Here is a 287,617-nt window from a genome sequence, read left to right as displayed (position 1 = left end):
AGTACAGGGCTTAACAGCAAGATTTGCTGCAGACCACAAGGCTTCATTCTGCAAATCACCAAAACAACCTAAAAACCAGTGTAGAGGAATATGAATTATTTTCTTCAAATGGGATACACAGAACAAAAATGTGTTCTTTGTGTATCTGAGATATGGATATATTCCATATATAATGCAAGTCTCCATTTAATACAGTTCCTGTGTGAATGAGGTGAAGCTATTTGGTCTGTTCTTTGATTTTCTACTTGGAAATTTGAGTAACATTGCTATCCTGCCTCTTGGGATATTATGAGAGCACAAGCAGTAAATAATTTTGAGGTGCTCCACGTTATGGGTATAGGGTCAGATACAGATTCTAGGTCAGATAGATGAAATTAATGTGCAAATTATGGTATGAGTATCATTCCAGGATGTGATCCTCCCCATTTATAGCAAGATATGATTGTTTCAGTTAGTATTAACAAGATAGTAAGATTAGATCATTATGCTGTCTGTTGCTGATAGCAACCCAAAGATTTCCACAGAATTTAACAAAGAAAACAAGACGTATATGTTCTCAGGTGAAATATTAAAACGAACAAAAAAAAAAGTCCCCAAGTGGAGAAATGCAAGCAGATGGAAAAACTATTATGCAAATGCATGATTCATAGTTTTCCTAAGGAAATAATTTGACCTGAAAAATATAAAACTGGAATTTGGCCACAACACAGATGCATGCCAAAGGTCTGATCCTTCCTTTGCTGGAATGTTGCTTAAAACTGCACAAAGAATCCCTTTATTTAGTAAGATCCCAGTTCAGCTGAGTTGCTCACTCGACTGAAGTTATAGTGCCATCTACTGCAGTAGATAGTCTAGATATAGTATAAAATTTCCCTCTCCTGAGCTAATTTTTCAATTACTTTTCACTGTAATATCGCTGTCGCTATAATAGAATCAAGCTATGAATTTACAAGCACTCAAAATAGTATTAGACAGGAATATAAATAGAAAGGATATCCAGATTTACAACAACATAGTTAGAACATGATATTAGGAAACCAGACAGACATACAAACTACAATGAAGAATTCTGAGGGAGTATAACTTGCTTTAGAGTTCAGGATGGCCAAAAAAGCCAGTCTTTAAATATTAGAATTAGAAGGAAATTTTCCTGCTCTTGGGTTTTCCCATGCCTGCCAGGTCTGGAGTTTTCACAGCTTCTTTCAAAACTGAGTGCAGCTGCTGAAGAGATTAACTATTCTACTGCAGCAGGGATTTTTTATGTACTCTGCTCTATCAAATGCACTCTCTGCTAATCTTAATCCCCTTCATCTCCAAAAAGATGCCATAGAGTTGAATTTTGCGCCCACCTGCTACAGCAGGGATGCAAAGTAGTACACTTCCATACATATCCTCCCCCAAGTGCTCCTGTGTGATGAGCATATGTAAAACATCACAGGACATTGACACTGAAAACTCAAGGACAGGACCAGGACTGAAAACCTTGCCTTTTGGTAGGCAACTACAACATGCTGCATGGACAGACACTAGTTAGAGATGGTTCCCTCGGTTAAAGCAATGTGTAGACACAGATAGAGCAGCCTCCAGAGAACCTTCTGGCATATGGGTATCACAAATGGGACATAATCAGCTCTTTGGACAGGGACAGTCAACACACAGCCCACAGTTTTGCAGCTCATGCACTCATTGTGCAGTTGTAGTCTGGACAACCCTGTAGAATAGTCAGTGACACACAATCACCTTGTACATGCTTGCTAGACCAGAAATAATTATGTTCCAGAGACCCTCTAAGTCAATGCAAATGAAGAAAAAGGTGCTAGCACTAATTCTGTATTGAGTTTTAGTTTTCTAAATGCAACAAAAGAAATCTGCACTCTGAAGCGTGAGTGAGCATCTGTAGTTTATGATTGCTGTTCACACTCCAGACAACATCCACTAATTTACTGAACCTGTAGCCAAATAGCACTTCATATCTTCCTCAAAACCTTTGCATCAGCTTCCAAGTAAAGGCAGGACGATTCACGTGTAAAATGAAGCTGGTTGCATCACTGAACATCAAAATCAATACAAGACTATATTGCTTTGTGTCTTAGACTGACAGAGCTCTGTTCTTTTTGCTGCCTACTTCTCAAAACCAGCCTGCCCTTCCTGCTGGTTCCTCCGACCGTTGTGCAGCTGACGGCTGCACAGCAAAGGCAGAGGAGATTTACAGCTAGTTAATTCTCTTTCCAGTGAACTGCATTGTATGCCCTTCTCCTTTTTTTTTGCTTCTATTGTGAATGATTCCCCTGTTGGACTTTTTATTGAGCAATGGAAAACAAACCTTAAAGAAACACATGATATTGTAGTTCACTGAGAGGTCATCTCATATAAAGTCTGGTGCGAGGCAATTGTGTCCCAGATGGGGCTTCCTAAGGATTTAATTCTGTATCAGCTTGTTGAGTTTGACGCTGGGCATTTTGCACCAGCATATCAAGCTGGTATGAAAACACTACAGCTTGAAGGCACTCTCCTCAGGAAGTCCTTTATTCAACACATTTATAGCACAAGTAGCTGCAAAAAGGGCTATATTTCACCAGGTATGGCATCAGAACCTCCAGAAAAAAACCCCAAACAATAAATGTTAATTAACTAAAATGCAGGCTAAGGTGCTAAGCAAGGCCATAGATTCACAGCTGTTTGGAACTGGCATAAATAGAATTGCCTCTGAAAGAGGTCACTCTGTCCTTCACCAACCCTTGTGTGCACAAGCCCCTCCACCCCCATTGCTCACACAAAGGCTTGTACGGCCTCACGTCAGCTTTCTTCTATTTACCATGGAAATTTCAAGACAGACTGCTTCTCTGACCCAGTTTGCCATGGTCTACACAGGTTATGACTTTATTGCTAATTAAGAGAGTGCCAAGCAGTGCAAAGGGACTTGCAGCTACTCTCATTATGGCTGGTCACCCCTGGAGAACAGCTTCTTCCTCTCCACAAAACACCTGGTCCTTTGTCTTTTACAGATCACACAAAGTGCTCTTGTGGCTCCAAGACATAATTACTCTTTTGTGCAGGTTTGTTTTGTTGTTTTTCTTTTCCAGTTCAAAGAGTCTTAAAGAATGGGGTGGCCATGTTGTATCTTACCAGGTTTTCTATTGCATGGAGCAGGGGGTTGCATACTCTGTGATAAGGTGGGCAGGGTGGGGGTTAATGCGGACAGAGAAGATTTGGGGGACTGTGTAGAACAGAGGGACCCAGAATTTGCAAAGTCTCATCCATCCTGCCCGGTCAGGGGGATGCTGGAGTAAACTATATCATAAATCTGCCCAGGCACATAGAAGGGAGGTACAGGCAGGAGAAGGAAGGAAGGGTTGGAGAAGGGCAGCTCTCTTTTTTTTCTGTGGCAGTGTCCACTTCAAGTTCCTGGAGAACTCTGACTGTTCTTGGAAAGACATTGTGAATCTCATAACAATTATGTGTAATAAACTAATCTTAGAGAAAGGGAATGTAATTCCAAGGAGTTAAAAACTGCTGAGTTGGCTTTCACATACTTAAAGGACGGGTGGGCAATGATGAACTTCAGTCTAGAAACTAAATTAATCTCATTCACTGCTCAGGGCAGAGCAGCTGAGACTCTACCAGGGGTCAGACCCTGTCCTTGAAAGTTGTTGCAGGTTATCTGTGTGAAATGATATGATGGTGATATTGAATCTTTACATGCTTGAGTTTGGGGCAGAGAATATCATTTGAAGTGTGTGCCAGTAGACATAAATGTTAAAGTCCCTGCTGAAAAAAAAAAAAATTATCTTCAGAGCCATTCATTTTTAGTTGCCATAGAAACAGCCATTAGAGCCATTTTCTATCTGGCTGACAAACCCCACGTTTTCTGATCTCTCTTGCTTTTCTTTCTTTCTTTTCCTTTCATGTCTGATTTTTATTTCAATGCAAAATGTCTGACAGAAAGAGAACTTTGTCTACTTGAAACATGTCTACGAATTTTTTAATTTTGCCTGTGAAATTCTCCATTGCTCCTCATATGTACGTGTTCATTTAATAACAGTAGTAATATCTATTTCTAGTTACAAACAAACAAAAAAAGGAATAAAGGCACACACACAAAACAAAATTACAGTTATAGATACTCTTCCTTTTGTTTCCTGTTGCATAGAGTATCAAATTAATATTAGGATAATACCTCCCATTTAATCAATCTAATATAGATTCCCATCTGTTCTTCTAGTTTGCTCATCTTCAGTCATGTCAGATGGGCTACAAACACAAAACAGGACTATGTATTTACTTAATTGCACGTTAAACTAGTCAAATTATGTGGGTTTTGTTACTGTTTTCATTGATTGAGGTGTTCTTCCAATATTTCTGAAATTTTCTACTTTTTTTTTTTTTTTTCCCTGCATTAGTGATGGTATCGTATGACCTTACACCTGAATGAAGAGAAAATCAATGTTCCTTAAAATGTCCATTCATTCTGAGTAGGTCAAATACATAAAGGTGCTAAATGCCATGAGCATTTACTGATTTCTGCTAAGACTGCAGTGGCTGGCAGACAAATGTCAGATTCTCACAAATTCAATAGGTGCTTTTGGAAATTTGAGTCCAACTGTCTTCTTTTGATTAAAACAAATATCACTGTATACTCACCTAACTTACAGAGAGAGTGTGAATGACTATATTAAAACGCCTGTAAACTATATCATAAACTCAGATATAAAGTGTTGGGGAAATGCAAAACAATGAGTCCTTTGTGTATGTTCTGTACCACAGAAAGAAGTTGAGCTAAAGCTAATTCAGAATGAGACCTTACACACCAGAAGTTAATTATTACATAGGAAAATTTTTCATTCCTAAACTAGTCTTAAAGTTCCTAAACTAATAACCTTGTTGAGAATGAGGAATATTCCTGCTACTAAGTTGTTAACATCAAAAGTATGCTCTATTCACACGTGAAAACAATGCTGAAACACTCCTTGAGAACGGCCTTGACAGCTACAACTTTGCTGCATTACAAGTATCCTGCAGGTAGGTCTGGCGGTGTCAGCTGGGCAGCTCACACAGCCTTCACCAATTCACATTCTGCACATTTGCTTCCCTTTGCTATCTCTAAATGTGAAACTGTGTCCTGTAACAACCGTAACCAGCGCACACATAGTTGTGATTTATGATATGGGCACTGATTGACTGCTCTCCCTCTGAGGTGAGACCCCTTTCCCCTGACTTGTAGGGCAGCAAGAACCTGCCATGGGATTTACAGAGCTCTGCAGCACCCTCAAGACTAACACCCTGGCTGGGGTGCACAGCCTCACCCTCAGGCACTCTCAGGGATGTTGGAAGGAAAACCTCTGAGCTGCCATTCCCCTCCACTGTCTCCGGAAGCAGGAGGACCCTAGGAGAGCCACAGGTGACAGCAGTGCCTGTTCCCTGTTGTACTTCTGCAAAGGTGCCTGATGCAGCCTGTCCCCCTGCACCTGCCTGCTATGACCCAGCACAGCCACTCCTCAAACTCTTGGTGGTAGAAATGGGACACCCAGCCCTTCTGCTGCAATCCCAGCTGCAGGGTAGGGGTTGGAACTTGCCAGACCACACAAAGAAAGCCATCATGGCAGCAGAAGTGATGAGCTCCTGGAGGCCATTGACATTGGTGTGTCCCCTCTGACCATCACTAGCCACTCACACAGATGCTGTTCAGCAGAGCTGCACAGACAGTGGGTAAGGACCAGTGTGAGACGCTGTTTGAGTAAGATACACTGCTTTCTAGTTCCAGACGCATTCTACTTATTTATAACACAGCAATGATAAATATTGCTGCTCCTAAAATCTGGAAGTGTACAAGTTTTAAAAAAACCCACATACCTGAATGTTATGGATGATGCTTCTCTCTGAAACAGTATTTCTAAATAGCTGAGCTTGAACAAGAGGACCCCTGGAGAGTACTGTTGTGAGCCTGGGCTCAAAGTGCTAAGGCAGGTGCAATACAGGAGTGACCCTGATCTTAAGGGTAAAAATTAAACTTTGGAGAGACATTTTTAAACAAAAAGAAAGTGAAGCTATCTAAAAAATTGTATCTGATTTAAAGCTGAAAACTCAATTTCATACTTTTTTCTGCAGGTAGCTGAGCCTTCTGATTAGCTGCTCATATGCAAGTGGATTCAAACAGGGCAACTGAATTTATTATCACTGCTTGCACTATACTTATCTTCTCTAATACACCTTCCTGCCTTGAGGGTTGGAATATTCATGCCATTTGTGAATCATCTCCTGGTTTCCCCTAATTTTCAACCTGAGCAGACTGATGCACAGTTATAGAGGGGGGGAAAAAAAGACGGAACACTATGCTCACATGTATGAGCCCAGAACAATGGAATACCTACAAAAAGACAACTCTGGGCAAGAGATGAGTAATACCAGCTGTTTCCCTACAATAGGGGTGCCAGTAGCAGGTCTTGTAGATGTCTTTCAGGTGCAGCTTCATGTTACACTTAGTCCAATCTAACTGTGCAGCTGCAACCAAAACATGAGGTAATATTCCCCTCTTTCCCAGCATGGGCTGTTTGCTACATTTGTTCGGGAATGGGAACATGACTGTCCCTTTCCTCGTCATCCTGCAGTTACATTAAATTATTAAAACTTGAAATGTAGGCCTTTGAAAGCAAGTACACAGTGAAGGATTTGTGCCTATTTGCCACCCCATTTGGAACACTGCACTTTTTCTCAGTTGTTGTTTGAGTAGTTTTATAAACTGAGGCATTTCAGTGGAAAAGACAATTTCTTACAGTTTAGACAGTACAGACTTTTACCATTTGGATTATTTTACTTGGAGAAAAACAATAGAAGAAGGTGTGCAGTGGCTCCAGGCAGTTTTGGAAAGATCAAAATCTTCAGGACTACAACTAAAGAAACAAAACAAGTTCAATACATTTGGACTAACATAGCTAGGACATAAGTTTATACAACAAAACATACATTGCAGATCTCAGATAAGCTGAGACCTCTTCTAATTTTGAGTACTATTCTGATTGGCACAGCATTTTTTCTTATATCTTATCGTTTCACTGTGTTGTCTATAACATTACTGCATGATATTAAAATAATACGTCTGTCTGAAAATTCCTGTATCATTCTCACTCTTCATTCCTCAGGGAAATTTCTACCATCAAATTATTTTTTTTAAACAAAGATATATTTTTGCTGTGTTGGTGTTCTAAAAAAATAATTCCTTTTTGAAACGCGTTATTATGTTAAAACTGGTTCTGCTCCTCTTACCTGAAGTAATACATTTAAATCTATTTTGAAGTAATCTCACACAATACGAACAGGTGGGAAAAGCACTCTCCTCCCCTTTGCCTTCTAGCAGTAACAGCCTAGTAAAAAAGGCTCTGAAAGGCCTTGGAGAGGAAAGAATGGAGAGGTCTTGTGGGCTAACACAACATGCATCATAAGGTTCTCAGAGCACCAGATGCTGCTTTTATGTTCAAAATGAGGATTATACTTGAATTTGCATCAGTACCACAGGAGAGACCAAAGGAACTACAAACAAATAGGCTCTTGTGGATCCATGAGAAACAGGGACTTAATGTGTAGGCCACTTTCTTATGTAGAGCTGCCAATGTCCCTTTCTCCTCCTACTTTTGGTATCAAGGGACCTCCAGCTGTGGCAGTCAGATGAAAGAATATCCCATGGTGTGAAAAAGGGAACAGATGGAAGGCATCAGTTCATCTGCTGCCACTTGTTCTCATGATGCCTATGGCTTTGGAAGGTGTGCAGTTAGTTCAAAACCTGTGGCTTTTGCTGTCTCCAACAAACCTCATCAGGACTCTTCTCCCAGACCAAGTTGTACCACCAATAACTCTTTCTCTTGTGACCAAACTTCTGTTTCAGCCCCTGCTCCACCTCAGCCTTCTGAACTGTATGGTCCAAATAATTTCAGGGTGTACAAGATGTGAGGCCTTAACATTTGCACTGGAGTGGATCAACTCTGAATTGCTCCACAGAGAGATATTAATTCACAAAGAAGCTATTGTGGATCACAAGAAAGATGAAGATGTATTTAGTAAGTCTACTCACTAAAAGAATGAAAACACAGCAGAAAATAAATAGAACAGCTCGAGTCATATTTAGTCCCCTACATTGTTTACAAAATTTGTTTAACGCTATGTATACAAGGATAAGAATGATCACAGCCTATTGTGTAAATGCCTGTGGGCAGTAAATCTAGCAAATCGAAATATTTGGAAAGGCTTCAAAGTGGAAAAGCCTTCTGAGTAGGAAACACAGCTCAGGGCAGGGTCCAAGGGCTTCACTGATTGCCCTTCATTATCTTAAAGAGCAGAGAAGAGGCCATGTCTTTTCCTCTTCAAAAGGCCCCAGGTGGGGGGTGCTTCAAATGCTAGCGGCAATCCCTGGGGTGGTTTCTGAGGTGACTGTACTGACTTTTTCATACATACTTAATTTCCTTGTCCTTTTAAACATAATTAAAATCAATGCATAATTTTCTTAGCTATGCACATAACACATTCAACTGCACACAACCTGCAAATTCTTCTGTGAATTTCATGTCAATGAAACGAAATAATTCATTTTCAATGGGAAAATGAACTTCCCATTTCTATTGCCGGGACAGCAAGGGTTAAGCTTTCTTTCATTTTGCTCTCGAGAAGACTAGTCACTAAAACAGTTCAACATTTAGCAAATATGTGAACCCACATCTCAATTCTTGAACAGAACCTGTAGGCCCTGAGGCAAATCCAAAAGTGAATCTTGCAAAACCAATGAATCATTTAATTCACATATGACTTGTGCATTCATAGATGTGAACTTGTGCTTTTAACCTGGGATCAGACTCAGCATTGTCAGTCATAACTGTAATCAACACCAAAAGTTCAGTTAAAGCTTTTTTGCTTGTTTGTTTGTTCCTAGCTACCACCTCTAAAACGTCTTTTTTTCAGGTGATACTCCGACCTTTTCCAAAGGGTAAGGGAGCTGCTAGTTCCTCTAACCAGGAAACTCCAATAGTTGAAAACAATGACAGAGTTTCTGGCTTCCAGAAATATTAACACCAGGAATGACAAGGTCTGCAGCTGACAAATTTTCATGTGCCACAACCTAGGTAAGAACTCCAGGAAAAATGCTGAAGCACCTCCATGCCTAAGGTATATCCAGACTGATGGCAGGTGTGCTCCACAGCACACCCCTTGTCATGTGTCTCTGATTTTTCAGCTCTTTTCTGGTCTGCTTGTCTTTTCTTCCAACGGAGTCTACAATATGTGGGCAGCAAAGTAGACAGGGATGGTCTGCACCCAGGTACTGATGTGAAGTTAGGACAGTTTGGGACATGGGTGCCGAGTCCAAGAACTGGGAAGTACTCCCAGCCATGGGAAAAAAAAAAAAAAGGAAGACAAGCTAAAAAGTAACACTAAGCATTTTTATTCCTTGCAGTGACATTTTTCATTATTTCAATTTAGTCTGAGAAACACAGCTTCTTATCGTCAGCTCATGATGAGGTAAAAAAAAGCAGCTTTATTTGTGGATGCGGGACATAATGTACAATGCAGCACATACTTTATGAGGTAGAACACTCCGAACATAAAGCTCCGGGAGACGCTCGCTGGTTTTGAAAGCACCTGAACCTGAAACACGGATGTGGAGAACAGGCACATTCACGAAGCGATCATCTGAAGTGGTCTTTGCAACCCTAACCGCTCTGAACGCGGGGGAAAAGCCAACCAACCACCCACCCGACCGACCGACCGACCCTCTTCCTTTGACACCAGCCCTCTTCGTTCCGGGACGCTGAAGCCGAGCTCTGTAACCGCAGTCCGGACACAGGCAGAACCAGGCGCTCCCTCACCGCCTCCCCACCCGTCAGGCCGCGCTCCCGGGCCCGGCCCGCGCACCCCGCGCTGAGGAGGCGGCACCGGCTGCCGAGGTTAATTCAACTCCCTGGCTCTGCAGCACTCCAGGCGCTTTTCCTCCGCGGGGCAGCGCTGCCCGCGGCGCGGCGGCAGCGAGAAACACGAGCAGGCGCCGGGCCCCGCAGCCCGAGCCGCACAGACCCCGCGGCCTAGCAGGGCGGGCGGGGCGGGGCGGCTCCCCCGGGGCCGCCGCCCGCCCCGGCGCCGCCGGAAGCGCAGCCCCCCGCGCGGAAGTGACGGCGTCTGCCCGCCCCGCCCGCCCCTGCCCCCCTTCCCGGCGCTCCGGAGCCGGGCGCGGCTGGCGGCGGCCCGAGGCGCGGCCGGGCGGGATCATGGCGGACGGCGTGGACCACATCGACATTTACGCCGATGTGGGCGAGGAATTCAACCAGGTACGCGCGGCCGGCGGGCGCGGCGCGGCCCCTCCTCCCCCTCCCTTCCTCCCTCCCTCCCCCGCCCGCCGCGCCGCCTGCAGGCCCGGCCGCGCCGCCGCCATTGTTCGGCCCGTCCCGCCGCGGGGCTTTCCCGCCGCCGCCCCAGCGTGCGGGGCTGCGCAGGGACGGGGCGGGGGCGGCCGGCCCGGCCCGCGGGGCTGGTGGGGCCCGGCGGGAGCGCCGCGGCGCTCGGCTGCCGTCCGAGGGCAGGCTGCGGGCGGGCAGGGCGGGAGCGGGGCCGCCGGGCGCCGGGCCGGACGCCCGCCCGCCTGCCCGCCCGCCCGCCTGCCTCTCTCTCTCCCTCCCTCCCTCCCTTCCGTCTCAAAGGCCCGCGCAGGAGCGGCTCCAGATCCCTCGCCCGCCGCGGCGCGGAGGAGCCCGGGCCCTCCCGGGCGCGGTGCGGGGAGCGGCCGCTGCTCCCGGCCCGGGAAGTGCTGCCATTGTTCGCGGAGGAGCGGAGAAGCCGCCGGGCGGGAGCAGTTTGTCGGACGCTCGTTGCGGGGCGGACAGAGCTAGTGCAGCTTCCTTCTGCATCAGTGGAGACACTGCCTTCCTGTTTTATAGTCTTGAATTCCTTGTTCTCTCCTAGTCGTTAAAAAAAGTCCCGCAGCTTTTCTCTAGAGGAGGAGCTCTTCTTTCAGTGAGGAAGTGCATGAAATAAACAGAACTTGCCTCGATTACAGACACTCCGCTTTTATTTGTTTTGTTCCCCCCTCATCATTCCCAAAAATCTCTGTGCCTGCTTTCCTGCCGAAACCTGATGTTCTTACCGGTTGTGTGTGCAGTCTGCCCTGTTTGTGACTCTTCTGCATCTGCAGGTTGTGTTGCCCCAGATCGCATTGTTCCTGCCCTAGAACTTAAATAACTGAGAACATCTGCACTTTCGTACATTTACTGGGCTTATTAAGTGATGCCCAGTTGTGTGCCTGCCTGCCCTACAGAAAACTAGGAAATAGGGAGTACATTATGGATGTCATAGTTAAATTGGATAGCAACTTTATCATTATCTCAGGAGACTTTAATGCTTTAGACATTTATCGATAAAATAACTCAGAAGATGAACAATTTGATAAAGGTATAGTATAAAATAATGCCATACCAGAGGACAGATGATGGAGAGGATTGATTTGCTCTTAGTTTGTCTACCTGTGCAGGTTTCTCCCTTACAGCTGAAGACCATTATATGAATTTCAGTGGAGGTGAACCCTAGCACAGAGACCATTCAGCCTAAGAGTACATTCTTCACCTTTCTTTAATAACTTGGTTTTGTTTTAATCAGTTCCAGGTGAAACACTGATAACAAATAAAGTTTTTAAGGAAAAAAAGTGTGTAATTCACGTATGCAGAAGCCTTCGGAGTCCATTATCAGTTCTGTGCTGTAAGTGTAGTGCAGATACTGCCGGAAGAAAAGTGGTGGGGATGCTCTGTTGCACTCACATGGTCCTGGTCTACTCAGGTTGTGGTTAATATTCATATTCCCTGTAGCCATGGTGCAAGGAAGGATGATGGTACAGATGATGAAGTGAGTCTAGAGATGATTTGGCTTAGCAGTCAGGAGATCCTTTTGTTCTTTCCACTGTATTCATCCTGGTTGCTCTCGGGCTGCAGCTGCATTTCTGCAGTCTGCTTCCTCAGCTTGTGAACCTTCCAAATTACAAGGCAGAAAAGTGAGAGTAGGCTAGTGCTCCTTTTCCCTCGGCTTGGGTTCTGTTTTGCTTTTTTTCTCCCAGAAGTTTTTTCTTTTCCAAGTTTCATTTTTTGGACTTTCGTGTAGTCTCAGGACCCGAGTTATACTGTGAGAGATTGACACCTTTGTACTTTCCCATTTTCTTCTGTCAAGTACAAAAGGCAGCTACTGAAGTCTTTCTTACTACCTCTAATTCTGACATTGTGATGGGTCCTCTAGAAGCTTCTAGTAATGAGTTACTGTTTCTGATTCAAAGTCCGAAGCTTAAATTGATAAGACAGGACATGGTTCTGATGGTTGAAGATGACAGTTGAACAAATACTAAAGCAGAAGGTGATTTGCATTGGTTTGTTGATGTAGCAGACATTTTATAGAACACCATATTTGTAAGGACAAACTACTGTATGTGTGGAGTGGTAAGCTGTTGGTTTGTGATTGTGTTGTGCTGTGTTAATTTGACTTACTAATATTTGTTCAAGTTGGACTGTAGGAACCACTAGTTTTGCCAGTAGCAGGGACTGAAAAGTATACTGTGTGGTTTTGCCATTCTTCTGGGTACAGTATAACTGTATTTGTACCCAAGCTGGGACAGGAGTTTTGTTTGCAGCTGTAGTAAATGGGTCATTTAGGGCTTGTGGCTGGATGAGTTTCATTTGGTTGTTTTATCTTGCTCTGGGGCTCAAGGTACAGCTCCTTGAGGCTCCTCTGAGGGTTTTTTTTAATGCCTTCTTGCAGGAGAGGCGGGGGAGGGATGTTCTGCGTGATTAGTGCTAAATGAACCATAGGGGTGAAATAAAGACCACAGAGCTGTGGCTTTACAAGCTGGCTAAGATGGATGACAGCTGAGAACTGTCTTGGGTTGTATTTGGTGTTGGTTGCAATGAACTGACTAACTTGACTTAAGTCAGATATGTTAGTGAAAAATGTATCTTCCTCATTCCATCTGGAATTAATAAAAACTGTCTGTCAGTGTTGCCTCTTACTCTTTCAGTAACTTATTGATCATCATAATCATGTGCTTTGTCCTTGGGCTTACAGTTTTAATCAATTTGGCTCCCACTCGTTGTATTTACATTTTTTTAAATTGTGTTGGGGTTTTTTTTGAGAACTTGGTTAAGTAATTTTCCATTTTATTCTTCCAAGCTGGCTCCCCCATCAGCAGTCTTTCATATTTATTTAAAGTATTTTTTTGAGTCAAGAGTCCTGTAGGTGTAATACTTCTGCATACATTGCTTGTGACCTGTAAGAAGTAGGTATTGTGTGGCATGTTTTACTTCAACCATCTCTACACGTTACATGTCTTGCTTTTCAAGAAAGAGATCTGCTTTGCTGCATGTGAGAACTGCAGTATCTGTACGCAAGTGGCTGAGGCTGGCATTCTCTTGATGGCAGAAGGCTGCAGTTTCATTAGGGGCCCTTTAGCAAATATTAGGGTATGTTTCCATATGCAGAAAAATAGAGTATCGTACATTACACTTAGATAATGAGCCTCTGCATGAGGCCAGCTCTGGTCTGACTCAGGTTTGCCTGCAACTTCGGCCAGCAAACTGGGTTACTTTCCTGCAGGCATGAAGATGTGACCATGCTTTGCCAAGTCCTCTGATGCTCTGATCAACTTTGCATTTCCCAGGATGTTTTGTTTGTTTTTCACATACCCACACACACGTAATTGAACAGTAAGAAACCTGGTTTTATAAAACTTACGTGTACATATAAAAATCCTTCTGATCAAGCAGAAGATACGAAACAATTTAAGGGTCTCTTATTTTAATGCTGTGGAAAAATAACTTGCTTTTTTTGTACTCTGATGGGAATACTTGTCTTGTTGCATTGTGGATATGTCTAAACGTGCCGTGCCTGTAGTGTTCTAATTTGATATTTAAATGCTAACAAATTAGAAATGAAAGAGTTTTGACTGTATTTTGTAACTGGATAATAAACATGATTTAGATGGAGTAAGCAGCTAAGAGGCTAATTCTCTGGAAACGTCTGTGGCTACAGATTCTTCAGAATTTTAGTTACTCTCTTAATTTCTTTTCTGTAGCATGAAAATACTTTCTGTGTAATTAATAATGAAAGATACCATTTAATAGCCACATAAACCGGGTTGTTTTTAATAACTTTTATATCAGGAAGGCAGTTGTCTTGTTATGGGAGGAGATGGATGTGTTGTAGTGTAATAAATTTCTACTCAAAAGGGCAGAGCTGTCCTGGTCATAAAAAAAATAATCTGGCAGACCTGCATTTATTATAAGAGTATATGAAATACCTTATTGCATATGTATTTCATTAGTTCTGTTGGTCTGCTGAAAGGGGCCTGGGGAAAGATAGCCTTTGTAGCAAGCTGCAAAGAAAACTTGAGACCATCTCGTCTGGTGCCTCAGCCTTGTTCTAATGCAAACAGCAACAGTACCTGCATTTAATTTGTACTTTTGACTACCTGTGAATTTTTACTGACTCTATTTGACAAGGGATCAGATTGTATGAATTTTAGTGGTGTGCCAGTTGTAGAGCTGGGAGTGTTTGGGCCTGTAAACTTGAGTCTTATGGTCTAACAAACTTCACCGTAGTGGATGTATTTCTGCCACAGGCCATGTGCTATTTTAGAAACATCAAAGGCCTGCTGTTTTTTTAAGGTTCCAGTTTCTGTGTTCAGACAGCTCATCAAGACCAGAAAGATTTTTGCTTATCTCTTTAACTTGTTATTCTTCAGGACATAAAAACTTCTTTTTTTTTAAAGTGAGGTACTAAGGTATATTTTGAGTTTTTGACCATAAATATTGTAACTTGAATGAAAAAAGTGATAAGGGAGAAGGTGAATAATTAACTTTTTCTTAATAATGTTTTTTTCAGAAATTATAGTAAATATTTTTTCATGAAATTGTATTTACGTCACTATTTTTTAATGTCTTATTGGAGGTGTAATTTACTGTTTAACTCTGTAATTGAATAGTGTTGTGCACAAAAAGCAGTCTCAGAGATGTATGTACAGTTTAAATAAATTTTATTTTTAAAAGAAAGCTATTTTCAAAAAGCATTTGTAAAGGGAGTGACCAGTTCTGTGCAAGTTCCAAAAAGAAATAACTCCTTTTAATTTGTCCCTTCTGGACATGACTGTAATGTTCTATGTGTTGATGGCTTTCAAATTTGAATGTTGCAAAACACTAAACAAAATGTTGAGGAAGGGCTGAATAACTGAAAGTGTAGCAGCTTCTCTGACATGGGTCTTTGAGAATAGATCTTTTCAGTACCCTTTTTATTTATGCAGTCCCACTTAATAGCACACAGTGTGGAATTTCAGTCCTGATTTCCCAGAGCAAATGATCTAGTATTTCAGTCTGTGGTCTAGTTAAAATACATGCTTTGGAAATGTATTGCTATTCTGATTTGAGTGTAGAGGGGGCCAGAGTAATGGTGCCAACTTGGCTTCTTAGCTAAAGAAGTCGGAACAGGTCAAAAAACAATTCCTGGTACAGGCAGAGCATTTCTTGAAATAGCTGAGGTTAGAAAAGTGACACTTCCGGTATTATTTTTCTTACTCTTCATCATCTAGGAAAGAAGGGTGTGTTTAGGTAAGTTTCCATGGTACATGTTTGAAGGAAGAGTTGTTTGATCTTGTGCAACAGCCATTGAGACACTTTTTTCCTTCTACATTTGCAGTTGCTGACTCAGATAATTCTTAATCATTTAACTGCACACCTTGTTGACAGACTGGTAACTGAATGGATTCTGTTCTGGCTGCAAAACCAGCACGATGTAAGAAGAGATAATGGTGAAGAGCATCAGGTTTTCTGTTGTGCCTTTATTGATTTAAATTAAGGCGATGCTATTGAGCGCTTTTATCATTGTTGTCACCCCCCTTCCCTTCCCCTTCTCCCCCCCAAGTTACATGCAGACTGTGCTGCCCTAATAATTTTCTCTCTCTCCTTTGCTGGTGACCTGAAAACCTATGCCATAGAAACTTGATATGTTTCAGAGGAGTTTCTTGCTACTAGGGAAGTGCAGCAGAGCTGTGGACTGCTGCCTGCTCCAGTATTTTGGCAGTTTTGACCTCAGCCTTCTCAGGGAGATAGGTTAGTGTACATTTGCTGTAAGACTGGTGGCTGCCTGTTTAGATCTGTCTACCAAGACTAAATTCTACTTCCCTGAAGTCATCATCTATACACACAGATGGCTAGAATTCCTGCACATTAGCAGAAGATTTCCTTGATTGTCTTGTGACATCATCCTTAACCTTGCTGTAAGATGTCATGTTTAGGCCTGTCCCAGGCAGCTCTCCAAACCTACTTGCATTAGCTGTGATGATAGGAGGAATCAAACAGAGAAAACTGGACAGACTGGGTAAAAATATTAAACCCTTGCTTGATGGTAATCATGATAAACTTACCTTAAGAGAGAGAATTTGTCTGTTGAAGATTAGAGTGTATTGGAACAGTGCATTTTATCGAGGATTGAATCTACTTGTTTCAAAGTAGATGCCAAAACTTAGCTTATATGTTAGTGTTTTGTTGTTTTGTTTTGTGTGGGTTTTTTTGGTTTTTTTTTTGTTTGTTTTTGTTTTGTTTGTTTGTTGGGGTTTTTTTGGGGGTGTTTTTTTTTTTTTAAGTGATACTCTCTGAGTAGCAGTTAAAAATGCTTTCATGTTTTCAGGACAGCTGATCTGATGACGACTGGATAGATTGGGTTTTCAACCAAGATTAATATCTTTGCAGCCTGTTCTTTGTGGAATCCAACTTGATTATCTCTAGTTGCCATATTTGGTACCTTGAACTATTGTATGTAGGATGGTTGTGTGGGTTTTTAGACACAAACTGGCAAGATAAAGTACACTGAAATGTCTCTGATATCAAAAACTGGTGAGGCAGTTACTGTTCTGGGTCAGGGTAGAAGAGTCCAGGAACCCTCTGCAGGCTTTTGAAGTCCAGCTTTTGCATTTGGCAAAGCAAATTGTGAAAGTGAATATAGAAGAAGGTGCTTAACATTAAACACTGCTAGGCTCTCCTAAGCTTTGTCAACTTCTCTCTTGTTCACTGAGAAGTTACTGTGTTCCTGTCTGTAGACATTTAGATGGGGCCTGCCTCTCACACAGAACAGGGTCTTCAGTTATAAGTGATTGGTAGGATAGTAAAAAAGGACAGCAGCATCCCATTGTGGAATTGATCACCATTGGATATGATGAATGACAGTTTATAAGCTAAAAAATGGCAAGTACCAAAAGAAGTCTTTCTTTTAAAAAATAGTTCCTTAACACAAATATACAACACCCAGCTTCATTCATATTTTGAATTAAGTGATCCCACTGATTAAGGTTACTCCGTGATTTAAAAAAAGCTTTTGCATGTTTTTGTGAGGGAGATAATTGTTATTTATAGTCAGTGTTTTACACTTCTCTTAATTTAAGTCGGTCTTCTGTGGTGACATCACAGTTGTCTTTATAATAAAAAGTAATGTGACTTGAAAGTAGCACATCAGCAGATTGAGGCAGTTGTTACTCAGGACTTTTTTGGACCACTTTTCCACCACACTTGGGGTCTGAAGGACCACTGATTGATCTTGACCCATCTTTTCCCATTTAGCAGGTAGGGTGCAGTTGCTGGGCACATGAAGCAGATCTTCTGGAGGAGCTAATTTCCATTCCTTGTGAAAGGAATCTACTTCACTTGGCCAGAACTGTGCCGTAACCTGTACCAACACAAGGGAGATGAGTGATTCACTCCAAAACCCTACAGTGCTTTTCTGAACCAAAATGTTCCAGCTGTGGTGTTGTAGAATAGTCCCTCTGTAGCCCATTAATAGATCTATGTATAATAAATGCAAACTCTGGTTTATTAAATTTAATGAAACAAAAATAGAATGCTGTCGCTGTCTGGACCCTTTCTGAATGAAAAGATAAAGTTAGGAATGCAATAGAAATCTGAAAAAGAATAATGTGTTTGTCAGTAGGGCTCTTCTTGAAGCTTGATCTGTTCACTCTACTAAATGTTTTGATGGAAAAAAGGTTTGCTTGAGAGAGAGTATTAGCCTCATTTTGGACCTTGCTTATACTTGTTCCAAGTCTCTTAATTCTGGGAGTAGGGCTTGTGGGATTTTAGGATTTCTGTTTATATTACAAGGGCGGAAGTATTGCAAAAAAGTGGCAAGAGGTATCTTTTGTGTATTCCACCCCCCCCACCTCCCCCCTCCCGCAGTTTAGAATATAATAGAAGTTGTAAGAATTTTCTATATTTTACTGAGGATGAAACTAGGGGTTAGGTTTTCAGCAGGGTTCTATAGCTATTGGATCAGACTTGCTGTGTCTGTGGAATGTGGCAGCTACCACAGCATTTTATTTCAAGTCAGTTTTAAGTGTTCAGTGTGAAGTATAACAAGGTGTGTTTTTTATTTTAGGAAGCTGAATATGGTGGGCATGATCAGATTGATTTATATGATGATGTAATTTCTCCATCTGCGAATAATGGAGATGCCCCAGAAGATCGCGATTACATGGATTCTCTTCCACCATCTGTTGGGGATGATGTAGGTAAAGGAGCTGCACCAAATGTTGTCTATACATATACTGGAAAAAGAATTGCCTTGTACATTGGAAATCTTACTTGGGTAAGTATCTTTTTACTATTTAGGCACAGCCAGGAATTTTAAAGTTGTTATCATAGTTCTTTGTAAATATTTTTGGCTTAAAAATTGTTCTGTATGAAATATTGAAGAGTATAGCAAGAAAAGTGGTTCTTTGTTTTTTTAATTTTAACTGAAAATTAAACCTGTCTGAAGCGTCTTAATGTCTAAAACATTGAGGAAGTCTTCAGTAAATATGAACTTTAAAGTTTCTTCTTGTGTTTTAAGTGTTACGAAGGGTGATGTGTTCCTACCGTCGTCTTAAGTTTCTTAGTTGGCTGAAAGAGAGAGGAGAACAAGCTTTAAACTATCAAATTAATCTTGCAGAGACTTTGGAGCTACTGAACAAACCTATTTTTTACTAAACTCTGAAGTTTTTAGTTTAAAAAGAATCTGGATGTTTTTTTGAAACTACTTTTCACCTTTTTCCAGAGCCTTTTTTTTCCACTTCCCTTTTTCCAGGCCAGTGACTCTTTCAACAACACTGTTTTAGTGTATTTGCCTTAAGGCTTATTTCTGCCATCCCAGGAGTAACAGGTTTGGTATAACTCACTGAACTGCAGTTGCCCTTAAGACAATTACTCTTGTTAGAATTAAAGCATTTTGCAATCAATTGCAGTTAAGTAAACAAAGTAGCTGAATCAGTAGCCGAATTAACTGGAGTTTGTATCTGCTTATCTGAAATAAAACTTCCAAGTCCACACATGAAGAGTTCTCATTCAGGTTCTTTTTCCCATCTGATTAATTTCTTACTAGTGCTAAACTTGGAAGCTAATGCCTTAGGGATACCTTAGGTGTTTGTCATTACTTATTATAATATCCTAATTTCGGGAGCTAATATATAAGTAAAGGAGCATTTGACTTAAGAGTTGTACCATTCTAAAATAAATTAATGGGATCAGTAAAATGCACAGAATTAGCTGAACTCATCCAAGTCAAATGTCACAGTTTCTAATGCAGGTGGCCCAGTCTGCAGCAATTTGTACTCATTCCTCATTATTTGGCTTCACAAAGTTATCCATGAAAAAATTAATTTATTTCCTTTATAGCACTGCTGTTGTATTTGTTTTCTCTGCATTTAGCTCTCAGTGATTTGTTTACTTTTTAAAGAAGCCTTGATTTAAGAGAGATCACATAAGTCGTTCAGAATCTTGAAACCCTGTTTTGCAGTTCTCATATGAAATTTAAAGAGAAGATGGAGTTACAGAAGCAGGAAGAAAATCATAAGTACTGGTGTATTTGTATATCTTTGGATATGAGTGAAATTGTTAAATGTTAGTAGTAATTAATAAGAATTTACAGCAAGTAGGTTTGGTTAAGTGGAAGCTGTTGCTTCTAATGATGGTTTCATCAGAAGGAGTAAAAAAAGATCAGCTGTGAAAAAGGTAACAGTTACTGAAATGTTCAGTTGAAACTCTCAGAAAACAAAAGTTACTCAAATACAATTTTGGGGGGATATATAATAGCCGGTATTCTTTGTGGAGGAGTTGGTGCAGTGTAGCATATGAGGAAGTGTGAATATTGTGAACATTAATTTTCTGAGAACTAGAAATGACTGCTCTCTGAAAGAGAAAATATTGACAATCTGAATAAGGTATTCTTCTCCATCAGTTTTGTACCAAATAAAATAAAAAGCCTGGAAAACCATGGTGTTTTGGATAAGCTTTCATAGTTTAATATTAAAAATATTTTTCAGTGGACAACAGATGAAGACTTAACTGAAGCAGTTCACTCGCTGGGGGTAAATGATATTTTGGAGATAAAATTTTTTGAAAATCGTGCTAATGGCCAGTCTAAAGGGTAAGAAGTTGTATTTGTTTTTTCTGTACGTGGACTGAAGTTTGGGAGAGTGGAAATGGGGAGAGAGTTCTTAATTTTCATAACTGTTAGCATGTGAACTGGTAATCTGTTTATTTAAATCCAACAATGATTTGGTGTACAATTTCATACTAATGACTTGTATTTCAGGCATAATCATGATGGTACAGTGTTGCTCAGCATTTTTTGAGTTAAATCTTGTTGGTAATCTTCCTTAAGACTGTAGATTTCAGTTACTGTAGTGGTGATATTTGTTGTTCCTCATAGTGTAAATATTGGTACCCCAACCTCCATTTTTAAGTCTTTATGTGCTTTATTTTCCATTAACTGTTGGAAGTGAGTGCTTGAGCCCATTTTTCATTGGCACACTAATCTTCCTTCCATAATGAAAACGCACTGAGTGCTTGATCATAACTCGATAGTATGAATTCATATATAGTGTGTTGACACTGCCAAAAAGGTGCCTTTGTGATATATTTTGATCCATCTAGTACTTACACTTGTGGTGGTTCATATATGCCCTAGCGTAAGTTATTGTATCTGTTCTGAAAACTGGACTAAGTGCTGTGACACAGTTTCTGTATTTAGTTTTCAAATATTCTTTTGCTTAGTGTGTAACCTTTTTCCTGAGGCGTCAGGATATCCAGGAAATGGAAAAAACTGTTGTGTATTTTTTTCTTTTCTTTTTTCTTTCTTTCAGATTTGCCCTTGTGGGTGTGGGATCAGAAGCATCCTCCAAAAAGCTGATGGATTTATTGCCTAAAAGAGAATTGCATGGGCAGAATCCTGTTGTGACTCCATGTAATAAACAATTTCTGAGTCAGTTTGAAATGCAGTCAAGGAAAAGTAAGCCTTTCTTATGTACCGTCTTGGAGAAGTAGGTGCTGATTCCAAAAGTGATTCTGCAGCTTTTCTCTCAGCATCTGATAGATTCTACATGGTTTAAAATAGCTATAAAGTATTTCCAGTGAGGTGAATGAAGCTGCAGCTTTGTTTAAAGATGGTCATCTTAAAAATAAAAATTAAAAAGGGCCCACATAATACTGAAGATGTGTTGTATTGGAAGAACAAGCCCTCACTGAAAGAAGGTTGCAGCTTTGTGAAGTTCTTTTCCTGGAGTTAAAGAAGCTTTCTCATTTTCTTGTGGATTTAATTAAACAAACAAACAAACAACACAAAACAACAAAAATCCCACAAAAACACAAAACCAAAACAGCATTGAGAAGTTTAACATTTTTTGACAAATTTGGATTCAATTCTGATGTCCAGGTAAATTGTCCTTATGATAAAATTAGGATGCTTTTCCTCCAGCACCTCGTCTTGTGCTTTCCAGTCCTAATGTGTAAATGTGTTCCTTTGTGGTCTTGGGCTGCATTTAAGGAAGGACTGACAGTCTCCCCAGATGCTATTCCATCAGTATGGGGGTACTGGAACACTGCCTTCTTTAGCAAAGCACACTTTCCTCCCCAAATAGTTTTGAATTTAGGTACCAAGGAACAGGTTGGTGCTAGTAGGGTCATGCTTTAGCACTACATAAAAGTTTAGATCGAGAGTTGAAAAAGCTTTAACCTGTTTTGATTTATGTAATTATACTTTGGCTTTTCTGTTGCAGCCACACAGTCTGGCCAGATGTCTGGGGAAGGTAAAGCTGGTCCTCCAGGAGGAAGCTCACGAGCAGCATTTCCACCAAGTAACAGAGGGCGAGGTCGTTTTCCAGGTGCCATTCCAGGTGGAGACAGATTCCCTGGACCGGCAGGGCCAGGAGGGCCACCACCACCTTTCCCGGGTAAAATAATTAATATGTGGAGTTTGTTTAATTTCTGTTTTCTTGTACTAGTGCAGCATACTTACTGAGGAATTCTAAAGATCAGGGCAATTCAGTAGTGTGCTATTATCAGTGCCCACATCTGGATTGTAGGATTCAACATTATTTCTCTGTTGATATTCAGACAGGGAGCTGTACCTAAAAATTTCATAGCAATATAATAACATTTTTAGATACATAATTTATAATGTGTCAATGTCTGTATTTTTAAAGTATGAAAAAATTGATAGATTGTGTTAGCAAGTAGACTTGCCTTAGGTGTAGTATAGTTCAGATTTTGTGATTTGCTATATGGGGTGAGAATGCCTGTTTCAGAGTGTAAAATAATGCAGTTCCTTACTGCATTGCAAGTTTGCACATCATCAGAAATTCAGCTTTGATCCCTGCATGCTGACAGGTTAGTTAGTTGATGCTTAGAATGCCACAAATTTGAAGAAGAGGTGTTCATGTTTAGTCAGGTGTCTGATATGGAAGGAATCAGACTTGCTTTGCAGCCAAGTTCTCATTTAATTCAGCGTAATTGTTTTTAATGAATGCCATTCAGTAGTAGATTGTCTATAACAGTCGAAGGGACATGGTGAAATTGAAAAAACCTCATGAGGACCTGAAAGCAGGTTTGGATACTGCATTTACCTTACCTTCTCCCATATAGCTTTTCCCATGTTTTTAATATATATATTATATCTTACACCCCAGGTGAAAGAGTAGCTGCAGGATGAAGGATGCAATGTCTTCTAGTTTTTGTAAGCTTTTGGGGGGTTTTGGTAACAATAGCAGGTGATTAACTGATTGGGGAGGCATGTTGTCAGCTTTCAAGTTAGTGTTGTTCTCTTTAGATACTGATAGTCAAGCAACTTACACATTTTCTAAGCATAAGTTGTAAATTGATCAGTGAGGGTTGTTTTCTGTTTTTTTTGTTTGTTTTTAAGAGTAAAGAAGGCAAGAATTGTAATTATTAATTATTTTATTAATAGTTACTAATTTTGTTTTTGTTGTTTATTTATTTTTTATTTTAGCTGGACAAACCCCCCCACGTCCACCTTTAGGTCCTCCTGGCCCGCCAGGCCCGCCAGGCCCTCCACCTCCTGGTCAGGTCCTCCCACCTCCATTAGCTGGACCTCCTAATCGTGGTGACCGTCCACCACCACCAGTTCTGTTTCCAGGACAGCCTTTTGGTCAGCCTCCACTTGGGCCACTTCCTCCAGGCCCTCCACCACCTGTTCCAGGCTACGGGCCACCACCAGGTCCGCCACCACCTCAGCAGGGTCCACCTCCACCTCCGGGTCCATTTCCCCCTCGTCCACCTGGCCCTCTTGGGCCACCCCTGACTCTTGCTCCTCCTCCACATCTCCCTGGGCCACCTCCAGGTGCTCCACCACCTGCACCACATGTGAATCCAGCTTTCTTCCCCCCACCTGCCAATAGTGGAATACCTACTTCAGACAGCCGTGGCCCACCTCCAACAGATCCATATGGCCGACCTCCACCATATGACAGAGGTGACTATGGGCCACCTGGAAGGTGAGTGCTTTTGGTGTAATGTGCTTGGTAGATTTTACTCCTCTTGTAGGAAACATTAGATTTTTTCGGTTTTAGTGCAAATTTTAGAAATAATGAAAAATAGGGCTGGAAGGGATCCCACTGGTTTTCTAATTTGCCCCTTTTCACTTGTCTTGGTGAAATATCTCTCATAAACATGTTTGTAGCAGTAAGAAAATCTGGAAGTGCAACACAAGTAATCTTTCCCTTTTCAGCTCTGAACTGTTTGTCTTCACTGTATTTGGCAGTGTCATCATTCTATGTGTTCTACACGCAAACTTACATATTTCCTATGCAGCAGCTTCTGGTTCTGCTTCTGTCTTAAATTCAAATTCTGACTTGTACCTTTTATCATTGTGCTTTGCAAGCTGTCTTTTTAGAATTCTCTGGGCTTCTCCTTTTTGAACATGTGCATATGTTGAGTACATAGCCATACCAAGCTCATACCATTTTCATCTTTCAACAGCTCTGCTTATGCCTTTTTTTTCCCTCAGAATTAAATTCAAAGTTAGTCTTTGTCTCAAAAGCTAGGTGTGAATTTTCTGCAAGACTTTTTATCTTCCTTTTCCTTTCAAGATGTTTCTGCTCATTTGGTGAAGTCTTGCTGTGTTGGTAGCAGTGGCTTTTCCTGTGGTTAATCCTATCTGGGACAGAGTTTTTGAGCCTCTCTCACTTGTCAAGTTTTTCACATCTTGTTTGAAACATTTTTTTTTCATTTGTACTTTCAAGCATCTCTGTCTTGCTTCTGTTTTGTGATTTTTCACCATATTCATCTTTGTCACAGAAATTTTTGGGACAAGTAATAAGAGACACTTTTTACATAGTTACATTTGGATCTTTCAGTTGTGATTATACTGCTAGCATGAGAGACACTTGCTTAAAATGTGTTCTGCAAAGACATTTTGCATCTTTTATCACAAATTGAAGGAAACCCCATGCATCTGTGCATACTCTGTTCATTCAGAAACTATAGAAATAGAAGCATTTGGCTTAACTGCCTGATAGACAAAAAATTATAAGCTGTTGATTGATTGTTTTTTAGCAGACAAAATCAAGGTTGTCTACAGTTTATAGTATGTCTGGGGAGGGAAGGAGTGGGAATAGGACAGTATAACTTACTGTCCAGTATTTTCATTAATAATGTTAAAACTATCATCCATAACTATTTAAATTGTCATTAATTATATATCATAGGCGTTTCACTGGAAATAACATGTCCATAAGAGAAAAATTACATATTCCATTCTATGGGAGGCACACGAAAAATAATACTCAAAACTCAGGGAGGTATGAATTTTTAGACATTTCCTCTTATGCTAAACTGGCTATAGGATCTTGTTCCACTTCTTGCAATTAAGAGGACAGCATTGCTTATTATTCTGCATTTTCTTTCTACCAGAAGAACTAACACTGTTCTAGAAATACCAAGCAGTGGGCCGGTTTTAACAGTCTCAATGTTTGTCTCTAACACATTTCTCAAAATTTTCTATATGATACAGAGACTGGCTAATAGGACACTGCAAAACTGGGAAAATTTTTGTATAGGTTAACTTCTGTTACTTTGGTAACCTTATATAGGCAGCTAATAATTGAAGTTAAAAAGTGCAGTGAGTATGAGGATTCTGCTTTATTTCTTCATCCTTACTGTGAGTGGTTTGGAGATCAAATTGGAACACCTCAAACTTGACCAGAAATAATAATAAATAAAAGAACCACCACAACAAAATTAGCTGTAAAATGTTTAAGTATCATTCAGAAAATTGGGTGTTTTAAATATGATGTACTATATTTGCTTTTCATGAGTTACAGCATTCTGGTCTTAGTTAAGATCTGGGAAACAGGATCATATAGTTCTAATTTCAGTATTGTTATAAAAACTATATTTAATTTTGCTCAAAGTCACATTTGCCTATGTACATGTATTTCCACATCCATTCAATTAAGTTAATATGTACTTTCGTACCTTCAAGGATTTTATTGAAATTATAAATATTTGTAAAGCACAATATTAAGTGCTGCTGAATCTTCAAAGTAGATGGGATGAACAAGAAAAGTCCATTTATACAGCGATATCTGAATTGGTTTTTTTACCATTTTTCTTTTTAGCTTTCAGGATTTGATACTGTAACATGGTCCTTAACAAAAAGCAAACCCAGATCCTGCTTTCTTTTCTGTATATCACTTTGCTTAAAGTTGCAAACTTCAATTGTTAAAACTGCAATGATATCTTCTGAAGTTTTTCTTAACCTTTTAAATACTAGTTTTATTGCTTGCAGAGAAATGGATGCTGCAAGGACACCTCTAAGTGAAGCAGAATTTGAAGAAATCATGAATAGAAATAGGGCAATCTCAAGCAGTGCCATTTCAAGAGCTGTATCAGATGCCAGTGCTGGTTAGTAAAACTCAATTACTGTGTTTGCTGTTCTACCCAACTGAAAACAGTTTTTTTATTTTTCTTGTTGGGAAACTGGCAGCCTCGAAGCCACATTATCCTAATAGGTGGCTGAATCTAGGTACAACTTATGAATGATTTTGTACTATGTCCCAATTAGTTTCTGAGAATGCCTTTTAAAAATGGTGATACTATTACAGAGAAAATATTTGTTTTAATTTGCATAATTTTCTGATAATGCTCTTTGTATCAATTTCAGGGGACTATGGAAGTGCTATAGAGACCTTGGTAACTGCAATTTCCTTAATTAAACAGTCCAAAGTATCTGCAGATGATCGCTGTAAAGTACTTATTAGCTCTCTTCAGGACTGCCTTCATGGAATTGAGTCCAAGTCTTATGGTTCTGGATCCAGGTAAAACTTTCCTCTTCCATCTGTCCTTATTCAAGAAAGGGAAGGTGTAGCATAGAAATAGTTCACAGAGAATAAACTACATCACGTAAGCAGCTCAGTGATTTGCTGAGTTGCACAAGAAATGTGTGAGAGAACCAAATAGGGGTTTCTTGAACTTAGCTACCTTTTAATTTTCAAAATTGATCTGATGAGCTTAAATTTAACCCTTACTTTTATTTAGTTGTATTTTGTATCCTTTCCTACATGGTACTCTTGCAGTGTATAAACTTCAAAATAGAATTATAATTTATCAATAAGGATTTCCAGTGCATAATTTTTATTAGAATTTGGTATTGAAAAATTAAGATTGAGAGTACTTGATGCCATTTTTTGTTTTTCTTAAAATAATTTTCTCCACCCTCGCTGCAGTAGAAATACACTTGAGTTGGGGAAAAAAAAAAGTTGGGCAGAATGATTTTGCCTGTTGTCCTTTGTTATACAATCTAACAATTGAGAGTAGCTAGATTAAAAATTCCTAGACTCTTACGCATCGTACAAGTAAGAGATCCATATTTCTTTCAAAACTTAAATAACACCCCTTTGTGACAGGACAAACACTGAGCCTGTAGTTCATTTGGATACAGTAGCAGTAGTGTGGTTGGCCTGAGTGTTGAAAACACAAAGCTGTTTTTTGGCACGTGCTTTCAGTACACAGAGTAGCAGCAGCGTTGTAGTCATCGTTTGAGCTGAGGTGTGGTGCATTTCCCCAGCTGACTTCATCCATCTCATCCTCCATTCTGAGCATGTACTTTCCAGCTTTTCCTTGATAAGTTGGGAAGTGGATGCACCTTGCTAGCTGTAACTGATTCCTTAGCCACCACCTTCTGTACCAGCTATCTTTTGTGTTACATGCAAACACATCTGCTTCACAGTGAAGAGATTTCTTTCATATCCTTTTTTGGTCAAATTCATACTGGAAATATAAAATGGGCATGTGGATGGCTGGTATGGTGAAGAAAGGTTTAATGAAGTAATTTCTTTTAGAAGACGTGAGCGATCCAGAGAGAGGGACCACAGTAGGTCACGAGAAAAAAGCAGGCGCCACAAATCGCGCAGCAGAGATCGTCACGATGACTATTACCGGGAAAGAAGCCGCGAGAGAGAGAGACATCGTGATCGCGACAGAGATCGCGACAGAGAGAGAGACAGGGAGAGAGAGTATCGTCACCGTTAAAGAAGGTGAGCATTTGTTTCAGGTTCTTGAGCGGTGCTGTTGTTGACTTGCTAGAAGTAACTGCTCTAGGCTTGGGATTATTAACACCGTTCATGTGTGTGTTTAAATGGTCCTGCCGTATGTACTGAATCATGTTCTTCTTGCAGCACCTGACATCAACACAGGTAAGTGACAACAGGTAACTGGTCGTGGGAGGGAGGGAGCGCTTGTGTGAGTATCTTCCACAGTTTGCATGTCGATTCTATAATCTTAGGTGGTATTATTGTTTGCTGTTTTAGTAAATGAGGTCACACCAATTCATCAAAAAGCAGTAAGCCAGACTGGTAAAGTCTGCTCTCTTTGGAATCTTAGGGTATATGAAATTCGTGGTTGTAATGTATGGTTGTATTTCTTAATTATATTTCAAAGTCCTAAGTTTCTAGTCTAAAATCTTGTGTAAGGACTGCAGCATTTACCCCTTCGTGTGTCATGTGTGGACTGTTTCAATTTAGAGAACACATGTATGTAGAGTTGCTGTCCTTGCATGAGTATGGCAGGAGTTTTGTTTGTTTGTTTGTTTGTTTTCCCCCTCCAGTGAGTTTTACTCAAATTCAGGAAATATAGCCAGATTTTGCTCTTTATTTTATGAAATGTGATGTGTTGGTATCTTTTGCCTTCTAGCTAAATTCTGGTGTTGTCTTAAATAAGATTTATGATAAGTTGTTCCCCACCACCTTGATTTTTATTCCCTCCCTCCTCCAATAGTAAAGTCATTTTCTGAAGAGTGGTAAACAAATATGATACAAGGATTGTTTCTTTTCTGGTTGTTTACAGACTAATGTGTTGTTTTATTTCATTAAATCCGCAGTTTTGCATGCATCAAATGTCTAGATAGTTACGTAGTAGCGTGAAATAATCATTTTTTTCAGTGTACTGCTGAGAGCTTTAAAATACATAGAAATGTTCATCACATTATAGAACGTACCATTTTGTGGATTGAGAATTCGAGCTATCCATGATTCTTTTTATCTGACAGTTGGAAAAAAACCCTACCTATTGGTTTCTTTGCAGCGGTCTTCTCCCTTTTTAGAACTTCCCACTGTATCTATACTAAAATTGAAGCTTGCAGACTTACCTGTCTGCCCAACTTCCATTTCTTATATTTACCCTCAGATTTAGTTCCCATATTTGCATGTGATATTTACTCATGGAAGTTCATTTACAGAAGTTAAATAGAAGAAAACATTTATGAAATCATATCCAATGTAATACACTCCTAAATGAAAAAATAATTTTGTATTTGTTACATACCAGTTTTTAGTCAAGCTTTTGCATCACTCAAGGAGAGAACAAATTCTCATATTAGGTACTCTAGTCTGTTGAGTATTAAGCAGGAGACACACAAAGGAATAACAGACATAATAAAGGGGCGTCAGAGGCTTAAATAGGAAGGTGAAATGTGGCAGCTGAAATAAAGTTGGCAGTATATATCTGTTAATGCCACTTTTTGTAATAAAAAATGAATTGGTAGAAATATTTCTGGAATTGCATAAAAATAGCAACTGTGGTTCTTAAGTGTAAAATATCAGAACATAAAAACACAGACTTTACAGAAGTGTAAATGTAGTTCTTTTGTTGAACTGGATTTTTACCTTTTATGATAATGGATATTTGTGATATATGCCCATAGTTGTTATTAATAGAAGGTAACCACTGAGCTGAGTGATGGTTGCATTTCCAGAGTGTTTTCCTTCTGTGGTGGGGATGAACAAGCCATACTAAAAATTCTTAATAAACTGGAATATTATTTTTTTTACCTTTGGCTTACTTTATTCATCTGACTTTCATTTTTGTGTATTTAGTGTTGCGCATGTAGATGCGGAGTTTCTGTGCTAAGTACGGGTTCCCTACCCTGTCACCCTGAGAAAACATCAAATAGCATTAGGTTGCATTTTATAATTTCAAAAACACAATTTTAAATTGAGACTGTGATTTCAGTGTTCAGTTCAGGTGGGATTTTATATATGCAACATCCTTCAACTTCATTGTGTGCTGGGACCTCTCTTTCAGAAGGGTTGCGTAGGTAAGATTCCCTTGTGTAAAGAAGAAAAAAGGTCCTAAGAGCTTGATTTAAAGGGCAAAGTTAGAATCCTACATGTAAATTATAGCATTTGGTACATTTTAAAGTTAAGTTGTAAACATTTTGTCTTGTTGCTGTCTTAATGAAGAAGGGCTTTATTGTAGTTTCATTTTTATATATTTATATAGACATATATAAAAGAAATACAGTTATCTCCTGATTTGTATGTTTCATTTTCACTAAGATGTATGTTGCCATACATTTTTTCGTTTTGTTCTTTACATTGATTGATATTCATAAATGGATTTAACAGTCTCAGTCATTTAATAAATATCAGCAAAAGAGTTACTCCCCTTATTGCTGTGCTTAGCCAGATAACATGAAGTTGCCTCTGTGCCTGCACCCTAGGAACGGCACCTGTGCTGCTTCTTATTGTGTACCTATAGTCATAACAGTGATACTGTACTGGCATTTTTTTTTAAGTGTTACACATCTAGTTTAGAAGGATTTTAAAGGTCCACTGTGATCATTTTTGTATACAGTGAAATTCAGTTTGTACTGTATTACGTTTATAGAGATGGGTTAAATTGGAATAACTAACTACATGTGTTTCTGATTATAAATATATTTTTAAAAGTTTAGTTGTACCATAGCAGGTACTTACACTTCTGTTTGTACGCTTCATGATTTATAATTAAATTCTTGCAAGATTTTTGTGCCTTCCTTGAGTAAGGTTTCATGTACGTTGATAATAAATAATTGCCTTTGCTTATAAAAACCTGTAAATTTAAAAGAGAAACTGGATTTAAGATAAACGTCTAACCTGTATTTTAGTTAAGAAAACTAAGAATCCAGTAGAACTATACTTAGAAGGATTAAAAACAAAATTAATGTGTACAAACAGAATAGTAATAGAATTTCATCAGCATGAGTCCTGACTATTTCAGGCAGATTTTTTTTTTCAATTTAACTGATAATCAATGATGTACTTCTAGCTGATACATTGTCCCAATCTTAATCTGTCTGAATTTTTATAACTGCGAATGTTAAATTTTTCATTTTATGTTTTTGTTATTGGATTGATTATTTCCTATTTAAACTGGATTTGGACTGAATTGCAAAGACAAAACCACAACATTGTAACAGTTGATATGTATGTAGACTTTGTACTCCATATTTCATGTTTTTTCTGATTTTTCTGCTCTCAAACCACTGTAAGCAAAATAATGCAAAGTCTGAGGCTCATGCTTCTTTAAAAACTGGTGTCAGCTCTCTCTGAAATAGTTTCAGCTTTGGAGTGATCTAAGAACTCACATGGTTGGAATTTTTTTGTGTGTCAGTAAGATGGGGAAATGGTACTGATAGTTTAAATAATATTCATTGTATTTTTGCTTATGTAAGTAGAAACTGTCCTGTAACAGTGTTAGCAACCACCTAAACATCAAGTGAAGTAATGAAATTAACCTTCAAAGAACCTTATAAATTAATAGGAACATACCTATTTTTATAAGTTATTTTAATAATAAGCTTCTGATTAATAATGGAATTTTAAATGAATCATGTGGTAGCATTTTTCAAGACCTGAGAATATATACTCATCTAGGATTTTTTCACTTAATCGTAGTATTAAACTATTTTCAAAGTTACTTACCTAATTTCTCTTTTAAAAATAGTATTTTTGAGAATGCACATAAGCAGTGCTGACACTATTCTACTGCATCTGGTGTTCATCAGAGAAATAATACTTTGTGCACCTGATTGAGTATTTGAAGTCCACTGTAGTGGGAAAGGGGCAAGCAGTGCCACTGTTTTTTGTGCTTGTAAAGTCTTATTTTGTGGCTTCTCTGGTGGGTTCTTGAGGGTGATGATTCTAAAAACTAACTGAAAATCTTAGGCTGTTGTTTGTTTTCAAATTTCTAAGTGCATAACATTTAATAATTTTTTCCATGAACATGTTGCTATAATCATGTTGTCTTCTGAGATATCTTTTAGACATGCTTATATTTGTGTTCCTCTCATCCTGTATTTCTTTTTGCTTGTGAAATTAGTAGTTTTGACAAAATTGAGCTGTGTGAAAGTTCTGCAATAATCTTAAGGGCTTTTTAGCATTTGGAACATAAGAATTTACTTGCAAGTGAAAATGTTGGTTTGATGTAGTGTTTTCCAAAGAATGAACAAAGCCATTTTTTTTTCTTTTGCTCATTGTGGTTTGAGAACTAAGAATTATTTTTTATATAAAAAAAGAGGTATCTTCATTTTTATGTTTTCCTGTGGCACCCTGATCTACCTTTTTGTGTCTTCCTCATATATGTGAAAGATATTTGCCAATAATTCATGTCTTTTTAATATGTAAACTAAACACTGAGTTTTCTAAATACACACCTTTCTGTTCATCAGTTGTTTTTGGTGAATAGACAGGGTGGGGTGTAGTAGGAGAAAGACACGATGAATTAAACTAGTCTGGGGGCATTCCTTTTCTTGCTGTGTACAATTACTTATAAAATCAGGAAATTGTTCTGGTGCTGATCTTAAATTATGCAGTAAGATTGAAAAAAGATACCAGGTAAGTACACTATTGCTAGGGAGGAAAAAAAGCAACAAATAGAAGAAAGGTGCTAAAATAGTCTGTTTATACATGTATGATGAGCAGAGTCACGTATGTATCTCAACTTACGTGCAGAAGGATGAATATAGAGTCAAGCTTGAAATTCCTTCTTGCTCATCGGGTTGTAGCTAAAGCATGACAGTGTTTGGAGGTTTTTGATGTTCATGGAATGTAGGTTAAGTGAAAACAAATTTCAGCTTTAAAGCTGATGCTTCTTGTGGAATTTTTGCCTTGTGTCTCTTTTCTTTATGTATAGAAAAAAATGAAGGAGAATTACATGAAGTAATTCTTAGGAGCTATTAGGATATAATGACAAATGTGAATCGTGCATTTTACTGAAATGTGAACGTGTTTGGGAGATTGAAATTCAATCTCTGGAAATACTAGAAATTGCACTACTACAGAAATCTTGATGGGTGTATGCACATGCAGCTTTAAACTACTGTAGAATTTTCATACTTCTAAAAGCTGTTTAAAGTTTTCATGTGGTTATTTTTGATAATTGGAATTAAAGGGAAAAAATTAGAGTTGCTACTACAAGATGCTTTATATATGTAAGAAATCTATTGGGTTTTGTTGCAAGAGTCTGTCTTTGTGGAGAAAAAAAAAGCTCAAGTTGCATCTTGCCTAAGTATAAAAATGTTTGGTCATTTAAGTTCTGGGACTTCATTTGTGAAATGTTCTGGCATAAACCCCTAACTTTTAAACAACAAAATAACTATTTTACAGATAAATCTGAAATTTGGGGTTTATTAGTGGAAATCCTGAGAAACTGGTTGCTGTATGGTGTTAAATTGTACAAATCTAACACATGCTTCGGATGGATAGCTATTTGAGCTTGAGGCAGATGGAAAATGGCATTGCCAAGAAGTACTGACTAGAGATTTAATATTTTTTATTTTTGAAAGTTGTTTCTTACTTCAATATTCTACTTGATTGTAGAATACTGAAAAGGGCTGAGTATGAAGGTATTATCCATGCAGATTTATTTCTTCCTTTTGGAATCACAAAGGTTTCTGGTTTTGCCAAGACACAGTGGCAGAATACTTGGAACTAAAAAGTACACCATTTTGGATCTTAGTTGGTTATGTTTTTAAAAATGAAGGTTCAGTGTGGTGCTGACCATCTTAAGAGGCCTATAATGAAAAGTATTAATCATTGAGTCCAGTTTATCATGCATTCTTTAAAGTTCCTGTAGTTTCATAAGTACCCTTACAAATCCAGCAAATTAGTCCCAGGAACTGAAGCTTTCTTATGCTAGTATTATATATAAATCATATATATGGTGCTTTGGATCTGTTAACTGTCGTCATAGAAGTGATAAAGATCCATAATTCTTGCTGCAGCAATTGTATGATGAGAGCAGCAAATTCTGACACGCAGTCTCACAGCTGTCATATACTTTCTCCACTAAAAAACCTGGTATTCTCACCTGTCTATTTGTGTTAACTTAGCTTGCAATTCCGAACAGGTCTTGTGGAGCCAGCACTTTGTCACTTTGCTAGTAATTAATTTTAAAAGCACGTAACACCTATGGAAATTTTGTCTCCGGGGAAGGAACTTCCCCAAAAGTAGTTACTGCTTGATACGTTCATGATTTGGGAACAAAGTCTGCAAATCAAAGACATTCCAGTCTCTGCTTTGGCTTTGGATTAGGTTATGTACATACTGTAGTGTATAGAACCTACTTTGTTATATGCTTTTTTTTAAAGTTGTTAACAGTCACTTTGAGGAAAGGAAGAAGAAATGTGTCAATTTTTCATGCAAAAATGGAGTACTTTTGTTTTCCCAACTGCTTTGAAATTATTATACTAGTAAAAGAATATTTGACAGCTGTGTACTGGTGCATGTTCATGAAATTGCTCCTCTAAATATCTTGGTTTTCAATTGAACAGTTTAATGTGTTGGGTTTTTGAGTGATTTGATTTAAACTATTTTGAAAATATTGAATGCTGAAATTGTGAATTAATAACAAAATGAAGATAGCTAATTGCTTTGTAATGGAATTCAACTGAAATCTAGTGTATGAAATTATACCGTCCCAAGTATTTTGTGAACTTTTAACGTAATTAATTCTGAATAATAGTGTGGTTTCTTAATTTGCCAAAATAGATAAAGGTAGGAAGTAGGGCTTGGGGTTTTTTCTAAGGCAAGTAGGTGAGGAAACCTGCAAATCTATGTTGTATTACTTGCAAAGTGGGTTCTTGTGATTTAGATGTGAAGTTCATCCTGCTTGCCACTAGCCTGAAATTTTTAATGACTAGAATCAGATTCTGTGCACTTCTTAATGTTACTGAGCTCTGAGCCATCCACTTCATCAGACAATGAGTGCATTACATAAATGTCAAACCAGCTTAGAATTCTGTAAGTGGGCAGGTAAAAATGTAAAAATTGTGGCAAAATTACCTTAAATCCATCAGTCACAGGAACAGTAGCTATTTCTTCCTTTATCATTTGATACTTCAACTGTGAAATTCGTATTCTCCTAACTTCATTGTACAACAACATTAATGTTATTTTTTAAATGATTGTATTAGAAAACAGCTTCGTGCATAAACAAGTAGCTACTGCTTCTGGGTATTTTGTGTTAGTTTACATTATGGTGAATTAGATGCACGACTTGTGTATGTATAGATAAGCCAACAATTTTCTGTGTGTTATGGGGAGTAGCAAAATCTACATCACAAATTTTGACACATTACAGCTGAAGGAAGAGGAACAGCGTGCAAGACAAGATACATTCTTCAAGGAAAGATGCTTGTCCAGCAGTTTGCTTCATGTGATTGAACTGAGCCTGTAAGGATTCATGGATAAAATGAACAGGAATAGATCTGAATAAAGCAAATCTGCATACATGGTAACCAGTAGCTCTTTTACTTTTTTATGTTGCTTAACTGTTTTATTTGAGGGAAACCTGTGTGATTTAAACCTTATAGCTTTTGCAACTTTATTACTGGTTATATAAATTTGGCAATTATAATGTGCAAGCAATTGGAAAAAGTCAAGTAAATGCTTGTTTTTATAGTAGTTTGTTCATGTTAAACTGTTCATATGATAATGTCTGTACACAGCACCACTGATTAAGTAGATGTAGTGTTGTAATAAACTGTTTAATGGGGCTGATGTGTAAAGCTGTTCAAGTTATTTGATGTTTACACCTCAGGGAAAGTCTTGTGTTCAGCAATATTTAAAGATAATGTTACAATGAAAAAATTGATGCTGTCTTGAAAAACATCGCAATAGTTCTTGCCTACGCCTCAACCTAATCTTGCATTCAGTGAGTTAAACATACTAATGTTGCTCTTACACATTCAATCTTGGTATGAAAATAGATGGTTACATAAAACCTTTAATGCTGTTTTGCTTTCTAGCAGTGTTTGCCTAGGTGGCTTGTGAATTTGCTAATTGACATATAAAACTGTAAAAACTGCAGCCCTTTGTGGTCTATTGTTTTGAGGAGAGCTGGTCCCACGTCTGTTGTTATAATACACTGAAAATTTACTCTCGTGCAGCTTGATCCTGATTGACACTACAGTTAATATAAACTTCAATGTTCCTATGAACTTCAAGTGTCCATAATAAAGGGTGGAAAGGTTAGATTGAAAAAAACTCACCACAACAAAACCCTGCAGTTGTTTACAGTTTTATAGTAATAATGCTTGTGTGTGTTCCCTCTCCAGCCCCAAGGCCGTAGCAGACTGTACATAGTTGTATATTAGAAATGTGCCAGAAGAAACTAGATGTTTCCATTTTTCAAACTTGATGAGTTTGGTATTTTCTTAATACTTTGGGGTTTATTCACACATGCATATAGAAGAGAAGGTACACTTTTATGTCCTTGTTCAGTGATGGGCAATATTTAAATGTTTTAGCAAATGACGCTGATTAAATCTGTCAGATGAGGTTTTGTAAATTTACCTAAAAACAAATTATTTGAGCTCGCAGTGAAAGTTGCCTTCAAATTTAATTTCACTAAATGTGAAATCCAAGTGAATAGAAAGTTCATATAAGTTACGAAAACTTAGTTTCTGGCAGCCTTGCACAAAGGCTTGCTATTAGTCTATTGTAAATCTTATGGAAGGGATTAATTCTTGGTGTTTTCACTTACTCAGTAGCTACATTTAATGTTTTAAGTTAAGTTTCAAGACCTCAGATGGCTTTAAGAGGCAACTCTTAGACAGCTCTTAATTTCTTTTTTTTACCAATTTTTGAAGGTTTAACAGCCAAACTAAAATGCTACCCTGTTCAGGAAAGCACTTAAATCCATTGGGTTTTCCAGAGCATTTAGAGCATGTGCTTAAATTCCATGGGTTTCAAGGAATGTAAACACATGCTTTCAGTACCTTATTTGCATACGTGAGTGATTTTTATGCTTTGCTGAGTTGGGACCAGTAGCCTGTGCAACTGCAAAAGTTTGCACAAGTCTGAAATACTCTAATATTTTTGTCACTTACAACTCCGCCAGGTTTCCTGCAGCCAGATTGATGCTGTTGGACTTGGCTACAGCTTGAGACTCTTCCCTATTTTTTTCCTTAAATTGTGTACCTCAGTTCCTCATGCATGGGATCACTGGTGTTTATTGAACTATTTGCTACTGAGAAGCTATTTGACATGTTTGTTTAAACCTGTTTGAAACTGAAAACTGCCTTTTAAAATTTTGTAAAACTGAAAGTTGTATCAAACAAGTCCTCACTCATTTCCTGCTTTTTGTGAATAGGTGTTGGTTACAAACAGTACTGTTGTATTTTTTTTTTTCTTACTTAAAAACATTGTTTACTGCTGTGTATAGTAGTTTAAGGAAGAAATAACCTGCCTGTAGCTGTTACATGGGGAATAGCTAATACTGGAGAGGCAGCAGGTAAGTAACGTTCCATTGCATAGATATATTACATCTTAAAAAAAAGTACATTTACAAGCATCTTATGCAGGAACTGGTATTTTACTCCACATTAAAATGGATTTAAGGAGACTGTTGCTCTTTTTACACGGTGTAACTTTACTCACATACAGATTTCCATTGCTGGCAATGGAAATAGCAGGGGTAATAAAAAACTTAGCAATCATTGTGACTTGAGAGATGAAGTCCCCATATGAAGCCCCTTATTTCTGCTTGTTCTCTGAATACTCAGTTTTAGCTGGTAAATGTAATGTGTTGCAATTTAGATAATACTCTCTTGTTACTGTGAGTTTCATTTGTTGTATTTTTTAAATGAAAAAAAACCAGAAAAAATCCAAAGACCCTGATAGACACCAAAAAGGAATACGCCTAATGCACATCATGTATAACTGGATCTGTAGTGGAATCTTTACTAGGTCTTGGTTTAATAAACCTTATTGGCAATTTCCTGTGCATGCTTGGGAAATAGTAGTTTGGTAACTTACTGACCGGTGATGATGCCATGATGGCTACTGCTGTGCTCTTTGATATTCATCCAATTGTATTTAATCTTGCGGATGAAAGGACAAATAGCCTGTGAAGAAATACGTTATTTCTTTCAAATACTGATTTTATAAGTAATATTGAGAAGAATATTTTAAGTCTGTGTCCTTGATCTTGAAAGACAAAATTAACAAGTAGTGACTTAGGGGTGGTGGTGCTTTAGCAACAGACGTGTTTTCCTGAAGGTTTGTTTTTTAGAAGTAAAGGGTTTTGGTTAGTTTTCTTTTTTTTAAAGTAAAATTTCTACTGGACTGTATGTTTTGACAGGTCAAAAATATTTCAGAAGAAAAAACACAGCATTTTGGAAACTGTACAGTCTTTCTTTTCCTCTTTCATTTTTGCTTTCTGTGCCAATAATGTTAGTGTTCTGATAACATTTTGAAACACGTTTGTCAGAACTTGTTCAAATCTTTATTTACAATGTGGCTTATACACTTTGATAGCTATTGGTTTTGTGCTAAACAAGGTATCTTATAAAATTTAGGCATTAGCTTGATTTTTTTTTTGTATAAGGAGTGAGTGCTTTCTAGTTTTGTTCCTTTGAAATTGGTGAGGCTTAGTTTTTCTAATCGTATTTTTTTATCCAGTTGGTTAGTTGCATACCCAAATCCTTGTAAATGTTTTCCTAGTTGTATGTGGATAACTGGAGATTTAAATGTTGTACATACTTGTCATCTGTGTTTCTAGTAAAAATACATTACATTCTTTATAGAAATACTTAATTCCTCATTTCTTTTTCTTATCCACTTGCTCTCTGTGTACAGGTTAAACAGGCTTTGATCTTATTTCTATTTATAGAATTTTATATATAGCCTCTTGAAGTTATTGATTTTCATGTACACTGAGATACAGCCTTAAATTTCCTAATATAATGCTCATTAAGATACTGCTAGTCATGTAGATGCAAATGTAAAACATGCATGTTTTAGACTGGTACTCTTCAGAGATCCAAGACACTAAATTGCTTCTGCATTGAAATATAAATCCTTCAAGATCTTAAAGAAAGAAGTGCAGGTCAGCGTGTATGTACTTAAAGAAAGTTGGATTATTTCCAGAGCAAGTATTTTGATGTAGGAAAGAAGCAACATGGATTTGTTTAGGACTTAATTTATTTTGGTGATTGACTGCACAGGTCTTTAAACATAATGGTTGCAGCATGCTAATTAGTTGTGATGTTTATCCAGAAATGCCATCTCTTGAAACTGTTCACTGCAATGCCTTGCAATTAATATTGCAGACAGGCTTGAGTGGGTGAGGGTGTTGAGGTGGCTTTTCACTCTTGTTGTTGTTCCCTTCCCCCTGAAATTAAGATCTGACATGCTATGTATTTCTAGCTTTATTGTCACTTTAGAGGATGAATTGCTAAGCAGCAATTTGGAGCATAGAAGTTCCTCAATTTGATGTTCTCATGGGATTATTTTTTTTTTTGTTTCCCCCATGTTGGACAAAATATGATGAAGCATCTCATCCTATTTGTGTATTATGCAGTTGTTAGTTCTTGAGTCCTTTTTATAACCTCACTTACTGCAGTGGGTTCTAGGTTCTGGTATGACCTATGCCTGTGTTTAAATCCTTTAAAGCTTCTTTGGGAGAACACTAGTTTTACCCAAGTCTTTTGAAAATAGTAAACCCTATACCTTTGATCCAAATGAAATAGAGCATTTAAGTTGTAAAAATTCCCATCTATCCATACAATGTGATGTGATTTTTTTACATGATTCAGTGCTAACATTTTGGAGTATATTCAAGTAATAGACTTTAGCCTCACCCTCTTGTATACTGTATTTTGTAATAGAAAATATTTTAAACTGTGCATATTATTATTACATTATGAACAGACATTCCTTTGATCTTCAGATGTAAGAAAATGAGGAATGTGTGTGCTTTTATAAATACGAGTGATTGCAAGTTCAGTTTCCTTACTGCTGCAGGTGTCCATTTTTAAAATAAATAAAAAAGGGAGAGGAAAAAAAAAAGCAAGCCAGGTGTTTTAAAGGTGAAATACATTCCTGTTTGGTAACCTTAACCTTTTGATGATGATTACCAGCACTGCTGACTTTCTAAACAAAAGGCTGTATTGTCTTCCTGTACCATTCCATTTCCCAATTCCCATTTTGCACAAGGATGTATGAATATACTATTCAAGAAATGGTTTTGAAGTACAGGAGGGGGGCTTGTCTAAGTTGGAATGCATAATTGCAATGCAAAATGTAAGGAAATGGATGCCTGTCAGAATGTCTGACTCCAAAGGATTTTATATATATATATAATAGTAAGCAGTTTCCTGATACCAGCAGGCCAGAGAGTCTGTTGAATACTTGAGTTTCTGGAGACCTATATTTCTCAACAAGGTAAGATGGAATCCTAGCAAATGTGGATTTTAATACGTTTTCAGCAGAGGTACTTAGTTAATCTATAAGTGTAGGGATCATTTCATCTTTTTTAGATGTTATACTTGAAATATGACATAACTCTTAGCTTTCATGGGTTTCTCTTTTTTTCAGCCTTTAGGAGACTGTTAAGCAATTTGCTGTCCAACTTTTGTGTTGGTCTTAAACTGCAATAGTAGTTTACCTTGTATTGAAGAAATAAAGACCATTTTTATATTAAAAATACTGTTGTCTGTCTTCATTTCAGCTTGTCTAATACCTTCGCAGTGCTTGTTATTGTCAGCCTTCAAATTGTTTCAGACATTAAAACTTGGAGGTTTTTTCCAGACATTTAACTTGCAAAGACTTTTTGCAGAGTTAAAAATCAGTGAGAAGTGCAGACTTTTTTTTTTAAGCCAACCTTTTTTTTTGTTAGTAATTCTTCTGCAAAATGCAGTGACTCATGTAACGTGTTAGCTGAAAGAAAAAAAAACAAGCCAGCTGTGCAAAGTCATTTCAGTCTCTTAAAAGTACATGTTCAGAATCAAATGTGAGTGTGCAAATGTTTGAAGCTGTGGGCTTTCTATACAGGAGGCGTTAAACCAGTGATGGTAAAGCTTTTTATTTTTATCTGGCCTCTTTAGTTGACTAAATTTGGCAAATGTTAATACTTATTAAGCGTGTGTGTTAAGACAGCAGTGTTAAAACAGCTGTATGGCTGGTTGGATTGTTGTCAGCTCATCTCATGCAGACAACTGGTCTGTTAGCAATGACATTATCCATCCTGTAATGATGTAAAACTACTTCTGGCACTGGAATTTAATGGGCGAATGTTTTATTCTGCTGCTACATCAGAACACTTATATAAACCACACATCTGTATGTTAACATATCAGAAGTTATTAGCATTGCCATACAGTACCATACTAGTGGTGAACTTCTCATAATTCATTATATTTGTTGAAATTAATTTTCTGTAGCACAAGATGAGCTATATCTGTTGTACCATCCTAGATTACTGGTACCATTTTGCAGTGTTGTTAGCTCCAGCTTTTGTCTGTGATGAGCCTACAGCATTTGGCAGTGGAAGGATTATGTGAGAATGCTGGTTTTCATTTGGGAAAAATATTTTTTCTAATATAGCATCAAAAAGAAGTCTGAAATGTAATCTGATTGGCTTGGAAAATCCCAACATTCATCATTTTACTTACACCTGATTTTTTTAATGAATTGAAGGTGTGTTAATTGTACAGGTCTCTATAGAGGAAACAAAATGCTCATTAAAAACCTGAATTTCTTTAGCTAGTGCTCTAAACCTGTAATAACAAAAATAACATTCACTTGCTCTAAAGGGCTTGTTGAAAATGGCAAGCAACAGGGCAGCGAAGCTAACTTGGCCACTGATCATTTAATGCACCATGTCTGAATTTCACTGTTAATCTGAGATTTTAATGACACGAGTGTTTGTCGTAGCCTGGCTTCACTGACCAAGTGAAGGTTTGGACAGAAATGGGAGTATTGGGCTGTGGCTGGTGGGGATCAGGGGATTCTAGACTTCCTTCTGGGTAGAGAGCATGGGGGAAAAATCTTGATTTTTCAAGTATTTTTTGCAGTTTACCTCCAGGTTAGAGTGTTCAGCAGTTTCCTTTGCTGAATGGGAGAGAACTGTAAAGCGTCCTGTCCCCAAAGCCGTGTAAGATAAACACAGTGGGGATTCAGTAGCACATGGATGAATTAATTGTGGAAGTGGTCAAGCACAGGTCAGCTAACCAGGATGACAGATCACCAAGGTATGATTTGAAACTGCATCAGAAGAGAAGGGAAGGTAAGTACTCTTTCTTCTGTGTAAGCTCTCTGGGCAAAATAACCATCCCTTGAGTTGGAGACAAGGACGTAATTTAATAATACTTATTAGGAAAACCGTTTCTTGTTCAATTCTACTTGCAAGAACATTGCCTCCAGCCTTTTTCAGTGTCTTCTCCATAGTGCCTGCAAATTGAAAGTCCCAGAGCCTGAAGTGAGTTGGAGGGAGAGATCCTGCTGCAATCCAGGCTTCAGCAAAAGGTTAGTGTCCTTGCTTGTTCCTGCAGTGTCACAATGTGGAAATTGGTGCAGAAGACTTTTCTGCCACCTCTTGCTGCAGGCTGACTGGCCTCAGAAAAGAGAGCTAACCCTTCCCATCTGCCCTATTCTCTAAAGGCTGCAAAGAAGAAAAAGAAAATGCCCAAACTGCCCACAGTAGGATAAACCTGTTCCTTAGCACAGCTGTACTTGGCTGAGTAACATCATTGTGTGGCCCTTAAAACTGACTGGCAGTTTTTGGGAGGACAGGAAGGTGAAATGCATTTGTGAGATTTAGCAGGGGAGCCTAAGATAGTCATTTCAGTGCACCGTGTGTTTTTGCAGCAGCTGCAGTGGAAAGGAGATCTCTGAAGTGCAGGAACTGGTCCTGTGAGGTAGCTCTGGCTTTCACAGAATTGTCAGAATTGGAAGGGACCTCTAGAGATAGCTAGTGCAACTCCGCTTCTAAAGCAGGATTGCCTAGAACACATTGCACAGGACTGCATCCAGGGGGGTTTTGAATATCCAGAAAAGGGGCCTCCACAACCTGCCCGGGCAGTTCCTGTGCCTATGTGCTGCTTCGGGTTTTGCAGCCCAGGCAGTGGAACAGTGAAGTCCCCAGGATGTCTATGCAAAGAGAAAGTCTTCACTTCTGCTGCTGCACCCATCCTGAACCAGCTGCACTGAAGGCACAACTGAACTTTTCCTGTTGCAAAGCCGGCATCTTGCTTTATTTCCTGTTGATCAGACAAGTGTTGCTGATTGAGGAGAGGCTTTAGTTTTTGAAATTTGTCTGTGGAAGTTAAAAACATCTAAGCACCTGCTAGAAAGCAGACCTTGAGTAAGCAGTCAGAAGTCCTTTTTGATGCCTGTTAATGTTTGGAGCAGGAAGAGCTGCTCAGAGTACTTGGTGCTGTTCTCTACTTTTTAAATTCTCCTCTGGTTCATCTCTCAAACTTCTATTATATTGCAGCTGGTCTAGGGGACATGGTAAGTTGCATAAGAGGGAAGCAGCAGAAAGCAAATCAAATGCCAAAGTCAGCAAGTCTATGAAGCTGTGAAAGGTAAGTTCGTCTGGTGTAGGTTGAGAAAGCAAGACAGGTGGATGTGTAGCTTATGATCACAGAGATACCTTTTTTTACAAAAATTACAGGAAAATTTGATGCAGGCACCTGAGTGTTTTCATACCCAGTTTACCCTGAAATGCCAGACAATAGCAAATAATTATGTTCCAGGCAAGGAAACACTGATTTAATAATTTTGGGGCCAGAACTTAGGTTTTGTATTGGGAATTGCTTGAGTCTTCTTGAATAGCTGTAGTATAACACTCTCACAAATAAAGTAGTTAACTGAGGAAGGACATTTACCAGGTTAACCTGTGCATTTTTCCAAATGTAACCACCTGTAGCATATCATATTTGTTTAAGGAATGTAGTCTGCACACTCAACACCTCTGATGGGGTTTGGCATATTGTGAAGTAACTGAAGCATGAAACTGCTTGACTTTCTGAATGCCTCTTGGTTAACAACAGAGATGACTCCAAACATAGTGAAGACTATAAGGAGTTGATACTCATTCATGCTCTATGAGAGCAGATAAGGCTGCTGCTGCTCAGGAGAGTTTGTTGTGTAAGAGATGTACAGATTAACTGGGACTGCAAGAGGAAGAAAATGCATCAGTCACGTTTTTATCTATTTTACTTCCTAGATGATAAAAAAGGAAGGGACTACTTCTGAAAATGTGAGTAAATAGCTGGAAGTGCAGAGACAATAAGCCTGCTCTACATCCAAGCGAAGTCCCTTGTTGAGAGGTGTGCAGGAGAGCCTTTAGAGAGGCAACAGAAAGGCCAAAGGGAGATTGAGGTGGGAATATATTTCCTTTCTTTGTCTGGAGGTGAGAGCAGGGGTTTGTGAAAGGTACAGAAGCCATTTGGAGTGGCAGCTAGGGGAGGGCAGCACACCTATTTTCAAGGATGTTGCAAGTGGTGAGATGCCACACTGTGGGCTGAGGGAGAGAGAAGGATTGGTGGTAAGTGAAGCAGGTTGGTTTTTTGGTGGTGAAGTTTGAGCTGGAAGTGAGTCAGAAGAAACTTTCATTTATGTAACATAGTTTTTTAATATAGAAAACAGCAAGATGCTGGTCAGCTCATTTTAATACTGAGACACAAAGTATGTGATGTTCAAGGAACTAATAAAAAGCTTTCTGCCTTTCTTACTCTGCTGTTTTTCTGCTCCTGGATTCATGGTGTGAAAACAACTGTAGACTGTTTTTATTTGTAAAAAAACAGGTCTCTGCTGCATGTAGAAGATTGCTGTCCTTTTTGATTATCTGAACCAGTTTATCCATAATTTCTGAACAATTTGCAGAAAATTGTTAGCACTCTGCTTCCCATCAGACTGCAGTAGCTGCGAGGCTTGTAAACCTTGTGAATTAATTTCTTCCCAAACACATTTTCCCAATTTTACAGAAATGGCCCAGTGTAAACAGGTGGTTTGAAATACATATATTGCTGAACGTGTTTTGGAAAACACTGGAATCTACTTAGCACTCACTGAGTAGTAATTGTCTCTCCTTATCCTGTATGTTACTGGTGAAGTCGGGCACAGGCACCATGGTGTTCTGTCACACGGGGGAGGGAGGACATGTTCAAAATGGTGCAGAAGCACACAAGTGGTGTGCAGGGGTCTCCTGCCATCTAGTGGCATGGGAAACTTCTCGCTCCTCTGCTTCTTTCATTCGTAACCTTCTCAGTTGTTACTGTCTGCAACTGTTGTTTGTCTTAATTGCTGTGATACCCACGGGCTGGTCATTTATCCCACATACTCACCTCCGTACGAGTTTAGAGCTTTGTCAGCAGAACTAGATGTGATAATCCTCAACTGCCCTAAATTTAAGAGGGCAGTTGCTTCTGCTTCTTTTTCCACAAAATAAGTAAGTGGTATTTTTTCCTTGCCTTGAAACCTCATGAAAAAGTCCTTGTTTCTTGCTTTATATTCTGCATATTCTTTTGAATGCCTTTTGAGTGCACTGCTCTCAAATTCCTGTGCGTGTTTTCCTAGATAATACAATTGCAGTGGAAGAAATACTTCAATGCTCAGAAGCCTTTATTTTACACTGAAAACACTTGAAGATAGTGTCCATGCACGCAGAGAAAATGTTTGCTGTAGTTGAACACATTTCCAAAACCTGGCAGAAGATGGGTGGGTTCCCATGTGAAACAGGCAACATTCACCTCTGAAGGAGCAGGGAGCTCTACAGAGTTCCTGTATTTCAGAATTATTAAACTGATGGTTAAAGCTGATTTCTAAAGCTTGTTGGTATTCCCTCTCCCTGTTTAACCATCTACTTTTTTGACAGACAGGCAGCTACTCTCACCACCTTTTACAATCTGCAGACTGTGCTTCACTTCATACCTGGCTCTGCCTGGATGTTTTAGGGCTCCACACTGGTGGGAGCAGATGGAAATGGACCATTCATCCCAAACAGAATCCTTATTCATGGATCAAGCTGTAAAGGACTTGGGCTCCCACCTCAAAAAGTTAATTGGTGCCTATACATAACTAAAACTGCAGTTCTCGCTTTCCTAAATCATTTAGCCTGGAATCTTTGCAAGATGTAGGTCCACAGCCCCCATTTTCTTGAAGAACCATAGTGTAAGGGGAATTAAAATGGTGAACAGTGAGTGGTGTAGAACGGCCAACAGAACCCTGCAGCAGAAACTGTTAGAAATAGTGTCTACATTGTGTGGTGGATTCTTTTTTGAAAAAAATTAAGTACTTGGAATGAAAAGAGTGAGAGAAGGCCAATGTTTTATTAGTAGCTATAAAAACAGATGAGTGATTAGCCTTTTTCTCTAGAAGAAAAGCTATATTTTGAGCTTCTCTGTGTAAGTATAACTTCTCCATAATGATTCAGGTATCTGCTGTTGGCTTCCATCACGGCTGGAGTCTAGGAATATTTTCTTGGTGTTTCTTTCACAGTGGTAACAGTATGACACTTCAGAAAAATAACCTGTTGTTTTTTTTTTTTTTCTGTCATTTGGGGTCCCTACTGTGTCCTCCTAACGTGAAGTTATCCTCTGACTTCCATTCAGTTATTTATTATTTTTTAAAGGAATTTTATGCCTTTTACTCATAATTAATTTAGAAATATTCTGTTAACCTCTAAATTATAATCTCCTTTGGCATTTTTTTATAATTACAGACATAACTAGCTCAGATTTTAACTGTGAATGGCTTGGGTGTCTTACCGAAGAAGAAGGGAGAGTTTCTATAAATTCAAGTCTTTATTTAGAAAACTGGTAAGTTGCCAAAACCAAAACAGCATTACCACCAAATTAAATTAATAGTCTGTTACAGCCATCAGGACTAGCAAGAGAGATGGTGGTATAGCATTCATTGCTGGAGCCAGGTTTGTCCTGCCTCCTGCTGCATCTGATCCCTGGAGTAGATGGCCTGTTCCTCCACTCAGGTTTGTCATTTCCAGGACTGGAAGAAGTTTGAAGGAAGTCTTATATGACACTTCTGCAGGGTTAAGTTCTGTGAGCTTGTATGTAATTCCCTTAGGAAGGATAAACATGTTTCCACCTCTTTTTGACTTGAAAAAAACCTGGCAAATTGAAACCACAATTCTGGAATTAAATCTTGGATTGACTTATCAGGGTTATATGGTGGAATTAGCATTTAGTTCATTTGCTGAAATTACCTTCCCTGCTGCAGCCTCATGTACATCCTATGATTGGCTGGGGTACTTAAGTCTCATCAGGTATTTCCAATAGAGAAGTTTTTGATGTTTTTTAATCCTGCTCTGTTCCTGCTGTGCCATTTTCTAGATTGTTCAGTTTTTCCTGTATGAGATCTTTGCTGTCCTCTATTAATTCTAAGTATATATCTCTGACAAGTACTACCCTATTTTTACGTTGTCTTTATCAGCCATTTAATTCTTCAGTTTTAAATTTTTTTTCCCCATTCTGCGGATACCCCTGGAACAGGAGTTGCTTCAGTTCTGCAGGAAAAGATGTCTGGCTAAAAGCCTTATGCCATTCTTTATTCCTGTCAGTTCATCTTCTTGTTTGGAGTAATTCCTAAAATGCTGTAGAGGAATGTTCTTGTCATGGAGTTTGTGCATTTTACTGCTCCTGCTAGGTAGTTACTTTGAAATAACACATAGACACTGAGAAATTTTGCTGGAGTTCTCAGCATGTCTTTGTCCTTCACAAATCTTGTTTAAAGTCTCATACATTATAGCCTTGGCAAACTGTTCCACTGTCCGTCACAAGAGTAATTGGTCTTTCTTGCTTCCTTCTCTTCAGTCACCAGTTAAGATGTGAGATCACCAGAAAACCAGGGAGGTTTGGGGCAGGTGAGAGACAGATGTAGTGGTTATCTAGCTCAACAGAACTAAGAAATAATAAAGCTGCAGCAAACAGTCTTGTGGGATTTATATAGGTGTGCCCCAAGCAGTTTGCCAAAGCCACTCCACAGCACTTCAACTGTAAAATAAGTTGTAGTTAACGTCCCCTGGGAATTGTGTGCAGAATTATCACAGCATTTCCTGCTGCTTTACTACAGTGAAATGATAAAATAGGAGAGAGCAGAGTAACACTTGCTCTAGGTGCTCTGCCAACCAAGCAGTGACTGCTCTTGCATCCCAGTCTTTTTTTTATTTTCTGTATCAGAATCCCAGACCTTGGAGACAAACTACCCCTGGTGGTGCAGGAGCTGGAGGGCCAAGTATGTGTGCAATATTCCCTGCTCAAGCGAGCTCAGTTTCTCCAGCTGGCACTGTGATGGGCTGCCCTCTCATATTCCAGCTGCAAATAGATGAGTTAGGGCTGGTTACAGCCCGGTATTTAAAACACAAAGCAGAACAGATTTCAGGCCCACAGTACCCCCCCTGCTGTGGGTAGAGGTGCAGGGCAGCTGTGCAAATGTGGGAGGAAGAAATTTCTTTGCAGCAGTAACTACATCATTCCCCTTTTTGCTTGTCTTAATATTTCCAGAGCAGGAAGGTTTTTTTATGTCTCAGTTTAGTGGTCAGGGCAAACCAAAAACCAGAGGACAGAATTGCTGTCTATTACTCCCCTCCACCCTCCCAAGGGAATATAAAAGTGGGGAAGAAGGAAGAGAGACTTGAAGGTTGGAAATAAAAATTGGAACAGGCTTACTGGAACAAGGAAAGGGCATTAACACATAGGATGTGGAACAAATGTATACAAGTATACACAAATATACTGTGCAGGGTCATGGGATGAAGGGCTCTGGAGAGCAGTTTGCAGGCAGGGTCTGGCCACGGCTCCCTGGAGGAGTTCCCTGAGTTCTCCAGTCCTGCAGGAACAGACAGAGCTGGGCTGACCAGAGGATGCAGCTGGGGCATGGAGCAACCTCACAAATCAGCGACCCCATCAGACTTACCTCCTCTTGAAACTGAGAAGTTAGATTTCCTTGGTCAGCACAGCCTCCTGCATGTAACTGCCTAGGAGCCACACGGGCATCACCCCCCAGTCACCTGCAGTTCAGAGAGAGCTGGCGGGTTTGTTCAGAAATACAGTACAAAACGATGTCAGCATGGGCCTCTGGCTTCATTCAGCCCAGCAGCCAGGCACGCTCTCTGTCCAGAAGTGAAGCAGTAATGAAAAGTAATGTCATGTGCTTTTCAGGCCTGGCACATCTGGTAATTAGCATGGGTTTAAGAGTAGTCTGACCTCTGCTGCTGTTTGGAGTACTGTGTGAAGATGACTGCCTTCCTGTAAGAATAAGGAAACATTTTGATGATATATTCACCTACGCAGGAAAAGAGTGGAAATCAGGAGCCCTGCTAAGCCACCTCGTTTTGATGAAGACACGAACTGCTGACAGAAGTGCACACACCTAAGCAGGACAAAGTGGTGTCAGTTAATTTTAGTAGCTTTCTCATCTCAGGTTCACAGAGTAAACAAAATGGAAATGTCTGGAATCTTCCCTTCTCCTGTCTTCTTATATATATTTTTTTAATTATGGGTGTTACTTGCAGACAACTTGGAACCAGAGGCATAACTTGTCAGCATGCAGTGTGATAACCTCTCTGCTGTACTGCAGCACCAGGGCCAAGATGACCAACAGAGCACAGTTATTTACCCATGAGCAAAGAAACTTGGTCACAGATTAACCATAAAATGGTGGCGGAAACTAGTTTGTTGCCACCCCAGTAACCTAATTTTGCATTTTGTCTTCCAAAGACAAATGTGTGAAACACGGCGTTCTCTTGCAGGCTGGTTTATTTTACATCACGTGTGGACTTGCTTCACGGGCCTTAACTCTGCTCAGATTCTGGTAGTAGCAAGTAGCTAGAGGAAGGTTCTTTGCTTTTCCTTGGAAACTAGAGAGAAGCACACAGACGTTGCCACACATCCCTGGGCCTTGGCTCCTGTCTAGAAGAGAAGAGAAGGAGGTCTTACCAAAGAAGGCGATATCCTCTATATTCCAGAGCTACACAAAGATTTCTGGAGCAGTCGGCTCTTAGCCTGAGTATTTCTGAAGCAGCTGTGCAACTCCTGGCACGCTTGCCACCTTCCTTCTCCCCCTTTCTGTGTCTTCTGTAGGCTTTTCCCTCCCGCTGGGCTCTCCCGTCTCCCAGGGCCGCCTGTTGGCACCGGGCACGGTGCGGGGACCCGCACCGCAACGCACCGGCGAGCCCCGGCACGGCCGACGGTGCGTCCGGCGACTTGCCAGAGGAAAAACGTGGGAAGAAGACGACAGGAAAATCACACCCACCCTGTCTGCCGCACCGTGACGCGCGGCGAGCGCCTGACAGCAGGTGCGGTGGGCGGGCTGGGTCCGCCCGTGCCCCGGCCGGCCCGTCCCCCGGCCGGTCGGCCCTACCCGCAGCCGCTGCCCCGCCCCGCAGCCGCTGCCCCGCCCCGCCCCGCAGCCGGAAGGGGCAGGGCCGGGCCTGGCGGGTCCCGCGGTGGCGGCGCCGGAGCTGAGCGCGGCGGCGGGCGGGGCCCCCTCCCCCTGCGGGGCAATATGTTCAAGAGAATGGCTGAGTTCGGGCCTGATTCCGGGGGCAGGGTGAAGGTGCGGGGCCGGCGGGAGGAGCGCTGGCCGCGGGCGGGAGCTGCCCCGCGGGGTCTGTGCGGCCGCCGGCTGCGGTCGGGCCGCGGGGAGCGGCTCAGCAAACGCCTTCATTCCGGTTCGGTTGTGCTTCTTTAAGGGCGTTACCATTGTGAAGCCCATCGTTTATGGAAACGTCGCACGGTATTTTGGGAAGAAAAGAGAAGAAGACGGGCACACGCACCAGTGGACGGTTTACGTCAAGCCTTACAGAAACGAGGTGGGTGCGAGGGAGGGGCGGGCGGTCCCGGCAGCCCCGCGGGCCGGGCCGGTCCTGGGGCGCGGGCGGCAGAGCCCGGGCGGGAGGCGCCGCTCCTCATCCCGCCCTGCCCCGGCCACCGGCGTCTTCAGAGAGCTGGGGTGTGAGGAAAGGGCAGAAGGCTGGCGGCTTTCCAAAAAGGAAGAGGAAAGGGAAGACCTTTTTCCTCCTTTTGGAGGGATCTTCCACGCCGGGCAAAAGCGGAAGGCATGGGAACAGGATGCTGCGCAGCAGTTCCAGTGCTTGGATTTACTGTCTTGCTTTCCTGCTGGGTTTTAAAGGCAGCTGTGTCAGAAGAAATGATAAGACAGGTGGGGTGGATGAATAAGCAGTGGTTTGGTGTGCCGTGTAAGTAATCAGGAATAACGGTGTTTCTATTCTAGGATATGTCTGCCTATGTGAAAAAAATTCAGTTCAAGTTGCATGAAAGCTACGGTAATCCCTTGAGAGGTGGGTTTTGTGTTTGGGGGTTTGTTCCTAGAACTGGGATTTTAATTCGTTCCACCAAGGCTTTATCACCTGTGTTAACACTTCTCTGTTTCCCACTGCAGTTGTTACCAAACCACCATATGAAATCACTGAAACAGGATGGGGTGAATTTGAAATAATCATTAAGATATTTTTTATCGACCCAAACGAAAGACCCGTAAGTACATAGAGCCTTTAACAACACTTAATTAATTGTGGTGGCTTCCAGCTGTTCTGTAAGGTATTGCTGGTCAAAACAAGTCCCTTCAGCCAATGGAAGAAAGAAAAACCTGTTACTGTAGGAGATGTATGTAATGGTTGGCCATGTTTTCCTGTTTATGTGCTTCGCTCCTGGAATTCTTGATGGCTTTTCCTGCACTTGGTTCCTCCTGTCTCTAAGATTTACTAATACGTGTCCACAGCTGACAATTTGTCTTCCATGTTGCTTTCTACTTCTAGGATATTTTAATACTTTAATTACTTTTTTTTTTTTGTCTATCAGATTTGGTCAAAACCAGCAAAGGTACTATTTTAGCACTAGTCCCTTTCTGAAGAAAACCAGGTTAAGACACTTCTGTAGTTGTATAAGGCATTGGAATGAATTAATTTCTTCCCATCTTGCGTAAGACATATCTTGCAGGTTTGTTTTTCCAGGTTCAGGTAGAAATCTCAATTACCGTATTTTAGGCAAACGTGATGTTTCTTTCTGAAAGGACTGAGTTCCTTCTGATGTATGAACTACAGCAGTCCTTTTGCTTTAGCTGTTTTTTGCCAAATGAGGGGAATTTTACCATTTTCTTGAATGTAGGAGAATTCATACTACATTAGAAAGGGCTTCGTGCACTGTTGTGCTCGGTAGCGTCCTGATTTGGCATATTCACAGCTCGACTAAGCTGTTGTAAAATTGCTTGGCTGTTTTTTAGTTTGTGGCTGTTTTTGGAAGGCTGTTCTGGTGCCTGCTGTGCTCTTCCTTTCCAGGAAGTACCAGCCTGTCTCCCACACCCTCTCACAGGCCTGTTTGTGGACGGGAAGGACTGTGGTCTGGGTGCTCACTTCCCAAGTCGTGGTCCAAACAGTCAGTGCTTCCTCAGGGCTGGGCAGAAGGCCTCTGTTCCTCTCCAGCTCTTGCCATTTGCAGTAAAAGAGTGGCTCCACAGAGAGAAATTCCAGTGAAAAGCTATTTTACAGGTCTCCTTGGTGCTTTTCCTACACCAAAAGGGATGAGAAGGTTGCAGAAAGTGCTTTCTAACACGTTAATCAGGAAAGTCAGTTTGAACTAAATAATCTATTTGGAAATGTTTATGAGAAGGTCATCTTAGTAGGTTTTATACACCAGTTCTAAACTACTTGCCCAGACACTTTTAAAATATCAAGAAGACTTGATAGTTGGTGTGTTTAATAATCTCTATTAGATGTAAGTAATTCTGCTGAAGTTATGTGATGTTTATTTTTGTATTTGTAAAATATTTTTAATAATATTTTTAAATCCTGTACATTTGTCTTAAGCACAAATACTGAAGATGATTTCCATTTCCCTGAAACTGTTGAGCTAATGAAATTCTCTCTTTGTGTAGGTAACCTTGTATCACTTGCTGAAGCTTTTTCAATCCGATACCAATGCCATCCTGGGAAAGAAAACTGTAGTTTCTGAATTCTATGATGAAATGGTATGAAAATTTTTTATGTGCTTGCAACTTTATTTTGAAGAGTGTTAGTGATACTGTGTGTTTTTCTCCTTTGTTAGATATTTCAAGATCCTACTGCAATGATGCAGCAGCTGTTAACAACGTCTCGTCAGCTAACGCTAGGTGCTTATAAGCATGAAACAGAGTGTAAGTTGAAAATGAAAATACTGTAATTTTAGAGATTAACAGTAGTTGGTTTTGCTTTTAGTGTTTTTTTTTTCTGCCCTGTAACAGTACAATAGATTGGGAAGCTGCTAAAAAGCACTATTTTTACATTAAATTAGCTTCAGCTATTGCAGAGATTAATACTCAAAAACTTTAAAGGCTTTCTGATCTGTATGCCTGCTGAAATGGAAAGCATTGCAGATAAATCAGGATGAAGAGTGATGACATGATCAAAACCTGTTTTAACTCATTCCAAAGATATTAAACTAGGGAATAAATTAAGGCCACTGTATTTGTGGTTCAGTTTTGTTCAGCTCATTGGGATGTTAATGGCAAGCAAAGATCACATTTCAGCACTGTAATACAGAATAGTACTTGCAGTCAAAGCAGCAACCCTTTGGGGATAATGAGCAGTGTCTGAAAGCTCTTCCTGTTTTTTTCCCTTATTTCTAATTATTCACATGTAGGCTATTTCCTTACATATTTTTTCAGTATGGCTTCATGTTCTTTGTGTCCTTAGGTAATCTGTCTTTAAATAAAACCCAGACTATTAAGGGATTTAAGCAAATAAAAGGAGAAGACGCAGATTCATGAAATATAATTAATTTAGTGATTATTTATGTTCTGATCTTCTGAATTTCATCTCTTGCTGTCTGCTCTCAGAAGGCTAATGTAATATTTATTGAACTCAAATCCTACCTCGTTAGTTACAAACTCTAATCCCATCGTAGTCCGGCTTGCTGGACCTTTGGCTTATCTACATGTTCCCTTGATAACAAATGTCAGGTACTTTTAGACACTGTATCCTTGAGTTAAAAAGTAGTTATGAGTTTGAAGCTCTAGAATGTTAGGGTTCGCAGTTGCCTTAGATCTCTTTGGGTGTGTGGACATGTGAACTACTTCTATTTTCTATCTGTTTAGCTGGTCTTGAGATGGATTTTTATTATATTGCACATTATGATTTATGCGTATAACATGTTTAATAATTGGAATAATAAAAAAATCTTGTCTAAATGTAAATGTTTCTCACTTAAAACTCCTGGGTGTTGCTCCTGGGTGCAGATAGAAATTTGTAGTGTTTTTTAAAAAATACATATTTCCTTAAAATGTGCTAGTGAAGCAGATGAAAATTAAGATGTTACTTTTTTTTTTGCCACTACCCACAATTGTGTAATGTACAGGATATGAAGGGACATCCATGGCTTCCACAGATTTGTTGGCTTTACTGTCTTTGTCCAAAAATCTTGTGCACTAGCATATTAAAAAAAATAATAATTAGGACATCTCAATAAACGAGGTTGAGATATCCTAATGTCAGATATACCTAAAAGCAAAGGCAGCATTACTCAATCTTTTAAATACATGGAATTAAACTCCAGTGAGATAGAAAGTAGAAAGTGGCAAGAGTGCATGAAAAAGGAATCTCAGAACAGTTTAGGTGTGAAGGCATCTCTGGAGGTCATCTTGTCCCACCCCCTGCCCAAGCAGGGCCACCTAGACCAGGTTGGTAGGACAAACTCCACACAGCTTCTGAATGTCTCTAAGGAGGGAGACTCCACAACCTCCCTGGGCAACCTTTGGCAGTGCTTGGTCACTCTCACTGGAAAAAAGTGTTTCCTGATTGGCAGGAAACTCCCATGTTTCAGTTGGTGCCCATGGCACACGTGGTGTCACTGGGCGTATACTTTACTTGTAGTGCCCTGTAATCTCCCATTTATTTGCTGTCACTGTGTCAGGTTTTCCCCCCCCACTTAATCTTTAAAAGAACTCCAAGAAGTTATTTGGAGAATTATGTAACTCCAGCCACAAAACTGATGGGCTGAATGTTTTGTTTTTTCCCTGGTTTTTGTTTGGATAACATTTTGACTGTAATCATTGAATATCTAAGGCTAAGAGTAATAGATTTTTTCAGGACACACACCCTCCAAGTTAGTGTTGCAATTAAAAAAAAAACAAAACCATTACACCTTTTCATAGTACTTAGAGTATTTCTTTTTCTTTATCCACTACCATAGTTGCAGATCTTGAAGTGAAAACCAGGGAAAAGCTGGAAGCTGCCAAAAAGAAAACTAGTTTTGAAATTGCCGAGCTTAAAGAAAGACTAAAAGCAAGTCGTGAAACCATCAACTGTTTAAAGAATGAAATCAGAAAACTTGAAGAAGATGATCAGTCTAAAGATATGTGATGAGTATTGACTTGACAAAGAGCCAATACTGAAGACAGAAGGACTTCCATCATGGAACTGTATTTGTTCTCTTCCATTCTATAACAGAGACTATGAGAAAGCCAATGGCAAGTGATTGAAGAACATGGCAATTGACTTCATAAATGGAAGAAAAAAGAATGTATCCTTGTTTCATAGTTAAAATGAATGGGTACTTAACAATTTATTTCAAGGGGAGAGGGGTCTTGAAGACCAGGCTATTTAACTGCATTTGAGAGGTATATGAAAACTTTGTAGTAAGTCTTGTATTAGTTCAATGTGATTTTACAAAATGCTGGTGTTTACTTTTTTACTTGTTTTTTCTACTGTTGTTTAGAGATGCATCTTTAAAGCTCAAAATAAAAAAATGCAGTTTTTTATTTTAAGATGTTTTGTCTCTGTCCAGTTGTGGTTGTCAAGAAGAACTGTAGATGGCACACCCTGATACAAGGCCGAGGTTGAAATACAGTGGTAGGGAAGGTGCCTAAGTCTGGTTCTAGTGATTGCTGCCTGCTTGGCTGGGATCAGCACAGGGAAAAAAACTTTCTGAAAACAGGATTTAAAATCACTTTTATATCTGCAGCCAAGAGTTTCTGGCCCCACATCTGCTTTGACAGATATAAATGCATCAGTTATACAATTAATTATGCTCAGAAGCAGGAAATTATTCCAGCCCTGTTTTGTATAAGTTTGTTGAATATTTGTACTATACTGTGGTCAGTTCATCACACATTGTTTCTGTTGCTCATTCCTTCTCAATCTGCTCCATGGGGTACAGTCCTTCAGGAACAGACTGCTCCAGCATGGGTCCCTGACAGGGTCACAAGACCCACTGGCAAACCTGCTCCAGTGTGGGCTCCTCTTTCCATGGGTCCATGGGGCCACAGGTCCTGCCAGGAGTCTGCTCCAGCATGGGCTTCCCGTGAGATCACAGCTTCCCTCAGGCAGCCACCTGCTCCAGCGTGGTGTCCTCTGTAGGTAGATACCTGCTCCACCGTGGACCTCTGTGGGCTGCAGGGGCACATCTTGCCTCACTGTGGTTGTCTTCATGGGCTGCAGGGGAATCTCTTCTCCAGTGTCTGCAGTACCTCCTTCCTCTCCTTCTGCACTGACCCTGGTGTCTGCAGTGATGTTTGTCTTACATACTCTCACTCCTCTCTTTGGCTGCTGTTGCTCAGGTTTTTTCACCCCTCCTTAAATATGTTACCCCAGAAGTGCTACCACTGTCACTGATGGGCTTGGCCTGGGCCAGTGATGGGTCTGTTTTGGAGCCGGCTGGCATTGGCTTTGTTGGACATGGGGGAAACTTCCAGCAGCTTCTCACAGAAGCCACTCCTCTGGCTCCCCAACTACCACAACCTTGCCATGCAAATCTTGCAAACATTCCCCCTGAAAAATCTGTCAATGACCTTTTCCCTGTACTATCTCATTTTCAAATTTTCTTTTGTAGAAGTAAAAAAGCCTGAGAGAGATGGTGCTACCTCAGATTCTGAAAAGGCTTCGGCATCCTTCCTACTGCTCCAAGATCTGTGTTGCAGTAAATTCTGCTAGAGAATCAAACATCCCACATCCCCTCTCCCATAGTGAACAACCTTATCAGTGCTTTGAGAAGAAAACACTCATTTCTTCATATTTGAAATAATTGATGATTGGCTTTTACCATGGCTTGGGTGAGATTTAGAGCTGAAACAGTTTTCCTCTGAAAGGGACTCATCCAAATACTGAGATCAGCCAGAAAGACATTTGCCACTTTATTTCTGTAAATACAGAGTAAGAAATGTTAGAAAGAAGAACATCTTAAGAAACACTGAAAACTGCAGACAGTCTGTCCAAGGGATTCCAGCAAAGGCAAAGGGAACAGGCACCTTTCAGTCAGTCAGTTACAAACAATTACCTCCATCACGACTCAGATTGGAGACAGCTTTCTTTGCAGCTGTCTGGGATGCCTGCTGTCATCTCCTGAGGGCATGTTGATAATCCTGTACGTATTAATGGGTTTGGATGCAATATACATCAGGGTATCTGTGCTACAGAGCAGAGAACGGGGCACAACTTGGCATGGCAGTGTTTTAGTGGCAGCTCCATGCAGAGCACTCTCAGAGCTGTGTGCACAGCAGCGCCATCACCTCCAAGTTAGGAACTCTGGACCAAATGCTGATCTGCAGTTCTCAATTAAGCAGAGACACAGGAAAAGGAATGGCAGGGAGATGGTAAGAAAGACCACAGTAAGGTCTCTACATCTGATGTTTCTCCCTTTTGGGTGCATAGGGATTGTTTTTTCCAAAAGGTTTGGGAATATTTTTTTATCTAAGTCCCCTTGGTTTTGCCGTAGTGCAGAGCTTGGAGCCGTCAGGAATGTAACTATTAGGGCAGTGATTGCCGTGGGTATCAAGTGAGGCTTTGCCCATGAAGAAAAGATGGCATTGTTTCTGAAACCCTTTAGATGCCAGCTGGAAGAGTTGCACCTGAATTTCCACACTCTGCTGACTCCTGCACAACCACTGCAGATCAGCCCTGCAATTTCTTTCCCCTGCTGTGGCTGGTGCTTGTGTTCTTCCTTCTGAAAGGAGCTTGACCCCAGCAGACATAATTCAGGGGTCCTGGGTCAAGAGGATAGAGGTTCCTGAAGTGTTTGGAGCTTTCAGGAAATCTGGTTTCCAAACTCCAGTTAGGACTGACAGAAAGGCGTGTCTTTCCATCAGTCCAGAGAGAGCTGAGCTGAGCTGCAGGAGAATAAACAATAATTTCAGATGTAGCTGATCTGCAGTTGTTAATTTAATGGAAACTGCAAGCTAGTCATGTTGGAGCAAGAATTAGAAGAAAGGGTGTTCTGCTCTGTGTTTCAGACAAGAACTAGCACTGACCAAAGAGCAGCAGTGGGGGCTCCCTTCATGTACTGAGCAAGTCGGTTCAGCATTTCTCTGCCAAGAACGAAGAGTTGTAAATAAAAATGTGGTGGAGTCATTCCATGCTCCTGCCCACTGCCTTTCTGCATTTTCTTAAGAATCAATTTGCTCTTAACTTCTGATCTTAACAGGCATGTAAGAGATGTAGCTGTATTCCAAGAGCAGGCCAATGCTTTTCTGGAGTTCATTTGAACTTTTTTAAGGTGCAGTTCTTAATTCTTGTGTAAGACAAGGAATGTGCCACCACTGGCATTATCCACCTTCTTGACACACACTCAGAAGTGTCAAGTAAGTTGTGTGAAAAACTACTTTGCCCCCTTTGAAGCCCATGTGTCATAGCTCATCTGGGGAATCCAAGTAGAAAAAAAAATCAGCACCTACAAGGAAAGAGTCAGAAACAGCTGATGAAACAGCTGGTGAAACCATGAGGGCAGGAACAGGTATGACTTTGTCCCCCGTTCTTTAGGAAGTCCAATGAAAAAGGGGTAGTTCCTGGCACAGGAGAGAGCCCTTACTAGCAGCAACAGAGACATTGCTTGGCCCCTTCTCAGCACGTATGATGCCCTCAGAGCAGTGCAAGTGGACAGAGACGTGCAGGGCCCCCTTGCCAGGCAGAAGGACTCAGCAGGAAGATCTCAGGGAGCTGGGATGTGCTCTGTTCCAAAACCTGAGCAGCAACATCCCTCACTGTCCCTCGCTAGAAACCCAGGGTTGTTGGCAAAACATGCTGTTTTTTGATTGTTTAGTTGTTTTTTCCTTACCTCCATTATCTCAGGTGCAATGTGAGCTTTTTCACAAGTGCCGATAACTCTGTGTCTATAGCTCCTTGGAACAACTCCTTGCTGTGTCTTTGGCATCCAGGCAAGACCAGCCAGTGCTAGGACTGACAGCTGAAATTAAGAGGAGAGTAGGACTTGGCCTCTTTGTGTAGGTAGTGGGTCAGAGAGTGCAAAAAGGGGAGTCTTGTGACCTTGCCAGGGTGTCTGTGCAGCCCTGAGCTGAGCAGAGCTTCAACAAGTGCACAGTGAAAACTGCCAAGGCTGCAGCAGTATGTCTCTCCAGGCGTACACGTTCTCTCTAGGGCAGGTGTACACTTCTGGCCTGGGGCCATCTTGCACTTTGGAAATATTTCCATACTCAGAGCAGTGTTCAGAGCTTTGAAAGCAGAACAGCCAAAAACCAGTGTCCCTGATACAAAAAAAAATAACATTTGTTGATCTACACTATTTTAATAATGGTAACATTCTGTAAACTGCATCTAATCCTAAATCATTGCTGCACTGTGTCAGACACTTTTATTATCATTACAGCTTTGCTTGGAATTTTGTTCAAAAAAAGCCCACCACCAAATAAATCAACTCAGTTACTTCAGTCCTTTCTGATCTCTTTTCTACTCCCTAGACCTATCTGTTTTTTGTGGACTGACTGTGGTTTACTTCACTTGGACTAGAATTGCATCCAAACTAACTTCAGTAAAGATACTTTGTAATTGTGAAGCAGAACTGGATTCGAAGTAACATTCTCATGATCAAAGTTCCTAAGAAGCTTTTGTGGTAATTGGAGAATAACAACTATAGAAAATGTTTTTGCTTCTCATATTTAAATTAAGCATAAAGATAAAATGCATGAGAGGCTTATTAAATGAAAATACAGAAACTGCATCTGATAAGATCAAAGCAATTGAGTGGGATTTTAATTTAGGCATTTGACTGACTTTGTCTAAAAGAAAAAGTTTTTGAAGTAATGCTGGCCTTGTTCCATAATATCTGAAAGGTTCACTCAATTGTGGATTGCTCCACTGGGCTATTCCCTCCACTGCTGATATATTATTATTTATATCATATCCTGAGAATACTGTACATGCAAAATGCGCAGGCAGAGTTCCAAGCCTGAAGGCTTCAATCTAAATGGGAAATATAGGATGGGTGGTATAATAAATTGAAGTTCTTTACTCGAACTGTAAGCAATTTCTTTCAGCTCTACAATTATACCCTTCAACCACTTTGAAGTGAAGAAGCATTCAGTACAGTTCTCATACTGTGGTAACAAAACTTGGTCTGACTCTAGTGGGTAAGTGAAGCAGCTGCTGTCTGTGTGTTGCACCGTCTTTAACAAAATAGGCTACTTTTAAAAAATTAGTATTCCTCAAAGTCAATGACATGAAAATTGTTCTTATGTTTTTAAAAAACAAGAGATGAAAATAAGAATTGAGTTAAAATTATCTGAGAATCTCCCATTTGTATAAAAAATGCTTTGATTTGGGGGTTGGAATGAGCATGCAGTTGTTTGGTACACAACTAAGTAGACACGGGAAGAAAAATGAAGAACAAAACTCTAAGCATCTTGCTTCATTACTTTGACAAAATAAGCCTGTACCCACCCGCCAGTTGTGAACGTGGAACAAAACCCCAAGTACTTCAGGCTGCTTCATAGAGGTTTGCACTGGCAAGGTGCTCTTAAGACCAGGATATGCAGCCTGCCCTGAGCTCTAACATAAAAAGTAACTATTTGAACATCTCAGGAAAGGCCAAGGGTATGACAAGAGAGAGAAAGAAAAAAACCATCAAAGATGATCCATGGTCCAGTTTGGTTCTTCTGTCACAATGAAGCTCTCTTCTGCAAGAGAACTGAAGCTTTCTTAGCAGTGGAATGAACTTCCACGAGAGTCGAAGACTCATAAACTCCAACTTTTCTCACTTAATCTTGAAGATCTGTTCTTTGGGATTCTTTAATATTGACATAAGCCTTTTTTTCAAACCCTCATGAAAGCAAAAACTGTTCTGCCATCTTTGTCTCCTCCACAACAGGCAGTGTGGAAAACCAAAAACAACAGGACAAGTATCTCTCTGTAGGAGAGTTAACTAGTCCCACCTGGCTTACACTGCTTTGGGAAAAATTCCATGAGCAGGACCTCCTTGATGTCCATCCTTCAGATTTTCCACATACTTGTTGGGAGAGAACAATGTTGGTATTTATTTTGATTCTGTCCCTGATTTGGCTTTAAATATATGCTATTGTACCCAATTGAAGGGAAAGCTAATTAATTCTGCTTAAAAGAATTACTGCTTAAAATACCATTAAATTAACATGTCTGCTTTTATTTCTCTTGTTTCAAGCAATTATGTAGTTTGGTTCTACCAGCTTTATGTGTGAATTCAGGCAGTCCTAAAATTGAGAAATAATATGCTGGCTGCAAAATGAGACACTGTAAAAGCAGCTTTATATTCCATTACTGACAATTCTGCTTTGCCATACTTAATCTTTTCTTCTTCTATGCCTCTTCTGAGGGACATGCACAAAGTTATGTCATTGACTTTGATGTTGGTTGTCTTGGCACCAACTTGGAAAAGTTATTTTTTCAATGGCTGGAGTGGTTCCTTACCTTGGATGGCCTGTCACCCTCACTTTGTGGTTTCTGCCCACATGGTAAGAAAGAAGGTTCTTCCTTTCTTGAACAAGCCCATTCCTTATATAGTGAAGAGAAATAATAATAATAAAAAAAAACAACAACCCATGGCATTTATAGTTTTCTTCTCTTAAAATGTCAGTCTGTGATCAGCAGCAGCAGCTAAATGAGCTGCTGAGCCTTCCCCCAGGCAGGGGTGAGAGCCTTCAAGAGAAGGGTAGCTGATCTTTTTCATAGTCCTCCAGTTTTCATACTCTGTATAAATCATGATGCTCAGTTATCCATTCACTTCTGGCCGTGATTTTGGAGTACGTGGGACAAAAGCACATGAATGAAGGACAGCAAAGCCTGCTGTACCAGTGCTCAGAACTGTTGATTTTGCAGTTTCTCTGACCACTGCTTTCACTAACAAATCAAGATTAAGAGGCAGGAAAGAAGAATAGTTCTGCCAGTGTGAGCTTGGGTTCCCTCTGCAGAATTACTGCTGAGCAGGCGGAGTTGCTCTGGAAGACAGAAGGCGTGTTTCACTGTTTTTCAATGTGACAATTTGCCTTCTTCAGAGAAGCCTTTATTTCTTGCATAAAGTAATATATCCACCCCAGAGAAACTGCACAAGGTCACTGTAGGTCCCATTTACTACACTTTTTATATCAAAGTTAATTTTAAGTGATTTATTTTATATTTTCTACTCAGATAGGAAAGACACTGGATAAAAAACAGACACAGTTGTATCTGATTTTGCTAAGTCAAATCTATTACTGCTAGGGAAAAATAACCCAAGTTGCAACTTTAGATGTTCCTTTACATGTTCCTCCAGAGCACACCAAAAGGCATTTTAAAAAAAAGCCAGGGATTGCACAACACACAATGAATTGTATCCTAGAGAAAGAAGTTTCCAAAAGGCAGATACATAATTCTGGTATGTAATGTAGATTAGAATTTGATGTTACAGATCATTTCCAAAGACAATTCAGTCATTCTGCCAACCACCATGTCCCTTAATTATTCAAATTACAAAGCAGAGCTGTGATTATCTGCCTATGCCAATACAGGTCTTTCCAACTCTGCTAACTATAAATTTCTGTGAAAGTACCTGCTGCCCTGATAGGCACCAGGTCCCTGAAGAGTCATTTTAACAATCTCTGAGCATGAAAAAAAATAATTATTTAAATATAGTCTTGGAATCTGGAATGATTAGCCCATCCATTCATTAGAAGAAGCAAAAAGATACTTTGAAGGTTTTATAAAAAACATTCTGAGTGTCATTCTGTAAGCTGATGGGAAAATACATACCAGTAACAGCCATTCTAGTAAAAGTTTGAATCAATTTGCCGGTTCTCTTTTCTCACTGTTTCAGATCCTAGATGTTGCTGTGCTATGGCCAGACTTCCTGTTTCTGCAATGCTTTTCTCCTGCCTGGAAACCATAGTAGGACATATTCTTGAAATGATGCAGGCCCAAGGAAAAAGTAGTGTTATTTTTCACATTTTCTCTCTACTAGTCACCATTCATAACATATGTTGTGAAAAGTCTGAGAAAACCATTGATTGATTTAAATCTGCCTTAATTTTTTACCAAGGGCAAAAACTCCACACTCTGGTGCTTAATCATACTTTGCATCATGTACAAGCATGCAGTTTTCCATACAAATTCCATAAAGTGTTTAATCTGCTATTGCAAAAATACTTATTTGCATACAATCACACCCTGCTGTGGTTTTAAATGTTTTCTGAGAATACATTTTGAGCCTATTATCTTAACCTCACTGCCTTTCTACCCACATATAGACTAGCAGACATGCAAACCCTTTAATTTTTATTCAGGCCTGACTGCAATTAAGTTGAAGTGCATTTGTTCTTTAAAACTACAGGACTCAGCTTATTCCATAAGTACTGTTGGTGAATACAGTTCAGCTGCTGAGCTGTAGCAGAGTCTGCATCTTAAAAATAAAACCAGGAGAAAACAGTGATGTGTAGTTTGGGGTATTTTTGTAGTCTAAACTGTTTGCTCATGCCATGAATGCCAGCTATTGAACTAAAGCAGTCAGTCACAAACAGCACTATCTCAGCTTTCATAAATCTTAACCCAAATAACAAGAAGCACTGAACTCAGAGAAATCAAGGTGAATAAAAACATGTATTTACTGGCTTTCTTGTTGGAGATAGGTTTGATCCAGATGCAGAGAAGATGCACTTACACAATCACATGGTGCGACATGGCAGCACACACTATGCTAGGTGTACTCTTCCCCATCATTCAGTGTTGACAAACCAAGTATTTATCATTTGTTTAAAGAAAACAAGGGAAGGAAAAACAAAAACTGTAAGTGTGGACAACAGTACAACTTACTAACTCCTGCGGTAACTGCACCCTGACAAACAACTCCTGCTCTTGAGGTATCTTTACAAAGTATTTTAACATCTCCTTTCAACCCACGAGACAGAAAGTACCAGAGCTGACTCTGACTTTCTTTATGGCAAACCCAAAGTGTGTTGTCCTCACTATCTTCTTGAATTGAGTCTTAATAGATATTAGTTAACCCAGACTAAATATATTCCACTTTTGTTAATTAATACACCATATGAAATAATGTATAATTAGGGCACTAGCAGAAAGTAAGAACCTATCTCAAGAAGACAGCATCATGTAGGCAGCAATGGGCCTCAGGACGAACTATAGCTCCAAGCAGAGCCAGGTAGAGCGGATTGCTCAGGACCATGTCTAGTCAAGCTTTCAAGTAGCTCTCAGAAAGGAGGTCGCACAACCTCTCTAGGCAATGTGTTGCAAGATTTTATCACCTTCATGGAAAGAAAGGGGGAAAGAAAGAGAGAAAAAGACAGAAAGAAAGGAAGAAAGGAGGAAGAAAGGAAGAAAGAAAAGAAATTAGGAAAAAAAGAAGAAAGAAATCTGTCTATCTCTGTATCTAAGCAGAATTTCCCATATTTCAACTTGTGTCCCTTCCCTCTCTATCTGAGAAGAACCTGGCTTGGTCTTCCACACAAACAACAGTACTAATCTTTTATTTTAGTCGCCTTCTTAAGGCTGAACAACCTCAGTGCTCTCAGTCTTCTACAATACAGGGCTTTCCAACCCTCTGACTCTCCTTGTGTCCCTCTCCTGTATTAGCTGCAAAACAGCCATGCTGCATCAGACTGCATAGGTACACTTAACTTGCTTCTGATCTTTATGACCATGACTGAGCAGTCAGAAAGAGAGTATAAAGGTATAGCACAATCCTTTTTGATATATAATCAGGGTTTTCAGTAAATCATACGTTAGGGAAAACTTGAACCAAAGGCCACCGTATTCCGTTCAATTTAATAGCTGCCAATGCATTGCTTCCCTCTTGAATTTAATCCCTTTTTGAAAGTAATGGTAGTTTTAGCTTCCACATTTCTGGAAGCAGTGAGCTCCATAGTTTAGTTCTGCAGCATCTGTAAGAAATACTACCTTTTGATTGTTTTAAACCTGCTGTCCATTATTTCCCTTGTGTGCCCACTCACTAGAAAAAGTAATGGAGATCTCTCAACCTTCTCTCCACAAACTACCAGTTCATATAAATCAATCACCTTCCCTCGATCACCCAGGCATTGTCACTTTTGTCATTTTCAAAGGCAAAAGTGCAAGTTTTGGCAGTCATGTTTTAAACAGAAACTATTCTATGTTGTATTTTTTTTTCTACCTTTACCTTCTTTCAGACCTGGGAAACGAGAGCTTCATACTGCTCTCTAGATGTGGCCACATGACTGATCTGCACAAAGATGTCCCTATGTTTTCTACTCCATTCTGTCTTCCTTTTCTCATAATTTCCAGTATTTTTTACTTGGGCCTGGAAATTAATTTTCCAAAGAATTACCTATAGAGACTGTAAGAACTGTCTCTACAGCAATAACAGCAGATGTTGAATTTACCATTAGGCACATACAGTTAAGATTGGTTTTGCCTGTATGCATTACCATTACCTTACATTTATTGAGACTGAATTTCAGCTTCTAGTTTAACATGCTGCTCAGCAGAAGGAGACCCTTTTGCAATTCCTTGCTGTCAGCTTCATATTCCACTACTAGAATGGATTTTGCATCAGCAGCAAACTGTGCTGCTTCCTTACTCTTTCTAAGACCATTTCTGAGTATGCTAAGTAGTGCAAGTCCCAGCATGAATCCCTCTGGGAATTCAATTGTAACTCTCTGGTGTAAAAAATGACTATTGCTACCCCATTAACCCCTCTTTTCCAGCTAGTTACTAATTCACAAGACAGCCTTCCTTCCTAACCTATGACAACTAATGTTCATTAGCAGCACTGGTGAGAGACTGTGCCAAAACCTCTTTTGAAATCACAATGAATGTATCACCCTGGTTTATCAGTTCATTGTTCAACAAAGAACTTTCTAATTATGACAAAGCTTCTCTATCTACAAAAACCCATGTCCGTTTTTCCACAGTCTGACATATTTGTCTGTGTGCTGAAGCCTCACACCAGCTCTCTGTCACCGATATGCTGGTGTGAGACAAGTCTTGGTGACTGCACCAATAAGAGGACTTTTATGCTGAAAATGAACACTTATGATCCTTAAATCCAAAATACTGTCTTCAAATTTCTCATGCAGTTGCTTCCCAGCTATGGAGGTGCTTACATTCCATAAATTCTTATTTCAGTGAGGTTCCCAAAACATCTCTGACCGCTTTAGCGTGTACTTCCTAGCAAACTAATTCTACTCCTAAAGGTCCAGCCCAGACAGTCACAGCTGAACAATTGCAGTGGCTAGGATTAGGGAAGGTGTAATAAAAACATGGTTATAGCACATCCCAAGTGACACCATGAAGTTACAGGAACTGCATGTAGCAGCCTTTATTACTGGAATGAGAACAGTTTAATTTGGTTAAACTGAACATTAATTTATGAGGAGCACTGAATTTGTATATATTCTTGGGAGGCCCAAAAGGCAGCTTCACTTGAAGTGATGTTTTCTAAGCTTTAAATATTCAAATGGTAAGGGACTAAATATCTAGTATCTCAAGGAGGAAAGTATATGGTATCTCAGACAGCAAGCTCAGCCTAAAATGAGGTCAGAGACAATAGCTAAATTTAAAATTACGGCTTTGCAGCTCATTGTATTATCTATAAAAATCTCCTGACCAGCTGTCACAGTGATGAGTATAATCTCCTTCACAGTACATTACTAAGGACTCATGGATCCTTTAACTATGTCAGTGGTCTATTTGTACAAGAAAAAGATAATTTATACTACTGAGAAAAAATAAATTACAATATGAACAGCCACCTGAAGAATTACTGAATTACTAGGTCTGCTCCACTTTCGCCTGGATACTAGAGGAATAAGAGGTTTGTCAGCAGTCATTTCAGAAGAAATTTCACTATGTGAGATAAATGTCCAGCTGCAAGATGTCTTATTTACTATTGGTTTTGAACTTTTTTTTTTGTCACTTTTAACTGAAATTATGGCCATTTAACTAACAATGACAATACTCAAGGAAGTAGCAAACTACTGGTTTAAATTACTGACTCAATCTTGTACCTCCTTCTGAAAAAAAGAAAGCACTGTTAACTCTATGGAAGAGATGTTCCTCCTTCAGAAGTGCAGGATCAGGCCGCAGGTGGCTGCTATACAGCCCTTACTGTATGGAAGGGTTTTGTTCAGTTGTGAAAACAAAAATGTCTTCATATGATATACAGAGGGTCATTCTACTTGGCATGCGCCAGGTGAGGGGAGGCAGAATGGGACATCACTAGTGTCACTCCACTCAGCTAGCACACGAAGTCCAGCTCTCTCTCTAAATCTGTTTTCCAGCTCCTGAAATGTTGTTATAGATTGAATGTGTAGGTTTTTTTTTTTAAAAAAAGTTGTTTTTGTTACAGTGTCAAATAGATTTTGGAAAGAGGGGGTCAGAATAAAATTATGCTCTGGGCAGCCTCCCACAGCAGAGAAAGAGAGTGAGCTTCTGTACCACACTTCAACCAGAAACATACTTTTGCTGCTGAGTCATAAACCCCAAAATACGTGTTTATAATAGAGCCCTCACCTATAGCTGGGTTAGGTGGTGCCTATAGCAGTATCAAAGGCCTTCTTTATTACAAAACAAAGCTTCTGCAAAGTTCCATGATTTGTCATGAGGCTGTTGCTATGGTTTTAAGAGAGACTGTTTAGTCTTCTATGTTTACTTCAAGAGTAGAATTTATAGCTGAAGCATTAAGAATCAGTATCCATCTCCAAAAATACATCCAGGCTTCATGCTGGGGTATACACATCTCATACTGATCAGAAAAAACTTCCCTGATGAGGAGATAAACTGTATGTGAAATGGGATAGATTCCAAAGTTCTTGGGAAGAATAAATACAACTCCTTCTACTCAAACCCTTGAGAAGTTTGTTGCCATGAATATCTGAACAACATATGAAAGAAAACTGCAGAAAGACAATGCAGAATCTGGCATTCTATTCACCAAGAGTCCCCTCTTTGTCAAGACCCAGGACTTTTGAAATAATACAAGATAAATAAGGGAGCACTTTCCTAATCAGATAAATCTGCTGTTACAATGTTGTGTGACTGGACTGCTCTCTTGCTTACAAATTTGAATACTGCCTAAATCAATGTAGGTCACAGGCAGAAGCACTTGACCTACAGAGTGCAAATTTCATTACAAAACCCCAACAAAACGTTGGAATCATCTTGTAGGAATCCAGAAATTGAAGCAAGAGAAATCTATGAACCAATACTGAAACAGATAAGGATGGTGAAATGAGAACTTCTGGAAATACAAGCTACAGTATATCTGATGAAGTTCAATCTTATTTCTTCTTTAAAGACTGAGAATTTTTTAGAAAATATTTAGATTACCTTCTAATTTTTAAATAAAAAGGAGGTGTTAACCTGAAATTTTTCACTAGGGGTGAAAGTTTCATTGTTAATAAAGGAATTAATTCTAAATAGTACTAACATTTAATACCTTTAAGGTGAACACTTAACTGGGTAAACCAGATATGAATCAGAGAATGATGAAATGTATGATTACTTTTGTTGCCTTAGAAAAGCCATGCATTTAGCACACCCAGTAGCCACTGTATAAGACCCTATCAGAGATATTCAAGCAAACACATTTAAACGCTTAGCTAATGAAATAATAATTTCACAAAATTTAGCTATGGGCTAACAACTTCTGGAAAAGCTTTAAAGGCAGCAGAGCATCTAATTGTTATAAAGACAGAAGATGAGCTCTAGCAAAACAATAGAAGAGGGCTCGGATTTCAAAATTGATCAAAAGAAAGCTTAGGAAGACCTAGAACAGAACTGAAGATGCCATCCAAGGGCTTCAAGCAATGTAAGATCATAATTTGCAGAAGTCTGCAAGCAGCTATGCAGTCTTCAAAAGAACAGTCATCTATACAGCATCTGGATGGAGCTGCAATAGTATCAGTTTGGGACGACAAAAATGACTGTAGATATGACCAGTAACCAATATGTCATGAAAACAAAAGATCTCAGAAGTGAGGAAGATAAAGAACAATGTGACCAGCTGGAAATTCCCATGAGGAATAAGGCACAGCAAGGCCTTTATAAGCCAGAAAACCATTTGGAGAGAAATTTAAGAGCCACAGAGAACAGCAAAATTCTAGTATCTAAATACATAATTATGTCTGTCAGTGAATCTGGGTGAGCTGGGTGAAATAACACTCAGGTGAAGAGTGAAGATGACCTGTTTGGCAGGTGAACAAAACCAGCACTTCACTTTTGATGAAGACATTGAACTTGACTGTCAAAGAGACACAATGCTATTCAGGTTTAATACAAATCCTGTCACACAGTTTAAATGCAGCCATTCATGTGAGCTGTTGAAAGCATGGTGAGAGCTAGACGGAGTAGAAAAATAAATAAATGACCCAGCAGAAGAGATTTGTGGATACGTTGCTCCTTGCTCACCCAGACACTGCTGAGGCAGCTATGGAAAAATTGCAATGCACAAATACTTGGCTGGATTTGGATTCACAGTCTGAGATCAATAACTGATGCCAAGCAGACTTTAAGGCAAGTCTGTAACAGAGGAACTGAGGGTCACAAGGAACGCTGCAGATATTTAAGAACAGCTCATTGCTCTGTAGTCTATTGACATATTACATTTATGGGATATGAGCATATACAGTATATTAGATGACAGGGTTTGCTACATGACTTCACATATTACATGACTCAGCTATAGGAAAATCCCATTCCCTCAGCTTTATCCATGCAGCTCTCTGAGCACTGACTCACAGGCACAGAAGCCAACAGCTGCAATGGTATAAACGTTAAACCACAGCTGTGTTCCCTCTCCTCCTTTCTTTCTAGATATTAACACCTTTCTAGGATGTACATCTGAAGAAAATCTCTGCACGGACTTCAACTTCTTCAGCTCTCGTGCAGCCTACAGATTAAATGAATATTGGGGCACTGGAGTATTGTCACCCACTTGTTTCTGCTACAAAGCAGTAAGTGTGAAGGGAAGGAAGGTGAGCAACTGTCAGAGCAAGATTCTTTCTTCCTGCCAAAGACCTTAGATAACTGAAACACAGTCAAAACACAAATCGCACAATCACTGGGAAAGTAAGATAGACAGATCAGTTTTGGCAAGTAGCTCAGTGCTAGGCATTGCTTGGTGGAAAGGTCAGAAGTTAGGGCAAGGCCAAAGAAGCTAGCCACAACAAGAGGGAAACATACTTCATGTGATCTGAGGCAGAGCTGTGAGTTTTGTGCAGGTTGCTGGCTGCTTGGACTGTGAGCAGTGTGTTTGATCTCTGCATGTGCTGGGACATTAATCACACGATCAAGATTACCTGCAGATTACCAGGTCTTCTGGCCCAAGACCCGTCACAGGTATTGGTCTGTGAACAGGCAGCAGGCAAGAGGATGTCTAGGCTGTGACAGTAAGAACAACTACAAGCTGGTTTTTTGCACTGCCTGGCAGGAGAGTTAAGCGTTTCCCAAAAGCTGCCCAACAAGCAGGTGTGGCACTACTCTCACTTTTCTGATTTCCCACATTTCTTTTTGCTGTTCCTTTGTTTTAATATGTACACGGTCTACCTCCGCCTCCAGCTGCACGTACTTTATCAAACAGTGCAGCCTCCAGGGCCGGAGATGGCTTCACCAGGGCAGCGCCGCAACTAACGCCGCGACATCGCGCTACAAGACAAGGCGCGGGGGCGGCCCGGCCAGAAATTTGAAGCGAACCGCATCAAACCGATTGAGCCAATCCTCTCCAAAGCTGGGTGCGCAACGGCAGCTTCATTTTCTTCTTACTGGCTTTTATATCTATACAAACACATATACCTCCGGAACCAGCAAGACCCGCTCGGTGGCCGCCTCCCTCACAGCCGGCCCTTGCCCCGCTCGGAGGGCGCTCCCTCCCTCCCGCCCGCCGCTCCCCGGCAGGACCCCCCGCCCGGGGCAGGGCCGGGCCCAGCCCGGGGGACCGGGCCGCCCTCTCGCCGCACCGCTCAACGGCCCCCGCGCGCGCCCCCAACGGCCGCCCGCGCGCTGCCGCCCCCGCCCCCCGGCCGCTGCCGCCGCCGGAAGGCGCTCGCGCCGTGCCCCGGAAGTTGTCGCGGCGGAGTCCGGCCCAGCGCGAGGCCCTGTCGCCGCCGCGGTCGGGAGGCGCCGCCGTTACCGCCGCCGTTACCGCCGCGGGGCGCGGGGCGCGGGGCCGCCCTCTCGCCCGTCACAGGCGGCCCGGCCGGCTCGGCGCGGCGGCCAGCGCGGGGCTGATGGCGGAGGTGAGTGCTGGTCCTTCTGCCCCCCTCCCCGGCTCCCTCCCGCGGGGCTTCCCAGCCGGGTCCGCTGGGAGGGGGCAGCAGCGGAGGCTCTCGGGGCCGGGCCCGGCCCGCCCGTGGGTGGGTGGGTGGGAGCAGCCGCGTGTCTCGCCTGCTCCCGTGGGAGCCGGGCTGGAATGTGTCCTGCGGTAGGAGGTGGGGGTCCGGGGTGCGGCGTCTCGCTGCGGGGGGCGGCGGGCGCTGGGGCCGGCCGGGGAGCCCCGGGGCGGGGACCAGCAGGAGCGCGGGGGCCTGGGGGGGCTGCGGCCGCGGGTTGTTTGTGGGCGGGGAAGGCCGCGGGGGGGATCAGCGCCTCGCTCCGGGGCTGGGGCGGGGGTGTGTGAGCGGAGTGCGAGTTTAAAAACAAAAGACGGGGCGTTGGGGTTGTCCTGGCGGCGGGTTTGCTGGAGGCAGGTCTGGCGCGGGGTGCGGGCCCCGGCTGCCTGGCCGCCTGCCTCTCGTGCTCGGTGCGTCCGGTAGCTCAGTCCCATCTTGGGTGACCTGTCAAGCGCCTGCACCTTCCCTAGGTCAGCTGCTTCTGTCACATGCCTCTCCGGAGAAGTGCATTTGCTGTTGCACGTCGCCGAGCGAGCCCAGGGGCTTTCGAGGTGCGAGCCCAGAGGCTGATTGAGAGCTCTGTCGGGTCAGTGGGTTTAGGGTCAGCAGGCTGAGTCTCCCAGGGAAAGGGAGTCCTCCAGGCTTTTCAAAGCTGTGCTGCGTATGAATGAAAGTGATACCTAGCCTACTTGCTCATCATTTTAAACTCCCCTTCCTGTGACGTCTCCCTAGATGTGATCGTAGTAAGGACAGATAAGAAGAATTGTAAAGGTCAAAAGGAGTCTTGGTACTAGTTTGACTTGCTTGTTCATCTCAACTTGATTTTCTGGAAAAGGAAGGCACGTTTCGTATCTTTCTGGTCGCTACATCTTGTTCAATGTTAGTGGATAAGAACCGATAATAATGATTAGAAATCACTAGGAATGTTGTCAGACGGTGAGTGGAAAATAATACTCTTGTTGCAATAAATACATACTGTAGAAATTGGGGCTGATTTTAGTAAGCGTTGAAAAAGTTGCCAGCTGTGGTTTGATACCCATATTTTGAATGAGTATTTTATTTGTGACTTTTTTGAATAGTCTTTGAATTTATTTTACTTTTTTTTTTTTTACTTAAAGTGTTAGTGCCAGTGACTTTTAGTGTAATGAGCAAAAGATGTCTGTGTCAGTATTTTTTTTTATCTTGCTTTAATAGTGTTAGTGTTTGCTGTAATTCTGTATTATGAATCTGTCATTAAATCTGCTCTGCTAGCCCTATAATGTATTTAGGGGAACGAAAACCTAATTTGTCTAAGATTTATTGCTGTGTTAAAACAGACTTTCTATTAAGACACATGGGTTCAGATCCAGTAAGCAACCTGTCATCTTGTTAGTCAGCAGAACTGCCAGAGAAGTTCGTTGTCTGTTTTACTCAGTTAGCAAGTGCATTTGAAAAGCACACCTGCCTATGCCTGCTCAAAAAGAAGCCTGTATCAGTATAAATCACCAGTTCAAGTCCAGAACTTGTGAGCTCTGTTCCAAATGGGAAGTGATGAAGAACATTATTCCTTGACTGAGATTCCTTGAATTTATTTGCCTCTGTGTCTGGAATGCTTTGAAAATCCTTGTTGAAACTGCACCAGCAGTTGTATGTGTATCTGTTTAAATGGCTTTCCAGGGTTTTGCTCACTTTCCAGCTCAGTGTCTTGTTTAAATGTTGGTAGTGAGTTGTAGTCAAAATAAACTGTTATTGTTTCTGTACAATTGTTATAGTCAGCGTAGTTTGAAACACTTCTTCATAGTGCAAGACATTTATCTTAAAGAGAAGAAAGATTATCTTATTTTTTTGCAATGGACAGGTGGTACCTTGTGGAAGAATAAATCTTTAAGAAAAGGAGAATTTCTTAAACATACATAGTATGTGAGAAGACTGATTTGTGGCTTCATGAATCTTGATTCGGCACTTCAGTTATACAGTTCTTGAACTGTAATGTTGATCTGTTTTGTCTTTGAATTTATATGATTATTTTCTTTGTTAACTGGACAAACAAACAAATATATTCTCTTGCCATGGAAATAATTTCTTGCTAAATCTAATGATCCACTAATAAATTCTGTTGTTTGGAAGTTAGCAAGATAATTGCTAGTAGTTTGTCTGTACTCCTACTTGGGATACTTTACTGTTCAAAAATCAGCTTGAAAGTAGCTGCACCCATGTTTTTAAAGGGTCTGATTCTGAACTCATTTCATTAAATTTTATTCACTTCTGTGACCATTGGGTCTTTTAGTTTAGGCAGACCAATTTTTTGAATAGTGGATGAAATTCACTCTGGAGCAGACAGGTTTGTAAGACCACTTCAATCACCTGAACTATTGTGAAAATGCCTTGTAAATACTAAACTACAGTTAAGGTAATACTTAACATGACTGCATTTGTTTTATTAGGTGTATGTTCTTCCAATGCAAATATCTGAGGTGATTTAATCAGTGATATTTAAAAGACTATCTGGTGAAAGGATCATTAAGTTAGAGTAACTAATGCTCTATCTTCATTTTGTTAAACACGGAGGAGTGAAATTGGTGAATGTAGTGAATTGGCCTAACTTCCTGCTGCTTGTGCCCAAGTGGACTGTGGCTCCTTAGGTTACTGAAAAAGTGGAAAAAGGTTTTATCTTAGTAACATGAATTAAAATCATCATGTTCAGTTGCTCTGGCAAGTTTGAATTTAAAATGTGGCGGTGTACAAGCATGTTTCTACAGCATCACAAGCTGATCAAAATTGGACCTTCTGCCTTCCCAGCCTCCTTTCTTCCTCTTCCTTGTGCCAGTAAGGATTGCACCAGGAGCTGATTCAGGAAGCTAAACTGGCTGAAACTTTTTTTTTTGGTAGTTAGTTTTTAATTGACTTGGTGCTCTCTGCTGACTTACCCTGCAGTTGGGTACCTGTCAATGGCTGTGCAAGCAAAGAGGGGGAATCCAAGAGAGGGAAGAGAAGCGGCTCTGCAAAGGCCTGAAGGTGTGAGACTGACTAGATGGGACTCCAGCCTGCAGCCAACTGCTTTGCATAGGTGTACAGCTGGCATGGACCAGCTCCACCATTGAAAAACATGGTCCTGTTTGTTTCCACCCTGCTCTGCTGCTTCCTCCTTTGTGCAGGCAAATACTTGTATGGTTATGTGGTGAACTGGGTTGAGGTTTGCTCTGACTTGGGGGAGGGGCAGGGAGGGGAGGGTTCGGTTTAAGCTGGATCAGTTTGCTGCACAAACATTTGTGCTGGCGCAAAGATGGGGGTAGAAGCAAGCAGTAAGGGGAGCAGGGTGTGTCTCTTTCTTTTGGTGACAGTGATACACTATGCCAGTTTAAAGTGTATTTGATACTGGCCTAATTCAGTGAGGTTAAGCCCATATGGCATCAAGGGTTTGAAGACATTGTTCAGTTATGGTTCATGGTCGTATTTTACATCTAAGATCCCTTAATCCATGGCAGCATGTCTCTGATTTCATTATGTGCTTTAAAGGGATTCTGGGGGAAGAATCTAGCCTTTTGTGTAGTAACTAATTTTTTTTTTTTTAGTATTTTTATTTGGTACCTATTGTTTCATTTAGCGGTACTTAATGGGAAAAATATGCTCCTGTTTATAACTGCTGTTCATCAAATTCTTGAAACAATGAATTTGTTCAGCCTGTATATCAAGTTTTTAAATTTAAAAGACTAAAATCAGAAAAACTAGTGATTAGACTGTCCACTAAGAAAACTGCAACGTATCTTGCAGTAATAAGTAGATTAAAAAAAATGCACATTGATTTGTCTATGAACACAGGCTGATCTAAGACATAGAACTTCAGACAGTTTCCTAGGAGGTTGTGTGTGACTTTTCTTCTTAAGTAACTATTTAATGGTTAGTGGTTTTCAAGATCTGTCTTAAGGGTTTCAGGTGATCACAGAAGTTGTACTTAATGTTTCAGGATATGGATAGGCATTGATATAGTTTTGGTTTTTTTCCCCCAAACATTTGTGAGCATTGTAGATAGTCTGTCCTTCAGCCATTTGTCTCTTATGCTCTGCCATAGAATGCCACACTTAATGGTCCTTCCCACCCAAGAAGCTGTATGCAGTGAGTGTTCTGTGCTTTAGGCATAATCACCAGTTAAATGGACAGTATTGGCTCAATCTACATTCACTGGCCAGTTACCTTGATTCATTTTTCATGAGGTGGCTTAGTGTGCTCTTACCCTATTCAGTCCCTTGCAAGTCTGTATGAGTGGTAACCTCTCTTTGCTGGGTAGTGATGACTAGCTATTGCTGGAAGAGATGACCTATCAGCAGGTTTTCAGTGACATTTTCTGAAACAAATGTAATGGGTTTTATTTTTGCTTGCTACTGTATAACATTGTTTTTTATCAAAGCTATTTGAGGAGCTCTTGGCCAAAAACTGCTTTCCAGAGATAAGCAATTTTACGCAGAGTGTGCAGATGATATTTTAGTTGTGTAGTTGTGATATTTTAGATTATTTAGTTGTAGAGCAGCAGTCCTAATATAACAGACTTTGAATTTTCTGTTCTTAGACATCATCTTCTCTTGTTGGCCCTTCTGTGTAATCACTGTCAGATGTGAACATTATTTTTGAACTTGGTGATAAACTGGTGTGTGGGGTTTTTTCATAAAGTATGGATGGATGTAAATCTTTGTGTATGTGTATTGCAAGGATTCTCCAAGTACAGTGTACTCTTCAAAGATTCTTCTTCACTGTTTCTGGCAGAGTGGCAAAAATCATGATGGCTAATCTTTATTGAGGCCCATCTTCCTGGAGCCATGTGATTCTCCAGAATTTTAGTCTTTCCCTCAAACTTGAAATGACAACAGAAATAATTATCCCTTGGCTTTAATAAAGAAATGAACAACTTATTTCTGATGTTTCTACAATAAAATCTTACAATCATTGCATGCTTGGGACTGACTATATGGATTATTTTCTAATTAGTGGATATGGCATTGTAATTGCTGTTTCCTTCTCTTGTCTTCAGAGTACTTTCATTTCTTGTGTAATTTGCTCTTCTAAAATGCTTTCACATCCATATGTGAGGCAGTGAGACAAGAAGCTTCTTGAAACATGAGCTGTTCTTAATCTGTCACCTACTTTTCAGGTGGTTCAGGGTGTTTGCCTGAATCTCAGTTGGCAAATACTAAAATCTCTGTTAGGCAGTGTGTTCCTCTGAATTACTGCGAATGTAAAGTTGTCGTGTTGTGTGCTGTTGCTATCATAGCTGCCCATGCTACATGTCCCCTTTTATTTATTTCAACTTCCAGAATCAGCCATAGTTATGAGACCTGTCACTTCTCTCAGGATATTTTTTATGTAAAGGTTCAGTATTGACTGTTGGGGTAGAAACACCTCTGTGCTGACACATTTTTTAATTGGGATTTAAAAAAATACCCCAAAAGTAGGTTTTAGCTCAGCCTTTTTCCTTCTTTATGATGAATGTGTATCTTGCAGCAAAGGTACTCAGGTGTTTCTCGCTGTTGAGCTTTTCCTTGTACATATGTCTGTTACTTTTCTGTTGAGGAAAATGTGATTGAGAAATCCTGTAGGAATGGTCTATGCTTGTAATAAAAGCTGGCAACTATAGGGCAGTTGGCATATCTGAGATACTTACGGTTTTCCTGGACTGTACTCCAAACTTGGGAGAGACTGGGCCTCCGTGTTTTTAGTCTGAAGAACTGATTTCTTTCCCTTGGCTTTTCTTCAGTGATTTTGGTCCTGGCAGGGTTGGGATGCTACTGCTGTCCTTCATACCATGGTGATGGTTACTGTAAACCATTGATCTGTTACAGTGTGCGGACTCAATTGTGAAAGGTTGCTTTAATTTCCTGCCTTTTCAAGGGTAAAATAGACTCGCTATCCCATATGCTGGTGCCCGGATTCCTGTATCTAATGGAAGACACAAAACTTTGATATATCTCTCATTGGAGCTGTAGTTGAAACTGGTGTGTTGGCATTTCTCCTGTTTTTCTGTGGCAAGTTAAACTACATAGTAGTTCTTACCTGCTGGTAAGAACTTATTTGCTTGACACAAATGAAGAATTTGTCTTTCAAGCAAATCTTAAATGCTTTTCACAGGAATATTATCTTATTTTGCATGAACATGACGCCTGGCACAGTATGCAGGTGGGGACATTTAATTCTTACCATAATTTAGTCAGTAAGTGTCATTGTAGTAATATTGCTTGTTTAGAATCACAGAATACTGTGAGTTGGAAGGCACCATTATATGAACATTGGGAAGGTATTAATCAGCACAATATTAGCTGTGTTTCTGAGATGGAATGCCTTTATTTGATGACTTGCAAGATGTTTGACAGGGTGGAGGCTTGACTGGTTTTGCCATGCTTTAGGACAGTGTGACATCTTTTTCCCAAAATGGAGATGCTGAAGCAGTAGCTTTAAAGGGGGAACTCCCATTATATATTTTTTTTTTCCTTGCAGGACAGCAAACTTTGGTTTATATGTAAACCTAAAGTAGAAAGTGAATGATGTAGTGCTATGTTCTGTCTTGGTAGCAATGTGTCTTATGTTGAGCTTTTCTGAAATGACAGCAGTAGCTTTTTGTTTAGCTGCAAGCAGAGCAAAACAGAGCTGACTATGCAGCAGTTGCCCTTCAGACACGTCTAAATTTTTCAGTCTATTTATGAGTATCAACAAACACTTTGTGCATACTTTTGCCACGCGTTGAATGCTTCTATTTTCCTTTAATTTAGCTTAAAACTAGTAATGGAATTCCTGAGGTTTTGAAAGGAATAGCTCTTGGCAAGCCTAGAGTTTTGAAACCAAAGGCAAATTAAGATACCAAGCAAACCCAGGGAGGGCTACTTCTTCAGGGAAGTATGTTAAGATTCTTCCGACATCTTAGAGTTTGTTTAATTTATGTTTTAAATATATATATACCATTGGATTACTCCTTTAAAGCACAGTCGTTATTTTTCTTAAAAAAAATAAAAATCTTACTGGAACACAAGCAGATTTATTCCCCGCCCCCCCCCCCCTTGATGTCATTCAAGTTATTCAGCCTTTTCAGCCAAGGTTAGAAGCAGAGAGTGTAATACTCCTTTCTTTGTATCTATCTCTGTTTTTCAGTAACTCAAACACTGATTGAAGCGTGTACTTAGATTATACATTTTACTTGAAATAAAATACGCACTTGCATTTAGATTGCCACAGTAATTGTAAAGGAAAGTAGTTGTTGTTACACATCTGTGAGGTCATACAGTAATAAAATTGAAAAATTAATTTACACTTTCAAAGTCTAGTTTTGCTTTTTATAAAGTGTATGGCTAAGCCACTTTAGTTTTGTGGGAATAAGTGGAGATCTCAGGGTTCATCATTGTCTCTCACACTTGAGGCTTGCTCACCAGTTGTGATGCTGCTGACAGCAATGTAATCCTTTCTTGACCAGGGCAGTTGTTTGGGGGTAGCCTTCTTTATTTCCTCTTCTCCTTAAATCTACAGTCATGCTTTATTCGTATCCTCCTTCTTCCTTGTCCAAACAATGTTTTCAAGACCACGTTTTCTTTTTCGGTCTTTACAAATGAAGTTTAGGCCTGGACCTGTCATCTGGAGTACTTTGAGTGCCTCCTCCCTTTTCTCCTGATATTCCCTGCTCTACAATCTCTTTAAAATACAGCTGGTGTGATATTTCCTACAGCTAGTTTTTCTCATCAAGCTAAAGGTCATTGTCTTTGAATTCGAAGACTTGCATCTCGTATTTCTGCATCAGACTCTTCTTTTTCCCCTGCTACTCTTGGTGCTCAAATGTTTGGTGGTTTTGGTTTTTTTTTTTTCCTCTCCCCTCCCCACCCTGTCTTAAGTCATATTCTTCACTTTGATTTGAGAAACTTTTGGGTGTAATTGTATGTTACATATGTTAATATTACTACGAGAGAAAATTATTGCATCCCTGACTTTTCTTCATGGATATTGCAGTATCCTGTTGTCTCTTCTTATACAAATGAACTGTGTTTTTATCTACCAAAGCTGACAGGAAAACATGGTACCTTTGAATCTTACAGAGACCTGTGACATGTATGTTGCTGTGTATCTTTCAAATCTGGTCCAGTTGTCTGATGAATGTACTTTTTACTTTGGAGTAAGCAAAGAGCATTGGTGGAATTCTTTAAACTCTTATTGTGTGAGTACAATGTTAAGATTTTGTGGACTTTTATTTTAATTGTGTTTTCAGTTAGTAGATATTTTTTTCTGCACTTGGCAGGTTTCTTTGGTAGGCAAATCAGATGTAATCTTCAGCTTTTATTTAAATGTTACACAAGTTGAATTAAACTGGCAATAAGAGTATTATTAAGTGCCATGTCCTATTCTTGACTTATTGCAGAATTAAAGCTAACATTAACAGAGGTAATTATTATTATTAAGGAAAGCCAAGTGACTTTTAAATATTATTTCTATGTCTCATGAAACTTTCAGTCATGTGTTTTTTGTGGCTTGTGTTTTGGTTTTTTGTTTGTGGTGTATTTTTTTGGGTGTTTTTTTTGAAAATTAAACTTCTATGGCTCCTCATTATTTTTTTTTTTTTAATGTTAATACAATGAAGAAGTAAAATGATTCTAATAGTTAAACTAATCAATTTTAGCATAAAGCTTGCTGTGCCTGTCTTGGAAATGTTTTAGGATAGTAGAGTTAAATCTTGGTGTATCCTTTCTGGGTCCCGGCAGCTGCCTTGTGTTTCAGTCTCTCAAAACCTACTGAGTAGACACCTGTGCCTTGAAATTGAGAGTGCGGTGTATGTGTTTCCTTTCAATTTTTATTGCCATAAATGTAAAAGGACTAGACAGTGGTAGTGTTAGTGTTAATTCTCTCAGGTGTACACATGTTCATGCTAGTGTTAATTCTCTCAGGTGTACACATGTTCATGCTAAAGTAAGCTGGGTGTTTCATACTTGTCTTCACAATATTTGTGCAGCTAGACTGGAGGTAGTCTTAAATGCTTGCCTGTACTATAAGGTTCCTAAAGACATTTAATTTGGCAAATGTTTGGATGCTCTGTGTGAATGCAAATGCTGCTTTATCTTCCTAGTAGCTGTCTCTTTCTTCATTTACTGTACACGTTTTAGGCCATGGCATTCATTTCCTGGGGGAGCTTCCTTTGCATTTTTGCTAGGAAGGGTACCATTAGGTTAATCTTTGTTATTAAAAAGCATTTGGTTCAGACATTTTAGATCTTAAAAAGTAATGAACAAGCTGATACTAAATACATTGTTATCCAATAAATTGTTCTCTAATCTTGAACTTTGTGGCATTTATTCAGTATTATCATAATAACATTGTTGTGCCTATATTAAGAGAAATTCTGAGTAAGACATGCCAGTTGATTGATCTTGCAACTCCAGAGAGTGCTCCATTCCTAAAAAATGTTGGACTAGAAAAGAATTTGTACAGGAAGGGAAAAAGGGATTGTGTTACATATGCTTCAGAAAAACTTTTAAATTATTATTTTTTTTTTCTTCCCTCCCCTTTTTGGTAGACAGGTAGATGGGTGAACTTCTATTTATCCAGTGCTTATGGCCTTCCTCCCCAGGTTTCAGAACTTTTCTGATAACAGAGGTGTGGAGAGCATTTCCAGCTTGTCGTCTAGTTCTAGAGCAATGTGTGTTTTGTCTCAGAGGTACAACATATGCCAGAAACTTAGATAAGCTTCTAGTTTCTGTAACACTCTTTGGGTTTAAGTGTGTATTATGACTGTTATATTTATTGCCACTTAGGGTCTTGAAATATTTTTACTAGTATAGGGCAACAAAGTGCCCTTCAAAATCTAAAGTTCAAGTTATTTGTCTTGGGTTTTCTGTGCCGTACAGTGAATGTGGATCATCTGACCTTCACAGATGTATTTTCTTTTACTATTACTTTGGTCCATGAGTGTCAGTAGGTTTGCTTAATAAATATTTATTTCTTCCTGCTTTAGGGTTCCTTGTTCTATTAAGTCCTCATACACTGGCCCCATAGCACAACTTCATGTATGTCTGCTAAATTTAAATTTACTTCTTTTGAAGAGTTTGTTTTTTATGTCAGCTGAAATATAGAATTCTGTTTGTTAAATTGATATAACTTACTAATTGTTAATGGTATGGTTTTAAAATAATATAAAGGTAAAAAGTAGCTTGGCATTGTCTGCAGTGTGAAGAAAACCACTTTTTTGAATATTTGATTTTGCCAATACCATCTCAGTTTAGCATTCGTCTGTGAATATTTCCCTGCTGATGTTAAAATAAATCAATAACACTTGTTTAAACTAAAGTCTGTCCCTTACCCTTTCTACCCCCTCCAAGGACATAAGCACCTCCATTTTGCCTTGGGGCTCAGTGGAGAATGTTTGGGTCCAGGTTTAAATATTTGTGAAGTGGTGTTAAGTTCACAGGTACAAGTATGTAAAAAAATTAAATAATAAATTTGCCAAGCAGTTAAGTTTTATATTCAAATCTCACCTCTGATAGCTTCCTATACCCTTATACATTGATGGGGAGATTGGAGCACCATTTTGAGTGGCTTTTATTTATTTAGATCCTAATGCATGCAAGATTTTGCTTAGTGTTTTAACTACTCATTGAACTGTAGGTGACAACATTTAGTGAGATGTAGGAAGAATAAGGTTAAAGCATATGCCAGTCAGTTTGGAATTTACTGGTTATATGCTCTCCTTAGCAATGGTGATTTCTTTGTAGTTTGGAGTGGGAAGATGTCTGACAAGGAGGAAACTTGTTAGCTGAGGCTTTGAGGACAAGACTGAAGTACTTGATGATGCATAGTGTACTCTAAAAGTTTGTAATAAAATTATTAAATGTTGACTACTATGAGATACTTTAATCTAGTATCATAAGCAGTAGTTATGTGCTATGTCAAACTGCTCTTGCATGGATTATAAGATGGTTCTGCTATTAGATTGAGCTGCTCTAGTGCTGACCTATAAAGTGAGCAGTGCCTTAAGGATGGTGCGTTGGATTCTCACAGTGTTGTTTCATAAGCGTACGTTTCCATATTGTACATGAAATATGTAGTTGTAGGCTTTTGCACCAAAAAAAGTTGTGTTTCAACACACTATTCATTTTGTAACTAATTATTTTGACATTGTTTGACACCATTTTTTATGAACTGCTGTACTGCTTGATTACATACAGTTCTAGATTTTTTTTTTCAAGAAAAAAAACATCTTTCAAGTAAGACTTGTTCTCTGATTCTGCTGTCAGATGGCAAAATGTCTAGAATAGGCAGATCGTATTTCTTCCTGTTGCTTTCCAGTGCCCCACATAAAAATGTGTGACCTAGATGTGTGTGGATTTTGGTTTTCTTTTAATGGAGGTATGCAAGTTAACATAGCTTTTATTGTTGATTAATAGCTAAAATTATTGGGAGAGTGGGGAGGATGGGGAAGGGATGGCTAGTGTTCATACTTTTATAGAAAGAAAATCTTCAGCTCTCTTGTATCACTTGGGTGCTTTCAGCTTTATGCCCTGCTCCATCATTAGTCTGTAGAAATGCTAGCATTCAGATTGTCAAGAGTTGGACATAACCCAGCAGCTGAAAATAATGTAAACTCTTGTATAATGAAATACATAAAACTTCCTTGTCAGCTAAGGAGGAATAAGTGAAATACTGTATTAATGAGGTTTTTAAGTAGTTACATTTTAGGTTTGCTCTGTACGAAAAGTTATTTCTCGAGTGTGCTATACCAAGGAAATGTAGCTTCAGAAAGCCTTATATATTCCTAACTTCAGAACAGACAAGGAAATATTACAGAAGAATGCTTAAGGTGATGGAATAATAAAGCCTACCAGTGTATGGTGAACAGTAGTAGTATTTTACATACTGGTCCAAATAGTAAATATTGTGGGCTAACTGTTAGTGATTTGAGAGAGATCTTGGTTTACATTTATTGTAAAGTCCTTCTATGAACTAATTCCAATACCAAACTCAACTTCAGTAAAGTCACAACATTGATTACCTTTCATTATGAATGGACTTTTTTTAGGTGGGTAGTTATATAAAATTTTGTAACTACATAGGGGCATGTAAAAAGAACATAAAGCTAGAAGGGATAAGGGAATGTTGTCTTTGAAACTGAAGTCTAGAGTTATGAATAAAATGTAACTAAAACCATCACCAAAATGTTTGTTGTTAAATTTTGTATGTTAAAAGCTACTTGCTGAGTTACTCATAGACTAACCCGAATAACAAAATTTATTTAAACTTTATTTGGGTTTCAAATCTGTATTTGTGTTTCATATAGGTGAACAGCTTAAAGGTTGGTGGGGTTAAACAGAAGTCGTAGGAGCTGGGCAAGGTAAGGTAAGGTAGTGGATGAACACAGAGAATTGAACGGGGACTGACAAGGAAAGGAGACTAGCAATCAGTTAGAAAGCAGCTTCATTTTTTGAATATTTTTAATTTTGGCTGCTTGACTTAATTTTTCCTAATATCATCTATTACATAGAGAATTTGAATTACAATGTTTTACTGTCTTAGCAGTGGCTAATGATCATGTTTCTTAATTCTAAATTACTTTCAAAACACAGTATTACTAGGCAGGGATAAGTGGCTTCAGTGCTTTTGTTTTTGGGGGTCTTCCAGTGTAGACAAAGGAGTTGCAATAAATGGACAAAGTATCTGGGATTAAAGTGCATCGTAAGTAACAATGATTATTTCACACTCCTTCTGTAACTGTGTGTAAATTTTCTTCAATTTCTTTTCTGTTTCTGTCCTAGGAAATAATACAGCTTTTGTGGATTTGGTTGTTGGATTGCAGTTTCTGTACCATACTCTTGTTGACTGATTCAGTTATTTCTGGATGTAATGTGTTGCTTCGACAGAAGTGTGTTTTGTTTGCTGGTACAGTCTGAGACACACCATTTTAATTTGCTTTTGAAATTTTGTATATTAACTGCAGAAGTAGAGAGAGAGAGAACAGGAGTCATGGTTTATCTTGGATTATGCAAACTTGCTTTGGAACATTATTGCCAAAGGCTATTACGCTTAGTGATTATTATGTTTATGAAGTTGTTGTATTTTCTCAAACCACAATTCTTGTTAAAGGATAATTAAGTTAAAGCTTGGGCTATTATTTTGCAGATTCTGTGCCAGTGCCAAAATATTTTCAGACAATATGTAGTTTTCATTTCAAAGGTATACTTTTAACTTGAAATGCTAAGTAGAGTAATAAGTTTTAAAAATGTACTACTGTCCTTCTAGTTTACTGAATGTTAATTCTAAGGTGAAAGCAAGCCATTTATCTTGCACTGCCAGTAGAAATCAGATGTGAAATATGAAGGCTTAAAGTTTATGTTCTTGCTCTAAATTAATCTTTATGCTGTTGATCTTTTGCAGAGAGAGGATAAAAAAAATCTTGCTGTTTGTAGCTGATGTTACTGAACACTTTAATAATCAGGTTTAGTAAATCACCAGCTTCCAAAGGTATCATGCTGTGTGTTTATGTAAACTATAATTTAATACTGAGTTGGACGATGCTTGACATCTGTAGTTGACTTTCTCAAAAATGAAGGGCATGACTTCTGTCAGTCAAGTGAAAAAGCGTAAGTATCAGGAGCTTATTAACCTTGGCTTGTACACTTAAGTGAAGTTTTATGTTGTTATTTCAAAGAAAATGAAAAAGTAAGTGGACTTTTTAACAAAAAAAACCCAAAAATCTGTACAGATTAAATGGTCACTGATCCCATTCCTAAACATTTAGGAACTTTTGAAGCTGTATTTGTGCAGAATTTTTGACAGTTTTACTGAAGTGTAAGTGGAAGTAAGAAATAGCACTGTTCTAAACATTAGAACACAAGTTCTAAAATGCCAGTGTGCTGCAAGTATCAGTCCTATATTTAATAAGCCTTATCAATATCAGTCTTGATGTTGAAACTGAAATACTATGGTTTTTATAAAAATCTTACTTTTCTTAACTTCAAAACAGATAGCAGTATTTACTTGAAAATACACTTTGCACACAACTGTGGCTTTATATGAACTTACCTTTGCATAAAATACATTGAAAGTAAGCACTTTCAGAGGCTACAGCCTATTTTCTTTTTCCTTAGTTGTTTTATAGGTTTCTGTAAATGGTGCATACAATTTGATGTATTTTAGCAGATCCCTGTGATATCAATCTACATTATAATGAAGCTGTGTTTTCATGACCACTTTAAAATGGCCAGAGTGGCCTGTTGTCAAGAAGGAAGACTCTGATTTCTCCTTAGGCTTCATGGTCCAACCTCTCAGTCACTAATAACAGTGTGGCCTTCTGATCAGCAAGATCATGCAATTTTAGAACTATTCAGGTTGGAAAATACCCTTGGGATCACCAAGCCCAACCATCATCCCTACTCTACAAAGTTCTCCCCTAAACCATATCCACCAACACCACATCCAAATGACCCTGAAGCACATCCAGGGATGGTGACTCAACCACCTCCCTGGGCAGCCTATTCCAGTGTCTAACCACTCTTTCTGTGAAAAAAATGTTCCTAATGTCCAGTCTAAACTTCCCCTGTTGCAGCTTGTCAGCCACTTGTCAGTTAGAACCCCCAGGTCCTTTTCTGCCAGACAGCTTTCCAGCCACACTTCCCTAACCCTGTAGCATTGCCTGGGGTTGTTGTGGCCCAAGTGCAGGACCCAGCACTTGGCCTTGTTGAAGCCCAGACCATTAACATTAGCCCAAGGATCTGATCTATCCAAGTCTCTCTGTAGAGCTGCCCTATCCTCATGCAGATCAACACTCCTGCCTGGCTTGGTGTCATCTGCAAACTTATTGATAATACACTCTGTGTCCTTATTGAGATCATCAATAAAGATGTTAAACAGAAACAGTCCCAACACTGAGCCCTGAGGAAAACCACTTGTGACTGGCCCCAGGTGGATTTGACTCCACTGACCGCCATGAGCAGCCAGTTTTTTTAATGAGAGTTCTGTGGGGAACCATGTCAAATGCTTTTTGGAGGTCCAGATAGACAATATCCACAGCCTTTCCCTCATCCAATAGTCAGGTCATTAGGTTATAAAAGGAGATCAGGCTTGTCAGGCAGGACCCGCCTTTCATAAACCCATGCTGACTGGGCCTGATCCCCTGGTTATCCTCTATATGTCTTCTGATAACACTCAAGATGATCAGCACAGTGGTTTGGATTGAAGCTTGTCTAGCTAATTAGAAGATAGCCAGAGCAGGAAAGACCTCCTCTCTCAGCTGCAGTCACCTTTAGATCAGCTGAAGGTAACACAAAACAGCATTCTGAGAAGGAAGAGCACAACAGTTATTTTTAAATATCCCATCTCACAATGGCTGTTTAATTCACAAATGGAAGACTTCACAGTACTTGGTAGCCATGCATCTATTTTCTGTATGTGAGAGGAAACAACATGCCCTTGTTACAAATTGAATTTGTATTATCTTAGAAACACAGGCTTGGTTTTGAAAGGGGTGCTTTTGTTACCTCTTTCCTCCTGTTAGTTCTAGTAGGCATAATTCTAGTAGAGAATTAAAAATTTCAAAATACTGGTTTATTTTTGGCATTTTTCTGGCCTTCATGATCAGTATATAAAGATACATGAATATGTGCATATTAGTACTGAGTCATTTGGTCTGTGATTTCACAACAGTAGTAAGAAATTATTTTAATTAATATTTTTTTTCAGGTAGGCAAGCAGGCAGTGTAAAAGTTTATGGAGTAGCCCAATATTTAATCTGCAATACTTAGAGTGGCCTTTATGGAGTGTAACACAACTGTTTTGATGGTCAGTATTCTCTGGTTTGGCTTTTTTTTTTTTTTTTAAAAGGTGTACAGTCATATATTAGTTATTCCCTTTATGTAACCAATATCAAACGTTCTGGTTAAAGTACACAGGTACTACTTATAAAGGAAATGATACATGAATAGAATACAACTTAATTTCTTCTATAAATGGGATTTTTTTACACCCTTCTCCCCACCTCCAAGTCATTTGAGCACCACGTACTCAAATATGGCTACTGGGACACAATGTGGAATGTTTTTTAACATTTTAAGAGTAAGAGAGACTCAAACCTCTTGAAAGTTTAATCTTGAGTATATAGTTAAATGAGCTTTCACAATTCCAACTGTTTTGAAAGCTGTCTGCCTGTAGTGTTAAAATCTCTGACGTAAAATCTGACCTTTATTCATATGAGCATCTGCTTATATAAATTAAGCACCTGCTTTCTTCAACCATAACCTTAACCTTTCTTTTTCAGTATGAATACTTGTTGCTACCTATAAAATAATTGTGCATTTCTTTGTTCTGCCTAGATTAGTGCTGTTTCTTTGATGTGCAGAATAAACTAAAATGCAGAATTATTTGGGATTTCTCCATACTGTTAAGTTCAGGATGATGTAAAGATTATTACATGACATTTAAAGTTTTAAAGCTAATTTGTAGCTAATGTGTATGGGGTGGTCTTAGATACAGATGTTCACAGGATTTTTTTTCTCTATTTTCCCCAGAAATGTCCCATCTGTCCCCATTGCTTGAAGACAACAGAAACCCCAGGTTTCTGGGGTTGCACTGAATCAGTAGGAAGCTTGTGATGTTAATTACATATTATTGATAACATCTGGCTTTGCTGTTCATACTGCTATCTTTTTTGGAATAGACTAAATAAGCAAGAACACTTAAATATTTTGAACTTGAAAGCATCAGTTTCTGGTAATTGAAGATGTGGGCTTTAAGAAATTGCTAGGATAATACATATAAACCTTAATGGCATCTTTTAATGGTTTATGTTGATATTGTTTAAAATATTACTATATTGTGTATATAGGTAAATTTCTATGGGAATAGATGCACAGAGTAGGATGTACATTCCTGTGCCATCTTTAATTTCTTTGCCTGTTTTTAGTGGTAGTTTGAAGGGGTGTTTGTCTGTTTCAATGTGAAATGGTAATTTTTGTGTTAGTCCTCACAGATCTGTTACAACTTTTTGAGAATCTGTGTTTATTTTACAAGCAGCGTAATTTCTCTAGGTAGTGCAGGCAGCAGCAGCAGCAACAAAGAGATTGGAGGCATAGGCAGTTGGTACCTTAAAGTTTCTAGAAAACTCAGAGAGACTGTATCTTTTTACAAAATTTAAGACCTGCAACCAATTTCAGAGTTAGTGAAGCAAATTTTTGCATGTTGTGAGACCATATGTCAAATCTTTCCTGCTTAAAACCAGTCGCAGTAGGAAACTGGGGTGTTCTTATATGTAGTAAAGCTTTGGAAAGAAGAAGCAGCATGCTCAGGAACTAGCTATGTCTGTATTACCATGTCACTGGGTACAAAAGATAGTGTCCTTCTGGCTGTTTATTGTGTAGCTTTGGTAACGATTGAACTTTTTGCATTAGAGACTGTTAACTTGGATAATTATGTGTATTTTGGAACTACATAATTAATGGATGTCAATCCAACTTACGACCAATGTTCTTTGAACCAGTCAAGCATACTTGCCAAAGTGCTTCTATAACATGCTGATATCCAAAATTACAAACTGCTTGGGCCACTGGGCCAGATTGATGAGATAATTTTTGTGCATTTGGTAGAAATAAGTTGCACCATCCTAATGACTATATATTCATTTTCTCACAGGTTGTTTATGGTGTAATCCATGCTGATATATGCTCAACTTCATTTATCAGGCAGTAACAGTTTTTTGAAAACTGTTTGATGGGGACATACTCTTCTGACCTACTTTCTCTCCTTTTCACATGGACTTTCCCATGTAGAACCCTCAAATCATAGGGGACTGGAAGGAGACTTTTCAATAAGATGCTCTTTTTGCCTTTAGAGCAAAGCTCTAAAAATGGTTATGGAAAATATTTTAGTCTCACATGACTGAGCTTTCTATATATGAACTTTTGGACACACTTTGTATTGTCTCTTAAGAGTACAGTTCCCATAGGAAAAACTACTTTTGGCACAGCATGTGTTGCAGATGTCTTTATTTCAAGGTCTTCCACCATTACTTCTTCTTCCCTTGTCTCTTGTACTATTGCAGACAAAGGTTTTCAGAAAGTGGATCTGTCAGCACTGTGTGCTGACCGTAAGTAAGGAGTTCCTCACAAAGCTGTGTCTAAATCAAGTTGTATGCTTTCCTCTTTCCAAGCCTGTATCCATCAGCTGTATATTTGATGTCTTTACAGCTGTGGGTTTGAAGGGTTATAAGCAATACAATATCAAATAGTCCCTCTGTATGTAATAGAATTGCATGTAGAAACTCAACTTTTACTCAAATTAAGGGTTAACTGCAAGGCACTGAAATTGTATGATAAGCATAACACAGTCTTAATGTAGTTGAAATGAGTCTGCTCACTCCCAGTTCTTGGACAGAGAATATTTTCACTGCACGGGAACAGACAAAAGCAACAAGATAGCTGTGCCATAAAAAAAAGGGATTGCCAGTTTAGACTGGTAGAGGTGTTCCTGCCAAGGAATTGTGGCTAGACTTAAGAGTTTTCATGTCTGTTACAGTGTGTGTAATGGTCAGCCAAAATTACATCTCTCTTGTGGTAGCTGCAGTATAAATATTAGAGCAGACATTACCAACTGTTTTTTAGAGTTTGTAATCTAAATGGGTAAGACAGGCATGCAAAATAAGAAAAATAAATGTATTATTTAAGTGATTGTAGATTGACAGCAATGGTGGTAGCAAGGTCCTAGGTATGGGCTAGGGATGAGTTGAACAAAGAAAACGCAGTGCGAGGCAGATAGCTGAGATGAAGTGTGGTGAGAGGAGGAGCGACAAAGTGAGATGAAGAATAACAGAAATAAAAGGTCAAGCCAATGTAGGACAGATACTGACATGTACAGAGATTCTTCCAAATGTCCTGGAAACCTTACTTGGCTTTGGTCCTGTCACCTGGGGTACTTGTCCAGTTTAATCTAACTGGTTATCTCCACTGCACAGAATACTTGGCAGTGTGGTAATAGTTACTTATCACCCTACGGATTAACTAAACCCCAAAGTTGGTACAAAAGAGCCAATTCTTATTTTCAGAATTCTCTGTGGCAGGAGATGGAAATACTATAGGAAAGACAGGAAAAAAATAAAATTAAGGTAGACAGAAAAGGAAGAAGTGTTCAGTAATCATGCTTTATGAATCAATTGTAATATAAAATTATTACCTGAACTGCGTGCTTCTGGAAAACCATCTCTTACATAGTACAACGAGGATTTTTTTCTTTGGTAAATATTTTAAACTCATTATCAAAGATACTAGATCAGAAGTACCAGTTACGTTAGTGAAACCTTGAAGTTTACACTTCAGACTTCATAGCTTTGTTGCATAGCAAACATTTTGATTTTTATATATAAACGTGCACATACTCACAAATTATATGTGTTCATTGATGTTATTTCCATGTGTGCCATGTTTTAAGATACTCAGTAATCACTTCTGTAATTTATATAAGTCTTGTATGTGACACGGTGTTATGCTAAAATGTAGTTCTTGGCAGAAATATATTTCAACAACAAGGTCCAATATAATTTTCAGTCTAAAATGGCTTTTGAAAATCTTTAAATATTGGAGAAAGTGATTGTTTTTTGTTTGATCATTTTTGTAATGCTGATGGTTATTCTAAGTTGCGTAAGGCTAGAATGGAGGAACCTAGTCTGACTCTTGTGTTCTGATAAGATCATAGAATCATAGAATCATCAAGGTTGGAAAAGACCTTCAAGATCATCAAGTCCGACCCATCCCCCTTACAGCCCCTAAACACTAAACCATCTTATGAAACACCGTGTCTACCCCTTTTTTGAACATCTTCAGGGATGGTGCTTTCACCATCTCCCTGGGCATCCTGTTTCAATGCCTCACCACTCTTTCTGTGAAGAAATTTTTTCTAATATCCAGCCTGAACCTCCCCTGGCACAGCTTGACCCCATTTCCTCATCCTGTTGCTGGTCACCAGGGAGAAGAGGCTGACACACACCTCACTACAACCTCCTTTCGAGTAGTTGTAGAGGGTGATGAGGTTTTCCCTCAGCCTCCTCTTCTCCAGGCTGAACAGCCCCAGTTGCTCAGCCTTTCCTTGTAAGACCTGTTCTCCAGACCCCTAATCAGCCAGTTGCCCTTCTCTGCACCCTCTCCAACACCTCAGTGTCCTTCTTATACTATGGTGCCCAAAACTGCACACAGTGCTTGAGGTGTGGCCTCACCAAGGCCGAGCAGAGGGGCAGGATCACCTCCCTGGTCCTGCTGGTCACACTATTCCTGATGCAGGCCGGGATGGTGTTGGCCTTCTTGGCTTAGGTTGGAAGGGACCTTAAAGATCATCTAGTTTCAACCGCTCTGCATGGGTGGGGACGTCTCCTGCTAGACTAGATTGCTCAATGTCCCATCCAGCCTGTCCTTGAACATTTCCAGGGATTCCAGGGAACACTTCCACAACTTCCTTGGGCAACTTCTTCCCGTGTCTCATCAAGATACTGTATTTCGCCCATTTACTCTTGAATTGAAAGCTGTTAACTTTCTTCCTAAATAATGTATTCCAGAAAGTTTTCTGACTTCAGTTTTGGAGGTACTCAAGACATCAAAGCTTCACCAGTTTTCTTGTCAGCTTACTATAGTCATTAATTACCATGTATTTATTATATGTTTACTGATTGGATGTTTTTTGTACTTAATGATTTTTAAAACTTTTTTTTAAGTTCTCAAAGGTTCTATTGAGTCACCTTGTCTTGAAGTGTAAATTTCTTTTTTCCACCTGACCAATGATTTTGGGCTGTAAATATTTATTAAACTATAGCTTCTAAGCCTAGAAGTCTCACTTTAATCCATTTGTAATGAACTGGCTTGCTTAGGATAGAGCAATTCAGGTATCTGACAATATCCCACATCTCTCAAATGCAAGAAAGCACCTCAAAAATCATTACTGCATTTCTTCACAGAATAAAACACCATACAGGGGTCTCAGGAGACGGGGTGTTCAGCTAATAAAATATGTAGGAAATAGCTCCTCAAAAATTACTTTCAAATGGCTATATTTCATTACCATAGCTAGTAAAAACAAATCCTCTTTGAGGACACTGGTTTAGTTTAGCTGGTTAAGACTTTTTGTGTGTCATTGCCTGGCCTTTCCTGAGCAGTTGAAATGTGTTCTAGAGAGTGAGAAGATCCTTTAACTACTTTACAAGAGTTTAAATATTAACAATGGTAAAAAGCAATTTCCCTTACTTAAAACATACAGTTCACTGCAGAAATGCTAATAAGCTGGACTAGAGAAGCAACAAGGGAACTTCATATAGGTATTTTACTGCTTTGAGTTTTCACCTAGAGAGTAGATCTAGAAGGCACTTATTAAGTAAACTTAAGTATCTGTTTGGTTTAGTTTCTGACTTGCATTCATCTGGACTTGAAGTAATCTGTACTTAAAATACAGAATCATTTCACTTATGAAATGCTGTAATTGTAAAATCTGGGAACAACTGGGGTTTGTATCATCTTTGGACAGATCCTCATACCCCGAAGCAGCAAATCGGCTGTTTTAAACTATGTGACTAGACTTGTATGTCATCTAGAAAATTGTTGGATTGGGGTGGTATCTGTTTCGTTTGTTGCATCTGCTTTAAAATAAAGCTGCAGGTCCCATGGATGATTCTAAAATGTTTCTGTTAAAAAAATCTTACCTAAATCTGAATTCTTTTGTGTTTTGTCCTTTCAGGTTTTCTGTGACTTTTCAATGACAACAATATGTGATTGATTATTTAACTGCAACACAGAACTGAGTAACTACAAAGGTCTATCTGTGGGTGTAGTTTCAAAGAGCATTTATCTTTGTGGTGCTGTTGGTATAAACAGTGCCACCCTCTTATTTGTGTTTGGGTGTTCATGTGGTGAACTTGATCAGGAAGCTGTTCCAGATTAAAAAATAGCTGAGCAAGGAAAATAATGATTATTTTAAACCCAGATCAGTTACGACTGACACACTGATATTTGGAAATGATGGATAACTGAAGAAAGATTTATAGAAAGTAAAACCTGAGATAGCTGAAATTCAGGTGGGTATGGGGTTTTCTTACTAGGTTTTTGCTTGTATTTATTTCTGAGTAGGTATAACTGATATTTTACATACATTTAAGTGGAGATGTACATATTAGCTGAAAGTGGAACGTAAGTTAATTTATCTCTGGTCAAATTGTGCTAATGAAGCTGCAATCTGGGTATGGCTTGAAAACCCAGCTGAGCTAACCATACAGCTAGTTGTAGTCATGCTCCCCCCTTGCACATTCCTGTCTCCTCTTGGTTGTGCCAGCTCTGTCACTAGGCCAGCAGGGAGGCAGCTCAGGAAGCTAAACTGGCTGAAATGTAACCTTCCAAAAATATATTTTCTGCTGGCCTTGCTCCATGAAGCAGCTCACCATGGGGACTGATGAAAGCCAGAGCTCACCTCTGGCCAAGAGCTGCAGGAGAGCCCGTTACTGGACCTCCAACTTGTGTTATTGTGTAGCCCCTGGACAGCCAGGAGTGTGACCTCCTGAAAGATGGAACGGCCCTGCCGTCCTGTTATCTGCTCTGCCTGCCTGTCCCTCCACGCTAACGCTGCATGATCCCTGCCTGGCTTTGGCAATCACCTCTCTGCTCCCCTGGCACCCTGGAAGTTCTCCATTGCCTCCTGCAAAGTGCTGCTTAAACTGGAGGGGGGAGGAAGACGGGTGGGAAGGTGAAATGAGCCCTGACCTTGTGGACTTCAGTTTGAGGAATGCTGGATTAGGACATGTGGTAGCTGGCATGTGAATAGGGACTCTTCATAAAAGAGACAACTTGTCTGCTTTCACCAATAAAGCAGTTAATGTCAAGAATAATCCAGAATCAGTAACTCCTGTGGAGGTCTGCTGGGCTTTTCCAGAGCATCAGTAGTACATTTATTTTGGTTTCTTGTTTGCAAGGCCTTTTTGAAGTTTAGTAATAAAAAATGTAACAGAAGAGCTACTGTTTGTAGGTTTTAAGCTAATGTACTCTACCAAGTGGTACCACTTCAATATCTGTTAAATAGCACAGCTGGCACAGAATAACGAGAGTGTGATCTGTTTGGGTAGTGGTATAGAGGAAAGAGCGTATCATATAGATACAAATAATTAATATAGTGTAACAGAGGAGCACACATGTCGCTTGGTGCCCCCCACCCTGCCTCCTTCAATCTATATGTTTTCCACTGTGGAAGTTTGTCAGAAAAATAAATTGTGCAGCAGTGGAGGGTAAATTCTGGAGGCTTTAGTTCCAAGTAAAGACAAGATGCTGTTGTGGAATTGATACCACTTTGAAAGAGTACTACATGTGCTGCTTTGACACAGTCGTGGCCAGTAATGGTAATAAAGTCTTGGCATCTTCAACAGTTTTTAGAATTAATCCTTTACGAGAGAAAATGGGCATTCAATATAGCCATTAGATGCTAGCAAAATGGATGGGCAAGGACAAGCTTGTCCATGCTAGCTAGAAACCAAATCAGCTTGTTTTCCATGTGCAAGAGTGTTTGAAGTTTTAGTGTGGTATTTTAAACTACATCGACCTGTTTCTTACTATCTAGAATTTGCAGAGGTTTGTGGCATCTAAGATTCACTCGTAATACAGAATCATAAAGCCAGCATGAATGTGTATGTAGAGTTTATCTCTGAATGCAGCTGGTAGAGAAACAAAAAAAATCTATATGGAGGCTTTGAGAGCTACAATATTTCAGGTAGTACTTGACACTCTACAGTGCATGGAATTCCCCATAGCCAAGGAGAGGAGGAGGTGTGTGAGATTTGTCTGAGGCTGAGACATAAGGCTACTATCCCAGCGGTAGGGAAGTTCAGTGCACTTCTTAGCCTTTCTTTTAGGTTTTTTGTTGCTTTTTTTTCTCATGGATTTGTGTCACTCTTTTGCTGATTCAGAGAGGATTATATGTGAGTCTCCATAAGCATCTGTGAATCCCAATCTTGAACATGACTGCTGTGTGAGACCATGTGCTGTACATATTCAGGCATCATAATTAATTAGAGAATATGCATGTGCTGTCAAGAATGAGAATCCAGAAAGGTTGTTTTTATCCTTAAAGACTATCTGCCATTTAAGATAACATGGTATTTTCAGTACAATAAGGAAAATGTGACTTTTATGTGTAGTTGAAGGTACCAATGCGTACAAATGTCATGTGACACACAAAGCTGACAGTTTAATCCTCAAAACCTTCCACAGAAATTGTTTTCTAAACACCACCTAGACAGACTTGCTAATAGAAGAAATCTTATGGAAGGACTTGTTTAAATAAAAGCATGTAAGACTTATTTGGTGAGAGAAGCTTGATTTTTATTTTAAATATTTGTTCTTCAGAGTGGTCACCTTCATTGTACAAACAAGCTTTCAAACTACAAATTTGGGACAATAAAATGCCTGAAGAAGAGCTTTCAGTAATGTACTCAGTTGCTCAGGCAAGCTTTGGGTCAACAAAACCTGGTCCTTACAGGAGACTTTAACTATCCAGACGTTTGCTGGAGAAGCAACACCACAGCTGACCTGACAACCACCAAGTTCCTGGAATGTGTAGAAGACTGCTTCCTCGCACAAGTGTTGGATGTGCCAACCAGGAATGGGGCACAGCTGGACTTACTACTCACTAACCAAGAAAACCTGCTCTGGAATATCTCATTTAGAGACAGTGACCGAAGTATTGTGGGGTTTGGGATACTGCTAAGCATGATGAAGGTTAATTCCAGGACAAAGGTTTTAGATTTTAGAAGAGCGAACTTCAGCATGCTCAGGGTTCAGTTGGAAGGGATCCAATGGGAAGCTTCCATGGAGGGTAAAGGAGCCAGTGAGTCCTGGGAGTTTTTCAAGAACACTCTCCTAAATAAGCAAAACCAGTTCATCCCCTCTTAAAGGCAAGGGAAGCAGGTAGAGCAGGAGACCCCCTTGGCTTAACTGTGAGCTTCTGGGTCTGCTCAGAACCAAAAGGGAAATGCACCAGAGGTGGAAAAGTGGAACATTACTGGTTGAAAATTACAAAGGCATTGCCAAGGTATGCAGAGATGCAGTAATGGAAGTAAAAGCTCAGCTTGGGCTAACATTGGGCAAAGATGTAAAAAACTTCAAGAAAGGGTTCTTCAGATACCTTAACCACAAGCAGAAACAGAGGAATAATATTGGCCCACTATTAAACAGGAGAGGTGAACTAGTTGCCAACAATGCAACCTTCTTCATTTCTGTCTTTACCAATGCTGTTGGGTCCCAGGCCATAGGAACAAAAGTCCAGGTTAACGCAGACACCGACCTGCAATCAGTGAAGGAAGAGTTGGTGTGTCAAGTATTACAGGAGCTTGACCCGTACAAATTGATGGTTCCAGATGCAATCCACCCTATGGGTGTTGAGAGAGCTGACTAATGGCATTGCATGGATGAATGGATGAAGAAGGGCACGTATTGTGACTGTATTCATCTATTTATTTATTTATTTATTTTTATAAAACACAGTGGCATGGTCTTAATTTTGATAACATCTTACAGAATCTCCTTAACATTTCAGAAAAACCTTGCAGACTTTTCAGTGTTGTTCCTATTAATGTATTAGACGGCTGTGTACAAAACATGTCAAAAACATAAAAGCAAAACTTAAACCTTTCCTGAAATGTTTGAATGATCAATGTTTCAGAGATTAAAATATTACAAAATATAAACTCTATGCCATTTACTTAGTTACAAAGTTTAGCACTTTGCTGGCTTTGAAGACTTGGCAAGAGCTGTGGACCTCGAGTTTAAGAAGGCATTTGTGGTTAAATATTGGAGAGCTGACTCACTATTTAAACAGTTTGAAGCCAGGCATCCTTTTCATGGATTAAGATAGATTCTATCTTCCTTTTAGGCCTCATACTTGACCTAATTGTTATATTTTATTTTCTCATCTCATTGCTTTTCTTCTTGATCCTATATTCAAAAAGCTTTTCCATGGCATTGATGCTTAAAACTTCTGTCCCATTTCTGCTGTTTTATTGTTGTGTAAAAATTACACTTTTTGTATATGCTGTTCCTCAGAGGACGTTCTAAAATAGATTTGGAATTTCCAAGAATAAAATCATTTAATGGTGCTTGCTTGTTTAACCTAATGTCACGGTTTGGAGTTTGATGTTTTGTCTGTTTCTTTTAAAAGGATGTAGTTGATCTGGCAGGCACTCACAGAAAACAATATAGTGGTGTGGATCTGGAGAAATTGTTTTATTAAGAGATTGAAAAATATTTGCTTGTGTGTAAATAATTTTTAAAATGGTACCAAGTAAAATATAATTTTTTTCTCTGGAAGTTTAGGGTAAGAGGATCAGTTTTTGGAGAGCGATTAAAAAATAGAACAAGGAACACTGTCACACATCCTCAGAAGGATTGATGGAGATGCTGGAGCAAACAGCTTGTGTGCTCCTGTTCGAGATGCATGTTCTTTAAAGATGTGCTGAGATGAAGACTTGACACTCCATGTAATGCTATTAAATAGCATTAAAAGTGGCTGGTTCTGTTTTCCACGTGCTGTAATTTTCCTTCTTCTAAAGAAGGTTAAGGCTGATTTACCTAAGTGTGGGCACAACATTGCTGCCTGCTGCAGTTTTCTCTGCTAGTCTAACTCAGCTGTTTAAGTTGGTCATTAATCTTTAGTTCTACTGTAATGTTGGTGAATATAAGAGGTTTTGTTTCTGTCAGAATGAGCATTTTTTAAAGGATTTACTGATGAACAGTGTTCCACAAATGTTTAACTAACTTACCTAATCAAAGCATTTTGCTAAGATGATCGTTTCTAAGGAGAACTGCAGCAAATTAATTTAATACTAACAGGCCATTTAAAAACTTTATGTAATGACTCCTCAAGATCAGTTGGAAGTCCTGCATTTACACAAACCAACAAGGCTCCTAATTTTCTTTTCTTGATGTTTTTTTTCCCCGGTTTTTAAATGATATTGGATATGTATATGTAGCAGTAAGGTGGAGTAGGGTGAGGGGGGGGGAGAAGGAAAAAGTTGCTGATCACTTTGAGTCTAAGTAAAGAGAAAGATATACAGCAAAACAGATCAAGTCATGAGCATCTGGGTGTTAAAAAGGAGGAATAAGAAAAGAATAAAAAGGCTCTTGCAAATTTGATGAGCAGACAGTTGGCAGTGGCAGGAGGTACCAGTGGAGGAATGCTGAGAGGGTGAGTTCCTGGTGGAATCCTGCATTAGCCTCCTTGCTGTGTGTTCAAAGAAGGCTGAAGCCTGTATGTGGTTGCAATAATTTTGTTTTCATAGGAGAGAGAAGGCTTCACAGTGTACCTTGGGTTTTGCCAGTTTTTTGTTTTGTTTGTTTGTTTGTTTTTGTTTTGTTTTTTTAAATTTTTATTTGGAAAAGAGTAAAGAGCAAAAGGAGTTTACATTTATTGCTGTATTTCAATCATAAGTCTGACAACATGCTCTTTTAATAAAAATCTTGAGGTAATACTACACCTGTTAGCATAAGCAAAGTTAGAAACTAAATTCTGCAACTTCACCTTTACCATTTATAGTTTGTTTTCCATAATTGCAGCCATTGGCACCAAACTCCTTCTCAGCATGTTTAGTTTCTTCTTGGATCCCCTTCATTGTCATTTTTAACTCTGTTATTGTTTGTTAGAACTGCTGCTTTTTCATCCTTCTAGTAACTAGGCACTTTCAATATTAATTTTCTTAGTAATCTTTGCCAAGTGGATGAAGGGCAAGGGTTATGTCTGACCTTAGTTCAGCTTGCTTTACTATTAAAATGCCACCTCCCCAAAATATGTTCACTGTTTGGGGTGAATTTTTGTTGCCATTTTGTTGACTGTGCAAGGGAAGGGACTTCTAGGACACGTGAAAGGAGTTGAAGGATGGCAGAGTGCATGGGTGGGCAAGGAGCGAGTTTTGTATCCCTCTTGCTGTATTTCTCAGGGGTTTCTTCTTGATCTGCTGAACATTCATATCCCTTTAAACCACTGTTGTTCCATGGGAGAACATTCCAGCTCTGGCACCTCTTACAACTGTTCTGTCTCCAGATATTAAAATGAATTAGTCAGTCTGCTGATGTACAGAAATATTTTTATTAATTTTCCAAGTAATTTTAAATGAAGAGGTCCTTTTAATGACCATCAGGGGAATAAGGCTCTTGGAGTAGACCACACTCAGTAATTACTAGTTCAGGGCAAATGCTTTATTTTGGTGCTACATCTATGTGCATGTGAGGTCTGGTACATGGGAGTCCTTTGTTCCAGAAATCTTAAGTTTTGTTTTCCAACTGAAAGAACTTGGCTTCATGGTAGTGAAGATATGCTAGCCAAAATAAACAGAAGGTCAAAGTGTGGGCTATTTTAAGTTCTAAGTAGGATACCAGGATTCTTAAATCATACAGAATTTGCTACCATGAATTACATCACTACTCTGAAGAAGCAGGATTTGCCACATCAGATAAATATGTTACCCATTTGATCTGATTTATTAGCCAGTTATGAGACGGGCAGTATTCAGCTACCAGCAAAAGTCAAAAGACTGATTGCAGGACTGTTTCAGCCTTCATCTGTCTTCTGGAAAGAATAACATGGCAATAAAACAATCACTATTTTACTCAGTAGCATTTTTCTTACTATGCTAAGTTCGTTCCGCTCTTTAGGAGTCCATTTCTTATATCTAGTGCCTGTAGGACCTCCACTTTCAGCCAAAATTTATTTTATGTAGACAAATTAAAGCTGCTTTGCTGTAGTGACAACTCTGGTTAATGAGCAGAGAATGAGTTACTTAGAAGCTGCCTATGTGTAACCTAAAATCCTCTGATTTATACTTTCAATTTGTACTGTGACAGTATCCAGATGAAATTATTCCATGCGGTAGAATAACCATTAGCATCAACAGTTCTAAAAAACTCTGAGCTGAGAAGATTACTTATCATGATGTATCTCTAGGGATTTGGCTGTGCTTCTTCAAGTATTTCTAATTGTGAGAGTTTAAGAGGAGAAAGATGTACTGGAATGAGCTTTAGGGAGGGACAGAAAATACAATTTGAGTGGAGTTGCCAGCATTTGAAGGAATCACATGTAAGCTTCATGTAGTCCCATGAGATTTTGGGCTGGAAAAGGTAATGCAAGTTATGCCATAATTTGATGGGAATTAATGCAGTATCTCTGAAAGCATCTTTTCCCTTTGACATACTATGTCCTTAGCATTCTTCATGACAGATACAGAAAAACAGGCTGCTTCATAAATTGCATCCCATCCTTTCTGCTTATATTTTTGCAGGGTGAAAATTCACTCTTAAACAAATGTAAATACAGCAGTTGTAGTAAAATATCAAGCAATATTTAACATGGTATGCAAGGGTGGAAATGAAATGATGAAACATGACAAATGCCACGTCTGAAATAAATAAATGTATACTTAGTATCATTCTATTAAAAAGTTTATGAGGAAAAATAGGTCCTTAAGGGAAAAATGAGGGACAGGGAGAGAGATAAAAAGCAAGTTGCAGAGTGGATTTTGACTGTAAATGTTTGAGAGTGATTTTGTTCCCATATACTGAAAGCAGTAACAAAGATTTAACAATAACTTCTGTTTTAAAAGAAGACAGTGTTAAGACATCTGCAACATTACTATAAAAAGCCACTCGTCCAACTGTAATGAAATTAGATTTCTTGTTTCAAATAGGGCATCTCTGTCACCAAGTATTTAGCATGTGAGAGATCAGTCTTGCAGCATCTGCTGGGCAGGTGTACTGATGGTCACTGTAATACCTGCTCTGAATTGGGGATGCTTGTCTGAATCCCTGTACAAATGTGAACATCCAAACACTTGGGGGCCTTCAATTTTGAACTTTGATGGGAAATTCTAAACTTAGTTTTTCCTATTTCAGTATGTTCAGTTGCCTAGTAAATTATTTGTGATCTCTACTCCTAGTGTCTAGTTTAGATGCAATTTAGAAAACCAAAGATTTGGACTCCGTTTCTTACACTCAGGTCAGTCTCTATGGTGCTATGACATTGATTGACAGCATTTAGGTTAATGACCTAAAATGCAAGATGAGTCTGGTGTCTACTGTAATAAAAACCTTCCCTCTGTGCTCCCTAGGTTTTCCTTTGCACCTTTCTCCTTAAAGTCAAGGCTTTACAGTTTTTCATGTTTTTGCTTACTTATTTATTTATTTTTAATTTTTACCTGAGGTGAAGTAGAAAACAAAAAAGGAATTGTAAGAAGCAGAATCCAGAAATGTGATGGGTCTATTCCTGCACAAAGTATTTAAGTGTTGGCTACCTTAAGTAATATTTTTGAGGAGAATAATGTTTATTTTTAAGGAATGTTATAAGAGGTGACAACATTAACAGATGAAAACCACTACATTTTGTTCCCTCCACTCTCCTTCCAAATACTGAGCTTTTCCTTTTAAAAAAACTTAAGGATTTCTCTTGACACTGTCAAGTACAGCTCACTTTCATTTTCTTGTTTGTCTGTCTCCTTTATTGATCTGAGCATTAATTATGAAGAAAGAAGCAGGTGTTGAAACCATTCATATAGCTTGCATTTAAAGAGTGTATTAATAAAACTTCAAATTGAATATAATGTTCTTGTTTGTTCTTTGATACTAAACAGCTGTGAGAACCCAGTTCTGTAGTTCTGAAATACTCAAGTATTATCGTGCTGGTGCAGCTGAAAAATCCTGAGCTTTCTGAATTACAATTATTGATTTCAGTCTTGGTATGAATTTACTATGGCTAACATGTTTCAAGTTAAGGTAAACTATGTCTAACACTTTACAATGGTTATGGAAATCATGTTGAGAAATGTATTTTAGGAAATGGCAGAGTTTAATGTTTAAATGCTGACCCTTTAAAACTAAAAGTAGATGTAGTCTCCTAAATTGGGTGATTTAAAATGCTCTAGGCAAAAATGACAGTGTGTGTGTTTTTATCACTTAGCTATGATCAGAATATTACCAAGTGCTTTATAATACGTGGAGGAATAGATTCAAGTGCTTGTCATCCAGAGTGCTGACAACCTGTACATGGGCACCTTTCTCCAGCTACTCCATTGTATCCGATGGGCTTCCCAGGTATTAAAATTTCTGAAGAAGGAAAATGATCTAGTCAACTTCTTTTTTTGTTGTTAAACTACAATTTTGAGATATAAAAAGCATTAAAATTATGTTAGTGCACTTTAGTTATGTTTTCTGATCCCTGCTTGCAGGCCTGAGAGCAAGACATACAGAGGACCTAGCACTGTGGCAGCTACTGGTTTGAAAGGCCACTTTTTCATTTTAAAAGAATATGTGCAGCATATTGGTTTAGAGACAAGGCACCTTTGCTTCTCCCTACCTCTTCTGAGGGATGCTTTTCCTTTCTTAATTTTTACAAGGTGTGTGCTAGGAATTAATGTGTACAGAAAATATCAGCCAAAGTTAATGTTTGATTCTGCAACCAGAGCATGCAGAACTTAAGTTAATGCCAGTTTTTAGACTGGATTTGAAGTCGTGAGCTGACTTTAATGAGATGGCCAGTTATCATGAGTGAAAGGGAGAGTACGATTGCAGCTTGTCCGTGTGGCCTTTCTTACACAAGGGGAACACACGTGTTGCTCAGACCATTCCCAACCTAGGCAGACAACAGAATTGAAAATGCTAGAATTTCTACAAGCTTTTGTCTGTGACTTTAAAAAAGAAGAAAAAAAAAGAGTAATATTTACTGTGTTTACACTGATGCCTTGTTTTCCTTGAATTTTGAGAGGTTTGCATAACTTGCTGCCACTGCTTAGTCTGTGAGGGAGAGAGACATGTTTTACTTTACAAAGCAAAGTAATAAATCTTACTAAGGTTCTGGCACTTCTGACTTTCACTCCTGTTAACAAGGTTTAGGTAAGTGCTGGTCCTGGTTTGTCTTGCTTGAGATTTTTACCATGCAGTGCAATAATGAATGTGTTAGGGAGAAGCAGAAAATACTCTGTCCCCTTCTCCTTCCTTGCATGACTGCACCCAGCCAATTCTGATGCTTCATGAACGGGAAATTACAGCTCCTAAATTTGACATTGTAGACATAACGGAAAAGATTAACTTTTAGGGTTGTGACTGTGAAAATCTCTGCTTCTCCTTGTATGTTTTAAGTTTGGGTAAATATTTTGCAATCTGGGAAGATTTGAGAAAATCCCAAACAGAGTAAATAGCCAGCTTGTAATTGGAAACAACTGGTTGGAGGATTTTGTTATTGCTTTACATTTAAAAGAAGTTAGGTGCTGTAAATCTGTGAGCTTTCTTTTATCCATTAAAAACTCTGTTTAACAGATAATTGAAAAATTATTCTAAGGTAACTTAAACAGGATAGTCTGTTGAGTCACATCAAATCATGTGAGGGCTTTCCAACTTTACTAGAAAAATACCAGAGTAAATACTAGTGCAAACACACCTGCATTAGTGTAGCTTGCCTGTGAATTTTTTTATTATTTTTCTAATGACTACATGAAAGATTCCACCAGAGTGGACGCGTCAGGCTTTCTGCTCCCTTTTCTTTCTCCCGTCCTGAAGATTTTAGCAGGGAATTTGGTAAACTAAGTAAATGCCAGTAATTAGTGAAAGGGCTAAGCTTACTGAAAAGTCGGCAGAGGTGACTTAAGGCTGTAATTCTGTCCCCAGCTAGCTCTGGCACTTGTGAAACTTTCTACTGAGCTCGTTTGGTGTTCTAAGCCAGCACAAATCTAACCTGATCAAAAAACATAGTTAAATAATATCAGCTAGATTGGGTAGGGCCATCACAAAACCAGAATCTGTGTGTGTTGCAGACAGATAGGTTTGAATACAGGTGTGTACAGTTTTGGCTAAGAGTGAGAAGGCTTGTGGCTAAAGGGCAAATAAGTTAGAGGAAGGGTATGTGACTTCCTGCAAGTTCATGATACTAAATACCACTTATGCACACCAGAGGATCTTTATGTTTAGTATGTGTATGCAGATGTATGAACAAGTTTATGTTTCTGTACCTTTGTTAAATCCAGGTTTTGGTTTCAAGTTAAATACAAGTTGTTAATAATTTCTTTGTCTTATGACAGTGCATTAAAAAAATTACGCTGAGTCCATGTCATCCTTTTATGTTCACTAGAATGGCCTTACTGGATCAAACTTAAGTATCCGCTTGTCCAGTATCCTATTTCTGACAGTAAATTATAAATTCTAACAGGCAATAATAAGTATATAGGGAAAGGAATAGTAAGAAGAATTTATTGATCATTCCCTAAGACCGTTCTAGATATCTGCGGCTTAGAGACTTTTTGAGCCAGATATGACATCCTCGAGTTGAAAAGCTCTTAATGGAGCTTGCAATTGTCAAATTATTTTCTGAGTCTTTAGATTTTTGCAACAATTTTTTTCCCAAAAGATGTTGTGGATCACAAAGCTTAACTAAATACTACATGCAAAAATTACTTTGTGTATTCGTTTTGAACCTGCCTCTTAATAATGTCAACTGTAGCTCCCTGATTCTTGCATTTGGAAAATACTTGTGCTTTATTTATCTTCTCCATGTCACCTATAATTCTGTATTCCTTTTTTTCTGTCCTTTGTGGTCCCTTTTTCCAGGCTGAGCAGTCCAAATAGTTAATTTCTGGTTTTACTCTTTTTTGGCGGGGAGGAATGATTGCATACATTGCTACATCTGTGTCTGTACTGTGGATTCATGCAATAGACTTATATTTTTGTTGTGATTCTTTTAGTTCTTTTAAAATAATTCTGTTTCCTTTGCTTTATGATAGCTTTTGAGCTAGTGTTTTCATTGAACTGCATTGACTGATATTTCCTAACAGGTAGAGCTCCTTTGCTAAGTGTGTTATTTTGCATGTGCCAGTATTGAATTTCTGCTGTTCTTTTGCACAGTCCCTCCACAGGTAGTGTGTTCTGCAACTGTTATCCCCTAAGGACCTGAGATGAGTTTGGGACTACCTTAGACTCGATACTATGCAAAAGAGTGCTTTGAGTTTCCAAAATGCTTTTAATTCAAGTGCAAGGCAGAGGACAGCAGATAAATACAAAGAATTGTGGCTGTATTTATAAGCAGAGTTGCCAGTGGTCTCCAACAAGTTTGCAAAGACAACCTGAAAGGCAGATAAGAAGGGCTAATAATAAAGTATTTTACTGAGAATTTAGCTCTTCACTTGTGTTTATGAAGCAGCGTCAAAGGAAACATCAAGTACTTGTTTGGCAATTTTACAAACAGAGAATGGAGCCTGCCAACTGTTGGCCTAATGGAAGCAGCAGTTGAGATTTTAGTGATAAATGCAAGTGGATAGCTAGTATAAGAGTAATCCATGGAATAAGGGGGTGAAGTGAAAGCAAGCAATTTATGGTTAATATCATGGAGCGCATCATGAGGGAAGTGGAGAAAGGGTGATGTGTTAGCCATACAAGTCAGCATTTGTGTATGTTGGGTAGGATAAGCAAGAGGCAGTTAGGCAAGAGTAGTTGTTCTATTTGTCTGCTGTGGTGTGGTACAGTATGTGCTAAGGATAATGGCAGCTTCACATCTGTAAATTCCACACAGTAAATTGTGCAAAGAGGGGAGTATGAGTGGAGTCCCCATTGTGACACCAGCTAGGCACTGAAATGTTGGCGAAGCTCTAAGAGACCACTCTCTTGTCTAAAACTCCATTTAAGATGCATCCTAGCCATGAAGACCTCACTTGACATAATACTGCTAAAAAAAAAAAGTAGTATGTCTGTTAGTTTACTAACAGGCATCTTAAAAACAAGAAAAATTACATGTTTATATACTCTTCTAGTTCTAGGTCAAATTATTAGTTCTGTGACAAGACAACATGACACTTTGAGTATGACAGAAGCCCTGATGCTGCAGCAGAGGCTGGAAATATTAATGGCCAAATCTAGGTGAGTGATTTTTTAATTCTGTGAGTTCCCTAGCTGTTTAATTTCTTCCTCATAGCCTTGCTTCACCTCTCTCCTTTGAAGTAACATTGCAGTTCTTGGTTTTCTGAAGTATGATTTGCCGTGGTTTAGGCCCAGCCTGTGACTGAGCACTGCATGGCTGCTTGCTCAGTCTTTCTCCCCTGTGGAATGGGGAGGAGATAATAGCACAAAAAGCCCATGGATTGAGGCAAGGACAGGGAGCATTCACTCACTAATTACGGTCATGGGCAAAACAGAGTCAGGGGGGAAAAAATCAATGTCATTTGTTACTAGTCAAATCAGAGTAGGATAATGAGACACTGATTTTTCTACCTCCTCCTCCTCAGTGCAGGGGGATGAGGAATAGGGGTTGCAGTCAGTTCATCACATGTTGTCTCTGCCTCTCCTTTCTCCCCAGGGGGAGGACTCCTCACACACTTGCCCTGCAACAGTGTGGGGGCCCTCCCACAGGAGACAGTCCTTCATGAATTTATCCAACTTGAGTCCTTCCCCGTGGGCTGCTGTTCTTCACAAATTGCTCCAGCATGAGTCCTTCCCACAAGGTGCAGTCCTTGAGGAACAGATTGCTCCAGTGCAGGCTTTCCATGGGATCACAAGTGCTGCCAGGAGCCTGCTCCAGTGCAGGTTTCCCACCAGGTCACAGCCTCCTTTGGGCATCCACCTTTTCTGGTGTGGGGTCCTCTGTGTGTTGCAGGTGGATATTTGCTCCACCGTGGACCTCTGCGGGCTATGAGGGCACAGCCTGCCTCATGATTGTCTTCACTGAGGGCTGCAGGGAATCTCTGCTCTAGCACATGGAGCACCTCTTCCCCCTCCTTCTTCACTGACCTTGGTGTCTGCAGAGGTGTTTCTCTCCCATCCCACCCCTTTCTCCATAGCAGGTCTTCCAGCAGTATCTTTTCCCCTTCTTACATATCCTTTTGCAAAGGTGACTGCCATCACCGATGGGTTTGGCCTCAGCCAGTGGCAGCTCTGACTTGGAGCTGGGGAAGTGTCTAGCTGCTTCTCCTAGATGCCACCCCTGCTCCCCCTCCTATTCTACCAAAGCCCCACCACTCTGACCCAGCACACAATTACATGCCTTTTCTTCGTTGTTCTTGGCATACAGTGGCTATGGTTCATACAAGTTCATATTCTACATCTTTCTACTTGCAACTCAAGTGATTTTTCTGAAACTACTTTGCAGTTAATGTTGGTTTTATTGTTTTTTAAGTTTGCTGGCACCTGCCTCCAACAGATTTGATCTGTTATTTTATGCTGAGTGCAAAGGAAATCATGATTCTATAACAGCATGCTGCTATCTAGTTCTGTTCCACTTTTTCTAAGCATTTGGGGAAGTCTGAGACTCAGCTTTATTAAGTGAAAGCATCTGTGCCTGAAGGCTACTTAGAATCTTCTGCAGCTACGGCTGCTGCATGGACCAGGGCTTGAAAACCTGTTGCAAACTTACATATTCATTGCTAATCTGCATTGCATTTGTTTTCACATGTTGCTCTTTTTAGCCATGAATCCTCAGAATAAATAGGGTAGCATCAGTAGACTAACAAGAGCGAGATCTGAACATTACTGTCATGAGGCATTGTGGGGTGCCAGGGTAGGAAATTAGGAATAGGTGTTATTAGCTGTATCTGCCTTTCTAATCAAAACGGGCAGAATTAATAAGCAAAACAATGGAATAGTTAAAGTAACAATGGGATGTATGTGTGAAGGCTATTAAAAGTAGTCTGTAATTGAGACTGATTAATAAAATTGAGGATTTCACTCTGCAAAAACACAGTTGTGTGTAGCATAGCTTCTCTCTTCATCAGTGGAAGCAAACAGCCAATCTCCTAGTTCCATTTTGAGTTGGGAAAAAAGTCTGTCAAGTTAACGCACATTTTCATGTTATGGCCAGAAATTACATTAGAGAATCCCCAATTTTGACTACTTGTCTGGTGCTCTGTCTCTTTGTTACTGGCTTAATCTAAGCCATGTTGTTACTCATTCTGTTCAGTTCTTCATTTCATCTCTGCAGGGGTTTACTGGCAGATTTATACAAATTTATAAGTTCTCTATGGTAGTAGTATCTCTCAAGTGGCTTTTCTGGTCATGAAGAGAGGAAGAGTTAGCTGCTCTTCGTTGTATTCCTTGCACCTTATTTCTTAGCAGACTAAAGTGCTACTTGGATAATACTGCTGCATGCTAATACAAATGCCTGTCTAGAAGGCAAGTCCCAGTTTACCTAAGGTGACATCAGATTTTTTTTCCCTTTAGTTGGTAAAATTAACCAACCAGTTCTGTCTTCCTTGTTCTTGATTCCTAATGTCATATCTCCTGCTAGCTTACTCTCTTCCAGGATTTTGCCCCACTTTTCATTTGTGTAGTGGAAATTTTAGTTCCTAGCCCATATAAAGATGATGTAAATGGTTTAAGTTTTTTGTCTGGCTTTTTTGTAGTAAAGAAATACCAGACTTGCCGCTCTCTGCAAGGTGGTAGAAGGAGGAGAAGCAAGTTGTGAAACTTGTTTTATGAACATTTTATCATACTGTTTTATGAAAGTTTTACCATATATACAAAAAACTTTAAAGGAAAATATAAAAACCACCAAATATTTATTTTTGGTTTCTTTAATTTAGCCATGCTGTTCTGTGTGAGTTGAATATTTTGCTGTTTTATAGCTAATGAAGTAGACTGTATAACACAATTTAATCCAAACTGAACTTAATAGAAACACTTTTTTTTTAAATGTATTGAATGCAGGTTTTTTTCCTTCCCTTGACTTCGATTACATAGTTTTATGTACATTGCTGTATGGGAAGTATTTAAAAGTGGAAGCACAGAGCCTGGCTTCACGGCTGCCAGGCCTCCAGTCCTGGAACACCTCCACCCTCTATGGTGAGCCAGCCCTGGAGCTGCCCAAGCCAGGGCAGCCTCTCAGGATTGCCGTGTGGGCTCTTTGTGTTGCTTGTGCCTGGTAACCTCCTACAGCCCAGGGCTTGCATGGGTGTCACTAGGGCTGTGCGCAGCAGTCTGAGCTGGGGAGGGCTCATTTAGAGGGTGCTGGAGTCCTGGTAGTTGCCTTGTGTACAGGCTCTGGTTTAGGAGATGAGAATTGCACCCAGTAAGTTGTTTTTTGTTTTCCCTCAAGCTGCTACCATGGGAATTAAGATGACAAATCAAATGGGTCTGTTTGGTAGTAACCTCAAGTTGAATTATCAGTAGGACATCAGCAGCTCAGTGTTGCCACTCCTTAATGGCAAATCTTAAGTATTTTAAAATATTTGTAATATTAATGTTGATTTTTTTAAAAAAATTACATATGACTGGAGAAGTAATAATGAAGAACTGTAATTTCAGAGAGCAATTTGTGTTGGGTTGTTTTGTCGATGATACTTTATTTTTACTTAATTTAAATGGTCATTCTGTTCTTTGTTTTTTTACTCCCTTTAGAGATCACATGGTCTTCTAAAGAAGTCATGGGTAGCTGTTGTAGCTGTCCAGATAAAGAAACTGTCCCAGATAACCATCGAAACAAGTTTAAGGTAAGCTGACTTGGTATGCGGTTACTTATTTTGTTGCTTTCTTGTGAAGTAGGTTTATGATGGAAAAAAATTATATGAAAGTAGGGTCAGTGGTTAAATCATTGCAGAGTTGCAGGTGTCTGTGGCTACAGGTTTCTCTTGCCCCTTTGAGAAATCCTTTCTTACCAGCAGTGACGGTAATTCACTAGGCAGGCTAGGCTTTTTTATGTCAGTTTTGATCATCAGAAAGGAGAAGAAGCCTTGTCTTTTTGATCCATCTCCATTTTAGTTGGTAGAGCCCAAGTAAGCATTGTTGCCTCTGGCAGGTTATGGAAGCTAGGAAGGGAGTGAGGAGGAGCTATTGGAGAAGTGTGCTTATGTACCTGGATGCGGGGTCAGCAATGGAAATTTTTAGGACTGCTGGTTTTACTTGAAAATCACCAATGATTGTAGCATTTTGAGAACTTTTGTCCTTTACATGAATAAATGTTATTTATAAACGTGCTTCTGTCCCTTATATCCCTGGAATTTATAAGCTTGTGAACACTTGTTCATGTGCTTAACATGCTCAACGTGAAGTTGCTGAAGTAAGTGACTTTAAGTAAACATACCTTTGCATAGTCACACAAGTCAGATTTGTTTCTGTGCTCCAAACTGTCTCTGTGAGTTGGCAAAGGAATGTAATGCTTCCATAGTGAAAATGATTCATGCGTTGCCTTAGGGCAGCAGAGAAATGAGCTTTAAAGCCATGGGAATTTCTGGAAATGTTTAATATTATCAGTACAAAAAGCTGAAGGGTAAAATAATCTTTCTGTTTTCTTGCTTTTTATGCATTTGACATGACTTTGTATAACTAGATCGTATTTTTCTTCTTGTAGAGTTTCTCTATTGTGTGTGTGGGTTGCTAATTTAGCAGCGGAGAGGAGAAGATGAAAGGATGTAATTTGCAAAATGAAGAAAGTTGGCATAAGCCTCTGGCTGATGAAACTATTCCTAATTATTTTCAATTGACTAGATTTCAAGTTGAAAATGTCTCTTTAAGGAATAACATTAATTGATACCATAGGGAAGATTTTTTTGGTAGCCTTTTTATTAAGTAAGAATTGCACTGAAAGCAGCATTCTGAAATAAAATACATGTAGAGTAAAAGATATGTTGTCTGAATTCTATAAAGGATGCAGATGACCTCAAACTGGTTTTAAAGCAGAAAGAGTAAGAATTTAAGCGTTACACATGTGTTTTCACACAAGATAGCCACAGGTTATTTGAATTATTTGTTGACTTGAAAAAGGCAGAAAAAAAATCTAAAACTATCTGGTGATTCAGCATAGTGCAAGGCTATACAAGCATGTGAAGGAAGCTTTATCTTGGAGCCCCTTATCCTTTTTTATTCTTTTTTTCCAATTGTAAGTGGGGTTATATGACAAAGCAAATATATCAATATGTTTTTTAAAAAGGGGGCTCTGAAAGATTCCATTATCTGGGGTATGCCTTATCTGTGTGGAAATACTAGAATATGTACATCAAGCCAGTTTAGCTTATGAATCTCTTCTATTTCCAATTTCTCCTCAGATTTTACAGTAATGTTATGCAGTCTCCTTCATATTGTTTTAAAATATGTATTATTTTAATTCTGGGTTGGTTTGGTGAGATGTGGGGTTTTTTTAAACTTTCACCTCAAAGGTTGTAACTAATATGACAGAGCAGATGGAGCGCATCAGTGAAACATTATTAGTAGTGGTACTGGTGCTCAAAAGAGTACTTAATGCTATTTAATTTCCTTTTGATAGGTTATTAATGTGGATGATGATGGTAATGAACTGGGTTCTGGCATAATGGAACTTACAGACACAGAACTAATTTTGTACACGCGTAAAAGGGACTCTGTAAAATGGCACTACCTCTGTCTCCGTCGCTATGGCTATGACTCGAATCTTTTCTCTTTTGAAAGTGGCCGAAGGTGTCAAACTGGACAAGGTATGTGGAATTTTTGTATATAAAGCTTTCTGGAAATTTATTTGATGTTGGAAGACAATTTTGTTTTTAAAAAATGTTTTCTTCTCCTTTGGCAAGGGTTATAAAGGCAATAGTTTACATGTGAATGTGGTTTCTTGAAAAAAGTAAGGTAACTTAAGAGGAATGGTCTTATGGTTAACTGTGGATTTGAGTTGCTGTAGGTCTGGAGCACTTCATGCTTGTATGTGTGGAAACTTCTGGTCAACCTAAGAGGTGATTTGACAGGGAAATACTCCTACCTCAGAGGTTGATTTGACTTTCAGGGAGGGGCAGTGAAACTTGGAACTGTGGATGATTCTCCTCAGAATTGTAAGAATTCCTGATGTTTAGATTTTAAGAGAGCGCTGGTATGAACTGGATATCCCTAACCTATTATTGTCTTAAGTAACACAGTTGTGTTTCATCCTCTTCTAAAACAAATACCACTTTCATTTATATCAATGACATAATTCTCAAATTTTGACATATTTTTGTATGAGGTGTGTAAACTCCAGCTGTGCTCAGTTATTTTCTGTGTAGCTTTAATTGGAAAAAGATGGTTACCTTTCCAGTTTCCAGATCGTGCCTGCCTTGGCCAAGGTTGGTTCCCAGGGATGACGTAGAGAAGATGTAGGCTTTTTTCTCTTTCTACATAGCAGCAGTTCCCAAGGGATTTGCTGTTTTGGTTGAAGTCTCAGCCTTGTTTTGGGTCTGTCTACCGTGATGAAGCTGTGTGTCGTTAGAATTCTTATGTATTCACGCATGGTGAAATTAAGTTGCATTTTAATTTTCTCACAGGTTTGCAGCATTTACTAGTGTTTTTACCTAATAATGATTTTAGCAATTGCCATATAAAAAAAAAACAAACAACACTTTAAAAAATCAAGAAGATTAAGTACTTGATTGTAATCAAAGCTGGTCAATCTTCATTGTCCAAGCAGAGGTAAAGGCAGAGAGGTTATTTTTTATATGATTTTTAAAGGCATTCTCAGTTAATCTCCTTATGAGAAACAGAGATGTTTACAGCATACCCCATATTAAGCTAAATTTTCAGGCTTCTAAGAAGAAAGAAATAAACTTTATTTTGGAGAAAATAACTTTAATTGATTTTTCAGGTTTAATTTACTGCTTCTTCTAAACATGTAAAATAGATACTAATAAGGTTCAATAAAAAGTACTATTTTGAAAGTTCTTTTCCATGGCCTGTTAGCAAGTCTGCAGAATTTTTCCACTGAGTCTAATTGACTTCTCTGCTTTGCTTCTAAATCCTTTATTTTTTTTTTAATAGAAAAGATTAAGCAGACTCTGTAAGCAGCAACCATTTCCTCCCTCTTTTGTTTCTTGCCTTCCTTACATAATATTAAAATACTCTGACTACTGAGAAAAAGGAAATCTGGCAGAAAATGTTCTCTGCTGCCTTTTTGCAGAGGAGCGTTGTTCCTGACACCTACACTTGATTTTATGGGCACAGTTGCAAAATTTCATCCTCACCTGGGGAGATGACCAAGAAGTTTTTCATTAAGAATACCCTGAATACTGTCCAGCAACTTTTACTGATTGCCTTAGTCAATATTCTTGTTTGCTTTTTCCATTTAATCTCAAATTGTATCTATTGATGAGTTGTCAGAATGCTCTGATGGCGAAACATTGAGTTTGTGCTAGGTATTAAAAAATGTTGAACACGTTTTGGGAGCACAGCTAATAGATACTTCAGGATAGAAAACGTGGAGAAGCTGGCGTGTCACCGTTTTGTGTAAATGACAGATCACATGGCATTTATTTTGAATTTATTTAATAAAAATAAAAGTTTCGTCAAGTTGTTTTTGCTTGCAGGGTCAGTGCCAATTTGGTTCACTTCATAGTTTAAGGAATCTGCAGTTTGGAAGCATGTTTTTTTAAACAAAGATAAAGGCAACTGAATTTCTTAGAAACATGCTGGAAGGTTCTTTAAGCTTGTGAACCTAGATTTTTTTAATTTTATTTTTTGTCCATTAAGTTTTAAGTATCCAGTGTGAAATTTCAGAAATACACAGAAAAGTAAAGATGGTCTATTGGGTTGGATCATGGGTTGGGGACATGTACTAGAAGCATCTCTACAGCTGCTGTCTTGCAAGCATGGAGCTTATTCACAGCATCAACTAATTGTTGAGTGTCATTACTCTTAGCCCATTTGGTATATTCCCAGCTGGGTTTTTGTGAACTACTGCCATGTGGAGCATTTATGATAGTTCTGATCTGTCACTGTTCTGCATCCTTAAGTAAATATGGTGATAGTGATTGCCAGCATATTAACATAATTGCACTTACAGAACTAACTATATAGGTAGGTAGTTTTTATTAAAGAGTGTTTTAAGATTGTAATACTCATTTTAAAAAATGAGCACCTGCACCCACGTTTAACAAGCATGTCAACTTTAACTTCATGCTTTCAATGGAAGAATAATCCAAAGCTGGGACTTTGCTGGTGAGGGTAAGTTGGGGCACTCCCTGCTGTTTAAAGGCAAAGTGGCACAATACGCACACGACTTACATGGTATTGCTGCTGACTTTGTGTTCTGTGTCTCTCCTTTAGCCTAAAGCAGTTGGTTTGTTACTGTCTGTATCGCACAGTTTGTCTTACTAGCTTTTAATTTTAATCTTTTTAAAGAAACTACACTTTTACCCAGTGTTTAAGTCCTTCTTTCCTGTTGTGCAGGTATCTTATGTTTATGGTAATTCAATAGAAATCTGATTTTAAAAGTACGAACTTGTAGCAACGCAGTAGTTTCATTTAGTGTTTTTATTGGTTGATTGATTTACTTAACAGGTATAATTTTATCAGCTTAATAAAAAAAAATAAAAACTATTGTCCTGTTTTGTGCCTTCCCCCCCCCCTCATTTAGCACTCAAAACTTAGTTTTGCTTTTCATTGAGTCAGTTTTTTGTTCTAATTTAACTTATGGAAACATATTATTGTCTTAGATAAACACTTTAAAGGTTCTCACAGTAATTTTGTGTGTTTTGGTGCAATAAAAATTTCTTAACATTTTGCTTCCTTCACAGGTGTTCGTTATGGGGATTCCAGTTCTATTGTTTGAAAGCTATATACATTGCAAAGCGTGTTTCTTACACTCAAGGATTTTGATTTTTTTTCTTGTGTATTTATAGGAATCTTTGCCTTTAAATGTGCCCGTGCAGAAGAGCTGTTTAATATGCTGCAAGAGATAATGCAGAATAATAGCATAAATGTGGTAGAAGAGCCAGTAGTAGAAAGGAATAATCATCAAACTGAGTTGGAAGCTCCAAGAACTCCTCGAACGCCTACCAGTAAGTATGGTTATACTATCAGATGACCAGTTTTCTTTTTAATTACTTAAAGATTTAATGTAAATTAAATGCTGTTTTCAGCTAAGAGGCTAATTACCAGTAATGCATTCTCTTGAGGTACTTGCTGAGGAGTCTCTTTTGAGAATCTTAAGTCTTGGGAGAAAACTGCCACAGTCAAGTTCTTCAGCTTTCAGAAATAAATGTTGGGAACTTAGTTGTTGCATAAGAACACTGCTTTATTTTGAATTGCTTTATAGTATATCGCTGTATTGTAGCATTTCTGAGAAATATTTATGTTGGGCAATGTTCCAACCTTTTTCTGAGAAAACAAAGTAATAGGAATGCCACATCTATAGTGGGTTTCGAATCTCTCTTTTGCTGTGAGTAGATGGATGGATGGATGGATAGAATGAAGTCTTTTAAAAAAGACCAGATCAGAGAGTTTTAAGGCAGATATTTAAGCCAGAGAGGGTTTTTAGGGCTTGATATTTCAAACTAGGAATTCCAGGTTAGTGATTATTTCAGAAAAATGGAAGCTTAAATAAGTAAGTCCCTGTTAGGGAGATGTTGTTAATTGTATAAAGAGAAGTTGGAGAGGGAATTTACTGGGACGACTGTGGTGTGTAATACACCTAGATCTCAGTGGTTGCTTCAGACATGTTTCTCAGTAAATATTGTGATGCTATACTTTGCAATTTGGTTTCCCTTTTCTTCCCCCCAGCAAGATTGAACGTTGTGAATATTTAAGACTGTTTTACATATTTTAATTTCTCTTTTGAAAATCAAAACCAAAGATATGAAGCATCTTACTCATATACAGTATAATGCTCTATTTTAATATGGTTTTGCTTGTTTTCTAATTGAATCAGCTCCTGGGTTCAATACACAAAGTTTACCTAATGGCTATCCCAGATATCCATCTTTTGGAGATGCTTCATCACATCCTTCCAGCAGACATCCTTCTGTCGGAAGTGCACGCCTCCCCTCTGTCGGTGAAGAATCAACACATCCGTTACTTGTAGCAGAGGAGCAAGTGGGTATTTTCCCCCTCAGATCATTTAGGTTCTACATTAGTTCACATTTTTCTAGCGTTTATTCTATAGGAATTCATTTGTGGTTTTCAGTATTAGCTGTAATGTGTTCTTACTATATATTAACTACCTCAGAAAGGCATTTGCTTTCCCTCTTTAAAATGATACTTTGTAGCATAGCTGACTAGTTTCAATAATTGTTTTTAGACTGATAAATTGTATTTTATAATGAGAGATCCCGTTGAAAAAAATGTCTTTACATGTAAGACTTCTATTTGGGGAATAGGAATAATGGAATAATTTTGGTTAAAAGGGACATCTAGAGTACTCTAGGCCAAATTCTAAAGTTAGAGGAGGCTGCACAGAGCCTAGTCCTATCATGTGTTGAATACTCCAAACAAGGGGATTCCATAGGGTTTCTGAGCCATGTGTTCCAGTGTTGGAACACCCTTGTTGTCAAAGCATTCTTCCCTAATACATAATCAGATTTTTTCCTGTTAAGCTGATGTCTGTTGCCCCTTAGTCTTTTGCTGAACATACCTTAAAATTGTCTGGCCCTGTCTTTTCTGTATCTTACCAGATAGCTAAAAACAGCTATTAGTTTTTTTCCTGGCCTTCTCTTAAGACTGAACAAGGATGGCTCTCTTGGCTTCTTGTATGTCACATGCTCCAGCCCCTCTTAATCATCGCCCTCCACTGGATTTGCTTCACAGTAGTGGTGTCTGTCTTCAAGCACAAAGCAATGCACATTTTGTTTTTATTACTGTAAGGACACACTACTGACTCACATTCAATTCACCATCCACCTGGAACCCTGATGCTTTTCTGCAAAGCTGCTTTCAAGTCAGTTGGTGTCTAGCCTGGCTGTTTTTGCATGCCAGGCTCTGGACTTTGCATTTGCTGTTGCTGAACTGCATGAGGTTTCTGTGAGGTCACTTCTCCAGGCTGCTGAGATGCCTCAGGGGAAACCCTACCGATTTGGGATAGACTGAAAGCTTTCTAAGAGTGTGTTCTATCTCATAATTCAGATTGCTGATGAAAATATTAGTCAAGTTTAATGGAATGTAATGTGGTTTTGGAGGACTCTTGTATTTGGCAAGATACAGTGTTGGAAATGAGAGAAGGTAACTAGAGCAAAGTGCAGTGAACTGTCTTGGGGGAAAGGATTCGGTTGGAGTGCCCACAGAAGAGTCCAAGTGATGCTTTTGGAGTTATTGAAGAGTAAATGAGTTTAAAGAATCAATTTAGGAGTCAAGTGAGATTAAATAACACTTTGGTTTGTACAGCTTGGCAGAGAAATTGGGAAGCCTAGATGACTGCTGCCATAAAATACTATTTTGCCATTTGGGTATCCAGACACAGAATAAAAATTTAGAGAAAGAACCCGTTACTTCAGTCTTTACCTTTCAGCTTTGTGTTGATCCACTGTGGGGACTCGGAGGCATAAACTAGTGGTGTATTCCTTCCTTTCTTTCTGGCATCTGGTCTAATTCTTGCTCCTTTTTAATTCTGAGTGCCACAGTTCTTATGGAAGTATATGTTTATCTGTTTCAGTTTCTGGTATTAGGAGGCTCTTGGCTCTTGAAGAAAGAATGGACTGTTCTGCCAGTAGAGCCAACCATTTTTCTTATTGCTCAAGTAGTACACAAGGCGAGATTCTGGGGAGGGGGTTTTGTTGTTGTTTTGTTTTTAATGGGCAGTAAATTTCCTTGTCAGTGTGGAAATAAAAGTTAAATTTAGCCAAAGCAACAGTTGAACTGTAGGTCACTATCATGGTAAGGGATGACAAAGGAGAGCTCTGCTTTGCTGATTTGTCTAAGTGAACTAATGAGCTAAGTTGGAGCAGCCCGGGGCTGCCCTGATGAGAGCAGAGCTGGAATAGAACATAAAAAGCTGTAACTAGAGCACAACTGGGAATAAAACATCAAATCCAAACAATTATTAATGTAGGATGTAAATTGCATTATTTTGTCTGCCTTGACTACCTCTAATTTTATTTAATGTTAACAAAACCAACAACAATTTCAGGGAAAACAACCAAAACTGAGCACAGTTCAGCAAAATGTGAAAGAGATTACCTTTGCTCTTAAACAGCTGCTATAATGAGATTGGGTTTTCAGGTACTTTGATTTTTAAAAAGTGGGGAGTTCAGAAAGAAAGAAATTTAGAAGGGGGAAAAGTGCAAAAACATTTGAATTTACCTTTATTTTTGCTCCCTTTTAGGTGCACACTTATGTCAACACTACTGGAGTACAAGAGGAAAGAAAAAATCGATCAAGTGTGCATGTGCCACTGGAATCAAAGCTTTCAAACACTGAAACAACTAAAGTGAAAGAAGATCAGATGTGTACTGATGACAGAGATGCTCAGGTTCTCCTGGAGCCTGAAGGAGTCAAGTTTGTTTTAGGACCAACACCTGTTCAAAGGCAGTTAATGGAAAGAGAGAAACTGGAGCAACTTGGGAGAGACCAAGTTACCGGCAGCAGCACAAACAACACTGAATGGGACACTGGGTACGACAGTGATGAACGTAGAGAAACACCATCTGGTAATAAATTGGTGTATGAAAATATAAATAGGTTATCAATCCCTAGTGCCTCAGGGGTCAGGAGAGGTCGTTTGACATCAATCAGTACCTCAGATACCCAGAACATTAACAACTCTGCTCAGAGGAGAACTGCGCTGTTGAACTATGAGAACTTGCCATCCTTGCCTCCTGTTTGGGAAGCCCACAAGCTGAGTAGAGATGAAGATGACAGTTTAGGACCAAAGACCCCATCTCTGAATGGCTACCACAATAACCTAGATCCAATGCATAATTATGTCAATACAGAGAATGTAACGGTACCAGCAAGTGCTCATAAAGTAGAATTTACACGACGTCGGGACTGTACCCCAACAGTCTTTAACTTTGACATTAGGCGTCCAAGTTTAGAACACAGGCAGCTCAACTATATACAGGTTGACTTGGAAGGTGGTAGTGACTCCGACAACCCTCAGACTCCAAAAACCCCCACCACTCCACTTCCGCAAACTCCAACCAGGCGCACAGAGCTGTATGCTGTGATAGACATCGAAAGAACTGCTGCTATGTCAAGTTTGCAAAAAGCACTGCCCCGAGATGATGGTACTTCTAGGAAAACTAGACATAACAGTACAGACGTGCCTATGTGAGCCTGGGAAGCATTAAATCATTTGCACCTTTTGTGAAGTTTATAAAATTGAAGATGCAAATACCTTGCATTTCTTAACACTAACGCCTTTTATAGACTAATAGAAATTTTTCTGCATACTTCATGTACTTGTCTAACTAAAGGGAATTAATGTAGAGCAAGTATTCATTTAGGTAACACTTTCATTCTACAGTAGTAGTCATTACTGCATAGCAGCATCACCACCTTTCACAGTGCCTCTTTAAATTGATTAGAGTCTGAGTGATATGCCAGTGTTGAATTTATAAATATTCTGGTCTGGTGCCTATACTCATTGATGGCATTTATAACACTTTTTAAAGCCTCTTGATATGTGCATTATTAGCAGGTAAACCTAATCTTTCAAGATTCCTATCTTATGTTTATTCCTCGTTGAAGTGGCTCCTCCAGAATGAAATGTATGTAATGCATTAATTCACTCAGTTTGACATACACAAGATATCTTGGTTCATCTCAAAAGATATAACCACCACACGTTTTTTTGTCTGTTTGGGGTTTTTTTAGGACCACATGGGCAAGAAGGCCTTTGATTCCTAATAGTTTTCTTAACTTGTGTGATGTTTAAGAGGTCACATCGAAGTTTGTTATCAGAGCTATAAACACATCTAAACCCAGCCTTAAGCTGCTTCCACTGGAAATGAATTCCAAGTGGCATATCAATTCCCTGTGAAACCTGACAGAATTTTAATCTCATTAGAGTTGTGGGGGTTTTTTTTGTGAAGGAATTCACAGGTTGGCTGTATGAATTAAGGCTCTCTTGTCATTTCTTAGTTCAGTGTGCCTTCCTTTCTTTGCATTTGTGTGTTTCTTTTTTATCTGTTCCATAATGTCTTGTTTTAAAAGTCAGAATTTTGTACATAGCTTTAATTATTGTTCAGGGTCATTTATGTGTTTGTCTTACTCTCTGCATTTGACAAAAGAAAGACTCCTGAAGGTCAAATGCTTGTCTTTGTTCAGTGTTCTATTTTTTTAGGCCTGACAGAAATATCCCAGCTCTCCAGCAGCATGCATTATTGCACAACTGGAAAGGTTTAGTCTGCAGTTACTGTCTTCCTCTAAAGCATCAGACACAGGTTACACGGGAGGCAGGGTACTGGTTCTTTATTGAAAATTGTACATTCTAGCAATGTGCATCCATAGTGGACAGGATAATTTAGAAAGATACGTATTTAATTATCTGAAGCTAGTGTTATCTACAAGCATACTTCTTTTCCTTTTGCAGTTGGTGAACTTGGTTACAATGATGGCTGCTCAGTGTTACAGGTACACGCAGGCAGAATGTTGTTTGTTGAATATGCCAGATGCACCCTTGGCAGAAGTTTGGGGTTGTTTGGGGTTTTTTGTTTGTTTGTTTTTTGTTTTTTTAAATACTCTGAATAATTTTAGAATTCTGGCAGTATTGCAAGTGCACCTTGGTACTAGCAGCAGAAGAGATTACTCTTGAGCCTGTGATTGCAAAGGAACTGACACTTGTGTGAACTGGTTTGATGTGAAATAACCCTTGAACTGTGAGTGAGGAAAAACATGCAAGAAAAGCCATTTGGAGATCTGAAAAAGAATTAGGGTCTTCATGCAATATTTGAAGTTTTAAAAAAACAAACTACAGTTATTCTCAGTCTTTTAAATTGGATTGTGTTCCTCTTTCTATGTTAACTTCTTCATTGGCCATTTCACAGTTTCATAGTGGTAACACCTGAAATACATGCATCTTGCAGTAAGGGATATCAGGCAACCTTTTCACTCTGACTTTCATTTCAGACTGTATGGTACTGAAATACCAGATGCACAAAGAACATCATTTGCAGGAGTAAAAGATGAGAGTCATTGAGACCATTATGAGGAACCTAAAAAAACCTCTCATTAATCATTTCACTGTCAACCTGTGCATACTCTTGTGCTAGACCCGTTGACTTGTGGGGAAACCTTGGTACTCATGAAGGTAATGACTGTCTAGAGCTAGACATTTTACAGGTCTGCGGTGTTAGTGTTCCTTCACATCTTTGCTACTGCCTCACCTTACCATATGGACCAGTCTTGGTCTGTATTGAAGAGAAACTGCCAGGTATTGCAAATACTTGCTGGGTTCATGATAATGGTGTGATTCTTGTTCTTAGCTTATAGCTCATTTAAATTTGTGAACTGAACAAATGCCTTCAGCATGTGTTTTGAGGCAAACATGTTTGATCTAGCTAGCTGCCTAGAAATATTTGGTCCTTATCTGTAGAATATGGGTGTTTCAGAAATACTAATTGATTGGACCCTTACACCTGTGAGAGAGGGAAGTAATAGTCTTAATTGACAAATAGGGAAATGGAGGCTTCAGGTAGATTCTAAGTGACCTGCCAAAATTACAACCAGCCATATCTCTCCATAGTTCCAGTGCACTGTCCTATGTGTTTATCCTGAATAGTCTCAGATACAAGGGGTAGTCTGAGTAATTTTTTTATGTTCTTGCAAGTTTCACAGTACTTCATAGGGGGTGTTTTCTTAGCTTTGGTCCCCAGAATTTAAAACATATATTGAGATGATTTCAACTTTCTGTAGCCTTAATTATATTAACAAGTCTGATGACATATTTTCCAGAGCTATTTCTTTTTTACACTTTACAGGTGGGATAATGCTTTCTCGTTTTGTGTATGCTGCAAACATACTGGGTAAGCCCTGTTACACATGCTACTCATCTATAGCATTCCTTATTTTCTGCCCCTTGAAGTAGATGTAGTTGCAATGCACTTTACCCTTTGAGACTTGGTAAATATTTTTTCCAATTCAGTCTCTTTAAAGGCTGTGATGTTAGGTTTAATGTCTGTAATCTAGGATTCAGTTTTCAGCTGAAATGTCTCTACAACATTTATATTGTATTTATTTTGGCCCACAGGTGTACAGAATAAGAAACTACAAATATGTAACCATTTTCTTTATTTGAGACATGAAGTTTACATAAACTAGGTCCTGCAAAAATGGCAGCATTCAGTGAGTTCTACTTTTAATTCATAACATGCAATTGGCTGTTACACTTCAAGCACATTTGACAAGGGAAAGCCTTGAACTGTAGATATTTCATTAACACAATGATTTGGGAAAGACATACATCAGTGTATCTTTTGAACAAGGAAACTGAGTTTATAAAACAGATGGAATGGCGACCAAAAGTACATAATAAAGGTTGTACTAGAATTAGAGTTCTTGAAAATAGAATCCAGTGTTTATATCAGCAAAATGTTGTTTTTCTCAAATTGATGTCAAGAGGAGGACCAATTTCTTTTTAATTTTGTGGTGTTTCCTGGTGACTTTATAAAACAACACAAAAAAGACCCTTCTGACAAGCTTAACTCTCTAATTAGAACATTTTTTGTTTCTCCTGGTAAGTACATTTTGCCTATGACAGGAGTTGAATGTAATCAAGTGCATTGAAGCACTGTTCTTGTTCCTATTAAAATCTATGGAACTTTTATAGAAATCTTATGTTTTCAGATAGACATTTCATATCATAATCTGCTTGATTTCCCAGATGTTTGGGTATTTGTATGTGTGCTTACACCTCTGGCTAGGGCTTGGGTGTAAAAAGGGCCCCACAAGGGTGTGAGCTGTATGAAGTCCAAAGCTATGTCAAAACAAGGCTGCACTTTTGCAGGTGGCAGACCAGCAGTTGATTTTGCTGGTTGTTTTTAACAGCGTATATTGGCTCAAAATCTGACTATCCTTGTTTTTGGTTCGTATTTGACCACTTCTGAATGAGACAGAGTCAGGAGAGTGCACTCGCTGTCAGTGAAGTGAAAATGCAAGTTGTGATTAATGTCAGTTACTACTTTGAGCATATAATGATGTATCTGATCTGGATCTCTATTTCTAAGCAGTATTTTCCTCTTCATGTAAGGTGGGATCAATGGTGAAATTCCGTTTCTGCACTGTACTAATTTATTTAATGGCTGCAAATAAGATGAAGCTGATTTAGTAGGAACTAATAGTGGACTTAACTCTGAAATTCTCCTATTTCCCCTAAAGAAGTTGGATTCTTGAGTTTGATAGAATTAGGTATTATTTTGAATTTAATTATAAGACCTTTCCCATCTTTTCCTTGAGGTAGCAATTCAGGCATTTATATTTGACAGTATTTACTTAATATAAACATAAGTTCATTTATGATATCTTTATTTTAAATTCATATACGCTCCAAAAAAGAAAAAAAAAATCCACAAAAAACTGCGTTAAGATGGAGTCAGGGTTGCTGATGTCCTTCTTACAGAGCATACACAAAAAATAAAGGAAGTCTTGAGTTAAGGTTCTTTTGCAATCTTTAGGAATTACTTCCTCTTTTGGATAACGTAAGTGAATAAGAAAAAAACCAACAACTTAGCAGCTGTAACTCTGACCATGTGTACATTATTTCTTGTGATACTGTGCTGTAAGGTATGTGACGAAGTCTGTTAAATGTCTTATGAGGATATTATTCTAACACAGTGTTTACTCCAGATTAACGCAGTATTTTGTTTGGAAATGTGTAGGTGTACAGATAGAATGCAAGAGATAAAATTACTTTAAAAGTTGATGAAACAAGTGTCGGACATTTCTATATTTTTTTATATATTACAAAGGGCATTTCAAAATTTTTCTTGCAGTTTTAGTTAATTATTTAGTGCAGTAATATACATATATTGTGACAACATTTTCTGCTATATCCATTACTTTGGTGTAATTCTATTTTATGTAGCAAAAATGTGTATATACAAAGATTATGTTAAAAATATGCTTAAGAAATAGGCTTGAGCCCTTCAGAACAGGGCCCGTCTTCCTCTGTGTTTGCAAAGTAGAGGATGCCCTGGGGTCCCCCGGGGCGAGCGAATGGCCCAGCGATGAGTCTGGAGGGGCAGCTCCTCTGCTCTGCAGGGGAAGCCTTGGAACAGAAGGTGCCCTCAGGCTGGCCTTGCCAGCACGGGCATTCCCAACGCCACCTGCCAGCAACCCAGAGTCCATGTGTCTTTTGGTCTAGTCCTTTTCCTTGGACAGTAGGAAAGGAAGTCTGAAGTAGGAGTTTTGATGTCATCAGGGAATCTTCCTTGTTAGCAGGGTTATCCTTCCGGAGCTTGTTTGGGCCTCATGTAGCGTCCTTTGAAGCCAAACAAATGATTTGTGTTGGCCTTGAGGGACACTGGATGTGTGCCTACAAGATCAAGTTCTGCTGATGTAACAGCTCTGTTACACCTGAGGAGCTGGTTGGTCAAGTTCTTCAGGAATGGTCTAAAAATACTGTAAAAATATAAATATATTTAATTACATGTACTGAAAAAAAAAAAATCCTATTTGTTGTGGTCAGAGTTCAGATTATTATGTGAATTTTGATTTCTTAGTCATACTTGCATATATATTGCTTTAACTATTATGTATGAAAGAGGAAGTGATTCTAAAGTGTGTGAAAGATCAGGATTACACCTGTTTTTTAATGGTTATGTTATTTAGGAATGGATGTCAGCAAGTTTAACTCCATATTAATGCAGTTTTTTTGCATTAGAATATATGTGTATATATCATACACCCACATTTTATATATAATATATTATATATTTGGTACTAACTTTGTATTTTCCCTGAAATGTTGCCAAATCTCCAGTACAGATGTTCTCATTTGTAAGACTTTGGTACTTCAGAACTGAATGTATAAGAGATGCTCTGCTAGGACAGGAGAGTGTTGTACAGTGTCCCACAGTCCAGGTGCCCCAACCAGCGGGCACGTTGCCTTTTTCACATCCCGCTTCCTTGCAGCTTCACCTTTTGTCTCCTGAAAACTAGTCTGTCTTTTAACTGAACTGCAGACCTGCTGTCACAGTACAGCTTAGTACCCATCCAGTGTGAAAGCTGGCTGGTAGCAGTAAGAATTCAGTAGTCACCAGTGTGCCACAAATGCATTTATTAAATGCAGAAATAGACATTTCTACAAAGGCCAAAATCTTATGTTGTATGTTCTTTTCTTGTCATTACGTTGTACGATATTGTAAGATTATTGTATGTCCTAATTTGCATTATGAAATGTTTTTTCCTACTTAAAGGCATAAATATAGCAACTTTGTATAAAGGTAGCTTTCTAGATTTTTATTTCTTTTATATAAAAAGTCTAAACAGTGGGAGTACCATTGCCAAATTGTTTATAAAATTTCAAATAATTTGCCCTGTTCCATGAATTTGTTTTTACAAACATTCCATATTTCTTGTATGAAAAAAGTGATATTATACTATGCAGAAAGAGTGTATTTTTATGCCATTCCATGTTAATTTTAAAAAAAACAAAACAAAACAACAAGCCAACAACAAAAACTTGTTTTAAGCTGTCATTACTGAGAAAGCTTACCAAATGTGCATTTTAAAAATGTATTATGTATTATGACAACATTTTCCCCGTTCACCTGTGCCAACTTCATTTGGAAAAAAAAATAAATTGTAGCATGGCAATAAACTATTGATTTTACATTGAAAAATCATCTGTGGGTTGCTTCAGTATTTCCCAGTGTTAGTGTGGCTTTTCTGGATTTCGTTAGTTTAACTTTCTTGCTTTTCTTTAAATGGTTGCGTCAGGTACCCACCTCCCCTCCCCCCCCCTTGTGTTCCACTCATTACACAGTGGGAAAATCAAAACAGAACATGATGACCTGGATTCTGTAAATTTTTCTCCAAGCTCTTGTTTCATTTCCATTACTGTTCTGTCACATCTTTCTCACGTATGTAGACTTTTTTTTAAATTCTGGTAGCACTGTTACTATCAACTACTGGCTAGTGAATCACATTCCAGCCACGTGAATGTGCTCCTTTCTCAGTTATTAAATTACAAGATTTCACAAAACCCAAATGAACTTTGCTGGCAGAGTACTGATAAATTCAGAAAGAAAGTAGTAAGAAAATAGAAGGTTGAAGTCCTGTCAGATAACCTTTTCAGTTTTTTCTGGAGACTATGAAATACAGTGGTGATTTATCAAAATTCAGTGTTTCCTCTTTTCTCTCCCCCAAGTCACTGTTTTAGGGCATAATTTCAATAAATATGTTTCTGTCCAACAAGTCAACAAAGCACTAGAAACGTCAGATGTTTTGTCTTTGGAACCTCTTAAGAAATATTAACGTGGTCCTTGCACAGTGTTGGTTAGGTAACTGACATCTTCAAAACTCGATTCTCAAGAGGGTTTTCATATCCCTGGCCAGCAGTTTTGCAGCTTTCCTAATGGGAATGGCTGCTTAGCAGTCCATTAAACTTAACATTTCCATACTAACAGATAGCTAGCAGTATTATAACTTAAAGATAATGCAACTGATGTGGTACCAATATATATGCATATGCCTTGCATTCTTGACCTGATGGTGCTTTGTTCTGAAATAAAATTTGAAGCCAGGTCTAAATAGGTGGCATGAAGGAGCCAGCATCCCAGGCAGTGTGTGTGGTACCAAGATTTGCAATAACGATATAAACTGGCCTTGTTAAATTTCCTACACAATAATACATCTATTAATACTCAGCTGGGAGCACCTGAAGAGTTCGATTTTGTGAAGAGTCTCTGTTTCCCTTCCAACTTCAAACTCCTATCTGCTCAGAGGCTTAAGTGGCTGGTTTGACTGAACTTAAGCCTCAAAGTATTGAATTCTTTGTCTTGACCAATTATTATTGACAGGGAAAGAGATGAGGTGATTTACAAAGCATACACGTTGATGAAAAGATTAAAGTGAGGCACTGTTTCTTTTCTCCTTCACTCACTAAACTTAATATTGTGTGTGACCTTAGGAACTGCCATTGGCAGAGGAGATGAGGGTGCTGTGCAGCTGCGAGAGGTAGGAACCCACAATCAGCGCTTCTGCTGAGCTCTTCCTGTTCTGGCCTTGCTCCTTTTACATGTTGTAAATCTTAGCTTAGCAAGAGTCAGAAGCTCCTTAAACCAAACTTACAGGTTTGCTGTAGCAAGTTTTTCTGTGAGCATCTGATCTTCCTAAGGTCATAGCTCAGACAACTGGCCGAGGCACTTTCAAATCTTTACCCCCCCTGCCCCAGGTCATGCCACAGTAGCACCAAATGTCGATTTAAACGAATCGTTAGTTCAGTGAAAGTCTTTATGAAAGCTCTGATTCTGAGATAAAAATAGTTAACATAGTTTTAATTGGGTTATTAGCCTTAACCAACACTTTTTACATAACTCTGCGAACTGATTATGTTAAAATTCAATTCTTATTCTAGTTTTCAGAACAAGGTTAGGGGGGTGACAGATCTAACTGAAGAAAACAAAGCAAAAAGCCCAGAGAACTCCAGAAAAATACTAATTAGGTCTTGACATACTTAAATCCCTAGATAGGTGTGAGTTTGGCAAGAGTCTTAGTCCTGTTTTGTTGGGTTTTTTTGCCACCTCTGCTGGGATAGGTATTTGTCTTTGGCCAGTTTGAGTCTAGAACAAAAAAGCTTTGCATATACCCCAAGACACTTTGTATCTGGCAGCAAGAGGCAGAGAAGCTGCTGGAATTAATTCTTGTGGAACTATGCATACAACCAGCGTACAAACCAACTTTTTTTTCACATGACCAGGTCACAGGCTTTTTGGGCAGAGGGAAGCAGCGACGGAACAAGGCCTGGATGTGGCCTCACACATTTGCAAAGCTGCTAGGAGAGCGGTTACCAATTTTTTATACTGAGAGGAGCGCATCGCCTGCGATCGTACCTCCTGCTCACGGGTTTTAATCGACAACACGGTGGCACAACAGCAGGGAGTCCAGGAGCAGCGATTTTAAAAGGCTTTTGGACCCGTCTGGGAACTGACCTGCAGGAATACGATGACATTAAGCTTGGGCGAGCGCCAGCTCCTTCCCTTGCAGGCTGAAGCAGCCCCGCACGGAGCCCCCGCCGAAGCGCCCGGAGCGCGGCGGGGCCGCCCGCCCCTCGGAGCGAGGCGGGAGCGCGGCTCCCCCGTGCCCGCCCCGCCGGAAGCGACGCTGCCGCCTCTGACGCCAGTTCCGCCGGGAGCTCGTGGCGCTGGTTCGCGGCAGAGGCGGCGGTTGGCGGGTCCCGGCGGCAGCGGTACCGGTACCGGCAGCGGCAGCAGCATGGTGAGCGGCGGGGCGGGGGCAGCAGGGTGAGCGGCGGGGCGGGCGCGGCGCTGGCCCCTGGGCATGGCGGGGCGTCCGCCCCGCGCCCCTCCCCCGCGCGGCGGGTCGGGCCTGGAAGGTTCTGGAGGAGGAGCAGGGTCGGTGTGTCGGGGCGCGGCGCCGGGTGAGGCCGGCCCGGCTGCGGCCTGGGGGGCCGGGGCAGGAGGAGCCTTCGGGGCCGGGCCGGGCTGGCACGGCGGGGGAGGCAGCGCCGGGCCCCCGGCCGCGAGGGGCGGGTGGCGGGCTGACCGCGGCCCCGCACACCCTCCTCCCTGCTGCGCGGTGGCGGGAGAGCAGGGCTGGGGGGGAGGCGGAACCGGCGGGCAGTCCGTGTGCTGATCGCACAGCCGAGTGAAAGATGGCAGAGGGAAAGTGGTGGGGCGTTTCTTCTGTTCGGATTTGGCCCCGATTCGCTGAAGCCCCCGAGTACTTCGCGAGTACTAGTCTTTAATAGCATGTATTCGTTATGGATAGAATTAATTTGCATGAAAATGCAAAAAAAAAATATAAAAAATAGGCTTCATATCCCTGCCCGTGCAGGGGGGTTGGAACTAGATGATCTTTAAGGTCCCTTCTAACCCAAACCATTCTATAATTCTGTAACACAAATATAAAAGTACTAAAGCCCCAGCCTGCTGAGTGACTGGATTTTTTAGGCTCTGCTGGTTGCTCCTGTCTTTGGGTTGTTGGGTATCGTGGTTAGCCACCCAGACAAGCAGCACGGACCTTGCCATGAGCTAAGGTTGCAGGTGACAGCCTTTCAGGCTCGTAGATCTTGTCAGAGAACGTGGTATGCAGTTTCTTGGAGGACACTGCAATCCTTCTGGTAACCTCTTCACATGATGAAGAGACTGCAAGACAGACTTTTGAGAAAGAATCAAGGTGAATTTATCTTGAATATACTTTTTATCAAAACCCAGTGGGATGTAGAAATAATTTTAATAATAAAAATACTGTTTAGATTGTTAGCATCAGAAATTTCTTTTTTAAATGCCTTGTTTTTTAAAACTAAGGGAATATGCTTTGTTATCTGTGTTTTAGGCGTCCATTTCTCTTGCTCCTGTGAACATTTTCAAAGCAGGTGCAGATGAAGAGAAGGCTGAAACAGCTCGATTGGTAAGCTTAATTCTCAAAAAAACTGTTAAATGTGCTCTCAGTTTATGGTGGTGTGGTACTTCGTCTGTTTTATTGTTTTTTCTTGTTGCATGTCTGTGAACAGCAGGTAGGGGGAGTGTTGTTAATACTAACAGTTAGAGAAACTCCTCGTATTTAAAATAAGTGCCTCAACTCAGAAGATGGGTGTTCACTGGAAGGCATTTGTTTTGCCTGTGAGGAAGGCTTTTGTGGTTTCTGTGAGGAGTATATTTGATGGGCTTATCAAAATGTAGTAGTTAAGAAACTTGGACCCAGACTCTGCTGAAAGGAGTGTGGATGTGTAAAGGTCCCCATGGAAGTTACGGACTAGCATCTGCTCTTGTACTAAAATAAAAACCTTTCCTAAGGTACGTTTGCTTTCATTTCAGTCATCCTTTGTTGGTGCCATTGCTATCGGTGACCTGGTCAAGAGCACCCTGGGGCCTAAAGGCATGGTAAGATAGCTGCAAGTTCTCAGTGGCTATACCTGTGTCGCGAGCCGATATTGGGGGGCTACCCTCAATGTTCAGACTTATGTGGGGAAGAAAAGAAGGGTTTCCCACAACCTGTTAATTTACTTTTAATTAGTTCTAGTTTTAATAGTTACAGTATGTCTTCAAGCGGTATTTCCAATCTTGTAGGACAAGATTCTTTTAAGTACTGGGAGAGATAGCACGGTGACAGTGACCAATGATGGTGCAACCATCCTGAAGGCTATTGGAGTTGACAACCCAGCTGCCAAGGTCTTGGTTGGTGAGTTTCTATCAGCTTGTTGTTGGAATACTTGGTATTTCTTAATTTGTAACTTTATTAGGTACTTTTTTTTAGAAAGTAGTCTTAAAATAATGAGATGGCCCTGCTTATTGTAAGGAGGTTGGACTAAATGACCTTTAGGGGTCCCTTCCAACCCGAGATATTCCATTATTCTAATGTGAAAAGTAAAAGGGACGGAGAGCCAAATTCCTCAGGTAAGGAGGCCAAGGTATTTCAGGAGTTGTAGACCTCTGCAAAAGTAAAATTGAAGTATATGCTGCTCTTACAAAACTCTGCTGGTGTTTCCTCGTTTTCCCTCAACCCTGGTTTGTCCCAGGAATCAAAAGGAACAGAAGACAGCTATATGCCCTTCTTTTTTCATCGGGAAATATGCAACAGAAATCTGCTGTGATACAGAGATTCTCTCTGGTTCTCCCTGTTTTAAATCTCCTTTTATACTTAATCAGCATGGTACTCAGGACAGAGTTTACTTCTGTGATCAACTGTCCTAGTCTACAAATGGTGCAGTTCTAGTGACAAGCAGAACCCTGAACAATTTGGTGTCAAGTCTCTTGATGATTTTGTGTTTGCTGGGTCCTTATTCATCAACAGCTCATGAGGTGTGCTTGGTTATTCTGTGATCCTGTGTGTGTAGCTTAGAGCTTCTGTCTAGCCCTACTTTTTGATCACCATCTTTAGGAATGAGAAGAGAAAGGAGTAGCTCTTGACCGTTGCCACACTGGAACTAGATTGCTAATAAAGGGTGTGAATTTGAAAGATGCTGAATTTGATTTGCATCTTGGGTTTTTGTGTGACTTAAAGAGTAACCTCTTTAAAATATTGAGGAGTTAAGATTTTTTTTTCTTCTCCAAGCTGTTGTAAGATACAAATATTTGTGTGTAAAGTTGGTACTGGTGAGCTTGGTATTTTGAATCAAAATGCTAATGCAGTGGCTTCTTTCTTTAGATATGTCAAAGGTTCAAGATGATGAAGTTGGTGATGGAACTACATCTGTCACGGTTTTGGCAGCTGAATTACTGAGGGTGATGTATTACAGTGTTTTAGATGTGGTTTTATTTGGCTGTGTGCTACTGTGATACCAATGGGGGATGTGTTATTTGATATTTATGAAGAGTGCTTTCAAAGTGCAGGGGTACCTTACTCAGTTTATGTTTAAATGTATAGGGAAAAAATCCCCCTTAGATGTTGTGGCATCAGTATTTTTTTTAACTTTAAGTTGTATTTGTTATATAATTATTATAAATTCACAAGTATTTTAATTTGGTACATTTTAGAAAATTACTTTATTTCATAATGCAAGTTAAACAGAGAAGAATCACACAGGTCACTGGTCTCTTCCTGGGTGTTGCACTGGGTAGCATGCATCACTGCTTAGTTGTGAGGTTCAGTCCTCTGAAACCCTTTTTGTAACATCAATGAGAAAAAAACACGAGGCTTGTTAAATTCGGTGCTTTTGTGCACAAGACCTAAATTCATGCTGTTCCTTTAAACTCTGCACACAGAGTTTACACTGCTGAACTCTTAAATCTGAAAGTACTATGAAAGAGACTTCAGAAGTGAGGAGCTGCTGTTAGAGCTGTGCCAGTAAGTCCAGGTCATCTCAAATTCAGGAACTGTGATCAAGAGCATCTGAGAAGCATCAGCTTGCCAAGTTCCTCTCAGAAAGGGATTTGGAGATGTTTTGTTTGTTTTTGCAACTACACTTTGAGTTGCAGCTGCGAGTGAACAGGAAACTGATCTCAAACATGAAGTGAAAGATTGCTATTTTGAAGTGTATATCTGGTTGCTGTTCATATTAAAGTTAGTTGGTTTTTTTTTTAGTTAATCAAAATTCCGTTACGATATTCCAAAGGCAGATTATATTTGCCTAGATTGGAAAAAAAAACAACTCCTCTCAGTAGGTTGACTTTCATTATTTACAGCTTTCTGTTTTTTACTGCCATTCAGAATTTTCTGATTACTTGGAAGTGCCTTTCCTAGTTAGAATAAATGTACCTCGGGGAAAAAAAACCTAATAATTTGTTTCATTTGAATAGGAGGCAGAATTACTGATTTCAAGGAAGATTCATCCCCAGACCATCATTTCAGGCTGGAGAGCAGCCACAAAAGCTTCAAGAGAGGCACTTTTGAAAGCAGCTGTGGATCATAGGTTAGTAATGTACATTTGCTGTAACTCTTCATAAAGCAGTCAAGATGCCACTGGAAAATTTTTTGCTCTCTTCCAAGTAGTCTAAAGGCTGAATTTATGAATTTTAACAGTTTAATAAAAAGACTGCTTTTTTACGAACTACAGAAGTGTTACGAAATTATTTAATATTACTAAGAATGTGCAGAAACAAAATATGAGCAATTATGTTCTCCCTAGAAGAAAAATCTAAGCTGTTATTTCAGATTTTATACTCTGATTTGAAGCGTGGCTATTTTATTTACTTTGAGGGCACTGGCTTTCTAAAGTTGAATGCAGAGGTTCTCCTAATTGAACTTGTATTTCAAAGTTTTATTCTGGGACACTGGAGAGATTCTGTGTAGCATTCCCCAAAATGGAGCACGGCCATGGAACTTACAGATACAGGCCAGAAGAAGCAGGGAGAGACTCACAGTGAGGGGTTAACAATAATTCAGACTTTCAGTCTGTGCACTTTAACTTTATTTTGACTTTATTTTAGTGGTGATGAAGTGAAGTTCCGTGAAGATTTGATGAACATTGCAGGAACGACTCTTTCATCAAAATTACTTACTCATCATAAAGATCACTTTGTCAAGCTAGCTGTAGAAGCTGTTCTGAGATTGAAAGGTTCTGGTAATTTGGAGGCTATCCACGTCATTAAGAAACTTGGAGGAAGCTTGGCTGATTCCTACTTAGATGAAGGTAAGTCTCTGTATGTTGGCAGTAAGTGTGCTTCAGAAGTGAAGCTGTTAAAAGTTAGACTTCGTTTTTCTTCTAGGAAACATTGCTATATTGTTATTAAATTGAATAATAAAGGTACTTTGTAATAATGCAAATTAATTGTTCTTTTTTAATCTGAAGTCTTACAAGACATTTCTGTTCCTACAGGCTTTTTACTTGACAAGAAGATTGGTGTAAATCAGCCAAAAAGAATTGAAAATGCAAAGATTCTTATTGCAAATACTGGTATGGATACAGACAAGATTAAGGTAGGTGACAGAACCATTCTTGCGAGACAATGTTTTTGTAAATGGAATTGCTTTTTAGACTGAACTGTTTGTTGTCTTTGATGCAGATTTTTGGCTCTCGCGTTAGAGTGGACTCCACAGCAAAGGTAGCAGAAATAGAACAGGCAGAAAAAGAAAAAATGAAGGAGAAGGTGGAGCGTATTCTTAAACATGGAATAAACTGCTTTATTAACAGGTATGTATTTTCTGGGAAAAGGTAGAGTTTATAATGCATTTAGAAAGTTGCAGATTTTAATATTATGTGAGTATGAAGAACATTATTTTTTATCCATAAAATTAGATGATCCTACCTAATGCTTAATTTATTCACTTCAGTGACACCAATGTTATATGGGGTTTTTTGTGTTTCCCTTTGTGCATGATGCCCCAGCCTCGTTTTTTTTATTTTTTTATTTATTTTTATTTTTATTTTATTTTTTTATTTTGAAGAGGAAGAGGTGGTGTTACTTAATCAGCGATTCATATTTCCATCCAGTAGAAGCACAGTCACTGTGCTTTTACACCCAGCAGCATTGTCAGGATCCACATTCTCCTTTTGGGTGGAAATACATGCTGAAAGAGTATGTGCTGCTAAATGCATTTAATTGAAATTGAACCAGGTATGCTTTTTCCTGCATTAAAATGCTGGTGCTGGAGGGGACTGCTTCAAATTCAAGAGTGTTTGAGAGGCCTCTATGTTTCCTATTGTGAGTCTTTTATACACATAACCATTTTTGTTTAAGGTATGTCACAAACTTAAGTTACTTTTGTTAGCAGTGCACTTCTCTCTTAAGCTGTCACAGTGCAAAAAAAAAATAATTTTCAGTTTTTTGATGATGAAAAATGTTTGTCTTTCAGTAATTCTCAGTTGAGTGAAATTGCTGTACGTATGAGCATCTTCACACCTGGTGGCTCAGTGTATCATGTGTTCTTCTAGGAAGCTGATGAGCTAGTACTACACCAAAGGATGGGAATTGTCAGAGTAGCACTATTCTCCACAGTAGCAAAGACACACTCTTTCAGGACATAGTGCATCTTAAAGCTTACATTCAAAATTTGTGTTAAAGATCTGTAAGAACCACTGACAGATTGATGAATTTCATAGTCTCCCCATCTATGTTATGTTTCATGTACATGGTGTTCTAGTGTAGGCAAAGTGAGTACTCTGTCCAGTGAAAGTGGTACAAATACAGAGTCCAAGACTTAGGAGTCCTGTTGGCAAATCAATGAAAGAATCCTTCAAAGTATATGAAAAAAACCTCCCATCACTGCTGTCCAGGATGCTTGTAACACAGGTAGCTGCCCTAAGGAAGCTCAGGTAGCAGTCTGTCACTGCGTCTGGGCTAGTTGTATTCCAGTTAGATTGACTCTTGACCTTCAGATTTATTCCCTGATAAAACTGATTTTTGCTTGTGGTAGATCCATTTCACATCTGACACTTAGCCAGTTAAACACTGCTGAGGAAATGCCTGACGGGTCAAGGCCATATGGATGCACAATTGGAAGAAACTTCTCTGTGCTTATCTGGCAGTGCCAGTTGTCTCTTTTGAATATAGACTAGAAACATCTTTTTTTGACGTCTCCCAGCTCCTGCTGAATATCTACAATGCTCAGTCTCTAATTTGGAAGGAAAAAATAATTTGACATAACACTCCTGAATAGTCATTGATAATTCAGCTTTAGATGACTGCTTGGTTCTACAGAGAGTAGGATACATATTAATAAGGGATCACATACTCTTCTCTGTGGTTCACTGTTTGTTTATTTTGTAAGACTAGCCATTTATTGCTCCCAGAGAATTGTGTACTGTTTGGATTTTGTATTGGTGAAGGAATTGAAGACCTTACTTCACATATTGGTCTAGTGCACCCTGCTAAAATAAGCAGTTTGGTGCCCAGTGGCACTTATGATGAAAGGACTTAAAATTAAAGGCATAAGTGTCCCTCTGCATTGATAGTGTGTCTTCAGGGGGAGAGCATTTCAATAGTTTGAATATTTTGGTTGTTTGTTTTTAGCTTTGTATGTTTTCATGTCACTTCATTTGCTCCTTTGTGGTGTAGCATTGCGTGTATGGCAGGTGGCTGACACACTGACTGCTTTTGTAGCTTGCAGAAATATCTCCTTGTCCATATTACTGAAGACTGGGTGTCCTTTGTTCCTCTGGTATTTAAAAGGATTGTTCTTTGTGTAATGGGAAGATGTACCTTTGTTTTAATTGTAGACAGCTGATCTACAACTACCCTGAACAGCTCTTTGGAGCTGCTGGTGTCATGGCTATTGAACACGCAGACTTTGCTGGTGTAGAACGTCTGGCTCTTGTTACAGGTATGTCAACTTGGAGAGTCACTTTACTTGTTTCATCTTTAGTAAAATGTTAATGCTTCATCACCTAGTTTGTACTTTTTACTGTTAAGCAGATCTGTGAATGTGAAAATTACTCCAGATAAAATTGACTTTACGGTACTTAAATACAAGCACATCAAATTGGCCAGGAGCGCGGCAGACAGGACAGGCAAAGGGGGTGGCACGTCAGAGGGTGTGGTGCAGCAGTTTGCACCAGCAGGGCTTACGGAGAGGGCGCAGCCCCCCTCTTGGCTCCAGAGGTATCTTAACTAGTGGTCATCACCCTCCCAGAAGAGCGTTAACTGAGACCAAGGAGCAAGGAGAGAGGCAGCAGGAGAGCTCAGCCATGGTCTCCACCCGGCAGAAGGCAGCGCCCCCAACACTCACCAGAATGGATGCAGCAACCCAGGGCTTTAAACTGGATGCGGAGAGGGGTAATATATAGGCTGTCTGTGACAAGCGACCGGAAGCCACACCAGGGTTGGAAGGATGGGGTGATAGTAAGGGCCTTCAGCCTGTTGCTTTGAAGCCTGCTGTGGACACTGTGGTACAGACAAAGCCTTAGAGAGATGAGCCAAGGACTCCTGGGGTAATAGGAGACAGCAGGGTAGCATCCATGAAATCTTGGGGGAATAAAGGAGTGTTCCTCTAAGAAGGTGACATGGCCAGCAATGCACACAGCATGGGCAACAAACAGGAGGAAATGGAAGCTACTGTGCTACAGGAAAGCTGTGATATATATAGTGGCAATTACAGAAACTTGGTGGGATGAATCCTATGACTAGAGTGTGGCTAGTGAAGGCTATAAGCTGTTCAGAAGAGACAGGAGAGGAAGAAGGGGTGGAGGTGTTACCCTCTAAAGATGTGGATAGAGTAAGAAGAGTTGTCCCCAAAGAATAGCTGTGAGCAGGTCAAATGCTTATGGGTAGGAATTGGGGATTGAGACGACAGGGAATTTTGTGGTTGGAGTCTACTACAGGCCACCTGATCAAGAGGAGCCTATCAATGAAGCCTTCTTACTCTAGCTAGAGGAGACATTGCGATCACAGGCTCTCATCCTACTGCAGGATTTCAGCCACCCTGACATCTGTTTTGAAAAGTAGCACAGCAAGCTGTAGGCAGTCCAGGAGACTCCTGGAGTGCCTCGATGTCAACTTCTTAAGAAGTTGACAGCCCTACCTGAGGGGATGTGTTATTGGACCTGATGGTCACAAACTCAAGTGAATTCTTCAGGGATGTCAAAGGCAGCCTGGGCTGCAGTGATCGTGCACTAGTGCACTTCACTGTCCTAAGGGGTGTAAGGCAGATGAAAAGCATAGTCAGGACTCTAAATTTTAGGAAAGCAAACTTCCAGCTCTTCAAGGAGTTACTGAATAGGACCCTGTGGGAAATGGCTCTCAGGGACAAGGGTGCAGAACAGAGTTGGCAGATCTTTTAAGGATGCTTTCCATGGAGTGCAAGAGATCTCAATCCCCAGGTGTAGGAAATTGGGCAAGGAAGGCAGAAGACCAGCATGGCTAAGTCGAGATAAGCTTTTAGTAAGCACAAACTCTACTAGATCTTCTCTCCTTGTACAGCTATAACTGCAGGCTGATGTGGACTATTAGATCATACACTGGGAGTGAATACATGTAGTAACTGATCTTTTTTAAGGAAGAGCAAAGTACTAGAACAATATTCTGTTCAGAGACATTTTGATCTTTGTTATACCTGTTTTGTTTATGATACGGGAGTTCACAAATAGTGCACAGTATCTCTGCTGTGACGTGGCACAAGAGTTGTGATTCAGAAGAGTGGTGGCCAATGGTTTTTGGCCATCATCAGGCAGGCAAAATGAATACTGGCACAAGCTTAAATTTAAAAACATAACAAACTTGATTTAATATTTAAAAAATGCTTCACCAATAGATGCTATTAAAACTTTTAACAGATTGACATTTTAGTACTAGCAAGTATCGTTATCCAGTCTCTTACCTAGACAGATCTCAAAAGCATTACAGATATTGTAGCTCTTGTGGTGAGAAACAAAGTATTGGTGTTTTAAGGACTTGCCAACATCAATAGAAGGTTTCTGGTGCTGTATGCCGACATTGGTAAAAAATTGGCTATCAGTATTGTTATTTTCAATTTATTTTGAGAAAATTGTGAAGATGATTTTTTTTTTTACAATCTTTATTTTTTTTCCCCCTTTGTTAGACTGTTCCCAAACAGATACTTTCATCATGAGCTCTTTGACTTTTGTTTGATCTTCTATTTGTAGGTGGTGAAATTGCATCAACTTTTGATCACCCTGAGCTAGTAAAACTAGGAAGCTGCAAGCTTATTGAAGAGGTCATGATTGGAGAAGATAAACTCATTCATTTCTCTGGAGTTGCAATGGGTAAGTGTTTTACCACTAAGGGTGTGATGCAACATCTGTGTTAACCCTCTGCTAACACTGGTCAGTTAGCAGGATGGCATAGGAATTCTGTGATGATTCACAAAACCTGTTTTATTAACGCCTTGCTCTTCAATAAAAAAATCCTGCAAAGATGTATCTTCATGGTTGAAATTGTTCATCTACATAACATTAGACATAATAAACATTTTATAGACATAAACATTTTTAAGGATGGGAACCAAAATTTCTGCTTTGGGAGATTCAATTGACAACAAAAGTAGCAACATGTCATAATTGAAGAACTTGAGAGCTTGTTCTAAATGCTATTACTGTAAGTTCCTGAGAGGTTGTTTTGAGGTAACATTATTTTTCTATTAAAAGGTTTTGTGGAACAGTAACTCGATACAAGCAGTAGCATCATATACGTAATTTCATTCTACCTGTGAAATGTCATAATGCTTTCTTTTCCTCTCAAAATTGATCTATGTAAAACTTTGCTGCAGTGATAGTAAAACCATTACAAATGCTTTGCAATAGCCTTCTTGTGTCTTTAGTTTGGTTTTTTTAGTCTTCTTGCATTTGCACTTTTTAGGTGAAGCTTGCACCATAGTTTTGCGTGGAGCAACACAGCAGATTCTTGACGAAGCAGAGAGGTCTCTGCATGATGCTCTCTGTGTCCTTGCCCAGACTGTGAAGGACCCTAGAACTGTTTATGGTGGAGGTGAGTATTACATTCTTTGTACTTGGTACATGGTATATATTTTGTCTTACTGTTGGATATAAAACATCTGTGTTTCTTCAATGAGTAGGTTGTTCAGAGATGCTGATGGCTAACGCTGTTGCAGAACTTGCCATCAGAACACCTGGCAAAGAGTCGGTTGCAATGGAGTCCTTTGCTAAGGCTTTACGAATGGTAAGTGTTTGATCAGGTTGCTGGATTAGTAGATGTGAAGTTTCACTAAGCTGACTAGCTTCAGTCATCAGAAAGTTGCTTCTCTTTCAAGGTTTTGGTTTTCTAAAAATAAAAAAGTGAAATTCTTGGATTAACAAAGGAGATAAAGTTACTGTTTTCTTTCTAGCTAAAAATAGTATCTGTGTTTTAATAATTCTGCATGTTATAGAATGCTGAATATTCAAAACCTAGTCCTCTTCCAGTTGGTTCTTGGTCCTGTTACATGTAAGAAGTACAGCCAAAATAGCATGTAAAAATCTCAGCTGATTCAATTGACAGCTAATTTAGAAAAAAGAAACTTCTATTGATACTCTAGTGCTGTTTGGTTGTATTCATACTCAATTCCTATCTAGGAGTTTCTAGACTTGCATTGGAGCTTGCATCTTAGTAGGAAATAAGAATATAAAAAGAAATGTTTCTAGAAAATTACTGTGCCAACAGACTGTCAGTTTGAGAAAAATTGCATTCCTGCATTTTAAATCAGGGAAAACATGTCTTAGTAAATGAAAGTCCACAGGAAAACATTTCTTCCAAGAAAATTGAATTAAAAAGCATGGTAAAACTTGGCATTACCTTTTCAGTCAGTGCATGTAAGTTGCACTGCAGTCTGAACAGAATGATCTGGTGGTTAATGCTTACCAGCAAGCCTATGTTCTGAATATGAAAGCATTTCCCCAATGCTTGTAGTCTGAAATTATAAGAAAATATCTTTTTTTTTTGTCCATGTAAAATGGAATTACTGTCTTAACTGGGTAACAGTAACATAAACAGACTCCTTAGGCAGTTTGACTGCTTTCTTTTTCCTTATTTTTGGTCACTGTAACAGATCATCTGCCATGTTTTTGAAACTTCCTCTTCTTGAAACTGAATAGTAAACTAGTAATATCAAAGTGTGTTTCATGTTTACTAGGGATCAATCCCTGTGTTAATGGAAAGCAACCTGTGTTTTTATCCCCTTAGATCCCAACAATAATAGCTGATAATGCTGGCTATGACAGTGCAGATTTGGTTGCTCAGCTCAGAGCTGCTCACAGTGAAGGGAAGACTACTTACGGACTTGGTAAGGGGCTTGATACTACTTCTGTTGTTGGATTGGTGTTTGTGGAGGGGATTAGGCTTATTAAACTTGGTCACATCTGTTTGTCACTGATATATTTCGGCTGAAAGAGCTGAATATGTTGATTTCTGTTTGGCTTACGTAGAATGTAGGCATACAGTGTTATGTTGCTTTATCATGGTACTAGGCTTTGCATAACAGAGTGCAAAGCTTTGTTTTTGAAGCGAATTATGTCCATCTGTAAAACCACTGGCCTGTCTTACATTGACTCTAGTTATATGAAACTCAAGAAGAAAGGCACTCATTTAATAACAAACAAAAAAACCCCCATAACCAATCCCCATCCCTCAAAAAAAGCTTTAAAAACAAGTTGTGGAGAAGAATTCTGAAGTTGATCTACCTAAGGTGAGAGTGCTGAGAGTTCTGCTGGGGTCTTGTCTCCTCTTCCCAGTGTATAAAGTTTTCATAATTTATTTTTTGTATGTAATTGCAACATGCTCAGCTTAAATCAGGAGTCAAGTTGAAAGGCTTTATTTAATACTTCCCTTACTATCAGTATGGTTCATTTGAACAGGTAAGCTACCATGTTGTCAGCTCATGGTAATCTCCTTAAAAAACAAAAAAAAGGTTGAAAAAACCCATAACCACCAAAACCAAACCTCTTAATGTCTCTTCTTCCAGATATGAGAGAGGGTGTCATTGGAGACATGGCAGTCTTGGGAGTAACAGAAAGTTTCCAAGTCAAGAGACAAGTTCTGCTGAGTGCAGCTGAAGCAGCAGAAATGATTCTTCGTGTAGATGACATCATTAAAGCAGCACCGAGGTATGACACGAGTATCTACATTGGTCAGTGGGGTAGAGCAAAGCCTCCTTCTGTGGAAGATTAACAATGCAGGAAAGTTTTGTTCTAAAAATATTTCGTTTGATCTGAAGACTGACATCTGGCCTGCTGATGTTCATATCAGATGATTTTTTTGCATTAGGTTATGGACAGACCTTTAGAGTCATCAGTTCTCTTTAGTTAGCCTCTCTGAGGAATGCCTGGGTAATCTTGGGTCACCAGCTACTAGTGCTGTGCATAGTACTAAAACATCAGCAAAAGTGTCTGACCAGAATGTAAGGCATTCTGCTGCTTTTGGCAAGAATTGTGGTTAAATACACAGCTGCTTCTGCAGTAGAATCTGCACCTAAAACAAAACCACATTTCCTAAAAGTTTGGCAGAAAATTCCCCTTGTAGGTAGGTGGGGTATCTTGGGCGTGCCCTCTGCTTGTAGGCAGGTTATCCCAGGCATGCCCGGTACCAGGCAGTGTGCACTGTTTTGTGAATCACAGGTTTTCACTGTGGTCAGAGGTGGTGTCGTAGGGTTGAGGTGATCATGCCTTGGGTGCTGTGAGGTAAAGCTAGCACTGAACACAAAATATAAACTAAAAATTAAAAATAAGGCTGGGTGAGGAGGATGGTGGACATGAGTGGGGACAGGAATTTTCTGATTTTTCTTTTTCTCCCCAGAAAACGCGTGCCAGACCATCGCCCATGTTAGATTGTCTTCAGTAGCTGAGGATATGTGGACCAGATCTCACCCAGCAATTTTTTTTGATGATTAATTTCCGTGAGGTTATGGAACAGAAGCTTGAGACAGCAAATCTCCATCAGTGACATGAAAACAACCGTCTTCAGTTAATTTTAACTGATTTCAGATTCTATTTGTTGTGGGGAAGATTGACTTTCAAGTAAAATGGGTTTTATACAACCCTAATCCTTCTGTTCCTCTCCAGGTTCCACTTAAAATACACAGAAATAAATAAAAAAGGAAGTTCACATCCATCAAAATGGTACTTGTCTTTGTGCAGAACCAAGAAGGGCAGTTCCATGAGGAAGGCAGTGGTGCACATTTCAGTCCTCAGGCACTTCCAAGTGGGGACCAGGTGGTCAGCACCAGGGAAAACCCCTTGGGCCTTTTGCAGCTTTGGGGTTCATGTTCATCTGGTGTGTCCAGCCAGTCCTGGCTTGGGTGGGTTTTGAGTTGGAATCCTAGATTTAGGCACTGAAGTTAATTGTTGCCTTGTTCTAGAGATGCTGCAGTGCTGCATATTTTTGGATTATGAAAATAAGATAGAAAGATGAAGAGGAACCTTTGTCAATGCCCAAAACTTCAGGGATTTCACAGCTTTGTTGTACCACAAATTTCATGTAGCTAGGATTTTTGCTGAGAGGGAGTGAGAGGAGGGTGCAGTCTAGGAGAAGTATCAGCATCCTGGAGCAGTGTGCTTGGCTATCAAGTACTGGGCTCAGCCCAACTTTACGAACATACATAATAGAGGGCAGTGGAAAATGCACCAGGCTGTATCGTGTACCCTTTTTTTTCCTCCTTTCATACCTTTCGTGGCCTACCTTTAGATGCTCTTTCCTACATAGCTGCTGCAAAGGCAACATGTTTCTTAACTGGACTAGTTGTGCTCGGGTCGTAAGGAATTCTGTGATGCCTGCAGCAACCTTCACACAGGTTCTCCATGACTGTAAGCAGAGGTGAGTGGAAACACCCTGTCTGCTTGGGAGCCTCTCCAGCGGTACCAGAAGGGTGTTGGGGCCCTTCTGGCCTTGGCAAGTATAACATACCACCTTGGTAAACACCAGGGGAACTGCCAAAACAGGAAGATCTATTGGAAATCAAGAAAATATCTGAGCAAACATTTTTCTCCCTTAGCTTTCCTGAAATAAAGAGGATCTGCATACAGAAGCCCTTCCAAACTCTCCAAACAGACTCATGTTCTCCCAAAGTGACAATACTGTGCAGAACAGCTGTGTTCAACACAAACCATCGACAAGCAGGTCAATCTCTTTCCCACACGCCCCAGATAAAAGTACCAGGGCAGTTTCGCAGAAAATAAAACATGAAACTGGGATGTTAAAAAAGCCCCAAACTCTTGTCCTGCTCAATAATTTTGTAGGAAGAAACAGTTTGTTCCAACAAAGTTAGATAAAAGAGTTCAGAAAGGGAGAATTCAGTGAATGCCAAAGCTGGCTGGTTTAACTCAGCAAGATGCTAGTACACTTTATTTAATTTAATGACTACATGGGTGCCAGCCAGATCCAAATTCAAACTTCATTTAACAAGACAGCAAGTGCTAGCAGAGTCTATATTTCCAGATAAATTTTCAAGCATGTAAATGACATAAAGCAGTCACGAACTGGCATCAAATCAAACCTCTTCTGGGAAGCCAACTGCCGCTCCTGCAGGCTGGGCTGCTGAGACACGGTGGTGCCACTGACAAGCGAGGCAGGGGGGGAAGTGGCAGTTCTGCACCAAGGGCTCCTCACCTTTTTTCAAAAAAAGCTGTATTTTGCCAAACTCAATGATCCGTGCAATGGAATCAAAAGCTAAAAATGTCATTTTGAGCCCAATTTCTGTGTTGTACAATTAAAGCAAAGCATACTTAAACTAGTTCAGCACATTTCCAAGGGAATCTGAACCAGTCTGAGTTGCAAGCTGGGGAAACACCCTGCTGAAGTCGTGATTGAAGTTTGCCTCTGCTTCAAATTCAGTGCAAGCCTGTAGCAGCAGGCTCTCAGCCCTGGGTTTTATTCATGCAGCTTTACCTTTGCAGTTCTTGTGGATTTTCCATTTTATTTTCTTCTTTGCTGCTGCATGAAAACTCAGTGTGGATGGTTACCCTTTCAGGCAGCATAGCTGGTTAGATAAAAGGTAGCAGCAAAGTTGCTAGCTTTCCTCACCATCATTTCAAATGATGCTTGGTAATAACAAAACAGTGTTGTCACCGTTTTTCTGGGAAGAAGGCAGCAGTGTGAGAGGAGAGCTTGCTGGTATGTATGTGCTGTTTCCTTGAGAGTGCAGCCAAGGCTCTGCTACAGCTTCCCACACAGCAGGCAGGGAAGCCTTTAAGCTGTTGCTGCTGGGTTTCAAATAAGTCATCAGAGAAGAACATTGTGGGTAACTTTAAAGCTGTGACTCCCAGCAGTGACCATCACCTGAAACAGTGGCTTCCAACTGAGCTCAGACACCTCAGCAAGGTGGAAGGGAGGACAACCCCATGGGTGAAGAGCAGCGAGTCCCTACGTGTGCCATACAATTCACCCATGGAAAACATCTAAACTGCGTCTTCATCTCTACTGCAAACTCTGAAGATGTTCCTACATGGGAGGAAGGGGAAAGGGAGGAAGTCTTTCCCCTAGAGAATGCTCTCAAAAAGGGGTGTCTACAAGAGAGTTCTGCTGTCACCTGGCTCTAAACTTCTGAAGACTTGCCAGGCAGCATGGTACTCCTGGACACCAGCGAGCGAGGAAGAGGTAGAGGTGGGGCAGCATCTGTGGGTGCTCTGTGCCTTTGGCCTGCACGGGCAGGTGAGCCTCAGCAGGGCTCGGTCTCTGGCTCGGGCTTGGCAGCAGCAGGTAGTGATGGTTTCTCATCGAGAGAGATTTCTATCACTGCCCCAGACCTCTTGCGGGGCTCAGGGGTCTCCTCTGACCACCTCCCTACCCTGCGCACCCCTTTGGCCACTTTGGGTGCGTTCCCGCAAGGATTGTGATCGTAGATCACCAGCTTCAGGCCGGGCAGGTGAGCCAGGCTGGGGAAGAACCGGATGGAATTGCGATCCACATCGATCACCTCCAGAAAAGGCATGTCCAGGAGGACGGGGGGGAACTCGGACAGCAGGTTGCCCGACAGCCAGATGGTGCGCAGCTCGTGCAGGCGGCGCAGCTGGGGGGGCAGCGTGCGCAGGGCGTTGGAGCCGGCGTGCAGGGTCTTGAGCAGGCTGAGCTCACACACCACTTCAGGCAGGAACTGCAGGCAGTTGGACTCGATCCAGAGGGTCTTGAGGTTCTGCAGGAGCCGAAGTTCGAGGGGCAGGCTGCAGAGCTTGTTGTTGCCCAGGTAGAGGATGCACAGCTGCTTCAGCGTGCACACAACCAAGGGCAGAGCTTTGAAGTTGTTGAAGTCCAGCGCCAGGATCTGCAGGTTTTGCAGTTGTTCCAGCTCGGGAGGCAGGTGGTTCAGGTTGTTGTCGCTCAGGTACAGCTTAACCAGTTCCCTAAAAGAGCAAATGTGCAGAGGCAGCCGCCTCAGCTGCCTGCCACTCAGATCCACCATTTTATCCACTGGCATCTCTTCTAGGTCTTCAAGGAGGTACTTTTGGCATCCATTGGAGGGCACAAAAGCAACTATGGCTTTCAGACTGTTGCCCATCCCAGGACTTCCTTTGTTTGGGGACCACCAGAACCGCAAGGAACAGGGGACCTGCCTTGGTCTTCTCCTGCTGTGCACTGACCTGCCAGTAACTTTGTCTTCCCAATATAAGGCTCTGTTTACGTGGCACCAGCCATTAATCTCCAGGGCTCTGAAATGTTTCTGATAACTGAATGAGTGTTTGGTGACGGGGATTACAGACAGGACAACTCAGAGCACAGGTCTCTCTCTCTCTCGCCCGCACTCCCACTTGCTTGCTCCCTCCCCCCTGAAAACATTCCTTCTTGCCTCTTCCTGCACACCACAAGTAATCTGCCATTTTGCCCCAAACTGTCACCCTGATGCTGCAGCCCCTCACCTCTGGCTCTGGCCGTGCTGCCTATGCAGCTGGTGCTGGCTGGGGGGATTGGCTCAGGAAAGTAAACACCACAGAGGACCAAATTTTTAAACTAAGACTTCTAGCTTTCATGAAAAACTTCAGCGGAAATGTTGGGTGTAATCGAATTGTTGTTTAAAATACGTGTCAAGACTTGACTGACTTTCCAGACAAGTGGCACTGTTAGGGGTTTACTTTGCAAGGTGCCAAATACATAAGTTCAGAGTGTTACTTGCCACCCGGTACTTATCTTAAAGCTTTAACACAAATACTTGGCAAACTGCTATCTTGAGCTGTTCCACAATTTATGTTACTAATTCAATGGTGTTTACTGTAGCCTCTGGCACTCTTGACTGTGTAGGGCCTTTTTCATTACATTATGTTTTGCTTCTTGTCTGAATCCCAGTTTTAATACCCTCACTATCGCAACCTGCCACGGCTCTTTGCTGGCCACCTTCTGACCATGCTACTGCAGTTCCCAGATCCGGACTAAAGCCTGGCAAGAAACTGCCATGGATTAAATTCCATCAAGATGCTCACTTGTTGTAAGTGAGGTAAATATGATGCTGAAAGATATGACTACTTAGATGTGACAGTGTAAACTGTTTGCCTCCTCCTTTCAGCAAGACCCATTGTCAGGAGCTCCTCTGATAAAAGGAGGAACCTTCCCACATGTAGGCACCTCTGCATACTTTGACCTCTTGAGCAGCTGCTGCTTTAAGCTTTCTTGGGGATTGTCTTGCTTGCTTCTTGGTTATGGCTTTAGCATATTCTTTGGGTGTGAAAACTGGCAGAGTGTTTTAAGGTGAAATATCCTTTCCAGCAGCTGGCTCCCTACTTTGATATTTACAGCTATTGCTGTGATTTTCTTTGCCTACCATAATTTAGGGAGGACACTTTCTTCAAACAATGTGCAGTCAGTTTCTGGGCATTACATGCTATACAGTCAAAATACATGATTGCTAGGAGCAACATATTCTTGGAAAAAAGAATATTGAAATATTGAATATTGAAAAAAGAAGATTGAGAAAAAAGCAGTGTAAAACAGTTAAGGTGGCCTCGAGATCTCCAGTCAAATCTGGTAATACAGAGTTCTGCCCTCACTTTCAAATGCAAAGCAGCTCTTAACTATCAATTTGATAGAGGCTATAAGTTGTTTACTGATCTTTTCCCTGCGAGGTGAGTGTCCCTGTCATGCAGCAGTAGTGGTATGAAGGATGTATGGAGGGTTTCCTGAGGGAGAACAGCAACAGAGAGGGCATCTGTGAACCGGTATTGCAGCAGGATGGAGAACAATGAGCCCTGCAACCTGCATGTCATAAAATAGGTTTTGGACTGAGAAGCTGGGCAGAGTATCAAGCCTGGAGAATGTTGCAGATGTCTGTGGCTGCACTGTGCAAGTGTGGTACTGAAAACACTCTCTCTGATGACAGGAGGTGGGACGTGCTGTGCACAGCATGCCAGTAGTAAGAGCTGGTTTGCACCAAATGAGCATCTCAGACTAGCCGTTTCTTTGCTGGCCACTTCTTTACTGCTTTATTATGTGCCCCGTCAGAGGACTGCTGTGGAAACATGTTATCTGTGCAATTCACAGGGCATCTTTTCCAAGCAGTTACCTTGGAATGTGATCTGACTTCTAAGAAAGTATTCCCATGGCCCTCAGTAGGTTTATGTATTTGTTGCCATTTCTGAGAAGCTGTAGCATCATAAAGGCAAGGTTGCCCACCCCATTAGGGCACAAATGCATTTGGCATAAATAGTAATAAATTGACATCCGTGGCAAAGATAAGTCCCTTAGACAAATCCCTTCAGATGTCCTGCAACAACATAAAAGCCTAGGTAATAGTATATTAATAATATAATTTATGTACATTTTTCTTAACAACCTGTATGGAGAGAAATAACTTTGCAACATACCCTGTGTCTATAGATACATATACATATACGTTTTTTCTACTTAAATTAGTTCTACTCAATGAAACCTTTAAGCTGCAGACAGCTATTTCTTAGGGATCCTCTGCGTTGTAGTTTAATGATTATTCCAGCTTATCAAAAAAAGTCACAATGACCTTTTGTTGCTGCATTTTGTACCTCTGTTGGCTCAATGAATGTCTGCTTGGAACACACTATGAGATCAGAGTATTTGGGAATAAATGACCTTTGTGTGGTGGGGTAATAAAGGGCTACATTTGCAATAAAATGAACGATCTTGAGCCTTCTGAGAATCAGCACCTCAGCAGAGGCTCTAAGGCAAAGGCAATCCCCTCAGTAGATCGAGGGGGGTGTTTTGGAAGCCACTTCACGTCTTCAAAGTTACCCTGGTGCCCTCCAACATGAGCATTCATGATTTCCCAGAAGCATTTGTGGCATTTGAGGAAAAGTTCAAGTGATAAAAGTGCTCAGCACAGACATTGTCCTGCTCTTGTCAAAACGACACTGCTGTACCAGCGGGCATGACATCTGCTCTGCTGCATGTCAAGTGGCACGTGGAGGGTCCTTGAGAAATGTCTTTGCATTCTCAAAGTTCACAAGTGACCACATCTGTTGCTCACTGTTCTCCTTTCCAGTGTCCAGCTCCTAGAGCTCAGTGGCTGGGATGGCTGTGAGATGGACAATGTGGTTGTTTGCTGAGAACACATGTAAAACCTCTGAGTCCAGAAGAAACAGGGAATACTCGTCAGAGCTGGGCAATTTAAAAAAAATCAAAATAAAATAGAAATAAATATAAAAGCTGTGTGCTATTATTCCTGCATTTTTAATGTATTTTGTTTTAAAAATGAAATACTAGAATAGAAATACTGGTGCTTTTTCAGACCCAAACTTCTGCACACAGCTGTGTGAGGACACCAGACTCAGCCTTTGCTGAGAGCAGGTTGTGTAGCCCTCAAGAGTTTGGAGGTAAATTTGGGGAATCCAACAGTGTATTTCAGAATCCAGGGGACTAATGAAAAGAGCTCTAAAATCATTGATTTTAAGCCTGTCATGTCCCTCCTCAATCAACCTGATGCTGCAAGGAAGGAGGCTTAAAAGAATAATTTTTAAGGATGTCTTTAGCATATGCTCTTAATGATATGCATTACATTTAATTGTAGTCTGCGACAGGTGTTTAGACCCCTTCTTCAGTCACAAATGCTGCACGTGTGGTTTTTTATGTTATTTTTCCTTAAGTGGAGCATTACTGCTTGAGCAGATGATGTGTCCTGCCTCCTCCATGTTCTTGACATTCATTCTTTGCTACACACTGTCACACATCTGCTCTCTTTTGCAGGGGTTACTTAGTCCCAGTTCACCTTCACGTGGTGAGCACTCTTTATTTTAAATGAGAGGTTTTGCAGAGGAATAATCATTACTGCTCTTTTCCCAGTGAGCACAGTCTTTTCAACAAAAATGGCAGATTATTCAAATTTAGCCTTAATATATGCTAGGCTGCAGTATGTAATTGCTCACCCTGCTTTCTCATGCAGAGGAAAGATTCAAAAAGTCTCATAAGTAGATTGCAGACTCAGTGCTGAGTTTCCTCCCAGGCAGCTAATGGGTTTGGGGCTACTCTCTGTCAGATCAAAGTCTTTTTTTGACACCATTATTTTTCTGCCAGTTTGACTTGAACCCAAGTGTCAGGCAGGGCTGGGAACTGCTCATCTCAGGAAACTTGCAGGAAAATAAACCCAAGTCTGTGCTTCCACGTCTTGCTGAAATGTCTACATGACCAGTGACTATTTGTTACTGTATGATGCAGCCTGTCACATTTTTTACTTTTAAGAGCCATTTTTTTGGGGGTATCATTTACATTTAGACTGGAGCTCTCCTGTAAATAGGGAATTAAACTTCAGTTTTTAGAGGACGAGTTGTCACAACTCTCTCACGTCTGTCTGCTCAGCCCTGCTGAAATGTCTCCATGTAAAAGGGGAATGGTTATATATTCTATCTTCTTTCTCTGCTTTGGACACTTCTGGGCCACTTGTCACTAAAATGAGCTTGAAAAGCAGCTTATCCAGAGGAAACCAGGCAAGTCCTTGGAGAGCCTCTTCTTTCCCATGCTGTTGGGAGCCAAGCTCACCCCATTTATTGTATTTATGTAAAAGGCATTAAGGATTGTTAGTAAAATGTCTGTTTTGTCTAGACTGTGCTCTGGTTATCTGTGCCTTAGTAGCTTCACCGAACACCCATATTTGCACAATCCAGTGGTTACTCTGAGAGCAAATTAATTGGATTTCTGCCAAAGCCCTGACCTCCTGTGATTGATTGACCTGGTGAATGGCCCTCTGCTGACAACGGGGTATAAAAAAGGGACTTCTGAGTAAATGAGTGTCATTAGACTCCGAACTGCTTGGAGCCATGAGGGTGATACTCTTGGCTGTGGTTTACATCCCATTGGCCATGGCCATGGAACGGTAAGAATACGTGCCCAGTATTGTTGGCATGTGTCTCAGCTTGCTGCCTGGGTCACCCATGCTTGCTTACCTGAGGTCTCAAAGATCAAACAAGTTTTTACAAAAAGATTATATGAGAAGTCTCAAGAGACTTCAGTCCAGAGATCCAGTTAATTTTTGTGTGTTCATTTTTTTCGTGTAGAATCCCTCTCATTCGATTCAAATCTATCAAGAAAAAGCTGAAAGAAAAGGGAGAATTAGAGGAATTCTGGAGGAATCACCACCCAGACGTTTTTGCCCGGAGGTACCTGCATTGCTTCCCTGCAGATACTGCTTTATCTGTAGGAACTGCCTCAGAAAGGCTGTATGATTACATGAATGTAAGTACAGTTTTGGTGGTGCAATCACAAGGGCTTGTTGTTTTCTTGAAGGCAGAATTTTTTCCCCAGCACATTTGAAATCTAGTCTCTCAATGAAATTATGGGGCTTGAGATGGCTTGTTGCTCTATGCTATAAATACTAGATCATAAAAAATTAGTTTAGCTGTCTGCAAAATAAAACCTGTATGCGTCCTGGTTTGGGCCAGGATAAATCCAGTTTTAACTGTGACAGTATGGATCTAGGTTAACCTGGGTGGCACCCAGGTAGAAAGCTGAGCAGTGGCAGTCCTGGGACAGGTCTTGCTTTTGTATAGGTGTGTATAGGACTTGGTTGGGCTCCAAGCAAATATGGAAGGTCTGCCTCTACCAATCTTGGTTCAGGACTGAGCTTTTAGTAGCAGAGTCTTATTACAACATTAAGCTATATTCTATGTATCAGGAACAGTTTTATGGGGGTTTCAGTGTGGTGTGTTCATGGGAAGGGATTGGGTTGGGTTTTTTTGGACCAACATGATTTAGAGCTGCCTCACTTTACAGATTAATCAATGAAGTTTTGTTTAATAAGGGAAGGAATAAAATCCTGCTGTACAGCTGGATATTCTCTTAGAGAGCATGCTTGCTTGCCTTTTCATGATCACCTCCTTCAGACTACAAACTCTGGGGCCAGAAACTATATTCAGTGTAGTAATTAACAAGTATGCACTTGAAGATACATATTCAAATATTTGTATTGCTACAAAAGGCTTGGCACTGGATATTGCTTATCTATCTGAGCTTGAATTCCAGAAATGCCTTTTCCTAAAAATAGGTCTCTTAATGCTGAAGTGCTCTTCCAGGGCCAGATAGGAGCACTTAGACACTTGCATTCGGGATGTGGATAAGCTCTTCACTCCAGCATTCACGTGTTCACAGATTATATCTGGCTTCAACTTGTATCCAAGGATGGTCAGTGGTTTCTTTATCCACTGGATGAACTTTGTTCAGTACCTCAGACACAGTCTCTGCAACAGAATTACATTTTTAACTTGGTAATAGCTGTTAATTGCTAAGGAAAAACTCCCAGCCACCAGTAACAGCAGTTGTGCCGTGGGTCAGAGCTCTCTGATCCTGGCAGAGGTGGGTCATGCTCTCTTTGCATCACTGGTGTGAAACCACCCATTACAGCAAATGGAGTTAAATCCCCCTGGTGGCTGGTCACAAATGGTGTTCAGAGCTCAGTGTTGGGGCCAGTTTTGTTGAATATCTTTATCAATAATCTGGATGAGGGGATCAAGTGCACCTTCAGTACGTTTGCAGATGACACTGATTGGGTAGGAGTGTTGATCTGCCTGAGGGTATGAAGGCTCTGTGGAGGCACCTGGACAGGCAGGAGGCCAATTGTGTGAGGTTCAACAAGGTCAAGGGCCAGGTCCTGCACTTGGGTCACAACAACCCCAGGCAATGCTACAGGCCTGGAGAAGAGTGGCTGGAAAGCTGCCTGGCAGAAAAAGACCTGGGGGTGCTGGATGACAGGTGGATGGACATGAGCCATCAGTGTGCCCAGGTGGCCAAGAAGGCCAATGGCATCCTGGCCTGTATCAGAAATAGGGTGATCAGCAGGATGAGGGAAGTAATCGTTTCCCTGTACTTGGCACTGGTGAGGCTGCACCTCGAATACTGTGCTCAGTTTTGGGCCCCTCACTACAAGAAAGACACTGAGGTGTCCAAAGGGCAACGAAGCTGGTGAAGGGTCTGGAGAACACGTCTTATGAGGAGTGTCTGAGGAAACTGGGGCTGTTTAACCTTGAGAAAAGGAGGCTGAAGGGACACCTCATTGCTCTCTACAACTACCTAAAAGGAGATCATAGCGAGGTGAGGGTTGGTCTTTTCTCCCTAGTAACAAACAACAGGATAAGAGAAAACAGCCTCAAGTTGTACCAGGGGAGGTTTAGATTGGATATTAGGAAAAATTTATTCACCAAAAGGGTTGTCAGGCACTAGAACAGGCTGCCCAGGGAGATGGTTGAATCAGGGACATGGTTTAGTGGTGGACTTGTTAGTGCTAGGTTAACTGTTGGAAGTGATGATCTTAAAGGTCTTCTCCAACCTCCACAATTCTATGATTTCTTACTGACATCAGCAGGGAGTTGCCTGAAAGCTTGTGTGGTTGTGTGAGAGCTTCATCGTGGGGCTCACCTTGCCACCACTGAAGTGGATACAAAAGGGCTCATTGACTTCATGGGGAATGTGACTAACCATTTGCTTAAAAAGCTTTAAAAATGCTGCACCTGGAGTGAAATCTGCTGCCTGCAGCCACTCATAGAGCCAGACACACTCCCCTGTGGTGTGCATGTATGTTTAGATGCAACTGCACCAAATGCCCTGAGAAAGCCTTGTGTGGTGCTCCCAAGTCTCCTTTTTCCTCAGGAATAGCTCCCTGGGAGGCAGGCCAGGGCTGACCAGGTCGTTCCTCCCCCAGGCACAGTACTACGGCGTTGTGAGCGTGGGCACGCCGCCACAGAGCTTCACCGTCATCTTTGACACTGGCTCCTCCAATTTTTGGGTCCCTTCTGCTTATTGCATCAGCGAAGCATGCCGTAAGAAACAGCACCCTCCCTTAATGCTCCACCTGCCTCGGGTGCCTTGGCCATTTCTCCTTTGCCTGCAGCGGGGATATGGGGGGGAGGATTTGAAGCACCCTTGAGGGCGGGCAATGGCTGCAGCTGCCAAAGGTGCCTCTGCACCACAGGGTGCCTGATGTAAATGGCATGAAAATAAACCCAAGATAGCTACAAAGAGCAGTGGAAATGCCCATTTTTCTATAAATTTGCCACTGTAACCCAAAATAACATTTGGGGTTTGGAAAAACAGGGGTGCCTGTGGGTTAATGGCCATCTGTTGTTGCCTTCCTCATAAGACAAGCCAAAATCTGCTTTGCCTGCATCTCTGCTGGCTCTGCACTGGGGAGCAGGCGCGGTGCCAGGGCCTCCCCTCGGTCCACAGGTGTCATTTGTTTTGTGTAGGTATGCACCAGAAATTTAAGTCCTTTATGTCGGATTCATATGAGCACGGAGGGAAAGCTTTCTCCTTGCAATACGGCACGGGACAGCTTCTGGGCATTGCTGGCAAAGACACACTGCAGGTGAGCCCCGACCCAACATGGGACCAGGTCAACTGTTTTCAGGGCAGTTCAGATACTGACCTTGCCCTGGAAGACTTTGCCTGGTTCAGGCAAGGACAGGGCAAGGTCCCACCAAGCTGGCTGCTGAGAAGTGTGACTGCTGCCTGGTCTTTGGGCTACCCAGACAAACCCCTAAGATTTGCATTTCTGCTTCTTTCCTTGGGTTCTGTCCTGGGCTGATGAAGAAACATCCACAGAAATAAAGTATTAAAAGTGATCAGTGCAGCCTACCCACCAAATGGGCACCTTCTCTGTTGATGGGAGTCACACAAGGGTATTCAGGCTTTGTAATGGCAATTAATCCATTTATATGGACCTGAAATGTGGCCAATTTCTTGTTACTTATGGTGTCTTTCATTTGTACCAAACAGATAAGTAACATCTCCATCAAGGGACAGGACTTTGGCGAGTCAGTATTTGAGCCTGGAATAACCTTTGCCCTTGCCCATTTTGATGGTGTGCTGGGTTTGGGATACCCCTCCTTAGCAGTGGGCAATGCTCTGCCTGTTTTTGACAGCATCATGAACCAGCAGCTGGTTGAAGAGCCAATCTTCTCTTTCTATCTGAAAAGGTCAGTCTTTAAAATTATACTGCCAAAAAAGACACAGACCTATTGTAATGGTTGAGACAACTATGCATCTGTATAAATCTTCAGTTCTAGAAAGTAATTCTCCCTCCCAACCCCCCCCCTTTTTTTTTTTTTTTTTTTTTTTTTTTTCCCCTCTGAAAAATATGGAGTGAAAAGGAAAAATACACTGGAGAGAACCATGAAATTTTGGACAGAGCGTTACTCTTGTTGGAGCTGTGCATAAACAAAAGAAAAGCTCCCAGCTCAGGCTCATCATATCTGAGTTGTCTGATGTTTCCCTCTGGCCAGTGGAGACGAAGAGAAATGCTGCGCTGCCACCAAGTAGCCCCTTTCTCTGAAAAGAACTGTTACCTCATCTAGAGCTAGCTGTAACTCCACCAATTTATCTAGTGTTTATTCTGAGGCGAGAACAGCAACTGGCTCCACCTGCTCCTGATGCCTATCTTAGCCCTTGGCAGCCTACACTGACTCTTCTCAGAGGTTGTCTGGAGGCTCTGAGTTAGGACATACACCGTTATAACCCAGAAATCATCCCTCCAGCCTTCTATATCTAAACTTAGAAAGGGCTGTGGTTTATCTTTTGCTTTTCAAGTGCAAGCTCAATGGCACATGCTGGCACATTCCCATGTCTGTGTTAACCTGTCTTCTGCTTTCAGAGGAGATGACACTGAGAATGGTGGTGAGTTGATTCTGGGAGGGATAGACCATTCTCGCTACAAAGGTTCAATCCACTGGGTCCCAGTCACTGAGAAAAACTACTGGCAAATACACCTGAACAAGTATGTATGTATGTATGTATGTATGTATGTATGTATGAAATAATTGGTGGAATTCATCTCCTCAGATAAACCCCACAGACAAACACCTGGCGATACAGATGGAGGAGGCTGCCCCTCCAGTGTTTTACCCTTGTGTCTTTCAAAGAGAAGGTTTGCCAGGATGAGACCCTCGGGTTTATTAGCTCCCTACATCTGCTGTGACACGGGTAGCAGGTTTCTGGGAGAGCATGTTAATATGTTTTAACATGATACACCAATGGTCATGTTGATTCTTGATGGACTATTCAGTTAAGAGGTTAAGACACCCAGAAACTGAATCTGGCTCCAGGTCCTGCTTTCATCTTTCCTTTTAACCTTTGTCAAAGTTGTCATTGTCCCTTCTTTCTCCTGCTGCAGAAATCAATGAGGACACATACTTCTGGGTGAGAACAAATTCATCAGCAGGCAAAAAATTATTAGGGTGGTAGGAGTTCTGAGAGAGAGGAGTGGGTCCACAAATGAGAAGTCTTCCTCATGCTGCTTCCTTTTATTACTTTCTTGTCCTTTACAGACATTCTTTTAAGATTGGGAGAGCTTGGCAGCTAGCTTTAACTCCAGACAGTACTCTGGTACTTTAACTAGCAATAATATGCTTCTTCAGTCAGAACATGTATCCATTTGCTTAGAGATGCTTTGTTTTCAATTGCAGCATAAAGATCCAGGGCCGGGTGGCATTTTGCTCCCATGGCTGCGAAGCCATCGTTGACTCAGGCACTTCTCTTATCACTGGCCCCTCTTCACAAATCAGGCGGTTACAGGAGCATGTTGGAGCAAGCCCATCACATACTGGAGAGGTAAGAACTATACAGCCAGAAAACAGCCAAAGAGGAAGAGAAACTGCAATTCAGTGCAAAGAGCTTATAGAGTGGGAAAATAACTGAAATAATTTCAGAGTCTGTCTCAGCTAAAGTGTTGTTTCCAGGACAGCACTGAACTCAAAGCCATGCTGGTTTAGACCTGTCTGCAGTGCTGTCCCAGCCCTCCTCCCAAATCACAGAATCACAGATTCGTTCTGGTTGTGAAGGACCTATAAGATTATCAAGTCCAACCATAACCTAACTCTACCAAACCCAGTGCTTAAACCATGTTCCTAAGCACCACATTTACATGTCGCTTAAACACCTCCAGGGCAGCCTGTTCCAGTGTTTAATTACCCTTTCAGTGAAATGTCTACCTCCTCTCCCATAGTCATCAGTACTGTGTGTAAGGAAATGATGGGGACATCAGTGTGAGGAACTGATCCATACTCTACATCCAAGATAATTTTATTCTGGTGTCACGGTTTGACGAGGACATTTGGAAAATCAGAGAAACACTTCATTTCAAAGTCCCTGGCTATAGGTGTCATCTCTCCTCAGCAAGAATTAATATGTTCTGGACATACTAACTATGTAAATTAATTATGTCTTGCTTCTCGTATCCTACAAACCATTATATTGGCTTTTTTACCCCTACCCTCTGTATCCCATGGTTTGTTTTGTTCTAGTGGTATGACACTTGGTAAGTATACACAAGATTTAGTTTTCATAAAACAGAGTTAACAACAACAACAACAACAAAAGTAGATTCTTCCCTATAGGAAGATTCTAAAACAATGACTTTAAATAGGAAAGTTTACAGCAAAGGTCCCTCGGGGGCCTGGAGCATTCTGCAATGCTATTTAACAAGCCAATTGTTTCATGAAGTAACTAGAAAAGCCAGGAAATGATCTGGTGTGTTACTGTAAGTGAATGTATTATTTATGGAAATGAATGGCCATGCCAGAGTTTAGCCCTTCTTCTGCTCTTTAAATCCCACTCCAGAGTATGAAGTGCCTTTTTCCTCACCAGCTTTCTTTGTCCCCTAAAACAATGATGTTACAGGAGAGAGCAGGATGAGCTGCAGCTGCAGGGCTCTCCCTGCGTCTCCCTCCACTCAGTCCCAGCCAGAGCACCAAGGGCTTTTGCTGAGCAAACCTGGCTAACATGGGTTCACTCAGGCTCACACACAATGTTCTGCTTCTGAGTTGTACTGGAGGGAGGTGAGAGTGCTCCTTCACCTTGTCACTTTTGGGGCTTGGAAGGATTTCCATCAGCCCTGGGTCCCCAGGGGCTTGGGTGCGGCAGTCTGGGCTGTTGGGCTGGTTTGACCCAGGGCAGCAGCTGGAAAGCCGGAGGGCAGTGTTGGGCCGTAAGTCGGCCTGCTGGGGTTTTGCTGTGGTAAATTCAGTATTACCTGCTGCAAAAGTATTGAATTCACAGTGCAGTACTGAAAAAAAGGCAAACCCATCCCATCTAAATTGGTGCATTGCATACAGTTTCTCGTAGACTGCAGAAGACTGTCCAGCTTGCCTCACATCACCTTCACAATCGGACACCATGAATACAAGCTGACAGCAGAGCAGTACATTGTGAAGGTGTGTATCCCCAGCCTCCCTGCTCCCCTGTCCCTACCCCCCGAGCCAGGGATGGAGCTGGTGGCCACAAGGACACGTGCCTTCCTTTCCAGGAGTCTATTGAAGACCAGACTTTCTGCATAAGTGGCTTTCAGTCTCTGGACATCACCACCGACTCCGGCCCGCTCTGGATTTTAGGAGATGTCTTTATGTCTGCATTTTACTGTGTTTTTGACCGTGGGAATGACAGAGTGGGATTTGCAAAAGCTGTTCATAGGAAGGATTACTACTGAGTTGTAACAGCATTTATACTGCCTTGACCCAAAATATAATTATCTTCAGCATACCTGTGAAGAAGGGCTTTAGCTGAAACTCTGGACCTAAATAAAGTCATGTTTGGGCTTTGGGGTGATCCTTGTCCTGAATTATCTAGTTTGGTTCAATCTCTGCACGTTTACTACCGAGAAACAATTTTTCCTGAGTAACTGATGGAAACTACAGCTCCCAGGAGGAAGCAAATACAGCTCAGCACTCAGATTTTCAGAAGAGCAGGAAGGGTGGAAAAGCTTACCAGTGCCAGGCTGACAAGATAGCAATTTTGAGTGGAGGAAACTTATACCAGTCTGGTCCTGTCTAGGTATGCTTTTTTTTTCTCATGTGCTGGTTTCCACCTCATTTTCTGTTGCTTTCCTTTTCCTCACTATTTTCCATGGTTGGGGTTTTGTCCAATCTCATTTCCTTTGTGCCTTTCATGTTGTCTTTTTATAGGCTTGCTACACCAAATTTATACAGAGAGGAATTTGACTGATGCCTGTGTGGCTACTGATTTCTACTACTTGTTCCTTGCACACAATTGCCCGCTCCTGATGCCATCTCTCAAACCTTTTTTTTCCCTTGGGTTCATTCATGCTTGCCACTTTCTTCCCCTTTTGGGTCTCGGTGTTTACCGTCTGTGTCTCAGGTCAGATGCTGCTTTTAGCACCTGACACCTCTGCCCCTTGGCAGCGCAGGCAGCTGGGAGCAGCACCTATTTGCATTACAAAAACACAGCATCCCTGCACCTCAGATGAGTTACAAGACCAGTGCAGCAGCACTAGACATCTACTGCCCCTTGTTCTGCTGCCCTTCTTGTCAGCAGCAGCAGAGCTTCAGAGCTCGCAGAGGTGTCAAACAACCACAGGTAGCTGTGCTGATTTGGCAGCAATCACCTAAATTATACCTATTGGAGTATTTGTTTGGGTTGCTAAAGCTGATTCTGCCCCTTGCACATGAATAAAAACTTAACCAAGTAACATCTGCTTTGGACTTAGCACTCAGCACTCACTGTTGCAGTTTCATTTTGTTTTCTCACAGCAGCTTCTCTGTGGTGAGACCAGAGAGGAAGGGGAGGAGAGCGTGCAACAGCAATTGAAAATCCAGGTTGCTCTGTGGCCTGGTGGGGTGAGATGGGATGTGTTGGAGTATTGGGGCTGCTTGTGTCTCCCTAAAGCTGAAAAATGTCTGCAGCCCCAGCCCTGTGGACTGCACACCTCCTGGGCAGGGCAGAGCCCTGGAGAGCTGGAGGAAGGCCCTGCTGCAGAATAACTGAGGCAGGGGCTGGTGGCTCAGGGGGACTTGCCACTGCCACCTGCCTGTTTGTGCTTAACACAGACCAAACACAACATCCATCATGGCCCCTTAGATTAGGAGGCTTCAGTTGTTAAGACTCAATAACTCTTAGTACAGCGAGAAAGTTTGCCTGTGATTATCTCTGAAATACTGAACCTTGCCTGCTGGTGTGAAGTGAAATACTCCCTCTCTCCAGAGCACAGTTTTCATGAGTCTCTATTTGCAGCCACATTGTATTACACCTTTGGCATCCAGGCTATCAGCCTCTAGCAATGGGGACTCTGCTGCCAGCTCTCTTTTTGCAGACAAGATTGAGCTGCACAAAGTTATCATGTGTTTTAGGCGAATCTTGCCTTGTTTCCCCTTTGTCCATATCACTCTCAAAGAACAGAGTGACCATGAGATAACTTACTTGTCTAAATAATGTCATTTGTTTGGTCCTTGTTGCCTTCGGAAAGGCAAGGCGACCTGGTTCAGGAACGGCACGGCGACCAACCCCTGGTCGCTCGGTCCATATGCACACAGACACCAATGTGGTGGATGACAAAATGGCCTTTATTGCCATGCGGCACGGCATTATATAGCTTGAGTAACGTCACATCCGTTTTGCTTACATCACAGTCTATACACTATTGGCTGTCCCGAGGGGGGGGGAGAGGGCCCTGTCTTTCCGTACAGCACGAGATCTTCCGGCCGCCAGACCCTGGCTACAGGTCCTAACCAAGATAAACAAACATATCTAAAGCCTTATCACTCATTTAACAGCAGTGGGGTATTTTTGTTTTCTCTGCTGTGCAGCAGACTTAACACTTTGGTACATATCCATTATTTCTAAAATACATATATATTCCTCAGACGTGAGGTTGCAGTCGGAGTTAGTGATCTGTTATTTATGACAGAGGATTTTAAGGATAGTGGGATGTGTCCCTACACCTGGTTGGTCCTTGTGCAAATATCTCAGCACTATGAACTCCAGCGCAGAGCATAAATGCATCCTAGAAACAGGTAGAAATTTCGGCAGCGTGTGCGGGAACTTTGTTCTAATGTATCTCATCCTTCTTAAGATAAACACCATCTGATGGGAGCGAGCTGCTGCTCCAACCTACTTGTCTATCCTAGCTGTATTGTCTCCTCAATCTTTTCCAGGTTTGCCAAATTCTGTAGGTCTGCCTTGCTGCTACTGGTAGATATCAAGTTGACTTGCATGGTAGGTTGAACCTTGTGCTTCTTGACAGCCCAATACAGTCAAGGTGGTGCTGTTTCTCCAAATGCCTGTATTCATGCAATAATTTGACATCATTTGTTTCTACTGGAGAACACGAACTGTAAATTGTTGGCTTTGCTAAAATAGTCCATGCTAGGAAAATAGTTTACTGAGAGAAGTGCCTAAGAGAGTACATAATTCCAAAATATGATTTAATACCCGGGAGTCAAGGGATCTCGCCCCGAATCGGGAAATCGCCTGGAATCTGGTGAACGGCGGCCGGAGCGGTAAAACCAGCCCGGCGGACGCCCCGGACCAACAAGGAGGAGGACGCTCCGGAACCAACGAGGATTGAGGCACTCGTGAAGGTCGAAATGGAAACCCTTGTGAAGGTCGTATTACAAATACATAAGCAGTGGGGGATTGATTGTAAGCCCAAAGATTTTACTCTTGCTGTTGCAAGACTTCTGCAAACCGGGGTCATTGACCAGCCGGTGGATATTCTCCACCCTGAGGTGTGGGACAAATGTACTAAAGCTTTAGCCAAGGAGACGATGTCTTCGGGTAGTGGAAAAAACCTGAAATCGTGGGGGAGGGTCGTGCAGGCCCTGGAGAAAGCCCTACGAGAACAGGAGACCTGGAGGGAGGCAAAGAATTGTTTAAAGGTCACCCCGAAACTGGGAGTCGGGGCAGCCACACAGACCTTGCACCCCCCGGGCGGTGACGATTCCGCCGAGCCCGGGGATCCGGGGGGAGGCGAGACAAAAACATTGGAATCTCCGCCCGCTTTGACCCCCCCGCGCAGCCCCAGCCCCGATCGGCGGGGGGGCGGCGCGGCCCCACGGTCCCCGGACCCCCCACGGTCCCCGGAGCCCGACCCGCTCACGGAGAGGCTTAGACGAGCCGTATCCTTTTGGCGCGGGCTGGCCGAGGAGGCCAGGGGCGCCGCGGAGATACCGGGGTCTGAGGAGCTCTGGGCTGAACCGCCGCCATGTGCGCCCCGAGATGGCGCCGAGCGCAAGAGGAGGGAGCGGGGCGAAGGCGCACGTGGCGGGGGCGGGGAGGAGGCGCCGGCATCGCTGGGCGTGCACGAGCGGCAGGGGGAGGGGGCCGTGAGCAAAGGGCGGAGCCAATCAGAGCCACCCGCCTTATAGGGCAAACAGCCCGCCCCGCAGGGGGCGGGGTGAGCCGGGAGGGAGGGAACCGCCCACTCGCAGAGGAGGGGGGTGGGGCCGGAGTCCGCCCGCCCGTGACAGAAGGGGGCGGGGCCGGAGCCCGACAAGAGGGCACTGGCAACCGGAAGCGGCCGGTCAGTCGAGCTCTGACCTCGGGTCAGACACGGACTGGAGCGAGGAGTTCGCGACGGATTCAACTTCAGAGGAAGAGGAAATGGGAATAAATACAGTCAAAAGCAAATATATCCCCATCCAAAATAAAAATAAAAATAAAATCCAAAATAAAAAAGGACTGCGAGGGGAAGAATTCCCTTTCACCGACTGGAAAGGAATAAAAATTGCATGTGCTGATGGTCCCACCAACCACACTAGCATTCCCGGTCCGGCTAACGGAGGGGGGACAGAGGGTCTTTTCACCAATAAACCTTAAGGACATACATACAATTATTAAGGCAATTGCAGACAAAGGACTCAATTCTGCTATGGTCACCAGCCTCATAGATGGCCTTTTTGGGGGAGATGATCTGCTCCCATTTGATATAAATCAAGCCTGTAGAATGATCTTTGACGGAGCAGGGATGTTTGTGTTTAAACAAGAATGGGAGGACCACTGTACAAGGCAACTAGCCCAGGTGACCGGGGCAGACCACCCACTCTACGGCTCCACACTGCAGCGGCTGATGGGTAAAGACCCAACAATGATCACCCCCCAGGCGCAGGCCCAGGGCCTGCGGGTCCATGAAATTATGGCAACCACTCGCGCAGCCAGAGAAGCCATTCACGCAACTTCCAGAACTGTTGTCAAGCCATCGCCGTGGTCCTCGATTAAGCAAAAGGAAAGTGAGAGTTTTGCACAATTTGTGGATCGCCTCCAGGCAGCAGTTGACTCCTCAACCCTGCCTGCAGAAGCAAAAGGCCCAGTTGTCGCAGACTGTTTACGTCAGCAGTGTAACTCAGTAACCAAAGAAATCCTACGTTCACTGCCAGTGAGGTCGAGTATCACGGACATGATTAGGCACGTCGCAAGGGAAGAGCATCTAACCCCAATTCAGACGGCTGTTAATACCATGATGGCTAATGTGATGGCATGTTTTAAATGCGGTCAGGCAGGGCATATGGTAGCAAACTGCCCTCGGTTGGAGGACCCACCAACAGCACTCCCCCCACACCAAAATCGACCCAGAGGACTCTGTTGGGTTTGTGGAAAGAAGGGACATTTCGCCAGGGAATGCAGATCTAGAAACCAGGGAAACGGGAGGGGGAGAGGGCACCGGGGCCGTGCACAGCCCCCTCCCACGTGGGACATGAGGCGGCCCAACCATACCAACCGCGGATGGGGTGGAATGCATCCGAACCCACAGCACCCTCGAGAAGCAACCAACTTTATGGCTCAACCAACAATCCAGCCAAACCTGCCCCTACCTCAGGAACAGCAAGGACCATCTTCTGGGGGCGAGACCCCAGGGTGGCCCTGGCAGTGAAATGTGATAGCCCGCCAGTGGTTTGGGGGATCTGTTCCCTCTGCAATACCTTAAATGACATCACCATTAGTGTTCCCTTTTTGATTGACACCGGAGCAGATGTTACAGTCATTCCCGAAACAAACTGGCCCCAGCACTGGAAACTGGAGAATGCCCCCATGGTGGGCGGAGTCGGAGGACTAACCCAGGCTCGAAAGAGTGCTCAATTAGTAGCGATCACGCTTCACACGGAAAAAGGACCGGAGAAAACCATAACCCTCTTCCCATGTGTCATGCCTGGAGTCCCACCCCTGTTGGGAAGGGACGCTCTAGCCCTTTTGAAAGCCAGGGTGACAAATTTACCGTGAGGGCCACTGCTGTACACCCACTTCCACCAATCAGACAGATGTGGAAGTCGTCCGACCCAGTGTGGGTCGAGCAGTGGCCCCTACCAAAGCCTCGAATGGACGCTCTTCTTGAACTAGTTGACCGAGAACTACAACGAGGTCACATAGAGCCTTCCACCAGCCCATGGAACACCCCAGTTTTTGTAATCCCCAAACGGTCTGGTGAAGGGTTTCGTCTCCTTCATGACCTGCGAGAAGTAAACAAGAGGATCCAACCAATGGGTCCTGTCCAAACGTTATTACCTATGAACTCCATGATACCAGAAGGACAACCTTGTGCCGTCCTTGATATTAAGGACTGTTTCTTTTCAATACCCCTGCATGAAGAGGACAAGGAGCGGTTTGCTTTTTCTGTCATGTTCCCAAACAGCCAACGCCCTAACCTGCGCTTCCAGTGGAAAGTGCTGCCTCAGGGAATGATCAACTCACCTACCATCTGCCAGATTGCAGTGGATCGGGCGCTGGCACCGGTTCGGCGCAGTGACCCGACAGTGACTATCATTCAGTACATGGACGATATCTTGATTGCCGCGCCGTCAGGAAGTCAGGTGGACCATCTGGTATCAGCAGTTTCAGAAACTTTAAAAACAAACGGGTTCGAAATTGCGAGCGCAAAAGTCAAAAGAGGACCATGTGTAACCTTTCTGGGAGTGGGGATCACCAGTTCTTATATAACACCCCCCCAAATTAAAATCCGTCGGGACATCAGAACACTCCACGACATGCAACAATTAGTGGGGTCCTTGCAATGGCTCCGCAATATTGTCCTGATACCCCCCGAAATCATGGCCCCCCTGCATGATCTTCTAAAAGGAAAGAACCCATGGGAACAAAAAACTCTGATGACAGAAGCAATGAACTCCCTCGATTTCATCGAGCAACAGGTATCATCAAGCATGCTTGCCAGGTGGAACCCAGGTGTTCCACTCGACCTGTACGTACATTTCACAAAGGGAGGGGGAGTAGGGACACTGGCCCAGGGGCCACCTGAAAAAGCCCAGCCAATACAATGGATAGTCCTAGGAAAGCCATCACGTGCATTCTCTCCAGGAGTCGAGTGCCTTGGCAATCTCATCATGAAAGGCAGAAAGCTCGCCCTAAGACACCTAGGCATTGAACCTGCCAGGATATTCCTACCCTTCCGCAAACAGCTCCCAATACAATCAGTGACCATGTCAGAGTATTTAGCTATAGCCCTTGTCGGATTTGGTGGAGAAGTTCGGTACACTGCAAAGCCCCCCTGGACTCAAATGCTGGAAATCGTCAACATTGACATCCCACAGAAGATCATGGACCGGCCCCAACAGGGACCAACAGTCTTCACAGATGCATCCTCAACAACCTCAACCGCGGCGGCAGTGTGGCAATCAGGAGAAGAATGGCACTGCATCAAAATGACCGATTGTGCGCTTTCAGTTCAGCAGCTAGAAGCAATGGCCATAGTGCTGGCATGTGGACTGTTTCCAACGGAACACCTTAACATAGTGACCGATTCGATGTTCGTGGCCAAGCTTTGCTTAGCCATGTCAGGACCCGGCGTGTCAACATCAGCAGTAGCCCTAACGCTGGAAGAAGCACTCTCTTCTCGAGAGGGCACCATATCGGTCATCCACGTCAACAGCCATAACCCGGTCAAAGGGTTTTTCCAAAATGGCAATGACAAAGCAGACGCCGCTGCAAAAGGAGTGTGGGCGCTAAGGGATGCCCGGCAGTTACATGAGTCTCTTCACATCGGGGCCAAAGCGCTAGCGAAGAAATGCGGGATTTCTGTCACTGATGCGAAACACGTAGTTGCTACATGTCCTCACTGTCAGAAAGCACCACTGTGGTCCAGTGGAGTCAACCCCAGAGGTCTCAAGGCCTCTGAAGTGTGGCAGACAGATTTTACACTCTGTCAGTTGCTGAAACCTCGAGCGTGGCTAGCAGTAACTGTGGACACCTATAGCGGAATGATCGTAGCCACACAACACCCCAAAACCGACTCCAAAGCGACCATCCAGCATTGGATAACGGTCATGGCATGGCTTGGTATCCCTAGTCAGATCAAAACAGACAATGGCCCAAATTTTGTTTCCAAATCAGTCCAGACATTTGCTCTGAAATGGGGTATCACCCTAATACATGGCATTCCATACAATAGCACAGGACAAGCCATAGTCGAAAGAGCAAATCAAACCCTGAAAACTAAATTAGAGGTGCTGGCAAAGACAGAGGGTTTTGTCAATGTCATCCCCTCAGGAGACCAAGCACGCCTGCTAGCGACCGCTCTTTTAGCACTGAATCAATTTCCTAGGGGGGAAGAGAAGAATAGCCCTACACAAAAACATTGGGCCGCTCGAGCGCTAGAAGAAGGCCCGTTGGTTATAATTAGAAATGAGCTAGGGGAATGGGAACAAGGGTGGAGGCTAGTCCTTACAGGGTGAGGGTATGCTGCAGTCAAAAAAGATGGGAAAGTCAAGTGGTGTCCGCTTAAGTCTATTAAGCCTGACCTAAACTAATGAAAACTGTAAGTTTTTATCCACAGAACCGGATCACCAGACGTCCTCGTAACCTGCACACCCCGGCAACAAGAGGCACAACAAGATTGGTTTGCAGCATGGTTCAACCATTCACCATGGCTGAACACCTTGATATCTACCTTGATGGGACCGATCACAATGATCATGATAGCATTAATCTTTGGACCCTGCATACTGAACAGACTCGTGTCATTTGTCAGGAGCCGGTTAGATACAGTTAACATCATGTTGGTACAGCATCAACAATTGCTCTAGGAATATTTTTATACCCTGTTACCCCCAAACTACCTCAAGTTCAACATGCCTTGTATTTTTCTATTCAAGTTTACAGTATATATTTTTGAGATCGTTGTACATTTAAATTTTTTAAGATTGTTATAAAGTTTAAGATAGGAACAGGATGTTTTATATCTAGGATTTTTATACCTGTAGTTTTTTAGAATTGTTATATTTAGCCAATTTAATTATGCATAGGGAGGGGGGAAATGTAGCCAGGGTCTGGCGGCTGGAAGATCTCGTGCTGTACGGAAAGACAGGGCCCTCCGCCCCCCCTCGGGACAGCCAATAGTGTATAGACTGTGATGTAAGCAAAACGGATGTGACGTTACTCAAGCTATATAATGCCATGCCACATGGCAATAAAGGCCATTTTGTCATCCACCACATTGGTGTCTGTGTGCGTATGGACCGAGCGACCAGGGGTTGGTCGCCGTGCCGTTCCTGAACCAGGTCGCCTTGCCTTTCCGAAGGCAACACAAATCAGCCCCTGCAGATGTTTAAAAAAGTGAGATAACAGACTAAATGAGGAGAGAAAATTTTCCTGATAACTCTCTCTAGGGCTACCTTCCTTACAAACAATGAACAGAATATGATAGCTAATCTGGAGCTGGCTATTGGTGTATTGCATGATATGGTGGGACTTCAGAGCTGTCATTCCTAATTTAACATGCATCTACATCTACATGTCCAATAGGCACCTCTGTGGGGCTAAACTGAAGCTTTTATCTACCTAAGGGCTACTGTGTGGCTACCCTTAGTCTCCCTTGAAGGAAGAACACAGGTGTTGGCCAGGGAGGGGTGAGGTAACAAAATCATTGCTCATGAGACTCGTAATGTCCTGGTGGAAAGCAGCAGTGTGCATCCTAGGTAGCAGCAGCCTGAGGAGATGATGATGGAAGATGAGAAGAACTGGACAATGTGAAGCTGGGAAGGCTCCTTCAGGCTTAGCAGTGCTGGGATGAAATATAGTGATGTCTGGCCTGGGGAGGACGAGCACTTTGCTCCAGCACCTGATGGAAGGTGTGTGAAGGAGGAGAGTGAGGAGATGTGGTGGGACCGGATCCTCAGTGCAGAATTGTAGTGGGCACTTTACAGTAATCTCTAATTTCTGGTTTAAATTCCCTTACAGATGGAAGGACGGCTCTTCAAGCTTATGTATTTTGAGGAGAGAGCTAGATAATAGGCCACAGTTTCTCCATAGCTGCTGAAAACTCTTCATGTGCAGCTGGAAGGAGTATGGCCAAACTCCTCCAAAATATGTCTGGCTCTCCTGTCTTTAACAAAGCATTATGGAGGAGAGCTTCAGGCTCCCACGGAGAGCAGCAATTACTTTATCTTTGGGTGTAGCTGTGTGGCTGGAGCTTTCTGTGGATCCTTAAAACTTCTCTCTTATACTATATATTTACCATTTGTTACAGTTAAGCTCATTGGTAAATGCAGTTCCCTGACAGTCGCAGACACAATTAACTTGAGGAAATACAAAATTGAAATGTGTGCCTTCTGCTAAAAGAATAAATAGGGAATAAAGAGGAAATGTTGGAGGAAAATACTTTTTCTCTGTTGATGTAGAGGAAAACTTTGTGTTTCCAGCATTGTCACAGGCTGAGAGGGTCAGTTTCCCTAGGGAGAGTCAGCAGTTTGGGACTCTGATGACTGAAAAGCTAGAGGATGCTGCTCAGAGGCTGAGTGTTGCCTAGCAAGGGCCATCCAGAAAACAGGACTGCTGGGGTAAGATGCTCTTTATTTCAATATAATTTCACTTTGTTGGGAGTCCTCATTTTGTTGGTCAAACCCAAACACAACAACTTGATTTGCCTGGGGACTTGTTGTGGAGTGGCAAGGGTGAGGTTGCACCAGAACTGTGGTTTGGCTTAGTCCAAAACTGTGACCAAACCTCACCACTCAGCTGCTGTCAGACACGAGTGTCTCCTCACCTCATGGTGTGAAGAAGTTCCTCTGCAGGTGTCTGGGAAACCCTTGTCTGGTTTGAGTATCCATCTGCTTGGATACTCACTCCTGGGGGAATGCTGGCGTCATGCTCTGAACTGCATTCATATAGATGTGGGTGAGAGTTAAAAACAGAGAGCTGCTGTTGCTTTCAGGGCTTCCTTCGAGACTTCCTGCAGGAACGGCAGCTGAAAGGCCGGGTTGCTACCAGGAGGTGTAGAGATGTGGTTTGGCCACCCTGTGAGCAGAAGAAGCCACCTAATACTGCCTTGGGTTTGGGTTAATGGAGAACATATATGATACAACTGGGAAGCATGGGAATGGGCGAGGAAGGAAGCAAGCGGAGAGCAGTTTCTCCTAGTAGTCTCAGACCATTTGCTTGTCTCCTTGGGATGACTGCAGCCTGTGTGCTGCCAAGTGAAGATCTCTACAAGAGCAGAACGCTGAGCTCAGGTGCCCCTGCAGCTCCATCACCTCCTGAGAGAGTGCCACAGCCCTTTCATCACAGTATTTTACAATAAACAGCCACTTGGTACACCATATACATGCTCCAAGGAGCAGAAACCAAGGCTCAGACCTCCCATGCCCAGCTCATCTGCAGTTTTGCCTTTTCCATTTTTCAATGAAGTTAAACATTTCATGCTTTTATTTTTTCCACTCTGTACTGGCATAACTTCAGCAGGAGAGGGGCAGGCTCTTGTCCCACATAAACAAGGAGCCTGTCTCTTCAAGCATTCCTCCAAACAGTGAGAGATGGTGGGCTGAATCTCTCCAGGATGAGGAGAGTGCTAAGCCCACACCTCCCCTTCTGGCCACTTGAGTAGAAACTAAAACTGTTGGTGGGTCTTACAAGGATGCCACAGACATCCTTGAAGGAGCAGCCAAAGTTAGCAGTGTTCAGGATGGATCCAAAGTGGATAGAGCTAACCTGACTCTTCTGATAATCTAGGTGCTTCCTCTAGGTGAGCCTACACAGCTTTCTGCCAAGCACACTGGCTGGTTTGCCTCCACTCCTGAGGCTCTCAGTTCTCCCCATAAATATTTTCCCCACAGGGTCACAGATTTCGAGCCAGTGACCAAGCAGTTTAAAGTATGTTACCACAATTCCTCCTATTTAGGTGCTCAAATCCTCTGTTGGATCTTGCTCAGGATTTGTCTGAGCATCATGTCTGCCTTTCTGCACTTCTAGATAATGTGTGTGAGAACCACTTTCAAAAGAAGACAATAAGTTCAGTCAGAACCAGGGGAAGGACGGTCAAAGTTTTCTTTCACTTTTCTCATGATAAAATTCTACTATAGCTGTTTCTTTACCATCCAAGTTTTCCCATAAGTGCTGCATCTCAAATATCTCTGGAACAGCAGCAGAAGTAGCATTTTTTCCATCTGTGGAGGTCCCTTGCTCTGAAGTTGTCCCAGATTCTGCTGAAGGTGGTGCAGCGTCAATATGACTATGGAAGCTCGGTAAACTCCATCGCTGAATGTATCTCTCATGATCTGTCATGAAACCAGCTATGTTGCTAACAAGGGGTTCATGTTTGGGCTCCCCTATCACAGTGGGAAGTGACTGATGCAACTCAGAGCCTAGGAGGTATGTAGGCATTTCGGGGGGGAAATAAGGGTGGTCCAGAAGAGTCACATTTTCCTCAGTTAGACTCCTCTGAAGCTTCTCTTCTGGCATGCTTGCAGCGTGTGCTGTTTGCGGACCTGGTTTGCCCAGCACGTCAGGTGCTGTCTCCTCAGCTTCAGAGATTATGACCTCAGGAACTGGCTTGTTTATCTCGGATGAGGTGTCACTGTCGCCAAAATGTGCCTCATTCCTTGAGGTTTCCGTGATGGGCCCTAGATCTTTGCTACTGTGAAGCCTGTTGCTTCTGTCAGCTCCTTCGTGTTTCTTCTTGAAGCTCGAGGTAGAGTGTCTCCCTCTGGTGTGCATCTCCTGCAACCGCCTGATGTACCCCTTCTCGTCCGCTGGGAAAAACACGGAATTCTCACTTGTCTGCCGACTGTAGCTTCGGTGAGCCGGGGACGGAGGGCCCTCGTGGACGCTGAGAAACCTCTTGACTCTTCTTAGCACTGAATATTGTCTTCGGTGTTTCTCCTCTTCCCAGGGCCACTCTTCCCCGTGGAGGAATCCAGCATCAGCCAGCCTGCCAAATAAAGCCAGGTAGTAGGTATCACTATCACCGTATAGGAAGCATGTGGTCTGCATGCATGGATATCCCACTATCTCAGCTGGAAGATATAGGGACCAAGGCCCTAGTGTGTTCCCAGGGAAAAGAATGGAAGGGGTGGAAATGGGGTGAGGGTGCCAGGAAATAGTGCCTGTGCGTTTGGACCAGTTAGATAACACAGAAATCTCTCCACATCCAGGTGTCTCTTCTCCTGAGGACCAGGCTGAGAGGGCAGCCAGCCAGACATCTGGCACCATTTCATTTTTGGGCTGCATCCCTCTGTGGGCACTCCACATGGTTAGTCTTGGGCTTAGGGTGCAGAAAGTGGAGAAAAAAACCCTACTTGGTGCTCTAGAAAAAAATTCAGGAGAATCCTTCAGGTAAAAATAACAACAGCGAAAATGTTACTCCTGGAAGCAGGGTGCAATGGTTTAAAAAAAATGTTGGAATTACTCAGATGCCACAATCTCACTTACTTCTGGGGCATAACAGTGTGTCTCGAAGTCCCACCTGTAATTGGTACTCTTCTCCTGCCCATCCTTGGTGGATCATGAGAACAACTATTGCTGCACCTGCCAGTCAATTCAGTACACATTACTGACTCAGTGCACCCCAGAAGACAAACCAAACTGGCCCAGTTACCTGCTCTAAAGGCAAAGTTAGCAAAGGGGCTCGGGCCAAATCTGAGGTGAGGAGTGCTGGAAGGCAACACTAACCTGGATGGACAGAGGAACTTCATCCAGCATTTGTGAAAATCACAGAATGGCTTGGGTTGGAAGTGACCTTCAAAGGTCATCTAGTCCAACCCCCTGCAGTGAGCAGGGACATCTTCAGCTAGATCAGGTTGCTCAGAGCCCTGTCCAACCTGACCTTGACTGTTCCCATGGATGTGGCTTCCACCACCTCTCTAGGCAACCTGTTCCGGTTGCTGGCTTGAGGGAACTGGGAAAAGACTTCGGATTTGGGCTCAAATTTTATGTATTTGCTATAGACTTGGATGAATCTTTAGACCTTGTTTTGAAGTCTGTATAAGAACTACCCAGGTTTGCTTAGAGATTAACAGAGAAACAGTTCAGAGGAGAAAATAACTAATTAAAAAGTCAGCACATCAGAGCTGTTTACATTTCACAGGGGCTAACAAGGAGCTGTTTTTCATTCACTGCCCCCCTTTTTTTTTGTGTGAAATGCTTCTTATTAAAGATTGTTTGCAGATTCAATAATGTTTCTTCTTTGCCACCTTTTCGTGCTAGCAATTGCAGTAAAAGAAACTGTATTCTATGAGTTTTTCTTCTTTACTTCCTTGCTTTCTTCTTTACTTTTCTTTTGCCAATTGATTAGTTTTTTTTCAGAAGAAAAGAAATAAAAGGTTGTGAGTGACAAAAGGAACTCATATAAACCATTGTTCTTTGTAGTAGAATGCATGGAAAAATGTAAAAAATAGGAACAAAAATGATTAAGTACCACTTTCCAGGACAAATGAAGCACAATTTCATTTTAACAAAGGCTGGACAATTTTGGAAAAAAGCAAAACCTCCTGAGAGAAGTTTTAAACTTAAAAAAATAGCTACTATAAAGTTTAAAATCAGATTTTCATATAAAAACCTCTGCTTGCCCTGGTATTTATTTGGGCATGGTGGTATTTAAACTTACTGACCTATAATGCAGCATGTGACAAGTGTTCAACTCAACGGCTTCTAAGATAACTGGTCTATCACTGATTTCTTATATAGAACCTGACAACATGGGGCAATCCTGTATCCTCCATATGTTTCTTTATAATGATGGTTCTTGTGTTGCTCTCTGCAAATAACTCATCTTCTTAGGGGTAATGGTTTTAACCAGAAAGAGGGTAGATTTAGACTAGATATAAGGCAGAAATTTTTTACCACGAGAGTGGTGAAACACTGGAACAGGTTGCCCAGAGAGGTGGTAGAAGCCCCATCCCTACAAACAGTCAAGGTCAGGTTGGATGGGGCTCTGAGCAACCTGATCTAGTTGAAGATGTTCCTGCTCACTGCAGGGGGGGGTTGGACTAGATGGCCTTTAAAGGTCGTTTCCAATCCAAACCATTCTGTGATTCTATGATTGATCTTTTCACAAAATCTGACTGCTCCTACTTGCATACCTAGATTATTAGCCATACAATGTTTAAGATAGTCTTGTTTATCTTCACAAAGATCTGGACTGATTTTATCCATCATCTGCTAACTAACAAGCAACAAGCTAACTAAACAGGGAATTGTATGATGAAGCTGTAGTAAAAAAAGAATTATTAAGAACAGTCAGTCCCTGTCTTCAGGTGCCATCCTGTGCTCAGAGACTATCAACAAACCCTCCCTGCAAAGATACCCTATTTATTAATGATACACTTTAAGCTATGGGTGCACAATTTACATGAGCACATGGACCACTGGAGACATCACCCCACCACACCAGCCTGTCCACTCCCTCCTAACATCATTTCCCATTTCCATGTCCCCCCCTCACAGTACTGCCACAACCCTGCACTGATTGTCTGCCAATCAGTGTGGGCTGTAGGGGTTGGGGAGGTGCATCCTTCTGGCAGTATTAAGGACCCTTAGTGCCACTCACCCCATTTCAATAGTTGATCCAAGAAATGAAGGAATACAGTAATCAGCAGCTGCTTTTGTGTAGGGTGGCCGGGCAGAGGAATCATTCCAGTAAATATCTTTCTCCATCCTTGGCAAGTTCATGTGCATCTCGTCCACCGCCAGAAGTGAGACCTTAGATTTTTTTTTGTATAAATCATGTCACTTTCAACACAGTACAGAATATGAAATAATCTGCTTTGTAGTTCCCTGGGTCATCAGTTCTTTCAGAAACACTTTAAAGTAAGCTGTGTATGCTGGCCTGGGCATTGGGAAGAGACTTGGAATTATAAAATACACCCCCTGTACCCTCCTGTATTTGTGAAAGTGTAACTTTTCTTGTGACTTGAGTCTTCTATGCTGCAAAGATACTTGCATCAGACTGAAGACTCTCGTCATGCATGGCGAACGTGATCCTCCATGTGCTATGTGAAGTCTGTGTAGTGTATTGTTTGTGCTCCCTAAAAAGTCCAGAGCCCAAGCAGCTTTCTGATAGGCTTCATCCAGACTTCATCAGAACAAAGTATGTGACCACCCTGTTATAGGGTCTTCAAATATATTTTATACAAAGGCCTCTGAGGCATCATAGTGTGAGTAGCCTGAACTGGTGTCAAGCCAGAGAGCATCTCTGGCAGCGAGAAGGCCTTTCCCACTCCTGCATGCACCTGCATTGCTTCTTTGCTTAATATGCTGGTTTGCTTGCCCTGCCCTCACTCCCTCTAACACCTCGGCTCCGCTTTGCCAGCCCAGTGGTCCCCAGCAGAACCCAGGGGTCTTACAGCAGCTCACTCCTGTGCTTGGCTTTGCCTTCAAGGGGAACAGCAGGTGCTGTGGGACCTTTTCACATCTTTGGGCTCCTTCATGGCATGATAGACAGGGGCTTTTTGGGAACTGGGGGTAACTGCAGTAAATTTGTACCCTGGCCATGTCACATCTCCTGCCACTGAGGACACTGGCTCCTGTGCCAACCACAGATGCCACGGTGGGCAGCAGCATCGCAACGTGAATCACAGTGTGAGCCCTGCTTATTAGTTGAAGGTCCTGCTTTTTGGTTTTGGTACCTTCGCCGCCTTTATAGTTAAAAAAAAATAAAATAAAAGGAAGGATCATACATAATATGGTAATCTGTTGACATTCAGATTAGCAAAACATGTTCTCATCTGTGTAGGAATAGATGGCTTTTGGATTGTGCAGGATTGACCTATATTACATGTTATTCCAGGCACAAAGTGAGCTTATAGTTTGAGGTCAGCTGTTTGCATGTTTACTCAGGCCTCACAAATGCCAAATACTAAAATAATGATGCATTAGCTTCTAAAAACAAAATCTGGGGATCACAGACATAGGTACTCCTTCAGGGAATGAATTTGTTTTGCTGACATTTGTTGCCCTTAATTTGTACCTCAAAATACAAAACAGCATTAAATATAATGATAACCTATGGTATAGTAAAGCTGGAAGTAGAAATAATAACAGCAACCTGCAAATTCCTATCGATGCACCAGTTAGTTTCAAAATCATCATCATCTTCTCCAAATGGATTAATAAGTTGTTCAGCGACCTGAAAGGAAAATGAGACAGTGAATAGAGATTGGCCTGCCATGTCAGGACTGCTGCCACAGAGAAAATAGGATCAGGTTTTTCTCTCTCTCCCTGCTTGTCACTTGCAATCACAGCTTGAGCTCCTGTGTGATGGTTTTGCCAGCCTAGCAAGGGCACATCTTGCTTTTCCTACAGATTCATGCCTCTGTGCCTCATTGGTGCTGTCAATTATGATTGTCAGTGCTGGCCTACTGGGAATTGAGACATGTCTGGGCCACTGTAACTGTCACATAAGATAGTCATTGCACTTCCTTACTGTTGTCTTTGGCTGATTTAAATGAATGGTGTAGCAGCTAGAGGCTCTGTTATTGTATTACAGTCTGCAATACTCCATGAGCTCATTGAGTCACTATTCCCAAGCCCTACAGCTGGAGTTTGCTGCAGGGAGTACAGCTCATCTCTCCAACTCAGCCTTCAGCCTCTGCTTGTTTTTCGGGGGTGATGCTGATGGCATCCCTCTGAAGCTTTTCAGGAAAAGCAGCTCACCAAAATACTTAACTCAGGTGGATGCCAAGCATCATGCTAGCCAAAGCCAGGAGAGAGGACCTGAGTTTGTTCTATAATTCAGCCTGTTATTTTGGCCTTCTGTACACAAAGTGATTAAAATTGCAGGGGAGAAGCCCATCCTGTGGAGGAGACAATCAAACAGTGAGCCTAAAGACACCTTTGTGGTGAGGGATCTTAGTCTGAGAGCTAGGCTGGGGAAGGAAACCTCTCTGGCTGCCCATAGCCTTACCCAGTCCTGCTCCCTCCCAAAGGAATAAAGAAATGGAAAACAACCAGAGACTGCTCTCCCATCCCCATGATCACCAGAGTACATTGTGGGGACAAACCTCATAGCTGCTGGGGGAGAAAAAAAATATTAAATAGGAACATATATATTTTTTTAAGTTTCAGGAAATTCAGGCTGCTTCTCTATTTCTCAGTTCCTTGGTACACCGAGGTTAAATATCCTCTCTCCTTCATGCTTTTCTCTCTCTGTTTGCCTTTGCAAGTCCTGGTTTTGAAGCTGATTACATTCTTGCTGACCCTTCCAAGCCTACCTGATGGTCACCAGGACCATGCACAGAAGCAGTGGCCAGGTCCTCTGTTCAATGCGGATATGGAGGAAGTAACTGTATGATTAAACAGCCCTGCTTGTGAAGCTTGCTATGGGTGGCTATGATCTAAATAACTTATAACAGTAAGGCTGTCACTCCCTGGCTATTTACTCCCACGTGCCTCTAGGATATACCAGTTGGTAAGCACCTGCTGACTCTCCAAGGCCATCACTTCCCAGGTCAGCAGTGGAAGACAGAAAATGAGCTGCTGAGCAGGCTATTGTGAGACCCGTAAGGCAAGACAAACAAAAAGGAGACAGGGGACACCTCTGCTCACACTCATTGGCCTGGGCCATAGCATCACATTTGAGATATAACTATGGAAGTGCTGCAATAGGAATAAATCAGAACACAGACTGTGTTGTGTCTCTCTAGGGAAGATGCTGGATCAGTTTGTTGTAAACCAGGGGATCACCACCCAAAAATCCACTGACAAACTTGTCACATGACCAAAAAAAGGTGAGCAGGGCTGGAGCAGAGGGAACACCAGTGGTGGCCTTTTGCTTGGCTGACCTGGTCTTGGCATATGAGACACAACTTCATTCTCCATAAAGGAATGTTGTACTGGACAACTAAGGTCTGAATTTGGACGGTCTGTCTATCTCTACAATGAAATTGGAATTTAGAAGTGTCTTACACGATGGGAAACCTTACCCCTGTATTGTAGATACAACAAACTGGGCCCGAGGCCAAGGCATGAGCTCAGTTTAGCCATAATTTCTGAGGAACTGCCAAGTTACTGGAAGTCAATAGCTCTGGGCCCTTTCTGCAGCCTGGCAGCCAAAGCCCAACACCCTCAGCAGGAAACAGGCTGTAACCTTAAAGACAGAAATATCCTGACTCAGTGGCACTGCAGGTTTGGACAAACCTCCGGTCTGAGGGAGCACTGCTGATATTAAATTCACTTTTTAAAACTGCTTCTCCTCCCTTTAATTTCCTTATGCAGAAGATTTTTCAGTTACGATGACATCTTGTACCTGCTGTAGTCAGAAGTCAGCGGGAAGTCCTGAGCCTAACTGGAAGAGATGCTATTAACAGCCTTGGGTTCAGATGAAGGGGAAACCATTCCCCCTATTAGAAGCACCAGCAGGGTGGTCCAAACAAACAGCTTACAGTTTTGTAAGCCACTAGTAAAAGCCTGGAAGTCATTGCCTAGAGATAAAGCCTCACATTTCTGCAGGAGCAGCCTGCTAATCCTGCCACACCATCCCCACTTTCTCTCTCTCCTGCTCCCTTCCAGGCTGGTCCCTATGTGGCAAACCCCTTTTCCCCCTGACTTCTGAGGACACAGGACTAGAGGAGCTTGCCCTGTAGGCACTTTATTTTCCTCTACAATCCACCATCTCAGTTGTGCTGCCTACTGTACTCTGCCCTTTGGAGTTGGCTGTGGGAAGGGAGCTCTAAAACTGGCCAATCTTTGTGCAATTCATATTCTAAGAGAAAAGTTAGCTCTAAGTTTCCAGCCATGACTAAAAATCCCCAAAGGAAATCTTAATGCACATGGACCCTAATGTATCAATTTGCTTTTTATTTGAAAATTTTTTCCAGTTAGTCTACCCTGATACTTGCTGCAGAAGAGAGAACTGCCATGAGGTATGTGGCTTAATTACTCAACTATCACCATGATGGTGATATGTTAACTGAGCAGGCATCAGAAGGCTAATGGGTAGCATCCAGTTCCTTCTATAACTCTTCTGTTTAATGAACATTTTTATGTGTTGGGGTTGTAGCCAATGTTGCCTGTTGGATAGCCCTCTGGAACTGGAAACCTTTAATTGCCTGCATCTGATTAAGTTAACAGCAGATACTAAAGGCTGACTTTGATCATAAGAAGAAAGTAGAATTCAATCCCTTTCAGCCCATGCCAGGTCTGCAGCTGTATTTCCCCATTGCGCAGCAGAGTGGGAGAAAGGTTTTTCTTTTAATCTTTCATCTGTCATTTTATAGTCCAAGTACTGGGATCTTATTTTGCCTGAGTAATACTCCCTTGGGGAGCTGTGGCTGCACTGGCCCCACTAAAATGGGCTCTTTCAGGTTCCTGATGGTCTCTTACTGTAAGATCTGTCAGGTGGAATTTAAAATGTATTGCATGATGTTTCTTTATGATCACAGGACACTTTGGGCTCAATACAGCTTTGGTGTAACACCATTAATCTTCAATGGTTTTACAGTGTGCCACAAATCTGTCACCATGGCTTCAGCTCTGACATCTTCACCCAGCCACCCCCAGGAGGGTTCCCCCATGACCTTTCCAGAATGCTAGCTTACCTTGAGCCATCCTGCGTAGAAGAAGAACTGTAACAGTGTGAAGATTGGAATGTAAAGATCTAAGTCATGTCCCTGATACCCTTGGTCAGTGTCCAAAAATTGGCGTCCTATCAGGCAGGCAAAGAAAAAAGTATAGACAGCGAGAGTAACGACCTGCAAAGAACAAAACTTCATTGAAATTGTGTGATAATATAATCTTATGAATAAGGCAACACATACCCAAAGGCCTCTGACTACCATGAATTTAGAAATCTTTAGGGGGGTATTATAAATAGAGAGTCCATGGGAATAATTACAGCCAGGAAGAAGATCCAGGAAACATAAAAACATTTCAGTGTTTCCTCCTCCCAGATTTTGCAAGGCCTGCAAAAAATCTCTGCATTAAATATGACCTAAGCAGTTAGCCAGGCCTCCGTGATCCCATAGGAGTCAAGTCCTCAACAGCTTGGAGACTCTAATTGACTCTATGGATGTTTTGCACCCAACTCCCCTTTGAAGGGAATAGTATTTCAAATTTTATAAAGGATAATGTCTCAGTACCTGGGTATAGACCAGTGGAATTCCAACCCAGTCATAACCAAACAAGAGACTACACCAAGACCGGTACTTATTCATCTCCTAAAGAGAAACAAAACAAAACAAAACAGAACAACCTCAACAAACTAAAATTGCATAGCATTCAATTCTAAATGACAACCACTTCATTACAATTCATATTTACACATATAGAAGGACAGGGAGATAAGAAAGTGGAGTATATATAACTTGATATCATAACAATATCCAAAACCTTATTGTCACATTCAAATATTCATTTAGTTTGTGGAGTTGAAATAGTGTCTTGTGTATTTTTTCACAAATTATCTTTTGTTTCTAACTTATCCACAGTCCAGTGATACACGAAAGAGAATATATTATGACACAAAAAGGATGTTTGACCACTTAATGAAATATTCAGGAAGATTATCTTCCCTGAAACTAATATTAAAATCTTAAAAATGTCAAATTATTCTCTCTCTTTTTTTTTTTTTTTTCCACAGCAATGAAACAAGTATGAATTTACAGTGATGTTACAATAATTTTTAGTCATCAATTTGTTGCTTCAGTTAATGCCTTCTTAGTCATATAAATACCATCCCAGTGACCTGCTGTTGTGTGTCCCCTCTGTAAATTGGTAAACCCAGAAAAATGGTATAAAACGTGAGTAAAATCATTTAGGTGACTCTGGAGTGTTGTGAGCACTAAGTCAAATTATGTAAGTGAAAAGCTACCACACAGTAGTTTCAGATTAGTTTTCTGCAGATTTACTTTCTCTACTTACAGTCATCAGTGCCTGCAGATCTACACTGTCTCGAATTCTTCCCTCTTTTGTTGCCTTTGATGCCAAATTTCCAAACCAGACAAATGGAACCCAGTATTTAAGGTGAGGAGACTTAAGGTCATCAAAAAGTTTTCTTTCATATCTTGTCATGAAACCTATTTACAAAAAAGTACAATAAATACAAAAATAAATGCATAAGATTTCATTTACTCTGTTCAGTCAGTACAACTGATGCTATAAATTTTGACTGTTTGAATCTCTTTATGTGATATTTGCATAGAAATATGCAAAGCACTATTTATAATTCTAACTCGTAGCCTCCTCCTTTCCTTTTTTGAGATTCTATTTTTTTTCCAGGATAGATCTTGATTGAAACAACTTCTTTTAGCAATAACTACCTGTGCAAAATCCCTCTTAATCAATTTATGCAATAATGTCCTATTACTGTGTTCTCATATCTGACCACTAACAGGTTGTTGATACATATAACACTAAGAATTATTTTTTATAGGCCACATCTGGAATACTGTGTCCAGTTCTGGGCTCCCCAGTTCAAGAGAGAAAGGGAACTGCTGGAGAGAGTCCAGCAGAGGGCAACAAAGATGACTGGGGTATTGGAGCATCTTTCTTCTGAGGAAAGGCTGAAAGAGCTGGGACTCTTTAGCCTGAGGAAGAGAAGGCTGAGGAGAGACCTTGTCAATGCCTGTAAGTATCTAAAAGGTGGGAGCAGGGAGGATGGACCAGACTCTTTTCAGTAGTGCCCAGTGACAGGATGAGGGGCAATGGGCACAAGCTGGAACACAAAAAGTTCCATCTGAACATGAGGAAAAACTTCTTTACTATGAGGGTGAAGGAGCACTGGAACAGGCTGCCTAGGGAGGTCGTGGAGTCTCCTCCTCTGGAGATACTCAAGATCCACCTGAACTCAGCCCTGAGTAATGTGCTCTAGGCAATCCTGCTTTAGATTTGGGGTTGGACTAGATGGTCTCCAGAGGTCCCTTCCAACTCTGACACTGCTGATTCTGGGAATTCTCCAAATTACTCTCTAGTTTCACATTCTCCTCTTAGAAAAATAAGGAACTGGATATATCAGTCAAGAAACTATTACTTTTCAGCAGTGATGGTTCAGCAGCGTCTTGACATATGTTGTAAGGGCAGTTATGTGACCACCTGATTCTGATATTTTTTGGGTAAATCCGCAAAGCATTGATCAAGCAACAGAGAATACAAGTGCATGTGTGAAACAGCTCAACAGAGACCATGACTTCTGCCAGTGGAATACTCCCTGCCAGATTGTGTTTCATGTTTTCTTTGGGGTTACGAAGGCATGCAAAGAGATGGAGAAGGAATAATGTACAGAAATCCTGCTGCTAGCAGGACACTGGGCCAGAAGACGTGCAACAAGTCAACCCAGGAGGTATGAAATACTGCTACTGTGGAGAAGGAAAACATGGACAGGACAGAAAACTCTGTGGAAGAGGCAGAGTTCAGCAGCAAGACACAGTATTCCTGCAGTACCCTGCAATCTGACAGCAGAATAAGACAGAGCTAAAAGATCCCTGGACAATTTGCAGCCAGCTCTCATAATCAACTGCACAGAAATAATCAGGCAACCAGACAAATTGCCCTGCTAGTCATGACTCCTGACTCCTGAAAGTCTTTCAGGCTGCCTTTGATTTTTGGCTGGGAAGCCTATTCTTTACAGGACAGGAAAAGATGTTTCCATCAGGCTGAATCAGACAGACAGGATATCAGAAAATTGACAGTCTGGAGTAAACACTGGATGCAAGTCACTTGAGAGGCTCTGGGAAGTCATTATCTGGAAGGACACAGCCTGAGGGGGTCACAAAGAACAGCAAAACCACAAGGATCAGTTCAGCTCTCCACTGAAAATAGGTACATTTTTGTTCAGAAAAGCTCAACAAACCCTGGTTCTTTTAACAGTAACATTCATATTGTCAGTATTTTTAAAGTTAAGGGGTTGGTGCTTGTATTAATTAAATATTCTCTTTGATGGATATTAATAATGCCTAATATTTTTATCCCAGAAAAGATTAAAGAAGTCTGGATTGCTCTTACTACTGGTGAAGGGTATGGAAACAATACACAGTTCAGAACCAGCAGTAAAGAAGCACTTAATCTTCCATCACATACAGAGGAAGATCTCAAACCTCAGTTATTAAAATTAAATGGTTTCTAAACATGGTCATGCTATTTTGGTTCAAGAGTATTCAGAGAATTAACTGAGGAACTCTCTGGTTTTGACAAGCACTGGAATAGTGGAGCAGCCCCAGAAGAGTGGAAATATTTGGCAAGTACTGTGCAAAGATCTTGAAAAGGATGATCTAGGGAATGACAGGGCGCTGAATCCTTGTGAAAGCATGAGAAGCTTGACATGGGATGCAATAAATAAATAATCAAAGGACACTAATGTGAATAGTGTCAGCCACAGTGATCTTGTGGGGAAATTATTGATGAGAGCAAAAGCCTGGCTGTAAAAGTAGCTTGTACTTCCCCTCAGGTAATTAAAAAAGTATCAGTTCTTCCATCAAAACAGAATGGTTTGAGACAAGACTGGTCAGGGTACCCACACCAAATACTCTGAAGAGGAATGGCTAGAGAAGGAATGGAACGGCAGCCATCTCCCACATCTTCAGAGTTCACTAACAATTACCAAGTAGATGAACGTTTTGCTTTCTGCTTCTGTGTTGTGTGGGAAAGAATTAATTGAGGTACTTCATTCCAGTAGAGTTTTTGGGACTGCAAACTTCAGTCGTTCATGGGTATTAATTTAGTTGGGCTCACTACTCCTGTTTCTCTTCAGCATTTCCTATCAGCTGTTTTGGGCTGCTCTCTGCCCAGCTGCTGATTCACTATTCCTGTTTTTTCAAGACTTGTGTTCTTGAGCATGCAACTTCCCTCCAGCACTTTGCAGCCAACAGGCCTGGCAGGCTCAGAACTGCTGCTAGGCATGTGACGCTCACGGCGTGTGTGCCACGTACTCAGCATAACAGCATCATGGATCTACCTGCATGCCTACAGCTCCATAAAGAAAGCTAAAAAAAGAAAAATACTTTAGAAAAGAGTTAGGAGTAAGATCCAGCACTGAAGATCATCCCCTGTAAGGAGATACTACAGAAGGTGAAGCTCTTAGGTTTATTCAAGCCTTTATGCACCCTGCTAACAGGTTGCTATTGAGGGAAAATGGGGTATTAATCTAATTAAGAAAACAATAACGCAAACCCATGACAAAATCCATTGAGTAGAAGATGATGCTGTGCAAATTCAAACTGAGAATAAAATTTCACTTTTCAACAGTGAGCTCACCCTTGGAAATGTCAGTTCACCTAGAATGTGATGTAGTCTCCATTATACCCAGCTGAATTTTAAGTCAGGGCTGGTTATGTTCCTAGAAAGTGTTATAGCTCAGTCAGGAATTGCACCACAACAAAGGATGTTGTGAGTAAGCTTTTATGCCTTGTGTTATGGATGAGTCAGACTAGATTAGCATTACACTGTTCTCAGACTTTTAAATCTATGAATTTAAGCAGTTCATTTGCTGAAAAGGGAAATGCATAGCAATAGTCATGCTGGGGCAGTTCTCAGTTTGGCAGTGAAATGCAAAGTCGGCACAAGTTGTTTCAATGATGACTGTGCTGTAAGTATTAGATTCTGCTGCTCACATTCATATTAAATGTTGCACTCCCATGCAGTCTGATATGCAATGACACAGGGAGCTAGGGATGGGATATTGCAGGGTACTGTCTTCATTACTGGATGTTGACAGAACCAAAATACACCATCAAGTGATCAGTACTTTATCAACAAACATTCTGTGGCACAATAGGTATCAAAACCTACAGAATAAGTACTGAAATCCACAGAGCTGACTACACTATTAATACTTAGTTATATAATTTATAGTAGAACATTTCCCACTGTAAACAACCAAACAAAACCAACAAGAAACAAAAAATCCACCAGAACTTGTTTTCCAGTCTGCAATTTTTGTACAACACTGTGACATTTTGTCTCTCTTGGAACAGATTGTCTTTAGCAATAGGGAGGCAGAGCTGGATTAGCCTGCTGGAAATGTTGTAATTTTCCAGTGTGTACTAGGAGCAGATTGCTGGGGAGAGTGGCAGAAGCTTCCCTGACCTCTCACAGGCACAGTTAAACAGTTTTGTTGAACTGCACAAGGAAGAGAACCTCAAAATCCAGCTGAATCCAACACAATTTGTTTTGGTTTGGTTTTGGTTGTTTTGGTTATGGTTTGGTTTTTTTGTTTGTTTCTTGGTTTGGTTTTTGGTTTTTTGTAAGGTCAGTGCATTCTGCATTTTGCCTGGCTATTTTTTTAATATCAAAAGCTTTTCACACATACTTGTAATGTGTATAGGGACATACACTCTACATATTTTAACTTGCTATAACTTTGCTTGCTAATCTCTGCCAAAGGAATAATTTTTTTAAAATGCAAGATGTTAAGTAAAAAATGTATGACTTGTCTTATTTGGAACAGATCCCCACATCTCTGCACTGGTGTCCTACCCCTGACTCTGACCAATCCAGTCAGAATGCATGGCATCACAGCTTACTTTTAAATACTCAGTGGCAGGTCCTTCATGGACAAGCAAAATCTTACATGTTGAACTCTATTCCCCATCATCACACTCACTGTCTTATCAAAACAACAGAAAATTTAAGATCCACTTAATGTTCATCCCTGTAAAGCTAAGCTTAAGGTGAGAGTGCAATTTTAAAGAAAACACCCTTGAGGTTGTGGGGGGTTTTGTGTATTGCAATAGATCTACGGGTAATACAAGCTACTTACAAATAATTGAGATAAAGCTGTACCGGTGAAGTGCAGAGAACAGCCTGACATTCAAAACAAGGTTATATCCAAGGTTATATCCTAGACATTGAGGCAATGGTGTGTAACAAGTCCACAATTACTACTGCATCATACAACAGTGCAACTACATTATTTTTCACATTTTGGAGAATGCTGCACCCGCTCCGTAGGACTGCATGTTCAGGCCAGGCCTATTGCCTTCACTGCCTCTTGTCTGAGAGAAAATCGACCTAAGAACTTCAAACTCGATGTCTGTAGCGTTGCTAGATGAAGACTTTGAGAGCATTAAAGGTGCACGCTTAAGGGCACGTCGTTCAAGCCCTGGACAAAAACGTGGTAGCTTTGACATGGGTCAGTATGAGGCACACGGGGGCCAAAGAGGAAGGGGAAAATGAGCCTGGCTCCTTCCCTCCCTATGCCCCCACCTCTGAGGGAAAGGAGAGACATTTTGGGGTGAAGGACTCAGCAGTACCTGCTCCTACCACGTGGTCCATGGTGGGAAACCTTTTGTACACAGCTGTGCTGACGGAGCGGAAGATCAGCAGAGACGTCAGGTTCACGTAGCGCATCAGAGTCCTCCGCAACAAGCGCCCGTACTCATCCCTGCCCTGCACGCAGCTGGAGATGAGGAACATCAGCCGATCTGGCCACGGCAAGTTCACAAACTGGTTCCACCAGCGGTTCACCACCAAAGTGACGTAGAAACCTGAGGTTTAGGAGGAAAAAAGAAATAAAAATTCCAGTGCCTATCAGGATTTCTGTTTAGGGTATTATGATTCAGTTTTCAGGGTGTTATCTGTATCACTAAGCTGCTACATTTCCCAGAATAAATGCAGTAAGTCACACTAAAACCCAGGATGCAATCAATGCTAATTATTTAATAGACAGTGCAACTTACTGGCCTGTTCCAGCTGAGTATATAATACTCAAGAACTTCCAGATTTCCTCTTCTGCAGTAAGCCTTGAGTGGATTTAGTGCTTTGAAAGTTCAGGCACAATGTCTAAGTGTTAGTGGGCACTATGTGTGTATATATATATATATATACCCATGGAAACTTTACTCTTTTGTTGGTCTATTAAAAACATGAGCATAAATGATGATGTGACAAAAGCAACTAAAATTTAAGGAGACATTTTGGAAGTTGATTATTTTAAGCCTCTAACCTCTCCTATGCCCCTCAGCTCTGAAATGTTTCCATGCACAGACATTCACCAAACGCCTGAACAGAGACAGCGCTGGAGAATAATTTCCGATGTAACTGGTACTTACCAAGCACAAAAGTTACCGGGATTTGTTCAGCATATTTGTCACAGTAAATTGACAGTTTTTCAAAGAACCGTTTCTGACTACCTGTAAGAAAAAATCTGCAGCAAAAATAAAATGTATCCAGCCTTTCATAATATTCTGGCACTAGCTACAAAGTGCAAATATGTATGAATAATCAGGTATGTGCAATTGGGAACAGCCTTGGCTAATGTCTTCAAGCAAATTCTTAAAGGTAAAGTGCTGAATACTTTTGGCATGTAATGAAGACTCTGGAGGAGAAGACAATATTATTCCCCTGTCTTTGCAGTTTTCTTGTGACTAATTTGACTGGCACTACTAATTACTACTAACACAGCTGGAGAATTAACTTGCTATCTCATGCAGACCACTAACTATACCAAGCTGTAAGTCTGCTAGTAGAGATTGCTGCCATGTTTCAGAGGGCTACTTAGTAAAAATGCTCAGGTCAGCTTGAATTGCAAAAGGTTACCAAGCTCTAATAGCTCTTATTTAAAAATGCCATGATGTTTTTACTCTTACTCCTATGAAATTTCTCTCTTACACAAGATTAAGAACAAAACAACTGCATTTATTTTGCAGTGAGGAAAACATTCACCAGATCATAGGGAATGAGTGGAGCATGGGAGATTCTGCTCATGGAGAAGATACCTAATGAAATACAACAAGCTTAAATAGAAACAATTATTTTATTTGTATAAATGCATATTCCAGCTGTTCTTTGATTTAAAAATAAAAGGAACATGTGAAAAATATTGGCCCTGCAGCATATATAGAGGGTCTTCCATGGTGTGTTTACCATGGTCTTTAATTGCTTAACATTTCAGTAAAACTGGATTAATTTTAATAAATATGAGACTTTGGTGTTTCTTTACATATCAGGCTGTAAACTTTCTGACTTTACACGTATAGATTACTGAACATTTGGAAAATTAGTGATTAATCACAGACAAACTGAAGCTCATTTTCTCCTTTCTTCACATAAAAAGCAAACACTGAGATCTAATTACAGACCAAGGTAAGAGCTGAATCATGATTTTGATACTAATGTGTAGTGCACTTCATCAATTAAAAGTTACACTGTGCTAACTGATGCATTGCATCTGTCATAAGGGTGTTTAATTCACACCTTGGTGGAAGAAGCAACTCTCCTAATGTGACCCTCTTGGGTGCTGGGTTACTCACAGGTAACAACTGCATCTGGTTTCTATGCAGCTTTGCTTGGCCCTGCCAGCTTAAAAATAACGTTAGCCATGTCCTAGCTTTAAGCAAAACTTTGCTTTTCCTAACCTGGCTCTCAAATTATTACCTTTCAGGGTTGTTAAATAAATTACAGCAACTGAAGACAGTTTTGCAACTGTCTGTACTTATCATTTAGGTCTGTATTTATCATTTAAAGCAGAGAGTAATGTTTGCTGCCACCAATTCACCATCAAAATGATAAAAGCTGCATAACACAGGCAGGCTATGGGTGTTTATTCAGTAGGATGGTTGCTCTATACTGAGCTGAAAGTAGAATCAGCTGAATTCAATAGACAGTATTTTATTTATACCCTACATGTTTTCTCTAGAAGTTTTAAACACGGAAAGTAAAGGACATTAGAAAAGGTCCAAGGGAAAAAACAACCTCCCCCCAACCATAATCCATCAGTGTAGCACTGTGGAGTGTGAGACTTCAGTATAACATTTAATGAGATGTGAATTGGAAAGAGTGTACCTGTATAATACACTTATCGCTGTGTAAAGAGTAGCAAAAACAATAAATTCTCTGTACAGCAATTTGTAGATGCTGCCTTTCCACTTTAGGAGTAATCTGTGAAATCCAAAGAAAGTGGCATTTGCTACTTTGCTGGAATAAGTGACTGTCATCGTCTTGGCAGGCTGTGCCTAGAAACAGTAGAAGAGAAGCAGGAAACCAATAACATTTTAGACAGTGTATTCTAACCTGATGCACCCTTGTATAGATAGATACAGAGATAAACATGCACATATATGCATATAATAATAGCATATGTATACATTAATACATATTGTGTGTATTTATATAGATAGAAAGAGAGAGAGAAATTACAATCTTGCAGCTACAAGCCATGTTGAGACCTGCAGATTCATTGATGCGAGGCTGTATTTGGGCTTTACCTCAAAGCCCACCCAAAAGCAATAGCTAGCTCCACTGTGGCCACTTTACACCTCTATAGCCTCAGCTTACTCCCAGTTTGCTCCAGTGTGGTGTCAGCAAAGAAAACAAACTAAATTTGCTTGAAATTTTCAGAACTTCGTCAGCACTCCAGCAAGAGAATTAAAGCTAAATTCAACAAATGCACCTTCCTCCCCAGCCAGTGTTTGTAGCTGGCTTTGGTAATTACACTCATCTAAAACCAAATGAGATTTGGAGAATTCCTCTCTCATTAATGGTTACAACAGCAGCTGAGATCAGCTGGGGAGCCCTGTGATTTCTCAGCTTGGCAGCTGGACTTACTCATCAATACTTCACCATTGCATGGCCATGCAAAAAAAGCCACAGGGTTGCATGTGTAGGCAGTGTGTGACACAGTGTAAGTAAAGCAGTACTAAAAGTATACAGGTAAATATTTTACACTGGGTTTGTTACTTGCTTACCCAGCATAGGAAGATGCTACAGGAACTTTCATGTCCTTGCAAAAAAAACCCTAACTCCAAATGTGGATGAAAGCAGTTTTATACAGCATCCATGAAAATAAGTAACTAAGCACAAAACGTCAAGTTAGTTAGTGTGTACCATAAACGTGATTCTTGCCTGTGTTTTCCTTATGCCAGCTTAGGTCATTAACTCTCAGAAAAAAAAAATTGGAACCCATAGCTAGTAGATGGCTTGATAGTATTTTATGTAACTTGGCTGCGTCTCTGATGCAGAGCATAAAGTAAGCCATTAAAATTCAGCTATAAAAGTGCCACTTTTTCGTTTAGTCACCAAGGGAATCAGCATGGAAAAAATACCATAAGCCTTCTATTGCTGACAGACTGTCTCTTCTTGTCTGGAGAATGGTGGCTGCTGAAGGTTTGCCAACGTGGGCTCGGAGACTTTTTGTGTGTGGTTGTTTGTTTTTTTTTGTTGTTGTTGTTTTTCATTTTTTTTTGTTTTTAAGAATAATGGGTTTTATCCTTAAGCATCCAAATGATAGCCTTCCTGTTTTTGAGACTTGGCACAGGCCTTTACATTTTTTTGTTGTCATCCCTAATTCCAGACAGTTAAATTCCATAGCCAAACCAGCTGATTGGCATGCAGAAATGCTGTCCTTTCTTCTAAAAAGCCTGTGGTCAGGAAGCAACACTTAAGAAAATGGAAGCAGAGATTTCCATTCTCCAGCAGATATGGAGCTTTATAAACAAGGGGAGAAGCCTATGGCTGGGCTACAGGGGGGGGAAAGGGGTAAAAAAAAATACGCTTAATGATACATTGAGTTTCATGGGTTTGCTCTAAAAGGCTTTAGTCTTTGCCCATTAATGCTAGGGAGTGTGTGTGTTCAAGCCATATCGTTAAGAAGTATATTTCTATCTCTCCACTAATATTCAGTTTGCAGTGGAAACCTGCAGTGGGACTGCAAGAAATCAGATATAGAAAAGATATCTGATAATGTGAGGGCTTACAGCCTGGTGGGAACCCAGACCACCAGTGTAACATAGTGGAAAGAGTAGAAGATGAATTTAGACAAGTGCTGTCTGAAGTGAAGTATAAATCGCTAAATGTGGGGGCAACCAAATGTCGAAACAGAGGACTGGATAGATATCCCATGGTTTATGATCTTTAAGATGAAAGCACATAGTTTGACAAAATGTGACCTTCAGGAAAAATTCACACAGCTGAGACATACAGGGCTGGGGCCAAGTAGCTCTGCTGCTCTCCCCTGGTGTCTGGGCATCTCTGAAACTTTCTGTTCAGTCCCTTCTGGCCAGGCCACAGAGGGAACAAGATGGCCTCTAGAATCCTCATGGCATCTGCAGCTCTGCAAGAAGGCAGTGATTAGTGTCAAATCCATGGCTCTCAGTTTCTGCACATGAGGTTCAGGAAGGGCTGGTCCTCCCAAGCATCGGTGACTGGACAGTGCCAGAAATTGGCCAAAAGCTGAGCTGGACAAAATGGGTCCACCTCCTCTACAGAGCTACAGCAAATCCTGTTCTGCAAGGCCTATTGGATGAGTTTTGGCCACAGCTGCAGGACTGTAATAAAAGGGCTCAGGGTTAAGAATATTTTCCCTCACATTAGGCTGGAATAGGTGAGTTTTCTCCACAAAGTGACCTGATTCAAGCAACTAAATTTCACTTAATGAAATTCCAGCCATTTCTCTTAGCACTTTACTTGATGCCCTTAGGCTCTGAATAGAAGCTCTTCATGTCAGCTTGGGAGGCACTGGACACCCACAGCTTGTTCTTTCTGCCTCTGAAATGGGGAAAATAAAAGTGGGACTGTCACAGCACTTTTGGGCTTTGATGCCTTGCTTGCTTGCCTTGCCTTGCCTGTGATGCATTGTGTTTTACCTTTCTGCAAAGCAAACGTTTTATTGAACATTTACCATTGAGTTCATATAGGGACTTTGGGGTGATATAATGTAATGTCCTAAAATACACATTAGGTCAGATTAGGTGATCTAAAAACTCCTTAAACTATATGAAGCTATGAAAGACAGCTATGTCTCTCTGATTAGATTTCACAACATAGCAAGTGTAGATTTAAAACTGCACCTGTGTTTTTTTCTCTGGGAACATCTACAACCACTGGGCTACAGCCCTTCCCCAACGGGAAATTTTTTGCAGAAAGCCTTGCATTGGGTCTGGTTCTTGCATAGTGGTCCCAAGCCCCTGGTTCATGGGCAGCATGTTGACTGAGAGTCCTTCCAACATTACTCATGGTCACAGGAAATTAAAAAGATAAAACAGACAGACAGGAAGAGCAAAGCAGAACGATGCCCCCCAGCACATTCCTGCCTGAGCACAGTTTTGGCCAGGCTGAAGAAGGACAGAGAGTGTTAGATTAGATACCACAGGCACTGGTGTCATTAAACACCTTCCTGTTAATTGTGTTGCACTTAAATGAATTATCAAATATAGGGCTTGGTTTTCTGCTGCTATGGATTTGTGAGTTTTGAGGACATAACACAAGTTATGCCCATTTTATGTCTGCAGAGACGTAGGCTCATGTCTATGACACTGCTTTCCCTTTTGTTCAGTGTTTATTCCTTCTCTGAAAACTTCTCAACCACTGGCTGAAATGTGAGTTATATATTACTGCACTTTTGCTAAGATAATCAGAAGCCTTTAGGTATAAACTCCTAAAAATAAAATATTTTTTTTTTGTCCTCTACTAATATTGAGCCAAACTGCAAATGGAATATTTGCCTGGCTGTTAATTTCAGGATGCATGAGGATTCAGAGACAAACCACATTAAAAATAACAACCAAACAGCCATCAGTGTTTCCTAACTGACCATGAAAGGCACATTACAGAATGTATAAATAAACAGTGCCTCAGCACAGACCTGCCCCTTGTCATTGTATCACCTTATTTCTTGGTTATTGCATTGTAGAGAAAGTGAGAGAGAGAGATTTGAGTTAAGCCAACAACAAAAGCATATTAAGCTCACGCTATATCCACTGACCTGCTATTTTGATTCAGCAATCCAAGCCTGAAGGCAAATCCTGGACCCTTCCTCTCTCTCAGACGTCCCAAACAAGGTCCCCTTTAGGTCTGTGATGGTCACCTTGCTCTTCCCTTAACCTGAAGCAAGGGGTTGCTGCTGCTGAGCCCCAGGAGGATTGGACTGACAAGAACAGGGGTTAAAATATCTTTCCACTTCTGGAAGTCTGTTTTTGCCAAGTACTCTGTCCTGTCAGTTACACAGGGAACAAACGCAAGCAGCAGAAGCAGCAGCAGCAGCAGCTGCTGATCTTGCTCTTTTCTAGTCTATAATTATAACGCCACTTGCCATCAGAAGAACCCCTTTAATTTGAATGAAGAATCTTGCAGTGGTTTGGCTGGCACCTCCACTTTTCTCCATTTTATTTCCCATCACCAAAACAGGATAGACAAGGAGGGAGCACTTGTCTCTGAGACTTCTTTTGAAACGTGTGATCTCTCTGAGCCAGCCCTGTGACGAAACAGCAGAGAATAGCACTGACTACATCTAAATGACTACATGAAGAACAGGCAGGTGATTCGGGACAGCCAGCATGGCTTTACTGGGGGCAAATCCTGCCTGACCAACCTAGTGGCTTTCTACAATGGAGTGACTGCATCAGTAGACAAGGGAAGACCTGTGGATGTCATTTATCCGGACTTCTGCAAGGCCTTTTACTTGGTCCCCCACAACATCCTTCTCTTTAAGTTGAAGAGATATTGGTTTGATGGGTGGACTGTTCAGTGGATAAGGAATTGGCTGCATGGTCACACCCAGAGGGTAGGGGTCAATGGCTTGATGGTGGAAAATGGTGACAAGTTGTGTCTCTTAGGGGTCCATACTGGGACCAGTGTTGTTCAAGATCTTAATATATGATATTGACAGTGGCACTGAGAGCTCTCTCAGCAAGTTTGCTGATGACACCAAGCTGGGTGGTGGATCAAAAGCTGGACATGAGCCACCAATGTGCAATAGCAGCCCAGAACGCCAACTGCATCCTGGGCTGCATCAAAAGAAGTGTGGCCAGCAGGTCGAGAGAGGTGATTTTGCCCCTCTACTGAGAACTCACCTGGAGTGCTCTGTCCAGCTCTGAAGCCCCCAAAATATGAAGGACGTGGACCTGTTGGAACGTGTCCAGAGGAAGGCAATGAAAATGATCAGAAGGCTGAAGCACCTTTCTTATGAAAACAGGCTGAAGGATTTGGGGTTGTTCAGCCTGAAGAAGAAAGGACTCCAGGGGGCACCTTCCAATACCTGAAAGGAGCCTATAAGAAGGCTGGGGAAAACCTGTTCACTAGGGCATGTAACAAAAGGACAAGGGGTAATGGTTTCAAGCTAGAGAAGGGTAGATTTAGGTTGGACATTAGGAAAAAGTTCTTTAACATGAAGGTGGTGGATCACTGGAACAGGTGGCCTAGAGAGGTGGTGGAGGCCCCATCCCTGGGGACATTCAAGGTCAGGCTTGATGGGGCCCTGAGAAATCTGTTCTAGTTGGAGACGTCCCTGCTTATTGTAGGGGGGTTGGACTAGATGACCGTTAGAGGTTCCTTCCAACTGAAGATGGTCTATGATTCTTTGATTCTATAAATGGGAAGAGTGGAGACAACCCCACCAAACTTGGGACTGTGCCCCAGCTGCACCTCAAACCCACCCTGGAGCACACCTCTGCTGCATTGTTGCTTCAAATTGGGAAATGAAGACTCCAGGGTACACCGTAGAAGTCCCTCCAAATAGCCAGAATTGCTGCTACCAAAAGTTCCATCAGAGTCAATGAAACTGTTAATGATGGTACATTTCAGCATGTGAAAGCCTGTGTCTGGAGGGTTTGCACAGGATTTCTTCCCCTTTTGGCTCTGTAAAATGAGACAAACTCTGTATTTTATGACCCACAGCATTAAGAAGGAGCTATAAAGATGACAGACTGTGAAAGCCCAGGAGATGTCATATCATGTTGCCATTAATCTCTGTGCAGAATGAAATAATGCAACTATGAAGTAAGTAAATAAATAAATAAAATTGCAGGGGAGGGAGTAAGCAAGATTTATAGTTTTAATAAATTTTATGTCTTAGTCCCATTAAGCTATTTGAGACCACTTATTTGAGACCACTAAAACTCTTGGAAAGCAAGTGAGTTACTGCCACTGTCTGCCTTCTTGCTGGCAATGGCAGAAGGAAGACACTTTGATGTCAAAGCAGGCAAGACATTAGGCTGTGGCATGTGTGTCAGGCAGTGGCCTGCGGCAAAAGATGACAAATCATTTTAGCATTCAGTGACTTGGCATGAAGAAACATACTGCCTGATACTATTACAGTGACTGCCCTCAGCAAGGAAAACTCCTGACAACAGGGATATTTTAAGGTCACTGGTAAAATAATTACTGAGACCTAAAACATTTTTCTCTGCTAAGTATAATAATTCACTGGTCTCACTGAGCAGTAAATAATAGCACCTCTGTGTGTCAGACAGTGGGTATCAGGTGGTTTTCCTGGCGGCTCTTCAGTCTTCCTGCAGATTGGAGCAGCTGAGATTGCTCTGCTGGCTCTGAGCTGTTTTGCAGAAGGCACGAGATCTAGAGCTCCTGTGTGTTCAGAGGCAGAAATAAGTAGAGGTTTCCAGCTGTGTAGCTCCCTTGTAACCAGTTCTGTAGGAAATACTCCTCTTTTTGTTACTAGGGTGCCCCTAAGTCCTTACTGGGCATTTCCCAATGACAGGTTTTTCTCTCTCTTCTGTTCCCCCCTCCCCCAGAGAAGCACACTTGATCAGTCTAGAGCCCTTGCTAACAGAGGCTGCTGTGTGGCTTTACTGCACCTTCTGCTTGGCTGGGCACACCCTTTCCCAGCTAATGGTGCTTCCATTTCAGGGGACATTGGGGGGGCCAGTGTCCATAGGTTGCCTGGGTCCACCTGAATCTGGGAGGAAGGGAGGAAGGAGTGGCAGCTTGTAACTGCTACTGCAAAGTTCCCAGTTAATGAACTTACTACATTTTCTAGCTGATGCTACTATCCATGTTAGCACGAATGAGTGGAGACCTTTACTGTACATTTTAAGGCAGTCTTAGATTTTGATGCAGCTCTTCAGTTTAGCTTTATATTGATATTTTGAATCCACAACATTACCAAGACATCAGTGGTGAGCTCCAAAAGCTCATTTATTGCAGAAGGGCTGTGAAAGCCATCACAGTATTTTATTTGGTTCATCAAGGACTGGCCACAGAACTTTGCAAAAATAATTTTTTTAAAAGACATTAGAAGTTTCCTTCTGCTTTACTGGCAGGGGATAAAGACGGGGACCTGGGAGGAAGGAAATAGCAGTGAATGTTTTCTCAGCCTTTGAAAAAGTGTCAGCTAAGGCTAAGGACTGAGAAAGTACTGGTTAATGACAGTCATGCTCCTTTGCTTCTGGGTGATGTTGACACGGCTGCGACAGTCCTGCTCTGTAAGAAATGCCTGCTGGAGCTTTGAGGGGGGTGCTGGCAAGGGAGCTGAGCACAGGACAGCTCAGGAGAAGCTGTGCACAGGAGCTGCAGAGAGCACATAGCTGAGCAGAGTGGCGGGAGGGATCGGGGCACAGAGAGGCCCGTGGCATCCCTTCCTCCACCCCTCTGCTGGGCTGCCATCTCACAGGGGTGTTACAGCACTGGGGATGGAGAGACACTAGGGTCATAACTGCCCATGTTGTCCTCCTCCCTGCTGTTACTGTTCACCTCATACCAGTGGCTGGAGACAGCATGGCTGCAGTGGCAGTGGAAGCAAGTTTCCCAAAAGCCCCTTTGGGCAAAAGTGATGGAGCTGGCAGACAAGAGGGATGAAGGGAGAGGTTTCATGGATGCTGCTGATCTCCTGGCCTCCTCCTAGGAAGCAACAGTGATCAGTCGAGGCTGGGTGGAGTTGCTCCCTCATGGCAAAGCCCCCTTCAGAGCAGGGATCTTTCATCCAGCCTCTCTCCAACCTGCCTATAAATAAATCCTCGTTGTTGCTCATTGTTGATGAGCTTTCAACCAGGCTGGGATAGATGCTCTGTTTTGGGCCAGACTGGGGAAGGCAGCCTCGGCCAATTTGGCAGGGGACATGGGTTTTCTGGAGCATTATCTGCCTGGAGTTATCAAGGAATGAGACTGGACTCCTTCCCAGTGATTCAAGAGGAAGATTATTTTTAAAAGAATTCTGATGATTTATTGCAAGCTGGTATGGTAAAGTCTACTACAAGAACAGACTTTGAAGAACAGAGAGACCTGCAGCCTGACCTGTTATTAAGAACTGGAACTCCTCTCTAGTATTTTCTCATAACCCTCTCTTTCTGCTGAATTTGTTAAACAAGCAAATCTATGCTTCGAAGAGCCACTTGGGCAATCTGAGTGATCCTCTAGTGTTTGATACATGCTTTGTGGTTTAAACTCTCATTTTAATACACTATTGGATGAAGAAGTGCATTCAAAAAGGGTGCCAACTGGCTAATAGGCAGCTGATGCATACAACATAATAGAGGAAATAAAAAAATACGTATCTTTAAAGAAGGGGAAAAGAAAGAACAATTTCCATTTGTCTTTGTATTGCCTCCCCTCTGCTATGTGACTATTTCTGCCACAAGATGATGTATGGATAATTATAACCATTTATTAGATTTTTAAATACAACTGAGTCCACTGCAGCAAATGAAGTTTTATGGCAAATCTTTAAAATCTTATAGTAACGAGCAAAGACCTGCAAACTATTGCAAGAATTCTAGTGCTCTTTATACTATAAACCATTACTTTTTTCACCTTCATATATAAGAAATTATTTTTCAGATCTTGGAGATAATTTAAAAGCTATATGGAGTCTTATTACAGACTATTAATCCAAATAGAGATATCTTAAAGCCACGATAAGTAATATTTTAAGATATTCATATCTTTGCTATCACATGCAATTATCTTTAACAGGTGTCATATTGCAGAGAGCATGCAGAAATTCTGTTTGTATATGCTAAGCTCCTAAAAGGTTACCAAAAGAGGATGGATTTGCAAAGTGTGTAAAATAGTATTTCACATTTGCAATGAATAGCTCAATTTTATTATTTCTTGTCCTTTTTCTGACCTTTTACTGATGGACTTCCTTAGCAAATGTTCCATCATCACGAAATAGGAGCAAAAGAGGTTCTTGTTTTACAAGTGTGCATGGTAGACACAAATCTGAAGGGTCTCATCTACAGAAATAGTTATCAGAATTTCCTCTGTATGTGCAGCTCTACTAATGAACACTGCTAATGGTGTATTTTGCATTCATGCTCTCTTGATGTGCTTTGGACACATAAAAATCACACAGAGACAAAAACATTTTGGCAGTGTGCAACTAGAGAGTTTCCTGCTAATATTATCCATGGGTGTTTAACAAGACAGTACAGTGCAACAGATGGTAGAAATCCGTCAAATACAAGTTATTTCATTTATTTGTGCTTCCTGCTCCTCTTTCCTCTTGATTTTTGTGCCAGTTTTATACTGGAAGATTGCTAGAAGAAAGGAAATTACACTAATTCACATTGTATGCTAGTCAAGCTTCAAGCAAACACTTCAGTATCTCTAACAACAAGGCATAATGCTGATATGGCAGAGAAATGCCATAATAACTAGGTTAAAATATGGTCTGAACAACATGAAAGAATCTTCTTATTGAAAAGAAGTGAATAATTAAAGTGTTAGTAAGAGGACACTATTAAAAAAGCTGCTGTCAGATTTTCTCAGACAAGAATATATTGAGTTTTGCTTAATTTTTTTATTTACTGTCAGTTGATGCTGGAATTCCTGTCTTAAACAAATGAGTAAATTAGCATAAAATGTCCTCTGCTCACAGGATGAATGTGTAGAGAGCTGCTGTGATATCTTACGGTCTCTTTTATGAGAGAAATAGCAATAATTAAAAGTTAATCTAGTGGGAGAGATACCACCATACTTAGCATCACTCAGTGTGGGTTGAAGAAATATACTTTAAAGGAGGCTCTTTTATCTCTGGAAGTCACATGGTAGAATACTTCAGAGGATTACACATGAATTTGTCTGCAGGATAAAGCCTGCTGCCCTGACAGATTAATTCTCCAAGTACTGTAAAAACATATTCAGAAACAACTTTGCATTGCAACTTCCTTGTAAAAAAATAAACATCATTTGTTATGCAGCAGTGCTGAGTTTCGTATTAGAAATATTATTATTACTGTGACTGTTAATCAGCCTCAACAACCCTTTTATTGCTGCAAGGCAGTCACACAAAAGCCAATTGATGTCACAGTGTGGGGCTTGTCAGACAGAAGGTGGGATCAACAAGGTAACTTGATGCAATTTACCACATAAAACACTGTTAGAGGTGTGATTAAATCACGCTGCAACAAATTGATGGGAGAAACAATACCCTTCATTATCTAAATTCAAATTAAAGGCAGCCTGAAACCAAAATGTTACCACCAAATGCAACTGGGACAGTAAAGACGGAGGATTTTCTTGATTTGTGTTTCAGGCAGAGATTTGTGGGAGTGTCCTCTTGTATGAGAGAAGAAGGGAAACATGAGACAGATGAGATTCAAAGAATGAGCTGGAGACTAAGAACAGACAGAAAAGCATTTGCAGGGAAAAGTGTTTAGAAAAGGCATATTCTTCTGCATTAGGTATTGTCTGGAAATGACTTGGAATGGTTGTTTTTGATGCATTTGTGAGAACAGGCTCACTGGCATTCAGGCATAAAAAGGGATTACAATAGGATGGCTGACCACTACCAATTTTTTTTTTTTTTTTTTTTTTTTTGCAGAGGGAACAACTCATACGAGTTCCCTTTCTTATTTGGCTGGCTTTAGGGTTTTTTTTTGGGTTTTTTGTTTGGTTGGTTGGTTTTGGTTTTGTTTGTTTTGTTTTTGTTTGTTTGGGGTTTTTGTGTGTTTTTGTTTTGTTTTGTTGTGTTTGCTTTTTTTTTTTTAGTAGTAATACTTACTGCTATTAAAAGTGCTACTTGATACACACGTGAAAAGGATCAAATACCATGACCCAGGTGGTCCTGCCAATCCTGCATTAAAGCTATCTCTGGCTTTCCTTCCTTGCATACTTCAATGCTAAACATTCCCCTCAAATCTTTATTTGTTTACTTTTCAGATGCTGATAAAGAGGGGGGAAAAGTAAGTATAAAAAGAAAAAATTGCATCCAGAAAAAAGAAGAGTGAGTTTAGTGAACCAACAGAGAAAAAACCCCAGCATGCTCTTTTTCTAATGGCAACAAGCCAAATAATTTCCACCTGAACTGCAGCAAAACCTCTTCTGCAACTTTTCACTTTAAAAATGCCTAAACAGCCTGGGTAGCTGTTGCAAAATAAGCACTGTGCTGTGTTTGTTTCCCTCGGTTCAAAATCTAAAGTCTCGTTGCTCCCTTGGACATGAGGTTTCATCTGTGAGCCAAGAGGGGATGAAACAAACCCTGTGCTGGTCGTGTCGCTGCCGCGCCAGCTCGCAGAACACACATGGGGGAATCACCCTCCACACTCCTCTGGGCAAATTCCAGTGTTGACTCTTTTAGTGAGGTGACAGAAAACTTCCTCCTGTGGTGGGTGTGGGCACATTTCTGCTCTAGGTAGTGTTGGTAGATGTAATTGCTAGTGGAGACAAGACTCCTGGGGTGTGGGGCATTTTTAAGGTCTTTGTTTCAGTCCAGGAGATGTAACAGGAGAGAGTAATCCTCTTTTGTGGAACTAGAACTACTTCAGTGTTCTATACCATCTATGTGAAGGAGTAAAGATTTCAGATTACTTTTTAGAAATCATAGAATCATGGAATGGTTTGGGTTGGAAGGGACCTTATAGATCATCTAGTCCAACCCCCCCACCATGGGCAGGAACACCCTGCACTAGATCTGGTTGCCCATCAACCTGGCCTTGAACACTTCCAGGGATAGGGCATCCACAACTCCTCTGGGCAACCTGTTCCAGTGTCTCATTACCCTCACAGGAAAGAATTTCTTCCTCATATGTAATCTAAATCTACCCTCTTTCAGATTGAAACCATTACCTTTCATCCTATCACTACAAGCCCTTATAAAAAGTCCCTGCCCAGCTTTCCTGTAGCCCCTTCAGGTACTGGAAGGCCTCTATAAGGTCTCCCCAGAACCTTCCCTTCTCCAGGCTGAACAAACCAAACTCTTTCAGCCTGTCTTCATTGGAGAGGTCGTCCAGCCTTCTGATAATCTTCATAGCCCTCCTCTGGACTTGCTACAACAGGTAGGTTAAAGCCCTTCTTAAGTTGGGGGCCCCAGCACTGGACACAGTACTCCAGGTGGAGTCTCATGAGAGCAGAGGAGAGGGGAAGAATCCCCTCCCTCAAAGTGCCTCTCTGCTAGGCTGAACATGCAGAGCATTGCCACCATGAGCAGCCCAGGAGACAAGGACAAGAAAAGGCCAGTCTAAACTGAGAGGTATTCCTATGCCCAGTGGAATGATGTCCATGCCAACTTGATAATGCTTGACAGAAGATGAACGAAACAGCATTTCTATCACACAAGGAAAGGGTTACCTACAAAAACTTTTCCATAAGACCAGCTTTCACTTCACAGGGCAGAAGGCAGCAGTAACTGGCAGCCTTGACTGAAGCCTGGCTTGGAATTTCTGTGCCATTAAGCAAAAATAGAGAAAAATCAGCCCATTAAACCCACATCTTCCATTTCTATAGCGACTTCAGCCTGCAAGAATGAACATTTTTTAAAAATTTGAAAAATTCTTTATTTAAACTTTATCACATGACCACATGTTATGGGGAAGAAGGAAGAAGTCTCATGAATTTCAGTTTAGAGATGTATAGATGAAGGCACAGGGAAGGTACCCAGGTCCAAAGCAGAACTGTGAATAAAACATAGGATTCCTGAATCCTCACCCTGTGGCTTTCAGTGTTATTATTTGGAGTATTGGGTGGAGCTATTTTTGGAGTCTCATCAGGTTAAAGGAGTTTTATCTATAGGTTTGTCTGAGCTACAATGTTTGTTTGACTTTTGGGGGGCTAATTTTCAGGTGAAACTTCACCTTGTATTTTTATTTTCTGATTCCTGAGTTCAGGTTTGGCATCTCTTGCTGTCTTCCAATTAGAGATGAGCATGTTGTACTATTTTTAATTGCACTCTGGATCCGTCCCTGGCTTGCTTCTAAAGATAAATGAAACCACATGTCAGTCCTTACATAACTTGGTAAGGACATTTCAGTTTTTTTGTTTTTTTCCACTCAGTATTAAGTTACATTTATAAGCACCTTCAAAAAACCTAGAAGCATTTCTTTTGTATGCAACAGCAGAATCTGTCTAGTTGAGCAGCTTGTTTGCAGAATCAGTCTTATGGTCAAAGTGGACAATTGTGAAATAATGTGCAGAAAGGGGAAATTTCTTTTTAATCCTTGTCATTTAATAATTGCCACTTAACAGTTAATAGACAATTTGTTTTCTTTATTCATTTGTATCTTCCTTGATTAGGCTATGTACTGTGTACCTTTTTTTTTAGAAAACAGTAAAGAATTTAGCATTTTTGTTAGAGTGTTTTAATAAGCATGCTCTTATTTCTGACTCTGATTTAGTTGACAAGTGTAACAGCAGAGAGAACTATGAAGCAGTTTGAGGTTTTGATGCTGCAAGTTTTGTTGTGTGATTTAAGCACATCATTTGGGTCATTCCAAGACAAACAGGGAAGAATCAATATATGTGATACAGATAGAGTTTGGTACGGTTTTTGACACTTCCTTGTATGACATCCCATAAGAAAGGGAGGAACACTCCCTAGCTTAAACTACTGCAAAGACAATACACTTCTGCTATGAAAACCATTCTCAAACAATCACCATGGATAGGTGATGGTTAAAGAAAAGCAGTGAAGCACCTCTCCTATGAAGACAGGCTGGGAGACTTGGGGTTGTTCGGCCTGGAGAAGGCTCCAGGGAGACCTAACAGCAGCCTTCCATGTCCTGAAGGGGCCTGTAGGAAAGCTGGGGAGGAACTTTTTATGAGGACATGTAGTGACAGGACAAGGGGGAATAGTTTCAAATGGAAAGAGGGTAAATTTAGATTGGATATTATGAATAATTCTTTCCTGTGAGGGTGATAAGACACTGGAACAGGTTTCCCAGGGAAGTTGTGGATGTCCCATCCCTGGAAGTGTTGAAGGCCAGGTTGGATGGGGCTTTGAGTAACCTGGGCTAGTGGGAGATGTCCCCACACTTGGCAGTGGGGTTGCAACTAGATGATCTATAAGCTCCCTTCCAAACCATACCATTCTATGATTCCGTGACGGCTGTAGGCTGGATCCTTATTTATGCCAATGTACCAATTACATTTGCTTTCCAAATTCTTAGCTAAATGTTGAAGAAATATGCCTGACTGGAGAGTTCTTGTCTATATGATGATTCCCAAAACTGCTAGCACTGGTTTAGCTGAGATAGTAGAAAGGGGAGGAAACATCTCTAAAATAGATAAGATTTATAGTCTCTGTACCTTTTTTATACATAGTGGATCATTATTTGTTTTTTTTTCACTGTGCTATAGAGTCACAATGCATGTATGACTTCTATTAATAGATTTATTTTTTAGTTTGCTTGAGTTTATTGTTTTACAATATCTTCATTGAAAGGGAGGTAATAATTAGAGTTTATTAAATATTTTTAAAAATATAAACAAGTAGGAAGTATCACAGGCAAGTAGAACATCTGCAAAATTCTTGAGACATCCTCCCTCACCACACGCTTGAACATTGTCTATGAAGAGAACAATCATCTCATTCTTTTATTCCTCCTAATCTGTAGGAGGAAAAATTTGATTAACTGGCATTTGTGCTTGTGCGTATTTTAGACATCAGGAAGAAATTTCTCATGATGAGGGTAGGAAGGCACTGGAATTGGTTGCCTAGGGAGGTTGTTGATGCCCCCGCCTTGGAGGTGTTCAAGGCCAGGTTGGATGAGGCTTTGTGCAGCCTGGTCTAGTGTGAGGTGTCTCTGCTCATAGCAGGGGGGCTGGAATCTGATGATCTTTAAGGTCACTTCCAACTTTAGCTGTTCTCTGATTCTATGATAATTAAATTCAGATCAAAGAAAAATTATGCACTTAGTTTCTTTAAAGTCCTGCAGCTTTTCTTGCCTTCAACATAGAAGGCTGCCATGATCTGGGGCTACCTTCTGTGAAAGACCTTTGACTCCTGTGCTTTTATCTCCTTGAAACATATTTCTTAGGTCCAGTGGACTGTGACCATTAATGAAGGAAACAGCCACATTTGAAGACAGATCTCTCAGAAGAATGGTTCAAAAGCAAAAGAAGACCAGGACAGAGAGAGATGCAGTTCAAGGGGACTCTTTGCAATGCAGGAACTGTTTGCAATGGTATTTATCACATTTTGCACCAGTATAACTGGGGAGAAGCTAACGCAAATGAGAGTATATAGATTGCTGTGGCCACATCCGTGATGAAGTACATACCCAGCTTTCTATCTAGCTGGGGAATGGAAATTTCTTAGTTTGGCATTTAACTACACTGAGGAGTTCAAAAGGAACAGATGAACTGATTTAACAAGCTGAGTTGAATAGATTTGATGGGAGCAGCAAACACTGGTTGGTGTTCATTAAAAACAATGCAGTTTCAGCAAAGTCCACCCTCCAGATTTTGTACATTGTGCAGTTTTGTTGAATGGTCCCATCAGATTACATCTGACATTAATCAGAGGTGGCATCCCTGGCATATGTTATTCCCCCAAAGTTGCAAACTGTACATCACTTTCCACTAGCAACAGTGACTTTGCTTATTTAGAACAATAGCAATGCATAGCTTTGTTTCTAAAAGGACTTCAGTTCTGATTGCCAGGGACCTAAGGGAACTAAAAGGCCGTAATTGCACTGATCATCCTCATCCGGGACCCCTACTCAGGCACCTTCTTCCCAGAGTGGGCAGGGACTCCCAGGCTCTGTTTAAACTCAGGCCCAGGCCACTAGGACTTGCCTGTGCTGTGTCTTGGGTGAGACTGTCTTTGTTGTTCTTTCCTTGTATGAGCCTCAGACCTATGTTATAGGTCTCTAGTTCTGTCTCTTGCTCCTCCTGGCAAGACTTCTGGTTGGATTTTGGACTTGATTTAACATTTCATTTTGTGTGATAGTCACTATGTGCATGACAAACCCTGTTGCTGCCACCATCCTAGCCCTGCTCATGGCTGTGCTCTCACTGATGAGGATACTCTTGGCTCCAGCTCATGATGCCTGGAGGAGTACCCCTGCTCTGATGTGCAGCTCAGGAAGGAACCAAGGTGGGATAAAAGTACTCTTCTAAAATAGATTTTAAAAGAATTGTTACTTCTTTTATTTATGTCTCTGGATTTAATCCAAATGGTTTCAACTTTCAATTTTAACCATGTAGTTTATATTTTCTGTAGTTTGTTTCTGCTTACTTTTAAAGTACTACATACGGCAAAATACAGGAGTACTTTGACAAAATAAATCTGTTGGTGATTAATTTTAGTATAGTCAAATGTCTTTGGAACTGTATTGCTTTTATTTCTTGAAATAAACCTGGTTAAGGCAGCAGATTGTCATGCCAAGTATAGTCATTGTACAGGATTAAGAACTGCAGGATTACAGAGCCTAATTATAGACTCATGTCAATTTACTATGTCTTAATACATTGCTTTCTACTTCTGATTCTGCTTGTCTTGTCTCTTTTGCAATCATTTTAAAATGAACTTTCTGATACATCTTCTAATTTGGCAAACCTGTTTCTGAGAGCACTGCCTGGGTTCTATTGCATGGCAATATTAACAAATCCAATAACTTTAAAGGTTGGAGCTCTTAAAACTGAAGTTCTCTGCTCCATGAGACTTCTCACAACAAGTTTTAAATTACACTGCTATTTGAATGCTCCACTTCTTGTACTGCTTGGCCTTCAGATTGCTCTCAGAAAAGCTGTGAATTATTATTTTCTGTAGCCATTTTTGCTGCCTATGTCCTCTTGTAGTTGGCATAGATTTACATATTGAAAAGGGGTTTAGAAGGTATTACTATTTCTAAGTAATATATTTACCATGAATGACATTGCTACATTTGTCTTTTGACATCTTCTTTGTCATATTCATTTGCCCTTAATTAACTTCTTCCTTGGTGGATGCTATGGTGAATGTGCCAACAGAGAATACTATTTGTCTTAGGTTACTCCTGCAGGACTGGCCAAACAGGATTTTTCCACATTCAGTTGAAAGCTGTAAAGATAATTAACGTTTCAATTATTGACTGGAATGTGGCCTAGATTCCTTGACGGGTGAATGGGACAAGATTTTTGTTTACATCATTTTTTTGCTAAAGTTCCCTGCCATTGCAGCACATAGGTCAGTTCAGCTGCACTAACAACAAGGAAAGTGCATCGTCCAGCCAAGACCGCTGTCGTCTGAAGAATATTTTTTGGCAATCTAATCAGACTAGTGGTAAAATGGAGTCTCGTTTTGTAGTAGCTTTCCAACATTTTGCCTACTGCTTTTAAAGATACAGAAAGCACAAAACAGTACAGACCAGGGCTTCAAAAGGAAAAAGGTGAAGGCTGCATGGTAACCTCTGAAAAACAAGCAAGAAAAGTTCATTAACTACCCTGGTTGTGTCAGGGTGGCAGTAATGATGGCTTAAGGACACAGGCAAACCAAGATGAGAGGCTGTACTAGTATCTCTTGATTAGAAAGACCAGTAGAACTGGAAACCCACATCTTTTTAGCAGGTGAGCCCCATTTTAGCTCTATGTGTGGCCTTATTTCCCAAGTCTTGAGCATATAAATTACAGTTCAGTCTTTAATTATTATATACATTAGGCAGGCTCAACACCTGATTTGGGGCACTGCATGCCCCATGAGTGAAAATCACTGGATAATGATCTGACATAAGTCTCATGTTCTCATTTTTAATTACGTAATCATGTGCCTTTGTTACTATACACCATTAAATACAGAATTATTAACTTCCTTGTGTTTCATGGTAACAAAACATTCAGACTTGAATAGCCCTGTCCTCATGAGCCCTTGAACAGAAACAACGTTTTAACCCTCTCTTCCAGGTGACCAGGGAAGGCACAGAAATATTGGCTGGTTTCTTCTGAAGCCCTGAGTGTTTGTATCCTCCCTTCTTGTGAAATGTGGTGCTTGACAGCACGTGTGACCTACACTATGAGTGTCCAGTACCTTTCCAGCCAGGCCCTAAGGAATGACAGAATCACAGAATGGATCACTCGGGGGGAAGGGACCTTAAAGATCACCTAGTTCCAACCCTCCTGCCAAGCGCAGGGACACCTCCCACGAGACTAGGTTGCTCAAAGCCCCATCCAACCTGGTCTTCAACACCTCCAGGGATGGGGCATCCACAGCTTCCCTGGGTAACCTGTTCCACTGTCTCAACAGCTTCACAGGGAAAGATTTCTTCCTAGTGTCTAACTTGAATCTACCCTCTTCCAGTTCAAATCTACTCCCCTTGTCCTCTTGCTACATGCTCTTATAGAAAGCCCCTTCCCAGCTTTTCTGTAGGCCTCCTCGGGTGCTGGGAACAACAGCACTTTGTGGTCAGCATTCACCATGTCCCAGAGGGAGGGAAGCTGCTCCTGACCCACCCATGCTGGCTGAGCCATGTGTCTGCTTTCCTTCAGGCCTCCTCTTGCAGGACCCTCCGGCCCTTGCAACCCGATCACCTGTTGCACGCAGGGCTGACTACCAGGAGCACGAAGGAAAAGCCTCCCGGAGACTGTCCCTCAGAAGTGTTTTGGATCACTAGCGGGTTAGGGCAGGCAGTGAGGCACAGGCACCGCTCCTGGGCTGCTCTGGCCGGCTTTGCACCTCGGCTCCTGGGCCGGAACGCGGTCACCGGAGGGTAGCCCGGACACCCTCCTTGCCCGGCCCGGGGGCCCGGGCGCTGCCCGCCCTGCCCGCCAGGGGGCGGTGGCGGGGGTCGCGCACACCTGCCTCCCCCGGTGACCCTCCCCAAGGGCGGGGCGTGGCGGGGCGCATGCGCGGCTGGTGCCCCGCCCCCCAGCCCGGAGGTTGGCGGTGCGGAGCGGTGCCGTGCGGTGCCGTGCGGGGCGGGCGCTCTCGCTGGGATCGGCAGGTACGTGGCGTCGGGGCTGCGCGGCCCTGGCCCCTCTTGCTGGGAAGGGGGTGTCCGCTCGGCCGGCCCGCCCGCACCTGCCGGAGTGCCGCGCTCCCGGGAGCCTGTGCCCGGGCGGGCGGGCGGAGCTGGCGCCGCCCGGGAGGACTGCCTGCCTGCCTGCCCGCCCGCCTGCCCGCCTGCCTGCCTGCCCCTTGCCGGGCGCGGGCAGGCTTCCCGGCGGCGGACCCGCCACCTGCCCGCTGTGGCAGCCCCGGCTGCGGGGGCCGCGGTTGGGGGTCTCCCTCCTCCTCCTCCTCCTCCTCCTCCTCCGAAGGGGCGCTCGGGGCAGGTGGCGGCACTTGTCTCGCCCCCCCCCCCCCCCGGCTCCTTCGGGGCTGCCGCGGGTGCGAGGAGGGCGGCTGCCGGCGGGGCTGCGCTTGGCCCCAAATCCAGGCGCTCGAAGGCAAAACTGGGCAGAAGTAGTTCTTGGGGATCAGCCTGCCGAGCGTCGGGAGCAGCTGCCCGGGCTGAGCCGGCGGCGGACAAAGAGCCGGGGCGCTCGCCCTCCCCGCGGGGCTGCTGCGCGGGGCGGCTGCGGCCTCCCGGGCGTCCTGGGGCCGGCGGGGAAGGGCGGCCGGGCAGGGAGGCTAAAACGAGGCGGGGGGGGGTTGGGAGAAGAGGCCCAGCTGGTGCTGAAGTCTGTGCGCACAGAGCTCTCGGCCGGTGCGGGGGAGCGCCGGGAGAGCCTGCGGGGCCGGTGGGTCCGGGTTGGCCCCCGGGGCGGCGGTGCCGAGGGGCGGCGGGAGCGGGGACTGGCTGCGTCCTGCATGGGGGGCTGCGCTCGCCTCTCCCCTTCTGGTGGCTGTTCCGGTCTTCGAGCGATATCGAGGTTAATACCTCGTCGCTGCTGAGTGGTCCAGTGAGCGGTGGTAGTTTAGCAGGGCTTTCAGTGAGCCTGAATTTCGTAAAGCAGTCAGGATGGCTCCGAAGGGTCACTGAGGTCACAAGTCGATGGCAGGTGATGAGCTGTGCGGGAGAGGGCCCGGTTCCCCGAGCGTGGCCGGGCTGGGTGCGGGAGAGCACCGGGCTGCCCTCGGGGCTCCTCTCGCTGAGCACAAAGCAACAGTGTTTTCATCGGCTGGAGAGCGGGGTCGGTTTTGTTTCCAGGTGGCTGTGCTCAGCTTGATCTTGCTTGATTTGTTCGCTGTGATAATTTGTAAGCATGTTCTTGGGAAGTCCGACAAACGGTGATCTACATGCCTAAAATAATCAGTCTTCCACAGATTGGCCATAACTGTGAAATTAGCAGCTTCTCTTTTGAAGCAGATGTAAGGTTATTCAGTCTAGAAGCTTGTATTGGCAGCTACCATCTGTTCAAATATTTGTATTCCTCAGTAAAATACAGGGCAAAACCTGACGTTTTGTTGTTTTAATATTTTTATTGTTGTATTTATTATAAGTCTGTTTAATGAGTGCTGGGAAGGGTTAAAGTCAGGCCTTCTGTATTTTTGTCTTGGCAGTCATTCACCTGCTGTGCTCGGTTAATGTTACCCAGTGAGCAAAGAAGGATAAATAATTTACCATTCTCATTATGCTTTTAATAAATAACAAATAGGAGTGCACCTCACAGCTGCAGCCGAAATACCCGTCTTGTTACAGTATATTTAGAAGAGGATTTTTTTTTTTTTCTGTAGGAAAACAGTCGCAGGAAGCCTTTTGATTCAAGACTGCAACTGTCATCTTAGGTTTTATTGATTTGATTTAAAATTCATATAAAATGCCAAATGAGCTGGTCTCACTGTTCCTCTTAAGTATATAGATTTTCCCAGAAAAAAACCTGTACTCTGGATTTTTATTTTTAAGAACTTTTTCAATATGCCGTTTAAATTCATGTCTGCTATAACTTTAACTAAAACTTGTATTAGAAACTTCAGTTATGCTTAATAATCTATTAACAATTTTTTTAAAAATTAAGAAAATGTTTCTTTAAATGTATTTGCAGATGCATTTAGAAAGCTTTACATAGCATGAAAAAGATTATAATTTTTACTTCAGTTTACTAATTGAGTATTTTCCATGTTAATGGAAGACTCATTTTCATTTAACACTGAAATGACACTGCAAGTCCTAGGCACTGTGATCAGGCTTAAACCTGGGATGGGATCGTGGAGTTGTTTCCAAGATATGGTAGAAAGAACAGTGCCCTGCCTAACGAGGTTGCAAAGAGAATAATATTTGCAGTTAAATTAACTTAGTTTAGAGAGTCTTTGTGAGCCGAACGGCATGCTTCAGGTGTTTGTTTATTTTAGAAGTTTGCAGTATTCTACCTTGCAAAGCACTGATTTTTCTCTCTAGTAAGAGGTGTACTATCTACCACACTCTAAGCCATGTTTATTTATAGGTTTCACAAGCACCTCATAAATATAGGTCGTTGAGTTTTGTGTGGTGCTTGTTTCTGTAAAAGATGCACTTCCTGTCTGCACTTGTATTTTTCTAGTTGAAGATATCCCTGTAATAAAGTTTTCAAAAGAGATTTTTTTAATCATCAATTCAGCAAAACAAAAAGTCTTTTAAACTTTTATAAAATCTTGCTATTGTTTGTCTGAAACAGTGTTTTGAATGCCCAACATGAGAGTAAAGAATAGGAAAAATACCCACATTGTATGACAGTGCTAGTGGGAACAAAATAGAAAAATACTCTCACGTTGAAGCAAGTGTGGTTTTTCTAGGTCTTAAATTCTGTAGACTTGTCTAAGTTACAGTTTACCTTCTATTTACCATTTTGCCAAGCCTAGCATCTGTTAGTAAATATATAGTGTAAGGTCACTTGCAAATTAAAGTAGAATATGTAGTGTTCTGGAGTAGTTCAGTGCTGCTTTTGTTACTGCCTCCAAAAAAATTTATGGGGTATTTGGGCTCCTGAAGTAGAAAGTTCTGTCATAACTGCAAAACTGTAAAGATAGGAATTGTTTTTTTACAAAACTTAAGGAAATTCCTATGCTAAATCTTGAATTGTGTTTGTGCAATGATTTTAAACTTGCTTGAATTCTGTAGTTTAGTTTAAATATAAAACCGTTCAGGAAAAAAATAATCCACTAAAATTATTTGTCCCATGCCAACATCTGATTAATTTCTCATATGGCACAGGTGTAACTGAATTGGTTTTGAACTGAAATTAATGTCCATATACTCATTACAACAATTTTACTTTTTAACCTGCCTGCTTGCATCTGATCGGTATCAGTATGGAGCAGCAATGTTTAATTGGACTCCTTTAAAAGGTATTTATTAGTCCACCACTCTCATTCCCTACCAAGTTCTTTAGAGCTTAAAACATAGTACATTCCAAACTGTATAATGCCAAATATTTCAAAACTTCTGGGTTTTAAAACTTTTTTAAACCTGCTGAGAAGAGTACAGCCCCAGTGGTGGATTAATATCAGCCCTTTTGCAGAACTTCTACAAAAAATCCACTTTCCTTTCTCCTTCCATATTAACTGAAGCAGAAGTTGATAAATTGAGTCCTTGAGCCTTTATTGCAATTTGAATGGCCTGCTGTGTGAACATTTAAACACTATAGCTAATGACACCGTTTTTTTGGTAAATGCTAACTAGAATTTACTTTCCATCAAAATGTTTAGAAACAGTAACTTTTTCCCTGTGTGTGTTGTTTTTTTTTTTTTGTTTTGTTTTTAACTTGAGCGGGTAACCATTCTTTTGTGATGATGCTCTTTACTATTTAAGCTAAAAATGAAGGTTTTTTGATGCATGAAATATTTGGTGCTGGTGTTGCTTTTTAATGGGTTGTAATAATGAGATGGTTCAGAGTTGTCATCTTCAACCTCTCTTATGTAAAAGCAATCTGTGGAGGACAAACTACATAGTTTATAGTAGGTGGTTTTCAACAACACTTTTTTTCTTTTTTTCAAAAAAAGCCCCAACCCAGGCAACAATAAATTACTGCTTTTCAGGGAGCTTTTTAGTATTTAGTTATTTACTGCTTTGATTCAGGCAAGTAGCTGAACCCCTCTTAGAGTAATAACAGGAAAATTACATTAGGAGTTTTGATTTGAGTGTGGTTGAAAATGTTCACAGTTCTAGATTCCTTTTAGAAGCTATAGAAATCTGTTAAACTGACCGTTGTTAAACTGGTTTCTTAGTATGCATTTTTTTAGTTTTAGATAAAATAAGATTTGTGCATCATTTTGTCATGAAGTTATGTGGGTAGTCAGCAGTGCAAGTGTGACAATGGAGAGGTAACAGAAAGCTGCAACGTTTTGACAGCTTTCACCAAATTTGCATTATTTCCACGAGAGTATAAGGAAATAAATTTATTTTTTCATCCTGATTTATTACAGTACTGGATTTTTGTGTGCCATCCATATTGCATGCTATCAACTAAGACAAAAATGACCACGGATTTGGTAGGCACTAATGCTATTCTAAGCTTTCCCTATGTATTAGTGTGGTAGGAAAAGTATTCATGACTTTGTGTAATGAGTGTGCCGCCCTGAGATGTCAGAATATCAGCTGTTGTTCACAGTAGCAGAATTACTGCTAAAGATTGCTCTGCCAACACTGGTTTTCAGCACATGGTCAGCCTGGCTCCTAGTAATGTCTGCTGACCATGCGCTTCATTTTCCTTCGCTGTTCGTTGCTACTGTAGTTAATAATACAAACCTTCCCTAAGCCTTAACCAAGGCTGTAATCGTTAACCACACTGAAATGTAGTGCGGGGTTTTCCCCTCCTTATGTTTAGCATTACTTTGAAGAGTTCTTTCCTGAAAGGGAGCTTGTGTTTTTAGAACCACCTAGCTTTTTTTGCACGTACACTTGGTTTCGTTCATGTGTAACTTGTGTTCAGCTGACGCCTTGGTAACAATGCAGTGGCCTTGGTGAGTCTTGAAACTGAGATATTTAATATGGGTGTCTTTCTCTTGGCTGGGTGGTGTATCCAGCTTCTGCCTGCTCACTGCTAAGTGAGAAGTAAGGCTAGGAAAGAAAAAAGTTGTGAATGGGAAGTGTTTTACGCAGATGGTATGGTGATGAGTGCCCATTTGACAGGCTATGGGAAAAGTTTAGCTAAGGGACTTTATTTCCAGCTCATCCAGGAATAACTTGTATAACTTTTTAACTTACTGTGTCAGAAAGAACTTTTTTTTTGTAAACTGAGAAGGCACTCATGTATTTATTTACTTGTAAGTCTCCCTTGTGTGTCTGGGCTAAGTTAGATATTTAATGTATCAGCAGAGTTATAGTCTTGTAAATAAAGTTCCGTAATGTTTAGTTTTGGTTTTTTTTCATTGTTAAAAACATATGCAGGATACAGGTAGGTTAGGTGGAAAAGTCATAGGAAAGAAGTTAAGTGGAACATTTATTTTAGGAGTGGGAGCATGTAGGTAGGATGGGGGTTTTAAATTAATATTTTTTTCCCAGACATAATAATTTGCTTATTATAGATTGATGTGGTGGTTGGGAGGGGGAGATATAAATGCATCTGAACATTTGAAGATAATAATTAGGCATCTAATAATTTTTCTCTTTGTGAGCCGGCGTGACATCCTGTGCTTCATAACAGAGCTGAATTTGTGTAAATTGTCATGAAGATATGAAATGGCACATTTTTGAGCCTGTCCCTTACTTGATGTACTTAAAATATTTGCTCCAAACAGCCATAAGATTTGTACAGAAATAGCAAAATACATTAAGAACTGACAGATAAGTTTTTCCTGAGCCTTTTTTTACTTGGAAATGGCTAGGTAGTATTTTTTTTAAATCAGTTTTGGGAAAAAAAACCCACTTTCTTAGAAGATTTCAGCCCAATGGTGTATGCAGCTAAAAACTAGTGGTACTGGTGATGTGAAACACTATGGTACCAGTATTGAACTTTAAGGTCAGGTTGTGAGTTTTCAGTGGAACCATGAACTTGTCTTTCAAACTGAAACTGGAAGCTAGTGTCAACAGAAGGGAAGATGTGGCAGAAGAGCTGTTCCCATTTTGCTCTCAGCTGCATTCTCATTTTTTCAATATGGCAGTATTTTTCCTTATAAATGTACAACAATGAGAGTTGCACTGTAAAGTTGAAACATTTTTGGAATTTAACCTTGAAAAAATGTCTTGTAGCTCTGGCAGTCCCTCTATATTGATTTGTTGACTCAACAGGCTTTATTACCAGGTAGAGCAGGTAATTAGAATGCTTATAATATAGTAAAAAAGAACTGTAGGAAAAACGAACAATAGTATTTTTCATACTAAAAAATAAGCCATTCATCTCTACATCATGGTAGAAAATTTCTAAAATTGTGATTTTACATTGATTTACATGGTTTTTACATGTGTAAATCATGTTCGTGCAACTGCTCTTGATAGTTCAAAATAAAACTGATTTCTGCATAAAACCAGAAAAAACAAACAACAAACCCAAACTCATCTCATTTATTCATTTGAAATCCCTTTTGTCCCTTATGTATGGACAGTTTCTTAGAGGTGGTTGTTTTTTTTTGTGGGAGTAATAAACAGCAACAGAGAAAAATGAATAACATGTTCTTGCTGTCTGAACAAATTAATTTCTTCCACATGTAGCTGATAATGTGGTAAAGCAACTTGCTTAATGTGGAGGTAGACACACTCAGTACAATATTGAGATGCACAACAGTTTTGAAGAGTGTTCTTCTGAGTTTAAGATGACCAAAAAGTCTTGATGTAGCTAAAACATTACTCCATGTGCTAATTTGTGGGTTCCATTCTTGGCATTTTTAGTGTGTTTTATGTGAAGTAACTAATGAACTGGACGTACATCTAAGCAGATGGCATCATCTCTTCGTGGTTATGAACATCATCTTTCTAGATCTTCTCTCTGCCTTGTCCATTTTGTTCTAAGATCCAATCAGATTTGTCTGTAAAATGTAATATATTATTTAATTTAGATGCTACAGTTCTTTTTTTGCATGCTAAATACCTTTGTGAAGCCTTCATGTTCTCTTATTTATGTAACATGGAAAATATTTTTTGCAGTGAATAATTACTGCTAAGTAAATCCTTCACAAATTTCTCCATATTTTTAGTTTTGAATCATGAAAGATTTTTGTGGTCTCTGATGATAACATTGCTGGAAAACAAGAGCTTTATTTTGGGACTTGTAAAATTAATGTGTTTTACTTGTTCACTGTTGAACTTATGAAGAACCTATGGAAATAAAAAATAAAATATACTGTCATTTAAATTGCCAGTTCATAGTGGCTTATTTTATATCACCCAAGTATTCTGAACATAACTGTCTGAGTGTTTTTTTAATTGAAATAGGTGTCAGATATAATATTTCCTGTTTGCATTCTGATAATGTGATTATTTAATTCAGGGTTTCATATGATGAGGCTTTTATTATGGCCAGTGACCCCTTGGAAGGCTTTCATGAAGTGAACCTCGCTTCACCTACTACACCAGATCTTCTTGGAGTAAATGAGTCAGGGACTCAGGAACAAACTACCTCACCCAGTGTTATCTACCGACCGCATCCTTCTGTTGTGTCCTCCACACCAATCCAACCCAATGCATTAAATGTTTCTGACCTTCCCACACAACCTGTTTACTCATCTCCTAGACAACTGAATTGTGGAGAAGCATCATGTGTCAGGTAAGTTTTGCATGTCTGTTTATTTAAATTGCTGATGTTTGTTGCATATACACTGCTTATTTTACTAGAGATATAATATTATTTACCATGTTGTAATATTGAATTGAGTCCATAATGGTATATTCAACACCACTACTGCCATTTCTGAAATATTTCTTATTATATAAATAAAAAATGTATCACTCTCTTTACAGCATCAATGTTACCGACGCAGTACTTTCTTCTACCTCTGGACCCCAGGGTGGGTCATTCAATCACAGTAATTCCAGAAAGGAGAGCAATAATGCAGAGAGAGAGTTTTTGCAGGGTGCTACAGTAGCAGATGTTGCTGAAGGAAATGAAGATATTTTTGGGTTGAGTACAGACAGTTTATCTCACTTACGGAGCCCATCTGTACTGGAAGTAAGAGAAAAGGGCTATGAAAGATTGAAAGAAGAACTTGCAAAAGCTCAGAGGGTAAGGCTTGTTGTCTTGTCTCCTGCTTTTTCTCACTTCAGAGTGGTTCTAATATTGCTGAATGATAAATGTACCAGAAGGTGCAGTCTGAGTCTACTAATTTCTTACAGAATTATTAGGATGTCATTATTTTATGTAATGTTATTTCAAATGTGTGCAGTGCTAATGTCTTATTCCTTGATAGTTTTTTGTTTTCTAGTGTTGCTGCTACTTAAACATGGAAATGCTTTTTCTTGAGAATGTATACCATTCCTTCATTATGGCATTTGAGAATAGGAGTAATTTTCTGTCATTTAGTTGTTACCATATAAGCATTTATAGATGGTGATTATATTGCTCTCTAGTCTTCTTTCTCCTAGAGTATAAAAGTGTAGCATGTGTCATGGAAGGTAGAAATGCTTTAGGACAAGGGTACTATGTTTCATAAGGGAATGCCTGCACAGGAAAAGAAGCAATAAAGATGTCACTAGTGTTCTTTAGTACTGTTACACCACACTTCAAATTGAATGTGGATACCTTTGCAGACACTGTGGCTCAATTCATTAATATTTGTAAAGCGCTTTGTCTTGTTTGGATGGATGGTGCTATATAAATGCAAAGCCATTATTTATCATTTTAACATCCCTCTGTGCTTAAACTTTTGTGTCGATTTTGTGCTGTTTGTATCTATGCCCTTTCCTCTCCTTTCCATGATGATGTTTAGATTTAAGCACATCTTGTTTTTGAACTTGTTTTCCTTCGTTTGTCACTTCATCTTGTTGAATATAGTCGTGATGTCTGTCATAGTTGTATTTGCCCTTGTTAATGTGAATCTTAAATATGGATTCCGACATCACTTCTTCTGTTGATTGTTTTATTGCCATAGTTGCTTATTGTAGTTTTTATTGTAGTTGCTTCCTTTGGTAATGTATTTGTTTGCTTAGCATTTGACTACTGAAAGGAAACATTAACCTGACCTAAGTTTGAAGACCCTGCATGTGAATATGTAATTCTAATAGTTAACCTTGGAGCCTTAAAAAGTAAGAATAAATTAAAGTTTAAACTTCAGAAAAACTCCTCCAGCTCCTGACAGGTTGATTCTTACTAGTATTATACTGGATGGATAACTTATTTTGTCTGCTTGTCTTTCTAAACTTGCAGTGTTTCAGAGTTGCCCAGTAACGCAGGAGTCATAGCAGGAGTCTGTACAGACTGTACAACAATAAATCCTATTCCTTCCCTCATATCTACTTTTTTCTGCTTCCTATGTAAGGAGGAGTTTTTACCAGCCTTAATTCACATATGCTTTCTTCTATAAGTTCACACAGGGCTGTGCCCACTCTGTGATACTCAGTATGTAATGCAGTTTTAAAAGTTTTACTTTGGAGTGTATTCACTTTTGTTGATGAGTACTCAATTTAAAAATCTGTAGGGATATTAATAATAGGTAGTGTCTGGTGGTTGGTTTTTTTGTTTGTTTGTTTTTAAATTCTCTATAAAAGGGGAGGTTTAGGTTAGACATCAGGAAGAGATTCTTTACTGTGAGGGTGGTGAGACACTGGAATGGGTTGCCAAGGGGAGTTGGGGATGCCCCCTCCCTGGAAGTGTTCAAGGGCAGATTGGATGGGGCTCTGAACAACTTGGTCTAGTGGGAGGTGTCCCTGCCCATGGCAGGTGGGTTGGATCTAAATGATCTCTAAGGCCCCTTCCAGCCCAAACTGTTCTATGATTCTATGAAGTCTGTGCTGTTTGTTAGGAACAGTGAGAATACAATTTGTACTTGGAAGTTTTTGAGCTCATTGAGCCTCAGAACCTTACAGGCTACAGATTTTTGAGAGTGAACCCCGTAAGAACAAATTTGCTGTCTTGCGTTTTCTGTTTGTTCCACATTTCTTAATAAACATTAAACACTGATTTGATTTTTGCAGTTGTGATCAGAAAGAGAACTAGAAAGGAAATAAAAATTTTGAAGCTTTGGGACCCATTGCCCAGTTTTTTTAATGCCTGTTTTTACAGGGCAACTTTTTTCTAATATCCTCTCAGTTTTTTGTATTAGAGAATCTATGTATGGCTTGTCATTGTTAGACATACGATTCTTGAATAAATTATTCAGGAATAAAATAAAGATTTATTCTTTTTTGTTCCTCCTCCTTTGTGTATGCCTTGCATTTCCTAAGACTACAGACTTTGCTTCTCAGAATAAACAGCGTCACTGGCAAAATTTTTAATAAAAAAGTATTTTAAAAATTTGTTTCTTCACAAGAGGAAGTGTACTGTTATACTTCAGTCTGATTTGGTTGCAGCACTAAATCATGTCATAAAAAAGGTAGCAGCAAGGTGAGAGGTATCAGTAGGGTGGTATAGCAGCATCCTATACTAAAGGAGCACATAACGTTGGACATACTTTTGCCTTAAAATGCCCCCTTAATTAAAATGACTTTTTTTTTTTTTTACTTTGTTGCTTATCTTTTCACTTAAGACTTGATTTCTGGCTATGTGGAACTCAAGAGCCCTTGCTTGTAGACAGTTTCTGCCTTTAAAGCATCACCAGTAAGATCAAGAAGGTCTGAAAAGGCTTAGTGATTCAATGTCTGGGCCCTTATCTCCTTGTGCCTCTCTGCATTTGCATTTTTCTCTACCATGTTTGGATGAAGCAGTGTCACCGTGGTTACTGAAGGTAGATCAACTACATGTAGATAACATGAGAGAATAGTGATAGTATTTTGATGGATGGTATTTTTTGATCTGCAAGTTTAGTGGAGTCCTTGCAAAGGAATACCTTCCATTTTTCTTCTGAAGTAACAAGCATACATTGCATATAATTTGGATAGCTCACGTGCAGCTTCTGAGCTTTTGGCAGTTCATAGTCATGATTTCCTTGATTTTTTTGTGTGATTTAGCCCTGAAGTTATTTCTTCATCAGTCAGACCGTCAATATAATCTTGTCACCTGTGACTGCATAGGGAAACTTAGGTTTCTGTGTTGATACGTTTTCTCTTGGAGTGTTGAAATTCTGAGCTGTCTCTGAATGGTTGGCCCCATTCTATGATGAGGAAACAGCAGTCTATCAGATGTTAGTTGCAGACACCATATTTGGTTTGAGAATGAATTCCATGCTTCCCACGATCTTTAAGGGTAACCTCTCTAGGCCTGTTGGTAACAAATAAAAAACATGTTTGAGTTGTAGTAGAAATATGAATCACTGGTATCTCCCTAGCAGAGTGAAATAGTTTTTCCACACTAATGCAGTGATTCATGTGAAAGAGGTCACAATGTAGAATGTGGTATTGTAAATGCCTAGATTTTTCATTCAAAGGCTTCAATTTCTGTATGCATTCCTCATCTTGGAAACAAACGGAATGTTACAGTTTGATCTCTTGTCTGCAGATCTTGTGTGTTGATGCAGAATTTGAAGTAGATTTTGTCCATTTTTCTGCCTGTATCATCAAAGAATCCAGTGTAACAGGCTATTGTCGTTGTTATAGTCTTTCTCCTCAGGCTAGCACCAGTGGTTAAATATCTTTTTTCCACAGTAAACATGAAATTTTAAAACTGCATGTATTTTTGAATAAATAGATTCACAGTAACTATCCAGAAATTCTAGTAGCACTATACAGTACATGAACATTTTAAAATTTCTGTTGTCATTTTCTTATAAGTTAACAAACAATAAAAATGAGGATGTTCCAGAATAATACGCCATCCCAGAACTCCACTGAAGAGTATACTTTCAAGCTTTTGTAAAATAAAATTGCATTTGAATTGTAAGGCCACTGGCTTGTGATTGTTAGAGATGGGTTAGTTCTCTGGAGGTGTTTTAGCAGTTCCTTGCTGGTTTTGAGTGATGAAAGTTTCAGTTTCCATGCCTCTGACTGATACTGTTGTAGTGTATTGTAGGCAAAGAAATTTTCTCAGGCAGATAGAAGACTACATGCAAGCAAAGCAGAAGCATCTTCACCCACACTATAAGATGATAATTAAATAGTTTCTGAAATGCTCTTATCTCTGAAAAGATATTCTGGACCATCTCTCACATTAAAAAACCTTGTAGATTGGTTTGTGGACTAGTTTTTATATAATTTGTCTAATTTGGGTGCTGAGTAAAGAGCAGTCAAATAGAAATGTATTCTAATATAAATACAAACTTTTTTGACACCTTCAGAATTCAGCAGTATCCCGTGGTTCTGAATTTAGGTGCTATCTGTAAAAAATCTTCAGTCTTTCCTTGATCTTGTGCATCTAGTTCTGACTTGGTTAAATTGCTGAACTAGATGCAGGATGTTTTTTCTTTCAAGAATTTAAAATATTAATGTTTTTGAAGCAGTAATTTGCATTCCTTATCTCACTTAATAAAGACCCACCTTATAGCCTGTTTATGAAGATCAAAGTGAAATAAGCAATAATACTACTCTCTGATACCAGATTTTTTTTAACTTTAAGTTTTTTTCCATACAAGTTAAGTTTTTTCTCATAGCAGCTTAAGTAACTGTTTGTGTTGTGCTTTATAATAGTGCATCTCTCATGCAGTTACTTTTTCAGAACAGTAGAATGGGAAGGACTGCAGCATGGATGGTTAGTCTAGCACACACAGCTGTCTTTTCTGCCTCTATATGGTGTATGGCTGGGAGGTCTCCAATAATGTGCACTCATTATTTCTGCCCTGCTTAAAACCCAAGCTATTAAACTTGCTTGGCAAATCATATGTTGTGTTATGTTCCTTCTGAATCATGTCATGGAAACTTGCCCAGTGTTGGACAAATTTAGCCAAGTAGCCATGCATAGTAGGCTGCCTGGTGTTGTCTCTTTTTTGTTTTCATTAAGTAACTTTACTTGTTTGCCTAAGTTTTAATCTAACACCCCCCCACACTCTTTCCAACTGCAGGCAAAACTGTAACCCTCTTACTTCAAATAGTGTATTGATAGTGGTAGCCCAAAAGTGAACCTGGGCTAGTTCTTCCTTCATTGTGAGTTTGGTAACTCTTGACCTGAATATTAATATAGCCTTCTTTTAAGATATATTAATATATATGTAGCATTTTCCTTACAATCAGTAAACCAAAGGAAATGTATTGATGTATTCTGAGGAACATGTGAACTTGAGCTTTAACATTTTGCATCAGAATCTTTCATTTCCATATTAAGAACTGTACTTTATATGGGAATTACTTGAACTCAAAAACAAAAAATTAATAATTTTTTTTGCCTTTTTTTAAACTTCCCCCCCCAGTATTTTTTTCTTTGGCTTTTTTGTATTCCATTTTCCTTTTCTTCTCGCCATCTGTAGCTATTTTCCTGCTTTTTGTTTTGTTTTTTTTTAAGGGAGATACAGGTCACTTTGTGCAGAATAATAGCTAGGAAGTAAGAGTTTAGTACTATTTGAGAAAACACTGTTTGGAAAAAAGCTATCACTTCAGTGGTACCTTTCAAAATAGTCAAAAGGTTGCATATGGAAAGTAAAAAATTAAAAACAGCAAACAAACTAGACTCAAAATCAATCAGAAGGTCCAAAGTTAAAACTAAATAAGAGAGAAATAATGCCTTTGATACTAAGTGAGTCTAGAGCAGTCCTTAAACACTTGTAGGATTTAGGAGCCAAAGTTAAAGAGGACCCTTCATCTTAGAGGAAAATCTGTTGCCAGCTTCACTGCAGAAATTGAGATCAAGACCTAATACTAGCATGCTACAAAGCAAAATGTAGGTTCCTGCATCATTGTGTACAATGTTTCTCAATTGTGAAGACTGCGGGAGGAATACTGACTACCTCCCAGAAACCCAAAGGAAGCTGCCATTTGGGCCTTCTTATGACTGTTGACTTGCCCCCCAGATTTTTCTGAAGGCAGCTGCTTTCTTTACTGGTTTCTGGAGGTTTTCAAAGCAAATGCTAGATTCTATGTGGAGTCTCTAATATGTCAGTGACAGTGACTCCTGCATTTCAGGAGTGAGGGGGAAAAGAAGAGGAGGAAGAACTAGATGGCAATGGGAGGGGAGTTATGGCCAAGAAAAGAAAATGCTTGAAAGGTCAGAGTGGACGGTCTGCTGCTTTTCTTTCCCTTTCCTTCTCTTTCTTGCAAGAGATTCCAGGGTTTAATAGTTGGGAAAGGAACCCTTCTTTTAAATTCCTTGTAGTTCTTTGCAAATTACCCCACTTTTCCATTAGGCTTGAGACAATACAGATGAGATTGAGCATGTGTAACCCTTATGCTGCCAAATCTGTGTTAAAATCTTACTGTAAAAGTGGTATGATGAGACCTTCTTCATTTAAGTTTTAGAGGTGTAGGAAAAGAATGTTTTGACTTATATCAGTTGCTGTAAATTGATTTATATATCTGCATAAAAAAGGGCAGGAATATAATTACAGTATTATTTTGGAATTGTATTAGGTGTAAGGCGATATGCAGGAGACAATAAAATGTTTTAAGATTCTTTTGGAATTGGGGATCATCTTGAGACAAAGCTTTCATTTATTTTTTTTAAAGGATTACTTTAAGTGTCTGTTAAGGAATGGGTAAACAGAATTGCTATTCTGTCAGTCCCAATAATTAATTTGATTTATATTTTAAGCCTTAAGTCCTCTATACTTTCAAGAAAAAAAGCTTTTTTACTTCAGAGTATTTTGGAAATGCTGATGTCTAGGTTAGAGATACTTTAGATTGGCCTTGTATGTTGCTGTAAATCAGGAAGAGTAGTTATATGTATGTACAGCATTAATTTAATTGCTTCTAGTGTTGAGATTAATATTTTGAAAGACTTTGTTTAGCAAAGGTTTTGTTTTCTTCTGATTATATTTTTTCTTTTCCTTCCCCCTCTCTATAGTGTTAGTTTTTAAAGGCCAAATTGTTACTCTAAGTCAGAATAAATAACTTTCAATTTTTCATAGGAGCTGAAGTTAAAAGATGAAGAATGTGAAAGGCTTTCTAAAGTGCGAGATCAACTTGGACAGGAATTGGAAGAACTTACAGCTAGTCTGTTTGAGGTTTGTTGGAGTCTTCAATGTGATATGCTTGAAGCTGAGCCAGATGTTTTCTGTAGTATCAGTATATTGTATGCTGAATTTTTCTGCAATAAGCTTATAAAGGGATTTGTGTCCTAAAGACCTGGGTGTGTAGAAGTGGAGGCTTAAGAGCAAGCAGTAGACTTTCCACTTAGATGAAAGAGACCTTGTTGAGCTTGTCACTCTGCTTAGACACAAACAAAGAAAATAAGGAAAATATATAGAAAAGATTAAACTATTTAGGCTTAATTTTTGGCAAAAGTATTTTGAGACACTTTCTCTGTCTGTCAAGGCTATCTAGATAAGTGATAAATTTGGGGTTGCCAGGGTGGTTAAATAAAAAAATAACGTAGTTTCACATCAGTGGAGGTAGCAAGTACATAACCATGCTTTCAGCTTTTGAATTTTGGGTCTGGCAGCATGCTACTCTCACAAACTTGAAAAGAAACATTAATACTGAGTTGACGCACCGGAGTGGAACCTGGTTACTAAGTGAGAAGCCTGAAGTTTTAAGTGGGATCTTTTCATTCAAGAAAAATACAGTAGTACCAGCAAAGTCTGTGAGTGGTTATTACACAGAAAAAAATAATCTTAAATCCATACTCAAAGCAGGATCAATTATCATTTAATAATAGGACTATATATAGGAATACCTAGAGGCTAAATTGTGATACTGATGACTGTGGGAATAAATTCCATCATCTGTAGGTGATTTACATGTTTACAAAACCTTAAGTATTGGTTTTCAGCACATAAAGACACAACATTAGGTATGTTTTAGAAACAGTATTTAAACCTATGATGTTATATTGGTATAAAAGTGCTATTAAAACCTTGAAAATACTGAAATTCAACAATCAAAGTAGACTACTCTGTGGGTTGGCAAAGCATTTTATTTCATCATCCTGATAGGGCAAAGTTACTTCAGATATTAAGCCATTCCTGTGTGTGGAGAATATATGGGACACTGGAAAGGTATTTGATAGTAATCATATTTGTGTACATTGGGTGGGAGGAAAATGGGGCAGATATCTTAACTGTAGAGGAATAAAAATAAAATTATCAATGAAATTTTATATTCATGGTACTTTATTACTTAGAACAATATTATCAAATTGCTGAAGCTATGTTTGAAATACAGCATTATTAGTAATAACTAATTATTAAGTTTTAATTATTCAGAACTCCCAACGGTTGTGGGCATGTCACTTGAATTTTCTTCTGTGATCTAATTTCACCAAGAGGCCGTAACAAAACACAGTGTTGAGGTTTCTTGATTTTTGCACTGAGATCTACCGCCCTTAAATTAACGTTCCATTCTGAATCCCACTAATTTCAGTGACCATATAAGTTGGTATGTTGGAGCTTATATTAATGCATCCCAATAGAGGATTGAGACTTGTTTTGCACAGCTGGTTATTTATTACATACACTCTAATAGCACTGTAACATGATTTGCTTTCAAAGGAGCATCACTAAGCCGAAACTGCATGGTCAATGTTCAGTGTATTTGTACACATTGTATAAATGTGTATGTTCCCATTCCTGCATGTGTCTGTTTTTACTTAAGATAATTTTACAAACCCATATTGCACAGTGGTGTTGTATGCCAGTGGGAGCCAGAACTTTTGGTATGATGATGTATGAACTTTTTTGGTTGATTTATATAGCGTCCAGGTACATGCTAGGCGCTTTACAGATATGAGAAGGATCCAATTCAAAATAATTTAGTTGGTGGCCCAGGTCTTTCAATCATTGTTGCCTTCAGTAAGTACCAAGTAAGAACAGTAATTTGATCACAGGCACAACTTGCTGGATCAGAGCCTGAGCAAATACATTATGCAGACAAAAGGCTTAGAGGTATGAGGTAAAAGGATGTTTAAAAAATTCCCAGTCCTTTTACACTTTCTAGTTTATTGGCTTAGCTTTGTTTCTTTATTTGGATTGGGTTTTTGTAGTGCTTTTTCTGTTCTATTTAAGAAATGCTTATTAATCCATAAACTGTTTTAAGCTGTTGCTTTGTCTGTTTTATTGATGCTAAGAATTTAGACTTCACAGTTGTCTGACCGGTTCCTTCACGTAGAAATTTACAGTTGAGTATAACTGGTTATTCTGGCTAGAAGAGGGGAGAAATTCTTTTGAATGTGCTACTGTGCTCATGTTGATTTTGTTGTTACTGGTTGAGTCTTTTTCTTGGGGGTCAAGAAACTTGACTTGTCAGCCACTGAAGCATGACTGGAGCCTGGCATCCATGACAGGTATTTTTCCTGTTGGAGGGAGGTGGGTGGAGCTTCTGAATTTCTGAATATGGAGAAGAAACTTGGTGGGCCAGTGATGAATCCAAATGATAGATTTGTGGGTATTTTTTGGTATGTAACTATTTAATTTCAGATTGTTGCACAATTTACTATACACAGGTAGTCTCTGGATCTTGCAAATTTGTGTGAAGCATTTACACTAGGTAAACGTTTTTTTTATAGGAAGCACACAAAATGGTTAAAGAAGCTAATGTTAAACAGGCTGCAGCAGAAAAACAGTTGAAAGAAGCACAGGGAAAGGTGAGTTTTTTCCAGCTTACTTGCTTTGTCTTTTCACATGGTTATAAATCTGAAGTGCGAATCATAAAGATGTAAGTAAAGCATTACCTGTATGCATTATTTAAAAATATACTAAGTTGTTTTGTGTTGCCTTGACATATTCGTAGCTAACACCTGTGGGCACAGAGCTGGTGTTTCAGCATCATACCAGATAGCTGGCAAGGTGCCTAAGAAGCCAGTGTCTCTACAGTATGCATTTGCATAGGCATCTGTGTGTTAGTACTGTTGGAAGATTGTCTTTAGTTGAACCAAGATAACTGGAATAAAAAAAAAATAATAAAAAATCGGCATATTAATAGCCTAATACAATACTTCTTGTTAATTTTTTACTTCTTTTTTTCCATCCCAAGATTGATGTCCTCCAGGCTGAAGTAGCAGCATTGAAAACACTAGTACTGTCTACTTCACCAACATCTCCAACTAGGGATTTTCAGTCTTCTGGGAAAACTCCTTTTAAGAAAGGCCATGCAAGGAACAAGAGTACAAGCAGTGCTATGGGTGGCAGTCATCAGGACCTTACCATGATGCAACCAATTGTAAAAGATTGTAAAGAGGTAACAGTATAAGGAGAATCCTCCTTTTGCTGATTAAGATGGCTTTATTGTTTTGTTTTACTCACAGTAAATCTAGTATACGTTAAATCTTCATGTAGTATTGACTATTTTAGAGATTTTTCATTAATGAAAGAAATTTTTTTGGTACATATCAATGTGTGGTGATTTTTCAAAGTCTTTTATACCTTTAAATAATTAAGGAAAGATTAGATTTGAAACACTGGAATTAATAATTTAAAGGTGGAAATTCACAGAGAAAGAAGAAAAATACATTATAACTGAATGTTAAGTTCTGATGGCTTTTTACAAAATGCAGCACCAAATGTTTGCAAACTTTCAGAAACAGTTCATAAACATTTCATAAGCTGTCATAGAAAAGAGGAAGAGTCATTTTACAGATCAATAATGGGTGAAAGAGGCCAGGGAAAAGATGGAATTTATTTATTAGACAAAAAAAGGAGAATTACCACTGGCGTCCCAGAGGGCCTGTGATTTTTTTCTTTTATGTACTCATGTAATTGAAAATGGGGAAATGATGAAGGTGACAGATTGGTGCTGGAGCCCTTAGAATGGGAGTAGCAAAAAGTGACCAAAGAGTTGAGAGTTATAGATACTGAGTGGTTTCTAGAACAGCAGATGAAATTCAGAATCCATAAATGAGAAGCGAGGCATCTAGGAGAAAGTGCTGCTCTAGCACACAGGCAGCTGTGGACTTAGTGACATTCTGCTGGAAAAAAAAGAAGTAGTGTAGTTGTGGATAATTCTCTGCAAACATCATCTCAGTGCTCAGTGGTGGTCAGAGATGCACAAAGCCTTAGGAAAGGGATACACAAGAAAAGAAAAAGCATTATGCTGCTGTATGAAAATGTAGTAGGTATGTGTGTGTATGCAGTGAGCTGTGGTATCTGCATTCCAGAGGAGACATAAAATACAAAGAAGTGTAACATAGATGGTCAAACCTATGGAAGCATTTCTGTGTAGAGAGAGACACTTGAGAGAGAATTAAAATCAATACAATCACAGGTGACGTGGGAAAGATGGATGGTGAACAAATATTAATGATTTCTTGTACTAAGAAAACTTGGGAAGCTAAAAGGAAAATTTTCAGTCAGTACATAATGAAGCTTTACAACTCACTGCCACAAGGTAGCAAGATTAACAATCTTAAGTGTGTTTAAAAGGTAGTGTGCAAAGTGACAAAAGAATAGCCTGTCAAGGTATGTAGAAGATGAGTATGCCATTCGGCTTAGAAAGGAGGCTGTTAAATGAAGATACATCAGTGTCTTACCTCTTGTGCTGCTCTGCAGCTGGTCATTGTCTGACAGGCTAACTGGATCTTTAATGTGATTCATTTAACATGGCCATATGCCAGTCATAATTTAGTGCCTTTATACTATACACCTTCTCACTATAAATCTAGAAAAAAAAGGCATTTTCCACTTTCTGTTTCATAGTCAGGCTTCAAAAAACAACAACTTTGCAACCTGTCTGCCAACTTTCAGTGGCATCCAGGATGTTTTCCTTATTAAAATTGAATCCATGTTGCCCTTCAGGAAAGGGGGAGATCCGGGATGGAATCCAGTTGCTTTGTAAGCATGACACTGAGGTCATGACTCAAATTTGTAAGTGTCAGGCAAAAGTGAGAGGGAAGAAATCTGTTTTGCCTAAATTTCTTGTGGTGAGAAAGCTGTGAATTTGAAGGACATGCTGCAGAATGTTCCGTCTGCCTGATGTTTTCCTTTAGTTCAGTCTCCTTTCTGTTTTGAGACACTTTGAGCCTTATTGAGGCTGCTGAAAACAGGTGGCTGTTCCTTCCATTGACAGACCAAGGAATTAGTAAAAAACACATGGATTTTCCACCCACTGGGGATTCAGGGTTTCTGTATTCTGAGCAGGAGTATTTAATGGAGTGTGCAACATGGAGTGAAGAAAGTAACACTGCCTCTGGCATGGTGGTTAGGACATTGTTTTAAGCATGGGAGACATGCCTTTCCCTACTGCTTTCATTATTCAGTGCTTTCTGGTTTTGTTTACTGCTTTTGTTTATTGTTGGTCTAAGGTAAATGTTTTTGCATTTCTGGGAGCTGGGTCTGAAACCCTAGTTCTGCCCTTTTTTCACTAAACGTTCTTGCCACCGAGTTAAGTAACCCCTCTGCATGTCGTTCTTCTGATTTTGAGTGACTTGTTTTCAGAAGGGGGACTGAATATGCTTTTGCAGGGGTATGTAGTGACCTTACAGTGTGGGCAATATGGCTTTGTACTCTCAGTAAGAGTCTGCCATTCAGAGCTTTACATGTCAAGATGTTGGATGCAGCTGGGGGTAATACGTGTCAACAGACAGGGTTAGTGGCTGTCTGTCTACTCTAAATATCAGTGGAACCAGAAAGGTGCCAGCATCCCATAGACATGCTTCCCAGCAAGTGGGTGTAATCTCTAGGATAAGTAGACATGTCTAATTAATTTAGGTGTTTACAAGATTTAACCAGGCCAACCCAGGCTGCCTAGGTCTTGGGCAGGTAGCATCCACTCAGCATAAATGCTGATAAATGCATCAGTGTTCTTCAAAGAGCTGAAATGTTTGATGTTGTAATTTACTGTAAAATGAAAACATTAAAAATTTAACTAGAATTATTATTACAGTTGGCTGTGTATTTAATTGCAGGTAATAAAAACTTTGATCTAGTGAAAGGGCAAGTGAAGGCAGGGAGGAGATACATGTAACAGTGTAGACTGGAAAAAATGAGCATCAAGCTACATTCATTGAGCAGTTCTTTCATGGCAGCTTCTTTATAAATTGCAGGTTTGGGGGAAATGGAGTTAAACCTAGAAAATAACGGAGTTACTAAGAAATGCATCTTAATTTGTAGAAGCCTATAGTACAAATAAAAATTGGCTTTTTTTCTGCTGCTGTTTCTTGATTGTATTAATTTTAAAGCCAGACCTGAGAAGGGTTTGAAGGTATGGGAAATATTCCTTTAGGGAGCAAGTTACACCTATTGAATTTCATTTGTACAATGAGGTTGGTGGCTTAGCAACCAGAACATTTATGGACTGGCTTAATTAAGATGGTTGTTCCTGATTGTACCTGAGTGTAAGGCAAGTAGCTCTAATGGAAAACAAATTTGCCAGTCTAATTATTGCAGGTTCTTTTTCAAGGAAAGAAAAACAAAATCAAAAGTGACGGAACTCCCCAAAATATGTATGTAAGAGAATGGTGAAGTGCTGAGAGCTCAGAGGGGTTATGCATGGGAAAGGAACAAAAGACAGAGCTTGGTTCAAAGAAGTGTACTGATCCTTTCAGCAGTATTAAACTAAGGATTTAATACGATTAAAAATAAATTATTTTTGTTTTTAGCTTACATTATTTTCCCTCTTTCATTATCTCATCTCTGTTTTTAATATTAAAAATTTTAAAATCATATCGTGGCTTACCTCTGGCCTGCAGTGTACATCCCTTCCTATGGCTTTAGGTTTGGGTTTTGGGAGTCTGCAACAGTACAAGGAAAGGGTTTAAAAAACAATTGGAGAGGTCAGGTGGTGAAGTCTGTGTCAGCAGAATGTCAAAACGAGTCTGAGGATGGTGTCACATATCCCATTGGGAACTGGCATTAGTCTGTTAAGTTGGATTAAGAGTATGTGTCTGAAGCAGTTGTCTCCACTCTGCTTGGTTCACGTCTCGAAGCAGCATTGGTGCCCATGAGACAGGATCCTTCTCAAGTAACCCCAAACCAGATTATCTGCTCTGGGAGTACCTAAGTGTGCTCCAGCTGTTAGTGGGTAGCCACCCCTTGGGACAGGCTGTCCCATAATGCAAACGTGGATTTTGGTAGTGACCTAGTACCAATCTCCTGAACGTCAGACTGGATATGTGCCTTTCCACTGCTATAAACTCATCTCAGCGTATAGATGACAAAATGACGTGTTTTCAAAGCAGATAAAACCATCTCTTCCTAACACAGTGCATGCTTCCTCCTACTGTGATTTAATGGGTTAGTTAAGTGTTTCTTCATTGACTATAGGAGCTATGGGGAAGCAGGCTCCTAAGTGAATATCCTTGCCTTCCTTTTGTAGCATGGTGTGGGAAAGAGTTTGGGCATAAAGAAGAAAATGAAGAATAAGAGTATAGTTTTAATTGATGTGCATATTGAATACCTGTTGTCCTGTGTTAGTATATTCAGTGTGTTAAATGTCTTATTTTAGTGTTAAGATAGTGTGTTATATTCAGATGGACACAGTGTCTAGGATTGCAGTTGTTTCCTTTAGATTGCTCTGCTTTCTGGAGCTCACAGAAATGGAGATGGACTAAAATACTGTGGTCAATATGCATCAAGAAGAAATTTTGGGTTTTTTTGCTTTTTTTCTGTTAGTTAAATTTTTCAAAGCTATCCTGGAAACTTAAGAAATGGAGGAGAGGTAATTAGCTTGTCCCTGGTGTTGTGGTGACCAGAGGATGCATTATCTGTGTCTTGAAAATGATGTTTTGATTTGTTTTTATTTGCAGTCCTAGAAAAGTGAATTTAAGAAAGTGTTCATGGCTGTGGCACAACAGCATTCTTTCACAGTGCAATGGAAAGCATTTTGTTTCAATACTCATTATTTACCTGTGATATTTGCAGGTGATACACACTAGTGTGATAATTGCAGTACTAAAATATGTGAACTTTTGTGTTCTAGGCTGACCTATCTTTGTACAATGAATTCAAATCTTGGAAGGATGAGCCTACTATGGATAGAACATGTCCTTTCTTGGACAAAATTTATCGGGAAGATATTTTTCCATGTTTAACCTTCTCAAAAAGTGAGGTAATGGAAATTGTCTAAATATGGTCAATGGCATTTTTCTCTTAAATATGTCACATGAAGCCAATAGACTGTATAAAAAATGTTTTCATATGAAGTTTCACCATTTTTGTTTCATTTGAGTATGACAGTTTACAGTGAAGTGCTGAATTTAGTCTGGAGTGTTGAAATGATAATTTACTCTTCACCACTGTGATCTTTCAGATACGTTCTTTTTAGGTCTACTCCTTCAGCTGTTAGTCCTTTCTGGCAGAATCTGATGTTTGTAGGAATGGATGGAGTTTTAGTTTTCTTTCTCTGGCGTTTCACAGGTGCTGTTTTGTAGAAACAGTATCCTGTCACTGTCTCTTGTTTATACAGGGGGCAGCAGAGACCAGTATATTTAATTTTGTGGACCAGTGTTCACTCACATCAGTCAGAATAGGCTGCAAGCACAGTCTGGGTGTTTTCTTGAAGAGATATTTGAGTTAAAATAATTAGACTTTTGGATTCAATGCTATTCAACAGGGCAGTCTGCAAATATGGTTTTAGATGAAACAGATTGAGGCATTTTTCTTTCTCTAATTCCTGCATATTCTCCCATACAGAGGAAAGACTGGAGCTTTACCTATCCTGGGAATAACATGGAGCTGATTCCACTTATTCCAGCTGTTTTACTTAAGTTTTTGTACTTAAGCAGCATTTACAGGCTGTGGTTGTGGAATCAGTCTCTAGGGTAAAGGGACCATATTCTTAGATCCTTGTTAAAATAAGAACAAATTTCAAAGCCCCCAGGCTTGATATTTTTATCCCCCAAAAATTAAGCACCTCACATAGGAAATTGTGTTTTCTTCTTAATGGTTATCTGTTGTTTTCATGTAATGTTATGTTCTTTTCCCATACTTTTCATCTGCTGCTACTTGCTGGCCATAAGCATGCACAGTCTTGTAGTTGATTGTATACCAGTTCATTATTGTTGATGTACAGCATCATATGAGCCTCTCCCATTAAAAAGTTTACTTGGTTACTATGGGAATGAAATTGCTTCTGCAGTATGTGTAAGTAGGCCATCCTGGTGTCTTTCCCAGCAAATTATTTTTTTTACTGCTTCAGTGGTGATAGAATTACTGTAGATTTTTATTTTCTCTTAACAAAAGAATGAGGCTTCTAGTACTAGTCAGTTACATCAGTTACTGTTTCTAAATGCTGTGTATAGTGACCAAGTTTGTTTTCATTTCAATATCAATAAACTAATGTGCAAATAAACCAAATAATAAACTACAGCGATATAGTGGTTTTGAATAATTTGAAATGCAGTTATCTGAATTGTTGAAGTATTACATTAACTCTCGTTAGTCTCTTGTGTATCTATGTAGTCTTTTGTTTTGCTTTTGGGAGATGGCAGAGAGAGTATTTAATATGAACTATATTCTGGTTTTAAAATATTGTCACAGTTTTAGCCAGTATCTGGGTGACAGATGCTGTCTTCCCTCCCACTACCCTCCCAGGGGAAGATAAAAGGGGATTAAGGGACTAAAGTACAATAGAAAAATATCTTTATTACTCAGTGGGAAGGAATCTCAACACAAAATTTTCACCGATAACATAAATTGCACTTTATTTTAAATCAAGGAGTGGCTATTACTTGTCCATACTTACACAGTAGTCTTGGGCCACCATTGAGTCCAGTCAAATGAACAAGCATATTTCTAGTGTCTTATGATTGTGTGCTTATAAAGAATTAATAAAAAAGCCCAAGGAAAGTTGCACTTGGTTTAAAGAAGATGATTCTTTAACTGAACCAGTGTTTGAAAGTTGCAGCTGGCTTTTCTGTACATTATGTTGGCTTTTCTATGTGTATTGTTCAGTCTTGTTTGAACAGCTTTCTAAAGCTATCTTGAATGACAAACAGTGACTTAATACTTGGTTTTTGCATTATAAGGAAGCATGCTGCATAATTTTGTGTTTCCATAGAACACAATAAAATTGTAATTTTTTTTTTTTAAATAAACAAAGTTTGTGCCATATCCAGTCTCTGTCAGGAACACTGTGTGTACAAATGTGTGTGCAATTTGGGCTTATTAGCAGCGACTGAAAATACAGTTAGAATTTTAAACATGCTTGACTACATTCCTGGCTGTAAAGGCAGTTATCTTGCCTGAGGGAGGGCAGGGTTATTTGGAGGGCAGAATTTAAACAGGAGCCTGGAAATGGGACCTCTTGCTCATGATGAAAGCAAAAATCTTACTTGTAATTGAGTTTCTGTTAGTGACTTGATTTTTTTTTTTCGGTGTTCCTAACTTTACAAAAGAAGAAACATGTCATTGCTTTGAGGCAATGGATAACTCAGAGCTGTTTTTAACTGCTTTCTAAATTTCTCTTGCAGTTGGCCTCAGCTGTTCTGGAAGCTGTTGAAAATAACACACTGAGCATTGAACCCGTTGGCTTGCAACCTGTTCGATTTGTGAAAGCTTCTGCAGTTGAATGTGGGGGACCAAAGTATGTTGAGCAAACAGACAGAGGGGGAAATCTTGACTCATTTGAGATAACTCTTGGATTGAGAAAACTGCTATCAACTGACCACCTCAGTCAAATTTGTGTTTCTTAAACTTTATTTCCTAAAATCTAAGACTTCAAGATTGCAGTTACAAAATTTTATGGGGAAAGTAAGCAACTAATAAATCAAACTTTAAAAAAAACCCTGATATAAAACAAACTTTTAAGACAATTTTCTCTTTTTGGGAGAGCTGTTTATTTCACTTGTGATGCATTTACCATAAAAGTAACATTAACTACTTAGGAGAAGACCATCCTGATACTTAAAGCAGATGCTTTTAAACTAGTGTTGATCTTATGGAAAGAATCATGAAAGAAATAGGTATTGAAGCAGAAAAGGCTGAAAAATGGATAAAAGGCTGAATAAAGGCTGGAGTATTTGTAGAATAAGAAATTTAGGATGCATAGCAGACTGACAAGGGTAGCTGAAGGATTTGAAAGGAGATCTGTAGAGTAAATCCTCTGAACTAGAAATGTAATGAAGCAGGAATTAAGGTGAGTTTGAAACTAAAGCAGGAAGTGTGCTTGAATGACAGGAAGGTTATCTTAGAAATTTTTGTATGGTCCTAGAGGAATATGAAGCAAGGCTTGTCAGGTACTGATGTAGACACTGAAGTTAGGTGGGAGGGACTTGCCTGAGGCCCTGGGGTTTTGATGGATGTGGAGAAGAAGGAAGGGATTTGTAGTGTGCTTTAGTGTATGTCAGAGTTAAGCAAGTAAGGTCAGTGTTAATCTGAAGCCTTTCAAATCTTGAGAAAGCCTTGACTTTTCTGTTTGACATCTTTTGAACAAGTTGACAATTCTCTCTGTAATATTTGTTTTGACAGAGCTCAATTATCTGATAGAAAATTTTGCACCAAAATGTTTTTATCAGACTTTTATTTTTTTATTTCTCAACATTGTTGTCGTTAAGATCTTGATTTTAATCTGGTTTTGTGTGGAAGAGAAAAGACATTTAACATTTATTTTCTACTTTCTCTTTAGAGCAGCTGTATAAAATGCTAATAGTTTTATGACTTCATATTTGATTTTTTTCTAGCCTACAAAATTCAGGCATTTGTACGTTCTTCAGCTTACTCCTGTCACCAGAAAACACGCTCTTTGAGCTGTAACAGCCCCTCATCAGAAAGGCCCTCCACCAATAATGGAGCTGCTCAAGGGGTGGTGATTTCAAATCCAAGATACACCACTGAGAGCTGCATTCCAGGGATGCAGTAGAGAATCTGGATAGACAGAAGCTATCCAGATGACTTGTTTCAGTCATGTGTTAAAGAGCAACTGGCAAATTGATTTAAAATCATTGTAGTTCAAGCAACTTCTCTATGTCTTGACATGATGAAATACTTCAGACCAGGAGACTTGGTTGCTTCATTCACAAGTTTCCTAAGTTTTTAATGTTTCCTCCAGTGTAAAATAGTTTTTTAATCGGAACTCAGTGTAATCCTTAAATAGTTGGCTAGGTATAGACTACTGTTTTGTTTTATGCACAAATTGTAATTTAGTTACTTTGGTTGTTTTAGAGGCCAGGTGTACTCCTCTCTCCCTTTTCCTGCTGTCATGTAGGGACAAAAACTTCTGCAGTATTGCTTGTTGAAAAGTAATAGGTAAGGAATATGTAATATTTAAGTGTGATTTGACAGAAAATGTGCTTTGTCTTGTCTATGATTACTGGCACTGAATGGGGAACAGGTATTCCACTTTTCACTGAACCAGAGCAGCAGTTTCACATTTTTTATTTTTATATGGTGCAAAGTGCCATTTTTATTGAAACCATGTTCTTAAATAGGTAACAAAATATAGACAAACTGTAAATAAATAATAACAAAACCTACAGTAGAGTTTTAAAAGGAATTCTTTTATTGCACAGTTCCCTCAGGGATGAGGGAACAGCCACATAAAATAGCGAGTATTGGCCCAACAGCAAAATAAGGTGCAGAGGGCACAGATCTCTGATAATAGTGAAGAAAGGTTCTTGATATACAGAAGTTACTGAATGGTGCCTGTGATGGTGTGTAGTAAGTGCTGCCTTAACAAAAGGCAGCTGGGTTTCCCCACAGGATTGGAGTAATTATCCCCATGGGGAACAAAGCACTGAGCTGCATGTGTGCTGTGCAGTGCAGAACTGAGTCATTAGTAGTAACTGTCATGCCAGTGTTTAACCTGATGTGATGGAAAATAACATATAGAAGGTAATTCTATAGCCAGAAGGAAGAAAGGGCTTTATTTTCCTAGCATTGAAGCTCTGCCTTCTCACAAAAGCTTGACTGAAATTGCAGTCAGCTTGCTTCAGCTACTGTAGGATTTCTTGGATCAATGGACTGCTGGCAGTTCTCATAAATTGCTATGGAAAATCATACACACTCTTCAATTTTCTCCTGTCTTACATGGTTCTGTGGGCCATCTGCAGGCTATTTAAAAGGGCCTCTGAGCCACTGTGTAGAACTACAGAAGCTTAGTAATTTTTGTTTCAGTTTTAAAAGGCTGCTTGCTCTTAAACTCCCTAATTTTATGAGATAGAAATGGAAGGGAGAAGAGCCAGCAGCTTTTAAAATCAATGAAACAGTGGATGCCATGACAACCCAGTTCATCTAAGATGCTGCAATATAGAAATTCCAAATAAATCAAATTCCTGTTTTATTCACATTTATTAAGGTTGTATTAATAGCAGTTTCTACAAGAGATTCAAACCTTTTAAAAAGAATGCTGGAGGAAATCTTTTACAATTCTTTGCATTTTTGTGAGTTTTATGGGAAGAATGTGGCTATTTACTGACCTTTCCTTGTTCTTGAATGCAACATCCTTACATCAGAAATAGTAAATCTGACTATTTTATCATCGCTTTCTATAATTGTAATGGAAAGAATTATTGCTAAACAGCCTGTTTTTCCTTTATCTCAAATTATTTTATACTCTGAATATAAAACATTATTTCAGTTTGGCCATAAATGCAAAGCTGGTCTTAGAATGCATCTGAGAGAAGCTTCAGAGAATTCACTGCTGTTCTGTAAGGCTGATATTTTTTTATTATGAAATGCAACATCAAGCAGAATTTTTAAAAAACCTGCTTAAATGTTGTCATCAACTGATAATTTAGATTGTTATTTCACACATGAAGAGTTAATTAAAGAAATCCCACTGTTCTGGAGTTGTCAAGCCAGCTTGAAGTAGTGAACATGTACATGACCAGAGCTAAAGAAAGTTTTAAAAATGAGAAATGCATCACGATGCACTGGCATTGGAACAAAATTAGTCCTTGTGGAACTAAAATAATAGACAACATAATTTAATAATTGCAACTTGTAAAATGAAGGCAGACACTTGCGTCTCTGTGCCAGTATGAAGCAATTACATTAACATCTTAAACACATGCAGGTGTTTAGACATTAATGTCAGATTTGTTTATTAAATCATGCAAACTTTGTATTTTGTAGGAAATGTGCTCTCAGTGGACAAAGTAAATCCTGCAAGCATAGAATCAAATTAGGAGATTCAAGCAGTTATTATTACATTTCCCCTTTCTGTCGTTACAGGGTAAGTAGATGTACTGTGATTTCATTTGGAGTAGTAGTTTATTTTTCCATGCCATTAAACAAAATTATATTAACCACTATTATTTTTATATGGGTTCAGATCACTTCTGTGTGTAACTTCTTCACATATATTCGATACATCCAGCAAGGACTGTTGAAGCAGCAAGATGGTGAGTAGAAAATGGTATTTGGCATATATAAACATAAATTTACATGGTACATGTACCTAAAACTTACTATCTGTGCACAATGGCAGTGACCTGACACTACAGGAAAGGTATTTGCTGGTAGTGATTACTGTAGTTAAGAGAATTTGGTGATATCCCACTGTCTGATAAAGGTGATTTTTTTAAGAACAGCAAATTGAAAAGCAGTGATTTTAGTGCATCTAACCCCCCCTTATGTTATTCAGTAAGAAATGTTATGAAAAATTCCATCAAGACAAAAGTTAATCAGTTTTTCTACACAGTATTAAAAAAAATCAAGACTTCTTCAGAGAATATGTAGGTGTTTTAGACCATAAAAGGTTCAGCTCAGTTTGATCTGGGCCATTTTTTCTTTCACTTGGTGTTTTGGTGCTTCTTCTCATTTCATGTATTGAGAATTCAGACAGACCTTCTTGTCAGACTGTATTTTCAGGGAGAAATGGCAAAGATGACACTATTTTGGGTTGAATTGTAAAAAATAAACAGGAAACCATACTGAGTTCATCTGACTGCAGCTGAGAAATGAGGTCTCTGTCATGGCTGTGGCACGGCAAAGTCTCTTGACTAGAGCTCTGGTTGTAATTCTGTCTGACAGTGGAAGATTTGATCACTCCCCACCCCGAAAAGGGAACTGGGTTTTTAGTGCCATTGCTTCAGGCTGGGTTTTTTTTTCCCCACCAGGTGTGTAGTGTACAATGCTGTTTAAACTCTTGACTTCACAGTAGTTTGGAAATTCGCATAACTGTGCTATTCAGTTTCAGTATGTCCCTATAAAAGAAGATGGTTATGGAAATGTATGCACTGTACACCTCGCTACTGAATTGTAGAATTTAAACATGCTGTGTGTTGGAGTTGTAATTACTGGGCTTCATTTCCAAGACTGTTTTACTTGTTTATCACTATAAAAGAAAAGTATGGTGATTTGATTGTGTTTAAACTGTACACAATTGATTTAATTGTCTTCCCTGTCCAGGTCAAAGAATATTCCCCAACAGCCTTCAGTCCAAGGATTTTTTGAAACAGACTATATCATTTAGGCTCCTGGATTTGCTAAGCAGAGCTAGCAGAAAAAGTGTCATTAGCCCTGTGTGAATAATTACTTTAAAAAATTGGTTTCACTTTTTAAACTTACTTTTTTTAGTTCTGTTCCATTTTTGGAAGTAGAGTGTAACAACATTATAATGTTTGTAGATGTCTGTGGTTTTCATTCTTTCAGTCTTAGAGTCTGGGTGGATTGGTTTTATCCAGAATTTGACTACAATTAGCCCCACTTTGATCTATGTCACTCATAGTAGTCTCTTCTGGTTTTTCCCAATGTGAAGAGCTTGATATTTTAGCTACACCCTAATCTTTTGTTTCCATTTCTAACCTGAAGCATTCCTGAGCTGATAAATGGAGAAACTGTTGCTTACAGAAAAGAATGCTGTTAGCTTTCCTGGTCAAAGTGAATGATTTTCATGGAATTAACCAGAAATTCACTTATTTCATACAGTAAATTATGTATGAAATTATTAAACATTATTATTATGTATAATAAAACCTTCAGATGGTTGTAGCTTTTACGGATATACTAGTATTGCAGAAGATATTGAACATGTGTTATTTGGTTTATAGTTAAAAGGCTTTGACCAAAATTAACTGTATATAGTTCAACTAAAAATTGTTTATTTTGCTGCTGAGATAAATAATTAAGTTAATTTTTTTCCTATCAAATTAAATATTTTCAGCATTATAAGACTTATTTAGTCTTCACAAGAAGTTTTGAAAAAAAAAAAATCATTTTGGTGTTTCAGCTCTATTGTCATCTTTACCATTAAAACCACAGAATTTCTGGTTGTAGTTTTATGTAAATATTTCAACAATATCTTTAGAAGAACGTGGGCACTCATGATTTGTCTGCATAATATGTTGCATGTATTTCTACTCATGCATCATATTTTTTGCAACAGAGGTCACTTTTACAAAAGTGGCTTTTGAAGTATGGTTGGGAAGACCTTGCATTTCTTGCTTAGGATAATAATCTTTGTAGTCATGCTACATCTTGATTGTGTGGAATTTTTTTTTTTGGTCTCAAATAATTATATGCTCAATTTTGATTTATATTGCTGTGGTATCTAGGAGTTTAAGGTGTGCACCAGGCTCATCAGGTTTAGCAAAATATGGATGAAATTTTAAGTTTCTTTTTCCTCCCCAGTTTATTGCTGCTGGCAGATTACTAGTAGATGAAAAAGGGAAGAAGAAAGATTACAAGTGGAAAAATTAGAACAAAATTATAGATTCCGTGATTAAACAATTCTTATCCAACAAGTTCTATTTCTTTTTTTCATGCAGTCTTTTAATTTTACAGAAAATGGGTCAAGGGTCAGGGCAACTAAAGTGACAAACAGCAATCAGTTGAAGTGGACAAGAAGTACTGATGTATTTTTGTTCCTCAATTTAAAAAGAAGTCACTTCAATTTGAAGTATTCTTCTAGGGCCATGATTTAGCATTTTTAAAATAAACACTTTAATAGGTTTTGTCACAACCAAGCTTTAATATCCCTCACACATATTAATTCTGGTTTTACTAGATGTGTGTTAACTTCTTAATTCCCTCTGAATGTACAATGAAGCAGCCTGTATACATGAGTTGAAATAAAATGTGAATACAGTATGTTTAATGATATTTCTGTCTTTTTTTAGTGGATCAGATGTTCTGGGAAGTTATGCAGCTGAGAAGAGAGATGTCACTAGCAAAACTTGGCTACTACAAGGAAGAGCTCTAAATCTTTTTACTCTTGCGCATGCATGAACTTCATTGAAAATACATAACTAAAATTGCTGAATCTTTTTGTCACTTGATATTTATTTCCACAAAGTGGGTCCAAGATTTTTCTCCTTTTGCAGATTGCACTAAGAAGTACTGTGATTGTTTTAAACTGACTTCTGCTGTATATGCATACTTATAATACTTAGTTGAACAAATGTGGTAAGCACTTGCAGGTGTATTAGTGATTGTAATTTACATTTAAAAACAAAACTTCTGATTAAAGTGTTAGTCTGAAGCAGTGTCTGTCTTCTCTCTGATGCAGAATGATGTGAACCTCTAAGTCACTCTAAAATGTAAAACTGAGATTTATGAAGAGGGAATAAATACCTCACACTTTCTTCATTATAGTGTTTACGGACATGTGTGTATCTGAGTGAATGCTAATACAGTTAACAGATAACTAGAAGAACCTGGAATTCTAGAAAGTTCTGCTTTCCTAAATTTTTTATTCTTAAAACAATGTAAGAAGAAAAACATACATAGTGATGAATCAACAGCAGAATAAATCTGTATGTCTTCTCTCTAAAGTAGGGTGCTTTGCATGCATCAAAGAACAAGAAAATTACCATCATTACTCTTTGGTTAGAAATCTTCCCCTCTAATTTTCTTTCATTAGAATTTTAAAATTCCTTTAAATGATTTTTTTTCCTCTTGTTTTCTTGGGTTTCTGTGTTTCCAGTGTTTTATACATAAACTTCCCACAGCTGTCCTTGAAACTGGAAAATATTCATGACATGATTTCTTTAACATGCTGATGATAATTTCCATGTAATGGTAGCAGTTTCTTCACACACACAATTAACTACAAATAGAACCCAAAGAAAGATTCATGGCTTCTTAAGGAAGTTGCTTTTTCTGCTCAAGTGCTACTTTTACACTTCAGGGGGTCCTTTTTGCCTGGAAAGGGAAAGCTGAAAGCAGTTGATTAGGTTACAATTTGTGGGTATGTGGTAGACTTGCTATGTGAAAGACTTCTTGGAAAAACATTGGTCTTGATTATGACAGCCCTTTACCAATTACAGATAAGATTAAAGCATTGCCAGGTAAAATGAAAGCATTAGAAGTAAAGGCAAGGTTTATAGTTGGTTATTTTAACAGGAAGCATCTCAGTGGATCCTGGTTTCTTTTGTTTAATGCAGAACAAAAATAACACTATTCATCACTGTTGCTGGAGTGTTCTCCATTTCTCCAAAAGTAAATAGAATGAGCAGTGAAATTTAATGCCATACTTAACGTTGCTTGCACATGTATGTGCCTAAAAACACTTTGCAAGTGTTGGCTTTGAACTTTTGACATTTCATTGTTAACATTAAAACAATGCAACATAAATATTATACTAGTAATGGAGTATGTCCAGCCTGGGCTATGTTTTTATCAGTCTCTGAGTACTAGTTCCTACTAGAAGTCTGGAGAATTCTACCTTTAGTTTTTAAAAGGTTGTTTATTATTTCAATAATGCTAAGGAAGCCTGATTTTACTCTTAAAAAGCAAACTGTATTTGTTGATACTATGTTTTTATATTAGGCTCAAACACTTCCTAAATGATTGTTAATCCTTAGTTTACATAATGAAATCAAACCATTTCCAGGATTAGCAAACAGTAGTTAAATGATAGCTCATAGCTGCTGCTATTCTGATTTAATAATCCTTCACAAATGTTGCTCATCCAAGCAGAGAGAAGGGGTCCTTCCTGTCTGTGATAGTGTCAAGACATAAGTGGTAGCTAAAGTTTATTATGTTGAGTTGATTTATCTCATACTAGGGGCTACAAAGATGTACTTGAATATATTTCTATGGTAACGACTGGTTGGCTTGATTACATCAATGTCTTGTAAATACTGATTGGCTTGCTTTTGAATTCAAGTCCCTGCCCTGAAATTGTTTTCTATATTTTTAATATAAGCTGCCTATCATAAGAAACCTCTGTCACTGAGAGTGTCTGGAGCTTGTAAAAACTGCACAACAGTTACTTGTCTGGTGAATATCCCTACTTCAGAAAATGGCCTTGTTTCCAGACTTTTTGACTTTGTTGAAGTTTTTCTTCACAACCAAATGCTTCTTACAGCTGTCTACTCAAAATGTCTGAATGTTTTCTTCTACTGTTTGCTTAAGGATGACAGAACAGGGGGCATTATTAGTTCAAAGATGAATTTAAACACAGTGAAAAGAGCTTGGTTCAGTGTTCAGCTTTCCCATTTATTACAGAATCACAAAATCTTGGAAAAGATCTTTAAGATCATCGAGTCCAACTATTAACCCTACTCTACCAAGTCCAGCACTAAACCATATCCCCAAGCACCACATCTAGATAACTTTTAAACACATCCAGGCATGGTGACTCAACCACCTCCCTGGGCAGCAGGTTCCAATGTCTGACAACCCTTTCAGTGAAAATGTTCTTCCTAATGTCTAGTCTAAACTTCCCCTGGCACAGCTTGAGGCCATTTCCTCTTGTTCTAACACCAGCTACTTGTGAGAAGAGAACAGCACCTGCCTCTTTACAACCTCTTTTCAGGTAGTTGTAGAGGGCAATGAGGTCTCCCATCAGCCTCCTTTACTTTAGACTGATTAGCCCCAGTTCCCTCAGCTGCTCCTCATGAGACTTGTTCTCAAGGCCCTTCACCAGCTTTGCTGCCCTTCTTTGGACACACTGCAGCACCTTGATGTCCTTGTATTGAGGTGCCCAAAACTGGACACAGTATTCAAGGTGTGGCCTCACTTATGCTGAGTAGAGAGGGATGATCACCTCCCTGGTCCTGCTTGTCACACAGTTTCTAACACAGGCCAGGATGCCATTGGCCTTGGCCACCTGGGCATGCTGCTGGCTCGTATTCAGCTGCCTATCAATCAGAACTCCCAGGTCCCTTTCTGCTGAACAGCTTTCCAGCCACTCCTCCCCAAGCCTGTAGTGTTGCATGGGGTTGTTATGGCCCAAGTGCAGGACCCAGCAGTTGACCTTGTTGAATTGCATACAGCTGAGCTCGGCTCATCAATCTAGTGCATCAAAGTCTCTCTCTAGAGCCTCCCTACCCTCAGGCAGATCAACACTCCCTCCCAATTTGGTATCCTCTGCAAACTTACTGAGGGTGCATTCTATCTCATCAAGATCGTTGATAAGATGAAAACCCGAAGTGGTCCCAACACTGAGCCCTGAGGAACCCCACTTGTGACCAGCCACCAACTGGATTTAACTCAGTTCACCACCACATTCTGGGCCCAGCCATCCAGGCACTGTTTCACCCAGCAGAGCAGACACCTATCCAAGCCATGAGCAGCTAGTTTTTTTCATCTGGATGCTGTGGGAGACAGTGTCAAAGGCCTTACAAAAGTCCAGGTAGACAACGAATGTCCACAGCCTCTCCCTCATTGACCAGGTGGGTCATCTTGTCATACAAGGAGATCAGGTTTGTCAAGCAGGACCTTCTCATAAACCTGTGCTGACTCGACCTTATCACCTCGTTTTTCTGTATATGGTGCATAAAAGATGATCTGCTCCGTGACCCTCCCTGGCACCAAGGTCAGACTGACAGGTCTGTAGTTTCTTGGATCCTCCTTTTGGCCTTTTTTGTGGATGGGTACCACATTTGCTATCCTCCAGTCCACAGGGATCTCCCCAGTTAGCCAGGATTGCTGGTAAATGATGGAAAGAGGCTTGGTGAGTGCATTCACCAGCTCCTTCAGTATTTTTGGGTGCAACCCGTCTGGCCCCATAGACTTATGGATGTTTAGGTGGTGTAGCAGGTCACTGACCACTTCCTCTTGTATTATGAAGGTCTCATTCTGCTCCACCTCCCTGTTTTCCAGCTCAGGGGACTGGGTGTCTAGGGAACAACCTGACTGCTGAAGACTGAGGCAAAGAAGGCATTTAGCACCTCAGCCTTTTTTCCTCATCCTTTTCACTGTGGTTCCCCTGCATCCAATAAAGGATGGAGATCTCCCTCGTCCTCCTTTTGTTAATGTATTTATAGAAATATTTTTATTGTCTTTGACAGCAGTAGCCAAGTTGAGCTCAAGTTGGGCTTTGGCCCTCCTGATTTTCTCCCTGCATTACATTGCTACATCTCTGTGTTCCTCACGAGAGGCTGGTCTTTTCTTCCAGAGGCCATAAACTCTCCTTTTTGTCCTGAGCACCAGCAAGATCTTTCTATTCAGCCAGGCCTTTTTCAGTGTTACCTTAGACAAATAGGTTAATCTGTAGTTTAGTTTTTAATAATAATAATAATAATACGCAAATTCGGCTTCCCTGTAATCAAACTGTAGTTAGCTTTTATTCTGATATTCAGCTGCTTCAGTGGGATTGTGCATATGGTGAAACCAGTGGTGGCTTTTCTCTTGCATCTTTTATTATTATTGCTTTAATCCATAGTATTAATTACATCACCTGTGTGAAAGTACAGAGACAAGATAAGTAATTTTTATTACTGCATTTTTTTTGCGCATGTGTAATTATGCTTAGGGACCAAAGGTCCTTAAAAGGAGCACATAAGACGTAGTGAATGGAAGAACACACATCACCTTCATCTTGCCTCAAAAGCCTTGTCAGATTCTTCTTCATGTGTAGCAAAGCATAGCCCTGGCTCTAGTTATAGAGGAGTGAAATCAGCTGGGACAAAGTCATTGAAACCTCTGGCAAAACCATGATGTGTTCCTTGGTATGTTCATAATCACCTGGAAGAGAGACGGTGTATTTTTCTCAGTTGGACTCTTCAAGCAGTAGAAAAAGCAAAACACTTCTACAGGCCTTTCATGGATGTGGTGGGAGAAAATGAGGCCTTGCAGCAGTTCTTTGAAGGTAAGAGTTTAGTTTTAAGAGACAGTCTTAGCAATTCTGGGGGGCAGGGAAAATACAGTAATTTGGGGTTAAGTGAAGAAGGAGGGAGGAAGAAGAGGAGCTCCAAACCCCAAAGGTATGTTTACACAGGGCTATCGTGTAAAGGGAATACCAGAATGAAATCATACAAATGGTGCAGATGTGTTGCAGTGCCTTTGTACTTTGGCCAGCAGAGCAGCAGGAAGGTGGACGCAGCAGAGCCTGCAGCGCCGCCATGGTAATTGCCAAGAAGGAAAGCCAGAAAGTGGTTGAGGTCTCCATGCAATTTATCACTACTGAAATCATAGCAATTTTCATGAGCTTGGTTAGCTCCCTCCCTGCTCTGTCATACCATGTCAGGTGAAAGAGGGTTTTCTTTCCACTAATATAGTTCTTCTGAAATGGCCTGATTATAACTGGTAAAATGCTAATTGTTGCTGTATCCTCAGGATCCTTCAGAGAAGCTAAACTTAGATTTCTTTTTTCCTGTTTTTTTGTTTTGTTTTGTTTTTTCCTCCTCTGGGTGTCTGTTCTTCTGCCATTTTCCCAAAGACATTTTACATTCAAGCAATGTCCCATTAGTGTCCTGCCTTTCTTGTATCACTGACCACTTCCTAATAGATTCCATAATCAATCTGCATTTCTCAGAACCTGCCATAACATGATTCAAAATGGCTGTCAAAGGCTTATGTATTTTTTACTATTTTACTAAATCTTTTCCTTCCTTCAGTTTACACTTGGCGTTTTTTTATGTATTAACCTTTTAATTCCCAGCTTCCTTTTCTATATTTGTTTTCCTTCTATTACCTGTGCAGGGATTCATGGGATACTTATCTTTGAGTAACTTGGAAAGCTACCTTTTCTGTTTTGGATAATGTGGAAAATTTCTTTCCCTGCATTTAATTTCCATTGTGCTAAATAAGTATTGGTTTTGGTTTTTTTTGTGGGGGGTTATTTTGTTTGTTGGTTTTGTTTTTTAAAAATTCTGTTGTTTGTTTGTTTGCTTGGTTGTTGCTTTTTTTAAAATTTATATTCCTGGCACTCTGTTGGCGTCAGTGAGAGTGGCAACTCTAATTTTGGAGTTTTACTTTCAAACTAGGAAATGAAGGATTCTCCAGCATTGATCAAGAAAATGTACTTAAGCCAATAAATTTAAAGTAGTGAGCCACAATGTAGGGCTCCTAGCCAGCACATTTGTTGTTTATAGATGTTAGGGAATTCATACCATGTTTCTTAAGTTCACTTTAAATCATGGAGATCAAAAGCTAACAAACTTCCTTGGATTTGCCTTGGATGTTTGTTTATATCAAGCTATTTGTTGAAGTGCTGCACTGTATAGCTGTTAAATACTCAAGATAGTGTTGGACAGGAATTATTAAAAAAATATCTTGTAATCAGAAAAATCTTTAGGCACTGACTTAGAAAACAGAGCTCTCCAGGGAGTCTGGGCTTGGTTCTGCTGGCATTTGTGATGATACTTTGAAAGTAAAAAGTATCTCAGATTTTGGCTTTCAAATGCATTAGCTGGCAAATCAGCACGTTTATAGATCTCTTTTGTAAGATTATTTGAAATTTGTGAGCATAAAGAATCCCATTTTTTGCCACTGCTTTAGTTCTTTATAGTGCATGTTTGTGTTGACACTCACTAGTAACATAAACTTACATTTTCAATATTGAGTGGGGACAGTCTGAAAAAGGAGGCTTTTTTTTCCAAGGAAGATGAGGTGTTTATTTTCCTGTTGATTACTAATTTCAATAGTCAGTAGAACTCTTAGATTAGATATGACTCTGGGGTTTGACCTTGGCTTTTTCTCAAGAGTAAATGTCTTTTCTCTTGTCATGTTGCTGCTCTGGGAAGTTCTGGTCTTTTTTTTTTCCTGTCTCATTCCACTCCTGCCACACTAGAGATTTCATCTTTGAACAGTTTTTTTCCTATTTTTTTGGTTGAAATTAATATTTTTAAATTAAGATAGTTGGATTTTTTAATCAGTAACTTCCTATTTATCAGGGAAGGTCAGAGTACCTGATTAGCTCTTGGGCCTGTGTAGCAGAGCAATCTATTCTTGCTGATGTTATCAATGGGTTGAGAAAATGAATAAAGGCTGACCTAGTTACACTGTTACACTTGGTTTATTTTTTGGTTGTTGGAAGGTACACTGAGGTGTCTGAAAAACGTGTATTTGGTCTCAGTGCTCTCTGTGACCTAAGGAAGGCTCGTGGTGGAATTGCCACCTCTCTGTATACTCATGCTCCTGGAACATTTTAGAGCACTTGGTAAATAAATAAAGCTACTGAACAAGCATGTGCCCTGAAACACAAAACACATAAACCCTAAAGGTGTCTCACACCATTTTAAGAATGAGAGACTGAAATAGGAACAAAAGATGAAAGGAGAAATTTAAAATATTAGTGACAATATTTGTTTATCTAGAAAATGTTACTTTGGCTAAAAGGCATCTGTCTTGACATAAGCTCCCTCAGGACCAGCTGGAGTGTAAGAGGTCTTCCAGCCATGGAATAACCCCAGGCTGTGGAATGTCCTGGCTTGCAGCTGGTCTGTACTTAACCCTTCCCTCTTAGTTGCTTTCTTGTGCCCAAGGTTCATGTCTGTAGGTCTGCTGGCCCAGCAGCTTTAATCAGTGACTCCAAATCTGTTCCAGTCAAAACGGACTGGATGGTCTTGAAGCCTTTAAATAGTGATCAGTACTTTGAGCCCTTTAGCATGAAAGAAGCTAAGGAACTATCAGCCCAAGTAGCACTTTCCTCTGAACCCACAGAGTGCTGAGGCCTGTTGCAGTGCTATCTTCAGATCAAAATCAGTCAAGCAGAAACATTTCCCTCAACTTGCAAGGGTTTGTAGCAAGCATTATGAATTTGTTCTTTCTGCAAGCAGGTATTGCTGAGCACTGGCCATGTTCTGTGTGCTGTTTCTACATCTCAAGCTGTATTTAAAGATTGTTCCCTGTATAGTAGCTGAATTTTTAACACAAGTCTTACTACAAATAGCTGGACTTAGCTGTGAGCATCCTGGCATCCTCCTTTAATATCAGGAAGTGATCAGTTTCGTATAGATTTTTAGTCAGCACGAGAAGTTTGTCAGAATATTTTATGTGTTGGGGACTGAATTTATAGCTGCAGAATAAGCACCCTAATAGCCTGTTTATTTAGGTACTCCATTGGAAAGTGGTGGCTTGTGGTTCAAGCCAAGTTAAAAACTGTATGTGACTTTGTCTGAAATAGCTGCTCTGTTAAGGACAAAACTTACTGCACAGAGTTTCTGGTTCTCTCTCCCCCATCCTTCACCTTGCATTTGGGTGCTGTTGAAAAAGAGGCAGCTGATTTAAATGCCATCATGTGTAAGGCACTACATGGAAGTATCAGGAGAATTAACTGAGGGATTGAAACTGTTGGCTACAGAAGTGTAGAGTATCAAGTGAAGCTCAGGAGCCAGGTGATAAACCTCATGGCTGGAGGAAAAGAGGGGATGTCTGCCAAAGAGAGAGGTGAAGCAAGAAACTGTCAGATTAGGAGGCTGGAGTTCAGACTATTCCTTGGGAGCCTGGGGCTGGGAACAGGGACGGGCTGGGAACAGGGACAGGCTGGGAGAGAACAGACAGGGAAGCAGAAGCCAGTGGCAGAACTGGCAGGTTTCAGACTTGAGATTGAAGGAGACAACAGAATATCAAATTTATGGAGAAACACGAAAAATGCCATCATATGCTGCCTACGACTGCAGTCTCTGTTCTGCAAACAACAGTGTATGAAACCCCATCACAATATTGTCTTGGCCTTTCATCCTCATCAGTTTCATGGGTAGCTGGCAATCCCCTGCACGGTGACACTGAAGCTGTGCAGTGCAGACACAGTGCAGACTGTCCCCTGAGCTGTCTGGACATGCTGCAGTGTGGAGTGTGGACTGGGAGCAGAGATCCCCCAGCACAAGCTGATAAAGGCTGCTGACTCTGCACACCCTCCGGCAGCTGTTAGCCAGGCAAGCTGTGTGTGCACAGGGGCCTCAGCAGGGCGTCCCCACCTACCTGCACGCTGTTCTCTGCTCCTGCAGCCACCTAACATCCAGGTGAGAAACTGCCTTGCTGTGTTACCTGTATACAATACTACCTGTATCTATTAAGTACTTACTGTGGTCAGATGCCTGTGAAATGGATGCCACAATTTTAAATAAATTTGCATACCTTTCATCAGCTCCTCCTCTGCTGAAACGGATGCCAATATAAGCACATGGTGCCACAGACCTGGAAAGTACATTCGGAAAGGAAACATGAAGTTTTGCAGGGCAGCCAAACTTACTGGCTCTTCTGTGCACTTGTACTGTGAACTTTGACTAGTGGTGGCCAGTCTTCCTCAATGTGAACTTCCTCTACCAGCACAGAATTACTTACTCTTTCCTTCTCCTTTAACTGTTTATGCAAAGTGGAGAGATTAAGAGGGGATGATACATATTGCTGTTGCCATCACTTAAAACAGATCTCATCTCTGGACATATTAAAGGCTCTGTCCTTGTTTCATTCAGAGCTGTACTTCAAAATAGCTTGCCTCTGACCCTGCTCAAAATAAGGAATTACTGGTTTTGTGGTACTGGAAAAACACTTGGTGTCTGAGCTCTGGCCTCACATTAATAACAAAATTGTATCATTCTGCATGAAGGCCACACCTGGAGTATTGCATCCAGTTTTGGGCACCTCAATTCAAGAGAGATATCCAGGTGCTGGAGCGAGTACAAAGGAGGGCAACGAAGCTGGTGAAGGGCCTAGAGAATAAATCTGATGCAGAAAGCTTGAAGGAGCTGGGAATGTTTAGTTTGAGAAAGAGGAGGCTGAGGGGAGACCTCATCAGTCTCTACAACTACCTGAAAGGTCATTGTAGACAGCCTGGTGCTGGTCTCTTCCCACAGGTAGTTAGCAACAGAACAAGAGGGAATGGCTTCAAGCTGCAACAGGGCAGGTTTAGACTGGACATTAGGAAATTTTTTTTCACAGAAAGAGTGGTTAGACACTGGAATAGGCTGCCCAGGGAGGTGGTTGAGTCACCATCCCTGGATGTGTTTAAGGGTCGTTTGGATGTGGTGTTAGTGGATATGGTTTATGGGAGAACTTTGTAGAGTAGGGATGATGGTTGGACTTGGTGATCCCAAGGGTGTTTTCCAACCTGAATACGTCTATGATTCTGTGAAGGGCAGGAAATTTGAACAAGAGGAACAGCGGGGTAAAACGAAGAGAAGGTGATTGAACAATTTTCCTTTGGTACTACATTAGCAAAAGGAGAAATGTTTGAGATTCAAGGGGCATTTAGCCCAAATTCAGACATGCAGAATGAAAATAGGAGAATCTAAGAAGTCAGAGGAAGGCTGCTAAGGAAGCCTGTCTCTTTTGTACTCTCAAGCTGCTTTTGCAAAACGCTTTGCTGCTGCTTCGAGACTTTCCATGTTACCATTTTGCTGAGGCAAGTAAGCATGCTGTATGTTTTCCTCTGATATGCAGAGGACAGGTCCATACACAACACCAATGCTGGCATGCACGAATCTGTGAGTAGCACACCTGCAAGCTGGTGTCTCAGTGAAAGGCAGCCAAAATGAAGTCTGCAGCAGAGATAAGCCCACGGTGCCCAGATTAATCTGTGGTCACAAAGCAATTTAGGAGATGTTTATTGGCAATGCGAATTTATGCATTAAGACAGATACACGAGGGAATTCTGTGCAAGGTGGCTGAAGTAGATTTTTAGATGCTGCTTGCAGTTAAATAATGTCTAAACAATGAATCAAGAAGGAACCGTGTCAGACAGACACCAGGAAAAAAACCAATACGTTATGATATGACTATTTACTGTGCACATGTCTGATGCAAGTACAGTGAGAAGAAAGTAAAAGCACCATAAGCAGTTACTGCTTCTGTGCTCAGGGACAGTGATTAACCTTTTGTGTTCCCCCACTCTGCTCCAGAGCTGAAGGACTGGTTGGTGCCAGTGCCCGTGCCTGAGCCACGCAGCTCCTGATTTGTAGAATCGTCCATTTCATCATGTGTAGTAGTGGGGCAGAGCCCTGCACTAGGAAAAGCAGTAACTTAAGCCTCCTGATCTTGTTTGCTTTCTGACTGGCCACACCCATGTTTATGGCAGTCTTGCTGGAGAGGTGGGGAGCGTACAGAGCAGTTCTGTTTGGCTTTTTTAGAGAGTGAGTTCCGGCTGACTGTCTAAAAAAGTTGTCATGAGTTCCAGAGACTTTATAATAATAAAATCTGTTTACAGCCTTCAGTTACCAAGCAGCGAAGGGCAAAGTACTGAACTTTTCCATTTGTTAATATATTTAATGTGTTCGTGGGCTGTTTTTTGGGGGGAGAATAAAAGGAAGCCACCAATTCTTGTAACATTTCTGAAGTTTCATTTTTTCTTTCTTAATAAGAGTATGAAGTTATCTTCAAAACCCTTTTTTCCAGTTGCAGGCTGTGGCCCTCCACCCTCTTGCTGTGGTAATGCAGTGAAGACTTAATGCCAGGCATGAACTGGTGTTTGCCTGGTGCTGTGCTGCCATTTTCAACTTCTCCCCCACATCCTCTTTCACCCTGCATTTCCCATCCTTTATCCCAGAGACACCAAAACCAGAAGCAAAACCCACATTATTACACACAAGGCATGACAGATTTGGTTGTCCTTTGTGTAGGAGACTGGGCAGCATTACCTGGCCTGAAGCGCTGATGATTCCCTACAAATTCCACTCTCATGATTTCTGTCTTTTTGACATTTTTACTTTTAGGTCAAGACATTCATGGAACCTTGGAGAATCCCATGGTGGATACAAGTATGTTGGAAGAATTCATCAGTAGTGATGTAGAGCTTGGAACTTTGTAAGTGTTACAGCAACATGTACTCCCATTCCTTAGTAGCATCTCTTAAGTGGATTTAATTTGTGCCATAACAAAATCTGAACACAATGGTCAGACCTGAAATCTGAGTTTCAAGAGGATTAGGGCTCTCTTGGTATTGGTACTTGAAGCTGTATAACAAGACTTGGAAAAATTAATTACAGGCAGTAAAGGAAGTATGTTCATCTTGTAGTTCCAACAGCATAAATGATAATGAAGTCTGGGATAATTCATAACTGCTAAGCTAATTGTGGCATTAAATGCAAAGCTGTTATTTTAACATTTCTGTAAGTGCTAGTTTAGTGTTTACGTACAGAATAAGTGATGTGAGACTAATGTGCAATACATTGAGAGGTTAATGTAAACTTCCCAGTTTGAAGGAAGCAGGGCTATTCTTGTGATCCTAATGCTTCATTCAGAACAGAGAAACTGTCCATTAATCTCTCCTGAGACTAACTTTAAGACATACAAAGATGCATAATGTAAAGGGTCATGTTCAAGGGTGGAAAGTTATGCAGCATGGATGTATCAAAGTCTTCAAACCAAAATCTTTCATCTAGACAACTATCAGATGACTTGTTCAATGCAATGTTCTTGCACTTGCCAAGAACCACAGCAAGAGGCAATGTTTTAAAAATAATTAAACATGGGATTTTTCATTTTGGACACACTTGGCAGCACACAAATTTACTTACAGTAGGCTAAATAGCATTCTACCTTCTCTAAATCATGAATAATGAATTGAGTCTCTCTTCCCACAGTATACAAGTAAAGAAGAATGAAGAAGTTGTTGTATATAAATATACATAACTTTTATTTTTAGAGTAACTAAACATGTATTGGGTAAAACATATTATTGAACTTCTGTATGACAACTTTAAAATGTTATATTTTTGCTTTTATGCACAAAACATAGCAGTAATACAAATATGTATATATATATTCTACTATATAGCTTAGCTATGTTAGATATTATTGTTGCAGTGCTACAAAGTATTTACGTGCAAGGAAATAATCTGTAAAGATATTACAGGCTCAGCAGGATTTTACACTGGTACTAGAGTAATACTTCATTAATTATGGGATTGAGAACATTTCCTGAATCATCAGATCTCTAAAAGTAAAATTATGAAGTATTTGTCTGTATTGCAGACTATTTGTGCATAAACAGAATGGAATCTCATAAAAAAAAACTTGTCAAAATATGTCAAAGGAGAAAAAATATTACAAGCCTCCATATATATAAATATATAAATATATAAAATACAGACCAACATAATGGCATGAGCAATACTGAATGGAGAAAACAATTAAAAGGGTGCTGTTACCACAAAGGTCTTGGGTGCATCTCTAAGTGTCCATTAAAGATCATCTTCCATCAGACAGGCTATTGGTGTTACATTTGTTCTCCTTTTACACCACATGTGAAGCACCATGTGATTTCCTTATCTTTTCCTACAGTAATAGGAAGATACTCTTGAGCAGTGAAAGGAGAAAAAAGAGTTGCATGTCCTTTCCTAAGCAGTAATTCAATTGATGTACAATTTAATTGCTGTTTAATTCCTAAGCAGTCATTTAATTGATATATGTCTGCAAATCGAAAGAATTTAAACTACTAAACATTTTTTCCTTGAAAAGCACAACACCAGTTTCAGTAAAGTTTTCACTTGGAGACATCTCCCTGCTGTCTCTGTACTTTATGAGTACTTTCTTTCTCCTATAAAATGTTTGCATTTTACTGAAATACTCTCACTCGAGGCAGAAATTGAGTCCTCAAGGCAGCATTTAAAATCAGGAACATGAACTGAACGTGTAGAATGGAAGTTTTAGACTTTTATGGATGTATATTTTTAATTTTTACAAGGCACATTTAGAACTCAGTAGCTATAGATCAAGTATCCCACAGCAAAAAAATAATTCAAGTGTTTTCCAGCTCTCTGTTCAAAGTTGAAAATTGTGTTTACAGTGGTAGACGTGATATTTAAAAGCATCAGAAAAAATGCTTTTAAGGAAATAAAAGATTATTCTAATGTTGATTTTTTTGTTTATTTTTTAAGAGTAATTGTGCAGTTGAAGCTAACCCAAAATGCAGTATTGTGGATGTGGCATGTTAGAAAATCATTAGCAATACCATTATGACAGGAAAATATGTCACAAGTCACAGGCTGTGACCAAGAACAAAAGTGTTCTCTCTTGTGCCATCCAAACTCAGAAATACAACACCTCAAGTAGAAATAGTAGAATTAAAATCAAGTGATGGAAATTTTCCATTGATGCTTCAAAGTATTTGCTGTGCATGAGGGAAGATGTGGTCTCTGAATATGAGGGTGTCTGTTTAAGCAATTTTGTTTTATTCAACTTCTGCCAGAACACCTGGCCTTAGTAAAGCAGGTGTGCCTCACTAAATGTCTCCCTTCCTTCATCTTACCATTTTTAGCCTAACATGCATCATAACTACTTGTTTTTCAGGTAGTTCTTCAGAGCAGCACAAGAAAAGGTTTCTTTAACTACATGAAAGACATTGAGTTGCTGAAGCGAGTTCAGAGAAGGGCGACCAAGGGTGAAAGGGCTGGAGAACAAGGCCTATGAGCAGAGGCTGAGGGAATTGGGATTGTTTAGTTTGGAGGAGGCTAAGGGGGAGACCTCATTGCTCTCTACAACTATCTGAAGGGAGGTTGTAGGGAGGTGGGTCTTGGCCTCTTCTCTCAAGTAAATAACAATACGACCAGAGAAGACGGCGTGAAGTTGTGCCAGGGGAGTTTTAGACTAGATATTAGGAAGAATTTCTTTACTGAAAGAGTGGTCAGGCACTTTAATGGGCTGTCCAAGGAGGTGGTGGAGTTACCATTCCTGGAAGTATTTTAAAACCATGTAGATGAAGTACTTCAGGACGTGCTCTAGTAGTGGTCTTTTCCAACCATGACAATTCTGTGATTCTGTGATTCACTTTCTGCTTGAAGAGAAAGAGAAAGCTGCCCAGTAAAATATGGGCTGGTATGTTCTTGAACAGAGCAGTATGACTGAAGTTCTTTAGGCAGGAATCATAGGAGATCACATTTTCAGAGATTTACCTGCTTCAGTAACAAAAACCAGTGAACACTAAAAATAACTTGTTTGGCTTTCCGTGATGACCTCTCCAAGCAGGTGTGCTAAAACATAAATATTTTCTTCTTGGCTATAGGACTTGGCACAGAGGTGGCTGTGGATCGCATGGAATTTCTTGATTCCCAGCCAGGATTCCTCTCTCATGCTTCTAGTCTCTTGTAATGACTGTTAGACCGTAACTGTCTTTCCATCTTGTAGTCCCCAGGCCTCTGCACCTGCTCTCTGTAATTCTTCCACGGGAGGTCTGAAGGTGCTGTGCTATGCTGGGCCCAGCAGCTATGGTGCAGGATGGGACAACTCTCTGTCAGGACATCTCTGTGCTGGGATATTTTTATGGTGGGACACCAGCAGAGCCCTGTATCATCTGCTGATCCACAGAGAGATGTCCCGGGTCAGAGGTCCTGGTGGAGAGTTGTCAGTGGAGAGTTGTCCTAGACCCCCATGGTAAGCAATGTTTCCTGAAGAGCCTTCTTCAGGTGGTCCCCCTCCAGCTGCTTTCAGCATTGCCTTGTGGTCATCCTCCATGTCTCTTCCCAGTAGAAATTAAAATCTCTTCTTCATGCCTAGGCAAAGCCAGTTGCCAGACTCCCCACCAGATTCTGGATCGGAACCGTGTTCTCCACCACAGCTCCAGAGTAGGTCACATCATTTGCCCTCTCCCAAGCTTATAGAAAGGTCTCCAGCTCCTCTTCTTTCTCCTTAATTTCTTATCTGTTTACTTCTTACAGCCCCACGGTATGACACAATGTGGCCCAGTGGACTGCAGCCTCCACTCCCGTGCCCACCTGCCGTGGCACCCAGCAAGCTTCCCTGCAGGTTCCTGGAGACTTACTCTGACCCCAGTGCCAGTGGACATCCCTGTACCATCCCTCAAGGCTCCTGCCTGAAGACAGAAAATCCTATGGCTCCTTGGAATAATTCTACACCCTCCAGCTGTTTGGGTTTTAATTATTCATTCTTTCAGCCAAATGCATCTCATATTTCCAGGTAAATGATAAAGTTTTTATGCAGACATTGAGACAGAGGCAAAAAAGTAAGAAGGCTTAAGACAGGTGTTAACATCTTCGTGTTTGTAGGGTTTTCCACAGGATGGCAGTATTTAGACATTTTTGAGACACTTGTGGTTGAGGGTTCTTCAAATATCTTGATTGAAGTCCAGATTGGAAGTAGGAATTTCAATTTTTAAAATGTTAGAAGGCTAGAGAAGGATCAGCAGATGCTTCATAACTGGATTATAAAAACATTCAGGTGTTTTACAATACAAATTGCAGGGATTTGTCCATAAGGACCTTGTAAGTGTTCTGACAAGTGGCATGAGAGAGAACAATAATATTGCCATATCTGTGTAAGCAAGTAAAATGGTATTCGTGTACCATTCATATAGCATGCATTATTTATCTGCCATATTCCCTCACCAGCATGTTGTGGATGATTAATTATTAAAAATACACTTGGTAGTGCAGGCATCCAACCACGATATGTTGTAAGAATGAATTGACTGATGCATGCCAGATGGGGACAGGGTTGATTATGGGGAGATAAATGTGAATTCATCAGTGTTAGTCCTGGGCTTGCAGATGCTCTGTCCCTGTCTCCTCTTCTGCACAGAGCTCAGTTACGTGTAGGTGTGATGTGGGTAAAGGAAGCTGCATCTGGGATTATCAGCAAAGCTCTTTGTGTTCTCTCTTTGTTTGTTTTTCCAGTAGAAGTGGCTAGATAGTAAAAATAATAATACTTTAGTTATTGGAACTTAAGGTACAAAGTACCTCCTAACCAAATGTGGAACTTTTGAACAAACCCAGAACAAGAATAACAATGTGGTGGGCAGGCTTTTCTTCTGCTCATGGAAAACCTTAGTTTGAGTACCTACTGGGCCTGACTGAGACCTTGAGTTTGGCTTGTTTTTTCCGCCAATGAAAAGGAGTGACCATCTGTTAGGATATTTTATCTTACATTTTATAATATAAAAACTTTGGAACAAGTTTTTTTACCTTTGCAGAAAAGCACATTTTTTGAAATCTCATTTTCTGGGAAAGGGGAAAACAATTCCCTGTCAGTTTCCCCTTGAGATCTCTTTGTTAATGCATTAGTTTAACTGTTAATAGTGTTTTCTGTGTAAGAAGGAAAGTGAGTTTATGCTTGGTGCAATACAATTATTCTAGATAAAGCTGTGATCTTAGTGCAAATGCCAGGAGACAATAAAACTGTGCTACATGTGCACTGTGTAATTTTTTAAAAAGATATCAACTTCTTTATTAATATAAAATAAAAAAAAGACTAATTTATGTTTTGGAAGGAAAAACTGAATAATTAAATTTTAAAGGGCCAACAGCAATCTCCTCCCTCCATCAAATCCAAATTTGTGTGACAAAACAGTTAAAAAGAGACAGCTGGATATTCTTCTTTTATGGTTCTGTAATACCTGTATTTATAATTATAAATGAGTAATGTATCATGTGTTCTCAAAAAGTATTTCTGCAGCATCAGGCAAAAAAAGGAAGCTCTCACAATTGCTGGGAGATGCCACTGATTCTTCAGTCCAGTTTCAGGACTCCAGACAAGGTAAGAAACTGTGTGAACATGAAATATGATGTTTCATACAATAGACAAGTAAATATTTTCAGAGCACGACTCTCAGAAGGTGCCAGTGTTAACTGTCTGTGCTACACTACAGTACAAAGGATTTTACCTTTTTAGTGTTTTTGAAAACCAGGACCTATTTTTATTTTGCAAAGTGAGAAGAAGTTTTAGACGTTTATATTTCTTGGGGACTCTCTGGGCAAAATATTCTCCTCTTCTCTGTGTGTGAGCTTGCAGTACACAGATGATACCATCCTCTGCTGAATTTGCTGGGTGATAAATTGATTAGGCAAAGAAACCATCTTGGGTCAGCTTAGTAGGGAATTAATGTGGTGGGTGAGCAAAGAGATTGCAGTTTGCCTTTATCACCTCAATCCTTATTTTTTCTACAAAGTGCATCCATGTGCATGCATGTATTTCCCCTCCCTCCCCCCAAATTCATTTGATTCATTGTTTTACTAAGATAAAAATGCTAAGCTTATGCCAGTTGATACAAAAAAGCTTATCGGGCATGTACAGAAATGGATCAGCTTCTGTGAAGTGTGAGGCTCTCTGTGAATGAACAGTTTGTAATGAAGGTCTGTTATTGGAAAATCTGAGAGTTCCTTGTTATTTCTTTGGAGTAAGTTATTTTTAAGCATTAAATCAATCTTTTAGAACACTTTTAATGAGTAGCAACTGGATTTAGTAGTTTACTTACCCATTGGTATCTTCTATTTGATCAGTGTTTCTTGGTTGTGAGTCGTCCTCTAAGTCTACCACTGCTGGAAAGAGAAGATGAACAGACACTTCTGTATCTAAAATTGCTGTTGCTGTTTTTAATACTTAAAGACACAGCTTTGAAATATGCTTTCCTTGGGAGTCACTGTTAATAAAATCTCACAGAAAATAACACAACTATTGGTAAAAATGGCATGGGGATAATTTAGAAAGGCAGTGCTAATTTCATTACTGTGTGGGGTATTTTTTTATATTTTTCACTGTGCTGCATGTCAGAAGCATTGAATTGCATATGAAGGTTGGGTCTGAAATGATTCTGTCTTGCTGTGCTGCTACTGGCTATGGACAGATCTTAGCTTATATGCTCAATGACTTATTTTCTCCTGTTCTTACTGCACTCCATTTATCTGTCCCTCTTATCACATTCTCCTTTGACTTCATAGAATGTGTGATATGACAGAGAATTATGGTTGACCCTGTCTATCTCAGAATGTATAGTCAAAAAATGTTAACCAGTCATCCAGTTATAGTGGTGAATGTGCCTGCTATTGGAAGACTCTGCTTCCTGCTCTGGAACCAAGTAGTCTGTTGGAGCATACTCAGTTTAAACATGTAGTGGAAAAAATGAGAAACATATGTAATTATTTTGCTTAATTGCTTCTTGCAGTGTTGCATAACATACATAGCTTTCCTTTCTCTCTTTTTCTTTCTTTCTTTCTTTCTTTCTTTCTTTCTTTCTTTCTTTCTTTCTTTCTTTCTTTCTTTCTTTCTTTCTTTCTTTCTTTCTTTCTTTCTTTCTTTCTTTCTTTCTTTCTTTCTTTCTTTCTTTCTTTCTTTCTTTCTTTCTTTCTTTCTTTCTTTCTTTCTTTCTTTCTTTCTTTCTTCCTTCCTTCCTTCCTTCCTTCCTTCCTTCCTTCCTTCCTTCCTTCCTTCCTTCCTTCCTTCCTTCCTTCCTTCCTTCCTTCCTTCCTTCCTTCCTTCCTTCCTTCCTTCCTTCCTTCCTTCCTTCCTTCCTTCCTTCCTTCCTTCCTTCCTTCCTTCCTTCCTTCCTTCCTTCCTTCCTTCCTTCCTTCCTTCCTTCCTTCCTTCCTTCCTTTCTCTTTCTCTTTCTTTCTCTTTCTCTTTCTCTTTCTTTTCTTTTCTTTTCTTTTCTTTTCTTTTCTTTTCTTTTCTTTTCTTTTCTTTTCTTTTCTTTTCTTTTCTTTTCTTTTCTTTTCTTTTCTTTTCTTTTCTTTTCTTTTCTTTTCTTTTCTTTTCTTTTCTTTTCTTTTCTTTTCTTTTCTTTTCTTTTCTTTTCTTTTCTCTGAGAAATCTTTCCCCAGAGTTCTCTTCAATGTTTTGGGGAGAATAAAAATAGGAAGTGTTTTGCAAATCAGGAAAGATGAAAAATTTATTTTCTAGGGCAAGGGAATATAAGAATATAACACAATATTTTGGAATAACTGTAGGGGGCAATCAGATTTAAATATATGCAATATATTTGTGCTTTATGTGTATGTTTATGCATGTAAATATATTTACAAAAATGTTTCTGCAGGATTTTTTGGCTAGTCACAAAAGTAATAACTGAATTGTCACAATCTCTCTACAGCAACTGTTAAGGACTGTGCTGCTGAAGTGCAAGAATATGACAGTGATGGACAGAACGGAGCTTTGGAAAAATGCTGTCAAGCTTTAACATGGCAACCATATCAAACTTCTCAGTGGAACAGCTTATTTAACTCTAGTTATGAAAAACTGTAAGCACTGGTGTTTGCACTTGAAAAAAAGTGGGTTTTTTCCCTGGGTTTTTTGTTGCTGGTATTGTAGTTCTGTAGAAATTAATGTTACATTTGGCATTCGTTTTTCTTACTGAAAGTAAGGCTGGAGAAGGCGGAATAGCAGGCAGAATGGAATATGAATCTGTAGATGTATCACATAAGCAGAAACTTAAACACTGGTTGAAATTCATGCCATGTTTTCTGACTTCTCTTTAGGGATTTAGAGTCAAAACAAAAGTGAGTTAAAATACCTGTTAATTTTTTTTTTCAAGCATGCTGGAGCAAGTAATTACTAAGCATATAGCACCTTTCCTTCTAATGGCCTAAGAGATTGAAGAGAAATGGAATGAGAGTATACCTGTGTTACTTCTGGGCTCATATAACCTAGGTCAAAGTAACTATAGACACACACACACAAACAAGCAAATAAATAAATAAATATAACATGCAACTCTTCGGTCGAAGATTGAGAGTTTTCCTGTATAAATCAGAACTCTAACTATTTTTTTTTTTGTTAGATGATCTGGCAAAGATAATTTCAAGTTCACTTTACATCCCTGTTTTTTCCCTGCTCTAGTATTTAGTGAATGATCCCTTTGACAAAAGCCCTTCTACGGTCTCTGGTTTATTCTCCAGCATTAGGGCAAACAGTTCATCACTCTCTCCGCAGGATTTAATAACATAGTAAATTTTAATTTTCCTCTAGCCCAACCTGCTAAAAGCACTCATGGGAGTTTGGAGCGTGTCAGTGTCATTGCTGGACAGTGACATTCCTTGTGTGTGCACAGCGTGGTAAGGGGCAGCACACATCTTACTGAATCCCACACAGCCCTTCTTCTAAGGTGTTGACGTGACAAGAGAGCACACAGCTCATTGCTCACACCTTTCTATTCCTTGGGAGCTGGATGGGCCAAGAAATCTCCAGTTGTGTTTGTGATGTGAGTTTTCACTGAATGGAAGGGGCTTCCAGCTCCTGTTATGCTTTCAGTCAATGACTGAAAGAGCTGTGAGCTGATGGTGGGTGATTGTCTTCCTGCTGCTACCCAATTATTTGTTGGTCCATATACATTGAAAATTGAAGTTTCAGATACACGTTTCCTGGTCCCTTGTGACAACAAGCGCAATGTGATGCTGAGCATTAAAGCATCCAAATAAATGTAGTGATAGGGCGTTAATGGCTGGAAGAGGGTAGAGAGTAGATTTTGGTTAGACATTAGGAAGAAATTCTTAATTTGGAGACATTGGAACAGGTTTCCCAGGGAGGCTGTGAATGTCTAATCCTCAGAAGTGTTCAAGGTCAGGCTGGATGGGGCTTTGAGCAACCTGGCCTAGTTACAGGTGTCCCTGTCCGTGCAGGAGGGTTGGATCTAGATGATCCTTAAGGTCCGTTTCAACAAAAAACACTTTGTGATTTTATGATTCTATGTACTGTTACCATTGCTGTGGAAGGGGATATTATATGCAGAGGAAGTAATTGTAACTTTTAAGTGAGGTCAGTGGCAGTGCCTTTGTTCCAAGGTGCACTGTATTTCCAGCGCAGCGCACAGATTGTCTGAGTAGTGATGCTGTGTTCTGTTAGCTTAAAGAGTCATGTGCTTATTACTGCTCAGTGTAGATACATTGGTCCTGTACCCTGAAATTATCATGCCCACTTTAAGGACATTTCTCAGGTTAATTAATATTTTCCATTTTATTAATCCAATATTTTAACCTTTTGATTATTTCATTTTCACTTCAAAATGCTGTTGGTTGAGATTGATTCACTAGAAGAGGTTACTCTGCCATTGATTGTGCTCTGCATTGTATCTGCTGGACACTTTTTTAGCCCCATGCTGCATTACTACATTGATTGATGGGACTCGATTCCAAAGATGTTGTCTGAAGGGTCATATTCTGAATAGAAGTAGGAATTTGAAGTGTATTTTGAGTTGGGACACTTGTGTAACTATCTAAAAGTTCTTCAAGTTTTACAGTACTGCTTGGTAAGATTGACCGTCCTCTGTGCAATCAGATAAAAAAATGTATTTGCTCTTAATTACTTTAAATGGTGTACTTGAAAAATGATAAACTATGAACTATGAAATACACACATTTCCTACATAAATAAAAAGAATTGCCAGCTGTAGGAAGAAACTGAAGTTTTGCTTCTTTAACAGTGATGGTTCGAGGAGATGGTAAACACTTCATCATATTTTTAAAAAGGAATGACTCAGTAGTTTTGAAATAGATATAAAGTATTTTTCTCTTTATTTCCTGTCCCAGATTGTTTGGAGATTATTTGAAAGGGGCCTTTTGTTCATAATTTAGAAAAAGATAACAAAGTCTGTGTGTTTCTTGTAAACATACTAACAATGTGCAAAAAAATGGATGAGTTCTGAAAAGCCATCTTCAGTAATTGCGTTAATGAGAGGTTCTTGGTAGAAGGAGATAAGATCATCATTTTGAAACTTCCATTAGCAAGAAAGGCCAATGCTCATATAAGAGAACCTTGCCATGTTGCCCTATTATTTCAGAATTATCCATCACTTCTATCAGAGGACTGAAAGCATTGTAGGATGGTGAATGCACTGGCTCTTTTAGAAAGATCATTTGATACCTTTCCTTGTTTGCTGTGAATCGTAAGGACAGAATACTCCTCCTCTTTGAGAGACAAATTAGCCCTTTGAATAAATAGAATAGGGTTTCCTTAGTTGGGCTAGGATAGACAACATCGTGAAGGAGAGTTTTATAGTTATCTGGCCAGAGGGTCAGTATCAATAGCTTTTCTTTTAACTTGAGGAAAGCATTATTTGAATCTCAGCAGCTTCTGCAAAAGCACTTGGTGTGGGAATTGAGGAACAAAATGAGCCTTGCTTGCTCATTAGTACGTTGTTGTCTGCAGCACTCAGTCAGCTCTGTTGTTTATAGCAATGTTGTAATGAATGCTTGAATACACTAAATGGTTTGGTTGTGGTTTTAGGTGCACAGAGTTTCTTTATACCAGATTTGCAAGTGAGGATTATGTAAACTTCCCCATCTCCAGTTTCTAAACATTTCATGTGTCCAACTAGAATAACAGTATATTTTATATGCATTTTTATACCTCTAAGAGCCTAAGAAGAAAATACTGATAGATCTGGTGATTGTAAAGATGTATTTCTGCTCCCATTTTGTCAGTAAAAATCAGATGGATTTTCAGACTATGTAAAAAGTAGGAACTCAAGATGTCTCTCCAATACGCCTATATTTAAAGTTGCTGTTCTTTCTTCTTGTTTTTGTAGACCTGCTGTAGGGTATCACATTGTCACAGATAAAGGATTTAATTTTTCAACAACAGATGATGCCTTTGTGTGCCAGAAAAAGAATCATTTCCAAATCACTGTCCATATTAAAATCACTGGACATCCAAAATACGTCAAAACTCAGCTAGGGGGGCAACCAATAGAAAAGTTTTACTTGAAGGCTTTTGGAATAAAGGCAAGTATTTCTCCTCTTTGTGGCTATTGCTTTTAGTAAGTTAGTATGTGATTATCCATAGAATAGGATAAATAATTGAAATGAACTCTTTTTTTAAAGTAATTTTTTTATGAAGAACTGTCAAAAGAGAACTCAAGTTACTAGTGACTTTCATGTGGAACTCTTCTGCAAAATATTAATGTTTTATGGATGCTTGTGCTGATGTATAGATATCTGCTGAAAGATGTCGTGTTTGCCTGTTTGCCATGGTTTCATTGACTTCCCTTTGTTTGGTGGAAATTTTCTTCCTTCTATGTGCAGTGCAGGGGTGTCGGCTGCTGTGTATGTGGCCAGTCTACCCATTGGTCAAAAAGATGCTTTCAAAAAAAAATTCACAAAGCAAAGAAAGTGTAAAGAGTAAAATCTGGTTTTCCTGGACAGTTCACGTGTAGAAAACAAATTTTCCTCATTTCTTCTTGCCAAGGTTCCCATTTTCATTTTAAGAAACAAATTCTTCCCGGGCACTCTGGGTCCACAAGCTTGTATATGCAGAAGTAGTAAGAAATTTTAATCTTTCTGAAAGATTTTACCATATTTTTTGCATATTACCAAAATTCAGTGATTTAAAAAAATGTGTAGCTGTTTTATAAGGCAATTACTACCAGTTTCCTTAATACATTCTAATACCAATTAGTGATTATTACTGTTGTCTGTTCCCATCTGAAGGACTGCTTGGTACCGTTCAAAAAAAGTACAGAAATTGACATTAAAATAAGTTATGGAACTACCTTGCATAAGTTCAGTTCTCATGTTAAATATCTACATTTATATATGCATTATTGTGTAATAAAATGAGCCAAAACCAGCCTGGATTCAGAACATGATTTTTATTTTGCAAATTACTGCATTACTTTTTTTTTTTTCTTCTTTCAATTTACATTACAGAAAGATTTGGATCTTAAGACGCTCAGGTGTCAGTTGATCAGGAGTCAATTCCCACGTTAATTTCTATGTAGTTCCGTGAGAAATGAGAGAGATTTCACTGTTTCAGACAAATTTGCCTATTCATTTGTATTTCACATTTTTCCGTGTTTGAAAATTTAATATTCGTGTCATTGTTGAAAATTATTTTTCTTTACAGGTAGAAGCCCCAAATCAAACAATTGCTATTGAACAGTCTCAGTCAGATCGAAGCAAAAAAACTTTCCACCCTGTTAAGTAAGGATTTTGAAAACATTATTCCGTTTTGTTTCAATAGGTGATTGGCCTGAAATGTGAAGTTGTTGCTTCTTTATCCAAATTTCATTCTCTGTGTTCACATAGAATCACAGTAGTAATATAGACCTGGTCTTCCTTAATTAAGGAAAATTTTCAGCAGCTTTACAAATGTGTTAAGTATGCCTATCCAAAATATATATATTCAGCCAGCAGCACTGCTCTGTGGTGTTTAGAGCTGTATGGCAGATGCATTTCCCACCTTAAAAAATGTCAGTGGTGTTTCTGTTCTACATGGGCATGAGATGTATTTGCAGTGACTCTAAGGGGGGGAGCGTCTGCTAGAAACGTTAAGTGCAGCTTCTCCCTGGAACTCTCTGCCAATGTTTGTTCTTCTGGCATAAGTATCTTCTGTTGGAGCTGCTCTGTTCTCTATAAATAATTGAATATTTAAAAAAGAAAAAGAAAAGGCAGTGTCAAGTTTGACAGGACAGTGCTGGGATAAAGACTGCAATATGTAATCTCTCAGACTGTACTTTGAGCTTGGGAGAAGATCTCAGTTTTCACTAAACTACTTCTATCACGTCATCTTTCTTGCTTTTGCATACTGACAAATGGATTCTGGGTGTATGTGAACTGTTACGTGGGTGACTGTTTGGTGGACTCTGGTTTTCTCCACGCAAACTCTTTGATCATATTATTTATTGCTTACAGGAGCAGTGCCACAATGTATTGAGGACACAGGTGTATATTTTATACTTCCAGGCTTATAAATCAGGTGCAGGTGAAAAAAAGAACAAGCAGTAAAATTTCCTTATTTTAATGTGGAAATTCAGAATAAGCCATGTTTAACCTTGGCAAGCAGCAAATACCCATCGTATAGAACATACGCGGTTTTATTGTGTTCAAGACCATGTACAGACAAAGAAACGTGACTCCTGTTACTCATAACAGTTTCCCACTGCTGGTGCTTTATCCTGTTTATCTCCTTGGTATAGTCACTGTGGTTTGAATGCATTTTTATAAACCACAGTTACGTTTTTACTGGGGTTCCTCTGTTTTTTTTTTTCATTTGTCAGCTTTTCTCAGAACTGTTTTAATGAGTTTAAGGAAATCTGGCCTGAGCCAGGTGGCTCTCCAAATGCTTATGTCCCTGGTATTGTTTCCTTTTCTATTTTAGAGTTGATCTGCCGGGGGACCAGATAACTAAAGTAACACTGGGAAGACTGCACTTCAGTGAAACAACAGCAAATAATATGAGAAAAAAGGGAAAGCCTAATCCTGACCAGAGGTATTGCTGTAGCTAGTTTACCTGTGTGTGTGAAGTGGTAAAGAGAAGGTTTGTTTATTTAGAACAGAACTGACGTTTGTGAAAAATCTCAGCATTGCCAAATCTGTGATTTTATTTAAAATTCTGAGACTCTTGGTATTTGCTTAAAGGCCTCCCTTCTACAGTCATAGAATGCTGTGGGAATAGAGGAAAATACCTCCTCCTCATGATTAGAGATTATTTCCAGAAATCAGAGGCAGAATGATAGCTGACAAAATCAGGAAGCCAAAGAACTAAATAATGATAATTTTCTTCTGAGGAAGGAAGAGTCTTCATCTTTGAGTCTTCATTACTTAAATTTGTCAAAACTACTGTAATATTTGTTCATTTTCAGTGATTGTGAGAATTGAAAGAGCGTGTTACTTGAGAGTGAAGGAAATACTTTTTCTTTCATATTGTAGCATAAATACGTTTTAAAAACATTCTGGCTGTCTTTTTATGTATCAATCATAGTAGTTCTATTGAAAAGATTGTTTTTTTTTTTTCTGTGATAAGACATTACTTCAATTGTTGTCTTGATTAAATACATTTCAATTTAGATACTTCATGCTGGTAGTTGGACTGTATGCTGTCTCTCAGGATCAGTTCTACCTACTGTCTGCAAATGTGTCTGAAAAGATCATTGTAAGGGTAGGTAGAAATTTTTATTGCTTTCATCTGAAAAGTATTTACTGTTTTATTATTTTCAGGAGACAATGGGGGGTGGTGATTTTTGGGCATAAAAATTACCATTGACCCAATGTTTGAGGGAAATAAAATAGTTCACAGTTGCATATTCTATTCATATGTTCTTATCTTTTAATTATCAGGATTTTAAGATGTTAAAAGTAGAGCCATAGAAGGGTTTAAAAAGAAAGTTTGTTGTGAATTCCAGTACAAAATACATTAATTTTTCCAGATTTTTTTTTTTTTTAGATATAACAGTTTCCTACACTTGCTAGGAATCTGGTACATGTTTTCATTGGCTAGATGATTCATTTTTAAAGGAAGATGAAAAGGAAAAAAGAGCAAGAAAAGAAAGTCAAACAGCTCTTGGAAGACTAAGACCCATAGCTGCCTCTTTCCAGTGTGTCTTCATTGTGTCCTAGGTCTTGATTTTGTCATTGTTAATATAGAGTTCACAATGGAAAAAGGAAGAATTGGTCTCTCTTCCTCATGACCGTTACTTTTTAGTCCCCTGATCCACATAAAGTTTTCGTATTAGTGTTCAGCTTTAGCCTACAGTTAGACTTGGAAGAGAGAAAACCCTATTGTAAAGGTAGCTATAGAGGGCTAGGGCTAGGAGAGAGAGAAATTGTGGAGCACCAGCACGAGTAGGGTTGCAAGGGGGCTGCCAGGGGAAGGTGGGGGCTGCCAAACGTTTGCGGCCCTGCCCCCTTTTTAGTGTGACCAGTACCTGGTGGTTAACATTGAACTGAGCATAGCCCAGGGACATGGTTATTTTGGGTGAAGATTATGTGTAGGGCTTAGAAACACAGAAAATGCATAGGTGCCATGTTGTGGGGCTGCAGAGGATGGTGAGGGACTCCAGAAGATTGCAGTCCAGTGAACTTTTTTTGTGTGATGCAATCGAGAAGCTTCTTGTTCGCATAGAGCCTTTCTAGTCCTTGGTTTATGGTGAAGAATAGGCTTGTCGTTTTGTTTCAGAGTCAAATAAGATCAAGAGCTCTAGTGTAAGAAGTGGGACTGGGAAGGGGCTCCTGATGAAAAGCCTATGTGAGGACTTTCAACAGCTTTTAGTCCTGGCATCATTCTTTGTAGGCCATCGCTTACGTCCTTTTTGGTGACACTTTGTCTGCCTGGGCTTATGATTACAGATGAGCATTTGGGTTTGGAGACAGCAAAAGCACAAACCTCTAGTGTGTGTGGTGTTGCACAGGGGCTGCCAAAGGAAGATGAGGGCTTTCAGATGGTTTCAGTCCTGGCTCCTTTTTCATCTGGCCATAACTTCATGTCTTCTTCTGCCATAAACCCTCTTTGTATTGTATTTGTATCATTCCTACATATTTAGTTTTCTTCCTGTTTTGTCCATTATTTTGCACAATACTGCTTTCATCTGAATGTCTCTTTCTGCATCTAGTGGTGTTACAAATACAGTCTCTTTACTAATTTAGGAAAGCCGTGGAATTTTCACATTTGGTTTATCCTTGGGATTATTGTTACCTTATGAGATAACAATTTTTGTGCAAAATTTCAAAGTTAACATTTAAGTGTTAGATTCTTTTGAAATTTCAGCAAAGAGAGCTCCTTCAATGTGTGTGAGGCAGTTTTAAAATTAGAAGTCCAGGGAATGAGCCTTTGCAAACCTGGCCACTATTCCGGACAGAAAGACAAGGCAGAAAAGCAGAAGGATTAAAAGTCTGTGATTTGAAGTGGTGAAAATGTTAACAGAAAAGCTGGGGAAAAAAAAAAAAAAAAAGAAGTCCTTTCCCAGATATCTGACAGGGCAGGGTACAGGGAGCCAGCCTCTGGCTGGCCACCTTAGAGTGGCAAAGCTGTGCAAATGCACTGCAAGAGAGAGCAGCTCAAGTTCTGGCCCTTTATTTGCTCAAACATCAGAAACAAAACTACCAGCTGAGCAGTGGCTGTCATGCACATCAGATCATGCTCTAATTGTGACAGTGATAAGTGCACAGCACCATGCATGGTAGATGCAAAGCCTTGTGAAAACCTTGCTTCTTTAAATGAGCGCAAGCTTGTTCTTGTGATCATACCTTTGTTCAGACTAGAATTTTTAAACCTGAATTCAAAGCTTAAAAAAAAAAAACAAAACCAAAGAAAATTACTGAAACAAAAAGCTCTTTCTGATTATACACACTCCATTGGTGTTTTGGTGTTCTTTGAATGATCCTGTTTTCCTAACATGAAGTTTCTAACATGACTTAATTTTTAACATTACAGAAGGTTTTAAAGAAATTACTATTACAAAGTGAGCTTGTTCTTGCCCATTTCACTAAGCATTGTTTTCTATCAGTCCAAAACTGCAAAGAAGTGAAAAGATTTCATTACTCCCTTTTGGTTTTGAGGCATATTAGTAAGACTAAATTCCTCAGAATGTCCAAAGATTTTGATTCAATGACTTATTTTTTTTTATATGTTTTGTTGTGGGAAGGCCCCAGAGAGACAAGTGTTTCCTGGGTCATAGTTTGTTGGACATTTCATTTTGGTGCAGCACTGAATCAACAAAGCTTGACTAATTTCTGCTGCTATCAGGCTTCTTGCTCCTGTTCCCACACTCCTCTGCCATGCTAGTGCAACTGTTTTTCCTGGGCCCTGCAATGAACAGGAATGGAAACTGATCTGTGTTAAAAATAAATCTGATTTTTGCTCTTGGTTAATTTTTAGTCAGGCTGGTTCCTCCATAGTCATTTATGTTGGTGTATTGGTAGAACCAAGGGCTGGCAGGTGAAGATGGGGTAATGTGGGCTGCCTACACTGATTCTGCTGCCAGAGGAAGTCTACATTAAGCCATGGCCCCTGAGGCATAGTTTAGATGCCTTTCCTCCCCCTGAGTCACAGTTCTCCATTCCTTCATCTGTGCTGAGGTGGTTGTCTGTCTGACACTGCTGCAAAATTATTTCAGGAAATAGAATGGGCCTGAAAAGTGAATCTCAGCCCTACAAAACTCAACCTTCTCTATTGTCATGGCTCTCCAGTAGATGTTTTAATGGTTGTGAAAAAGGGAATGCGTGTGGAGGCAGTCTCACTACCTCTTCATGCCTCCTCTCCATCTCCTTGTTTTAATATTTGTGTTGTTGAGGAAGGCTCCGTTGTACTAGGTACTTGTAATAACAAGTAAACAGAATACTTGTTTGAAAGACTTCTCTCTAGATATCTGCAATATGTGCCATTTATAGTTTGGAGCATCTACTTTAGGAGAACAGGACCTGTGAATGCAAGCCAAAATCACCTCTGATCTGTTCAGCACAGGCTTTCAATACATGCTGGAAAAGTTAGTGAAACAGAATGTAAAAGAAAAATTGGTATGGTCAAAGCAAAAAAAAATAATAAACAAAAATTTAAACCACATGTATTTAATCTCTGCCTTGTTTCTTCTTTTTTGATTTCCAGCCTCAGCTAAAATGTGCTGTTAAATAAATGGTTATGTGGCATAATGTCAAAGCTAAAATCTGGAAAGCTTTGGACATTGATAATTTAACTTAAAGTGATAAAATAGAATTCAAGGGGAAAAGCCATGAGGCCAATGCTGTATGAGCAGAAACAGTTACTTAGAAGTGACTCCACTGTTTTTTTCTATTGGTGTGTTAGAAAAGCTCTTGAATACAATTTAAATATTAAAGATTGGGCATTTCATTTTCGCTGAACTCTTAATGGAATAAGCAATGGTATATCTATGCTATACTATATCTCTTTAACAGATTTCTTTTCTTTCAGGCATCTAACCCAGGGCAGTTTGAGAATGACAGTGATGTACTGTGGCAGCGAGGACATGTTCCAGAGACGACAGTCTATCATGGTCGAGTAGGAATTAACACAGATGCACCAGATGAAGCACTGGTTGTCTGTGGAAATGCAAAAGTTATGGGCAGAGTCATGCATCCATCTGACAGCCGAGCAAAACAGAATATCCGGGAGGTGAGGGCTGGGGAGTATTTAGGGCATTTATGTTTGCACCACAGCACATGAGTGGATCATTGTTATGACACATTAGGCAGCTTCTTTATCCTGGTTGTGCTGAAATGCTCGCCTGAAGAAATCAGATGTGCTCTGTGGAGCCATTGCCTCTGGACTTTGAAAGAGTCTGACCATAGAAGCTGGGGATATCTGTGTGAATAGGAATTGTCAGACTGCAGGGTAACTGGCAATACAAACACAAATAGCACGTTGCTAGTGGGAAATGGGAAGATTGTCCATGTTTTCTAATGTGAAGATTGGCCAAGTGGCCGTGACAGGCTTCATGCTGTTTCAGTGAAGTCCTAGTTTCCATGACCATTCTTAATATTTCAACGTGTGACTCTTGGTATTTGTCCAACTAGGTCGATACAAATGAGCAGTTGAGAAGAATAACACAAATGAGGCTGGTGGAGTATGACTACAAGCCTGAATTTGCATCTGTTATGGGAATAAAAAATACCCATGAAACAGGTATTCAGTCAACTCTGTTCCTGTTTGTATATTCCACTGTTGCTCATTGTGCCATAGTGCCTTTTAGCACCCTGCTGTTTCATCCTCATTTCTTAGGATACTACAATTGCACATTTTGCTATGTTTCTCTTCTGATATAAAAATGCCAAAATTCAGTTTTTATGGTAATTTTTCAGCTTCTATTTCAATTTTTCCAGAGGTTTAATGAAAATGAAGTGTGCAATCACAAATAATTTTGTTCAATTGTAGAGAAATTGTAGTTCTAAAACTTTATTATTGTTTTCTGTGGAATGGGGGGAAAAAAAAAAAAGTGAAATCCTGAATTTTTCCTACTACAGAGAAATTCTAGGTCATGTTTGGCTCTACCTTTAGCTTTTAGGATGGGAAAGTCAAACACACAATCATGGACAATGGTACGCTGCTGTGTTTCCTGACTTTAGTTTCTGTTATCTTGTTAACAGGAATAATAGCCCAGGAAGTGAAGGAGCTTTTACCTGAAGCTGTTAGAGAAGTTGGAGATGTTTCTTGTGATGATGGAGAAAAAATAGAAAACTTCCTGATGGTTGACAAGGTATGGTCTTGAGAAAAAAAGTGAAGATGTGTGTTTAGACTGTTCCTTTTGTATATGGAGCTGTAAACACACACTGTGCTTTATATAAAGAAGTAGGCCTGCACATGTGGTTACAAAAATAGTGATTGGCAAATCACTGAGAAACACTGAACCACCAGATGTTACTAAACGGTGAAGTCTTTTAATGACAAAAAGTATTTACATTAAAATCTTGTTGTAATCATAAACATATGATAGAAAAGGGAAAAAAGATTGGCTAAATAAAGGTGGGTAGTGATTTCATAGCATTGGTCCAACAAGTGGGACTCCAAAACTTTCTTCTGTGTTTAAGTGTCAGTTAAGTGTTCCAGAAGTGAATTAAGCAATGATGGCGTTCTGTTTGTTAAATAAAATCTTCCTTACTGTAATCCTAGAATAATCACTTCATACCAAATGCAAATGCTAACTCTGTGTGCTCTCTGGAAGGTTTTTTTGACCATCTGAAATCATTATTATAGATTCAAAATCATATACTATAAAATGTTTATGGAACACAAAGTAATTACCATGCTCATAGGTTGGAAACAATGCCTTAGTCTGTTATCCTGTGCTCTTTTCCTTTCCTTTTCCTGTAGAAATAGGACTGCAAGGGACTGTCAGTCACAGAGTCCAGTCATACATGACTGCAGACAGTGCTTGTCTAGAACATTGCTCAGAGCAGACCCTCTCTTGTTCACTGGTTCACTGCAGATTAAGAACCACTTCCCAGCTTTTTCATTCTTACAGCTCATAATGGGAAGAGGGAGGTTTTAAAGATTGGCAATTTTTTCTTGTCTGGATGATATCTGAGCATGATCCTGTATTCATTATAATAATGTGTTCTGTCATTATGCTACAGAAAACACAAGTTTACATCACCAAACTTGGAGAAAACATCTATTTAAAACACTGCATTTCCATTGTTTTCTTTTGATAGACTACAAATAAGTTAAATTCATAGGCATAAATCTGCTAGCTGTTTTTCCAAAAGAAGGAAGTATGAATTAGACACCTTGAATAAAGATGTGGAAAGAGCACTTCCTAGAGATAGTATTGAAAAGGAGACTTTTCTAAAATTTGCTCAGGGTTCCAGCTGTGGCTGTTTCTCAATGCTCATGGAATAGCAGTTGTGTTAGATAGTAACACTGGGTTCATTTTACCCTTTAGCCCTTCCTGTTACGTTGTGTGGTGGCTGCAGCATCATTTGCATTTTTGAGCCCCTCACAAAACTGCCTTGAGGTAGTCAGGTTTTTTTCTGGCAAAACTTTTAGGTTGGACAATTGAGCTTTTGATGTAGTGGAAAACATGCTATAAAATGTATCTAATGGAAATATCTCTCTTTGCTGAAATGTCACACAAAACACTGTGTAACAGTGCCTGCTGTTTGAGCGCATCATGTTCCCTTTCTCCCTTGTAGCTTGGGTCTCTGGATGTGCTTGCCAGGATGTGCTCCAGGGATGTGACCTAGCAAATGGAGAAAGCCTGCTGCACACTGCAGGGTGAGGTGGATGTGGCCCAAGCAGGAAGGAGCTGTTAGAGCTTATTTATTACTTAGCTTTTTCTTGACAACTTGGCTAAGTCTGAGATCACAAACACTTCAGAATTGTTTTGATGTGGTTAGGTATATTACTGCAGTGCAACCTGTGGTTTCTCCTCTTTCTCCTTCCACCTGTGACAGAGCATGTGGACATCAATTCTGTGACTGCTGGGGAGACAGCAGCAGGAGACATCTATGTCTAACAGTTTAAGATGTATATTGAATTCAGAACTTTGGGAGTTTCATACTTAGGTAATACGCCAGGGGTAGAAGAACAGAAGGCTTTTCCTGGGTAAAATATTCACAAGGAGTAAAAGATGGGTGTCTGAGCTAGAACTTACAGGACTCCTGTAAGCAGCTGGAGAGACTGAAGGGTAGAGAAAACTATCATGCCATCACGGCTTGACCTCTGGTTTGGATCTTTCCCTACCTCACTGTTTCCTATGTGATTCATATTATGGATACAATATGGATAGCAACAGTGGCTTGTCTGAGCCAGGTTAGTCAATCCTGCAGGTAGATGGTTAGATGTACATTTTGCTAAGGGATTCTGAGATCTGTGTTCATCTGCTGTGCTACAAATCAAGCAGTAGGTGCCTGCTGTAGCAGTGTTAAGGTTTAAAATTCAACATCATGAAGGTAAAATGTAGTTTAAAGTCTTGGCCTATGACGCCCTTTAGCATCTCAAATTTTTCTTCAAGTCTCATTTTCAATGTATTGCAAATTAAGCATAAACAATTCTTACAATCTAGCAAAAGTGTTTTATAGTCATAACTGTATCCTATTTACAGTGAGATAACTTGTGTTTGCACTTTAAATAGTCACATAGGTGATTTCTATACTCATTACTGCTTGTTACATCTGATTGATGAATATATTGTATCTATTTTTGTCATTGTTTTGCCTCTCAGGATCAGATCTTTATGGAGAACGTTGGTGCTGTAAAGCAGCTTTGTAAATTAACCAACAATCTTGAAGTCAGAATAGAAGAATTGGAACAGTGGAATAAGAAACTGGCCAGGCTGAAACGAATGAGCAGTTTAAAGTCAACAGGCAGTGAAGAGAGCAAAGTCAGGTACCTCCATCTGGACTGTTTTCTGATATTTGTCACAAAAATTAGTAAAGTGGTCCGTGTAGTAGAAGTTAAAACCAATTTTGCTTGACAGCTGAGTTCAGCTCATTTCCAGCATTTAATTTCTCATATGTTTTAATTCACTGGCAAAATTAATATTTGAAATGGTTATTAAATTGCAGTTGTTTTTATAATTGGTTCAGTTGCATAAAGCAAGGATAGATTATGTCCAGTTACAGCCCTGGAGCTTCTGGTTTTTTGGGTTTTTTTGCTGCTAAGAGGAATCTGCAGAGCTTCTTTTGCAAGAAAGTACTTCATTAATGCTTCAGTGGAAGTGATGAGCATTTCCTATTTCTAAACCATTTATCCAAGTTTTCTTTGAAATCAAATGTAGCATTTAATAACATTCACCTGAATGAGTTAACTGGAGGCCTTTGTTCTTGAAAATTAATCTGATGACACTTCTGTCTTTCTCATACTAAATGTTAAAATTGCAAAAGCAAGTGACATTAACATCCTATTGAAAATGTCTTTTTATTCATTAGTTGCTGAAGCATTTGAAAGTTAAAGAGATCTTGTCTCTTACAGCAGGTATAGTCGAGCTACTAGTCTTTTGCCATCAAAAAAAGCAGTCCCACTAAAATACAGCAAGGTGAGTAAAATTAAATATGTGAAATATGCCTATGAGACAGTTTTTATAAGTGCAAAATATTGGTGAAAGCTTTGATGTTTCTAAATATAAAATCAAATTCCTTAGCCAGAATTATTTACTGACATGCTAGAATCTTAACAACTAACTGTGCTGAGATAGAAAAATACGTATGAGACACTTCCACTTCTTGCCTACACATTGTGAGTGTGAGAGTAGATCCATACTGTGTAATGACATGAAGGAGAACTCAACAGCAGAGAACTGTTGAGTCTGTAGGTGTGCTCACACTGTGCAGTGCAGCACTGTACAGGTATGTTCATTTCAGTTTGGAAGTCTGTACATTGATAATTCTTCCTCAGCTTTCTTCTTTGAATGAGCCTTTCTTAGCGATTTGCCGTTAGCATCTTCTGTTTTGTACAGGATAATGATGCTCTTTCAGGTGGTTAAGAGCTGGACAAGGATGTCGCTGCTACTGCTGAATTATTTCCTCTTGCCCATATTGTGGTGCAGAAAGAGGAAACCCCTTTTCACAGAGATTGAATGAGTTAGAGAATATCTGTTGACATTTTTCAAGACAGTCTTCCTAGGCTGCAAAGTCCTGTTCTTGAAGATGAACCAATGCTCATTTGCCTGCCTTGCTTTTCCCAGTGCCAAAGAGCAAGAGAAAACAATAGGTCAGACCTTCTTTATTCCATACAATCAAATGCTCCATCATCTAAGATCATCCTACTTGTTTAGAAAATGCATTTCTTCTGCATTTACACCAGCCCAGGTTTAACGTGGTCTGAGCATATACTGAAAGCTGCAAATTTTTTAGTTCTGGCCACTGCTTACTGAGTTCTTAATTTGATTTTAAAATATTCCAAGGGTGTGAATAATGACAGGAAAAAAAAAGGAAGGAGCTTTTTTCTTGTGTCATGTATGTGTCCCCAGACTATCAACAATGTGCTATGCACTCAAAGTTTTAGGGAGCCTTTGATTACTTAAGTTTTTCTCTTTAGATACTGACTCTTAGATAAGGATGAGTTGTCTGGTTACTCTGAAAGATTAAAGTCAGACTAATGTTATATTTCTTAATCTATTACTAGTAGCTTAGTTACGTGCAATGTAACCAAACTTTTTTTTAATCTAGGTTTGCTGGTCAAAGAGGAAAGAGTCTTGCTCCATGAAGATTTTCTGGATGACTGTAGTAGCGTTGATTGCTATTATGGCACTATGGTAATGATCAATTATGAGCAAGTTGATTTGCTTCTCCCTTCCTCTTCCTACTTATCAGAAAAGATTGCAATTTTTTTCTTCTTCTCTCCCTTCTTACTCAAACACAATGCATTAAAATTAACAGTGGATATGCTTTGTAGTATTGTAACATTGAAATAATTTTAGTATGTGAGATACTGACGGGGTGCACACAACTAGTCTCTATCCATGTCACAATGTATGGTGAATGTATCTCAGTGACTTGTGCTACAGGTCCAAAGCCGGACTCCTGAGACTCTGAATGTTTTATGCAGTCATTTTGTGCCTAAGTACAATTTCTGATGCACAGAGTGATTCTGTTGTGTGAAATGATGCTGGGCTTGTTCCCAATGTGGTGGGCAGTCCTGCCACTCTGAAAGTTTAACTTATGGCTTTGGACTTGTGGAAAGGAAACTATGCTCTGAACTTTTGAGATTGCCATTTTCTATTTCCAATCCAAAAACCTGTGGTTTGTAATCTCTCTGTGAACATGTTACTTTAAACTGGTGTTGTGACTGTTTACAATGGAAAACTGACCATATTTTGTGTTGAATTTAGCTGTATACAAGTATCTGACCTAAGCCACATTAAATTCAGTGAAGTTTTTCCCCACTAAGGGGGAAGTAATTGGGTAGTTAGCACTTGCGTTGTTACATTTGGAGAAGGTGCTGTTTAGGTATTATTCATATAATGTTACATAAGAGATGGATGTAAATCTACAGAACAATTCTCTTTCTACAGCGTTTTGACAATATCAACCCTGTATTTACTTAGCGTTTACGACAGACGCTTTGAAAAACATCCACTTTACAGGCAAGTAGTTAAATTAATGTCAGTGAATTAGAATCAGCAGTAGATTGTGGACCAATCTGTTTTGGTCCACAACTGTGATGTCCATGTCTTAATGTATTGTTTTTATTTTTCTCCATCAGCAGTACCTCAAGTTCTGTTATACTCTCTCCCACTACCACCACAGCAGGTACTCTGTCTCTTCTGGTCTGCATAAACATAACAGGCTTTTAATTGGCAATAAAAATGCCAATAGACACATAGGGCTAGTGAGAGTTATGGGTTGTTTTATTTTTCTCCTTTAGCATTGCCAGGGGAAAGCACAATTTCTCAGACCACGCAACCCATCAGCAGGATCCCTGAAGTGAGTTTTTGTGACATTTTGCCTTGTGATGAGGTCTATTGTTGTCCAATTCATCAAGAAAAAGTCACATCTCCAAATTATGAGAAAACCAATGCAAAAGAGAAACGTAAGTTGAAACATTAATTTCTATTATTTACCATTTTAGTAAAGACTATAAGAAGAGTGTAAGGGAAGGGCCACAAATCTTTAAAGGTAGTTAGCTTCCTACAAAAAGCCTAGTCCAGAGGATTGAAAAAATCCTGATTTAACTAATCATCACTGCAGTCAGTATGTTTTCTGAAAAATCTGGCCTGGTTACCTTTAAGAGTTCCGAGTCCTAAAATGTTTCTTCAGGCGTTGCTATTCTTCCTGGCCATTCATGGTAAATGATTTCATGTGAACCGTAAAGTTACTAATCCCTTTAATTAACCTTTGGGTACAGTTGTCCATGAGTTGACTGTGGGTAGTGGAGGGTGAATTAACAGGGTGAAAAACCCCCCAAACACTTAATGGTGTCACAGTGTGGTGATACCTCTTTTCTGTGGGCAGAGACAGAAATTCAATTGCCAGAAAACATAAAATTTAGGATTAAAACTCTGCTCATTCAGGTGGGGTTTTGATTAGAGAAATGTTCTTTGAAGGCAGAGCTCTCTGAAATGAATTACTTTTACTGGACTGAATTCTTTTCAGATGTTGTTTGCCAAATGTTATGTGTGTAATATATGAGTAGTTGCTCTATTTACAACTTTTATAATATTTCTAAGAAAAATTTTATACATAAAGATATGCACAAGTGTTCCTCATTCCCAGACCTTAATATTGTCAATGTCTATGAGCAAGTATGACTAAACCAAGCATTCATACTCTTGCTTCCCTGGCCTTGGGAACAGTTCTAGCACCAACCACAGTTGACAAATTGAGGTGAAACTGGGGACAGATGTAGTTCAGCTTCTGAAGGGCAGGTGTTGCCAATTGCTGTACCACTCTTCCCACATGCACTGTTTCAGTGGGATTCAACCACTGGCCCTTCTTTATCCTGCAAGGTGCTGTTGTCTACAGACAAGCTGCATGTAAGTGGTCCTTGTGATTCTTGTGATGAGTGCTGAAGCCAGCCCTGTGGCAGGTACATCTCGTTACAGTGCTTTCAAGAGGTCATACCTAAGTGATTTGTATTGCTCTGAAGCCTGAAAGAGTGTTGGTTAATTAAAAAGACAATAATCTCACTTGCAAATGAGGGAACTGTAGATGTATGAAAATGAAATATGAAAACCTTCTATCTCCAGCTGGCTGCTTTTGATATTAGGTGGAAAGAGAAGATAAGAATAAACACAAAGAATTACCTTGTGAAGGTCTTATGCTCCAAATAGCATTAAATGTGGATCCAAGAGTGAAAAATCAGCACAGTACACAAGCTACTGAAAGATTTCAGATCTGCACAAGTTTAATGAGGCTGAATGTATCCCTAGACAGAAGGTAGCAATGTAAATATGAAATCCAAACAGAAGGAAAAGCAACAAGCTTCTTAATGTAGCTCTAGCCAAGATAAATGAAAAGGAAAATCTTTTCAGAACAAAAAGCTAAGCATTAAATATGGGGAGTAATCAAGGTAAACAGTGGATATTTTAGAATCAGCTGATTAGTCTGGTTCATGGACAGATAAAACTATTTGACATTACAGTTGAATTAGATGCTAATTTAAGAGTCAACTTCATGAATTTGCATTTCTTTTTTCAGATGGTAGTTAATGCATTCATAGCAAGGTACCACTACAAGACATCATCCACAGGGTTCTTTTTTCATACTGCTTATACAAAATTTTAACTCATGTGAATTAAAACCAGAAAGTTTTTAAGGAAAAGAAAGAATACCACATTTATTGGTTGAGTTTATCTGACTCTTATTTGAACATAATGGTTGTCCTCATTACATTCTGGTCATGCTGGTACTTCTGTATTTGTTATTGAATTGGATCTTCACACCCCACATGGGCCTTTGAGAAAGCTCTCAGAGTTACAGTGTGTGACAGAGTGGAAGTTTACCACAATTTATTGAAGACTGCTGCAGTGTTTTTAGGTGGTTCATGGTGTTCTCAGTTGGCAACTTGAGCTCCAAATAAAAGTAACTTCAGGGTCCTGTTTTCTACATTTTGTTTGGATTGCATCAGTTTAAAGGATAATGAAATAGTAATTTTAGGAAGAGTAAAAAAACAACAAATAAAAATAATTTTCTATATTTACACAGTTTAAATAGTTGAAATCTTAGTGAAGTAAAACTGTCTTCATCCTAGATTTTATTTACATTTCTGATACCCATTTAATGCCTTCTTCTGTCATGTGTCAAAGAATCACAGTATTAAATGTTTAGTAATTCAGAGCATGTAATAAATATTCCTGCCAACACTTGCACAGCTGAAGTATTGTACCTACAGGGACAACATCTTTCTTTCAGTGAGCAATCTTTTACTGTTACCAGGGGATATAGGTTTTCCTACTGAGTAGTTCTCTGTTAATGAAAATGCAAAAAGACAGAACGTTTAGTGCATTGCTAATATAGCTGGACTATTAAAACAAAACAGCAGAAAGTGAAAGGAAGATGAGACAACTAGTTTGTAAATTAAAAGGATGAATGAGAGAATGAATAGATCTTGTTTAGATCTGCCTCAAGACCTACTGTACATGTCTACTTGATTACATGTGTTCAGTAACCATTTTTTTAGGTGTGTGGCAGCAGATCCCAGTGTAAAGAAATGGGACAGCAGATGACTGCTAAATGCAACAGTTACCACCTAAGTTGGCAGAACTGGCAGATCTGTGTGATGAGCAAGTAAACAGAAAATGGATTTAAGGAAGAACTGGCAGCAGAATCACAGATTCATAGCAAAACACAAAAATGATGGAAATCCCAGAGGTGATTGTCTGTTACATTGCAGCTGGGTCCTCAGATTCCAGTTGGTAATGTTCCATTCTGTCAGTCACCTATTAGCATGAGGGAAGTCTGAATTTTCATATTTCCCAAAACTGAAATGAAAACCAAAATCTGGAATGAATAATAGAAAAGTAAGTTCAGTCCAGCTGTCTTCTTTCAATCTCAGTGAAATAATGCATTTTGAGCCTTCCTTTTCAAAAATAAATTTTTATACAATAAAGCAGTGATTTCTGTTCTAAGTAGTCATTTTGAAATGTTTCCTTTGGAAAATGTGGGAATGGAGCATTTTTGTATTCTAGAAATACATGATTCTGTTGTTTGTTTTTTTTCCCAATTTAAATGGTATTTGATGAAGCATGTTAGTTTAGGCGAGATAACATTTCTCAGTACTGTTTTATTGGTAACGTGTCTGTGGAAAGATTCTTGGCTGGCAGTTAGTATAAAAGCACAGGAATAGCTTTAAACCATTTCCCATGGGGTCAAAGGGCCTCTTGCCTTCCCCAGGTTGTACAATGTGATGATTATTCAAAGGACCTTTTAAAGTTCGCCTTTCTAGAGAAATGCCAAGAAGATGAATAGAGTTTAAAAAGATAATCATCAAATTATATTACCCAGCCTAATTCAATGTTTGAAATTAGAGAGGTCACATCAGTGAATGTGGTGATTGTGTTATTAGAGCCATGTATTAGTTTCTTTAATTTGGTGACTCGTCCTTCTCTCTCTCAAGTATTGTGTCTCACCTGGGTCAGTCCTCAGTGTCTTATATCTCGCATTCAAAAAGCAAGGTTATTCCCCTGGCCCACGTTTCTGTGGCAGATGCCTCTTTATTAATTTTCTCACTCGTAAGAAAGATGTGTCTTTATGATCAGATTTGTACTGAAGTGCCTGACTGGATGTTGACTTTTGCTTTGGCTCTCTGTTACAACAATTGGTGATATTCTGTGTGTGGGATAAAACCTTTTCTATTAGGCTATTTTTTGGAATGTTTTAGATACCCTGTAGAATTTCAAAAGCTTGTTTCTTGTTATCTACAAACTTCTTTTGACTGCATATATCTTCTTCTGAGGTGCTACTTTAAAGCATTTTTTTTATTTTAAAGGTTTCTCCTGTTGGTTATGTGTGCCCTTATCCGAGTGATAATTAAGAAATTAAGAAAACATCTTCTTCTGTTGTTGTATTCATATTTTGCATTTACAACTGTGCAAGGCTAACCTGGAGACATTTGTACATACATCCTTTCACAGGAAGCAAAAGTATCATGTTACCTGAACAAGATCCAATCAAACAATCTAATGGAAGACCTCATCTTGGAAATGACTGTAAGTCCTTTTTTTTTCTTTCTTTCTTTTTTTTTAAATGTATAATTGTATAACTTTGAAAAGCTGCCTTTAGGCTTGGAATTCTGCTGCTGATATTTAGAGATGTTTCATTTATAAATGGTCATTATAGAGAACTAGCACTTAGAAACCTCTGAAATACCTGTGATTCACTATAATTTTCTTGTCATTGCAATTTATTTTTACATCTTCATTAGATTTTTATAGACATTCTGGCTGCCCTCTCTAGAGAGTTCTTGTACTTCAGATGCAATAAAATGACAAGTGACATTTTCCTTGGGTGAGGGCTAGAATCTTGTAAGGTGCTCAACACTTCTCTTACATGGCAAAATGCTTACGCACGAGTGTGGTATTTGTGTGCAGGAAAGGCATGTAAAAGAAGTGTTTGGGGTTTGTCCCAGTTGACCTAACAGATTAAAAACATCAGCTGCTGAAAGGGACCGTCTCTACCTTAAGATCCTGATATTGCCTGCATCAGTGGAGATGAAATTAAGTTCTCTGACACAGGACATTTGGCTTGATTTCATGCTCCCCTTTGAGTGTCTGTGCACTGCTATCAGAGCCAGTCTGGGCTGGAAAGACTGATCCTTTTCCATGAAGATGAGTATCTGCTGATTACGTGTGTTATGATAGTATGCTCTGACATTCATTAAGTATGAGCAGGATTATGACTTGTCTTTTCTGCTTATGTGGATGCTCTGTTTGAAGGTTTGGATTTCTTTTATAAATGTTCAATTAAAGATTAAGCAATAAAACATCTATACACTGGCAAGCATTTAAAACAGGTTGCTACTGAGGGCCATGTAAAGAATAGAAGACAGGTTCTACTTGTTGCCTGGTTATGCCCCAGTGGGATGATCTGGGAAAAATAATTCCCCTTCTGTTTTGTTGGGTTTTTTTTGGTTTTGGTTGTTTGTTTGTTTTTTTACATCTACGCACCTCAGAAAGAAGCCTTTGTGGCATTACTATGATACATGTTGTAAATGGGGGAATATTCTTCTTTGAGACAGACATGCTGAATTTCCCTCCGAGACTTAAGCATCTGTGGATATTTGCATGCTGAAAGTGAAGTATATGCTACCACACAGATGTTTTGTAATCAAGTTATATAATAATCAATTTTCTTTGTAAAGTAGGGAACTGGTGCTGTAGAACAGAACAGAAGCACAAAACTAGTGTTCACAGGGTGATGTGAAGAGCACACTTAGGCCTCCTTATGCTTTCTGCACCACATTGCAAGACTTAAAATATCAGCAGCTCGATGCTGGAGGCAACAGCAGAAGTGTGATGGTTCACAGACTCCCTCCACACCTGGGCTTCCTCCAAACCTTTGGCAGACTGAGCCTAGGTCTTCTTGGGGTTATTAAAACTGTTCAACCCCTTCTGTTTGAGGATGCTCCACAGTTCAGACTGAAGTACTCTGGTTTAGGGGTCTGAGATGTTGCAGGTCCTAACTGTGGCCCTGCTCTGTTCTGATGCTGTAAATGTATGCAGAAGAAATAAGCTTTTCTGGATGCTGCTCAGAGCAGTGATTCCCAGGCCAGCAGTGAAAGCAGAAGCAGTGCTGCTGTGTTAGCATACTTGTTCTTGCCACCTAGCTCTCTAAAGGGTTGATCTGCCTCAGGGAAGAGTCACACCATCATGGCTGTATTGGTGTGTGCATATATTTTTTGGTTAGCTGAGCATATTTTGTTTTGTATTTCAAGATGCTTGTATATGTAGAATATTACAAAACTCTAAGCTCTTTGAAGTTCAAGACTGTTTTATGACAAAATTACAATATTCAGAAGAGTCAGGCAGATTTTTTTGCACACCAGTTAAGAAAGTTTTGTTGCATTCCAAATTATTTATTTTGGCAAAAAATGTATTAATTTTTAACAAAATTAATGGTTACTTGCATGAGCATGGCTTCTAGTCCATGAAAATCAACACATTTGTATCCTGCTTGGGCTGCCACCAAAATAACGTGCGATAGCTGCTCGAAGGTGCTACAATATTAGCTGCCCAGGATATTTGTCCTTGTGAGCTGAACAAGGATCTTATCTCTCCTGTGATGGCAGAAGGAAGGTAACCAACAAGAAGCTTTTTACTGAGTGTTAATTTAGACCTGTAGCAGCTCCTGTAGTGGCAAGCAAGGGAGTAGATGCCACTGTATTAACTGCAATTTTATTAAGCTGTTATCCAAGATTTCTTAAATAACCAGGAAGAAAACATTATTCTTTATATTTTCAGGGATTGATACAACAATCAGTTCCATACAGATCTTGGAAACTCAGCAGAGCATTGACAGTCGCTACTGTAGTAAAAATCTACAGTGCAGGTAAGTGAATTGGGTTGACCTGCTAGAAAGCAGTCCCATGGAGAAGGACCTTGGGGTCCTGGTGGAGAAGTTATCCATGGGACAGCAATGTGCCCTTGTGGCCAAGAGAGCCAATAGTGTCTTGGAATGTATTAAGAACAGTATAGCCAGCAGGTTGAGGGAGGTTCTCCTCCCCTTCTACTTTGTCCTTGTAAGACCACATCTGGAGTATTGTGTCCAGTTCTGGGCTCCGCAGTTCAAAAGGGACAGGGATTTACTTGGGAGAGTCTAATGGAGGGCTACAAGGATGATTAAAGGACTGGAACATCTGTCATATGAGGAAGGGCTAAGAGACTTGGGGCTGTTTAGTCTTGAGAAGAGAAGACTAAGAGGGGACCTTATTAATGTCTACAAATATCTGAAGGGTTGATGTCAAGAATGGGCCACTCTCTTTTCAGTCGTACCCTGTGATAGGACGAGGGGAAATGGCACCAAGTTGCAAGACAGGAAGTTCCACCTTAACATGAGGAAGAACTTCTTTGCTGTGAGGTTTACAGAGCACTGGAACAGGTCGCCCAGAGAGGTTGTGGAGTCTCCTTCCCTGGAGACTTTAGACCTGTCTGAACATGTTCCTGTGTGATCTTCCATAGGTGTTCCTGCTGCAGCAGGGTGGTTGGACTTGATCTTCAGAGGTCCCTTCCAAACTCTATGATTCTATGAATTGTTTCATTATGCTTTATTATGGTGGTATAGATTGCCATTAGTGCGGCATCGCTAGTTGGCTGGCTTCTTCTCACAGTTGTTACCTGGAGTGTGCAGGAGTTTTTTCTACATTTTCAAATTTTTTTCTTTTTAAATTGAAATATAATTTCCATGTTTTTGCAAAAATACCATCTACCTTGAAATCTTGTGTGCATGAATGCCTCCTTTTTCAGGTCTGGAAATCACAGTTTTGTTATTCCTGTTAGCAAATATACACCCATGGATGTAGACATCTCACTGGAAATAAAGTAAGTCAATTAAAGATAATACAGACATAAAAAGATAGTGTCTCATTTTTAAAAAAATAGTCATTCTTGATTTCTATTTTGACACTAAGCTGTCCCTGTTCAGAGGTGTGGGAAAAATCTGTGCACAACTAAGTCCTTCATATAGACCTTGGGGTGGATCTTTTGCTGTAGCACAGGCCCAGTGCTGCTCTCAGTACAATAAGTATTTCACCCATTGATGCAGGTATTAAAATCCAGTGGTCTTGAGGTTCGGTCTAACAATCACTTAAGCAGACATATATAGTAACAGGATTGTGGCCTTTGACCTAAGGATTTGGGGGTTTTGGTGTACAAAAATACTATTAGGAACCTACGTAGATTACTCCAGAGAACACCTTTTTTTGGTTTGTTTTGCCAAGCCCTGTAAGAAGGGATTCTTGTGCAGGAATGTCTGATAATAGATAAATTAAGACTTACTGGAGGAATATGCAGCACACCTACTCTTCTCAGCATATATTTTCTCCCCAAATGAAAGCCTAGCTCTGTTGTGTTCTCCCAGAAGCACTAAAATCCTTTCTTTTGGGGTTCTTCTATGAGAAAGGCAGTAACAGCTGCCAAACACTCGGCTTGATGACACTTTGTGACTCCACTTTCTCCAAGAAAGAGCTCTGAAGTTATGAATGGTTTTTAGGTCCCCTCTTTTGATCTTGAATGTTATCCTTGTAAACATCCACCTTTTTCAGATAAGAGGAAATATATATAACAGTACTCCAGAAATGCCTACTTGTTTTCTACAGCAACCGAAAATGTCTTTTAAGTGTATGCCACTGTAACCTAATAATACAGCCCTCCCATGTAGGGATTAATACATCATGCTCAGAGTTTCACTGAAGCAGTTGCTGAGTTTATGGTTTGTGGCTTGAGACAAAGCTGATTTTCAGTGTATGCCTATTCTATATACTTCCACTAAACAAAGCTGCAAAGTTAACAGAAATCAAAACACTTAACAAAACCCAAACATACTTGGATTACTGTGTCCAAACACTGAAAGATACTGTAAATACTTCAAAAATTTGAAAAACCTGCTGAGTAAAATAAATTGAAACCAACTACTGCCAGCCCATTTAGGACAGAGGATCTGCCATATATGAATGATAAATTTTAAAACTAATGTTTCTTGTAATAATACCTTGTGAATGTTGGGAAAGCACATTCTTTTGGGGTGTGCTTCATTGTTCCCCTCAGCATAGGCTGTAAATATTCATGTTACCTTTTTCCCACCTTCTGCTTTCATTTTTTCCTGCTAGCCATCAATATAACTGAGTTCTTTTGGATCTCCGAAGTATTTTTGTTTGTTTATGCTCTTCTCAGAAAAGCCATCTAGTGAGCTAGGAGTACTGGAAACTCTAGAGATGGTTTGGAGAAGATACGGCCATGGGGTCTTTGCTGTTGAAGGATTCTGAATGAAGTTCTGTTTACCACTGCTTTCCCAGACAAAATCTGGAATATTTTTACTTCTTTTTAATGATATATTTGCATGCGTGCAGTGGCAAATGGGAGTTATTTGTACAGGTCCCTGTTTAAGGTTTATTATTACTTTGTCTTCCATAAAATTGATGTTGCCCCCTCTGGTATATGTATATTATGCCTATGCATAATGCAAGCCACGCAACTCAAGCATTTCATTAACATTAATTTGTATAAAAAGTCATATACAATAGCTTCTGGTAGGAATATGCCTAAAGTTTGAGGAAGTTTAGTGTACCTTTCTAGATTTATCTGAACGACTGTAGAGCTCACCCGCATTTCCAAATGCAGAACATCCTCCATCCATGGGAAGGAACGAGACCAGGTTAGAGGTTGGTGGCTTAGGTTTATCTCCTTCATATCAACAAGTGAAGTAAGCTCCTCCTCTGCTGTATTTTTCCATTATTAAATTATTTGGATTTCCCCCCTTGTATTGTATTATATTTATAAATGTGATTCTTCTATTTAAAAGCAATGGAGTAGATCCTTATTTTTCTCTGTTTTTTGAAGCACCACAGAACCATTAATTGTATTTCTCTGCAAAGTCACATTGGGAAATTATTGCTCCCATTATTCTTCAAGCAAAAACAGTAGGAAGGATTTCCTAGAAACCACACAGGTAAGATTTTTGGAGCCATACTCTGGTGTGTGGGGATCACTTTTATAAAATCATTGGCTGCAAATTTCTGATCTTGATTAAGGTAGTAGAAATCCAAGTGGTACTTTGAGTCTTGCTAGTCAAAGTTGTCTTTGGCATGACTATGAGATGCAACATTTTGCAGGTGTCAGTTTTACACTGAATTTTATAAAAATCTATCTAGTGACTCTCTACAAGGACAGTTTTGAGTCTGCTTCAGCCTAACTCACCCCTATAACTCATTGTATCTCCAGAGGTACTTTAGAAGTGGGAGTATTTTCAGCCAGGGCCTTATGAGACAGAGTCCTCCAAACCACCATCTACTGTACTGTTTCCATTATTGTCTTATGGGTAATGAATTCTAGTTTTTAAGTCTTGACTTCACTGGAAAAAATTGTAGTATGACCTCATCAATGTTTATAAACACATTAAGGGCGAGTGTCAGGAGGATGGAGCCAGGCTCTTCTCAGTGATGTCCAGTGATAGGACAAGGGGCAATAACTGGAGCATAGTTGGTTCCACATTAATGTGAGGAAAAACTTCTTTACTGTGAGAGTGACAGAGCACTGGAACAGGCTGCCCGGAGAGGTTGTGGAGTCTCCTTCGCTGGAGACATTCAAAACCCGCCTGGACGCCTTCCTGTGTGATGTGCTCTAGGTGATCCTGCTCTGGCAGGGGGGTTGGACTAGATGATCTTTTGAGGTCCCTTCCAACCCCTGAGATTCTGTGATTTATTTCTTTGTGAATATGAGTTTACCAGTAAATCTCTCTAGGGAAAGTTCTTCATTCTAAAAGCAAGAGTTGTTTACATGTCATTCTCCAGATGGCCTCAATGGGAATAAAAGCTGTTAAAACATGTTATCTTTACCCAGTAAAAAATATTTAGGGACCTGATCTTGCAAACTTTTGATCATCTGCAGTAAATTAATGAAGGTCTTAAACTCTCTTCAAATTCTCTGGAAATACAAGACTCTTTCAAGGCCTTGATTTGTACACATTGCTTGGAAATATTTATTCTGGCTAAAACAGCAGGAAAGGCAGAAGCAAGGATAGCAGCACTTCTGAACACATGATAGGAGAAACCTTCATGAAGTTGGAAGGCAATTTGCAGTCTATTTTAGATTTTTCATCTATGGTCTCATACATTATGTATTCATATTTGTTTTTTAATTACTTTTATTGGTGCTTTTTCAAATTAGAGCAGTTGGGATACAGCATCCTTAAGCTGGCTTTCTGATCAACTTTACAAATGTCTTTGCAAAAAGTTACAGGCTTTTCTGCAACTGCTGCAAAACCATCAGAAAAACAAAATTGTCCAAGTTTTGACCTGTCTGCCATAATCCCAACAGAATTGACATCTAGTCAGTTTCAGAGAGTTTTGCACTGCAGATATATCCTCGAAGCTTACTGCCAAAACTGGTCAAAAAAATTTCATGTGTCAACCTGAAATCCACATCAGAAGACTAAAGTTAATGATTCTCCAGCAGCAGTGAACATTCAGATTTCATGTGATGCAGAGTAGAAATGCTACCTTTTTTGAGAGGGTTTTTTCAAGAGCATTTTCCCGGGGACTGGAAAGCTTATTCCCTACCAAAAGGCAGGACAGCAATCATTTGGACTCCTCAGTTGTATCATGTGAACATATCATCTCCAACAGAGAATGTGTCAGAAAGTGAAGGCAGGAGGGAAAGATGGAGTTGAGACATTAGAAACTTTAAATACTCTGACTACAGCTATCAAGTCTTGTTACAGTAATTACATTGCACTGCATTTGTCAATGAAATGTTTCCAAAGCCTATCCTTCTCTCCAGTTTAACGTGAAGTGAGGTTATCTAATCTCTCTCCCTCATTTATCCTCTAGGGACGTCACCATATTTGGACTCTCCCTGTAGCTAAATTGTATGACAGCGCTTACTACTTCCGTGTAGCTGTACCGGTAAGCCTTTTCAAATGGCAACATGGCAAAAGACAAATAGCATTTGAAATGAGAGAAGATCCTATAAGAATCTCCTTTTTTTTTTTTTTTTTTTGTCTTCTGCAGGGTTTTGCAGGCTGCTCAACAGAGCCTTATTTTGCTGGAATGTTTTTTACCGATTACTACTTCTATTTTTATCGACAGTGTATCTAAAACGTTGCTGATCATTCTGTTCTTTGGGGAAAAGACAATCAAGTTCTTGATATGAAAAAAGAGACTTGTGAATGGCCCTGAATACTTTTTTAAACCTCTTGCTGAGTTGCATGGCATTTTCTTGTCTGTTTGACTTTTAAATTAAAAAAAACAAGGACAAAAATAAAGTGTTTGACACCAACCAGAGCTCTGCGTTTCTAGGACCTGTGTTTAAAAGGATGTGAGGCAATGGAGTATATGATGTATAAATAAATAATCCTGTTGACCATAGTGAAGTTATATGTTATTCTACATACAGCAGACAAGAACAAATGAGTAGGAACTCTGTTGAGCTGTGATGCCCTCCAGTCCTTGAGAAGATGGTAAGACAATAATAGGGTATTTGCAGTCAGGAGACCTTCATCTGTCCCACAGGCATCTACTTTCTTTTACTATCCACTGCCCTTTA

General features: G+C 40.1%; 9 protein-coding genes across 21 annotated transcripts; 7 read left to right on the top strand and 2 right to left on the bottom strand.

Annotated features, from left to right (window-relative positions):
• Positions 1-10,167: 10,167 nt before the first annotated feature.
• Positions 10,168-40,559, top strand: CPSF6 (cleavage and polyadenylation specific factor 6). Of its 5 annotated transcripts, none has more exons than XM_051616565.1 (11): positions 10,168-10,301; positions 18,418-18,627; positions 20,339-20,442; positions 21,161-21,306; positions 22,073-22,246; positions 23,302-23,806; positions 25,019-25,111; positions 26,101-26,216; positions 26,476-26,629; positions 27,653-27,847; positions 35,211-40,559. In XM_051616565.1, exons 1-10 carry the CDS (start codon positions 10,242-10,244, stop codon positions 27,840-27,842), a joined length of 1,752 nt encoding a protein of 583 aa, XP_051472525.1. In that variant the 5' UTR covers positions 10,168-10,241; the 3' UTR covers positions 27,843-27,847; positions 35,211-40,559. The 5 variants fall into 5 exon arrangements, with proteins under 5 accessions (XP_051472525.1, XP_051472561.1, XP_051472543.1 ...); XM_051616583.1 differs by having other exon boundaries at positions 10,184-10,301; positions 27,656-27,847; XM_051616572.1 differs by having other exon boundaries at positions 10,184-10,301; positions 27,989-40,559.
• Positions 40,560-50,306: 9,747 nt separating this feature from the next.
• YEATS4 (YEATS domain containing 4) lies at positions 50,307-55,633 on the top strand. Its single transcript, XM_051642121.1, has 7 exons — positions 50,307-50,431; positions 50,568-50,687; positions 51,110-51,176; positions 51,278-51,372; positions 52,769-52,861; positions 52,939-53,026; positions 55,060-55,633. Exons 1-7 carry the CDS (start codon positions 50,381-50,383, stop codon positions 55,227-55,229), a joined length of 684 nt encoding a protein of 227 aa, XP_051498081.1. The 5' UTR covers positions 50,307-50,380; the 3' UTR covers positions 55,230-55,633.
• A 15,541-nt stretch (positions 55,634-71,174) lies between these two features.
• Positions 71,175-125,837, top strand: FRS2 (fibroblast growth factor receptor substrate 2). Of its 2 annotated transcripts, XM_051631109.1 has the most exons (7): positions 71,175-71,323; positions 106,179-106,284; positions 109,753-109,844; positions 111,614-111,800; positions 114,966-115,124; positions 115,994-116,157; positions 118,379-125,837. In XM_051631109.1, exons 3-7 carry the CDS (start codon positions 109,779-109,781, stop codon positions 119,327-119,329), a joined length of 1,527 nt encoding a protein of 508 aa, XP_051487069.1. In that variant the 5' UTR covers positions 71,175-71,323; positions 106,179-106,284; positions 109,753-109,778; the 3' UTR covers positions 119,330-125,837. The 2 variants fall into 2 exon arrangements, with proteins under 2 accessions (XP_051487069.1, XP_051487076.1); XM_051631116.1 differs by lacking the exon at positions 106,179-106,284 and having other exon boundaries at positions 71,194-71,323.
• Positions 125,838-128,332: 2,495 nt separating this feature from the next.
• CCT2 (chaperonin containing TCP1 subunit 2) lies at positions 128,333-142,118 on the top strand. 2 transcript variants are annotated; one of them, XM_051630325.1, is made up of 16 exons: positions 128,333-128,433; positions 129,514-129,588; positions 129,996-130,061; positions 130,248-130,359; positions 131,326-131,402; positions 132,417-132,529; positions 133,047-133,249; positions 133,436-133,536; positions 133,623-133,750; positions 135,776-135,879; positions 138,158-138,277; positions 138,870-138,998; positions 139,087-139,190; positions 140,190-140,289; positions 140,968-141,109; positions 141,798-142,118. In XM_051630325.1, the coding sequence occupies exons 1-16, from the start codon at positions 128,431-128,433 to the stop codon at positions 141,826-141,828; spliced, it is 1,608 nt and encodes a 535-aa protein (XP_051486285.1). In that variant the 5' UTR covers positions 128,333-128,430; the 3' UTR covers positions 141,829-142,118. The 2 variants fall into 2 exon arrangements, with proteins under 2 accessions (XP_051486285.1, XP_051486294.1); XM_051630334.1 differs by lacking the exon at positions 128,333-128,433 and adding an exon at positions 129,293-129,354.
• A 2,536-nt stretch (positions 142,119-144,654) lies between these two features.
• On the bottom strand, positions 144,655-145,491 carry LRRC10 (leucine rich repeat containing 10). Its single transcript, XM_051639244.1, has one exon. It carries the CDS (start codon positions 145,489-145,491, stop codon positions 144,655-144,657), a length of 837 nt encoding a protein of 278 aa, XP_051495204.1.
• A 4,704-nt stretch (positions 145,492-150,195) lies between these two features.
• Positions 150,196-157,965, top strand: LOC127387891 (cathepsin E-like). Its single transcript, XM_051626765.1, has 9 exons — positions 150,196-150,258; positions 150,440-150,617; positions 153,076-153,193; positions 153,620-153,738; positions 154,149-154,348; positions 155,023-155,145; positions 155,834-155,978; positions 157,481-157,579; positions 157,672-157,965. The coding sequence occupies exons 1-9, from the start codon at positions 150,203-150,205 to the stop codon at positions 157,849-157,851; spliced, it is 1,218 nt and encodes a 405-aa protein (XP_051482725.1). The 5' UTR covers positions 150,196-150,202; the 3' UTR covers positions 157,852-157,965.
• Positions 157,966-167,931: 9,966 nt separating this feature from the next.
• BEST3 (bestrophin 3) lies at positions 167,932-191,152 on the bottom strand. 5 transcript variants are annotated; one of them, XM_051630377.1, is made up of 11 exons: positions 190,999-191,152; positions 187,083-187,252; positions 185,351-185,445; positions 184,553-184,786; positions 179,229-179,383; positions 178,448-178,525; positions 177,908-178,060; positions 174,418-174,498; positions 172,921-173,072; positions 170,805-170,900; positions 167,932-170,304 (listed from the first exon to the last, which is right to left on the bottom strand). In XM_051630377.1, exons 2-11 carry the CDS (start codon positions 187,232-187,234, stop codon positions 169,413-169,415), a joined length of 2,088 nt encoding a protein of 695 aa, XP_051486337.1. In that variant the 5' UTR covers positions 187,235-187,252; positions 190,999-191,152; the 3' UTR covers positions 167,932-169,412. The 5 variants fall into 5 exon arrangements, with proteins under 5 accessions (XP_051486337.1, XP_051486345.1, XP_051486374.1 ...); XM_051630385.1 differs by lacking the exon at positions 170,805-170,900 and having other exon boundaries at positions 190,999-191,149; XM_051630414.1 differs by lacking the exon at positions 187,083-187,252 and having other exon boundaries at positions 190,999-191,049.
• Positions 191,153-206,017: 14,865 nt separating this feature from the next.
• Positions 206,018-238,408, top strand: RAB3IP (RAB3A interacting protein). 3 transcript variants are annotated; one of them, XM_051610597.1, is made up of 11 exons: positions 206,018-206,101; positions 213,441-213,716; positions 213,911-214,172; positions 221,029-221,124; positions 223,623-223,700; positions 224,090-224,293; positions 228,968-229,096; positions 231,459-231,571; positions 235,060-235,159; positions 235,259-235,328; positions 238,047-238,408. In XM_051610597.1, the coding sequence occupies exons 2-11, from the start codon at positions 213,466-213,468 to the stop codon at positions 238,127-238,129; spliced, it is 1,386 nt and encodes a 461-aa protein (XP_051466557.1). In that variant the 5' UTR covers positions 206,018-206,101; positions 213,441-213,465; the 3' UTR covers positions 238,130-238,408. The 3 variants fall into 3 exon arrangements, with proteins under 3 accessions (XP_051466557.1, XP_051466567.1, XP_051466575.1); XM_051610607.1 differs by lacking the exon at positions 221,029-221,124; XM_051610615.1 differs by lacking the exon at positions 228,968-229,096.
• A 4,374-nt stretch (positions 238,409-242,782) lies between these two features.
• MYRFL (myelin regulatory factor like) lies at positions 242,783-287,370 on the top strand. Its single transcript, XM_051625980.1, has 25 exons — positions 242,783-242,965; positions 249,750-249,840; positions 253,531-253,598; positions 253,692-253,950; positions 255,434-255,525; positions 257,855-258,002; positions 261,284-261,479; positions 262,600-262,676; positions 263,854-263,964; positions 264,543-264,633; positions 268,399-268,599; positions 269,001-269,109; positions 269,571-269,680; positions 272,147-272,310; positions 272,896-272,959; positions 274,092-274,177; positions 274,937-275,008; positions 275,128-275,174; positions 275,290-275,454; positions 279,497-279,571; positions 281,822-281,909; positions 282,824-282,898; positions 284,915-285,023; positions 286,903-286,977; positions 287,083-287,370. Exons 1-25 carry the CDS (start codon positions 242,920-242,922, stop codon positions 287,167-287,169), a joined length of 2,706 nt encoding a protein of 901 aa, XP_051481940.1. The 5' UTR covers positions 242,783-242,919; the 3' UTR covers positions 287,170-287,370.
• Positions 287,371-287,617: the final 247 nt, after the last annotated feature.

The sequence above is a fragment of the Apus apus genome, chromosome 1 (genome assembly GCF_020740795.1).
Source record: "Apus apus isolate bApuApu2 chromosome 1, bApuApu2.pri.cur, whole genome shotgun sequence".
NCBI classification, from domain to species: Eukaryota; Metazoa; Chordata; class Aves; order Apodiformes; family Apodidae; genus Apus; species Apus apus.
The sequence above is the reverse complement of the archived record's forward strand: the minus strand, read 5'-3'. Positions and strand labels throughout refer to the sequence as shown.

Coding starts and splice junctions, on each gene's coding strand:
- CPSF6 (XM_051616565.1), top strand. CDS start 10,242: ATGGCGGACGGCGTGGACCACATCGACATTTACGCCGATGTGGGCGAG. Junction 21,307..22,072: donor TGAAATGCAGTCAAGGAAAA/GTAAGCCTTTCT, acceptor TTTCTGTTGCAG/CCACACAGTCTGGCCAGATG. Junction 22,247..23,301: donor GCCACCACCACCTTTCCCGG/GTAAAATAATTA, acceptor TTTTTATTTTAG/CTGGACAAACCCCCCCACGT.
- YEATS4 (XM_051642121.1), top strand. CDS start 50,381: ATGTTCAAGAGAATGGCTGAGTTCGGGCCTGATTCCGGGGGCAGGGTG. Junction 51,177..51,277: donor CTACGGTAATCCCTTGAGAG/GTGGGTTTTGTG, acceptor TTCCCACTGCAG/TTGTTACCAAACCACCATAT. Junction 52,862..52,938: donor CTGAATTCTATGATGAAATG/GTATGAAAATTT, acceptor CTCCTTTGTTAG/ATATTTCAAGATCCTACTGC.
- FRS2 (XM_051631109.1), top strand. CDS start 109,779: ATGGGTAGCTGTTGTAGCTGTCCAGATAAAGAAACTGTCCCAGATAAC. Junction 115,125..115,993: donor AACTCCTCGAACGCCTACCA/GTAAGTATGGTT, acceptor TAATTGAATCAG/CTCCTGGGTTCAATACACAA. Junction 116,158..118,378: donor TACTTGTAGCAGAGGAGCAA/GTGGGTATTTTC, acceptor GCTCCCTTTTAG/GTGCACACTTATGTCAACAC.
- CCT2 (XM_051630325.1), top strand. Junction 131,403..132,416: donor TGGCAGCTGAATTACTGAGG/GTGATGTATTAC, acceptor TCATTTGAATAG/GAGGCAGAATTACTGATTTC. Junction 133,751..135,775: donor ATAAACTGCTTTATTAACAG/GTATGTATTTTC, acceptor TTTTAATTGTAG/ACAGCTGATCTACAACTACC.
- LRRC10 (XM_051639244.1), bottom strand. CDS start 145,491: ATGGGCAACAGTCTGAAAGCCATAGTTGCTTTTGTGCCCTCCAATGGA.
- LOC127387891 (XM_051626765.1), top strand. CDS start 150,203: ATGAGGGTGATACTCTTGGCTGTGGTTTACATCCCATTGGCCATGGCC. Junction 150,618..153,075: donor GGCTGTATGATTACATGAAT/GTAAGTACAGTT, acceptor TTCCTCCCCCAG/GCACAGTACTACGGCGTTGT. Junction 155,146..155,833: donor TGGCAAATACACCTGAACAA/GTATGTATGTAT, acceptor TTTCAATTGCAG/CATAAAGATCCAGGGCCGGG.
- BEST3 (XM_051630377.1), bottom strand. CDS start 187,234: ATGACAGTCACTTATTCCAGCAAAGTAGCAAATGCCACTTTCTTTGGA. Junction 179,384..184,552: donor GGACCACGTGGTAGGAGCAG/GTACTGCTGAGT, acceptor TTTTGTAAATAG/GTTTCATGACAAGATATGAA. Junction 170,901..172,920: donor GGATCAACTATTGAAATGGG/GTGAGTGGCACT, acceptor ATTGACTGGCAG/GTGCAGCAATAGTTGTTCTC.
- RAB3IP (XM_051610597.1), top strand. CDS start 213,466: ATGGCCAGTGACCCCTTGGAAGGCTTTCATGAAGTGAACCTCGCTTCA. Junction 221,125..223,622: donor TTACAGCTAGTCTGTTTGAG/GTTTGTTGGAGT, acceptor TTTTTTTTATAG/GAAGCACACAAAATGGTTAA. Junction 223,701..224,089: donor TGAAAGAAGCACAGGGAAAG/GTGAGTTTTTTC, acceptor TTCCATCCCAAG/ATTGATGTCCTCCAGGCTGA.
- MYRFL (XM_051625980.1), top strand. CDS start 242,920: ATGGATGTGGTGGGAGAAAATGAGGCCTTGCAGCAGTTCTTTGAAG. Junction 253,951..255,433: donor AATGCATCTCATATTTCCAG/GTAAATGATAAA, acceptor GTTCTCAAAAAG/TATTTCTGCAGCATCAGGCA. Junction 258,003..261,283: donor AACTCTAGTTATGAAAAACT/GTAAGCACTGGT, acceptor TTGTTTTTGTAG/ACCTGCTGTAGGGTATCACA.